Below are 276,222 nucleotides of genomic sequence, written 5' to 3' on the forward strand. Positions count from 1 at the left end.
AAAACTGCATATTTCAGGCTAGATTCATCATTCTCAGTTAAAAGGTCTAGCTAAGCGTATCCATATGGGTCATATATGAATGTTGCAGTGTAACACTTGATTCATTGCGATTTGTGAGTTACAAATCTGTTTTGTAACGCTTTAGTACCTGCAGTATAACCCTTTGCTAGCAGCTGAACCGGTAACATTGTTGAAGGTTGATGAAAAATCAGTGTAATTTTTGTATGAAATGTTACTTATTATATTCCTTCTACTGTACTTACCCTCTAACAGGCAAAAAAATCCTGAGAAATTCTCAAACCGCAAATATATTATGGTTTTCTTTGAAGGCGTCACTTTGTAACACCCTCTTACAGTGATTAACAGTAAATTGCTCCCAGCCATTTTCGACTTTTCCCACCGATTTTCCTTGAAAATAAACATAAGACAGGCTTTTAAAATCTTTCAACACTTAAATGTCTGGAATGGTAGAGCTAATTCATTGCTTTGTGACGATTTACATTCACCTAAAATGTAATTAGGTTGTAATAATATAGTTTGGAGAGTTAAGGAATCGATCAGATCAGTTTTTCCCAATTTTTATGGTTGGTTTTCACTCAAACTTTCAGATTAGCTTTAATTGTTCATCTAGCATTGAAGTCGCTACCTTAGCACCTTTTTTTTTTTTTTATCTCATCCGAACAATGTTACCAAATACCTTAAATATAGGAGCGGCTTCAGAAGTTGAGTCACCATGTCGAGTATGACTAGTGAACTCTTGAAAAGGCCCTGAATACAACCATCAAAGGCGCCATTGTCACACGGGCGTTATCGTAAGATAGGCGTGTGGATCCTAGCCGAATGATTGGCTGAATGATGGTCACGTGATGTGCAAGTAATGTAGGCTCTGCTTTGAACTTTACTGTGGGGGTTTTATCTTTGTTTGTTTGTGTTCAAATTACCATTTTGGAGTTGCCTCGAGCGCTAGTCATCCGTATAAATGAGGTCAAATATCCGCTAAGTAATACAATTCAAAAGCAGAATTAAGGTCACATATATACAGACTCTGGAGATACGTCACATATTGAGTGTGCTTACATTGACATTTTGAAAATAATAAATCATATAATATCGAATCAAATATCTACAGAGTGTAAATCAGTACTATAATGCTGACAGCTCTTATACTCTTACACCTGCAATCGATTTAAATGCAATCCACAAGCAAGCCTGTTCCTACATGTAGATACATCCCATGCAGGGCTATAAGTCATATTTTAAAGTATTGTTTCTTTATTTCAAAGTGTTAGTTACTAGATCAACCACGTTTGATTTGAAAATGTTGTGTAACCATGTTTTTACCAAAACATCTGTCTTTTGTTTGATTATTTCATTACGTGTTGAATCCATAAGTTCAATTGGGGAAGTCAATTAATGGAAATATCTTCCCTTTCGGTGTAAGTCACCCAGCGTAACATTTTGATACAATGATAGGCATCATAAAGTGTCATACATGTATAAAGTTCATGATAAGGCTAATGATGTTCATTGGAATATCATGTCCATATATCACGAATCCCTTACTAACAGATATCCTATCATTCTTAAAGTCCTCATACTGATTTGATCTTGCAAATTATCACCTTCTTAATTTGCTTTCTCTCCCCCTATCGCTACAACTCCCCTTCTTTTCATTTTTCAACCTAGAGCATGTGTCGATCACACGCTTTGATTACGAGTCCCACCATTGATGTCCTTTTGCAAGCATTAATCTGCATTTGCCATTCTGTACCCGGGTGTAGTCAGTGAGTACCTTGCGGGAAATCTTTCCTTGAATGTTTTCAGCACCATAGGGCAGCTGACCAAAGGACATGTTTATAATACTCTCCCGCCCATAAACTTGGAAGTAGAAAAATTTCACCAATGTTCATGAAAAGATTGAAATGCTAGTGACAATAGGATAAACTCTTGAATAAAGAAAATTATATCTTCTCAGCAATTTATCTACCGAGAGTAAACATATTGATATAATCATTTCATAAAAGGGGGTGAGAAAAATATTATTCCTATTTCATGGGAACCGTGTGTATTTGTAGGGACCTTGAGAATCCTCTGCGATAGACAATCAAGTGCGCATGAAAATGTAATAATACTTTTGTATTGTTGCTATTCGTTTGTGCCTGTCCATTCATACATTCAGATACAATTCACATAATCATGGCAATATCATGGTTGAATTCTCGTCGGATCCTGTGAGTTCAAGCGGTTCTAAGGGTAGCTGATTACCTCATTGTGTTTGTAAAAGCCGAAATCAAATGCCACATTTACGTCCTTGCCCATGCCCATGCCCATGCCCATATCCATGCCCGTGACCGTGGCAGTGGCAATGGCGTCAGAGCAAGGTAGTAACGTGTAGTGAATTGGATATTGATAACAATGGTTTCGTAGTCGGTAAGTTTGTTATGTTCTCATAATTGTATCGAACAAGTAAAATAATTTTCTGGCATCTGTCTCAATGTAAACTATTTTTTGCTCTCCTTTTTGTTTCCTTCTTTTCTTTCTTTCATTCTGTCTCTCTACCAAGATCCACATCTATCTCTCTACCTCTCTCTCTCTCTCTCTTTCTTACCTACTCTATAGTTTCTATTGATAAGTCCCCCTTCTATCTATTTTTCATGCTTTCCGGGACAACCATCTTTTCATGAATGTTAATGCCCGAATTGTCTTGTATTTTATCATGATTATATTCCAATTATATCAATACTGCCTGCTTCTTCATCAATCTCCTTCTTCTTTTTCTTAAGAGGAGTGAATGTAAGATAACATGCAGAGGGGGAGGGGAAGCCCAACAAATGTAAAAAAATCAACCACAAATGTCGAAATAACCACACTATTCATAACATATCAACCACAACTTCATTTTAACATTTTTATGTTGTGAAGAAATGTATAGAAATTACATGCTCGGGCACCGAATATGAGACTGTTTTGGTACCTTGTTGTCCGAATATTAGTGTTTAAAGAGACATACTCAATATTTATATTCAATGATCATGGTGCCTAGAACTAGAACTAGAACTTCGATTCGTTTGAGCGCAGCTTTCCTTTTTGGACGTTTCTCCTTCGGCACCCCCCCCCCCCCTTTCCCCGCTTCAAATACATTCATACCTGACTTATACTTTCTCATGCCGACATACCAATTATCTGTTTTCATAACGATGTCAGATACTTCCTTTGCGTCAATCAATCAATTTAAAGCTTCTATAATTGATTTCTTTTCTTTTTTTCCGAAGTGTTCGCGCGCTTGAATTTGCAGGGTGTGTGTGTGTGTGTGTGTGTGTATTGGTGCGTGTGTATGTGTGCGTGTGTCTGTCTGCCTGTGAGTGGTTCATTATGACGAGTTTGCCTTTGCTATTTAAACATAACCTTTCAATATTTTATACCGAGATTGGCGTTATTGTCCATGATCTGGATGCCCTTTGCAGATGTATTCTATATAACTTGTAAAATAAGAAGTATAGTCGCACGAGACATTGTACATCGCTCCTTGTACATGCTAGATCACACTCTCACCGAGAATATATATAATTACTACATTTTATATATGTTTCATATGTTCTCTATGTTATGAATAAATGTGATTTAAAACAAAAGAAGTACAGTCATCGTTTTTCTTTGTGAAGTTTACCAAGTTAACTCAAATGATTTCAATTGAAAATGCCCTGTTCAGCATTGGCATCAACCGACTTCACATTAATGCTGGGTGTGAACTTTTCAAAGATTGTGTCCTGACTTAAATACAATATCCCATCATTTTGAAGAAAATAACTGTTGTATCCCACCCCATGCATCATTCAATACTTCATAGATTGCAGTTACATCATGTAAAATATTAATACGAAACTTAGGTAGACGGGTATGGGACTTGTCTATCTTTATGACAGTGTATTATTTTTTTTCAACATATGATTAAGTATCCGCTGGTTCCCTAAAAATCATTGGAAGCTAAACTTTTAAGTTAGGTACCTAGTGCAGGCAGGGTACATATACATTGTACTCCCAACATAAATGTGAATAATATTTCCCAGATGTAACCCTTTCCAGTGCCCGTTTAAAATTTATGTATTTACGAAATGCAACTTAATATAAACGATTCTATTCAACAATTTCTAAATTATCATCTATTCCAGGGATATTCATCGATATGCATCGAGTGTTGTATTGTTTACACTTGTTTAAATAGGAAGCCAACCATTCCATCAACAAAAGCACCTGCAAATAGAGTTTTAGTGAAATGTTTCATTTTACCTTGCCTTCACAAAAGCAGGTTAATTCTGGAAACACGAAAGACCGTATTTTGCCAAAATAATATTTATAACCGACCTTGGATTTAAGGCTTTTTCTTTAAATCTTCAAAGTCGGGTTTAACAAAAGATGTTTTCTGAGGTGTTACACCTCCTTCTGTTGAATGTGATTCTAGACCCAGGTTCGGATTTAACTGGAGTAGTAGAAATGCATTTCGGCAATTGTGTATAATGTCTTGTCACACTGCACAACCCTATTCCAAACGCCTCCATTCTTTCTATGGAGGTCTGTATCTCTGGTGATGAACTCGTCAGTAAAACTGGGGTACAAAGAAAACACCTCCCTCCCAGGGCGTTTGATTTAGCTTGAAGGTAGTGCAACTTTTCTTTTTTGTAGCCAGATTATGTGGTCTAATGCTTTTCAATGTGCAGACGCTAACGATTTTTCTCCAACATGAATTACATCAAATAATGAAAAGGAAATATATATATATATAATATATAAATGGACCGTGACTCGGTTGGAATTGAATTCTCTAATATAAGTCTTGTTCATACGGGGCTTTGCTAGTCGGCGTAAGTTAATCCCTGCAGCACTAAATACCTCATGTATATTTCACTTGTACACAATAGTTTTCCACATGCTCTCACTCGGACCAACTTGGTATACAGTAGCGTATATAGTCGCCAACTGCCAAAATTCGCAACGTTCGTAGCATTCGCCGCTCAGTGAGATACCCCCTTTAGGACAGAATGGATACTGTCCCAGGTTCGCTAGAATACATACGCCGAGATGCTTTAAAATAACGAGTCACAAAAGGAGTGGGTTACGAATAGAAAGGAGGAGAACGAGAGAACCGGGGCGATGAATGAGAAAGATAGTCGAAAGAGAAGGTTAAACGTAGAGAGTGATCGACAGAGCGAGATGGAAAGGAGAGTAAGGCAAGGGGAAAAGAGAGGGACAGATAAAGAGGGGTTGACGGAAATGAATATGAACTAGGTCAATCCTCTCGGCTAGCAGGGAATTGTAAGGAGATATCTGTGATTCAGGGGTTGGTGCACTATTCAAAAGATTATAGGGTTGGTGTATTATTTGCCTTCTTCGGGCAAATGTGATACGACTACAAGGTTTTATGTTTGGCTGTTATTGTGATTCACATACCATATCACATTATCATATATTTTGATAACGGGAAATTAGAATCATGGAGCGAATGAAAAATGCCATTCGGAATACGTTGGAATTGTCATCCTCCAAACTTCACATAATAATAATAATTACAGTGCTTATATAGCGCCTAACACTTACTTACTTACTTACATAGTCACCATGATCTTATCAGTGGAGTCGAGGATGAGAGGCAAGAGCATGTGACTAAATCATTTTTTTCTTTCGAACTACGTCTCGAATCAAACAGCCACCCAAGACATCATTATCCGGAGCCATTGAAACATAATTTTTGTTTATTTTAAAGTTTCCAAACGTATTTTAGAGCCTACTCTTGGCACTTGTTTTTGTCATCTGGACATGAAAGATTTAAGAGAGCCTTATTCCGACCACATTCGAAATTCTCCTTAGACACCTGTAAGAACGACGGAAACTTGTTTTGTTTTTAAACGGGAAAGGCTGCGTTTGAAAGACAAATCCTTTGTTTGAAAAACTTAAAATTGTTCGAGTCAAGAATAAAAGTATTGTCTTTAAAGATAATAATAGCTTTTCATGTGATTACATGATTATATTACTGTGTATAATATCACAGACAGAAACACTCTACAACCCATGCATTACTCATGATTTTAGATGAAGTAGCTCATGCTATTGATGGCCCATACTGTGGGTATTTTCCTGGACTTCTCCAAGGCCTTTGACACTATTTATCATGATATACTATTGCACAAGTTATCCCATTATGGGATTCGAGGAAAGGCCTTGGAGTGGTTCAGGAATTATCTCACAGACTTAATGGTCACGATTCTTATCAAAGATCAGTATCATGTGGTGTCCCACAAGGTTCATTATTGGGTCCATTATTATTTGTAACATATATCAATGACTTCAGAAATTCGTCTGAAATAATGTATTTTATTCTCTTTGCAGACGACACTAATATTTTGTATTCACACCGTGACCCTAAAATCTCCTGAGGACTGTTAATAGTGAACTGAAGCTGGTACAAGCATGGATAAATGCAAACAAACTATCATTAAATGTCAGTAAAAACCCACTTTATGCTGTTTAGCAATGTATAAAATCCCTACCCGGTAATAGTTAAATAGACAATACAAATTTAAACCAGGTCGAATCCACAAAATTTCTTGGTATCTACATTGATAGTGATTTTTCATGGAAGATACACGTTAACTATTTGTGCAAACTGATTTCTAGAAACACAGGTATCTTAAATAAACTAAAACACGAGTTCCCAACCCACATTTTGTTATCTCTGTATAACACCTTAATTTTACCCTACCTTAACTACGGTATTCTTGCCTGGGGAAACGGGACCAAAGCCCAACTTGAAAAAATTTTCATTATTCAAAAACGGGCAATAAGAAACATAAATCATGCGGGATTCCTTTCCCATACTAGTCAACTTTTTTAATAACAAATCTTATCTTTTTCTTCATAAGTTTCAATTTAATTCAATTACGTTATTTAATAAACACAAGACTATACAAGGCTCCATCATATTTCTTCCTTTATTCACTTAGTCTTATGTATTATTCTTTTTGTTTGTATAAATGTATAAATCCAAAAATGATTACAAAAATGTAACATGCCAAATATATTGATGTATTTTACAACATGTGAAATATGAAAATAAACTAAAACTGAAACTGAAACAGGTACATGGATTCGCAGACGTGCATCGACATATCGGAAATGTGAGACAAGTCTAAATCTAATTGGTTTGATTAAACATTGCTGTCTTTGACGTTAAATCTCCCATCACATAGAGGATCATTAGTTCAGGTATGATATTCATCACGAGGTGGGATTTTTGTTTCAAAGCAACAATAGGTGCGACCAACGGATCCTCTTTTCTTTACAAATAAAATATTGTAAGTTAAAGATCTTTATCTCTTTCAGTTGGGCCAGTTTATGTATTCTTATAATAACAACATGCTCCTTTCGTTTTTGATATGTTCACCCTAAATAAGTCTTCCCATAAGTACCCAACTCGGCATTGTAATGACTTTCATGTACCTTTACTGAGAACCATTCTAGCCCAACACACGTTTATTTATACAGCCCCCAAATGTTGGAACTCTATTCATACTGACATTCAACTTGCCCTCTCTCTCAATTCATTTAAGAGGAAATTAATATCAGTGCATTGTCAAATCATTTCTTGCCTTCCCTTCCTTCCCGTCATATCTTTTTTTACGCTCTGTGTGTATTTTACTAGGTCCCTATACCGCTGCATTGTGCACATCGTGCTCTCTCTCTCGCTCTTTCTCTCTCTCTCTCTCCGTTCTTCTCTTCTCCACCTCTCCTCTTTTTATTCTTTCCTCATCACATATGCAGCACAATTGTCAATTCTTCTTTCCATCTCTCTCTTTCCTTGCTTTATTTTCTGTTGTCTTATATATTCTTTTTTAAATATTAATATGTATGTCTTATCTGTCAGTCGTCATTGTCTCTGTTGACCTTTCCAGTGCTCACTATACGCTATCGTAACAAGTTTTAAAAATACGGATTTATAATTGTATTATTATTTTGCCACTTTTGGGTAATCCATGTATATATATTTTTTCAAGTCGATATATTTACATGTTACAAAAATTATGTTTGTCATTATATTTTTACATGGTTTAAAGTTGTGAAATAGAAAGTATACATAATTATCCAGTATAATGAGTTTTTCTAATTCTTAAAAAAAAATAAACCTGTGGAAATGAAAAGCAGAGCTTGTAAAATGTGGATCTCTCCATTTCCACAGGTTTATCTTTTTTTAAGAATTAAAAAACCCATTATACTGGATAATTATGTATACTTTCTAGTTCACAACTTTAAACCATGTAAAATGTATTATATTATTGAATGTTGAATTGTATACCTGATTTCTTGTCATAATTACTGTTCTGTTGGAATAAAAAAATAAAACTGAAACTGAAACAGGTACATGGATTCGCAGACGTGCATCGGCATTTCGGAAAAGTGAGACATCAAGTATATCCAATTGGTTTTATTATACATTGCTGACTTTGATGTTAAATCTCCCATCACATAGAGGATCATTAGTTCAGGTATCCATCACGAGGTTGGATTTTTTCAAAGCAAAAATAGGTGCGACCAACCATCACATATTCAATGAAGACAATCGTGTTTTTGTACAAAGATTGAAAAGTAACGTGAACTTGCGAAATAATAAGAAGTTCAGGTTGTATAATAGCTCCCACATACCAGCACCACCATCATCACAATGGCATAATCAATCGTGTTCAAAAACATGTTTGGCTGAAGAGCTTATTCATGGCTCGTAACTAATTCTCAATTCAGTGGAAACATATTTTACTATTTTCAAACTCCTTTTGCAGATTAGGGTTAACAATTGAAAAGGTTCTATCAAAGCGAGATGCATATTAAAAAATGGCCCATTCTGGGGGACTTTGCTTGTATAAAAGAAGAAATGTGCCTGTGGTATTTGCTCTCGGTAAAGAGGATTGGCACAAAGAAGGAAAACAAATCTTTTTTTAGTGATTTACATCATGATATCCTCCCCATTTCCTCAACAAAATATTTGTTTTCAAAATTCATGTCGTCTTTCTAGAGATTGTTGAATTGCAAAAAAAATCAGATAACTCTCACAAAGACTTATTAGTTTCCTGCCAATCTGGCGACTAACAGTATTAACAGTTGTATAACAGTGGCGTACAATATTATTTTGGAACCGGATGTAAACCCACATGCCCTCCTACCCCTCTTTGTAGTACCCTATACGCCCCCCCCCCCCCCCCCTCTTGTCAAAGTAAATACTCAGTACGGCACACTTTGTCCTCCATGTACCCCCATCCACCAGCACAATACACATAAAAGGTTCTAGGACACCTACCCCCTGGACAACCACCCTCCGGATAACCTTACCTAGGATAATCACTCTCTAGGACAACTTCCCCCTAGGGCAACCACCCCCTAGGACGACTACCCCCGGGCCAATTACCCTCTAGGATGATTACCCCCAGCTAACTACCCCGAGGACAACAACCCCTAGGACAACTTCCCCCAGACAACTACCCCCTAGGACAACGACCTTCTAGGACAACTACCCCCGGACAACTACCCCTAGACATCTACCTCCTAGGAAAACCATCCTCAAGGACAACTACCCCTCCCCCGATTGATAGTTACCCTAAGTGGTTATTGTCTGGGGTATTTGGGTGGTAGATGTCGAGGAGGTACATGCCCTAGAGGGCAATTGCCCTAGAGGTAGTTGTCTGGCGGTACTTGTCCTGGAGGATGGTTATGCTAGAGGTAGTTGTCTGGCGGTACTTGTCCCGGAGGATGGTTATGCTAGGGGTAGTTGTCTGGGGGTACTTTTCCGGGGGTCAGTTGTCCGGGAGTAGTTGTCCTAGAGGGTGTTTGGCCTAGGGGTAGTTGTCTTGGGGTAGTTTCCGCGGGATTAGTCGTCCTAGAGGGGGGGTTATCCTAGGGGTGGTTATCCATGCTCTGAAAATCATCAAACGTTTCGGGTTCGTGTAGTAAAGGGTATATGCCATTTGGTTTTAATATCCGCCAGTGCCCCCCCCCCAAGCCCCTATTACTTTGGCAAGGCCTACGTGGGTAAGTGGAAGCTATTTAGATATTGTATGTTCAATGCATAACCAAATGTAATGGAATATTTAACATATCAAGCAACGTCATAATGATCATCAACTTCGCTATTTATCTTATACACTCCCCCCCCCCCCCCCAGTGGATGGGGGCGGGAGGGGCAGTCAGTTTAATATCTTCATCGGTCAACAGGTATACTTAGCATCTGATGTAGCAGAAATGTATATGGCACAATACTTTACAATCGCTAAGGTAAGTAAGTGTACATGGATAGCTCTATAATTACGCCAATGGATGCAGCATCATAAAGAAAGATTTTTTAAAAAAATTAAGGTGTAGCCTATGGTATGAGCATTTCGTCTGAATTGTTTTCACTCATTTGTTGTCTCGAAAATAGTCCTGAAAATATTGGGTAAAAGAAGCTTTACAAAGCTCACTGCACTGTATGTGATTATAATTATGTACAATAGAGTAATATTTGAACAAACATCGTTTTTTCCACCAATTAATGTTCCAAACCAAGTGGACGACGAAGAGCTCAGTCTTGGTTACCAAACAGTAAGCCGCATTGTAGCTCCTGTTTATGAGCTTTGCACTTCATGAGCTGTGACTTGTGATTTGCATTCATGAAAGATTGCAGTCCCATCTATTAGAGTTAGCGTCATCATACCTATCCTTGCAACCGCCTGCCTTTTGGCAACAGTGATTAAGTTCTCACTACCCCAGTTGCCACCGACAACCAGAAATACCATGAAAGAATCCTTATCAGATTCATGCCGTAGCAAACAATGTGCAAAGGAACTCTCTCTCTCTCTCTCTCTTGAATTTGGTAGGTTAATCAGTTATTGCTGTTCACCCTCCGACAGGCCATTTGAAACTTTAAAGCATTTTGTAAACAATAGTATTAAACATAATACAACAACAGTTATACCTTGAACAGAGAATACATGTTATGAATAATACCACCAGATATCAGCGCAGCAAATGAGAATGGTTCGGGAATTGTTGTTAGAATCATCATGATATTATTATCAACATTCTCTGGACAATATAATTGAACATAATAGAACAGTCAACATTACAACAAGCTTGCTATACTCTGCACAGAAAATAGACATAATGAATAAAACCACAAATTATCGACGTATTGTGGAAAGAAACATCGCTTTGTAAACATTTTGGGCTGACGTGGTGGCGCACGAACCACGAAAAGAATTAATTGGAAGATCAAGCGAGAACAAATTTCTCAGAACAGGAGATATTTATGATTTATATGTTTTAAACAAAATAATTTTCCATTGTCAAAGTAATTGCCTGCTTCCAATTTGATTTTTCGGTCACACCTGGCTCAATGGGGGCTTGGCACTGAAATATACGAAGAATGGAGATTAGTGGGTCGTTGGCATAGCGTTCTTAAATTACGCATCCTTAGTTATGTTAAAAGGAGTTGTGATCGCACCCCCCCCCCCCCAAGAGTTGTAATCTGGCTTGATATCATTTAGCTCATACGTATATCATTTGAGAAAGGGGTTATAAGAATGTATTTGAAGATGATAATATAGAGTATTTGGTAAAAGTAGTCAAATTTGACTGATTGCTACTGAAATAAAAAAAATAATAATAAAAAACAGTCCTCCGAACAACCACAAGCTTACTCTAGCCATGTGACGAATAGTGAAGAAAGTGGAGTGTATGGGCAAGTGTAAGGGGCGTTAAAGAGTGTAAGTGTATAATCTGTAAGATGTTTAAGAAAAGGTTTTAATGCATTTTTGTTCAAGATTGGGAGAAAGGAGTCTGCTAATTGTTATTTTTGTTCAGATTTTCCAGAAACTTTAGATCACTTCTTTTGTGACTGTAGGAGAGTTGTACCACTGTGGGAAAAATTGGTGGATAAGATTAACACTGGCACTGATCACAGTTATAATCTGACTCTGTCAAAATTTAATTTTTTGTTTGGGATACAGTCAAGGGACAAATACGCCTCTTGTATAAATTTTCTCTGTTTATGTTTAAAATATTACATTTACTCATGTAGGTTTCGGGGAAAAGAACTTATTTTCGAAGCATTTGTTTCAATGGTAAAGTTCAAACAAAAAATAGAATATAAAATTGCCCAAAAGAAAAATAAGTTACAAGTCCATTTTAAGAAATGGTCTATCAAGTTTAACTGAAATTTAGGAGTAGTCTTGCAAAGCTCTGTTGTCATTAACATCTTCATTGGCTTTTTGAAATGTAAACTTGCCCTCTGGGAAAGTGTGTGAGTGTGAGTGTGTGGGTGTGTGTGTGTGTGTGTGTGTGTGCGTGTTTATGGGTGCATGAGTGCGTGCCTGTTTTGTAGTTTTAAGATGATATTATATTTTATATTGCTGCTTTTACTCTGTTAATTTTTCAGAAAAAACAATAAAAACAGAAAGAAAAAAAAAGAAGAAGATGTTTAAGACAATGTGAGTGAACGTGTAAAGTGCAAGGCAGTGTCAGTCTTGTGTGTAAGTGTAAAAAGTGTAAACAGGGATAATCAGAACAAGTACCATGTGTGATCACCTTCAGAACCTTTGCTATAACACAACACCAGGTAAGGATTACACCAGGGAAATGTAACCATGTCTTCCGTGGACGGGTAAAAAAACGTAAGGCTTTTAAACTAAGGCGGTTACAAATTAATATGAATGGTGGCTGGTTTGTCGCAAGGCCTGTCGTTAAACTGTGGATCATCGGTGATGAGCCCGCTTTATCAACTTCTCTAAAATTAGAAAGGTTATCACTAGGTGATTCATTCACCGTAATTCACGCATGTCCTCCCATCGCTTTGTTTTGAAACAACTTCGTGAAGAAGAAAAAACACCAACTTTGTAGGACGAGGCCGTTCAGGACAAAGCGAAAACAACAACGGTAGAGCACGAACTTAACAAAAGTTTAATTGCTGGTCACTTGATGACACAGGCTGAACATCAAAGAAAAGAATCACGAACTGTTCATATCTATAATTCCATCTACACAAATATTCCTCACGTAAAGGAAAAGCTGAACCCATAAAAATGAACAATGGAAGTCACACAAACGTAGCGCAACATTCAGAGCAAAAATTTGACCTAACGATGATGTGAAGTGAAACGTGAGAACTGAGAACTGTCGTGAAATATCTGATTCTATTACTTTTGTCTATAAAAGGAAAAAGTGAGGTAGCTCTGTATAAAAGTCAACTATCATTGACAAATATATAGAAATAATTGGATGTACATACGGGGGCATGGGGCATGTGCCCGTACTCCCCCCCCCCCCCCCCCCCCCCCCCCCCAAAAAAAAAAGCGAAACCGGGGAAACGAAAGGGGGAAAGGATGAAAAGGAAACTGATATTAAAAAAAGGGAAAGTGAAGGAGGAAAATACGAGAAAAGAAGAAGCTGATGGGACCCTTCCGACACCCCCCCCCCCCCAACGATTGGTGGCCTTCTTATTTCACAATTGTTTTGCAAGTATGATCAGAGCCCCAAATAATGGCAGTTCACCCTCGATTGTTGGGCCAATGCTACGCCACCGCAATTACTACCATGAGTCATATCATAGTAATACGTAACTGGAATGTTTGGAGAACCATTCGGGCAATTATCCTGGAAAACGATTTCGTGGTAAATGACAAAAGTAATGAGTTTCTTTCAAAACTTCAGCACGTTTTAATGTTTTGTATTCTTGAGTAAACGCTATGAATGTGAAAGAACTTCATCACGACAGCCATTATCGATCGATCGTCTCCACCATTCGATCATCTTGGCAAAACTTCTCTGATTTTTTTTCTTTCATTTATGAAGAAAAAAAAAAGCTAGACTTTGAACACATTCAATTTGAAAAATATGGATTATTATCAAGGAAGATTTTCCATGTAATATCGTGGAATTTTTAGTACCATTTCCGTTTTTTCAAAAGAAAATCAAGGCCATTATGCCTTTGTGTATCGGAAACTTATTTAGATCAATTTCGTCTGTACATTACACTTTACATTCTACTACTAATTTGTCAGGCAACAGCATCATAGATTGTTTACTACACAGGTAATCAAAATATATCGTGGAAGAGACAACGCAATGCATGTAGTGATATTGTTGCGTTTTTATTTTGTTATTGCTAAATACAAGTTTCATGCTCTTGATTTGTACCCTAACAAAAATGCTTAATGTAACCTTAGAATAAAAACGTGTTTTTTATCAATATACATGTAATTCATTGTATTTAGGCTACAACATTATTCACTATAAAATCTATAAATATATACCCTTCAATATGTATAGCTAAGCTTGATAGTAATTTTTAAAATTGTGGAAATTATATTTTACTCCAAGGACATTGATGGATCTAAAAGCTCGACTCAGTGTATTATATATATCGCCCTGATTTATTTTCAACTTTCGCGAAGTGACTCGCTCTCTACAAAAAAAACTTGTACTTACAAAAGTGTTCTAGCTGCCCTTAATTGATTGGTTTATGTCGGCTGAAGCCTCTAATTTTGTAATATGTACCACTGTAAAGGTAGCGACGGCCTGTTTTGGTTGCACTTTGTTTGGTAACGTTAACCTCGCCTTTTGATGTATTAATCCAATTGTTACCAATGACCGCCCCGCAGCGATAAAAGTGAGAACTATACGGGTGCGGTGGTGAATTTTTCACCTTTATTGTCCTTCTGGTTTTGAATTAACTCCTCCTTCTCCTTAACGAGGAAGTTCATAGTTGCTCTTGATGGTCCATTATCATCAACAGGCAAGCCATCAATTGAATCTGAAGTCACGAATCCAAATCTGTTTTGATCTATTTTTCATATCGAAACTCTCTTGTGACGGCAAACCTCAGAATGCCCTTAACCTTATCAACATCATTTGCGTTTATTTCACCGTCGGGGCTTTAATAGACATGAATAGAAGCTTGACAACGCATTCGTATTTGCTTCGACTGGAGGCAATTATTTCCTTTAGATTCATCTACAAAGATTTATCTTTTTGTGTCATGAACTTAATGGCATTACTTGCATGCCATGGCATGGTGGAGGGGGTTCAGATAGAGGGTGGAAGCTAGTAGAGAGATGTTCTTGGGAACGAGGTGAACTAGTTTCCAGACAGATGAAATGCCCTTGCGTAAGGAGATCCAGTATTCCAGTCCCTCGTATATAAGACTTAAAGTCTTAGTTCCACCGGGGCCTACTTACCACATCAAGCGTGGTTCTAGATGAATAATTTATAAACAAGATTTTGGGGGAGGGGGACAGCTTGAATCGCGCAAGACCCCTTTGGAACCGCCGTTGTTACAAAAAGACTGATACTGATAGAGGGAAGGTTAACGTATTACAAATCAATTGATCAATCAATGCTGAAACTACGACCACACAGTGTATCAAATGACTGGATGACTGTTCCTTTTCAAACAATAATTTTGCATAGAATTTGACGTTTGATGTGTACATTTTTGTTATATTTCTATTATCCATCTTTTAAGAAATCATTCCCACGAACATATTTTAATTTCTTGGTGTAGAGATATTACGATTAGGGTTTGTGTACGTAATGTGTGACTGTGAGATGGTGACCTATATATGAATGATGAGTCTACGGGACCATGCGAACGGTACACCCAGTCAGCTTATTTGTTGGTTTATTTGCTTGCTTGTTTTTGTTTTTTTGCTTTTGTATCTTTTTTATTTTGTTAATTGTTTATGTGTTCTTTGGTACGTAGGGGGATATATAAGATCCAACAAACGTATACCATTCAGGAATTTCCCTTTCGAGATAATCTCTTTCATTCTTGCATTTTCACCCTGTACAGGTTTTCATCATTTCCACCAGGTCGGGAGAGTAATATAACAAGATCGCGAAGACTTTCAAGAAACCAAATTAATGGCAATTGCAATACCTTTTTGTATAACCTGTTTAAAATTAAACTGTAGCACTTCCATGGATGTCCTTACGTACTTTTAGTACTCTGTGTAAATATACTTCTCGATTTGTTCGACATTCATACATCTGTGCCTTTATCTCTCTCTGTCTTTATTTCTCTTTTTTTATTTTGATAAGGTACTGATCTGATTTTATCGATCCTCATCTTAATTGTTCTATCTTTTTTTAAATATATTTACAATCTAAAGAACAATCTTTGTATTATCCAACTACCTGGTATTTTTAACTACTGTGTGTGAATATGTATAAACATGTGTATTATCAACTTTTTTTGTTTAACCTTTGACATGTATTTTAATGTTATATACACTCATTGTGGCTTTTATATATTGAATTTCAAGCAAGACCATGATGAAAAACAGCTTTGCTGATCATGTTTATCCTGAATAAAGATGTTCAAATAAAAATTAAAAAAGTAAACAATTACTCATGGGTTGCATCTAAAAGCGCTTTGTACCAGGTGGAAGACGTAAGATGTCATTATCATGAACGCATAATTATATTAAAGGGGAAGTCCACCCTGATATCAAGTTTGTAAAAATAGAACCAGAAAATGAAAAGAACATTTCAATGAAAGTTAGAGTAAATTCCGATTTTTTTTTGTTTTTTTTTTTTGTTTTGTTTAAGTTATGAACTTTTGAAGTTGCGATCAATCAAACACAAAGTGGCAGGCGCGGATCCAGGATTTCTTAGGGGAGGGGGCCCAACTTTTTTTTTTTTTGCTCCCGAAAATTTGAAAATCGCGCCGGCCGAAAAGTCGCTCAGTGGGGGGGGGGGGTACAGAGCACAATTTTTTTTTTCTTTTTCTTTTTTTTTTTTTTGCTCCCGAAAATTTGAAAAACGCGCCGGCCCAAAATTCGCTCAGTGGGGGGGGGGGGGGGGGGGGGGGGGGTGGGGGGGGGGGGAGTAGTGAGCACATTTTTTTTTTTTGATCCTCAAAAAAAATTTAATTTGCACCCCCCCCCCCCCCTTGAGCGCCAGGGGGGGGGGGGCCCAACCCCCAAAAATCGTAAAAATCACGTGATTTTACATGATTTTTTTCTCAAGGGGGGGGGCCCGGGCCCCCCGGGCCCCCCCCCCCCCCCCTGGATCCGCCACTGCAAAGTGGCAACACTGGAATGTATTTTGCGACCTCCTCCCATATTTGCTCTTTACAGAAAATGTCATGAACATTAATTTTCTTATTTTCTCATTGTCTGCTTTATTAAAACCAATTTAATACCAGGGTAGACTTACTCCGTAATAGCTGACGAACACGGCTATTGAAATAATTGGCACAGGTTGGCTTTTATTTTGGTCTTTCATTTTAAGTAGACCAAGGAAGTCGTAAATATATGATTACATGAGAAAGGCTAGCATATAATGCAAAGGGAAATTAATCGAAACGGGTTGCATTGTTTCTTATGTTTATGTGGGTGTGCAACAAATAAGTGCTCAATGTGACTGGTTTGCTCTATTGTAATAAGAAATATTTTAAAAACAAGATTGATCACCGCACCTGGCACCGAAGAATCCACTTTTCACAACAGTGCCGGAAGCACTAAACGCTGAATCATCATAGATGTATCATTCTACATGACATATAACAAGCGCTGGACCGTGAGTAATCTGTTCTTTAGTTCCTCTTTCATCAATACAGGCAGTTATATAGGCCATGTTGCCAGTGAATCAATTCTTTCAATATCATTTGGCTTTCAATAACAATATTCTGCTTATGACTATGCCTAAACTGTACTGCGAGCGGTGTCCTAAACAGACTCGAGTCCCGCGGGTTAATTGAAAAACAAGTCGATGCACAAGTATTATTCGACAAGGACCTTCAATGTATACCAAGTCCATCGGATAACATTCAATACCTGTAGTCCACTAGTTACTTATCCCCTTACAAAAAAATGTTCAATGGTATACCAATGGTATACCATTCAGAAGTACCACTGAAAATACCATTCGGATACCATTGAGATTACGCTCGCAACGTACCATTGGGCACCAGTCATCTACCAGTGAAATTGCATTCAACCATATCAACCTAATAATAATTTTTTGGACGCTCATTTGCATAATCACCAATGGTAGATGAATGGTACCATTGACACATTGAAATTTGAATATAAAATATGCAAATTTGTTACAATTATTCTACCATTCACCATTGGAATACCATTCACCATTGAAATTTGAATATGAAATATGCAAATTTTGTACCATTAATCTACCATTGACCATTGACATACCAGTCACATACCATTCACCATTGGCCTACCATTTACCATCCTCCATTGGCCTACCATTCACCCTCCACCATTGGCCTACCATTCACCATTCACCTTTGGCCTACCATTCACCATTGGCCATTGGCCTACCATTCACCATTCATCATTGCCTACCATTCACCATTCACCAATGGCCTACCATTACCATCCACCATTGGTCTACCATTGACCATCCACCATTGGCCTACCATTTACCATCCACCATTGGCCTACCATTCACCCTCCACCATTGGCCTACCATTCACCATTCACCATTGGCCTACCATTCACCATTCACCTTTGGCCTACCATTCACCATTCACCATTGGCCTACCATTCACCATTCACCATTGCCTACCATTCACCATTCACCATTGGCCTACCATTACCATCCACCATTGGTCTACCATTGACCATCCACCATTGGCCTACCATTTACCATCCACCATTGGCCTACCATTCACCACCCACCATTGGCCTACCATTCACCATCCACCATTGGCCTGCCAATGGCACACGAATGGTGGACAGTGAATGGTATACCAATGAAAAGACCAAAGGTGGATGGTAAATGGTTTGTCAATTGTAGGTCAATGGTGGTTGGTGAATGGTTTACCAATGGTATGTCACAATAAATGGTAGATAGAGAATGTTATGTTATGCCAGTGGTTGCATTGAATGATAACAGTATACCTATGGGAGAACAATGTGGATTGTGAATGGTATATATGCTAATGGCACCTACATGTAAATGGTGAGTAATGAATTTCATGCAAAAATTAAGAACTGCTAAGAACTTTGGTACATTCCAGTCATCCAACAATTGACTTCAAGCCAGATACAAATAGTTGTTAAAAGATAATACTGTAAAGTGCAAATTTGTAGTCAACAACATGAAACTATTTAATTTTGTACAAAATAAGAGACTCCATTGGTGTGCATGGTTCATGGTATTACTGTACTGTAACTTGTCTTTGGTACATGAATAAAAGTACATGTCTTTTGAAATATGTAAAATAAATATATATAAAAAAAGTGGAGTACTGAAAACAGAAACACAGCTGCATTATAATTCTGGCAGTAATAAATAGTGATTAACTTTGCTGCTCTGACAACAATAGCAACTGAATAAATCCGATATATACCCGCATAGTTCCTGCATGAAACATGAAAATTACAGCAACAAAAAGTTGGAAGGATTTCATTTTTCTACATGACCAACAATGCAGAGTGGTTTCTTTGTAGTTTCTGTCAAAATGATATTATTATGCAGGTTAACAACATTATCTATAACAAATTACTGTAGCATTAAAGTCTTTGGCACATCATGAAAATCAAGACTTTTAGAATACATGTATGTCAATAAAAAAAGAAAAAAAGAAAGTAATTTAAGGAAACAGTTGCATCATAAATTTGTGATTACCATTAAAGTGAACTTTGAGTGAAACACGCTCTACACTTACGGGGGATTTCAAACTGCATCACACTGTACTCCCTGAAAATCTGTAGCAAAGTAATGCAGTAAAATCACACACACACATGTACTTTGGATGCATGACCATCAGACTAATGTACATTTAAAACAAATATGTAGATATAATAATTAAGCAAGGAACTATATTTATGCGGTTAAAACACATTGTACTAATGAGTCTTGTTAGGTATTATAAAAAGTATCAATTTTCCTTGTCCAGTAAGTAATATCAACAAAAATAACTGAAACTTATTTAAAAATTAAATGTGATTTTTTACTTCCACTGCAATAACAGTGCATTTGGCCAATAATTTTTTTTCTCTCTTACACACACTGTCACACTTGTTTGAAATGCAAGATTTCATGACAATGTTGTGCATCTTATTAAGTCTTCTGTGTAATTTCCTCAAAATGCATCATTTCACAGGGAAAATTTATGTTGAGTAACAGCAACCATTTGATACGTGAGCAAGAAGTCTGTAAAACAATTTTTTTAAATAAACTTCAGATGACTCGGCAGTAGCTCTTAGGAGAGTGTTATACATTTTCTATGTAAAAAACTTATAGGCCATTTTGCTGCATCTGAGATTTACCTGTACCATCTATGATTCTGAATAATGAAGGTAAAACTTACACACCTTTATACAACACTGGAATTTATATTTTTTGAATGATTACAACATATATTCTCCAAACTGTTTCTTACACTTTCGTTTTGTAAAAAAGAATGGTACTACATTAAAGGGATAGTTGAGTTCTGTTTTTCAGAACACAAATGCCTTCAAAGTGCATGGTTATTGCTCTTATTGTTATCTATGACATTTCTAGTGCCCTATTAGAACCTAAATTTGCTATGAAGGTAATTTTAGACCCCAAAATGTGTGAAATTTAGCCAATACGATCATACCAATTCAGCTCCACTTTAACAAAAATATGGTGACCGTTAATTAATTATTTAATTAAAAATAACAATACATGGGCCGGCTGGTTGTGCGTACCAAACCAACACGAAAATGCCTACAAAAAAGCCAACATCGGCATTGGCTGAAATACAACGTAAATGGCGCTAAATTATCTAATATTTGCGGTGGTACAGAAGTATTAGAAATCGTTATATTTATGGATATTTCAGCCATCTCTGAACCGATTTTGTTCAAACAAAGATGAATTTTTGTCATTTGAATAGTATTTTTTTCTTCTAATTTGACACTCAGTTTTCCATTATCTCACAAAGAAATTATTTTGTGTAGCGCCCTCTGCAACAGAACTCAACCATCCCTTTAACTGTACCATGGCAAGATGTGGAGACATATATTAATACTGCTTTCATACTAGCTGGCAACAAGAGGCAAGAAAAGATGATTTTAAGATCAATCTGTGAATGTTGTTTACTGACTTCACCAAAAACAGTGACCAATTCGATTGAAACAAGGGACCAGATAGATGTCAGCATTTCCACAGTAAAACATCCCCAGACATGTCAAGTCGCTCATGACAGGTGCTCATTCAGAGTTCTAACAAAATTTTAAGAAACACCAAAGAATGGAAAATTTAGAAGTGGCAGTTAGTGTACAGGTAATTTGGCTGAGTTAAACATCTGTGTGTAGACTATTGCTTCATCAATATAAGTATCATTACTTTGGGGTTTACTTGAACATCAATAAGGCAATCATTTGGAACATAGTACACTATTCAAACATAATATTATTCAGACTTTCCTTAGCAATGTTACAAAATCCAAATGTAAAATTTTGTATGTAAGTATAACCCAAAGAAATTATATTTCAGCCTTTTTAAAGGGACTTGCCACTTCGTTGTGGAAGCATAAAATCTGTTAAAGATTCGTTATTCTTTTTTTGACAGAGCTAGATCTACAATTTGCTTGTAATTTTCCACCCAACCTGGAGAGCTAGTTATGACTGTTTACTCTTGGAAAAATACTCATATAATACTAGCTTCCAATATGCAACAGAAACATCTAATGAAAAAGCAGCTACACTTCTGATTGCATTATACTTGGGCTAGCAAGAAGCCTTTGTCAAGGTTATCTCCAAGTGTTGTTTGACGTTGTGCCTAGTAGAGCCTATTCCAATTAGGGTATTTTGTGAATGTTTACTGGTTTATAGTCATCATGGTTTGTAATAATTGTTTTTTAAATAGATTAGGTTGATTTGACTCAATAATTATTAGATGTTAGGAAATGTTACCATCTTTGTATGAGAAAAAAATGGTAAAAATATTCAACATTGATTTATCCAGCTACAATGATATTTTACAAAAATTCTAATTTTAGGAGGCTGAACCAAATTTTGTATGCACGCATATTGTGATGACTGTGTCAGTTATTGATTTCTCTTCATTAATCATCTTTTCTTCTCGTTAGATTTAGTTTATATAGGCTGAAAGATTATTTAGGATCTCCATTACCAATATGGACTAGAATTGAATGAACGATGAGTAGATTATACTCATTCGTCATGAGATAAATTTTGGTTTAGCCTACAAATATGCTACTTCAATTCACACCCTTTTAGTTTGATTAATCAAACGTTTAATATTTTTCAAATTTTGGTAATATAAGCTCAACATTATTCCTAAAAAATGTCATAGGTATTTAGTGCCAAAACTAATCATCGATTTTAAAAACAGCTAAGAACCATGATGATGACAAACCAGTGAACACAAAATGCTTGTAATGGGACTAGGCTCCACTAGGCGCAAGGTGGAATTACCCTGACAAAGGTGGCCTGATATTAGCACTAGTTCCGTACAATGCAGCTTCATTAATGATTGTTAATTGTTTACGATCAGATAAATAACTTGATAAAAGTTCTAAAGGTGTGCCCCTAATACTGTAATATTTTAATTTTTTGTAATAAAATAGAATGATTTATAAGCTGCTTTAATTAACAATAACAGATGTTCATGTAAGCAAATGTATAATAATGTACATCACAGAGTCATATGAGTGGGACCACAGGCACAAAACAGCAGTTACTCACGGCAAAGAGACACATATCAGATCCAAAATTGCTCCAAATTGAAGAAAAAACTAAAGATCCATCCTTGTTCCAGAGGACTAGGGTATTATTCCTTGCAGTTTGTCAGCTTTGAAACGTTAATCATGAAGAAAAATTCGCGAAAAATAAAGCGAAATCACAGAGCAAATTGTAGTTCAAAGTATAAGGGACACCTAGTTTTGACCATACAATTCCACCATTGAAACACCATTGACCATACAATTCCACCATTGGCACACCATTGACCATACAATTCCATCATTGAATCGCCATTCACCATACAGACTCTACCATTGAAACACCATTGACCATACAATTCCACCATTGAAACACCATTCACCATACAATTCCACCATTGAAACACCATTCACCATACAATTCCACCATTGAAACACCATTGACCATACAATTCCACCATTGAATCACCATTCACCATACAGACTCTACCATTGAAACACCATTGACCATACAATTCCACCACTTGCACACCATTGACCATACAATTCCACCATTGAAACACCATTCACCATACAATTCCACCATTGAAACACCATTCACCATACAATTCCACCATTGAAACACCATTGACCATACAATTCCACCATTGAATCACCATTCACCATACAATTCCACCAATGAAACACCATTGACCATACAGACTCTACCATTGAAACACCATTCACCATACAGACGCCACCATTGAAACACCATTCACCATACAATTCCACCATTGAAACACCATTTACCATACAGACTCTACCATTGAAACACCATTCATCGTCATACACCACCATTGAAACACCATTCACCATACAGAATCCACCATTGGCACACCATTGAAATACCATTTACCATTGATCCTACCATTCAAACACCATTCATTTACCATTAGGTTTTTTTGTAAGGGTCTGCAAAAATAAATTTACTTAATTTCTTTTAGTTCCTCTCCAGGCAGTGCAAGGTGACATATGTGCGTAATTCCTTCTTTAGAATTGTTCTTATAGGCTCTATGAATGTATAACTGAAGCAAGAATTCCCTCACATATTTCCAAGATATATGAAGTCAACATATGGTTGTGTTTTCCATAAAAATGTTAGTTTTGAGTAGTTTGCGCAGTTGCTCTGCTTTGTCAGCAAATCTTGATTACCGCCCTCTAATGTCAGAGTGAAAAACTGAACACCACTATGTTCCCAAGATATGTCAATGAGACATATTCATTTGGGGAGTAAATATGGTAGGCCTTATATGCCTCTGTCATTCCTGCTTCTAAAGAAGAAAAAATAGTACTATCTAAAGCCCCACTTCACTACTTGTAGGTACTTGCTCCCTCTATATAGAAAACAATGCCTTAGCAGTGCCCGTTGGTCCCCCATGATCCTCTTTTTCTTATGTTAATTGAGAGCGAGTTAATGAGATAGCCACCTGTCACATTGACCTCGCTGGCTCGCTGTGTGGTCTAATCCCTTCTTGCCCAGTAGTGGTGACGGTCTTTAAAGCCCCACTTCACAACTTGTAGGTACTTGCTCCCTCTATATAGAAAACAATGCCTAAGCCTGTTGTTCCCCCATGATCCTCTTTTTCTTATGTTAATTGAGAGCTGAGTTGATGAGATAACCATCCGTCAGTGACCAGCAGGGTGGTCTAGTCCTTCCTGGCCAAACTAGTAGAGACGGGCTTTGAAAGCGGAAGCAATTTTTTGTTTAATGTATATTTTTTAAAAATTATTGATACACTATATACATGTGTAGTTTGTCAACCATCTGTGACTGAATTCCGCCCTCTGTAGTCTAACAGTTATCAACTGAGGGGACAATATTATTGAGCATTATTGAACGTTTATATAGCGCATGACAAATACATTTAAAGGTAAAGACCAGTATTGGAAACGCCCCAATTTCAAAAAATGAAATGGAAGCTCTCATTACCAATCATGTGAAAGAATATGTTTTGACCAATACCTGATGATACAAAATTTGCCGGGAAACCGCCTACTAATTCATATATTTGGTAAATTTGTTTCTCTCATGATCTGTGAGAGATATAGGGTAGTCCCATATACATCTCTCTGTGTATAGTGCTTGTAACTTTACGAAGAATGGGCCAAATTTCTTATCATTTTGATGATTCCAGGACCTTGCAGATACTAGATGCTAGATGATCAACCTTTTCTGATCGATTCCACAACGTTTCTTTCACAATGCAATCGCACGACCATAACTGGTCTTTACCTTTAATCGCTCTTTTCTACCTCTCTCCCATCCTCTTCCTCTCACACATATCTGTATCTAGTCTCTCTCATAGGAAGAGCCATCTCCCTTCAGGTTGTTCCGCCTCAGACTCACCTTTCCTGTTTAAATTACACTTTTAAAAAAATGAAAAAGCTATTATATTTAACATGTATACTATTTTTACAGGATTGATAAGAAACTTTACATTAATAATAATAGGCATTTCTATAGCGCCATCTATCTAGATAATTCTATTCCGAGGCACATTTATTATTACCCTGGCTTTAGCCTAGCAGCCGTTTATACAGCGCTCCAGCATTTCAAGGAATTAATTCCTGCCAGGTACCCATTTACATCACCTGGGTTGAGTGTGGCAAATGTAGATCAATGTCTTGCCAAAGGACATTAGTGCCGCGGCGGGACTCGAACCGCGGACCTTGCGATCGACAGTCCAGTGACGTATCCACTCGACCACGACACCTCTTCTACTTGATTTGGAGGGAATGATGATGTAAATCATCTATTAAGGCTCTGAATTCAAAATGAACAGTAGAAATAAAGGTAGTCAAAACCAAAGCATGTCAATGTTTCCATTGGAACTCTATTATTGAAAATATTTCATATTATACAAAAACACTTTTACAAAAGAAAAAGTACTTTCACATTTTACAAAAAAGTACATTATATTTGATACTCTGAATGTACATAAGCTTTAGAATAACTCTCAATAATTTACATTAACTATATACAGTTTGGAATGAGACTAGGCAGATAAAAACCATCAACTCACACATTTATAATTATGATGGGACACTAAAAAGACATCGTAATTCCTTCTCCTTTACATACATGAAGTATGGAGAAGTTTGTTTTTTTCACGATAGGGAACTATTACATCAATTTATTTCAGATTTAGATTTGATTATTAAATTTTTTATGGATATTATTTGCTAGCTTGAAATACTAGTAGATTAAAGGAAATTGTTTTAAATGATTGTTTTAAAGACAGTCAAACTGTAAATTTCACAGAAGGATAAATCTTAGAAATGCCAAAGGCAATGAAATTTTAGACTCTAAGAAGTCTCACCACTTATCAAGGAAGCAAGGTGACAATTCGATTCATAATTTAGATCAAAGGTTGGGATAGCCCAGGGATCAAAATGAAAACATCCGACTACCAGGCCAGGTTACGAAACATAAGAATAGAATAATAAAACATAGCATGAATAGCGTAGGGACCAAGAATACAAATGAATTGAAGGGTAAGTTATTACAAAATAAATAGCTGTTTACCATATGCAAACTAAATGCTACTGAATTAAAGAATGGAATGACTCATGGTTGAAGACGGTATAAGAAGAAGAAAAGGCTTGATCTTACAAATTTGTGCATAATGTATGTGTTTGCACACAGATTAAAGATCATAAATCAGGATAAACATCATGATATGGCTGAGTAATGAAAACAAACATCTCACACAAAACACTATATAAAATACTTTGCAGACAGTATCATGATGCAATTTACTTGCAGCACTTCACTAAGTTTCAGTGGAGATGACGCAAGGAAAAGGAAAATGCAAATCCTATACCCTCCTCCCCCCCCCCCCCCCCCAAAAAAAAAAAAAATTGTTTAGCTTTAAGATTCGATTCGATTGTACAGTACAACGAGAAAAAAGAAGAAAAATACATGTACTATAGGTGGGTATACCTGAGTAGTGAGTTATTGAAGGGAGAAAAAAAAAACATATTTCAGAACAGTGATCACATTGATCACCACTAGTCATCAGACATCCGAAATTTCTAATATGTTTTAACTGCTAATAGAAGTACTACTCTCAATTCTTTTTAAAGCAACATCTTCATACCAATTGGTACTTGAGGCAGTTTTGGTGTCACAATTTATTATAACTGGCAGTCCAAATCGGCCCATAATTTTCTATGTATACTTTGTTTTCAAGACGGTTCGTAAAACAGCCTCTGAGGAATAAATACTTCAACAAGCTACTGGTATGCTTCTAGTTGGTTCCTCTTTTCCCGTGCTTTTACAACCATATTTGTCGTTTCATTGTATATTTTGTTTGTAATATACTTATTCATTGTATTGTGTTTTGCATGAAAAATAAAATCATCATTTGAATCAATACTTATTTCTTTATGCAATTGTTGAATTTACTTCCACTCATGCTTACTCCAATCAAAGATTGCTTACAATGTATCTACAGGGATCCTGTCCGGAATATTGTAGGTTTGTTCACCTGTCCAGCCCCAATGCAATAGTTCTATTTTAAAACTTATTCTTACAATTTGAAATAGTTTATCTATACCTGAAGGCTACCTTTGGTGTCATAACTCCATTAACCCATACCAGCAAATTAGGTGTTTGAAACAAACTATGGCAAACAATTGGTGCCTGTGTATTCCAAGTGTACTGGAATTAATACTGAAGGTCCAACCAAAGTGTAAAGTTCTCCATTTTATCGAGGGGGGGGGGGGAGAAAAATGTTTGCAAGCAAGGGGACATATAAAAAGAACGATGAATTAAAAAGAGCAATCAAAGTGAGAAAAAATTGTTACAAACTAACACAACGTTATGTCACAAAGAGTATCCTGTTATTGCACTTTTCCGTTTGGCCCAAGTAGAAAAAAAAAGGAAATACAAAACTTTCAAAGAACATGCAAAGCTATTTTCTAGTCATGATCCATGTGAAACATAACGGGGGCAGAGAAAGAGATGATAATTACAACTTTTGAAAAAAAGATGTAATAAATACCATAAAATACATTGTTTTGACCTTAAAATTTATTGGTCTGTCAAGGGAAAATGCTATCTTATTAGGGAAGTTATCAAAAGAGCTTCAGCATCAGCATCTGGCTCGGGATTGTATTTAACGAAAACTCATCGCGAGGCAGTGACATCATGGAATGAATGAGGGTTTGAGGCAATGTCACTGCCAACGCACTTCCTACCAACATACATTTCAAAGCAGAACACCCAGCTCCAGCATATGCATGTCTTAAAGGTAATACAAAGTTTTGGGAATTTTTGAAAATTGGATGGTGGTGATTCTTTTCAATTTGGATAGATTTGGATGCCCCTGTGGATGTAATATAAGCACTAGAAAATTTAGCCCATACAAAAATTCTGCTTTTAAAAAAAATTGAATATAAAAATTTATCCATACCAACACTTTGTATTACCTTTAAGGCAATAATGTTTCTATTCTTTTATCACTGCAGCATTTCCAACTTTCTAACGATGAAGAACAAGAATAAGTGACCAGCACTCATATTTGGTCTTCATCTCTACATTTGACATGCAACACTACACGTGATACACCATCATCAAGTTTGGCAGTTTTGCATACGGCATTAATCTACTTCAAGAAAGTAAATTTCACTATGCAACTCACTGCATATATGTTCTTTAAAGCACGCTTCCAAGGCATTTATAGAGCAATGCAGTAAAGCTCTGAAGCAGTGCGATTCACGACATAATAAATGGGATAAAGAGATGACGAACACCATACATTCTTGAGGATCTGCAACCAGTCGTTGCACAGAGGATGATTACAGAAGAGCACTATGACGATACTGGCCACTCTGTAATGCTTGTCAATCATAACATAGGACCAGTTAGGCACACAAGGGCACTTTTAATGACCAACTGAACAATGAAAGCTTTCTATCATCTGGATTTCTTGTAGATGAGCTCACACTTCTTGGCGACAGACTTGAGATTTAGGTCACAGAGTGCTCCGTAGAGGATCCCCCTACTGCATCGGTCTGGACACTTCTCCCTCCATTGAAGGAGCATCTGAGTGGCCTGCTCCTCGGGACTGGAGTGATTCTCCTTGATGGATTTGATGTCCGTCTCCAGAGTCTCGTCGTCGCGGATGAAGCGGGCCACCTTCACCCAGTTGTTCTGTATCGTGGAAGCGATGTGGTAGAGGTTGTTCTGGCTGATCTCTTGAGGGTTGGCGCGCAGGAGGTTCTCCTGGTCACTCAAGGAGTTGGGCATAGCCTGTGAAATAGAAATAGAGGACGCTCATATTACACTCCATCTCAGCTCTTACTACAGGATAAACATTAGTCTGGTATCGCACTTCAATTTGCTATTTTTCTGGTGCTTAGAAATATCACCAGGAGAATATGGTCCAAGGCATAGCCCTCTGTATTCAGTCTACACAGGCTAGAGAGTGACAAATCTTTGACATCCATTTAAAACATACAGTTGGTTTTAAAAAATACAAAAATATTAATTTTTTTAAAAATACAGTTGGTGCAGGAGTTGAACTATGCACACACATATAGCAGTACAGAAGTAACAGATCATGGGGACTTATAAAATTGTTCATAGCATACTCAAACAAAACGTCTATAAGTAATATTTTGCCACTAATGGTAAGATGGGTGCAGAACCTCTCTCCCCCACCCCCCTTCCCTCTATAGGCGTTTCATTCTCAGAATACATTTGGTTTCACCTGTCCTGTAGCCCAGAGTCACCACCTGCCACACGCAGGTAGATGTGACATCAGGCCCAGAACTAGGTATGGCTCTCAAAAATAGCCAATACTTCAGACCCCTGTGCAAATTCATCACTGAATCGTCCTACAAACATAAATCTAAACTAGATGGACCTTCGACAGCGCGATAATATAAAAGACAAACTTTCTTCTTTTTTTCCTCACCTGTTGTGCTGTATTAGGAATACTGCCATAATGGACTGCCGTGTATGGGGTGTTGTTGTACATGTGGGGGTTGCCTGAGGTAAGTTGAGACGTGCTGGGCCCGTAGATGCTGGACATACCCGACATGCCAACACCTGGGGTCAAGACGGGATTATTGTTGTGGCTGGACACCAGGTTGACGCCGGACGGGTTATGGGTGAGGCTGATGTGGGGTGGGGAGTACCGGGATGTGGTGGGGAGACTGCAGAACGTTCCTGCTTCTCCCGGGGTGCGGGGAGGGGACTGGTCTGGGTTGAAACGCAGGGTGTGCATGGGGTCATCGCTACCCCCTGAAGACTCAGAAGTGGTAGGGGAGAGGCGAAGACGCTTGGCGTAGCGGTGCGGTGTCGATGGAATGATAGGCTCTGCCTCACAGGTAGGACACTGACGTTTTCGCCTCATATTCTGCTGCAGACCACTAGGACCAGCTGATTGATAAGGAACAGATGTGTAATCAAATTTATGAACGCTAAATAGATTTTCAAGAGACATACTTCAAATATGAATTACTTATTTATTGCTAAAGCTAGCAAAAAATATATTTAATTAGAATAAACTTCATGATGCAGATAACCGGTTTCAATTTACAGAACTGGCCTTTCTTACTACTACATTACCGTACTTTAAATGTAAATGCTTAGACAGAATTTGCTATCAATATCAGGGAAAGGAATATATCTTTATTGTGATGTGACTAAAGGCCAACTGATGCTTGAAAAGTATGGTGTTCATCCTATCTACATTTTTATAAATCTTTTGAAATAAAACTAGAACAATGTAATATTTCAAAATGGCAATTACTTATAATTTCAAAATGTGATAATTCCAATTGATTCCAAATTGTGTAAATGGTTGCAGTTTTCATCTGTTCTATTTCTGACTTGTATAATATATCAAAGTGTTTTTTTCATGCAAGATTTTAAGATTTTTTGCATTTTCAAAAATGTCTTCAACGTGAAGATTATATCTCAATATCCTTCATTAATCACCATACCTGTGACTTTTTCAGGCAAATCCTTCAAAAATATTTTCTAAACAAAGGCAAAACTTCCTTGATTCTACAAGTTCAATTTTAAATCCTAATTTGCAACACTACTCACGTTGATTTTCATCATCCTCATGTACACTCGGTGGTGAGGAGGAGTGCGATCCTGACTGCGATGGACTGACATTGCCTCCGCCTCCTCCGAACCAACCCCTAAGACTGAGCATCTGTTTCCAGTTCTGCGCCCCTCCCGTGTTTGGTGCTGCCGATTCCTCCGATGAGGTGTCGTTCAGCCGAAGCTTACGGCCGACTTGGCTCAGCGTGACCATGAACTCGTTGTACTCTCCTCCTTTTCTTCGGTACATGGAGACGATCTCCGAGAAGGGGTCCGCAGCCCGACCTAGCTTGGTGCGTATGTCCTGGAAGCTGAAGCCAAGGGCACGGGCAAACTGCTTCCAGTTGTCCTCAACGGTGATGTTATGCATGTCTTTAATAGCAAAGGAAGAGGAGATTTTGTGCTCTGAATTAATCGTATGTTTCAGGAAGATGACATGGCAATAAGCGAACTCAGATATTTTCTGAGTAATCAAACAAAACCAATTCATATTATAGTTATATCTCCCCCTTAATCTCTTTATGTAAACCTACTACAAACTATTACAGGCAGTTACGCACCCAATCAAAACACAATGAAATACACCGTTTGAGCCTCATGAATTTTTATTTCTCTTTAATAGTCAGGGGCCCATTCCTAGAAACCGTCATAAGTCTAACTTCTTGACTATCCCATTGAAACATGTTTTAATTCTATTACACACGTTTCAATGGGGTAGTCAAGAAGTTAGACTTACAGTATGACGGTTTCTAGGAATGGGCCCCAGTGTCATTATGTAACCAAACTATTAAAACAATGTTATTCTTTTAATGACTTTCAAAATATGGATCAAGATTAGAGTTGCAAATGGATTTTAGGTTCGGCTTAGAATCATGGTTAAGGTTAGGTAAATTGCCTGCAGAGCATGTGTAGTACAGGGGGGTGTTTCACAAAGATCCAAAGTTGAACTTATCTCTAAGTTGGACTTAAAAATTATGGAGAGCCATTTGTAGCCTTAGAATAAAATATATTAAAAAGAGAAAAATCAAGTATTTTAGACTTTTCATAAACTCCAAATCAAAAACAAGAAATCTCCAATGATAATAGAAAATATGAATGATTTGAATCAACATTATATGCCTTTTAGAATAACTTTTAAAAAATATTTTCGAACATGCTAATGGCTCTCCATAATATTTAAGTCCAACTTAGAGTTAAGTTCGACTTTGAATCTTTATGAAACAGGGCCCCTGACTGTATAAAGGATTCTTACCTGCCAGGTCTTTGAGGGATGCTGTGGTCCACGGATCCTCCGGAGCATCATCGGGCTCATCACTCTTCTACAAATCAAAACATGAAGGAGAATTATAATCCAAAATACAAGTGGTAAGTAAGTGCTACCAAGCCCAATTTCTATTTCAGTCATAACAAAACTCATTGCTCTATTAAACCATAAAGAAGTATTATCAATAGATTTATAACGGTTGAAATTCCGATACAAGTTACTTCTAAATGTCCACAAAGTAAGGTACATGCATGTATTAAAGGCACTTGTATATTTCTATCTGACTGATGGATTGTTTTTCACTTGGAAAAGAAGAAATTGAGAGAAATTTTCATTCTTTTCCCATTTGCCACTAATAGTAAGATGGGTGCAGAACCACCCTCCCCCCTTCCCTCGGTAGGCGTTTCATTCTCAGAATGCATTTGGTTTCACCTGTCCTGTAGCCCGGAGTCGCTACCCGCCACACGCAGGTAGATGCGACAACAGGCCCAGAACAAGGTATGGCTCTCAAAAATAGCCAATACTTCAGACCCCTGTGCAAATTCATCACTGAATCGTCCTACTAACATAAATAAAACAATTATTGTCATTCATTCAATCAGGGTAAAAAAACATATTTCATTATCTAATGATCAGAGGTGACCATAAGATAATATATAGGACAAACTTTCTTTTTTGACTGCACAAACTATACCAATATTTTTTTTTTTTGGCAGCCAGCACGAATTGAGGACTTCTAGACTTCACATCTCAGGTAACCTACTTAATAAATCTCAATGTGGACATAGAAATCATTGGGACTAACCATTACTAAAATAAGCTTACATACAACCAAAAACCAAAAACACAAGGTAATAATTTCAAAATGGCAGACAGTGTCTCATGTCATTAATACTGATACTGAATCTGAATCATTGGTAAAAATATTACATTGCTTTTGATTAGGTTACTTTCGATGGATAATTTACCTTGATAAGGTTGAATTCAAACAGACGCTCTTCTGAGCCATCCTCTTTCCTTCGCCTCACGAACACCTTGCCAAAGATCTCCTTCTCCTTGGGTTTGTTGCTTCCCTTGAAGCGGCATGCAAACTGCATCTCAAACTCCCCGCCCTTGTAGTTGGCCTCCACTTTCTCCAGACTAGGGTCTTCGCTGGCTCGAGTGTCTGCCTCAAAGTAGTCTGAACGTCCCAGCTTTACTACAATATCTCCACCTGAAAAAAAAAAAATGGAAAACACTTCATGAAGCTCTGATCATGCAGATACATTTGATTGTGAACAAAGTGAAACTGACTGCTGCATTAATTATGATGATCACTCTATTTTAATTATTGCGCAAATTTCCTATTAAAAAGAAATTGAACTTCAACTTGTATCTTCCGGTATAGTTAGCACCAAATAACTCCTACAGTGTTCGATTATTATGCAATCATCAGTTAACAAAATAACTAGCTGGGTGACATGTTGAACAGGTATAATTCAATAAATCCTTTCAATAATTTTACAATGACATTACATTCCTTTTCAACAAGGCACCTGAACATAATATTTTACACCAATCAAACCGGCAAAGACTCATCACTAATAAATGACTAAGGAGATGTTATCCAACACCAAAACTCACCAGGTGCTATTGCAACAGGTTTGAGGCTGCCACCCACGTTATTAGCATAGTTGCCCACATCTTGCATTGCACTGTCATCACTTCGGTGACAGATGACCACCAGACCAAACTTCTCCGTATCTGAACTCTCCAGCATCCACGCCTGACACTTCATGCTCACAGCTCCTCCCGAGTAGAAGCCCAGTGACATCCCTGTGTTGTTCAGCTTACTCCTGATCCCATCCCAGATGGCAGTCAGCCAGGAGAAGTGCTCAACGGGAATCACCATGAAGCGGTTGGCGTTGGCATCTTCACGGATGTGATAGACGACATTCAGTGGTTCCCACGAGACCGGCTCTTCTTCCGATGTTGGGCTGTGCCATACAGAGAGTTGGGCTTCTCCTCCAAACTGCTGAACTATCTGATTGTAGTTTGGGATAGGCAGCTCCACGGTAACATTGCAGTCTCTTTGCACCTTGAAGAAGTAGCCATGAGGTTGGAGCACCACTGTCGGGGATGCAAAAGCATCCCCCATTGGGAGGTTTGTCCTCAGATGTGCAGGAAGCTCTGAGCAGTAGACCTTAACAGAAGCTTCAACATCTTCCAATAGGGATCCTTCTGGGAAATCAACCTTGACACCAGGCACTTGATCTACTACTAGCTTTCCACCCTCATCCTTGTTGATGACTTTCGTTACAGTAGGGGTCACTTTGTCCAACATGGCAGCAAAGAGGGAAAAGTGAGTTGTTCTTAACAACACATATCCACAATATACTCTGAAGTCACATGCAGGTATCTCCATCCAAAAAGGCATTTCCATATCATCCGTATTGCTCGTGAAGCACCTCACTTTTGATACTCCAACATCCACAAAGAGGGGTAGCCGAATGATGGCAGGACAGTCTTCATAGAACAAGGCCCCATGGGGGCCAAGGAAAGCAACTGAGCTCGCGTGGATCATATTCTCACCAAACTCTGGAACAAACTTAAGGTCTCCTAATAATTCCAAGAAGAAATCCATTCGCAAGATGTTTGATTTGTTATGCTCGGGAATAAGAACCGCAGCATGGCCAGTCTTCAGAAACCTCGATCTGTTTGGCAAAATGAAGTCTACTGCTTCATCATCTTCAAAGTCAACTTCTGGTGTTAGTGGTTTATGGCAAGTATCACAAGTCTCTATCTCCTCATATTTCTCATGAGGAACATCTCCAGCATCGCTTCCCTGGTCCCCACAACAACTGTTTGCATCATCATCCTGCTTTCCTTGGAAGGCACTGCCACCCATTGATCCTGTACACGATCCGTAGTCACTTGTGGAGACGTGACCATCTGACTCTAATCGCTGGAGTTGTTTGTGAGGAGCAGCAGCACCATTCCTGACTATTCTGAATGCACTAGTTCTTTCATTGTGAGAATCCTCAAGGTACGTAGGTTTTGAAGCACAGGCTCGAACGTCTACACTCTTGTGTCTGGTATTAACATGTTTCAGTTGAAGATGAGCAATTTCCTCACACAGTGAAGAATGCGGATCCTCCCGACTCCAACAGACCTGCTGTGGCACACTAATACTTACATCAAAGAAGCGACGGATTGCCGGCAATCCATCTAAATATACATCTTGAGGTACATTTGCTACTGGGTTTCTCGTTACATGAAACGTTCTTAACCTCGGCAAGTGAAATGTACTTGCCCTCAGTTCACCGATTCTGTTCCCAGATAAGTTCACATGCTGCATGCACTCAAGATTATCCAGGCATAATGGAATATGTGTGAGGTGGTTGTGTGAAAGGTCTATCAATGCGAGTTCCCTTAGGCATCCAAAGTCCTCTGGCAATTGATTGAGCAAGTTGCGAGATGCCCTCAGGTCTCGCAAAGAGCTTAGCCGACTGATGCATGATGGCAGACATGTCAGCTGGTTGTGACTAACATCCAGCGATGTAAGGCACTTTGTTAGTATGCCACAGCAGATGGAGTCGGGGATCTGTGTGAGGCAAAGACCTCTGAGGTCAAGGGCTGGCTTGCGGCTGTTCTTAGCCTTGTAAATCTGAAGGTCCTCGGCTGCTACAGCATGTAGAGCCTTTAACCCTTGCATCGGGAATCATCTGTGAAATAAAATCAATGAAAGAAAAAATATAAATACAGGAATAACTTATTCATGGATGCACTTCAAATTTTTTCTCTTCACTAATTTCAATTAAACGTTAGGAGTATCAATATTGACATAATTCACAGACAAAGAGCATTTCAATTTTCAATCTTCCATTTCTGGTAGAATGGAATTTCTAATGCTTTATAGCTTTTAAGTACAATGTAACTCAATATGAAACTCCAGACCATTCCTATCTCTTGCAAAAGCTTTGTTGTCACCCACTAACATTGATTTTGTTTTTTCTCACTAAAACTGAAGTTCAGGCAGAAGGTAATGTAGATTCTGGACAGTTCATTCCTTCATATAAATACACTTGATCTCAAACAATAACAATGCCCAAACAATGCTATGTACGTGTACAGTAGGAAGTGCTTTCTCGTGCCATTTCCTCTTTTCCCTCAGAGAAGGTTACCACGGAAAACCACTTAAACCACAACTTACTGTGAGTTGTCAAGATAGCAACATGCACCAAAATGATTTGAATAAATGTTCAAAACAATGTTTGTGATCTTAACAATCTTACACAATGTACTGTACAGATGACATGACACTTACAGACGGTAGTAAGAATATTTTTCATACATACATGCATATCATTTTCCATCAATACATTGTTAAATAAACACTACATTGTAGATATCAAAAATCTTCTTGTTTGTTTGTTTTCCTTTAAAACATTTAAAACAGTACTAAAAATAACTTGCATAGTTATAGAGGATTTGTTCTACACTCTAATAGCATACATGTTAATGTACATGTACGCACGTACAGTACATGCATACCTGCCAACATTTGAAAATGAGAATTAATAATTTTCAGCACGGTATGTCTTCGAAAATAAGAAATCTGTACCCTTACATGTAACAGGCGTTCGCACATGCAGCGGCAGTGTAACTGGCAATACATGTACATGTACGTGGTAAATCTGTGCAAAAAATTGAATACAAATTCGCTGCTCAATCATGCAGCCCTTCAATGCACGCTATACGTGAGATCTCACATCGCGGCATATGATAACACAAGCTTAATTTGGCTAACCGGTAAGCAACACACACACACACACACAAATTTTAAAAATCCGGGATATCCCGCATTTTGGGGTCCTAAAAATCCAGAAAAACGGGATATTCTGGATTATTCGGGAGGTTTGGCAGGTATGTTCATGTACCACTGCTTTCGAGGGCAGTAAAAACTACAAATATAAGTGTGCAATTTGCATGTATACTGTACATACATACTGTACATATTGATATTTATATAGCGCCTTTACATAAACACGTACTGGTATGCTCAAAGCGCTATATAAGGTTCTATTTTCTATATACAATGTATTCCCGACTGGATTTTAAACATGATTTGAAATCATTTGAATGCTGCAATTCTTACAAAAACAGGTCATCTTAATGTAGTGAAACAAGAAAACAAGGATGCACGCTCAAGTGCATTTAGTTTTCGTCATTCTGCTTTATGTTAAGTCCAGGCAAATATCAAACATGAAAGAACAGGCGGTCTAATGGCAGTCTTGCCACTCTGTACAGGTACATCACATCTCTACAGTCTACAGGCCCTAGTCTATCTGCCCGATGCCACTACAGGAGGCCCACTTTTATCCTTCCTTTTGGCATGTTAATCCAGACATATTAGAGCATGAGTACAAAACATTTGCAATTTTGCATCACATAAATAAAAGGTAAAGGTAAGTCTATCTACCACCTGACTGCATGCCTGGTTGCTATGTCAGGCAACAAGGTATGCAAGTAAGGCAGACATCAAACAAAATCTACAAAGTCATTTCAATACAATCTACTTCCTGACTGCATGCCTGGTTGCAAAGTCAGGTACCCAGGTATGCAAGTCAGGCAGACATCAAAAAAAAAAGCTACAAAGTCATTTCAATACAATCTACTTCCTGACTGCATGCCTGGTTGCTAGATCAGGTAACCAGGTATGCAAGTCCGGCAGACCTCAAACAAAAGTACACAGTCATTTCATTACATTAATTTAGAATCAGATATCAAATACACAGGCCTATTCAATCATTAATGTACATGTAATTAATTACAATACAGTAGGTATCAACCCATTGTGATTCTGGACAGGTTGCTTAAAATTCAGACAGTAGATTTCAAATTCAAACAGTGCATTGACGAAGTTTACAAGCACTGTTTCATATTTCTCAGAAGATTTATGGTGGACAATAATATACAGTACTTAGTATTATGATGGTTTCTGCTATTTGATGCTTATTTTCCAGAAAAATCCAACAGTAAACATATGACAGCTTTACGGTACTTTTAATAAGTGCCAGGACACACAACCCCCCCCCCCCCCCCAATTCAAACCTAAAATTTAATTTGAGATCGCTATCCATAATGTTATAATTTATTCAGGGTAGGGTAAATAAGTACTCCAGAATTGTTTAATTTCATTAATCTGCACTTTTCTTAAATTTGATGCTTTCTTAGGTAAAAACGTTAAAGAAGAAAAAATCACAAACAACTTAACATTTTAAAATTAATAACCACCAAAACAGGAAGAAGGAACGAGGGGGGAGGGTAGAGCTTGAAAACTGTTACTAGATCTACAGCTACATCATACATGTACAGTAATTGTTAGGTCTACCGTCTAATAACAACTTTTTTCTAGACTAGACTCTACATCATTACATGTAGGGAATCGCTTGCCAAGGAAATTGTGTTGCCTGTTGGAATCTTCAACCTTAGATCAAATACCTGATAGGAGGACTTTTTGCTCAATCAGCCTAAATCTAGTGTCATTATATTGTTGTTTTGTAATGTTAAAGTTAACTTTTAAAAAAGTTCAATTAGTCTACGGTAGGCTACACTTTGTTAAAAATAAAACTAACTCTAGACTAAGGAAGATAAAAAGGATTTTGTTATTCTATTTGAGCTTACAACATCAAAGACATGGTCATAATTCATATAAATAGCCCCTGCCCATTGTGAACAAAACAAAAATCACAAAATGACACAAATACAAAATTGAGCATGTCGATGTCAATGGCAGAAAAATTGCAGCCCACCACAATACACCCAAACCTGCACCACAGATGCACAAGTGTGGGACTACATGTACAGCTGGACAAAAATCTACTTTTGGAACACTCCCAAAAGATAGCCTAAAATGACGTCAAATTTTCGATCATTATCCACGATACCAAGCCTAAATATTCACATTATTTAAATCTCTGATATCCATAGAAGTGTCTGGTATACATTTATCGATGATTTGGAACACCGAATATTCAAATTCTGGCGGAATTTAAACTCAAATTTGAACGCATCAACACGGTCACAGCTCAGATCACTCCATTTTACACACAGGTAAATCGCCGTAAAGCCAAACTTGTCGAGACATGTTCTCCCATTTTCGGGGCCCTGGATCTACGCAAAATGTCTTCAAATGAAGACGAATATAAGCTATTTATCATGCAAAATATAGTAAATACAGAATCTATACAATTAATACTTACTTCTCTCCTTAACTGAGATGTCAAAATCAGTTGATCAGGGGGTCATTGGATTCCATTTTAACTACGTACAAACAACTATCAAAGATAAAGGACGCCATCTTGCCGACGCTGGTACGGTATGTGTGTGTGTGTGTGTGTACTTGTGTATGCAAATTGATTGAACAATCATACCGGTGGTATCTTGTCTGTGATTGGCTATTGAACTGCGTAGGAGGGTTTCGTGTATAAGGCACACCAATGGGTTCAATGAACGTGAGTAAATGAAAATGCATGTATTCATACAGCTGATACGAGTATTAATACAGCTGATACGAGCATGAGTACCGTAATCATATATTACTACTTGTGGTTTGTTGTGTCATTTCCCAGGGTTGTCCAGGCAGCTAGGACCCGGTAAAATGATACAAGACACATTTTGGTTATCTTTCTGTATTTTCCCCATTTTATCTTTGTATTTAAATTCTCTCTGTATCAACCCGGCCTCTCTCTCTCTCGATCGCTCTTAATTTCTTCCTTTCTCGAGTATTGTATAGTTTTTGTTTGCTATAATTAGTATTATCCTCAGTCCATAAGTACAATTATTAAGCCATTTCCTCCATCTCTCTCTCTTTCTCTCTCTTGATTTATATATCTATCCTTTTTTGAATTATTTTATTGTTTCATTAATTGCTATTAATCCTCGGCCCATACAAGCCCTTCCCTCCGTATAATTCCCCTTCTCTCTCTCTCTCTCTTTCTCTCTCACTCCCCCCCCCCCCTCTCTCCCCCCCCCCCCCCCTCTCTCTCTCCCCCCCCCCCTCTCTCTCTCTCTCTCTCTCTCTCTCTCTCTCAAATCTCTTTCCATTTACACAACCCAGACAATGAATGAAATTAAAAATATAAAGTTTGGATTTCAGCTAGTAATTCTATTCACATAGTAGATGAGCTGATCGAGAGCAGAAAAAACATCATTTATCAAAACTATCATAAATAAAAACAATTTGACAAAATTACACAATACACCGTATACATAGTACACAATTAAATAACATTGGGCTCAGAAATATCACTTTTTCCACAAAATAAGAATTAGCCAAAACATATCTTTATCTTTAAGTGCTGCTCAAAAATATCTGATATTGGAATATTTAAAATCCAAACTTTCAGTTCAATTTTTGGATATTCCACATCAGTTGATTGAAATTAGTTTGAAAAATTAAAAAAACATTTACCTCCATGAAAAGTATACATAAAATTACAGCAACTTGATACTTATTACCCCAAAAAATATATTTGTTCTTGTGTTTCTTCTCTTTCTATCAAACTTTAAATGACAATGTCAATGATAATTTTTTTTTTTTTTTACAGTAAAGAAAAGCTTATTGAAATAAAGTTTCAGAGACCTACAATAGCAATCTTTGATGTAGAGCTAGCTGCTAACAAGTATTTCTCTTCATATCAAATAAAGTTTAAAATGTCAGAAAAGACTTAGAATATATCACTGTATAGATCCAATTACGGCAATATCATTACGTCATATGACATCTATTGGCATGAAATGGCATTCATGTCCCTAACCTATAATTTATCAATTCAAATAGAATTAAATATTTTCGTTACTATTTCAAGGTGATTTTTATTTTCATATTAGAATCTCTATACATGTATTGACACACCCGGGAATACAAACATATGAATTACCATACATGCCAACATTTGAAAATCAGAAATCTGTACAAATTATGCTATTTAAAAAAAAAAGAGGAACAATCCTAACTCTCCTATTCAATACTACAGACAAATTTGTACAGGAAGAGGAACACCTGCATTAAAATGATAATTATCTTCTCCCAAAAAGAGGAATGTTCCTCTTTAATCTGAACAGTTGGCATGTATGAATTACATATTATCATATCAATTATACATAGGAAAATACATAGGACATTCACTTCTAGGGGAAACGATGGAAAATTATCTGAGGAAATTTGCCAACATGAATACCTGATAAAGAAATCTTACTTACAATAGCTACCAATACAGCCAGCAAGAATATTTACAGCATCTTTTCACAAAGTCATATTACTAAGGATATTTGCACTAATGAGACACATATTACAATGTTTTGCTTTACATTCAGACTTATATACAAGCTAAATTGATACTAAACACATGAGAAGTGTTTCATCACACACTTAAAAGAAGCAAAATGTTACATAATACTAATTAAAAGATACAACTGACACCAATGTAAAGACGTGATTGTACTTTGTATCTATTCTATAGCATAAAAGACAACTAATATGAAATCTTGCCCACATCACATCATCCCCATAACAGCAAACTTATGCATGCTCAAATGAGGAGCCATTTTTAATTCAGTCAGTCTTTATTACTTGATTATTCCAAGACCCTTTTTTCTTTCTTTCCTTTCCTTTTTCAGTTTACCATATGTGTCTTTAATGTAATACCATGTTCAATACAGAATTAACACTTCAATGACTGCGAGTTACAATTGGGACAGGTTTCGTACTGTTGCACCATTTCCCAACCCATGACAAAATTTACCTAAATCTAGCTAATTAAGGCTTATAACCTTTTCAAAGCAATGACCAGTTCGTTGATATTATTTCTCTGCACATGTTTAGTAGACACTGCTGCTATTTGAAAAGAGGAATTTAATTTGGTATATTTCTGATTTACTGAGTTTTTGTGACAAAAATAAAAGAAAGCATTTCTAAAATCTTGTACAATGATCTTAACCATAGAATCTGTTTAATTTTAGGGTATAATCTTAAAAGTCTTTTATTTGTTGTTGTTGTTTCAATAATTGACATATATAAATCACTTACTCTCAGTCATTCAATTCAGTAACCTTTTTTCACATCTGAAATCACATTTTGTGATCTGACATTTTTTTTTTAAATCGACACCTCTCAGTGACAATATTGCAACATATACGTGTCAATGCCTTCCTCTTTACAATGACAATCACTCTGAAATTACTGAAATAACTGAAATATGTCCTTCATTTTTTTTTTCAATATCATATATAGTGGTAAAACTGCAGTGAAGAATGTTTGCTTGCACTACATAAGGTAGTAAAGATATCAAAGGTTGCACTCTGCTGTGTACATCCTTTAGGCATTAGGCTACGGGAAGATTTTTGTCATAAAAATAATAATTCACTGATAACAAATGTTGCTACAAATGGTAAGCAATGCCCATAATGCACTTCAATCCATAGTTTACAAGTATTCAATAAGACATTGGAAATCACAGTTATATCACGATCACATGTCGGCTTTAAACTTTTAAGTACAATTGGAGATGTCCCGACTGCAAAACAAGATCAGGTCCTCTGATTTTCTTCACGTTTTCTGCAACTTCTGGTTAGTTGTGGCTATCCTTTCATATCTGGACTTGTCTGTAATAAAATAAGGAGAGCAAAACATGATCCATAGTAGTTGCTTACCTATATTGAAGGTGTGTGGTTTTTTTTAAAGGTGAAAAAAAGGCTTTAAGTCTACGCCTTTTATTTTAATATGAGAAAATATTGTTTGTGATGACTTCAAAGGAAATAGAAGTAATTTGTCATACACCTTTAGTTAAAAGAAAAGATTATTTGTTCAAGGATATTTTTAATTTCAAAACTTGTTAGTGCAATGCAATGTAATCCTACATGGAAAATGTATCACCTGATTCATTAAAACCGAATACCTACATATATGTGTAAGACTTCTCATGAGAGACAAATGAACAGTCATTAAGGTATATGATCGATGCTCCATCAATACACATTTCAATGAGAAAAACTTTTCACATCTCAAGGAAAACAAAAAATGTGGTTTTTACTACCAAGGACAGAAATGACCTTAGAAATGAAAACTCATGAAAGGGTACTAGAATGAGCAAAGAGGCTATAAAACATTGGTATTACAGTGGTTCAAGTTATTATGAAAATAACAGGTTGGAATTCCATAGCGATGTTCAACAAACTTATTCTTCTGATTCATCTTTCTCTCCCTTTTATTCTTTTTTTCCAGTGAGAAACATTAGAGACTCACCTTTCTCATGGGGCTTTGCTGTAGTTCCAAAGAGCTCTCTAAAGGACCTGGACTGAGCTAAGAAATGCCTGGCTTGCTCAATCTCTGCCGTTAGCAGTCTCAGGTCGTCGCTCTCAAATGTAGGTAACACAGGGTACTGTACAAGAACACACAAGTAAACCAAATGAATACAATGAATTTCTTTTTTTTCTCTCTTTCTCTCCTTCTCTCTCTCTCTCTCTCTCTCTCTCTCTCTCTCTCTCTCTCTATATATATATAAGTAACATTGTTAATGTCTTTCCTGTAACAAAGTATGCATGATTGAGAAAGGGGTTTACATTGGACTTTATTGATAATTTTTTTTTTTAATTTTCCATGTTTCAAGAATGACATCTCAGCCCTGTATTATAAAGATTTGCGATTGATTCAAATCAATCACGACTTGAAACTAATCACAAACTTGTACTTAAGAGATAAAAGTTGCGATTAATTTCAAGTTGCGATTGATTTAAATAAATCACGAACCGTTATAAGATGGTAGCCCCGTCTTATAAAGAGTTGCGATTGAAAGGCTAAAACAACTCATACATATATGGATATGCTAAAGATTTTCACTGAGTATAGCAGAAAAAAAGAAAACAATCTCGTAATGATATGTATATCTCATTAGTCTACAGTTAATAGCGCCACCTTGTGGTGATATGTCAGATAGACAACAACACAGGCACAACACTGTATGGATGCTACCGTGCAAGTCTCATGTACTGATAAGTATGTATCAGGTAATACAGTATCAATAAATCGGAAACTATTTTTTTGCATAGGTCGCATAAACAAGCATCTCTCATGCGAATAGGGCTCCTAGATATTGCCAAGATTTTGTTTAACATTGTTCAAAACGTAATCACTCACGTCTGTATCCTTGAAGTCACTCTCCAGGAGTCGATGAACAGCGAGGTCTCCGTCCATCCCGGCAAAGATACGATGATAGCGCCCTCTACACATGGCAGAAAGCTGCCTCAGGAAGGTGTTCGCAGACCTGTTTGATACAAAGGTAGTTAGAGGATAATATTGAAGATGCTGGATGCAGTGTAACTGTGGCAAAAGATCTCACAAAAGCATGTTTATACACCATTGAAAATGTTGGTGCAAACGAAGGATTTTCACTTGTAATCTAATTATCAGTTTGAAAATGAATACCATACATATGTGGAAATCCTGTTCTTTCTATACTGATGTTTCCCCCCGACTGTACATGTAATTTTTAAATTACGCCATCAATCATATTGAAACCGCCCTCTCTTCTAAAATGCCTAGAAAACAAAGCAAAGGAAAATCTCTGCAACTATACCAGTGAGGGAAAACCCCTGATTCTCTAATTCAAAAATAGCATTATGAGCACTTTATTTACAGAGATTGCTATGAACTCTGACCCCTCATAGATATCAAAGCTACATTCCCTTCAAAGAAATCTAATAGAGACAAGCATGAACAATCTTTGTAACTTCAAAACTTCAAAACTTCAAATGAGCAGGCATGAAATGTTGAATGTACACCTATGCATTTTTTCCCCTTCTCATTTCTCTATGTATTTCTTTCTAATTCTATCCCTCTGCACCTCAGAATAGTTTACTAGATCGATGGCGCATAATAAATGCTGTATTATTATTATTATTATTATTACAAAACAGGAAATTCATCACGGTTTAATGTCAATACTCACTCGTCATTGCAGTTGAATGAGATGGTGTGAACCTTGACCCCTCGCACTGTGTTGACCTGGGCGATCTCTCTGAAGACCTTGGAGGTGCTGCTGTCTGGCTTGCCGTCCGTTAGCAGGTAGATGGCATCAACGTCTTTCTCTCGGAATGCCTCCTGGAAAAAAGAATATGAATCATAAATGCCGACAACATTAATATAAGTGGAAATATATTAAAGCCCCATTGTATTACTTGTAGCTACTTGCTCCCTCTATATAGAAAACAATGCCTAATCGGTGACCATTGGTCTCCATGATCCTCTTTTTCTTATGTTAATTGAGAGCCGAGTTGATGAGATAGCCACCTGTCAGTGACCACCCTGGGTGGTCTAATCCCTCCCGACCAAACTAGTACAGACAGGCTTTAAGAGACTGAAAACTAATATGAAAATTTGGGATTTGATGCTCGGCAAGATTCTTTGTTTAATGATGACAGAGCATGCACAAGATTCACAACTTAATACCTTAATCAAAAGTGGCAACTCGTGTTAGTTCTATTATAAGACTAGAGTTCTTGTAACAGCTCTTGGACTATCAAATGTCCGAGACTGCTATGAGAAGAAAAAAAAACATCATAGGAAATTCAAAGTCGGCAATCAATTATTACTGGAGTATGGTGGTGGGAACGTATTTGCAACAAGAACATACTGCTAAATCATTTCCTTGCTAGAGAATGATGAAAGCTGAGGATTCCAATATCTCAATACAAATATAAAAAAACAGAAAAACATAAACAATGAAATAACTGCACTGTTTGAGAATGGACAGTCGACCTCGAAATCAAGCCTCCATGAAAAAAAGAAATGCGTATATGAATTGGTAAATGCTCCTGAACACTAAAGAGTCATTCAATGAGCTTAAATGATCGAGGGGTTGAGGCGATCCATTGTACAGTGAAACCTGTATATAAAGACCACCCAAGGGAGACAAGAAAAGTGGTCTTTATTGGCAGGTGGTCTTTATGTACAGGTCCCTTTAGTACATGTTTCAATGAGAAACCATTTTCAAGGGAAACAAAAAAATGTGGTCTCTGTAGACAGGTGGTCTTTCTATACAGGTGGTCGCTAAAGCAGGTTTGACTGTACTTACACTGAGAGCTTCCAAGGTGCATGTGTTTCCCGCTGGTACAAAGGATGAGACCCATCTGACTGCATCGTTGCAGTTTGCATCCGTAGGTTCAACGATGTGCGGCCTCCAGGGCTCAATGTCAGCTGAGAACCGGACAATGTTGAAGCTGTAATAAACAATCAACAAGAATATCAAATCAATTAAAACTGGGCATATAGATCACCTAACTTTATTCCGATTCAGTTGGCATAAATTAAATACTGATTTTTGCCATACAATCATTATTTAACGGAAACTATTTCAGGCAGTAAAGCAATATGAGTGCATGTGGGCATATCTGCTCGTGGCATACTTTCATTTGCTATCATGCTGCTCAATGTTTTAAACTACCTCCTGGCCTACTAGAATTATTAATGATCATTTCTCATATTTTTAAGTGACTGATTGTCTGTGGTGTGGACTAATCTAGATTGCAGTCATTTCTCCTAGTTTACTCAGAACCAAATAAGAATGTGGCAAGAATTTACAGGGTAAGAAGTTAACACGTTATGCTTCCATAACAATAGCAATAACTGTTTCTAATTAGCACTTTACCAGTTACAACAAAACAGGCCAAAGAACTAACAATATTATTAACCCAGTCACTGTTGTGATTTTGCACTTTACATTGCACACTCTCCACTCCTTTAAAGCCTTGCTGCGCTCCTTATAGCTACTTGTGGCCTCTAAATAACAAACAATGCCTAATCGGTGACCATTGGTCCCCCTAGTTGATGAGATAACCACCTGTTCGTGACCATGCAGGGAGGTCTAATCCCTCCTGGCCAAACTAGGTGCTATCAACTCCATCATGGCATGCAAGACGTACCTGATATTCTCTCTCTTGAACTGATCCCAGATAAGAGCCACTAGGTCTTTCTTCAAGTCTTCCATGTGGGTAACCATGGAGCCAGATGTATCCACCAGAACAATCACCTGAAGAGATGAGAACAATGATGATGATGATAACAATTATCATTCTAAACATTGTTTAATCTGCTGAAGTCTGAGCCACACAATGACAAAGGCTAAAACGTTTTCATGAAAAAGAATGATATTTTTCATCCTCAAAAACTTGACAAAGAGTGTACAAAGAATCATTTACAGAGAAAGTCACAAAAAACAGTTTTAATGTCACATCAAGTATGAATATTAGAAATATATAAAGATGTGTTATGATTGAAATATTTATTTACATATTTGCAATGTCATCAGCATATTTCCTAACATTACCAATTTTCGCAATCATTGAAATGCCTGACCCTGAAATAGTCATTAAAAAATTATCCTCAGACATGTCGTGGCAAATGCATTGATGAGATGTTCTATACATTTGTTTTCTTTCTTCACTGTTTAATCAATTCAAGGCAGGTTTTTTCATTGATTTATTTCAATTTTATTATTTTACTTTATTAGTACTACATGTACTATTATCATAAGGATTCAGTTTCTTACATGAAGGATAACATCAACATAATTGTAACTTCCAAACAAACCAGAACTTGTGAAGAGCGCCACCTTGTGGCGAAGTTTAGACACTGTATATAATTAGATAGGGCTGACGATATGAACCCGGGAAACCAAATGGTCTTTCAACCTTCTTTTTCTGTCAAGAAAGTGCTCTATTTACTTGAATACTGGACATGAATCATGGGATAGGTCACTAGAGAACGCATTTGTTTGCATGGAGAATGTTTCGATGAGAAGAAAGCAGAATTAAAGTTTGTTTTAGACAGATTATAACCAGTTTTTCATCGATTGACCTGTCTTAGTTGAACTGTGTAGCTGTATTGAGTAAGTGCAATGCACCGTGACAATTTGCTAGTATTTACACCTGAGATACACGTGAGAACTTATTACGAGGTGAATGACCTTTGCGACATGTGAGTGTTGTGGGAGCAAAGTAAAGAGGACAGAGCTGAGAAGCGTATGGAGCAAGTCAGATCACGGGTTCAAATATTAAGGCGCCAGTCAGACGAATGAGAGAACAAGAGAGATTTTACAAGATGGCAATATCTAAATTATGGCACCTACATTAGTTGAAAGACCAAGCTGTTTCACTGCTGATGAGGTCTAAGGACTATGTGCGTGAAGTCACCTGAATTCTGAATAGAGAACGAAACCAAGTAATAGATGACATGGATCCATACTATGCACCCTCACAGTTGAATGGAGAAGATGTAAGGCAAGAGAGTTATCTTTTGCAAGATGAAGATCCTTTTATGCCCCAAGGCCAAGCATCAAGTTTGGAGAGTGAAGATCAGCATGTAGCACAATCAGGAAATAGGCCTAGAGTTAATAGACCTAACATGGCTGCCCCAAGGGAGAGTCCTGAGAGTATGAATGGAACAACAGACCATATATCTGCCGCTGCTGGAAATATGATAGACCCAATGATAATTTGTATGCAGCAGCAAAACCAACTTATGCAAATGTTGGTTCAGTGCAACATGAGAGCATCGTTGCCATCACCACAGGTAAAACCATTTTGTGGTAACCCACTGGAATACAGGTCGTTTATTAAGTCCTTTGAGCATGCTGTAGAGTCCAAAACTGCAGATAACACGGATCGGCTGTATTACCTGGACCAATACACTAGAGGGGAAGCAAACTCCATTGTCAAGAGCTGTATGTATGGACCAAGTGAAGCAGGCTACCTAAAGGCAAAGGAGCTGCTAAGGAAAAAGTTTGGAGATAAACATAAGATAATGGAAGCTATGATGAATAAAGCTTCACAATGGCCTGAAATCAAGTCAGAAGATGGAGAGGAGCTTCACAAGTACTCCACATTCATAACTGAGTTGCATAACATGGCGATAGATTTGAACATGGAAATGGAAGTGAATCACACACAAAATGTAAAGATGGTCATAGGAAGGTTGCCTTTTAAGTTGAGAGATAAGTGGAGGTACAAAGCTGATGACATTGTAGAAGAACGGCAAAGGAGAATTACATTTGGTGATGTGCAGGCCTTCATTGCCAAACAGACCAGGATTATGACAAACCCAGCCTACGGGGACCTGAAATACACACAGTCACAGAGTCAGGGAAGAACACCTGGAAGGCTTGGAAAGTCTGCAGCTCCACATAAAGCCAGCCTTAACACGGCTATGAGACAAGACACAAAGACAAGTGGCAATGGTCAAGAGTTTGCACATACAGCCAGCAATGACACAACTATGAAAGTTGGAATAATGGAAGGAGGAAAAGAAATCTGCACTTTCTGTAATGATGAGAGCCACCAAATCGAGGAATGTAAGGTGTTATCATCACAGCCTTATGATGACAGGATAACCTTCTGTAAGAAAACTGGGCTATGTTTCAGCTGTCTAAAGAAGGCCAGGCATATTGCCAAAGATTGCAGAAGGAAATTAAAATGCAGCAAATGTAACAGACTGCATCCGACAGCATTACACAGAGACTGGAAGGGTAATTCTAACAGTAACAGTCAAGATAGCAACAATGCTGACAGACAACATGTCAGACTGCAGCCCCAAGAGGCAGAAGCATCGTTCACCCCTTCAGTAGTGACACAGATAAACAATCATGAAAATGATGATGGAAATGTAGATGATGGCCAACAAGCAACGGCAAGGAATATCAAGTGCAGTTATATTGATTCCAGAGCTGAGTCAGCTGACGTACTACCTGGAATAGTCCCAGTGCTGATTCGTTCACAAGACACACAGGTCCAACTGAAGACATATGCATTGATTGATTCAGGAAGCAATGCAGTATTTTGCACGGATGAATTGGCAAGAGACCTAAAGGTTAAAGGGAAAAAGATGAACATTCACATGTCAACCATGACAGATGAGAAGGTGGTGTCAAGCCATATCATAAGTAATCTGGAAATTACTGATTTACATGGACAGAACAGCATAAACCTTCCTGAAGTATATGCTCGAGAGCAGATACCAGTGTCAGAAGATGACATACCAAGAGAAGGAGACCTCGTGAAATGGCCATACCTTCAAGACATCCAGCTACCGACCTCAGATGAAGATGTGCATGTTGGTCTGTTAATAGGAAGTAACATTCCAAGGGCCATGGAACCAGTCGAGGTCATAAATAGTGAAGTACCTAACGGCCCTTTCGCATGTAAGACAGCTCTTGGCTGGATAGTGTACGGAGCAACTAAGGATCAGGCCAAGCAACATACAATTCATTCTCACAGAGTAAAGGCCAAGACAAACATAGATCAACAACTCGAAAGTCTGTTCAATCAGGACTTTAATGAGCGAATTATCAACGACAAACAAGAGAAGTCGCAAGAGGACTTGTCCTTCATCAAGAAAGTTGAAAAGTCAATTAAGCAGCAAGATGATGGACATTTTGAAATTGGTTTGCCTATGAAAAGAGAGGAAGTTAAACTTCCTAACAATAGGAGTCAGGCAACGCAGAGGGCGGCTCACTTGAAGAAAAGGTTTGAGAGGCAGCCAGATTTCAGACAGGACTACACCGAATTTGTGACCAAGATGCAGAACAAAGGTTATATGGAGAGGGTGCCCGAACATGAAACCAAGAGGGATGATGGCCGTGTTTGGTATTTACCACACCATGGAGTCGTACACCCACAGAAGAAGAAACTTAGAGTCGTCTTTGACTGCTCGGCCGAATTTGGAGTGTTCTGTCTCAACCGAGAGCTGTTACAGGGGCCGGATCTAACTAACACACTGTTTGGAGTTTTGACAAGGTTTCGGCAAGACAAAGTGGCCTTGATGGCGGATATTGAAGGCATGTTTTCGCAAGTTCGAGTACCCAAAGACGACAGAGATCTCCTTCGCTTTCTTTGGTGGGAGAAAGGAGACATTGAGCAGCCCTTGACTGACCATAGAATGAAAGTACATGTATTCGGAGCAGTATCATCCCCATCATGCGCTAACTTTGCGCTGAAGAGAGCAGCTCAAGAACAAGCAGACAGTTTCTCAAATGAAGTCACAAGCACAATTCAGAAGAATTTCTACGTAGATGACTGTTTGTTCTCAACTCCCAGTGTACAACAGGCAGTTAAATTGGCAACAGATGTAACAGCTGCATGTGAAGGGAGAGGATTTCATCTTACCAAGTGGGTTTGTAACGAGCCAGAGGTAATGAAGACGATTCCAGAAAAGGAAAAGGCAAAGAGTGTTCAAGATCTGAGCTTAGACAACAAGAATCAAGTCACAGAAAGGGCCCTTGGCATCATATGGTCCACAAGTGAAGATACATTTGGTGTCAAGATAGATCTGAAGGCCAAACCGCTGACAAGAAGGGGGATTTTATCCACAGTGAGTTCTGTGTTTGACCCTTTGGGCTGTGTATCACCAGTGGTGCTGCCAGCAAAACAGCTCCTACAGACATTGTGCAGATCTCAACTAGGATGGGATGCAGAAATTCCAAGTGAGCTGATGAGGAAATGGCTACAATGGAGGACTGAGTTACCAAAGCTCATGCAATTCAAGATGGAACGATGTCTGAAGCCAGACGGCTTCGCACCACAATCAGTCACCCTGCATCATTTCTCCGATGCGAGCGAAAAGGGCTATGGTGTTGTCTCATACCTCAGATGGGAGAATGAAGACGAGGTACGGATGAAATTCTTGACAAGTAAGGCAAGAGTGGCACCATTGAAAGAGGTGTCCATTCCCAGAATGGAGTTGACAGCAGCGAATGTAGCAGTGAGGATAGACCATATGATCAAGCAGGAGCTAGATATTCCTATTGAGGAAACATACTTCTGGACAGATAGTCAGACTGTACTTGGATACATCAATAACAGTACTGCTAGATACAAGACTTTCGTGGCAAATAGACTAGCCGTGATTCGTGATGGATCAAAGCCTTCTCAGTGGCGATATGTCGAGTCTTCGCTCAATCCAGCAGACATATGTTCGAGGGGAATAACAGTGGACAAGTTTCTTGAACTTGAATATTGGAAGGATGGACCAGCTTTCCTTCGGCACCCAGAGAAGGAGTGGCTTGCAACGAGTGAAGTCCCTCATTGCAAATTGATAGATGAGTTGGAAGTAAAGAAATCCTGCCTTGCCACTGAAGTTACCCCAGAGAAAGAAGTGCCAAACCACACTCATGAAGTGATTCATCACTACTCAGACTGGATTAGGATGAAGAGAGCAGTGTGTTGGCTGAGAAGATTCATAAGATGGATCACATTGAAATCTGAGGCCAAAGATGTGTCCGAAGGTGACAGTTTGAAAGGACGGATTACACTCCAGGAAATGGACGCAGCTGAGATGGTGATCCTGAAGTTTGTGCAAAAGGAAAATTTTGCACAGGAAATCAAATGTCTGGAAAGCAAGGACCCCTCTGGGGTACAAAGAGGAAGACAGAAACCAGGAGTGAAGAAAACCAGTCCAATCTATAAGCTTGATCCAGTGCTTGATGAGGGACTGTTAAGAGTGGGAGGAAGACTCCAGAAGAGTTCCCTACCAGACAATGCAAAGCACCAAGTAATTCTCCCAAAGAAAGGGCATGTCTCAAAGTTGATCCTGGAGAATCTACATAAAATGTCAGGACATATGGGGAGGAATTACATGCTGTCCAGCCTTCATCAGAAATACTGGATGCCCAGTGCCAATGCAGCTATCAGGAGAATGATCAGCAGCTGTATTTCTTGCAGACGCCATAGAGCTAAGATTATGCAACAGAAGATGGCAGATCTGCCAGCTGATCGAGTGAGACCTGATGAACCCCCCTTTACGAAGGTTGGAATTGATTACTTTGGACCATTGGTGGTGAAGAGAGGGCGATCAGAGGTAAAAACATATGGAGTGATGTTCACCTGCTTAGCTATCAGGGCAATACATATAGAGAAGGCCGAGAGTCTGAGCACTGACTCATGCATTGCTGCCATTAGGAGATTCATCGCCAGACGGGGAACAGTAAAAGAAATGAGGTCAGATAATGGCACAAACTTGATCGGAGCACAAAGAGAACTAAAACGTGAGATTGAGAACTGGAATCAGGCTCAGATCAGTAATGCTATGTTGCAGCGCAACATCCAGTGGACATTCAACCCTCCGGGTGGCTCCCATCACGGTGGCGTGTGGGAGCGTCAAATTCGTACTGTGAGGCAGGTGCTCTTCAACTTGGTTAGGCAACAAAGACTGGACGATGAAGGTTTACAGACCTTCCTGTGTGAAGCTGAAGGTATCATCAATGGGAGGCCTATAACCAAAGCCTCAAATGACCCCAACGACTTGGAAGCATTAACGCCAAACCATTTGCTTCTGATGAAGTCCCAACCAGCACTACCTCCGACAATAACTAGAGAAACTGATATCTATGTAAGAAGAAGATGGCGACAGGTCCAGTACATGTCGGATCTGTTCTGGCGCAGATGGACGAAGGAGTATCTACCCCAGTTACAGCAAAGGCAGAAGTGGGTGGAGCCACATCGTAATCTTCAGGTGGACGACTTGGTGCTCGTGGTAGATCAGACAATACCACGAAACTCTTGGTTGCTGGGCCGAGTTACTCGAGTACTTCCTGATGCTGAGGGCTTGGTTCGAAGAGCAGAGGTGAAGACGAAATTGGGCGTCTACTTAAGGCCGATCAGCAAGCTGTGCTTCATATTGGAAGGGGACGCGTAAGCAGAACGAGTTATTTGACACCCACTGGATCAATGTGAAATCGTTTTTTGGAAACCATTTTTTTTGTGAATATCGAGCTTGTGAAATTTGAAATAGAAAGAGAAACCGCCACAAGTTTTTTGTGAAATTAGAAATGGAGATCATTTACCTTTTCGCAATGGAGGAGCTTAATTGTTCGCCAAATCACCTTCACACCTTTGAAAATGATATTTGTTGATATTGGAGCCTACAAGTGAAATTTGATCTTTTTTGTGAATCGCCTGTATCACCGCTCAGCTAAAATTGGATCAATGTGAAATCGTTTTTGGAAACCATTTGCTTTGTTGATATTGGAGCCTATTTTAATTTTTTATCTTTTGTGAATCGCTTGTATCACCGTTCAGCTGAAATTGGATCAATGCAATTTGCCATTAATGAAAACAAATATGTTTTGATTTGCAAAACATAATTTGTGAAAAGGAAGCATTTCTACAACGTTTAAAGTTTATAAAATTGGTTTTAATACCACAAGGAATTACATTTGAAAAGCCAGTTGTGCCTGGATTTGGATATCATCACGTTTGTTTTGAAATTTGATGACCATCAAGAGCTCACTTTGATTCTTTCGCGAAGAGAGGAGCACGTTTATCGCGATAGGCTCAAGTTTACATGGAGAGACTGAAAGTATGTACTGTAATCCTGTGCATATGGAGCCATAACATTGAGGTCTGATAATATTAGCGAGCCAAGTGGACATGGACATAATTGTGCTACGCTTGTTTGAACAGAACTATGAAAAAACTCTAACAGAAGACTGAAAGAAACTCTGTTTAAGATGCATGAAAGTTATAATTGTTTTTTGGAAACAAATTTGTCTAAGTTTGGTGTACTGTACCAATCCCATCATTTGTTTTGATGTAAAGTTAAAGAGCAAAAGGAAATTCATACAAGTTATTTATATCATGCTACATTTCACAATAATTGATTAATGCTTGTAAGATTGATTTCTTGTTGTTGCTTGGAAACAGGTCTACTCGTTTTTCAAAATTTATGACTGACGTATTTTGGAATGAAGACATTTCTGAATTGCATTTTTGAGTATTTTGGGGGGCAAAATTTGGATAAAATGGCAGTCACTAAAGAAATTTTGGTATTCATGTATAACCACTAAAATATAGAGTATCAAACAGCTAATTGTCACACATACCAGTACAGTATTTCATTTCGCTTTGGTTTTTCAGTGTAATTTACATACACTGTACATGTATCTTTAATCAAGGAATTTCCAAGCAAGTTGACAGACATTTTTGAGGACTAAATGGAACATCTTTTTTTGTAATGATAATTTGTTCCTTTTAATACAACTTGTGCATGATTCTGATAAGTTGTAATATCTTTGAAATCAACAGACATATTTTGGAAACCATGACAATAAGTTTAGAAGGTTAGCAATGTTCTGTAAATCATGATTTGGGTTTCTTGATGTGTTGCCAACATGAGGATTGTAAGGGTTGTTTTTCTTTTTAAGATTCTGGGTATTAAATGCCATATGCTCACAGTAAAGGCAAATGCAGTGTGTATCTGAGTTTTGAATCAAAAGTTATATATTCAGACCACAAGACATTGCCAGTTGTCTTGAAAGTGTTAAGAGGTGTTGTTTTTAACGACTTTCATGTTGTTCAATGCAAAGTGCATGAATTTAATTCAGTTGAAATTGCAAACATCAAGGTGTTTCATTATGCAAACGATAAAGACAATAATATTGCCATTGTGTTATGGTATTTTGCTATAAACATGAGTCAAAAATTATTATGTGCATTATTGTTTTTTGAAACAATTTTTTTTTTTTATTGATTGTTTTTTATACATGCCATTTATTCTTGGTAGATACGTTATAATGTTAGATGTAACATGACACAGAGATAGTTAAGAAAATATTCTTGGTAGTTTTGATTATTTAGTACATGTATTGTTTCATTGAGCCTTGTATACATGTATGTCAGGTATGCCAAATAAAAAATAGCATCCGTGTTGTTACGAAGCGAGTATTGGCTTTCGGTTCATAGAAAAATTGCAGCTATGTTGTAAGTTGTTATTCGCTCTATTATGAGTGGTATAGATAGATTGTGAAGTTCCAATCATTTGGCAGGATGAACAGTACGTGTATACCAAGGACAGTTAACACTTGACAGTTTTATCAGTTTAAAAGCGTTCTGTATTTGTTGTTGCGAAAAACCTATTTTAGGAAATCAGTATCACCGTCACAGTTTGTGACTTGCTTTATTGATTATCACTGTGCATTACATGAGTAATTAGGTTTTAGTTATACGCCGATAGGCTACAGTAATTTGTTGGTAGATTGATGAGTGAGCTAGAGATTTAGGATCATTTTATTGGCATTTGTGTTTGAGTACATTGGAAGCTCAGTGTAACAAGGTCTTTGGGGCCCTTAATTCCCAAGTTTTGACAGGAATGTTGTTTTTATTGGACTTCGTTCAACCGAGTTTCCGTTGTATGTTAATGTTTATTGATTAAGTGTTATAGAATGGTAATTTCCAAGTGATTTATATTGAAAATTAAGGGGCCGGAAATGTAACTTCCAAACAAACCAGAACTTGTGAAGAGCGCCACCTTGTGGCGAAGTTTAGACACTGTATATAATTAGATAGGGCTGACGATATGAACCCGGGAAACCAAATGGTCTTTCAACCTTCTTTTTCTGTCAAGAAAGTGCTCTATTTACTTGAATACTGGACATGAATCATGGGATAGGTCACTAGAGAACGCATTTGTTTGCATGGAGAATGTTTCGATGAGAAGAAAGCAGAATTAAAGTTTGTTTTAGACAGATTATAACCAGTTTTTCATCGATTGACCTGTCTTAGTTGAACTGTGTAGCTGTATTGAGTAAGTGCAATGCACCGTGACAATTTGCTAGTATTTACACCTGAGATACACGTGAGAACTTATTACGAGGTGAATGACCTTTGCGACATGTGAGTGTTGTGGGAGCAAAGTAAAGAGGACAGAGCTGAGAAGCGTATGGAGCAAGTCAGATCACGGGTTCAAATATTAAGGCGCCAGTCAGACGAATGAGAGAACAAGAGAGATTTTACAAGATGGCAATATCTAAATTATGGCACCTACATAATCTTTCACATATATATACATACCCTCTTCTCCACGACGGTGCCAAACGTTCTCCTGCTCGCTCCCAGGAGCCACTGGAGCCTGCGTAGATACCTCCTGAGAACAGACTCCACCTGCTGCTCATACTCCAGGAGCTCATGGACCTGGAGCTGAAGATGCTTCACTTTCCCCTGGAGACAAAAATGATGGAGAATGGGTTTAAAGCAGGACTGCACTACTTGTAGCTACTTGCGTCCTCTATATATAGCCAACAATGCCTAAGCGGTACCCGTTGATCCCCCATGGTCCCCTTTTTCTTATGTTAATTGAGAGCTGGTTTGATGAGATAACCACCTGCCGGTGACCACGCTGGGAGCTCTAATCCCTCTTGGCCAAACTAGTGCAGATAGGCTTTAAGTGAAATTGGCATTATATGTCTACAAATCTTTTTTTTTAAATATTTATTTACATATTAGAATTATTTTCAAATTTCATAATAACAATTTTCATCCAAAGATAGATAGATTGGAGAAAGTAACTCTGGAAGAGATAAATTAGTTGTAGGCAAAACTCTGAAAATATTTATTTCATAGCTGAAACTTGCATATTCTAATACTCCATTTTGTACATTTTTTCCATGGTCCTGATTCAATCTGGATGTAAACTTCCATTTTTACAAAACAAGTACATGTAATATAATCAAAATTTTCCATATGAAGATATGATATGAATTATTTGAAAATCACTTTAAAATTACAGGAGAAATTAATAACTCACCTTGATATTAACACTTGGAAATATCGTGCAATACCTGCAAATAAAATCAAAGATGAAATGCTTTTTATTCATTCAAATACAGAGAAAGTTGTGGAGAAAATGTTCTACCTTCACTAAAGACTAATGTAAACAAACACATATTCATAAGGCTGTATCATTGACAAATCAGGATGTCTTTTGATTACTTCTTCCTCTGTATTAGAACAGAGCTCAATTTTACAAATAATTGCACTCTGCATCGATCCTTCTATTTCACCCTCAGTCACCCTCATTACAGTCCCATGCTGTACAGTAGCTATAGAAAAGATGAGCTATTCCTTCAAATATGTTACAAATGTATGCTTTCAATACTCACTTGGCCGATACAGTTTTGTTGAGTGTGTTGATATGGCGCTTTGCATGGGCACAGTCTGGACCCGAGACTAGCTTGGAAAGATCGAGACGTAACTTGGCTAAGCAGTACTTCTTCAACCACTGTTAAAAATACAAGGATCAGGGATATCAAGATATCATCAAATACCATAAGCAGTGGTCTTTAATAGTAGGAATGCCTTCCCAACAGCTCATTGTTAGCCTTTGCATAAATGCTACGTTTACAAACGTTTACAAATTTGTGTTAAAAGGGTATCAACAACAGCAGACTTATAGATCTACAAGTCACAAGGTAGGAAAAGACAGATACAGTCAAACCTGTCTATAGCAACCACCCAAGGGAAACACAAAAAGTGATCTTTGTAGACAAGTTCCTTTAGAACATGTTTCAATGAGAGGGAAACCATTTTCAAGGGAAAGAACTTTGTAGACGGGTTCCTTTAGAACATGGTTCAATGAGAAACCATTTTCAAGGGAAACACAAAATTTGGCTTTTGTAGACAAGTTCCTTTAGAACATGTTTCAATGAGAAACCATTTTCAAGGGAAACAACAAATTTGGTCTTTGTAGACAGGTTCCTTTAGTACATGTTTCAATGAGAAACCATTTTCGAGCGAAACAAAAAATATGGTCTTTGTAGACAGGTGGAATTTGTAGACAAGTTCCTTTAGAGCATGTTTCAATGAAAGGGAAACCATTTTCAAGGGAAACAAAAGTGGTCTTTGTTGACAGGTGGTCTTTTTAGATAGGTAGTCTTTGTAGACGGATGGTCACTAAAGCAGGTTATGGATTACTGTGCCTACCAGGTTAGATGTCATGATATCCTCCCTGTCTGGAACAGAAGGATGCGGAACCATCTTCTTCCCTCCTTTCTTCCCTTCGGGATACTGTTTGTACACGGTGCCTGATGGAGGTAGGAAAGAAAAGGAAAGAAAGGACCAATTATGATACAGTGAAACCTGTCTATAAAGACCACCCAAGGAAGACAAGAAAAGTGGTCATTATAGGCAGGTGGTCTTTAAGTACAGGTTTGTTTAGTACATGTTTCAATGAGAAACCATTTTCAAGGGAAACAAAAAATGTGGTCTTTGTAGACAGGTGGTCTTTCTATACAGGTGATCACTAAAGCAGAATTGAGTGTACCATAAGCCCAAGCAGATCAAAGAGTATGAGATGAAATACTTGGATGTCTATTATCAACATCACATTTCAAGTTACAAATATGCCATGACTTCTTGAAGAACCTAAAATAAAAAATGTTTTTTGTTTTTTGTTTTTCACACTAGCATGTATATCCACCATACCATGACTCCCCTGCATACTTGAAAAACAAAATTTGTCCACACAGAGCTCATGGAACGTTTCTTCATAAACTTATCTATTGAAGCACAAGCTATATACTGTCCTATTTTTCTATTGATCAATTCTACTTCATATTCCACTAAATTCATTATAAAAATAAGAAGGTATCTTAATATCAGTGATGTAGTCAGAGGCAACAGTTTGGAGTCACCAGGTTGCTGTAAAATATAACCTTCCATAGAGTTTGTACACATAAGCCGGTCTGAGGTCAAGGCCACTAAAATATAACTTTGAGGCCAAACTCGACTACAACACTGCTTCATAATGGTTGCTTTCATCTGATATTGAAAAGAAGCCTTAAGGTTGAAAAGGGAATATCATATCAGCGCCCTGTCTTGCGACAACCAGATGCTCGTGATTGTATGTCACGGACAGATACAGATACAGATTGCAACTTTGTATGAAAGAGATACGGTATTAGAGACTAATTGTAAGATTTACGTTGCATCCAGATCACTATTGCAACTCTTGGTAAGACAGGGCCAGGTCTAAACATAAATCTGTGAATTTGTGGAGTATATACTCACCAACGTCATTCTTGTTTTCTGTGTAGAAGGGTTGTTTCTTGGCGCTGGTAGGGCGTTTCTTCTTCTCTTTTTCATTGCTGTTCTTAGAAAGGTGATTGCCTCTGTGTGGGTTCACTACTGGTTCTGGAGCTGTTAGCAAAGAGGGGAATAACAGAAATTTGACAATGGGGAGATTTGGGGTAAAATACAAAAATACACTTTAATAAAATATGTAACTGATATAAGAATACAAATTGGTAGATCTGCACTTGGTCCCACATCATAAAACAAAGTCTGCTTCATGCTGAAGTTCTGGGTATTTCTAAACCTACCAAATATTTCAAGGATTAAATACAAAATGATAAGAAATATATTAGCCAAGCTGTATTGCTGCATCAACGGTACACTCATCTCTCTGTCTTTGCCTACAAACTGACTCTGATTGACCCCTGTTCAAAACTGAGATGGTGACGTAAAAGGTTGGCCCACAGACATACATAAACACATACGACTGATGGACGCCTGTTAAAGCCCCACTGCACTAAATATAGCCACTTGTGCCCTCTATATAACAAACAATACCTAAGCCTGTTAAAGCCCCAATGCACTATTTATAGCTACTTGTGCCCTCTATATAACAAACAAAGCCTAAACGGTGACCGTTAATCTCCCATGTTCCCTTTTTTCTTATGTTAATTGAGAGTTGATTGAGAGCTGTCAGCGACCATGCAGGGAGGTCTAATCCCTCCTGGCCAAACTAGTGCAGATAGGCTTAAAAAACCTTCTTACATATGTGCATCCTTCCCCTGACTTACGTGTAGGTACCAGAGCCTTCTTAGAGGCACTGCTCGGTCTCCATGCTATTGTCCTTCTCTCTTCTCTCTCCTTGTTGTCTTGAATTTGCTGCAGAAATAAATTTATCAATCAATTGCAAAAAGATTTACAATGTCATGTTGCAACAAGCTGAGTTCTATCTTACCAAATACATCTAAATATTTACTCTACATAGGTAATATAGGTACATAGGTATAGGTAAAGGTGTTGTGGTCTGTAGAGGTGTTGTGGTCTAGTGGATAAGTCACCCGACTGCAGATCATTAAGGTACATGGATTTGAGTCCCGCTGCGACACTAATGTCCTTTGGCAAGACGTTAATCTACATTTGCCACTCTCCACCCAAGTGTTAAATGGGTACAGGGTAGGATGCGAAAGTTAATGTGGTTGGATGAGCAAGTGGCACTTGTCAAATGGCAACTGGCCGGAATGCTCCCAGGGAGTGAAGAATGTACAGTCATTGTTTGCTGGTACGCCTGAATCCGATGACCGGGGTAATAATATGTACAGCGCCTAGAAACAAAGTATTAGGCGCATTATAAATGTGAGCTATTATTATATCTTACCAATCTAGCCAAGCTGAGTTCAGTGTGTTTAGGAGCTATCAGAGCTTTCTTGGCCGATGAAGGTCTCATAGGAAGCATCTTAGTGTCCTCTGTGTTCTTGTTATCCTGAAGGAAAACAAAAACATAATCATTTAATCATATTTTCAAAGGTTTTGTCCTGTTGGAAGGTTTTATAGGTAATGAAAGTCAAGATTTGTGTTACCGGTAATTGAGAACTTGTCTCGCAGTAGATTTAGTACTAATGTATTAATGTTTCATGCATTCTGTCAACATGGAAAATATTTGGTTGATTTTTTTTGTTTTACTGACTGAAAATAGCGATGAAGTTGCATGGCTTTATCTTGAAACCGACTTTCTGATACCATGACAATAAACTTATGAACTAAAATCAAAATGTGTAAAGCATAACCATGGCATGTACTATTAGAATGATTAGATACACTCAATGCAAGCTAGATGAGAAGAGATCCTTCCGAAACTCTGTTGCCACTATGAATACGCTTGAAAAAAATCCTACACAAAAAGAGAGAAACAAAAATTAACTGCTACATGTAGTTAAATTGTATATTTGACATATGGAGTATTAAGTTTCATAGTACTTACATATTTTGGTGACCTCCTTTTCACAGATTCCACCAGCATTGCACACTGTTGAAATAGATTATATGGGGGGAAAAGATGACATCAGAAATGAAAGAAAAAAAAATCAAAGTTTGTATAGCACATCTGTAGTCTTAAACTCAGAAGGTATTTGTACAATATACTCGCGAGTCGCGAGGAGTTTACTCTGTGACATTGTTTTAAATCAAAATAGAGTCTACTCTTTTATTAATTCACCGCAATGATGTGAGTACAATTAATCCATATTCTATTAACCTGCTGACTACTGCATTGTCAAAGTCCCATAGGCTTTATACAGGGACCACCCAGTTCCCATAGGCGATGGGTTGAATCATCCTTCAATCAACATATTCAGAATTTCTTTTAAAAATGCTACTCTTACTTTTTGGGAGTAGTTGACTGCTTTGTCCATTTCACACAGTATCAACTTGATATCGTCACTCTCGATGATCCCCGTCTCGCGGAACCAATGGAACCGCCCACCTGTCACGTGACCCAGGGTTCGCAGGCACTCGGCCGTCTGTGTGATGTTGGCGTAGCGACCGGGGTTAGCGCCCTCAGCGTTGTCGTAGTCGTCGACGTTGAATAGGATGGAATGGACCTTGGTGGATTGGCCGGCCGAGGCCTCCTCCATGAAGGAACAGATGACGTCCGAGGCCTGGTCTGGGATGCCGCTGGTGAAGAGATAGAGACCTCCAACCACTAGAGGGATAGAATGGATGGGACAGTGGAATCAGTTGCAGGATCTCCTAGCTGGCATTTAAGTCATGTTTTTACATTCAGTGTGTATTGTAATGAATAAAAAAGGAGGCCTGGTCTGGGATACTGCTGGTGAAGAGGTACAGACCTCCAACAACTAGAGGCACAGAATGGATGGAATAGTGGAATCAGTAACATGTTCTTCTGACATAAGACATGTTTCTAAATATATTACTCATTGCGGATATAGTATCAAAAGTAATATCGCTTGTGATATTCGTTTGTGTCTTAATGTATGGTCAACAATGGATCTAAAAGATCACAACGTTTCGTGTGCCACTGCATCACTTCGTCAGGTGATAAAATATGATGTAAGCAAGCGTATTTTATACAAAACGTTGTGATCATTTGGATCCCTTGTTGACCATACATTACGAGACAACGAATATCACTAGCAATATTATTTTTGATAAGTCATGTTCTAGGAATTTTTACATTCAGTGTGTAGTGTAATGAATAGAAAAGGGTGCTCAGGTAATAGAACTGATGTTGGTCTACAGTGAAATTGGTTCAAGGGTCTACTGGAATCAGGAGTGTCTAGGCAGAGTTGCCTTAAAACAGACCAGACCAAGGCCTGGTCTCGGAGACTACTGGTAAATAAGTTCAGACCTCCAACCATTAGAATGACAAAACATCTGTGAATGAATAGCATAATTAGATGATTGAGTCCAAGCTCAGTGGGTTCATACTGTTGCTTACATCATATATATATATATATATATATATATATATATCTCAGCATGGGTAAGACTGAACCTGAGAGTTCTCATGTAACCTAATTGAATTATAAGTTCGATTGAAAATGAAACCATCTTCAATGGATGAAAAAGAATCATCATACATTGAGAGATCCAATCAATTAATTTTTTATTGAGTACAGATATATTATTATGTAGATTACATGGGAATATCAACGGAACATACCTGACTGTTTTTTTCTGTCCTCTTCATTCTCCAGTGCCATTCTCAGAGCTGCTAGGAAGTTCCTGCTACCATTGCACTCCAAACCAAGTACCCACCTGAAACATGACAATAATAAAAACCATTAATCATACTTATTACCTCTATTTCAATTTTCTTTCTCTTCATCGGGCAAAATGGCAAATGTCCACTGATGCTTTCACAGATTTCAGGGTTTTTCTGACATTTCACTTTACTATGACTTGTAATGACTTGTTATGTTTTGTTTTGTTTTGTTTTGTTGTCCATTAACGAAGGCAACATAATCATGTGGGTAACTGTTAAAATGGCTTGGATATATGCATACATCTTTGTCACATATGCCTTCTTCAATGGCAATTTTTTTATGATGAATTTTAAAAACTCCATCAAAGAAAATATCACCACAAATTCTTCATTCACAAGTGACATTATCATCCATGCAGTTTGAAGTTCACTTTGATTTCTGGGACCTGTTGCATAAAACTAACCATTAATGGTAACTCTGCTATCAATGGTAACTACCATGGTAACATTGCTCAACAGCCAATCAAAATCAAGTATTCCATGGAAGTTCCCATCAATGGTAAGTTTTATGCAACAGGACCCTGATTATTCTTGTCAAAAGAAAAGATTCTGCACTTACTTCCATGCATTCTGCAGGTTCGCTACTGTAGGTTCCTGCAAACATGGTCTCCAGGCACGAGCTGTGCTGCCAAACCTAGGAGAAGATAAATGAAATTAGTTTAATCTATCGGATCTTTAAAACAACAACTGTAACACTAATAGTTTTGTATAGTGCAGTAAACTCATTCCCTCACTGACTTTGTAACCTTTGTAAATTTTACACATAGAATATAATAATGGTAGCTTTTTATATAGCGCACATGTCTGCCGTGCCTTGAGGCTCTTGGCGCTCCAACACTATAACCCCGGTCATCATACATTATACATTTCTTATCAAACTTACATTCTCATGTCAGATTACTTACAATTTTGATCATTTTGGATATTTTTTTTGACCTGAAAGTCTCATCACATTTACTATCTATTAGTCTCTATAATAAAGGTTTTACATATATATATGTTTTACAGAGTCTTTATAAATGTTTTACATAATGATGTTAATATATTCCCATATGATGACACAACAACCACATCAAATGATAAAGGAAGCATGGTTGCGAGAATGATGCAAGAGAATAATCTCTATTCTATTCAAGAAATCTTGATACTGTCATAATATTATAAAATCAAACCTGTCTACATCGACCGCCCACGGGAAACACAAAAAGTGGTCTTTGTAGACAGGTGGTCTGTGTAGACAGGTTCCTTTAGTATATGTTTCACTGAAAAAACCTTTTCAAGGGAAACAAAAAATGTGGTCCTTGTAGACAGGTGGTCACTAAAGCAGGTTCTTACCCAATGATGTTGAAGGCTTCTTTGTTTGCTAGCTGTTGTTCTAGGAGTAACCTGACTGAATGCTGGATGTGGACCAGATAGTTCACGTTGGATAGAGACAGATCTATCAAGATCACAACCCTAGAAAGAAGAACAAACCAAGTAAGTATCATGTAGAAAGTTAGACTTATGTAATGTTCTTTGTAACAACAAGAAACAGAGCATTATATGGCGATGGCTTTACACTAAAATGCTCTTTATTCTTTATTACAAAGTATATTTGTACATATAATTATCTCGCTCCCTCCCTCTCTGTCTCTCCTCTCCTCTCTGTCTGTCTGTCTCTCTCTCTCTTCCCTCTTCCTCTCTCTCTCTCTCTCTCTCTCTCTGTCTCCCCCTCTCCATCTCTCTCTCTCTCTCTCTCTCTCTCTCTCCTTTCTATCCCTCTCTCTCTATTTCTCCCTCCCTCTCTCTCTGTCTCTTTTCTCTCTCCCAGGAAAGAAGTCATCAAATTCCTACCTTCAACCATAGACCAAACACTGTACCTATATAGCCCTAACCCTGTATCTTTGACAAGAAAGATCCTGGAGACAATGAAAAGGTCACCAATACACCACACCATCACACCAGGGAGGGCGTTTCACAAAACTTGTCATCAGTGACAAATGACAATTAGTGTTATAAGCTACTGAAATCTTTGCTTCTGATTGGTTATCAGCAGATTTTTCACTGATTTTTTTATATTTGTCATTGAAAAAAGGTTTGTGAAACCCCCCCCCCCCCCCCCCCCCAAGACAATACTTACCTTTTCTCTGTGATGGTACCAAAGAGTCTTCTACTGTCCTTGGAGAGCCAATCGATCCTCCTCTCATAGAGCTTCACCATGGCTCCAAGCTGCTTCTGGTAGTCGTAGAGGAGAGTAGGATCCACGTGTACGTTCTTGATGCTTCCATCGTGCCACTCAAACTGGGTCATCGCTTTCTGCAATGCAAAACAAACAAGAAAAAAATATGAAAGAGGGGGGAAAAAGGCCAATGTAGCATATGTTTTTAAACAATGGCCCCCCAAAACAAACAAGACAGATAATTCTACTCAAAGCATTCAAAATAAACCACTGGAATATCAGCAGACAATCGAGAAACAAGTATGAAAGAGGGGAAAAAAAGCCAACGTAGCATATGTTTTTAAACATGCCCCCCCAAAAAACAAAAAAAGACAGTTAATTCTACTTAAAGCATCATAATACATGACAGGAACATCAATACACCTACTTGTTACAACAAAGCCTAAAACAATCTAATATATTTCTATTGTGAGGAGAATTTAAGAATACTTGAACTGTATAAACCTCTGATAAATAAGCTCTTCTATCAATACATATCTATCTTTCTCTTTGTAGAAAATGAAGATGATAGGCATCTGATAGGAAATGAGATAATGTTCTCTTTACAATATTGTGAAGATATATTTATGGAAAATGATATATGAACTTACTTCATGTGTCTGTGATCGTACAGATTTCCTGATGATTGGTATGAACTCTTCAATGGGTGCAAAGGCATTGGGGGCCAGCACCTGATACAATGTCAACCTCTTGGCTGTAACGGGAGAAGTCAAGAGATAATTCAATACATGTCTATACAGAAATCTGGTACCGGTAGTCATGACAATTTCTCTCTCAAAGTGATGATGCATAAAGTAATGATCAAGGCATAAACTTTGTAATTAAGAACTGAATTTAGGTAAATACATGTAGGATCATCAGCAAGGATAAACAGTGGTAATTTGTAACAGCAACAAGTAGACATTAGAACTATGTGAAGTTAGTATGCAGCTTGGAGGTTGTTGCAATTGTGAGATTGATCAAAAGATTCATGAAGATGGTAAAAATACAACAATGATATATTATATAAATATAAACCGTTTCATGAACAGAATAATGCCTCCAGCAAGTTGGTAGTGGAGGCATGGCACAAAAAATAACAAATCAATCATTTTTTAATGATATGAAAGAATGGGTAGATAAAATTATTGGTTTTCTATAGAGATTGATAATGATGGAAGCTCACCTTTGAGTCCGTTCTGTAGGAGCCAGTCATGAGATGCCTTGGGAATGAATGAAGCTGGTTCATCGATGGTGAGTGCACCGGCATGGTTAGGAGGTCTGGGTAGGAACCGAGACTGGGGTAGCTTCTGAACTTCTAGGGATATCTGATTTCAAAATTGACATTTTTAAAAAATAGCAGAGAAAATATTGAATTTGAAAGGACTCTCTTTTACTAAAACATATGAGAATCTGTACTGGAGGGAGAATTAAATAAAATTAAACATTCATGAGGGTAATTCTTACCTTAAAATATCAACCACTAAAAACAATGGTGGAGCATAAGTGTCCTGATGGGAGCCAAGTGGAAGGAAAACTAATGCAGGTTTGCAAAGTGTAGTGGCAATCAAGGACATACATGTACCCAGAAAGCAAAATCACATTTGCCAAAACCGCATGAAAGCAGATCTGTATCTATAACATTAGGATGTATCTTCCTTTACAATTGCGATATAGGCTAGATACAGAAACTATCAGTCAGATCATTCTGATGAAAGGAGTTAAGATGTACTTCCAAAGTTTCTAGATGTGTCTTTACATGCTAATTTTATGTCTTGAAGCTACCTAAATAACCCATTTCTTGGTTGCCAAGGGTATTTTTAAAAGTGAATCTGCACAATTTAGTAATGTCTTACCTCATTGAGGATGCTAACGAGAGCATCTCCCATCATACCTTGCCTCATCTCAGCGATCTTGTTGATGACGTCCTGAGCTCTCTTGATCTCTCTCAGTAATGTTGTGATGTCTGTGCCTGTATAGATTTGTTCCTGGAGTGACAAATATTATAACATATGAGACAAAATATACATTTTTCTAGGAAAAACTAGTTCCAAACATGTATGGTAGTGCCAACAACCTACCTGAAATCCCATCAGAGCAGACAAGCTATGATTAAAACTTTGATAAAAAAATAACTTTGAACCATATAGATATTCTCAAACAATACCAGAGTATGGCTTACCAAACTTCTTTTCTTTGTATAAATTCAGACAAAGAGCTTGTAATTGCTCGTAATTATTGTTTCTTCTCGTTTACCGTTACTCAAGATTGCCATTTACTAACAGAAATTGGCTCATATACCAATATAACAAATTTATTGGTTTGTATGTCTAGCATTATACTGATGATTCTAAATGTTTACTTTGTCATTATGATGTACAATGCCTAAAGAGATATGTAGTTAGTACACTAAAACTATCACTCAAGTTCACTATTCATTTCTACTCTTAGAGTACAGTATAAACATGTAAGTTTCCATCTTGCACTTTGAAAGAAGAGCTATGAAATAAGATCCTTACCTCAGCCCCAGAGGAGTACACATGATAGCGTCCATCTGATGCTTCAGCTAACTTTCGCAGTGACAACTGAAATTGATAAAAATGAGCAAGAAATAGTCATGGATATACAACACAGATATTCACTCATTGTGAATGGCTATCTATAGATAACTATTATTCTATGTAAAATTTTCAGTTCATCTTTCTTCAACAGCTAGATACTATGTGATATAATTCCATCATTAAAAAATTGTTTAGAATGCACTGAAAATTAATTGTTACCATTGTTATAATGAGTGATGCACTTTTCACTCTTAAAGACTTTTTAATGAATAATCCTGACAATTTGAACCAAAGTAGCTTGGTTCGTCTAATCCACATTCCCTATGACAGGTGTCTACTTACATTTGTAAGATGGTTGTTGCAGTCAAACGCTATGCAATGCAAAGGAATTCTTCCTCCACAGATAGTCTGAGAGACATAATCCACCAGGACGTCAGAATTTTGGTCCGCACTTATCACAAAAATGGGAGAGAAAAAATAAGAAGATAATCAATCAGCAGAAGCAATAACTCAAGTATATTCTTACTAACTTTCCACTGCATTTTGCATCAATATTTTACTGTTTATTTAATGAAATTAGATGCTTTGGGAGGGGAGAAGCATAAATGGTGATTTATTTTTCTACATCAGAACTACTGGATTGTCACAAAATTCTACTTGGAGGAGTCAAAAACTTGATTCAGTTTCCTGCACTTCTTGAATCCAATTGCTGATTTTTTTAAGAAGAGGCTTATCAACTTGAATTTACGAACAAAACAAAGATCAATCAAGGATATACATGTAAAGCATTCCTATATCATGGGAGGTAATTGCAACCCATAAATTAACATGTGCGGTGTTGTACATGGTTACATGCGCATTTGGAGCGAGATCTGCACTTTCTGGCAAATGCATTATGTGATATGAAGAAAAAAGTATCAAAGAATTCCACCTTAAAATTTACCATTTCAATGGTAATTCAGAAGGAAAAAAAATGGTTTGCCATTTAGAGGTACAGATGGGGTCAACAGATGAAATGTTAAGATTTTCCATGACTATGGGTCTTACCAGCTTCCTAGGACCACGACGATAGAGTCTATATCCTTGGTCTTCAAGATCTTCTTGAGGGCTGCCATCAGGTTGCATCCCCCACTGCTTTGGATCCGGTTGACCCAAGCCCGGGCTTCATCCAACCTAGTCACATGAATCAACAAAGACAGTGCTATTTCAATTGAAAATGTTGGTTTGTTTGTTTGTATGTTTGTTTGTTCGTTTGTTTGTTTGTTTTACCTGACTGCCAAGAAAGCATGTGTATGCTTGTGGGTAAGCAACCAGGGAACAGTCTTTAAGTCCTCTCAGAGGGACTTGGTAATGAGGAATAATGCCTTACAAAACGGCAGTATGCGCAGCAACTTGGTTTAGAACCTGGGGCCTCCAGGTTACGAGACCACTGCTCTACCACTGAGCCATTGCGCCTCCTATTTTTAAACATTTATATATGTCAGGTTTTGCAATGATTTGTAACTCCTTTTACACATTAAATAAGTAAAATAGTTCAGATAATACTAACTAGTTTTGAATGGTTACTACATATTTCATGACATATGACAGCATTCAAGAAACCTTACTCAGCAGCTTCCAAATCAAATTGGTACCTGGTTCAGAGTAATTAACAGCTCAAAATGTGTACTTATGCTTTAAAAAAAAATTATTGTCTTGTTTACAACTTGCTTATCAATTTATATCATCGCGTAATTTTACACCACAATGGAGAACAATAATCATCCTGTTTAGTGTACAATGAATGTTGAGTTGTCTTAAAATAAACATATAATTTTGTCACCAGTCTTCCCAAAGTTTTCTTGCAATTACACAAATACTCAAATTGTCAAGCTAATACCATTTTACTAACAACTTACATTCTGATGTTGACAAATCTTGGTCTGTTCCATAGACAGTCTACTTTTTATCACCAGATTGCAACTACACATACACTCACATTTTCAAGCTAATACTGTTTCACTAATAACTTACATTCTAATGTTGACAAATCTTGGTCTGTCCCATAAAGAGTCTACTTCAGTCCCAAATGATACAAAATGGAGCATCTCCCTGTCATGAAGCTGTTCATCAATCAACTCCTGAAGAGAGAGATCAGCAAAAAAAATATACCAAATTGCCATTAAAGAATCCTTCACTACATTATCATTGAGGGAATCGATATGGGTAAGCTTGCTGTCAAGGAGTCAAAATCTAAATTACAAGTCATATTAATATTTCAGGTGAAATGATTCAAGATATGCAAAAAATCCGCAAATTTACTCCACATGAGCATATAATGGATAACTTTTCTGAAGAATGCTGAGAACCCAGTTTTCTTCAACAAAAGAGAATTGTTTGGAATATTCGTATCTACATCTATAAACTATAAATGTATTATGTACAAAATTTTCAAAGAATATTCACTAATGATCGTTGCTCTGATATTAGACTTAAATGCAGAGAACTCACACCTAAAGTAGATTATACTTCCGAATGTGACTATTGCACTGTTCTTGTGATTCTGAAGAAATCTGCTAAGTTTTATTGCTTACCGTGAGTGCTTGTCTGAAGATTGATATTCTACCAAAGCCCGTGTTTGCATCTGAACTGTCAACGAGAATGGCAATCTTGCGTCCCTTTACCATTCCAAATGTCTAAACAAGAAAACAATCACACATTTAATAATTTATCTTGTTATTGAAAAGATACACACACATGCATGCAGTATCATCACCAGGTGCCAGGTCTGTTACAGACATCAGCGGTCATGGCCATCCAATATATGTCTATTATCTGCTAGTCTTAATTTGTTATCTTTTCTGTCCAAGATAAACCAGTATTCATGATCTTTCTTAAGAACCGGGTCACTGTAGCCTCTATTCTTCCTTCAAACTCTTCGTTTTGATATTGTCCTACACTTACAACCATAGAGAAGAACTGACCAGATTTATGACTCTAATAAGACACAAATTTTGGTTTTCAAAGTATTGTTCTTATTTTGCATTTACCCAGGAGAAACACAACATAATGCAATTTACACGCTATTATAGTGGCTCTTTAACCTTTTGAGTCTTGCCCATCTTTTGAAATAAATCTTTTAAAAATCGGACCTACCGTTACAAAGTCATGTGATCTTTTGACTTTGCACATCAGCCCGAAAAGTCAGCCCGAAATGAGGGCAAATGAAACAATTAAAAAGAAATATGTCTATCCTCCTCACCCCCCCCCCCCCCCCAATGAATATGAGCAACATATAGAATACTAACTCTCATATCTGTGTTTGTTCTGCTCTCGATCTGATGGATATTTAGGCACTACAGACTTCAAATTTAAGAACTTACTTTTCTGCTTCCTTTCAGTAACCATTTGATCCTGTTGTGGTACATCTCAATGGTCCTACAAAAAAAATAAGGAACAACACAGTTTAACTTGTTTTCAGTGTAATAGCATGCATGTTCATATTACTGTACCCTTTAGAGCATACACACATGACTTATTATCAAGTGATAATCATAATAACTCTATTATAATTGTAATGATGTATACTTATTGTTGTTATTGTTTATACATGTATGTCCTTTTTTCAATATTCAGTGATGATAATTATTTGATATCTTAACTTATGTAACTTATTTATGTATTTGTTACTACTATTTTATTGTGTATACTTGATTTAAATTTTATCTATTACCCAAGACAGGTGTCAGTCTACGGACTGTTTGTTCTTGGTTTTTTATATGATTTGATTTCAATAAATCCTATATATCCAACATATATATGATCTTTTTCATATAAAATGAGTGCACTTAATCATAAAAAATCTTCTTATCTGTGTTACTAGACTTGACAAAACCTGGGTATAAATGATACATACTCATACAGCTTGTATTCAAACTCATTGACGGCACTGGCTTCAAACTGCAGGTGTCTTGCTGGGCCACTCTGATTCATCCCACTTTGTCTGCAGGTGTAAGAAATAACATAGGAAACATGTAAAAATGATAAGAAATATCTTAATTCTTCATCATCCATGCATATCTCAAAATACAAAACTCTTATATATATATCTTAAGAGAATATGAACAATCATACAAAAGGATCTTAAGTTCCATATCGATTAGAATCGCCTTTCTTTCTCTTCATTCATTTCCACACAGATTTGAATTGCTGATTATTTCAGCTTCAGATTAATAACAAAATATATCATTGCCTACTTAGTTTAAGTTACACTTACAGTATAATTTGTATTTTACTATATAATCAAACAAGGGATTATGTCTTCAATAAAAGTATCAATCAAGTGTAATGTATTGAGAAATAGTGAAAGATTGTCAAATTAGTATCATAACACATTTAATAACAAATATAATAATAAAATGATAACAAAGGTAAAGCAACTCATTCTTGTACCTGCATTTTTATGTTACATTAAAATACAACAAACTTACTTGACAATCTGTCCTTTGGTTAAGAGATTCTTGAGTGTAAGTTTGAAGTGTTCTACGGAGTGATTCGCCAACCAGTCTTCCGATGTCTGCCCCTCGTTGAACATGGCAGACATGTCACGTGCACGCTTTCAAGGTAATCAGATGTAAGAGGACAGAAATGTGATATATGAATGAGGAAGAGACCGGTTTACTATTAATGTATTCAAATTTATGCATGTTTCTGTCCTGGGGACCGAGTGTGAGGTATATTCTATGAACCGGTTTTTAATAAATGAACAACAATACTTGGAATCCAGTTTGCAATTTCCATGCATTAATTTTTATGTCAGGCAAGAATCAGGCGAGCTTTCAAGTTGACAAGAACAACCTTTGTTAAAAAGTATGTTCAAAATTGTAGTATGTAAGTAAACCAATCTATTGAAAGTACATTGCTCTCTTTCCAGTATTGATTACTGCTTCATGTAAGCGTGGTTTAGAGAAAAATTTTGGATGATTTTATTTTTCAGGAATGCAAGGTATGTGTTTATATTTGATGATGATCGACAATAAACATGAAATAAATGTTCAGAATCGTTTCATCTCAAACAAGAGACAATCCTTCATTTACAAACATCCTAACTCACACCTGTGATTGGATCAGCAGTATGTAATTTCTTGATAAGATCATAAATTAAGGTAAATGCTAAACAAGCCTTCAGAGAATATTTCAAAAGGAATAAAATGAAGTTAACGAACCACAAAACAAAATTTAAAGAGATTCAGACATAAACAAACCAAATGCTATCAGATAAAACACAGAATAGGTTAACACTCTATTTTTTTCTTACGGGAAGGGAGGGGGGTGGTGATTGCTGGAAAATAAAACAATTCTAGGGTGAAACGAATCAATCATGTATTGGGCCAGGGTCAAAATATAAAATGCAGTCATTTTTGTTTATTTGTCTTTTGTTTACTTACAAGTTGATCATGTGTCTGGTTGATATGAGTCACCATAAGGTCGGGTGTTGGTACTGCCCTCTTTGTTGAAGGTTTGACCCACGGAGGTCTCTCCTGCAGCGCCTTGCTGCGACTCTTCTGGCGCGTCCCTCCTCTCGCGCTCAATTGAGTCTGGGTCATGAAAGTACTGTTAGTCTTTCTTTTTGATCTGCAAGAAAAATGTATTGTAAAAGAGCTATGACAAGTCAAAGAGATGTTTCCTTGCATAGAGCAATTCCATATTCTATCGAGGCACAGTTTGTCAGGATTGAACAACAAGCCCACAGGCTAATCAAAAGAAACCAACAGTTACATATGTTCTTTTTTTTTTGTTAACGTTAACATGATGAACGTTTGGTGTCAAAAGAATTAACATCTTGAACGATACATGTATATCCCATTAACCATTTACCACAATAAAAGAAATTGAAGCCATGGGTAATGGGACCTTATGCATAACACAAATGCTAGTTTATATTTGTATCTAGAACATGGCTCATTGTGACTCCTATTTCTCTGTACTATCATAGGTAATGCAATTTCTTCTATACTGTACATTCTCAATATTTCTATGGTATTTCCTAGAAAACAAGATAATTATTTTTCTGTTTTTCTGAACATGCTTATGCTAAGGATTTGGAACAAATGACAGATGAAAAATGTATTCAGAGTTGAAAATAGTATCATTTTTTTTAAGTATATATATTTTATAAATACATATTTTCTGTTAGGGTTTTTCCCCACTATTTTCCAGCTAGTTTTAGATTATTTTATTTTGACTAAGGAAGTTTCGATTCACTGTCTGCCAGTTCATGGTATTATCCTAAGATAGGCTATAGCCCTAGATATATGGGCAAGTCAAGATTACTTTAATTAACCCATTTGCATTTGAATGAAAGTGGAAATATAAGCTCACCTGGAGTTCTTATCGCCACTAATTCCATCTTCTTCCTCTTCTCCTTCTTCTTCTCCTTCACTCTCATTTACATCAAATATTTCATCAGCTGACTGGCCAACATCAAAGGTGTTAGATGTTCCAGGCCTGGTGATGAAGAAGGTATACGTGCTTATCAATGTTATGTTCCTTTAATAAAGATGACATATTAATTATTAAACTAAGTCCCAAACAGCAAATAACTTCAATTTTTTTTAAACATCTGATAAAAAGGGATTGAGAACATCACTGCTTTGTGATGAAAATAAAATATAATAGAAAAACTGGGGACAAACCAGATTGTGGCAAAATTGCAGGTTAATTCCCCTGTTGTGCGTGCGACAAGGATTAACGTCTGTACATGAGGAAGGTCGACATTAGGTTGTTTCAATCAATTTAAGAATCCCCTTATCATGCATACCCACAGTTATTTCTGTCTGATTCCAGCACTGCAGCAGCTATAATTAATAACCGCCTGTCAATCAAATGAAACATTCTTGTGTCATCTTTTTCTTCTCACATTCTTCCCCTTTCTCCTAGCCTTAAGACTTAGATTAGCTTAGGTTTTGACTTGACTCTGTCAATTCAATCCAACCTGTACCCCCCCCCCCCCCTTCTTTTTTTTCCTCCTCCCTAGCTCTCTCTCTCTCTCTCTCTCTCTCTCCTCTTTTACTTGAACCATCCATTTTATCTTAGTCTTACCCTCCCCCATTTAATTATTTTGAAGTTAGATTTTACACACATCTTGTCTCAGCTCTGAGGGTAAATTGATTATTTCAATCTAGAACTATCTTCTTTTTTTGTCATCTGTTCATTGCATGATTCATTCAATGTTGTTTTTTTTAATTTTGATGCCACATTTCCATTTGATTTTCAATTCATTTCATCTCATAGTCATAACAAAAATAGAGTTTAGATCTATATGTACATACACTACAGGTAAAGGGATGTGATTTATAATAAAATAATCTACTGCAGTGGCATATCACACCTCTAGGTCAATTTCAAAAGAGCCTCATGCCTTTCATGCATGATTCCATTGTATTTGTAGTTGAATGAACAGAAATTCCACAACTCAAATATTAGCATGTGGGACTGAAAAAGTTGCATAGCACAACAATCGTACCGGACTTTGTCCAATTCAAACATTGGCTAGTTGAAGGTATTCCTAGCCTTAAAATTTGCTTTTAACGTTTCATTTACACATTCTTACCTATCCTCTTCTTCTCCTAGGAGGAAATCCATATTTTTCGGCGAAATCAGTTCCTAAAAAAGCGATATTTCTGTCATAGCGTCACATAGAAAGTTGTTGCTTTGAGGTTGCTAACGTAACTGATGAATCTACGCATGCGCGGTTCAATTAATTAGAGGCCTTTGAAATCATGTGGGGGAAATCACCCGCAATGAATGTATTCCTCTCTTGACTCATTCATTTCTATCTTTCTTCTTTGCCCGGCTTCTTTGCTTCCTTCCTTCCCCCCTTTCTTTATATCTACCCATCTTTCTTTCTTTCTTTTTTTTTTTTTTTTTCTTAACTTTATTTTTTTCTTTCTTCCTTTCCTCATATTCTTCATTTCTTTATTTCTTCCTTTCTTTCTCTCCAGTTTGATTCATCATTTTCTTACTCTTTTTTTCTTCTTCCTTATGTCTTTCTATCTTTTTTCTTTCATATCTTTCTTTCCCCCTAAGCTTACTGGAAATTTTGGAGAGGGTGGGGGGAATAACCCTACTCCAAGAAAGTAAAACATATTTTTTCGAAGGGCATCATAATGCATGGACATATCCTTCCTGCGGGGTACATTGCCCATCATGATCAACTGCTGAAATAGAGACTCAACAGAAAATGTTAAAAGATAAACTTCGCTGGCAACGTAAATGGTGTAACAAATTTTAGCCCATAGGGCTCCCGGCCCCCCCCCCCCCCCCCCCCCCCACTCAGGTTTCGAAATGACCGCATGCGTGTTGCCAAAATGTCCGGTAAAGGGGTACTTTTCGTGCGACAAAGTCCGGCCCGAGAATTGTAAAAAAAGGGGTGTATTTGACTTTTCACCCGGAGATTTCTTTAAAAAGGGGTGTTTTTTCTTTTTTTTTCTCTCATCTCTTTGGACTCCTGAGAAATTATTCCGAATTTAGGGGGGTACATTGAGCATTTTTCCTGATTTAGGGGGGTCTCCAAGGCAGGAAAAGCCCGCGCAAAGCCCGCGAAAGGGGGGGTTCGGAAATGTTGGCAGTCCTCAGATAGGGGGTGCTTTCAAAAAGAGGGAACGAGCATATGCGTACCCTAAATAACACTGAGTGGGGGGGGGCCGGGATAGGGCTTAATCAGGTTATGATACTGCAAAATACAAGTGCATTTAACAATGCAAACAAAACAAAATGCACAGTGCGCTGTTATCTAGGCAACAGCCACAAAAATCTCGGAGAAGTATAACTTGATATACAGTGCGTCCCAGAAAAAACGGAACCGAGAAGTATCGATGTTTTATCATAACTTAATCACAATTATAACTGATAAATGACACATATTTGTAAAGATTAGATCCTCCTCTTTGTCAATTATGATTGTTGCTACGACGGGCAGCCAGTGAAAACAAATTCGTTTGATAAAATTATGGAAATGCAAGCACTACTTTAAACAAACAGAACTTTTTCATTCCTTGCTCATTTTTCCTGATTGAGGTGTCATATGCAGTGGCGGAACCAGGGGGGGGGGGGGCCGGGGGCCCGGCCCCCCCCCCCCCCCCGCCTTGAGAAAAAAAATCATGTAAAATCACGTGATTTTTACCTTTTTGGGGGGGGGGTGCAAATTGAAATTTTTTTGAGGATCAAAAAAAAAATTGTGCTCTCCTCCCCCCCCCCCCCCCCCCCCCCCCCCCCCCCCCCCCCCAAATGAGCGACTTTTCGGCCGGCGCGATTTTCAAATTTTCGGGAGCAAAAAAAAAAAAAAGTTGGGCCCCCTCCCCTAAGAAATCCTGGATCCGCGCCTGGTCATATGAAGGGCAGAAACTCAACTTTCTAGAAATGTAATATTCTCTTTGAAATTCAGATACCGTCCGACAAGTGACTTTTTGGTTTCCTCTCTTCAAATTCATTTTAATCTCTCATGCGTGAAATATGCATGACATGAGTTGCATCAAATGAAAGAGGAGGATCTAAGCTTTCCAAAAATGTGTCATGTATTAATTATAAATGTGACTAAGTTATGATAAAACATCGATAATTCTCGGTTTCGTTTTTTCTGGGACGCACTGTATATTGTATATAGAAAGAGATAGAGAGAAAGAGAGAGAGAGAGAGAGAGAGAGAGAGAGAGAGAGAGAGAGAAGTGTAATTTATGCCAACTTTGTTATAAAGACAAGGTCCTTTTGAATATGTATAGGCCTACTCGACTAAACGTAGGCCAAGCGGGCAAAACTATAACGGATTATGATAACTGATAGGATAGGATGATAACTATCCTGATTATTCTCATATTCGCTGCTTTTTAATGTTTTGGATTTTTGCTAAGATCAAATTGAATAGAGGAATATATAACATATAACAATATGCATTGTCAAAAGTATAGGGTAATTTACTTGTAGGTCTATGTCCTTTCCTTTTGTTCACCGTTGGCGTTACAGAATGGTGCCTGTGTCATAATAACCAGCCGGGGCTGCGATCTCAGGAGGTGGGGGAGATTGAGTCCCTCAGAAACTTAATAGGGTTGGGGTGGTTTCCGTGGATTTTTTTTTTTGTAATGAAAAAAAAGTGCATAGCAAATGTGTTAACAAGTCTACAGCATATAGTTTAATCTTAGGATCTAAAGCGTTAAAGAATGCAAAATTGCGCTATTTGAGAAGATTACAAAGGGGAAACCTCTCTCTTGCAATGCCCTTTATCCCCCCCCCCCCCCCTTCACCGAATTTTAGACGGTCGCAAATTTGTTGTCTACATAACGATAAGGCACAGCATAACCCACAGCGGAACCCATGGGAAAAAATATAGTTAAAAACGAATTTATATTCGGATAGGATATCAGCAGGGGCGGATCTAGCTTTTTGCTAAGGGGGGGGGGTTTTACCAAAATAATGACGATGCGGAGCATCGTCCACGAGCCGCAAAGCGGCGAGCCGATTTTTTGGGGGGTGTTTATTTGAACCCCGTAAGTGATGTTTTCCTGGCATCTATTAACACAATGGAGACCATAAAAAAGCAGTGCATGATAACGTCTTTTTAAATCAAGTACTAGTAACAGTTTAATACACAGAGTTATCATGTGTTTGGTTAAGTTACCAGATGAGTTGAATATCTTCTCACAATATTTGCACTTGAAAGGGTTTCTCTCCAGCGTGCGTTCTTTTTTCTTTCTTTTTTTCTTTCTTTTTTTCTTTTTTTTTCCTTTTTTTTTTTTTTTTTTTTTTTTTTTTTTTTGGCCGCCCAAGGGGGGGGGGGGGGGTTAAACCCCCTAAACCCCCCCCCCCCGTAGATCCGCGCCTGATCAGACTAAAATCTATAATGAAACTGTCAATATTTGTTGCCGCTATTAAAGATGACAGATTTATTCTACAATGAGCGCCACTCTAACTGTAGCAGAAGGCAAACTCTTCGAGATCAGGCGGGGAGGGGGAAGGGGCCGGGGTAATCCACTACAGACCTACCCTCGAGCGGCTTCCTCTAATGTAGCGCCCCCAGTCATAAAGATAAAACAATTAAGTCTGTTATTTATACATATTTTATATTTTGTAATAATAAATAACACATTCGGGATGATACTCGTTAAATTAAACTCTCGAACAAATCATTCAACAACCTCTGCTTAAAAGACATTCATATTTTGCAATGATAGCGATTTAACAAAAAATCATTTTGCTACATGAATTTTGGTGTAAACTGAAAAAAAAGACATTTAAGGAGTTACAAAAGGAACTGCATGAAATTTTCAGTTCTCTACCAAAGGTAGCAAGCAATTTAAATCATATTCCCACGTCTCATTTGGTGAATATTAAATTTAAATCTAATAGAAGCAGGCGGCAACAAAATACAAAGATTGTAGGCCACTACAACAACAACAACTACTAGTATACATATCAGGGGCAAATCCAGTCGGCGGCAAGAGGGGTGCCCAATTCTTGAGAAAATATTAGCGGCGACTCAGCCAGCAGGTGAATAAGCAGTGGGGGGGGGGGGGGGGGGGGGTAAGAACACTTTTTTAGGGGGTCCAATTTGTGAGAAAATATGTAGAGGCGACTCAGCCAGTCGGTGAATAAGCGGGGGGGGGGGGTGGGAACACTTTTTTTTAAATTTGGGCAACAACAAAAAAGTTTTTGTTTAAAAAAGGTAAAATTAACTGTTACCATCTTATTATTTTTAACCAGTTTTTGTTGTTACGGGGGCCGGGCCCGTCGCCCCCCCCCCCCCTCCTTCCCTCCCGAGTGGATCCGCGCCTGCAAAGGTTTAGATATAATTAGATATTGGTCAGATAAAAATAGAGGATTTGTCATTTTGTTTACAGTTGAATTGTAATATAAAAGATATAAATTTCAACACTAAACATATTTTGCCAGAATTTTATGTAGATCTGTTTTAACTTGCTAAGAACTATATAAGATTCATTGATAAATAGAAATATTACCTTTGTGAATAAAAATATCGTTTTTTTTTATCGAGAATGACAGAATGCTGGTTTGTTGAAAATTCATTATTTGATTACAAATGGTATTTGGAATGACTCTAGACATTGAAGACTGAAGCAGTGAAGGCACAATTTTTAACAAAAACTAAAAATTATACTAAGCTGGAAGAATTGTTGAATATACTTTAATTTTTAGCCAATCTTGTTTTCATTCAATTGTTGAGTGATTAATGTAAATATAATGTATGGAAATTATGGAAATAACAAAAATGAGCTTGCGGAAAAGGGGAAGAAAAAAAATACTATATACAACGTATGAAAAAGGCACGTTACTTGAGTATAGATGTATCAGAGTAAATACAAAAAAAATTAAAACAAGTTGTTTTATTTGTAGTGTTCTTGTTTTCGTTTTTTTTTTCTTTGCTTGCTAGACTGTATTGTTATCATTATTTTGTCTTGTTTGTTGTTGTTGTTGTTTTGTTTTTGTTTGTGTTTTCTCTACCCCCTCTCTCTTACAAAAATAATAATCAACGCAGCTGGCGTTCGACCGTTTACTACTTTAGCTTTACATCGGCGAAATATGCGAATGCTCACCGATGCGGAAGATTCATCCCGCTGATTATGGCGCCTTGGTAACTGGTTTATATTAATTCTATTCCATAACTGTTTGTATTTATGACAAATCTGATAAATAGAGAGAATAACAAACTATTTAAGAAAGTTTTTGTTTTACCTGTGGGTGCTGTAATGTTGCTAAATTTTCAATAATGGTTGAACAAGTTGTGTAAATATGCGAGGTTTCGGAACAGTCAGTCCCACTAACGTTGATTTGTGTTTTACTTGGATTACTGAGCTGTACAGGCGTAGGCTGTGTGATTGTGCATTGGGAAGTTGTGGTGTTTGGAAAGTTTTGAAGTGAGGAAAGGTGCTTACACTCCTCCATATTCAATCTCTCTCTCTCTCTCTCTCTCTCTCTCTCTCTCTCTCTCTCTCTCTCTCTCTTTTTCTCTCTCATTCTCAATCGACTTTAGACCTAGATCTAGGGTGTCTGATCGCGCACCCAATTGCCCAATGTTGTGTGCTAAAACCCTTCCCATAGAGATTGTACGCTTCCCTATGTGGTCTAGTACGTGCATTGCGCGACCATCCAAAATTGGTCAATGATTTTATGAAAAAATTTGAAATTCAAACCTTTATAACAAATGATCCTGAAGGTGAAACTCAATAAATGAGGTGTCATATGAAAGAGCAGGTTTTTCTCCATATTCCCCATCGGGGGCCACCCCCAGAATTCTAAAAATATCTTGGTCAAAACAGCGATTGAAATGTTGTTTGCATCCTAGCTCCAAAATTTGCCACTTTCCTGAGCTGCCGCCCCGCGGCTTAAGCAGGGCTAGACGTAAGGATAATATCCAGATGCTTTTTTTTTCGCTAGCCCCAAGGGATCATTTGTTATAACAGTTTGAAAATACCCTTCCCACATTTTTGGAATCAGCTAATTAGGGAGGCGTGAGCTCCGCTCAGTCCAAACCATGGTTACATCGCGTAACATGTGCGCTTATAGTGAATGAAAGTATGGGTGGCCATTTCCGCCATAGAACCCGGAAGAGAATACACGTTGTAGTCAATGGCAATATCGCAGAGAGTTGTCTCCGCAATATAGCCATTGACTACAACGTGTATTCACTTCCGGGTTCTACGGCGGGAACGGCCACCCATACTAGTCAATGGCACATATCGAGGAGACAGCGTGGCTCAAGCTTGCAAGTCGCGCATTGGCTGAGCAACTTGCGTACGATATGCATACGCTTGCATATCGCGCGATACAGCTGTTTGGCTAAATTTAGCAAAACAACATAACTCTGCGTGTACGTCTTTTTCGTCGATTCTGAGCAAAATGCTATGAATATTTCAGCGTTTTGAAGGGGCTGTATCTTTTGATAGAAACATCGGCGAGACTTGAAATTTGAAATGTATTATTCTGATTACATTTTTAATTCAAATATCAAACAAAAATGGTGAAAAACGATCCCAAATTGAAAATTAAAAAATCGTTCAGACACCCTACTAGATCTAGACCCTACTAGATCTAGACCCTAGTAACAATTGATGACACTGAAATAGCAGTAGATTCTAAAATAGGCCTATAATCAATTCAATTCAGCTCACTGATGACCGATGTTTGAAGAAAAAAAAAATCAAAAAATACTTGGAAATTTAAATGGGAAGTAATACAAAGCGACTCTTCGATCTTCCCCAGGATCGACAATAGATTTCCAATTTTAATGTTCAAAGTATTTTTTCCAACATTGTTGTGTTGAATTGATTGTATTTTACTGCTATTTAGGTGTCATCAATTGTCACTAAGTAAAGAGTAAAGTGCCATTTTCGATTGAATTCTGTTGAGTTTAATTTTTTTTGAGGATCATGCATAGAGGGTGTCTTACCGTTATTATCTTACGCAAAAAGTATACATGTACTAATGCTCTTATGTATATTCCATCTCTCATCATGCAAATCATTATTGTAGCTGAAGTAATGGTAATTATGAATCATGTACATGACCAACTTTTGTAGTTATCTTCTTCTCACTTGTTTTTAATAACTACGCATCATACCGGTACTGGAACAAATTACTTTCTATGTAGGCCTATGAGATTTATACTGGGAATCTCGCTCAACAAGCTTAGCTTTCCAGAGATTCCTTTGTTTCCCTCTCAGTTAAATCAAGCGATATAAAATGTTTTGTCTTATTCTCAAACTTGAATGTACTCTGTAAACTTAATTTGTTTCATAGATACTTATCAGTATTCTTTACTTGTATAATTCATTTGCTCTATGATATATTGTAATACTGTAATTTGAATTTTGGATATTTGAGTGGAAAAAGAAATCCCCAAAATATGAAAAATTAACTGTTCTTTTATTATTTCTATTTAACACCATTCAGGATGATATATTCACGATTCCAACGCCATCATGAAAGGAAACTTACAGCAGTGATTCGAACACCGCCACCATTTCCTCTCTTGACCAGAACTCTGAGCTTCTTCTTCAACCTAGCCTACCAGTGCCGCATGAGAATCCCAACCATCGTCTTTGTCGGACTTCTTGCATTCGATGTTCGCCTCCAGCTTCAGATCAATGTGGTGCAGATTTAGTTTTGGCATAGCGATCATGTAGATAGGAAGAAACAATTGCTCTCTATCACAAAGCTTGAGAAAATTTACGAATTTCTTGAACAGGATACAACTGTAATTAAATGCGCTGTTACTGAGATACATGTATGCTGTTACAGCTCACTCTGTAAAGAAAAACAATATTGCTACAGAGACCAGGATTTTCTAGTCTGTACCATCATGACGAGAAGTGTGAAAGATCTGCGAGAGCTTATTTGTGTTTCTAGACTCTCTATAAGAGATAGTGACGAAGATGATGACTATGACCTATCCAGACCTCTCAGCTCTTTGAGCATTTATGGGGAAAGGCCTGTAGGGCTTGTCAACGGGAATGGAGATTACCTGCAGAGAACAGACGTACGGAGAGGTCAAGGAGCAAAGGAAGGTGGGTTTGCCGTCCCTAGGCCACCGGTCAGCGGCAAAGGAGGCTCAAGGTTGCAATCTGGGGAGAGACCTCGGTCGGCGCAAAGCCAATCACTCTCTGAACATTCCAGCTTCAACTTCGGCAGGGATTCCCCACTGCCACCAGTGAAAGGGGGTTCCAGGCCAGGTTCCAATAGCAGTTCAGGCAGTGATAGGCCCGGGAGTGGGGAAGCCATTAAAAGTAACTTTGATCATGTTCTGCAGTACTTGACCGATGCTGCTGTCACGGAATGGCTTGAAAGAACCACTCAGATGCTGAACGAACTGATTGTGTGGTGCAACAACCTCGATCACTTTGTGGAATTTGCACAGTTCTGGATGACGGAATTCCCAGAGAACCAACGCCTGGAGATTTACAAACTTGAAATAAGTATTGTGGCAGATGAGCTCATAGCTGCCTTTGGAGATGCATATGTACAAGGAAAAGTGCAGTCTTCTGATATTAGTGGTATAGTTTCTGCCGTACTTAAGGAGTACCCCAACAAGTTATGCAGTGCACAGGGTGGTCATGTTTTTCTGGACATCTTGGACACCATCACATCGCAAAAGACTCAGGCGTACAGGCGGCTCTTGACAGACACCGGGATATCCACAAGGAACAGCACGTATGCTCAGAGCTTACTTGCTCTCAGAGCCTTTGCACTCCTTAGCATATGGAGCAGTGTTGTTCATTTCTACAGAAGAGTAACAGCGCAGGCCGTGGGAGCCGAAGGTGGAGAGGCGATCCCTGAAAAGAAGTCTTCAGGAAACAGCGAGCTTATCGCCCAGCAGAGGCTCTTTAGAGCTGTCCAGAAAGGCTTTGTCAGCGTCATCTACTACTTTTTGAGGAACGGGAGAGTAAAGCTGGATGTGAGGGATGATCATGGAAGGACACTCACGTTTGCTGCTGTTCTGGCCAATCAGAGCAGTGTTCTGCATTATCTCATCTCAAAGGTATTACAGCTAATCTGTCCCCTCTACATACACCTAAACAAAGATCTGCGCACCAGTGACAAATATTCATCTCTTCAATTTACTCATATTGTATTCATCATACATTGTAAATGCATCTTTGACAAACTAGCAAGTTACAATTTTATTTTTATTAAAAATTCTATTTCTGTCAGAGTTCTCTTTCACTGTTCAAATTACCAAAATGTCATCATGAATTAACAATTTCCCACACTTTCTTTCTTAAATGAAGCAGTCGATTGTAACGCCAGCAGATTTGGAGTGTACTGCTTTTAATACTCTAGTATACTTTTAGTCTTCATGCTTATATGTTAGTGAAGTGATTGTGTTTGCATGAAATAACTCTCGACCCCCTCCAACAGATTTATCGCTCTCTTTTGTCCTTCCTTTGCTCTTCCCCCCCAAAATACTGCATCCTAAACTAATTTCCCTCCTCGATGTCAATCTTCTCTCTTTCAGCACAAAGCTGCTCTTCCTGTCAATCAGGCTGGTGAATCAGGCAACACCCCCTTACACACTGCAGCCAACTGGAACTACGTGGACTGTATTCAAGTTCTGATCACCAAGGGAAACGCAGATGTCAACATAGCCAATGGACAGTGCGACAATGCAACCCCACTTCACGTTGCTGTTATGCAAGGTAATGGCATCAGAGCTAATAATAATAACATTCAGTTCTTGTATAGCGTATATCACAATCCCTATGCGCTTCCAAAGAGCTTTGGAAATTATTACCCTAGCTCTAGCTCCAGCAGCTGTTATCAGCGCACAGTGCATTTCAAGGAATAATCCTACCGGGTACCCATTTACCTGACCTGGGTCAAGTCTGGCAAATGTAGATTAATGTCTTGTGAAAGGACATTAGTGCCGCGGGGGGACTCGAACCGCAGACCTTGTGATTAACAGTCCGGTGACGTATCCACAAGACCATGACACTTTTATTGTCCTGTTACATTTCATCTTGTCTGTTACTATCACTGTAAACTTTAATTTTCATTGGTTCAAGCTTTTGAGATATTGTGATTCAACTATTCTGCAGCATAAAACTTTGATGGATCTGGACCACTTGCAAAATGTGCGAAGTGTCTTGCATGCATCAATTCCTGTTTTTAAAGTGTACAGGTGTATATCTTACACTAAACGTAGTTGATGAAAAAACAGATGGTATTGATTATAATGGCCAATAATTTACATGTTACCAAGTAATATTTCTTGAAGCTTAAATATCTATATTAGACTTAGCAGAACTAGATGACTTCAGATTTCATGCCACATTTTATTGAGTATGTTTACCAATTTTTCTCTTGCCCCACATTTAAAAGCAAAAATTGTTTTGCTTGAAAATTGTTTTCTCAAAATAACTTCAGTGATAGATACTTTTGAAGGAGAAAACATACTATTGACTTGATGATTTTTGTCTATAAGAGAGTGAATTTTTAATCTCATTTACATTGACTGCAGGTCATCTCGAGGCAACCCAGATGTTGGTATCTGCTAGTGCAAATGTCACAGCCAGCATGAACGGCATCACACCCTTACAGCTAGCTACAGACATGGGCCATGAGGAGATCAGAAAGTTACTCTTGAGAAAGTCAGGGCTAGGTGACTACCACGACGAAGCCATGGACGTTGCAGATGGAGTGGATGATTCCTAGGCCCCTCTTAAAGCTCATGTACAGTTTTGGTAGCAAAAATGAAATAGGAAAGAAACATGTTAAAGGGAGTGTAGCCTGACCAGACTACGTGTCTTTCCTGTGGCCTGACTCGGGGGCCAATCGGCTACGGATGACGGGACTGCAGCAATCACATGCATGCAACATACACTGACGACGTAGAGATTGAGTCGCTGACTACCTTTAATCAGGTCCATTCGTTTGATTGCAGTTTTCCAAAAGAAGACCTAGATGACATTAACCAGTATTTGCCAAGCTACACTCCCTTTAAAATTGGTCTCATGTTGTTCTCCTTGTATCACAAGATGTATTTGGTATTCTACCCCTAATTTCCAGTGAATTTCAGTGAATTTCAGTGTAATGCAGTGAATGCAAGATAACAGTGATACACTCCCCTACCCTTCCATTCCGATGGCTCCCGGCACATTGATCTCAGTGTTTCGCTTGGAGACGGTGTGTCTGTAGACTGTAGAGTACGTACACAGGTGTTACACATGTCTAGTGCAGATTGCCGTTTTGTTTACTCTTTACTTCCAAGGATGGTATCTAAATTATTTTCTCCCTCATTTGTTCACTTTTTCACTTGAGGAGAACAAAATCCACAGCAGTTTAGTATTACTATTATCTTTCTATGTATCATCTGAAATCAAAGAAATCTAATGTAAAAGTCATTGAAGTCTTACCAAAACTGTACGTGAGTGTTAACTAGATTTTATTTGATTTTGTTGTTTGTTTTCTCCTCTTTAGGGGGCATCAAATTCCTCACAGTCTTCTGTACCCATCAATGATGGTGTCATAAAAGTCTTTCATTAAAGCAGATTCTTGTTGCATAAAACTCATTATCAATCTTAAGTGTCCATCCAAGGTCAAATTACATTGTTATTGAGTTCAGTGATTTATTGCAGTTGTGATTTGAATGTAAAGTTTTATGTGCTTTATTTTTAAATTTGCCTGGAGCCGGAAGGTTATTAACTCATACTTGGACACAGAGTTCATGTCCTTTTTACTCTGAACAGATTATGTGGTAATGAGAACATAATCTTGAGTTTTCATAGCCATTTACTGTCATTGTTCAGTCATCTAGTGTGATCCGTGTACTGAGGTACACTCTTTGTTTAAACACTTCATCATGTACTTACAAATGTGTATTTTCAGACTTCTTGATCACGCGTCTGCAAAAAAGTTAAACTATGCATGCAATCATCATGTTTTTATATTATTTCTTCTGTACTTTTTCTCTCAAAGCTTTACATTTTTTAGTTTGTATCTGTAAGAGCTATTTAAGAACATTTGCATGGTACTGTCTATGCAGTCATGACTAAATAAGCATTTAAGGTCTACACATATGTTTCATTATTGTAATTGTTTCAAATTTACTGCCAGATGCACAGGAGCCATCATTTTTATTGTGTTATTAGCTGTGCTTACGAAGCCTGTGAATGAAATTAACCCATACGCCACTACACTAGTAATTCAAAGCATTATTTGCAATGTTAATTTTGCAATCGCTTGATGTACGAAGTAATGCTGTGACTCTCACTTGGCATGTCAAAAACACTTGATGCCTCATGCACAGCGAGCGTAAAGGGTTTGAATTGATTGTGTTATGAAAAAGTGAGAAACATTCAATCATCTTGAAGTAATATTGAAAGATTATATTGTAAAAAGAATGATGTACAGTGAAATTAGATAATGATATGATATATTTTTGTGAAACACATTTTTCTCTCCTTCCAACTTATCACACAATTATATTTCAAAACTTTCTTTGTTCTCAGATAAGATTGTTATATATATATATATATATATATATATATATATATATATATATATGTATATATCTAGATATTTTATGTTGCCTTGATTCATCCCTATCTTTATGACAGTTTGATATTTTGCTGCTGAAATCATAGTTTACTAATGATTTGCATATATGTCATGTTTTCCTTTTGCAGACATCTTTGAAAGGAGAACGAATAATGTACCCTCATTAATTTCTTTTACTTGTTCTAGGTTTTAAAAATCCTAAATGCAAACTTTCATAAGTTTTATTATATGTGAAAGAAATCCATAGCAACAATCCATAATTGAAATTCTGCAGGTTAGCATTAGTAGATTAAAAGTCTGTCTGGAGAATGTTATCATCTTTCGACATCACTGTAAAGGAGAGGGGTTCAGAACCAGACATAGTCTCAGCGAACATATCCCCGAACAAAATAGAGTGTCATATTTAGTTAGAAGTATGTATGGGACATCTGTATAGAGAAAGAAAGAGAGAGGGTTGGGGGAAGGGACAGAGAGGGAGGAGAGAGAGAGAGAGAGAGAGAGAGAGAGAGAGAGAGAGAGAGAGAGAGAGAGAGGGGGGGGGGGGGAGGAGGTAGAGAAGAAACAAACATTAATTTGTTATGTAATGAATTGAAATTGAATGTAATTGTACTTATAATAACTCTTGTATCTCTTTGCATTGAAAATATTTCAACCATTCTAACACTTGTCCATTGCTTGAAAATATTGTTTCAAAGAAGTTGTAATGATTTTGATGTGTACTACTGAAAAAAGAGAATGTTTTGGGTGAGCAAATATTTGAATGGTGTGATGCCTTGTTATTTATTTGTTATTTGCAGCCAAGAATGTAATTCTGTTTTGACATAGAGTATTAAAAAATATATTCTGTGCAAATGTACAAGACACTGTAATTGCTTAAAAGTAATGTAGTAATGGCTAAAATGGGTAAATATGTGGAAATATACAAGTAGAGAGATAAAGAACATAGGGGAGGTGGAGAGAGCAAGATAGGGAGTGAGAGACTGGGAAATAGGGAGAGAGAGAGAGAGAGAGAGAGAGAGAGAGAGCGCAAGGGGTCGAGAGACAGATTTTACATTGCACTTCAGTGTTTGAGTGAATTAGTATGAGTTCATGAAAGTGAGATTTTTTGGTAAAAAGAGGAAAATGATGGGAAGTACAACTACATTTATGTCAAGACAATGCAGCATTTTCATTAAAGTATATTCAGGATATGAGTGGAAAGTAATGAGACAGAAACAGAGAAAGGGTCAAGTCAAAACATTCATACAAATTTGGTCTATTCAAATGGAAGGAAATACGGTAACACAAATGCATCTGGAAGTAAACTAATATTACTCAAGATGTCTCCCTCTCATCTATGACTATGAATTTCTTTATTATCTGCTGTCTTTAACATGATGTTAATGTCCAATTATATGAAGGTATACCTGTTCTATGGGAATGAATAAGGGAACATTTTAAGTAATTGGTAAACTAACGTTAAGTTTCAAAAATATGTAACAATCTCAATCTTGGAAAGGTTAATAACACTCAAGCTAGTCTTTGCTAGATTTCGCCCCCCCCCCCTATTTTTTTCTCTCTCTCTCTCTCTCTCTCTCTCTCTCTCTCTCTCTCTCTCTCTCTCTCCCACTCTCTCTCTCTCTGCCTCAATATATCGCACAACAGTAATCTGCATCCCCTTTTAACATTAATTGTATGAATATTTAAAATGAAAGTTCTACCATATATGCATATTGATTCTTTACAGGGAGATGAGCTAAATGATATTAAGGGGGATAATAATTTATTGATTATACTCAGAGAATTTGTAAATAGGAGATACTAGGGTATGGTCAATTAAAAATTAAATCCCTTGGAGCCAAAAACAGTTTTTACCCCATCCAGGGGGGGGGGGGGGGGGAACATGTTCAACACCAAAATAAAACTTCTCTTTCTTAGGGAATTTCGTTTTCACCCGAGCTGTAAAAATATGCTTATTTGTAACCGCTATTTTAATGCACAATACTTTCGTCGTTTTATCAAGGTTTTATCTGTCATAATCACATTTATAAGAAGTATGCTTTTTTTCTCTCTGTAATGTCGCCCCCATTGCCTGATGGCGCAACAAGTAAACAACGGCCCACGTATAGTGCACTGCCTGCACCTGCACCGCACCCGATCTTTGGAAACGAGGTTGTTGATTTGGTATACGATACATCATTTATTTGTCTAAGCTGAATTCGGAGAAAAGACGTCAGAAACATGATTGTTTTTACTGTTTTTCATGGATCAGCTGATCCTATGCCACGTTATTTTAATAAACTTTGCAAACATCGTGGACTGTAGATGTGTGCTTTATCATCATAATTAAATGTTTTCGTCGGGAAAAGGTAGAAACTGATCTGCATAATTTTTGCTTGTGTACGGAAGAGCTGTTCTGCTCCTCAAGCGCACTGGGGCTCCAGCGGAAGGCTGTGGCATCGACAGGCCGTAATTGCTCCGTAAGCTGTATTGGAAAATTCGCTGTGCGACTGAGCTGAGCTGTGTACTGCAACATTCATTCTGAATCCTGACTCATCTCACTAGGATAACCATGGTTTGATCATCATTTATTAATCAGTCTACATAACTTTTTATAAGACTTTGGGTTGTTTCCAGGCGGGTGTAAAACTTCACCGAAGTTATGGAGAGTCCTCCCAGTTCTCCATCTGCACGATCGTATGATTATTTGCTGAAGTTTCTCCTGGTTGGCGACAGTGATGTTGGGAAAGGTGAAATCATGGGAAGGTTGGAAGACAGTGACAGTGAACCTGGATCACCATATTATGGCAATATTGCCGCAACAGGTATGTTTAAGTATTGATTTTTAAATGTGTCAAATGTTATTCAATTTAACGTTAGACCTAGATCTACATGTAGAGTCTAGACTCTATGTGAAAATGAAATAAATGTGAATTTAAAAAAATGATGTTCGACAAGGTCTGAAGTTTGATGATGTTAATGTTATTGTTAATATGAGTAGACTCTATGAAACAGCCAGATTGAGTTCATTTTTGTGAAGACTGAAGTCGAAGAAGAAAAAAAGAGGGGAGCAGAATTCTGCAGAAGGTGTATTATATACATTTAAGTAGATCCTTGCCATTTGATTGGTTGGTCACATGATATTCAATAAATAATCTATTGAACGACTATGTCATTGAGCATGCATTTTTGGTTATAACTTATACTGTTTGTGCGACCAGTATTATTTGCTGTACACTGTAGTTGTGATGTCGCACTGCAGCACAACCTTTCACACGTAAATTCACAAGCAGACGACCAGGGTCATCATGGCGGCCAGTATAAACAACAATTTTGCGCTGTTAAACGATGTTGTTACTTAAAACAAATAATGAATCATGAATATTTTTCATTAGTTCAATAGTGTGTATATTTTCATGAGTTGAAAGATTAACGTTCTCTTCAACTCATGAAAATACTGCATTGTTGAATAGAACGTTAATCTTTCAACTCGTGAAAATACTCGCACTATTGAACTCATAAACATCATTATTTGTATAAATAGTGGATGCAGAACAAACTACACATACATTGTACAGTGTCAATTACCCACGTGTACAGTATACTGTACAGTACATGTACATGTACGTGTGAAGCAACCGTCTGATATTGATAATCATTTGAAAGTAATTTTATCTGTCTCAAAGTAAAACTATCTTTGTTAAAAACTAGACATTTCACCAATTTCAAATTTATTTTCAAATTCTTTAAAAAAATTGTAAGCATGATGTAAAAACCATGATATTAATTTGATTCATATGTATCTCATCGGAGATATACAAGTATTAAAGATGGAGCAGTATTATTATGTAAATTAGTATGATTTCAAAGTTTGTTGTTAAGATTTGTACATCTCCTCGGGTTTGTAAATTTGTTTTTCCATACATGTAGTTACATTGCTTTTTTGCAAAATATATGGTTAGATTAATTTAAAAAAAAATGAAAGTTGAGATGGAGAAGAACTAATAATTCATCTCAGAAATTACATTGTAACATGCAGTGTCATGAAATTTATAGAATTTGGCTCTGATTGCTTATTACACATACATGTATGACATGTAGAAACTACATGTACATGTACATGTAGTTTCTGTCTGGGATTCTCAATGACAGAAAATCGGTGCACTGAATTAGTTTTAGGGGTTTAAATCACAGCCATGATAACAAAATATAAAATGAATACAAATTCAAAAATCACACACAAATTTCACAAACATGCAACATTATATGATGAATTAATCAGTAAAGCAAAACTAAAAAAAGAAAGTCCAACTTTGTCATCAAATTAATTTAAATGAAAGCAGAAAATGAGAGTTCAGATAGTTTGGGAATAAATAATACAAGTTAAAGAAAGTAAGAATTTTTTAATTCTACTGGTTTGTTTTTGGAGTTCAGTGTACTCTCCATTAATTTTTTTAACACAATTAATGAAATATATTTCTGTTCTCCAAAGAAAATATGTTTTACATACATGTACATCTACCCATCAGAAGCAGCTGAATTGATGGGTTTCTCTCTTTCTATCCGCCTTTCTTTTTCTTTTTCATGAAAAGTGGTATTTTTTATTTTCTTTACATAATAAATGGAAAGTATGTTGCTAACTAGTGAGATCTTAGATTGCAAGTGAGATTTTAGATAAGATTAGCTATTTAGTCAATGCTCAAAGCTGTCAAGAATTTATGAAATCCTATTGTTTGTTTTCTATCAATTATCTCAGACTTCAATGACTTGTTCGTCTCATATTAATTTGAAATTGGGATGTTCATCTTCTTTGAAGATTTACAATTATAAATAGGTTTGATGCCAGTATTATACACTGTACATACATGTACATGTATAAATGTAGGCTGCATTTATGAAAGGTTTTGAGACAATTGATAGTCATAGTCAGGACCTTATTGTAATCCCACACATTGTTGTAAAGGTTGATATTCTATTAATTATAACTTGGAAATATGGAGATGTGAACAATAACAAATACCTTGACATCTATGAAAAAAAAGGGTAGCCCTTCAATACACATTCTGTAGTCATTAGATGATAATGATATACACATGTAACCTCGTTTTTGCTTGCCCTCTCTTGCATGATCTTCATGTACACATTCTACAGTCCGTCCATAAAAAGAATTCAGATCTAATCTGAATTGTGCGTCTGTGATCTGGACTGATTGTTCACATCCTGTTGTTCTCTCCCAGAGCTACCAAAATATCTCGAGGACGGACGGAGAGTGAGCAGGACCTCAAGAATTGTTAGAATAGACTTGAACTTTTCTTCTGATAATTAATTGATTAGACAGAAGCTATTTTGAGACCAGGCCTCTATTTTTAGATCAATATTCTTACAACTGTAAATTGCTTTTTTTAAGAGTGCATTAGTCTGCAGAGAAGCAGTAACTTAAATTTCAAAGAGGGAAATTATGAAGGCTAATGTATTTCTTTTTATATTCATGAGGGCATTTTCCAGATGTTATGAGGTACATTTACTACATGTACAGCACATCCACACATTTGCTCACATCTCCACTTGCCCCCTGCTTTGGCTGCAAACATCCACAAATCAAAATAAATGCTAATTAATACATTATATCATGTTTGATAGTGTACACAACTCAATGACTCACAAGAAGAAAGAAAGTAAAGTACATAAACAAAATGTGGATTTAGCAAAGATACTGTACGGTTGATCATTGATGCAATGTAAACATGATCCCAATTGTGTACCGGTACATGTATGTGAAGGCAATATTGTCATCCTTGAATGCATGACATGAAACTCTAAATGAATTTCATTACAAACATTCTCATTAGATATTGATTTTTGATGATGGTCTGTGGATGAGGGCAAGGTTTTACATTCTTTAAAAATTATTGGCATGACATTGAACCTGCATTGTATATTGATGTGTTTAACAATGTGAACAATACTCTTTTTGTTTGTTTTAATTTTCAACTAGTACTGTACATACTCAAAGTCTCAAAGTAATAAGGTCTCCTGTAAAAGAGATAGAGAGAGGGAGAGAGAGAGAGAGTGGGGGAGGGGGGGGGGGGAGGTATAGGCATCTACAAGAATGACGTGTACATGTACATGTACATTGTACATGTACATGTATGTACAGTAGGTGTGTTTTGATGAAAATAAAATTTATATTTCTACAGTTTGTGCTACATGCATACATGTACAAGTCATGTGCAATATGATGATATGAACTGTATGATATGAACACATTTTGAGCCTAACAAAAATACAAGTTGACCTCAACTTGAGTGACCCCTCAAAAAGAGGTTAACAAAACACAGACCTCAGCTAAAACGGCTCTCCTGTCAAGTTTGCATTGTAGGCCTACAGGGAAACAAGAAGGCTAAAAATACAACATTGTTCTACTGTAAACTGGATTGACTGAAATCAATTGACCTAATTTTCTACAGGTTTCTTTGTGTTTGTTGTAGCTTTTTTGTTTCTTTCTTTGGAGGTTTGCAATCAGGGATGGTATGACTTGAAACAACACAGCATAGCTGATGGCAAATCATATGTTGGTTTTAGTTTTCAATACAAAAATAATGAAAGTTGTGCCAAGTTTGAGTTACCATAGCTACTGCAAATTAAGCTACATTTATAAATAGATCAAAGATAATGTCAGAGCCAAAAGATTTTTTTGAATAATTAATTAATTAAAATGTTTAAAGCAAACAAACAAACACTCTCTCCAAGTACATGTACATGTACATGTACATGTACATGTACATGTTGATAGGCATACATGTACATAAAGCTACTTTTACAAAATGTTAGGCATGCAATAGACTGTTATACATGCATGCAAGACTGGTTTAGAATGTACATAATTATGTATCTCATTCTCTATGTGTATTTACAACACTGATTTATCAAAGTGATTACAGATTAAATCTTTGAATGTGAACAGAGTTGTAAGTCGGCAAGATTGGCAAATGTATCTCTGTGTCGATTTACAATACTGATTTAATCAAAGTGATTGACAGAGTGCATCTGTGAATGTTAACAGAGCTGAAAGTCAGCATGATACAACTGATGAGTGTATCATGTGTGCTGACTATACAAGGCGGTCATGTGTTCTGGGCAATGTTACATTTGTCAGCCAATAAAATATTCCTATGGTTCCCTTGTCATGAACAGATGACAGCACAGTTGGTCATCTCTGTGAGCACAAAGATGGGAAATACCAAGAAGGAAAATAATTGGGAGCTGGAAATACAACACACTGTTGCTCATGTCATGAAGATGAAGTCAGCTTGTTAGACAATTGACCATACTGTAGTACATGTAGGGATTGCACTGAACAAGATGTTCTGCACAACAGTGCAAAATTGTGTAGAATTGGCCGAATGGGTTAACATAATAGCTGACGTGTATTAAAGGGAAAGTCCACCCCCAAAATAAGGGCTTTCATCGAAAGGGTGCGGTGCGGCGCGGCGCGGTGTGGTGTGCTCAACGCACCCATTCGATAAAAGGCCCCCCGCTTTTCTCGAAAGGGTGCGTTGAGAGCGGAGTACCGTTTTAACACACCCTTTCGATAAAAGCGGGGGGTCTTTTCTCGAAAGGGTGCGTCGACTAGTCTTTCGCATCAGTCGTTTAAAATGAGGATCTAGGACAGAAGGTAATAGTTGCCAATTTAAGTATATCGAAAATGTATTAAATAAAATGGAATGGTCTTGATTACAGAGTGTTCTCTTTCGTTATTACTATGTTGATAGGGAGACAGAGAGAAGGAAAAAGGGGAAAGGGAAAGGGAAGATAAAAGGAAAGAAAGAAGAAGAAGAAGAAAAGAGGGAAACGGGGGGGGGGGCGAAGGGCTCTTGGCTCCTCCTCACCCCCCCCCCCCCCCCCCGCCAAAAAATTAATGAGAGAGAGAGAGAAGGGAAAGGGAAAGAAAATATAAAAGGAAAGAAAGAAGAGGAAGAAGGAAAGAGGGAAACGGGGGAAAAGCGAAAGGCTCTTACCTCCCCCCCCCCCGCCAATAAAATAAATAGGAGAGAGAGAGAGAGAGAGAGAAGGGAAAGGGAAAGAAAATATAAAAGGAAAGAAAGAAGAAGAAGAAGGAAAGAGGGAAACGGAGGAAGGGCGAAAGGCTCTTACCTACACCCCCCGCCCCCTCCCGCCAAAAAAAATAAATAAGAGAGAGAAGGGAGAGGGAAAGAAAGAGGAAAAAGAATAAGAAGAAAAGAGGGAAACGGGGGCGAAAGGCTCTTGCCCTCCCCCCCCCCCCCGCCAAAAATAAATAAGAGAGAGAGAGAGAGAGAAGGGAGAGGGAAAAAGAAAATATAAAAGGAAAGAAAGAAGAGGAAGAAGAAGAAAAGAGGGAAACGGGAGAAGGGCGGAGGACTCTTGCCTCCTCCCCCCCCCCCGCCAAAAATAAATAAGAGAGAGAGAGAGAGAGAGAGATTTGAAAGCGAAAGGGAAAGAGAATATAAAAGGAAAGAAGAAAGAGGAAGAAGAAGAAAAGAGGGAAACGGGGGAAGGGCGGAGGACTCTTGCCTCCCCCCCCCCCCGCCAAAAAATAAATCAGAGAGAGAGATTAGAAAGCGAAAGGGAAAGAGATGATAAAAGGAAAGAAAGAAGAGGAAAAAGGAAAGAAGAAAAGAGGGACACGGGGGCGAAGGGCTCTTGCCATCCCCCCCCCCCCCGCCAAAAATAAATACGAAAGAGAGAGAGAGAGAGAGAGAGAGAGAGAGAAGGGAGAGGGAATAGGAAAATATAAAACGAAAGTAAGAAGAGGAACAAGGAAAGAGGGAAACGGGGGAAGGGCGGAGGACTCTCGCCTCCCCCCTCCCGCCAAAAAAAAAATCAGAGAGAGAGAAGGGAAAGGGAAAGGGAAAGAGAAGATAAAAGGAAAGAAAGAAGAGGGAAAAGAAGAAACGAGGGACACGGGGGCGAAGGGCTCTTGCCCTCCCCCCCCCCCCCGCCAAAAAAATAAATAAGAGAGAGAAGGGAAATGGAAAGGGAAAGATAATATAAAAGGAAATAAAGAAGAGGAAGAAGAATAAAAGAGGGAAACGGGGGAAGGGCGGAGGACACTTGCCTCCCCCACCCCCCCCCCCCCGCCAAAAAATAAATAAGAGAGAGAGAGAGAGATTTGAAAGCGAAAGGGAAAGAGAATATAAAAGGAAATAAAGAAGAGGAAGAAGAATTCGTGTCCTGCCAGTGTCACAAATAGATATAAAAATATGCTCATCTGACGATAATTTGATGTATAAAACCCCTCACCTTCTTGGGGCTCCGCTCCTTGGATCCAACACCAATTTGTGTCCTGCCAGTGTCACAAATAGATATAAAAATATGCTCATCTGACCGTTATTTATTGCCCAAAACTCCTGAGCTTCTGGGGGCTCCGCCTCCTGTACCCAACACCAAATTGTGTCCTGCCACTGTCACAAATAAGGTATAAAATTATGCTCATCCGACGTTAATTTTGATGTTTAATACCCCTGAGCTTCTGAGGGCTCCGCCCTGTGACAAAAACGTGTAAAAAAACACGTTAATTTTACCGTTTTGGGGAGATAGGCCCCCCCCCCCTCCCTGGCGTTCAAGGGGTGGGGGGGGGGGGGGGTGGTACGATTTTTCAAATTTTCGAGGGCCCCAAAAAAGATTAGTGCTCTCTAGTAATTTCGCGACTACTCCGGAACCGCGGCAGATATAAAGTTTTTCTTTCATGACTTTTTTCTTTCGAGTCTTACGCATCTTTTGAAACATTTTTTTTTGTTGAAAATTGGACGTATAGTTGCGGAGTCACGTGACCTTTTGTTTTTGCATGTCAGCCCTAAAATCGCTCATTTTTGTGATTTATGTACCAAACATATGGAAATACCATTTATTCTTTTAAAAAAAGAGAAAACATTGGTTATTTGGTCTTGTTTCAAGTTAATGTGTTTGTTTTTGGGTCAAAATAGTTGAAGTGTGCTTAGAAATGAAATAAAACAACAAAAACAATGTAATACATAAATACAAATTATCAAAACAAGAGATAACATGGGGATAAACTGGCTCTTCCAACTTTGTTGTCGTATTATTATTCTAACGAATGTATGTAGTGAAAAAGAACGCTTGAATATGAATTATATATGATTTATGGGTAAAAATGTGAATTCTCTGATCTTGTTTGCATAAATTACCATAAATATGCAAATGAGTGAATTTTTCAAAAAAATGAAATTACCATAGTTTTTTTATACACTTCACTTGACATGCATGCACATTTTCGCGGCGATCGGCTGTAAAACGGCCGAGATCTAAGAGGGGGACCCCCCCCCCCCCCCCCCACCCTCAAGTCTACTCCAATCACATTGAAAAAAAAGTATGACTTAAATCATCTCTCTCATCATTATACCGCTATAGTATTCATGTTTTTAATATTATTTATTGTCCTTCCATTAAACAAGTTCATAGAGAAAATACTTATCTCTCTGCAACATTAAAAAAGAATCTTCATTGATATGTCTTAATTTGTATTGATAGCCTTGTGGTCGCCAACAGTGGCGTAGGTAGGGGCGCCTCTAAAGGGGGGTGTGGGGGTGCGACACCCCCCCCCCCCCCACCTGTCAGGATATTGTCGGTAAAATTGCGCTGCCGTCGGGAAAAAAAGAAAAGGGGGAGAGGAAAAAAGAGAGGGAAAGGGAAAGAAAAGAAGAAAAAAAAGAAAAAGAAAAGAAAGAAAGAGAAAAACGAAAAAGAGGGAGAATAGGAAAGAAAGGAAAAAAAGAAAAGAAAGGAGGCAAGAGCCCTTTGCCCCCGTTTCCTTCTTTTCTTCTTCTTCCTCTTCTTTCTTTCCTTTTATCTTCTCTTTCCCTTTCCTTCTCTCTCTCTCTCTCTCTCTCTCTTATTTATTTTTTGGCAAGGCGGGGGGAGGCAAGAGCCCTTCGCCCCCGTTTCCCTCTTTTCTTCTTATTCTTCTTCCTCTTCTTTCTTTCCTTTTATCTTCTCTTTCCCTTTCCCTTCTCTCTCTATCTCTTATTTATTTTTTGGCGGGCGGTGGGGAGGGAGGAGGCAAGAGCCTTTCGCCCTTCCCACGTTTCCCTCTTTCCTTCTTATTCCTCTTCTTTCTTTCCTTTTATATTTTCTTTCCCTTTCCCTTCTCTCTCTCTCTCTCTCTCTTATTTATTTTTTTGGCGGGGGGGGGGGGTAAGAGCCCTTCGCCCTTCCAACGTTTCCCTCTTTCCTTCTTATTCCTCTTCTTTCTTTCCTTTTATATTTTCTTTCCCTTTCCCTTCTCTCTCTCTCTCTCTATTATTTATTTTTGGCGGGGGTGGGGGGGGGGAGGGGGAAGGCAAGAGCCCTTCGCCCTTCCCCCGTTTCCCTCTTTCCTTCTTATTCCTCTTCTTTCTTTCCCTTTCCCTTCTCTCTCTCTTATTTATTTTTTTGGCGGGGGGGTGGTAAGAGCCTTTCGCCCTTCCCACGTTTCCCTCTTTCCTTCTTCCTCTTCTTTCTTTCCTTTTATATTTTCTTTCCCTTTCTCTTTCCCTTCTCTCTCTCTTATTTATTTTTGGCGGGGGTGGGGGGAGGGGGGAGGCAAGAGCCCTTCGTTCTTCCCCCGTTTCCCTCTTTCCTTCTTAATCCTCTTCTTTCTTTCCCTTTCCCTTCTCTCTCTTATTTATTTTTTTGGCGGGAGGGGGAGGGCAAGAGCCCTTCGCCCCCGTTTCCCTCTTTTCTTCTTATTCTTTTTCCTCTTCTTTCTTTCCTTTTAGATTTTCTTTTCCTCTCCCTTCTCTCTCTTATTTATTTTTTTGGCGGAAGGGGGCGGGGGGGGGGGGTAGGTAAGAGCCTTTCGCCCTTCCTCCGTTTCCCTCTTTCCTTCTTCTTCTTATTTCTATTGCCTTTTATATTTTCTTTCCCTTTCCCTTCTCTCTCTCTCTTATTTATTTTTTGGCGGGGAGGGGGGTGAGGAGAAGGCAAGAGCCCTGCGCCCCCCCCCCCGTTTCCCTCTTTTCTTCTTATTCTTCTTTCTTTCCTTTTATCTTCCCTTTCCCTTTCCCCTTTTTCCTTCTCTCTGTCTCCCCCATCAACATAGTAATAACGAAAGAGACCATGCTCTGTAATCAAGACCATACCATTTTATTTAATACATTTTCGATATACTTAAATTGGCAACTATTACCTTCTGTCCCAGATCCTCATTTTAAACGACTGATGCGAAAGACTAGTCGACGCACCCTTTCGAGAAAAGACCCCCCGCTTTTATCGAAAGGGTGTGTTAAAACGGTGCTCCGCTCTCAACGCACCCTTTCGAGAAAAGCGGGGGGCCTTTTATCGAATGGGTGCGTTGAGCACACCACACCGCGCCGCACCGCACCGCACCCTTTCGATGAAAGCCCAAAATAAGTTTGTTTCGATAGAGGCAGAATAATAAGAAAATCAGGTGAGTGACAGTTTGAGCAAATTCTGAATGAAAATAAGAAAGTTATGAATTATTGAAGTTGTGATCAATCAAATACAAATTGGCAACTCTGTGACTTATTATACAAGCTCTCCTTCATTTGCTTTGTGCATAATATTCCATCAAATCATGTTTTCTTCGTTATTGATGACGGAATATATATTTGTTCCTTGCAGGGGGAGTATAGAAACATATTTGCAATTATTATATTTAGGGTGCATGTATGGTTGAAATTTTTCTTGAGGGAAAATGAAAATTTTAGATTTTTTTAGTACTGAGCAAATAGAAGTTGAGCTCGCATGATACGTCATAGAGTTGCCAATTTGTGTTTGATTGATCACAACTTCAAAAATCCTAACTTCCTTATTTTTAATCAGAATTTGCTCAAACTTTCACTGACTTGTTTCTCTCATTTTTCTACTCCTATTAAAACTAACTTAATTTCAGGGTGGACTTCCCCTTTAATGTACCGGTAGGCTTTCATTTTCGATGTACCCGTATACTGTATGTACACAATGTAATGTACATGTACACTAACAGGCCATTATGTTGATTGGGATTTCTAATTTCCACATTTCTCTCCATTTCTCTCCATTATTGTGTACAACATTGATGTGTTGTACAGTGTATATAAATGTAATATACATGTACATGTACAACACATATTGTGGCAAGGGATCAACATTTAATTCAATTGGGACACATGGGCTGCTACCTACTGGACAAGCGAAATCTTGTCTGGACCCTCAAACTTTCAAGATTACATGTAGTATGTAGAGCTCATGCATACAGACCTATAATTTTTATTTTTTAAACAAACAAACAAACATACCTTGTAGACCCCCCCCCCCCTCCAAAATAGAGTTAGTATGGATCCCTAGTCCTACCATTGTAGCTGACAGCATACTTTTGTACCATACATCCCACAGTGACCCCAGGACTAATGAAATCTTGTCTTTCCATCCAGTGACAAGATAGTAGTAATGATTTTTCTTCTCCCTTGCCATGCCTAACAGTTGCTCCAGGCTTGTTTGAGGATCATGGCTCAGCATGGTGCACAGGTTGATATCACTACATGTAGATTGACAGGATTCAATGATGGATCGCCTTGTTATGAAATCCTGAATGCCTACATGTAGCCTGAACACATATCATCTGTTCAGATTTCAGAGCCAGAAGGGCGTTAACTCTGTGTTAAAGTATAGGCTAGGCTGGCTAGCTCTAAACAAGATGAAATGTCTCTTTTTTTTCTTTCTTTTTTGCCCTTCTTTTCGCACCTTGATCATTCAATTAAAATGGATAATGGGGCTATATAAATCTCATGTATTATTATTATTATTATTATTATTATTATTATTAAAAATGGCTGTAATGCATAGACGAATATGTGGAAAAATACATGAAGTAGTTTATTGCCCCGTAGGTTACATATACGTACAAGTACAAGGAGTCTTTATATTTGTTTTATTGAGGTACTTAACATGTATTAAAAATTATTGTATTACCCTTACACTGTACATTTATCGTAAAAAAAACATTTACAGTACATGTACATTTAGGTGCAGGGAGTATTAGATTTTATGCAGTCACAAAATGTCATCGTGCATTCTTCCGACTAAAGCCCTACTGTATATTATCTGCTGTTTAATCCCAAGAAGCCCTAGCTGTATCATCCTACATGTATACTCCCAAAGAATTTGTTAAATGTATTTTAGGGATCATTATAGCTGGCAAGGTCATGTAAATATTGTCCTGCTTTCATGCATGGCATAATTTATAGCTGGTTGGATTCAAGCCTACCAGCCCCTGCCAGTTACAATAAATCAACCAGCATTTCAACCATACAAATACGGGAGTCTTTATAGTTGGAAGCAATTGCCATTCTTTTATGGGGAGGGGGGGGGGTGGAAGGGGGTATGTGGGCCTGGTGGGGGCACTGCTACTCTTTTCAATTGTCTCATATTTGTAAAAGCTTGTAAACACACATATAGTTGGTGTTAAGTAAAAAAAAATTAAAAAAAATCAACAACTAAATATCAGCCAATATTTAATCCTTATCAAATACAATTTACCTGCTATACACTGTAGTGCATGTTCCTGTGCAGATACAAAGCACTTCACTAATTTACAAACAAAAACATCAAAGTCTACAATTTGGCTACATTCTACTGTATGTGATGTTGACATTGCTTTTTTTTCAGTGGAAAGTATTCCCTTTTTGAAGGAGTATGAATAAAATTGTTGTAATTTGAATTAAATCTAATTTGTATTGTACATGTACAGTACATGTAGTTTACACTGGATTTGTGAGATACTGTATGTGAGAAGTCATTAATTCATTTGTGCAGTCAGTAATTTGCTATTGAAATATCTTGCCCATCTAGAGCATGTTCTCTCCTCCCATTTTCAACCTGTACTTGTAAGTTGACTATACTTCTTTTTACAAATTGAATTTAAAATCTCTTTAACTGCTTTACCAACTAACGACTGTTGAGTCATTCATTTTATAACCCCCACTCATCAAATCAGTATTCTGACACAGTCCCCGTCCTTCCAACCCCAGCTTTTAGCCTTTACCTCTGACAATTCCATGTACGCCATGGAATGTCTAATTACTTCCAATCCTCTACATGTGCCTAGTACCCAGACATTTTAACGGGGACAAGTGGAGTTAATTACTCATTAATGACCCGTCAGGGTATTGGAGCAAGGTTCCTAATGATTTCAAAACAGAACAAATGAAGAGTGAAGGTTCCTCCTTGGGTGGTCAGCTTTTAGTTGTATTGCGAATGAAGGAAACAAAAGAACATGATGGAGAAGGAGGAGGAGAAGAAAAAGAAGACGGGGAAGGAAATAGAGATGTAGATGGAGAAGAAGATGAAGAAAGAGAAGAAGGAGAAGGAAAAAGAGGAGGAGGGGGAGGTGAAATGGTGAAAATTGTTTGTTTTGTGAATTTCACGCCACCAAATAAATCAATGGCAACTTGATTGTTTGCATTTCATGAGGTTTTGCAGTACCATGAAAGTAGCAGTCATTAATTGTTTGCAAAAGTCTATGTCACAAGTTTGGTTTTATATTATGTTGGGGACAATGAAAGAAAAATCTATTAAACTTGTTGGGGACAAAATGATAATCATGAAGTACAATTTCCCAGTGAATAACTAGTGAAATGTTCAAGTCTTCAACCAATGTTCATGTACAATTGTACATGTCATCAAACTTCAAACAGAGCATTTGGCATTCATGAAATATGGAGTGACGTTTGATTGACCCATTAGTGTAGCCTGAAGATGGATTGGCCCCTGAGCTGAGCTGAGCTGGTTCAAGGAACTGAACACTGCCCTGTAATGGGAGCCCTTCTTCATCCAATTTAGCCTGATATGATTGGAATACCTGGCATGACATAAATTCTGTCAGATTACATTTCACTTACAGTTGTTGCTTCGTTTCTCTTCAATCCATCTTCTCTTCGTCTCCTGTCTTTTCTATTTTTGGCATATAGTTGATTGCATCTTTTTGTTTCTGCATGTACATATGCAAGTTTGTGTATATGCACTGGATATTGTCTGCTATTAAAGAGCCAAAGAAAAGCTTCTATTCAAGAGGGGAAAGAAAACTTTTAAATTGAATTTTAATCGTAAGCAGAAAACTAAAGTCTGTATTTTAAACCAGATCCTGGGTCCGAAATGATATACTTTTACAAAAAGAAACCTGGAATGTCCTTGATGCAATTGATAATTTTTACCTGCTTTACCCATCTCCTCCCCATTCATCATTTTACATGTCAACTTTAACCATGTGTACATGTATGTTTCTTTGTTTAATTGCCCTCTTATGCATGTGTGATTAATTTCTTACGGGAGTTTTATGGTTGAATAATTTAGTTTCAATTTTGTTAATCCCCAAAAAAGTTTCAGTTTTTAAAGTATGCATCTACAATTTTACGCACATTAACATTGATTGAACTCTTGTACACGTACACTTTCTATCACAGAACAATTATCTTTATTAATTATGCAATTTTCTATCTGAGTTTCTGTTTCTGTTATTTTCAATATGGAAAGAGAACGGTTGTACATGTACCAGCTGTGTGTCAGTGGCAGTAACGGCCGCCAACAATTCCGAAGAACCTTTTGAAGGAGACTTATAATCGCAGAAATTGATCCAATCATTGTTGTTTGCGGTCTGATTCTCAACTTCAAGTTCAGGAAGAAGAAAGTGTCTGGGGAAGATCAATAAATCATCACCAGTAGACTAATGATGTGTCTTGATGACATACATGTGCAAGCTGTACAACATTTAATTGTCCTTCACCCCCCCCCCCTCCCTTCCTACTCCCCCTCCCCCCTCCCCTTTTCTTTGGGACATTGGATAATTCTACATTTCAAGCACTGCATATAAATACAAATCTGTATACAGAGGCAACCCAAAAGAGACAATGGACATGTCTTTATATTATAGGGGGGTTATTTAAAAACTTGTTTGGATGTAAATCACTTTTACTGGGAAGTGGAAAGTGTAGTCTTTGTAGATAGATGGTCTTTAGATACAGTTGTACCCTTTTCACATCTATTTTTCTTAACCCCGGACTATCCTTAACCCCATACTATCCTTAACCCCATACTATTTTTTTTGCTGTTCACATCTATTTTCTTAACCCCGGACTATGTGCTTAGCCGGGGTTAAGAAATTTCACGCGATTCACACTACGTTCGCCTTAGCCCCGGACTATTCGATAGCTCATGAATATTAATGCTTTTGCTACCGCGCATGCGTAACGTGAACTGCATGCATGCGTAACGTGAACTGCATGCATAGCGCGCGATAAATGCAAATTCACGACCACACGACCACGCTGTCTGTGATTGGCTGTTGCTTAGCCCCGCTTCTCCTTAGCCCGGTTCGGATTCACACTACGCAGCTTAGCACCACAATTTCCCGGCTAACCCCGCAATTGCCCGGCTAACCCTGCTATTTTGCAGGGCCAGATAGTCCCGTACTATTTGTGGGGTTAGCCCACTTTGGCAAAACGTAATGTGAACAGAAAGCCGGCTAAAATTACCCCGGGTAATTGGTGGGGCTAAGGAAGGAATTGGTGGGGCTAAGAGCCCCCTTAGCCCCACCTATTTCCCGGGGTTAAGCAATATTTGGTAGATGTGAAAAGGGTATATGTCACTAAAGACGTTTTGAATGTACAACAATGTACAACAATATTGATCAAACTAGCTTGAAACATTGGTGAACCCAAGAATAACAATGGATGGACTTGTAAATATACGTACTACAATGTCCATGTTATGTACGTGTATTCTACAAATTCTATGATCCTCTGTAATTCACACGACCTGACTGTGTATTTTCAGTGGTTGCATCTCCACACTTGGGTTACCATGACAATGTAATATGAAACTGCCAATTTTTATGCTCCACGTGAATGACCTTCCGAGGGTGTTTGTAGTTGTACCACAAGATCATCCCTGCACACACATGTTCATGTCCATGAGAGCGTATGTGGTAGAATCACTGTTGCGAGCAACCAACATTATTTTTTTCTCTTCTTTTTGAGGTTTAGAGTGGGCTGCTTGTTTGATCTGAGAAAAACATGTGTCATACACTAAGTCCGAAAACTTACACTTACTTGCCTTGTTGACTTATCCCTTAGTTTTAATCTTATAAAAGAAAAATTAAGTGGATGTACATTTACATATACATGTGTAGAAGCCAAGCTGAAAATTTTAAAATTGCTTGAATCAGTGTTGCTCTCAAAAGTGTAAATACAAAATTGATTCGGCAAATCAATACATTTTTCAATCCTTTATATTTCCAGTAACAAAAAAGAAGAATATTAAAATCATTGTTTTTTTAAAACTTGTCAGATATACCATTTTGTTTTATTAATTTATTTATTGAAAAATATTAATACAGAACAACAAAAGTATTTTGTATCAAGGTTTCTATGCCGAGGTCCTGTTTGTCAAAAACCTGACAAATTAAAGTCATCACCCACTCACCTTTCCTCCCCCCCCCCCCCAAGTCTGGCAATGCTTTCTTACATCTGATTTGATGTTTATAATGTTGATGCTTTACCGACTATGAACGCAAGATATCCTCCGGAAGGGATGATGACATATCACCACCACCCCAATCAGATAATTGAGATGCCTGGAATGACTGGCAGAGATAAGTCAAGGGCTTCAGGAGATACATCATGTTTATATGGGATATGAGATATGATATTCAGATTTGGAGGAGAAGAGGACTCTGACAATGACGTGGAGAAACTGGAAGATGTATACTTTTAGGATATGACGAGTGTCATTATTTTTTTTATGAACCAGTACCAGTCTCGTTTGAAGTGTACCTGTTGAAATGAAATTCATGTTTTCTGGCAGATGACTCCATAGATTCAGTGAGAGTCATCTCAAATTTAGAAATTAAAAATGTCAGAAATCACAGTTGATTACCATCATCAGTTTACATATAAATTCAAACATTGAGTATAGTGACAACAACAACAAAAACAACAACAAATCAAAGGATGAATTCTATGTAGGGTTGACTTTTAATCAATTTCAATTTATGAAATGGAATTGGAAAGAGAATGATTTACTAGATTTTCTGATAACTTGCCAATTCATATAAAGCTCTCCACCACCCATCAATAATTATTATATACCTCACTTAAGAAATCCAGCCATCTGATTGGTCGAATTGCATTCATAAACTTCAACTGTTCCTGTTAAATTCTCGGTAACCATGCATAAAACATTTCAATATTTTAATAACCATGGTTATTAAAAAAAGTTGGTCAGCCTCCATGGTTACCCCATAGGTTTACATGTTAAAAAATGGTTTGAGCGATGGAGGATGCCGTATGTGTGCGAAGGATTGGTCGGTAATTTCAATACAATTGAATCTCGATCGATCTTACCGACAATTTTATCTTGCATTGTTGACATGAAGACGAAAATAAACTTCCAAAAACAAAAAAACAACATCTGCCGATAGATCTTGATCTAAGTTCGTGCCAATATGCATTGCAAAAGTAAAAGAAGAGTCCGTATATGGAGCTTTTGCGAAGCATTCATCACACGCGAAGCCGGTTTCAATCCATTTTAATGTATATATTGGAGAAAACTGCCAAGCATGTTAACGGCGGGCCATAGCCGAGTGGTCTAAGCGTTGGTTTTCGGTACACCTCTTGTTGTACGCAAGAGTTCGAATCCCGTCTTCGACAAAAATGATAAATATTTTTAATTTTTCATTTTTTAGTCTATTTTTTTTCGGCATATAAAAGTATTAATGACTGCTAGTATTAAAAACAACATCTGCCGATAGATCTTGATCTAAGTTCGTGCCAATATGCATTGCAAAAGTAAAAGAAGAGTCCGTATATGGAGCTTTTGCGAAGCATTCATCACACGCGAAGCCGGTTTCAATCCATTTTAATGTATATATTGGAGAAAACTGCCAAGCATGTTAACGGCGGGCCATAGCCGAGTGGTCTAAGCGTTGGTTTTCGGTACACCTCTTGTTGTACGCAAGAGTTCGATTCCCGTCTTCGACAAAAATGATAAATATTTTTAATTTTTCATTTTTTAGTCTATTTTTTTTCGGCATATAAAAATATTAATGACTGCTTTAATATTCGAGAAATAGTTGTTTTCATACGCTCTCGGGAAGGTTAGAATTGGGCTATTCCCCTCGGCAAGCCTCGGGGAATAGCACAATTCTAACCTTCCCTTGAGCGTAATAAAACAACTATTTCTCTCAAAGCAGTCATTAATACTATATTCTGTATGTATCAGGGTGCCAGTTTTCAGGCAATAGCCTGAATTCAGGCCTTGGCAAGTTTTTTTTTCAGACCATAGTTTTTGTGTACAAATTAGCTCATTCTATGTGATTTTCAGGCCCTCTGATCAATATTAACTGGCATCCCTGATGTATGTACTGTCTTCAGGATTGCTGTATCAGTAATAATTTACTAGCTTCATTCTGTACTAAAGGTAATTGAAAGAAGGCATGCCACTGTTTTAATCAATGTTAGATAGACGCAGTGCCCCCAATATTCGTGTTCCCTATTTTGTGAGAGGACATTGATTGATTGAGATGGAGTGCCAAGAGAAGAAGAGAGGCCTCTGGATTCTGTCACTAGCCTTTAATTAGAGAGTTCCCATTGTGTCGCCAGATAGAGCAGATTTAGGCAAAAATGAATATTGATTGGATTCTCTCAATGCGTGTATACACACTCTCATTTCATTGTGTCTCTAATTTACAGAGTACACACAAAGGGAGGATGATTCCACTAATTACTGGTTTTGTGAGGATGCATTGATTGTTTTTGGTGAGGCTGTGTTTGCTATTCGACTGGAAAGTGTTTGTGTGCTTGACTTTGAGTATGAATACAATATGATCATTACCAGGTGTATTTGTTTGGGTATGAATGATTCTACTTTTGCTGGCATTGATTATATACAATATGGTATTCCAGAGATGCTTATAGTTCTTTCTTTGTGAAGAGTGGATGTATTTGGAGTCTTAAATTTGTAGTATTGCTAAAATCTGTATCATGCAATATATTTATCCTGCTCAGTGAAAATATAATGATGCTTGGACTCGTATTCTCTGTCTCTCTCTGTCTCTGTCTGTCTGTCTCTCTCTCTGTCTCTGTCTCTCTCTCTCTCTCTCTCTCTCTCTCTCTCTCTATCTCCCTTCTCTGTATTACTCTACCTCCCTCTCTATCTCTCTCCCCCTCTCTCTCTCTCTATCTGTCTCTATCTGTCTCTCTCTCATTCTTTCTCGTTCTAACTTAAAGGTAAAAACCAGTTATGGTCATGCGATTGCATTGTGAAAGAAACGATGTGGAATCGATCAGAAAAGGTTGGATCATCTAGCGTATAAGTATTGGTGTGTACTGCAAGGTTCTGGAATCTTCAAAATGATAAGAAATTTGGCCCAGTCTTCGTAAAGTTACAGGCACTGTACACAGAAAGATGTATATGGGACACGTGCATTTATCTCTCACAGACCATGTAGATAAACTAATTTACCAAATACATGTACATGTATATCAAGTAGTAGGCGGTTTCCCGGCAAAATTGTTCTCATCATGTATTAGTCAAAACATATTCTTTCACATGATTGGTAATAAGAGCTTCCATTTAATTTTTTGAAATTGGGGCGTTTCCAATACTGGTCTTTACCTTTAAAGGAGCTACACAAAGAAAATTTACTAACAACTGATAATTAAAACAAATTACATATGGATGGAAAGATTTTCTCTTGAAAAACATGAATAATTTGCTGAGAAATCATATAGATATCATGGAAAGGCATAAAATGCAATTTTTCAAGACCCTTCTTAGACCCCGTTCTCACTCACTTTGAAAGTGGTCTTAGTTAGACCGCTCCAGACCGCTCCAGAGGAACGGGTCTTGAGGAACGGTTTGCGAGCGTTCACACTCCGAGCAGTTTTTATGGCTCAAATCGCTCCACGAGTCAAAGTGGTCTTGTTGCTATGGCAGCTCAGGTAGGGGGGTCAATTTTTTTGCGCGCGGAATCCAAACCCTATGTCACCTGATGTCCCGTTCGCGACGCGTCCCGTATACATGTATATGTGTAGTGCCTGCCCGATCGCTCATCGCGCGGAATGTCACTTCCGTTCAAAGTACGCTTTCCGTTCACATTGCACGTTAGAGCGCTCTGGAGCGCTCTTAATAAGACCCGCTCCTCAAGACCACCTCGGAAGGTGGACTTCTGGAGCGGTCCAGAAGTCCGCTTCCTGGATCACTTTGAGCGTTCTCACTCACCTAAGAACCGCTCCTGAGGAGCGGGTCTTAGTTAGAGCGCTCCAGAGCGCTCCAACGAAGTGAGTGAGAACGGGGTCTTAGACCCCCAAGCGCCCCCGAACGTAAGCCAAACACTGGAGCAGAGCTGCCAACTAGTACGGATTTTCCGTAATTGGTACGGAAATCAACGGCAATTACGGAAGCACGGAAACCCCTTCAAAAATTACGGATTCCCCGATTTCTGGACATGCCTATGTATTAACACATGCATTATGCATATGCGAGTGTTTTAGCGGTAATGATCGCGATACTTCCCGGGCCTCGGCCCGGTGGTTAACTTTTGAGCGCACGGAAATATCATCCGCGCCTCAGCCACGACCACTGCACACACATGTAGCTACCATCGAAAGATATGCACACCGCCCTGCCTATATGGGCTGCGTGTGCTAGCTTTCAGCATGCAATATATATCGGGGAGACGGCAAACTCGTCCCAAGTCCATTTAGCCACCTTGCAAACCAACCCGTACGGTACCATGTCCATGTGTAGTTTATAGCAGGTCTACAATTTTTTTCCCCTTAGTGATGGGTTCTCATTGTTATGATAATAAAAGTACGACTCGGCTAATGATGAAGATGATGATGATGATGATGATGATGATGATGATAATTGTCATAAGGAAAATGAATGTACTTCCTTGATTAAACTTGAATTTATATTCAACAATTATTGTCATTGTGTTTTATTTCACATTATTTGTTGGATCATGTTTATTCATTTCATTTTATTCATATACCCCTTTTCATTGTTGATAACAAAATATGATACACGAATAAATTTTGAATGAGCTGACACACAAAGTTTTGACCGATACGAAAGCGCATGCATGGTGGATGTGCTGAAACAAGTGGCACGATATTTATCTGGGCGAAATATGCATTGGCCGAGTGTTACACTACCGCATGTGCAGCAGGTCGGCCGTGGTCGCGTCAAACTTCGAGTAACCGACGGAGAAAAATGACTTCAACTTCATCGAAGAAGCGTTCTAAAAAACTGCAAACCTTCTCAGGTGAAATGGTCATGCATTGTTCCGTCGAAAAGGAATACAAACAGTGCCTGTTGTACACATTGCTCATCCGATTTTGGAATTGGTCATGGCGGTTCGAACGATATCCAGGTACATGTGAAGTCGGTGAAGCACCGGACTGCAGCGGCGGAGGCAAGTTCCAATTCCCGCAGTCATGACATCGCCCAGTTTTTCGCCGCAAAGGACAATTCTGTCACGAACGCCGAAGTGAAGTTTACTCAATTTTTGATAGAGCACAACATCGCGTTTTAAGCAGCAGACCACCTTTCACAACTTGTCAAAAATGCCTTCCCTGACAGTAAAATTGCAATTGTAAAAACCTGAAGTGAATATACACACGTAAGTGAAACAGGGTAATGATACATCAATCCTCTAATAACCATTGTTTTTTTATAGCACTTAAAATGATGTTATAAACAGAATGTTCTTGTTTTTACTTCAAGTCCTGTCATTCAGAGTGATGCTATTACCATGGTACTAGTAGTTTGTGTTGTGGTGTTGTGTGCAGCTCTACAACGTACGTGCAAATGCAGTCTTCTTGATGTTGAAAGCGCCGCGCTTGAAATTACTGATTTCCATCCAAAATTACTGATTTTTAGCTTTCAGATTACTGATTTTGGTTTCAGAGGTTGGCAGCTCTGCTGGAGCGTAGCGAGCTCTGAATAGTGACGTCACACCCTGGACAAACAGCTCGGTACAGGCCGCATACCGGAGTCGCACGTGTATTAGTCTGCAGCTAGCCAGCCGTGTCCCGTGTGTGACGTCACAAATATTGACGCTCTACAAAGGACCGCTGAAGGCAGAAAATCTGGATCTCAAAACTAACATTTTTGAAAGTTGATTACAGCGGGCCTGAAACATATTTTGAAGAGGAGAGTTGTTGTATTTGATCAGTAAGGCTTCCCCTTCGCAATGATATGAGTTTTGCATCAATTCAAAACACTTTTGATTCTTCATGTGTCTACTTTAAGGTTCTGCATGTACATGTTGTATATCACATCAGAAAATCTCACTTCCATTAGCCCTGTATACGGATCACTTCACCCATCCAATATGAGACTTGACACCAACTTTTTAGTACGCAGGAGACAAAAATATCATACATCAAAATATCAATGTCAATTAGTCTACATGTCCATTCTGGCTTGGATTTAATGCACTGCTTTAATGGATGGCACAAAGATTGTTTTATTAATATCAAGGCCATTGTAGCTTTCTATGATGGATCAGGGAAATGAGATGTCAAGAGAGAAATGAGATGTTAGGATCTTTGACATAATATGCAAGGAAATATTAAGGAAGATGGTTAAAACAGTTTACTCAACAAATATGGGTTTGGAACCTCCTCCTCCTTTCCTTTACCGGTAAGTTAACCCCAACAAAAATATGTAAATAAATAAAGATAACAAATTATTGTATGTTTAATCAGGTCAAGTCCTAGGCTTTTCTTATTATGTTCTTTTCTTTGTCTTTTACTTTATTGCAATAAAGTGATGTACCAACAAAAATTGGGATTCAGGGATTTAGAAGGCAACTGTATACTGTTGGCTTTAATACTCCTTTTCTATTCATTGGTTAAAGCAGAATAAAAGTATTTGTATTTTAATATTGCAAGCTAAAAATTAATGTACTTCTTCTTTCTTTTTCTTTTTTACCTTATACATGTACTTACTCCTCCAAGAACTGCATATTTTGTATTTTATTCTTCCATGAATTTTGTTTTGTAGGTCTAATTGTATTATCAAAACATATTGACTAGAACTTGGAAGTCTCTCAGGTTTTTCAACTATTCATTTTGCAGCTCTACATTCTTGCTTTGTCATGGATTTATAAAAAATAAAAAAAATTCTTCAAAATAAAAATGCTTTCTTCATGTGCAAAGATATCCCCAAATGTATCAAAATTGGTTTTTCCACATGATGCAATCTAGTCAGGAAAAAAAAAATTATGATTATCATGATGTGAACTTTGACCTACATGTACTTTAATCATCAAAATTATGTGCATGTAGTGGAGCTAAGCCAAGAAACATGAGTAGTATACTGTGCACAACCTTCCAATCATATGCAATTTTCCAGACAATTGGACCATTTCCAATTTTTTTTTTTATTGTTTTGTTACTAAATTCAAATAATGGGGAGGAAAGTATAACACTTATGTTATTTCCGTCAAGAAAGCCACCAGAGTGCCTTAAGACAGCTGTGTAACAACTTATGCAGCCGTCATCGTGGGCTCAACAACTTGAATTGCCCAGTCATAATAACAAGCCTTGCGAAATTGCTGATGTTGTAAAAGTATTCAAGATCACGAGACCGACTTGTCAACAATTATTCTCCTTGCTGCTAAATAAGTTTATAAACAAACATGTGCAAAGAAGAAAAAAAATCACAGAGCCCTAACTAAGATTCCCGTTCCTATGTAATTTGTGAGTGTGTGTTCTGATACTAGAAATAGATGCAGATGAATTGGAAGAATTTGAATGCTCCATCAAGCAATTTGAAGACGGATCGAGGATCAGTGTCAGCATGAGGAAATTTGATTTTGAAGGAGAGATGAAGTCAGAGAGAAAGTTTGAAATCTGAGGCTCCAAGTTCAAGTGATTGTTGCTACCCATCTGAACTAATAACTATCAGGCAACCATACCGGTACTCCCTTTGCTCCAATCAAGGCATCAAGAGGTCTGTCCTCACCAGCTCAAGTTTGCCAAATAACCTGCTATTTTAACTATGTGGATCGAAAATTAGCGTCTTCCAAATATCCCAAATAATTTGCGCTCGTCCGAGTTAGTTTGTGATGAACGTATTGGTCTTTAATTAAAAAACAAAATACTGTCGGACTAAAATTTCGCAATTTCGAGCTTCGGGATAATATCCCAAGTCTGAAAAAGCGGGTTATTTGGCAAACTCAAGCTGATGAAAACAGGCCTATGCTGAACCATCCCTCTACCAAGATGCTTCCTACTCTTGGTGACAGAGCATTCACAACTGCTGCTCCCAAACTGGAATAACCTACAATTTGTCGTTCTGCAACCAGCTCAAACCTTCACAAACATATCTCAGAACTCAACTCTTCGGAAAATAACCTGCACATGTAATTGTAACGTGCATAATGCGAACATGAACATGAACATGTACAGGTAAATGGAAATTTTTCCATTCCGCTATATATTATAGATTGTTATTATGTACCGTAATCAAAGGCCTACAGTTGTAGATTATGTGTACAGTATGTAGATTATGTGTACAGTATGTACATTTCCATGAAGGCCTTGATAAGGGCTGCACATTAATTTTGTTGTTGTTGCGTTTGTGGTTTACTCTCTAAAATTCTGGCAGGCAGGCAGGTGTCTGTTTGGTATCTCCTGGCAACGGTAAGCTGATCGTCTTGGACAGCTAGAAATCCCTGGCTAGGCTACTGTTATTACAACTCCTACTGATTCCCACAGTAATGCCAAATTCACTTTTTTTCACAATTCTTACCATGTACATACTGTACATGTATGTAGGCCATATATATCACAAAATACATACCGGTACCTGTATGTCTAGTTTTTGTGCATTTGTGAATTTGAATGGTGTACCATAAAAACATATCAGAGAATAATTTTCCTCAAATTTTTTGATTAGCAATTTCAGCTGATGGATAACTATTTCAAATGAAATTATGTACATTTCTATGGAAGAAAACTGCTACACAAAAGATATTTTGTATAGCAGTCATGAAAAAATGCATAGCAAATTGCGATGCGATACCAGGAAAATTATTCCCTGCATATACAATAGTTCATACCATCTGTTAATAGCCAGAATGCAATTAACTCTTGGTTAAAGTACAGGGTCCATGAGTTAATAACTTTTTGCCATTCTGCATGGTGCTCAACAGATGGTATTTGTACTATAGATGTACAAGAATAAATGCCTGCAATGTATACATTTTAATTAGCTTTTTTATATTTATGATTTCTAATCAAGACACAACAAGATCTTTGTGGTAACTTGGGGGCTTTGTTTTGTAAAAATAAAGTTGATTTGGATCTAAATAATATTATTAATACAATTTGTAGCAAAGGATACATGTATTGAAGCTAACAAGCTTGGAGAGTCCATTTACAAATCAAATATCAGAAATAGATAATGTTCATTTGTGATTAAGTTCTTTCTCTTTCATTGACTATAGATTCTTAATACACATACTGTAGATAATAGATAAATTATCAAAGAAACGTATGAAATTTATGAACGTAAATTTTAATGCTATAACAGGCTATTAAATTATGAAATCCAGGCCTACATGTTCATCTAGGCTTTTAAAATACAGTGTCTCATTCCCTCTCATATTCTAGGCCTACACATACAATGCACAGTACAACAGATAAACCGACAAAGCACGCTCTGCTCATGCAATAAATTGTATACAAAAACAATTAATCAGAATTTTCAAAAATTAACATATTAACTGCATACCTGTAGTTTCCTCATAATTGGATTTTATGATCGAAAGAGAACCCAATTATTTATTTGTGTGGGTGTATTGCATTGTATCCATATGTTTTTTTGATGCATTTTATACAGACATGATGCCAATTAGTTACCATAGAGCTCAATAAATAATGAATTTATTCTAGACAAGTATTTTTGTAATTGTAATGGTTACAGCCTTGATGTGTGTGATTTGAACTAGTATGGATGATTTATTTTCAGTCCTTGAAGATTTAGTTATTGTATACCAAATTTGTTTACTACTAAAGCTATTTATAATTTGCAATATGAATACAATTTTTAATTTATTTTCATGTTGATTAGTTGTGCAGTTTAATCTACTCTTTCATCTGTTCTTACATTCAAAATTGATATTGTTGCCAAACTCTTTAATTTAGCTTTGCAGGAAGTTGCCATAATGAGGTTAAGATTAGTACACATTGTGACATACACTATACATGTACATGTATGTATGTACATGTATTTTGAAGACTAAAGTACAGTATTCTAGTTTCTAAAAATTTGTTAAAATTACATGTAATTATTTTTATAAATTAATTTATTTATTTATTCATTGATTTATATGCTTTTGTATTTTGTTTATTTATTTATTCATTTTAAAGTTATTTATTTATTTGTTTATGCATTGATTGATTTATGTATTTATGATTTAATATATTCTATATATATTTTGGGTGGTCTTTTGGGGATTCTTACAGCAACTTGAATTGTAGAATGTCATTACAAAGAGACATCACCTCTATCCATTAGTTTTGATTCCTTCTATTCATGTACATACATTCCAAGCCTTCAGGCAGTTGTTATGTTCATGTAGTATGATGAAATTGAAAATGATAATATTGTCATTAAAATCTCCTCTTTTTTTCTGATACGCATCCAAAATCTTAGTTTTGTTCCTGTGCAAAAGAATATCTCATCAACGAGTGAGATTTTTACTGCCGGTATCGATTACGTCCTCACATTTTTGTGAATAACTGCTGTTTTTTTTCCTCTTGGCATTTTTAGATCAGTTGAAATAACAAGTAACATGAAATTTTAAATGCAATTAAAATATCCTCTTTCTTACATGTGAATCGATCAGCCTCTTTATATAAAAGGAAATGTTGCGTGACTCTTCCTTTGACACTCATAAAGTCTGAAATTGTAATGGGACTCTGGGAAAACGAGAGCGAGTGTAATTCTAGTCGAGGAAGCGCTGTGAAACCTGCATATGTTCTGTTCCTTCAAGGGGGAGTAAATGATAGTGCAGTATTCCCCAAAGGGAAAGTGACTTCGTAATGAGCGATGGTTGTTATGAATTATTCTTAGCATCTTTTACTTTTGTGGTGCATTTGTCAGCTGGTCTGAATATTTTCTTTCACTTTTGTTCAATGTTTACAGCTTTACTTTTACAGTATGTGACGTTGTGTTATTTAGTGCTGTGTCATTTGTTTTGGTCATGTTGGTCTGTATTTATTTCCAGAGCATTAGGCATCATGTGGATGGATGTTACATCATTGTGCATTTTTTGCATCATTTGTATTTCAATTAGGGATATACAGTCATGTCTTTTGTTTTTTTATTGATTAAGTTTGTCAGGATCTGTTGGAAGCCAGAAGGATGTTATCTCTGTATAAACTTGTATTAATTAACACCCATCTGCCTCCAAGTAGATAATTTGTAAAACAGTCGCTGTGAAGATTCTAGTTTGATAAATAAACAGATTTGATCCAGAATTGATGAATCTGCCATTATATAGTCAATATACATGTAGATGAAAGGGAGGGCATATTCGCTTTTGTTTTATGAACTTTTGTCATGGACTGTTTTTACAATGTATCTTCCCCTACCTCTCTCTCTCTCTCTCCCCCCCCCCCCACCCCCTTCCCCCCCCCAACTCCCTTCCCCCCCCCCCCAACCCCCTTTCCCTTCTCTCTCACACCCTTTCCTTCCATCTGAATAGTGGCCCCAATACTTTGATTTACTTTCGAAAGTATCAGTCACACATACATGTACATGTAGTGAGTCAGGTTCATTCATTGTTTTCCAGGGAAACTGTCAAGACTTTGCTGTAATACCATAATCGCATTACTTTGTACATATCTCTCTTGCATACACCCTGTCTTCTAGTAACCCCAATAGCTTTATTTTTGTTTGACTTTATAAATACAACTCATCCCTACATCCCCTCAACAATTGATTCTGATTTAGGACAAATTTCCTTTCTCAATCCAGAGTTACCCTTGCTTAGTCCTCTCCTTCCGTCTAGGCGATAGCCTCTGTTTTGAGCCAGAGAGGCGTTATTAAAGTGATATACTTTAACACAGAGTTACTGATGCCCTTCTGGCTCTGAACAGACTGTAGGTTGTGTCATTTTTCAAGTTTCCTGGTGAGGATACATAAGTGGCCACTATATGACAAGTCTTGACTGAAAACCGCAGTCTGTGGTTTTTGCCTTACCGTAAATACACATCGCAATAGTGCGTCATTGATATCATATGAACAAAACAATGACAGAGGACAATGAGAAATAATTACCACCATATATTTTTAGGAAGATATTCGTAATTGTAAATATTTTGTAATTTAAAGCTCTAGGAAGTTCATGTTTGTATGATTTCCTTGAATGACTTCATCAGGAAATACGAAAGAGGTTGTTTATTATTTCATGGTATCTTGGATAATTGACAGCACCCCTTCATTCCTAAACTCACTTTTCTTCAAAGATAAACAAAGGAAATAGTGAATTTTTAGTTTTAAAAAGATGAATGAATGAATAACTAACTAAATATATACATGGAAACAAGCAAACAATATATGAAGATACATAAATAAATAAAATAAAGAAATAGATTTATAAATCATGAAATAAAATCAAATGGATGAATAGATAATTGAAATGAGTAAATCAATAAGTAAATAACAAACAAATAAATAAATAAATACAAATGAATAAAACAGAGATTAGAAGAAAGATTCTCGGTGATAAATCATCTTGTCCTAAATCACTGAACATCTCTGAATGAGACAAACATGTGTTCTACAATCTCCATCTACTTCCAGTGGATGGATGGTGTCAATTTCATGCATCTTGAATATTTCATCTCCTGGCATGGTCAATCTGCATAATTTAGAGAAAAACCTGGTGAGAGTAACAGATTAGTGTGGTCAGGCAGTGCTGATTAATCTCTAGTTGCAGGGCAGGTTCAGATACATGCCTCTAAGGCTGCGTTCATGCTTAAATTTTGAAGGCAGAATGAGCGATCTGAAACGCTCATCGTAAACGCTCATCGTGATCGCAGTTCCACGATGTAGTGTTCATGCTTACTTCTCTGGCTCCCCCAGGCAATTCTCAGTGTGTGGCCTTAATTGGTCTTCCAGCTGGATTCGCAAACCTTCACTGTGCATGCTACGTAGACCCACTAGAGGTCAGTGCGTTGACCCCATTTAAACGCGTTTACAAATTGTAAACGCATCTTTTTGTGAGTTTACGATCGGCGATCGTGATCGCCGTTTTTCGGTGATTCTACAAAAGTGAGCTAAGACGCAACCGTGTTTTAAACTAAACGCGTAACAGATGCCTGATTCTGGCCGTCAAAATCAAGCATGAACGCGCCCTAAGATGTTAAATCATGCTTATTGAACAACGGAAGTGACGTTGTAAAAACGTCAATTTAAATGCTTACACTCTGTTACTCTATCTACATTGTACGCATATTTTTTGTGTCAGAGCAAGGGAATCCTCATTTTGCATTGAATAGAATGTTATCATACAGATCTGATTATCTGCTGATCTTGAGTTTGCTGTTTAGTTTAGTTTCCACTCAAGTGATAGGAGTAGTAAAATGAGATGAAATTGATATTTTTGAATGCCTATTATCAAAATTCATTCATATTTTTTTATCAAATATACTGAGAGCCAGAAAAGAATCTTCTTCTTTTTCTTCTCCCACTGTTTTTGTTGGAGATCAAAAACAAAATGTTGCATGCAGATATGTCCATAAGCAGGTCAATTAGTAATTAATGGGAGGAAAGAGATGAGATATGATTTACGTGAATCTTGTAGATAACTTCATGAAACTTGTTATTTATTTATGGCTGCTCTACATCTCAGCAGAATAAACTAACATGCAATATAAATGTGTTTAGACTGAGGTGATAATAATTTACATCAGTGTTCAACAAATATGACAAGTATTGGAATTGCAGTTCTCAATCAATTTTGGAGAATGATTCAAAATGTATACAAGTGTGTATACAAGTGTTAATACAATGGTCATTTACAGCTAAGCCTTTGTCCGTCTGGACATTTTCAGAATGGTCATTTGAACATTCTATTATTTTGTTTGTTTCTGTACAATGTACATGGTAGGCAATGAGTATGCATAGCTATGTGGCTTGAATAAATTATATGATAGTAGTATTCCTTTATTTTGATGTTTAGAGAGATGGAAAGAAATTTCCTTGTTTTGGGCCTGCTCATGTTGAAATTCTTTTAACAGATTTTGACATTTTTTATTTATTTTTTGGTACAGATTATTCATTACAGTTGAGACAAATATGTAATTTGTATGTGATAAAATTTCAAATTAGATTTTTTTTTTAAATGTAGGCCCAATGATATTTGCGACTGAATATTCCCAAAAATTTCTGCTTTCTAGTGTAATGACTGAAGTGCCTTAAATGCCAAATATTCGAAAATATATAAGTTTTTGTCTAGGGTTAATGAGTTATCGGCCTAATTCATTTTGTTTACTGCTTTCATTCTATTGTATTTGTGCACATTCTTTAATAGTTTATTGATATTACATGTAGCTGTTTTCAGAATAAAAAAGGAACGATCCATCATCCCTCATGTCACAATTGCAAATATACAGCAATTTATAATCCTAAAAATACAAATCTTTCTGTGTATTCTAAGTGCTAAATCTGGACAAGTAGAATACAGAACCTCAATTGTTTCACTATCATGCCTGACATGTACACTATCACCTTGCATTGCAATACCTGGAAATTATTTCATCCCGAAAAATATGCCGTCCCCTTGGGGGATGTTGTGTAAGGCTTGACGTGGCTGATGAAGTGTGCGTTGATGGAAAATTGGCCCAACAGATCGAGCGTGTGATCTGATGCGTGAGATTTGTAGAGGCTAATGGGTGCAAAAATCAGATTATGTGGAAGATAGAGAGATGGAAATGGTTTCCTGGGATTTCTGTTAAGCGATTGATTTGCAAGATTATGACAATGCATTCCATGGAATACCTGCATGGGATGGATGGACATGTAGATTGATGTAGCATCAATATAAAACATAAAACTGACATGTGTAGTTGATACGTCATTGAGATCTTATTGATTTGAAATTATATTCTGACTTTTGTTTTTGTTTATCTTTCATTATGACAATGCGTTCCATGGAAAACCTCTATGCGATAGATGTAGATTGATATGTACATTAGCATCAATATAGAACATAAAATTGACATGTGTAGTTGATACGTCATTGAGATCTTATTGATTTGAAATTATATTCTGACTTTTGTTTTTGTTTATCTTTCATTATGACAATGCGTTCCATGGAAAACCTCTATGCGATGGATGTAGATTGATATGTACATTAGCATCAATATAGAACATAAAACTGACATGTGCAGTTGATACGTCATTGAGATCTTATTGATTTGAAATTATATTCTGACTTTTGTTTTTGTTTATCTTTCATTATGACAATGCGTTCCATGGAAAACCTCTATGCGATGGATGTAGATTGATATGTACATTAGCATCAATATAGAACATAAAACTGACATGTGCAGTTGATACGTCATTGAGATCTTATTGATTTGAAATTATATTCTGACTTTTGTTTTTGTTTATCTTTCATTATGACAATGCGTTCCATGGAAAACCTCTATGCGATGGATGTAGATTGATATGTACATTAGCATCAATATAGAACATAAAACTGACATGTGCAGTTGATACGTCATTGAGATCTTATTGATTTGAAATTATATTCTGACTTTTGTTTTTGTTTATCTTTCATTATGACAATGCGTTCCATGGAAAACCTCTATGCGATGGATGTAGATTGATATGTACATTAGCATCAATATAGAACATAAAACTGACATGTGCAGTTGATACGTCATTGAGATCTTATTGATTTGAAATTATATTCTGACTTTTGTTTTTGTTTATCTTTCATTATGACAATGCGTTCCATGGAAAACCTCTATGCGATGGATGTAGATTGATATGTACATTAGCATCAATATAGAACATAAAACTGACATGTGCAGTTGATACGTCATTGAGATCATATTGATTTGAAATGATCTGACTTATGCTTTTGTTTATCTTTTATTCATCTTTTCTCCAGGCATTGATCACAAGACAACAACAATATTACTAGATGGAAAGAGAGTCAAATTACAACTATGGTAAGTTATTTGTTAGTTGCTGACAAACGTATCTTCCATCTCTCCTCACATTTTGATGTTAACTACAGTCATATACTGTTGGCTTACTCTAGAATCTGAAGGTGTAGAAGAAGAAGAAAAAGCTTTCTTGGAAAACTGAAGAAAGTGCCTTACCTACAGAGAAAAACCAAAATATAAAGCAAAGATGTCGACTGTTTGAGTTTTTTGTCCCTTGAGTTGAAATTGAACTATATTTGTATATTAATGACAAAAGCAGGTTATTCAGATGTTCAAAATAAGTGACAGATATTCACAGCTGATTTAGAAAATCGAACCTGGATATTCCATCTGAGATCTGCAATCAGGATTTTCCACCTTATATATATATCTATATTTCAGATTAATATCTAGCATAATCTTGCTCCCGTTTTCCAACTGGGTTAATTTGTTGCACTGTTTTGTGCAGCGACACATTCACCAATCGCATTGATCCAATAATCCCCGGCGTCCAACCTTGCCCAAGCCTCTTTTTTTTTTGAGCTCAAACCCACAAACCCACAATTTTCATCTCCAACCGAACTATTCCTCTTCCGCCTTGCGATTTCAACCGTGCATCTTATGCAGTTGGCGGTTGAAAAGTCAATAAGTTGAAATGTCAATGGATGGATGTGTGCCTTCACCTGGACAGCGGTGTCCGGCCCTTGCCGGGTCGTTGTCCTCCGTGATGGGGGGAGGTGCATGGGAGTGCGTTTAACCCATTAGCCACTGAGATTGGATTGACATGTAATTGGATTGCCTGGCCGAGCTAAACAAGCAGAGGAGATATCATCCGTTGAGAGCCAGAAGGGTGTTTACTCTGTGTTAGAGTACATGTGAGATAACGCCTTTCTCGCTTTCAAATTGATGCACTCTCAGAAGGTCCTAAGCCTCCCGCCCACACCACCTAGCCACAATATTGACTGCTGAGACCCAGAAGGGCATTAACTCTGTGTGAGAGTATAGTGTATACACATTCATGTCCTTCTAACTCTCAGCAGTGAAGATGTAGGCAGGTTGTTGGCTTGGGCTGGAGACTCAAGCGTGCATTGATTTGGGGGCCAATGGATGGGTTCTCCTCCTTGGAAGAAATGCTGGGATATTGAGTTGTTATTTTAAGGAAACCGGACTTGAATTATATATTTACATTGTTATATTTTTGTGAATTGCCGAATAAATAATAAAATAAATAAATAAATAAAAAATCTTGGAGAAAATTTCAGTTCAAGTTACAAAGAAATACATGTATTTTCCAAGGTCCCCCCCCCCCCTCCTGTTGATATGCTTCCCTGAAATCTGCAAATAATATATTGTCAACTGTTTCAGAAGTGATGTATATAGCCCCATAGTGAAAATAATCTAACACATTAAAACCACAAAAACTACAAGCAGCATATTTGCGTCACAATTAAAAACATTTTGTAATCCCCATGGTGAAACTAATCTTACAAATTGATCAACCTACAAGCAGTCTGTCGTGATTGAAAACATGGATCTGTTAATGATGATGGGACTTCCTTCTGCTTCACATTCTGTATCCTGTCGGCGGAAATGATTACAATACGAATGTGCTCGTTATTTTCTCTCATGAACAGCTCCCTCCAGTTTCTACTCCAGTTCACCAATTTTCAATGAAGCGCAGATTTAATTTTGAATTCAATCTTCTTTACTAATGGCTTTTGTACAGCGCTCATATCCATCATGCTGTGGCATTCTTGGTGCTTCAACATTATCATCCCTGTTAATTAATACTCACGCATATCAGGTATTCAAGAGTGGCAAATGCAGATGGATGTTTTGCCAGAGGATGTTAGTTCCAAGATGGGATGCTTGTAAGTCAAGTGAATGAACCGCTATACCATGAAGGTGTCTCGGTATAATGGTTAATACACTTCACCAACATTCCAAGTGTTGATAGTTTTAATCTGGCCCCGGCACTAACGTTCTTTGGCAAGACATTAATCCACATTTGCTACTCTCCACCCAGGTGTCGATAGGTACCTGGCAATTGACCATTTTCATAATGTAATAAAATTTAATGCATAAATCTTTATTAAGTGCCATGTTACAAATTATTTCATTCACCTATTACAATAATTGTATTTCAATAGTCAGAATGTGAATTGCATACATTAATTGTTTTGCTAGGTAGGATCAACATTATGGCTTTTCCTACCTAACAACAGGTAATGTACTGTATGCAATTGTCATTCTGACGATTAAAGTACTATTATTTGTAACAAGTGAATGAAATAATTTGTAACATGACACTTAACAAAGATTTGTGCATTAAATTAGATTACATTAATACGAAAACAGCCTATTGCTAGAGTGATGATAATTGCAAGGCTCTCAGGGAGTCCAACACTGATGCTGACGAGGCTTCCCTGCGTAAACATTATTATTATCATCTTCTTCTTCATCATCATCATCATCATCATCATCATCATCATCATCATCATCATCATCATCCTCATCATCATCCTCATCATCATCATCATCATCATCATCATCATCATCATCCTCATCATCCTCATCATCATCATCATCATCATCATCCTCATCATCATCATCATCATCATCATCATCATCATCATCATCATCATCATCATCATCATCATCCTCATCATCATCTTTTAATTATTACATGTATTATTACCATGTATGACACCTCCTCCTTCTCTCTCCTAAAGGGATACGTCAGGCCAAGGCAGATTCTGCACTATCCTGAGATCGTACTCGCGTGGCGCTCAGGGCATCCTACTGGTCTACGACATCACAAGCAGGTGGTCATTTGATGGCATAGCGAGGTGGATCAACGAAATCGATGAGGTATGTGTAGTAAATTTTTGAATAAAAATCTACATTTTGTGCATTACAGATTAGTAGTTCCTACGTTGAAATAGGAAAAGATCATGCCAAGTTTTTACTGCATGTTTACCCTATTCAGCCCAAATATTCCTCTAAGGCCTTGGTTATTATAGTCGGCTACTGCATGTTTGTGAACATGTACTTTGGCTATGACATTCAGAAGTATGTTGACAACAAGATGACACAATTGAAAACAACAAACAATCAAACACTGAATGCAATTTATCTGTGAATGATTAAAAAAAATTGCAGTCATATTTTGAATTTGTGTGTTGCCATACAATAAGATATCACATACAAATAACAGTAAAAAAAAAGATGTTTTCTGCACTATCATCTGAAAAAGGTAAAACTTTCTCCAAACTTGTTTTCTTTAAAAACAGTTACAGGTACATGTAGACCTCTCCACGTTCAAGAGTTAACAACTTAATTATTCACACCCCTTCTAAATTTGATAGATATTTGTTTTTTTGAAAATTAAGAATGAAGGATGGACTGTTTGAATTAATGCCATTGTTGAATACTTTTAGATGTAAGCTACAATATGTCATATTCTCAAGAAATATAAGTTGGCGGAAATACATTTTTCGCATACTCGACAAATTGCAAAACTTGGTAAGGGTGTGAATTATTTAGTTGTTAACTGTATCATGTCTCATAACACAAACTACAGTGTGTTATGTTGTGGGGAAATTTAGAGCTAGCGCTACAAGCTATAATTTATAAAACAGCAGGTAGGAAGAAAACAATCGATGGTGGCTTGCTTATTTCATTATAAATGAGAAGTGAAACCAGATAATTGCCATAAATAGGCTGTTTGTTGATTTTTGCTCCTCGCTTAAAACGGTGCTCCCACTCACTGTGCTATGAAAACACCAAATCTAGTGCCTCTTTTTAATATCTTTCTCATATTATATGATGTATCTTCCTCGGTCTGTGCTTCTTGACAGATAAAATCGCCTAAGGAGTATTTGTGCAGCAGAATCTTTTGTTTTCACAGATGACTTTTGATACTTTGATGTGTGTACCGTTACGTGCGAGCATTTGAATTCTGTATCCCAAAGTTACAAAATTTGCCTGTTCAACTAGTTAGAGCACTTCTCATGCATGCAATATTCTTTTATTTATAGAATTACCTTGGATATATTAAAGACCTTGACCGGAGCGTAAACAACCATACATCCACAGACGGCTAATGAAACACAAAATACAAATACAAGAAAGAAAAAATTAAATACCCTTTCATTACTGAGAAAAATGAAAATTACAGTACAACTGCCGCCCCCTCCCAAATTCGCCTCGGTCAAGAGCCCCCGCGCCGCACGGACTTGGGTGACGTCATTTCGTGTAGACTCGAATTGTTTGCTATAATTCTTCGCCGCGCGATGTTCGAGATCTACATTGATTTTGCGTACCGTGAATCCTTTCTGCTTTTTATCGATTGAAGTTTGAGAAGTTTTGAGAAGTCTTTCTAAAGAGAATGGCTACCCCAGTCGTCAGGGCAGATGCACAAGATGATTTAGTTATGGAATTTGAGTGTGAGGAGGATGGCAGTTGCGGGGAAAGCGGTGAAAATGACAGTGTCAGTGGTAGTAGTGACAGTCCGGACAGTACTGGCAGCAGCAGTGATACCGACAGCGATGCAAGTGATGCAGACGCCGGAGAACACGGGCGTATCGTCGAGTGGGAGTATGAGCCTTTACCTGGCCTCGTGGTGAACCTGGGCAAAATGTTGGCGATGCTGGAAGGGCCAACAACGCAAATCGGCTTCATGAAAATGTCGAGGATTGGTAATTAAGACTTATAAGCTTATTGAATTTGTTGTGCATTCTAAATATTTATTCCCCCCCAAAATTGAAATCAAATAAGCCTACCGTAGATCTCTAGACTCGGTCATAAATGGCATGTCTAATTCTAAAGTTAACTTGTTAAAATGATTCTCTAGATCTATGTCTGCGCACCTAAAATTCGACCTCGATTTCATTACACAGTAAGATATTATTTTTAGAATCATCATTGTTATTCCGTTCTTCATATTCTAATGATTACTGAAACAAAAAAACTCGACAAATTATTCACAAGAACAATTTTTTTTAACGAATTTCAGACGGGCTCGTCATTTTGTGTAGCAAAACTGAAAAGTGCCCATGTCTACGCACTCACTATTTTGCACGCAATTCAATCAAGCACAGTGAAGTTTCATACCAGGGACAACCCCCTGTTCAGACTTTTCTTTTTTGACAATGATTGAAATTTTCAGGGTGGCAAATGAAACTTGCTAAAACTCATTTTTAATCTTCCCAATTATTTTCACAAATTTTGGTATCTAAATGAATTGTTGAGGTTAAGATTGAAAATTGGTGTCAGTTTGATGTTTTGTTCTATAAATATCGCGCATTTACGTGGGTGCGCAGACATAGGCACTGCCTTGGGCACTCTTACCATACTACGACTACGAGAACGATGTCATTTTTATATTTATCAGGAAGCTGTAATAAAATATTTATAAAATTATAGTAGGTGTATTGATTTTTGTTTGAATCTTTCTGTATTTCAAGGTGTACATGTGGAAGATGTCGTGTGCCTCCATCTTTCAATGAAGGTGATTGTGTCTGTTGTCAGGAAATTGCAGAGGTCAAGGCAGAGGCTGATCGACAGGGTTCAAGTTGTCTGGTGGATTCTGAGGAGTTTGAGCCGGCCATCCTAAATGCGACAACATTGTACATCGGATGGATGGAGTACACAGATAGGTGGCGCCGAGCAGCCAAAGCATTTGGGGACAGGAACAATGAGTAAGTTATGTTTCTCCTTTTCATCATTTTGGCAAGGGCAAAAAAATAAATGGATTGATTTTGAAAGTTTATTGGGTGAAACTTTTCAAAACGAATTGAGTCACCGCAAGATGAATTACTAGTTTTGACCAAAATTCTTGCCTGGTGACCACTGGTGTACTAGCTGCCTTATCTGCAGGTGCTTCGGGGCACTTTTTCAGGAAATGTATACAAATAGGCAAGAATGACCACCGGTTTGTGAGTTTTAGCATGTTACCCCCCCCCCCCCCCAATAATCTGTAGTTATGAAACACAAACTTTATATGCGATTTTGAATGTTGCCCCCCACCGCCCGACAAACAATGACTAACCCTTGGTCATTTTAGTTTTTTTTAATCATTTTTATTTTCCTGAATTAATTAATAAAGAATTAATATTTTGACATCAAATCATCTATCCTAAGAAAAATAATGAAATTTTTTTATTGCTTTTTATTTTACAGAAAATACAGGTATGTGGCCTACAGGAAAGTCGTGAGATGGTGTTGGGGCTGGCTCGGGAAGGACATCAGGGTGCAACTGCCAGCATGTGTCCATGCCTCAATAATGGAAGCGTATCCTGATGGACGTGGTCAGTACAAAGGGACCATCCTGCGTCGGTTGAGATGAGGATGTAACATCAACTATTGTCTTGCGAACTTTGAATGACTGTCATCTTCTATGTGATTGTCAGCCATCTTCTGTACGTTATTTGTGATCATCGGCTTTCATCTTCATATTCATCACAAATACTATTGTTTGAACTTCTCATGATGGTATGGTTGCTATGAACTTTGATCTCGACATTTGATTCTAATTTCCAAGAGCTGATATTCGAACTTTTGCAAAACTGTGATCAAGCAACGATTTCTTATGAGGAAGAATGTTGAAATCTATATAAACAAGCAACAACAAAAAAAACAAAAAAAACACAACATGCCTTGTTCCTTCTCTTTTGTTATACACCCTGCAATGTAATTTGTTTTAATAATTTGAGCATTTCATATACAGTCAACCTGCCGAGTCAGAAAAGGGGAGAGAAAGAGAAAATGAAATTGAAAGAGAAAACGAAATTGAGAGAAAGAGAAATAACAGCATGGACACAACAAAGATAGACAGAGGAATAATGAGAGTAAGAGAAGGGAATTGCGGTTGACGAAATTTCAAATGTGTGATAAATGGTAAGCATCGTAATAAATCCAGGAAATCCTTTATTTTGCATCAAATCTATCCTCCCAAAAAGGATAAACCTTAACCCTATCTCCCACTCTGTCCCTCTTCCTCTCTCTTTCTCCTCTTCCACCCTCCACATTCCCATCTCTCTATCCCACTTCCTCTCTCTGTTTCCTCTTCCATATTTCCATCTCTCACTCTGTCCCTCCTCTCTTTCTCCTCCTCCACATTCCCATCTCTCACTCTGTCCCTCCTTCTCCTCTTCCACCCTCCACATTCCTATCTCTCACTATGTCCCTCCTTCTCCTCTTCCACCCTCCACATTCCCATCTCTCACTCTGTCCCTCCTTCTCCTCTTCCTCCACATTCCCATCTCTCACTCTGTCCCTCCTTCTCCTCTTCCTCCACATTCCCATCTCTCACTCTCTCCCTCTGCCTCTCTTTTCCTCCTCCACCCTCCACATTCCCATCTCTCACTCTTTCACAATCTCTCTTTCTCCTCTTCCATCCATCACATTCCCATCTCTCACTCTTTCACAATCTCTCTTTCTCCTCTTCCATCCATCACATTCACATCTCTCACTCTATCCCTATTGGTATCTATCTTTATCCCTCTTCTTCCTTCACATTCTCTATCTCACTCTCATTTTCACAGCAATTTCCATCTTTAAATTATGAAGCTTCCTACAAGACACCTATAATAGAAATAAACAAACAAGATTTGTGTTCCTTTAGATGAATTTTTGTTTACCTTTGCTCAAAATATTCTCAGAACATCCCATTGACGGTTTTTCCCTCCAATCATTTTCTTCTCTGTTTGTGCAATATATTTCAAAATGATGCACCATTGGAACAAAAACTTTGATGCAACATGTACATTACATTCATCCTTATTTTATGTAAAGTTTACAGGATAGATGACTATTTTTATTATATCTGCAAGGATGATTATTTTTCAATCTTTTATAACCAGGTTTTAGGACAAACAGGAAACCGCTGTTAGGAAAAAAAGTATGGATGCGATGAAGTATCATCACAATGTTTCCTCTTCTGTGATAATATGGCATGATCTTTAAAACTACTAACTTTGAAAATGAATAACACAATTCACCTCGGCAGAAAAGGGAAAAAATCAAAAACAAAAAATAAAGTCATATCTGGTGCAATACATCAAATGGTTCTTGAATAAGAACAGTTTAGATGAAGAAAAAAAATGCATTTTTTTATTTTTTATTTTTTGCAAATAAGAAGCAAAAAGCATTGGCCAAGATGAAGGACTGTGAGAAAAATCAGATTATATTTGGTGCCAAATTCATGATCAACAGTGATTTACTTAGTGTTTATGAAAATCTAGTGCATATGCTTCAGAAATTGTTTTTAATTGAACTAAAAATGTAAGTTTTACAAATTTAATAAGTATTTTACCCATTAAAACCAATGACTATTGATGTGTACCATGGACTTTGGCTTGTGTAAGTATGTACAAGCTTACAGACAAGTTTCTAGTGCTTTACACTCACATAGAATCGGAATCCACTACTCACTTGCATAGAGTACTTCCATGTTACTCTCCATAATTATACTGGCATAAACATAATTTAGGGTCTATGAAAAACATGTCTTGTACTGAAATAAAACAATCAGTGGTTAATGTTCAGGTAGCTGACACATTCATCATAGTTTCTATCACCAAAAGAACTAGTTTCTATCGCCAAAGCGATGATGTTGTTCAAAAGCTTGCACGGCTTCTCCATTGTCGGGGTGAGGATGAGAGGCACTCCGTGCTGGTTGAGGCTGTAGCTCCTCCATGTTGTCTCTGAGCTGCTCCCTGTTTTCCACCAGTTCTACGACAACTCTCATCAGGGCTTTCACATAACCTACAAGATAAAATCCAAAACTATACCTTGAAAATTCATCTATACGGTGTTAAAAAAATACATTTTGATAAGAGGAAAAAAGGAAAAGAGAAAAATAAGAACATAAGAAGAGAAAACTCTTTTTCTCACAAATATTGAATTACCTAATTTTACACACTATTTGTAGGTGGATGACCAATCAAATACCAATGGCATGCACATGTTCTTTGCTGAATAGGTAGTTCACTGACTTGGGGACTGACATATATGCCTGTTTCTGCTTGCTATTCAATATTACACATTTGCAGAAAGTAACCCAATACATGTTTATAATTATCAATTTAATCAACAGATTAAATTAAGGGCATATAGGCCACAAGAATCTACTAATTTGAATTCTATTGATCATGAAGTAATAAAAGATTTCTATATATAATTGAGCTCTTTTGTTGAATATTGATATCATTCACTAGACATGTGGCTACTTACCACATGTGCCAGCTGTCAGCACTCTCTCCACTGTGTGGCCTCCTTCCTTCGAGCGTGGATACTTCAACCTGTACACTGGGTTCCCTTCGGCATCAACAGCCTGGGTTCTATCACAATTTTTGTTCCAATGTAGGACAGCCAAATATAATCTGAAAAGAGTGAAGTTAAAAATAAAGGTCACATGAATAACATACTTGTGACAGTTGATTTTATCTTTTTGGTAATGTAATGTCTATCATCATAAACTCGTTACCTACTCTCCATTAAGTGAAGGCAAGAGTTAGTGTAAAAAGCATGTGTTACAAATAATAAATAAAAAAAAATAAAAAAAACCAACAAAATATGAAATAGAAAGAACCTGGCTATAACAAAAAGAAAATAATAACTTTAAAACATAAAACCAATAAAATCAAATTCAAAAGAAGAAGAAGAAGAAACAACACTGCCCTCTGTGACGTTCTTGTTAAATTTATATTAGGGGAGCATAATGTTGATGAATTAATTGCCTAATTTACCTGCACTTCATCCCTTGATATGAGTATACAAGCAACTTGGGGCAAAAGTGAAGGAGGATGTTGTGGAATGATTCAACCTTGCTGGTTTGGGCATGTGGGGACATCATCCCAATGTCGTTCATCAGTCTGGTCCTCAGCCATTCCTCTCGAAGCTTGTCGTACACCTTTGTACCTGTAATAAGATTGGGAATATAATATATGCGGTAAAGGTGAAGGAGAGTTCATTTAAATAGTTAGCAATCATGATCTCGGCATTTCCAAGCATCTCATCCCTTCGCCAAAACTATTTTTTCATTCCACAATGAATATTAATCATTTAGAAAATTGCAAAAAAAAAAATATGAATGTCATGATCAAAATTGAACTAAATTAAACTTGAATGTACATTATTAAAATAAATGTAAATATTTTGCTCGCATTTTGACAAACATCTTCAAAGTATTATTACACCGTATGCATATAAATAAGGATTTTACCCACATCCAAACAAAAAGAACAACTTGAGGCTAGTTTCATAGAAAAAAAAAAAGCAAAGTTAATCTGTAGTTGGATAAAAAAAAAAAGAAGCAAAGTCAACAACAAATGACCGATGATTTTGTTTTAATAATCATCCCTGGCAACAACACTAGATCTAGACTCTAGACCATTTTGATTTGAATAAAAACAGTGTTTTCATCACGAGAAAGTATCAAGAAGAGGCACCCATGTGATTTCTGACATCAATTCAAAATAATTTAGTTCCTGGCTTCACTGTACTGCAGTGCACTGCCACTGGGCGGCACGAGTCCAAGGCCTAGATTCTACCAATTCTACCTAGTTTTCTTTTTCTTCTTTTTTAGGACCAATTCTTCTTCAAAATCTCCATTTCATCTTCTTCTTATTTTTCATTGTTTACAGACTATATTCTAGACAATAAAACAATGTAGATCTAAATAATTCTTTGATTTAATGCTGGTAAACCATGCAAAAGGAAAGGCTATCTGTGCGATAAAAGCGAGCGAAACTTAGTTTTGTTCGAGAAATATTCCACGACCACCAGCATGACACGGCGCGGCAAGTCAGGCCGGACCGGCCGCGGCCCGAGTGCTCTCGCGAGGCTCAGCGATAGATTGCTGAAAGTTGTGCAATCGCAGACCGAGGCAGGCAGCCAGCAGCGCGGGCAAATGATTCGTTTCAATCTAATTTAGTGGAAATTTGGGGTCGATATTCCATATTACGTAGCGTGAAATTAATACAGATATAAAATGTCAACATTCTAATCGTAAAATGTCCAAATACAGCTTCGACATTGATATTTACAACAACAAAAAAAGAGAGAAGAAAACTTCACATACCGACCACCATGCGAAGAACCAGCTGCAATACCGAGTGGCCAAATAACCTACACGTTATGATGTCATCAGAAACGGGTAGAAACGGCCACCGGCTAGCGCAGCCGAAACTAAATCTCCGGGTGCCCCTCTCAAATCCGTGAATCCTGGGGTTCGGATGCTAAATACTTCTTTCAGAGGCCGTGGAATCTCGAGAAGTTTGCATTTTCATATTCAGTAAATATTCACGAGTCCGTAGGTATATAATTTGTCTACATAATGCTCTGCTCCGGTCAAGGTCTTTAACTGCACAAATGTATTTAAGGCCTAATGCTGGTTATTGCCAAATCAAATCAGTATGGCAAGAGTGGAGTCCAGAGATTTGCTGAGGATAGGGTAATTACTGGCATCAGTACATATCTGCAGCATATTAAACAGCTCTGTGGAAATCAATAGTTTCAAAGAATTATCACAGAAAGTCCAATTTTGAAAGATAAATAGTAGCTTCAAGATCATTTATATCAAACATTCATGCAAGTAGGGGTTAGCACATTTTCTGCACTGCCCCCTTTCTTGGGGCATTGCCCCTTCGAACTCTGTGGCTCAAGGATTCTGCCCTTTTTTACAGTTTTTCTCTATCCCATACCTAAAATATTCTAAAACAAAAATAGATATTTGCCCTAGTTCGTGAGAAGAGTGTGGCTTAGTTGCACACCTGTACCAGGTGCATTCAGTGTAATCCAATTTGTGTCACCAGAACCTTTTCTCTCAGATTATTTTCTATGGTTTTCAGTCTGTTTCTTGTGGATTCAGTTTGGGTTAAAATTAGTCCAGTTCATTGCCTTAGAAGCTCCATAACACATGAATGATAGTGTATTTTTTTTGTTCTACGTATATTCAGACCGATGAATTATCATTTTATTAAAAAGATATTGTGTACTCTCTTCTCATTTTCGCTGCTTGTGTATATAGTATTTTAGATAGGGTAAAGTGCACTCCATGTTTACATTTGGTTAGTTGTCATTGTACTATAAACATTTTCATATTTATGAGAGATATTATGGTGTCCCAGATAAAGGCCATTTTCGCAGAAAGAAAGCATCCTGTTTCTGAGGAAAAGTAAATAGAATTTGTTTTCATGTATGAGAAGTTGAGAACACTTCATTGCATATATAGGGAGTCACACTTTCTTAGAATTCAATAGATAAACACATAAATGATTCATAAAGATCATAGTTTGAACACTAGCCAGTTTTTTTCTTTAAAGGCTGTCTGTACTAGTTTGGCTAGGAGGGATTAGACCACCCAGGCGGGTAACTATCTGATCAAATCAGCTCTCAATTAAAATAAGAAAAAGAGGATCATGGGGGACCAATGGTCACCGATTAGGCACTGTTTTCTCTATAGAGGGAGCAAAAATCTACAAGTAGTGCAGTGGGGCTTTAAATCATGCCGTGACATCCATGAACCTGTGCACCTCTAGGGACATGGAAAAGGCTCCATCAACAGGAGCAGGTAAATGCATCCCATGTAAATGGGTTGAAATTCTTATCAAATCGGAGCACCACTCGGGTTCCTCTGCGGAGTCCTGCCTGCCTCATCCATATATTCAGGCCACAGGAGAATTGTCCACTTGGCTAGGTGATGTTTACACTGTGTATGATGGGAACACTATTGATGCGAACATAGTGTTCACATATGAACACAGTTTTTATTTGTCCAGCTTATCATTATTCAGGTTCCAAGAGAATTGTCCACTTGGTTAGGTTATGTTTGCATTGTATGCAAATGTGAACATGATAATAAACACAGTCTTAATTTGGCCAGTTTATCCATATATTCAGGACACAGGAGAATTGTCCACTTCGTTAGGTTATGTTTACACTGCGGATAAATGTGAACATAGTGTTCACATATGATATGAACACAGATTGTATTTGCCTAGCTTATCCTCATTCAGGTTCCAAGAGAATTGTCCTCTAAAAGTTTGCATTGTACATAAATGTGAACATAATGTTTAAATATAAACACAGTCTTAATTTTGCCAGCTTTTATATCCATACTCCGGTCACAAGAGTTTCGTCCACTAAGTTAGACTACATGTGTGTTGATACTCAGTATGAATGTGCACATACATGTAGTGTCCATGTTCAAACGTGATGTACTTTATAGGCCACATAAAAAAAATTCCACACTGTAAGGCCATATTCAGTTATTCACACAACACATTTTTCAATTGTCCCATTTAATTGTGTGCAGGCCACATGATTACTATCTACTTGGTGATCATGATCTATTCTGTCATAGCAACAGTTGATCACTAAACTACTTTCATAGTTTTGAATTAGGATATAACACCTGCCTTGCACCATCAGAAAAAAGGAGCATCGTTTGAAATACCTTTTTATTATTTTTCTATTTAATGTAAAGGAGAAGACGTTTAATACAAAAAATGTTAAATTATTTGAAGATTCAATCAAAGGAATTATTTACCCTTTCTTGACCTGCTATACATGTTGAAATAATTGATTAAAGAAACTACAGCCTTTCTTGGGACAAATTTTTCACGGGTTGCAAATCCGTAGTATTGTGTCAGTTGGGATTCAGTTATTGCGGGATATGAATTTTTCATGAATCTGAGCCACTCATGGAATTTGCGAACATTTCATGCACATGGATGTTCACTGTTTTACAGCTTTTTGTTATACAGTACATGTTCCCATGTGGAATGTACTATGGATATCCTCTCTTTGCTAATTCATTCCATGCACTTGACTCACAATGCATAGGTCCTGAGTCCTGACAGGTTTTTTAGCTTTGAAGAATGTAAGAGGGCTGACAGGCATGCTTCTTGATATTTCGAGGTATCTCATGGGAGCATTCCCATTTATAGCTGAAAGACGTGATCCCAGGGATAGTCCGAGCAGTTTAGGTGAAAGTTGCAAAAGAGTGAACATGAAAATATATTTTCAATGTGAACAGTGCCATGGACAGACTTTATTTGCTAATTCATTCCATGCACTTGACTTGTAATGGGTCCTGAAAGGTTTTTGCTTTGTAGAATCTCGGGGGTCTGACAACATGCCTCTTGTAGTTTTGTTGTCTAGCTGAATCTTATGGGAGCATTTTGGTTCGTTAAAAGATGTGATCCCAGAAAAATAGTTCGAGCTGTTTGGGTTGAAGATGCATAATGAAGAATGTTCCTTATTCATAAAAATATATTTTCAATGTGAACAGTGCCATGGATAGACTTTATTTGCTAATTCATTCCATGTACTTGACTTGCAATGGGTCCTGAAAGGTTTTTACATTGAAGAATTCCAGAGGGCTGACAGCCGACAGGTATGCCTCTTGTTGTCAAGAGGAATCCTATGGAAGCATTCTCATTTGCCAAAAGATGTGATCCGTAGAGAACGGTTTAGCCTACATTTTTAGGAAGGTTAGGTTGAATTTACCATAGAGAGAAAATGAAATAAGTAATGCTGTGCTTGAGAATATATTTCAATGTATACAAATTGGGTAGCATACTTAATTTTATCAAGATTTCATTATTTTACACATCAAAAGAGAACCGGTATATAAACAATGCGCATGTTTCACGTACCGGTATCTTCTTCTCTTGCTATTGATGGGGCTTAATTTACTCCTGCCCTTATTAGTGAATACTCAGTAATAATGAAAATCATAATAAAAGAAAATAGGTCCTCCAATACTGGTGCCAATAATATTGAAAGACTTTGGAAATGTTCTTTTCCATATGTTTATTTGATTATTATACATTTCTGTACTTACATGTATATACAGAAGAATAACAATTTTTCAATCAGAATTTGCTATTTTACTCAAATGATTTCCCGGTAATGTACTCATGGCATGCAAACTTGATTTCTCTCTTTTCATCAATGACTTTAACCCTCCCTTTAAAATTTGTCATGCAATACATTCCATTTCTCTCACCCATATCTCAACACATACATACATGTATGTAATGTGCTCATGCATGGCAACATACGTGCAGACACTAAGCAAAATCATTCGGGTAAAAATCAATTTTGCTTGCCCTAGGACGTGGGTTTAATATATACAAGACGTCTCCGGCTATGAGGATCAAATTTGCACGTAAAGCCCCATTTACACTGCAGAAGAACCAATTTAATAAAACATTGTTTTTTTAACTATCTTTTACAATATTGGAAAGAAAAAGTCAAAATATACCATTGGTGTTTACTAATTTCTGTTTTTTGGTGATTTGTGGGCAGGCGCGACTGTTCACCGCTCTGCACCCGACGACGCAAAACAGAAGAAGAATCACATGAGCAAAAAAAAACAAATAAATTACTGGTGTTTTGAGAGCGAGCATTTACACTGCAAAAATCAGCTGAATTTTGATCAAGAGTTTTAAAAAAGGTGTTTTGAGAGTGAGCATTTACACTGCAAAATTCAGCTGAATTTTGATCAGAGTTTTAAAAAAGGTGTTTTGAGAGTGAGCATTTACACTGCAAAAATCCGCTGAATTTTGATCAGAGTTTTAAAAAAGGTGTTTTGAGAGTGAGCATTTACACTGCAAAAATCCGCTGAATTTTGATCAGAGTTTTAAAAAAGGTGTTTTGAGAGTGAGCATTTACACTGCAAAAAATCAGCAGATGTTTAAAAAACCTCACTCTGAAGGTGGGCTTTTCGATACAGATTTTTGTCATGTTTCTGGGTAGTTGCCTCAGCAACATTAGATAAAACTGGATTGTTAGGAAAAAAAATGATAGTTTTTGTTTGCAGTGTGAATGCCCCTTATGCCATCACATTCTCTACCGAGGGGGGTATGTTTATGAAATCACATGCCAAGAAGTGTCCCATATGCTAAATAAATGAGTTGGAGGTGAAAGAAGTAAAACATTCCCATGTTTTCTCGCCTCGTCACCGCCATGCAAGAATGTATTTTCATGGTGTGGGTAGATATGTTTTTAACATGTTCTTGGGTTGTTGTTTAGTGATGGGGGGCAATTGGGGAGATTGCGAGCTGGAAACCCTCATTGGCAAGCAATGAAGAGTATCACCATATCGCCATAAATATTGATTAGGTTTATATAGGAATAAACGAGAACTTGGTTCAGTTGAAACCTTTTTTCGTATTATTGTCATAAAACACTTCACTTTAGGGTAAAATTTCATGAAACAGTGGTTCTATCTAGGTACAAATGTTTCATTCATTTCTTGTATTTTCTTTCGAGTCTCTAAATATTGCATAAACAATCTTGTATTTTGGTGTAGCTCTTGTTTAATAAGCAAAACTTTGTTTTCTTTCCCCATTGATGGCTTGAGACTTTTCTTAAAAATTGTACTAGGCCTGAACTTTACTAACCAGGGAGGTGACATCAACAATGCCTTCTGCAGACATGTACATTTTGTGCAAAAAGCTAAATTTTGTTATATTTCCCCATTGATAGCTTGTTGAGACATTTCTTTTAAATTTTACTGAGGCTTGATGATCTTTACTAGCCATCCACCCCCCCCCCCCCCAACATAAGAGACTGCACTATTGACCTTCAACTTATTGATTTTTGTCCTGCGATCACACCAATCTATCACCTGACGTACCAATCTATCACCCGGGACAAGGAGTGGGAGAGGTGCATGTAGTGGGCCTCCTTGATGGAATGTGAGTCAATAACTAAACCAACAAGCATCCTAGCTCATAATAAACCCATATCTTCCATCTCGAGAGGTGTTTTCGTGGGCAATGACATGGGCATCCGTTCAGACTATCGAAATTCATCGCATGGATGTAGGGAAAGTGTACACGAAAAGGAATCAATATTTTCTAGTGTGAATGATGTAATGTATAGTAATGTAAGCATCGAATAACAAATCATAAAGCGAAATATGGTTGAGCATCATTTGAAATGAAAAACTCAATTAAGAATCAGAGTTCTTTCTCACCTGAAAGTGGCATTGTACAACAAAAACTGTATAACTGGAAGGTACTTATAAAGCATGCACTAATGATTGGCCAGCTGATATGTCCACTTACCTCTTCAAAACAAGTTTCTTTATACAGCGTCTTTCTTGATATGATGCTGTAATCCATCGTGTAAGCCCTTTTCACAATATAATAATTATATTTATGAGTTCTGTATAAGTTTTCTCTAGTGTCAAATGACCTCTTCATAACAAGTTTCTTTGTACAGTATTTCTTGATTTGATGCTGTAATCCAATCCCTTTCACACTACCGGTATACAATAATTCTCTTTATGAGTTCCGTATAGATGTCCTCTAGTATGAATGAGCTAAAAAGCCATGTAATTGGGAGGTGGGTGATGGATGTGGTCGTTAGGAGCTAGTGTGTGTACTCTGAGGATGTAATGATGCACTCTAGTCTTCGTCTGGAAACCCGGGAGTGCTTACTTCCATCCAACATGCCATGGGATGCCATGCATGTCATGACAACTGTGATTGTTATGGCTGTGGCAGCCTGTAAATGCACTCAGAGGTATATCATGCTTATCAATAGGTATGTCCTCATCAGCTCGAGATTGCCAAATAGCCCGCTATTTCTGATTTGGGAAATAATCCCGAAATAATCTTCGCACCGGACAAATAGCGGGATATTTGCAAACTAGCCCAAGATATCTTGGGAAGATTATCTCAACCAAATATCCCACTAATTGCAACTTTGGGCTGATGAAGACGCCAATAAACTGGATAAATTGCGATCGGGATAGTTAAAGTAGCAGGATATTTGGCAATCTCAAGCTGATGAAGACAGGCCTAATGAATCTCATGATTAATTGTATGTGCTTCTATATTGCTGTGCTCGATAATAGGTACTTCATGAACAAATAGTTAAAAACAGGTTCTTTGCTTATTGGTTTGGTGCACATGGGACCCCATTTGTAATGTGTGGATCCCTACAAATGTCTCATTATAAACATGGGGCCTACATGTATATATATAAAAACCCTAAGGAGTCCTTATCCCCCATGAAAAAAAGAGTTGCTATAGAGCCCTGGTTCTAAAAATTCAGCAGGAGGGGATAGCTTTTACAGAGAATTTGGACAACTATAATTACTGTTCAGCCATCAGTCAACAGCTTCTCATAATATTTCTGTAAAATCAGAAGTTTTAAGATATATGACAAAAATTCAGTGTTGTGATACAGTGGTTTTCCCCAGCATGAAACCTTCATGAATCTTTGCCAGTCAAACCCGTGTCCACACACAACATTTTCTGTGATAAGGCGTGATTAGTTTTACCGTTTCGGGATAGTTATACAATGAAATTGTGTGTGTGGACGCTTAATACTTTAAACGATACGTCGTATAACGAAACGCAGGTTTGGGCATCGTTTCGAACTACAAGTCAATAAAGAATCACGCCTAATCACGCCTAATCACGGAATGTGTTGTGTGTGGACGTAACTAGTATAACTAGTTGAACTAGAGCGGTATAACTGGGTGGGCTTAACGTGACCTCGACCAAAAGGAGACCTGACCTCTCATTTCCGCTTCCATTTCATGACCGCAGTAGCAAACTGCACAACTATACTAGGTTTCGCTGTAGAGTTTCAGAATTACTTTCTTGTGTGTGGACACCCTGGAATTTATACAATGATTCTTTATACAAGGTTTCGTTATAGAGTTTCGGGATAAATTGTTTTGAGTGTGGACAGGCTGAAAATGTCCCAGGCTTGATGGCTCAGTGGCAGAGTAGTGGTGTCATAATTGGAAGGTCAAGTGTTTGCAATTAAAGTAGATGTAATAACTCATGGATGTACGTGTACTAGCGCCCTTTGGTAAAGTGCAATTCCTCATTACCAAGTCCCTCAAATACAACGCAGAAGGTCCCCAGGGTCTCGTTCCTACAAGCATGCTTTCACGCAGTCAGATAAAATGAATCGTCACTCATGATAATTCTTAAAGTATCTTGAACAAAAAAAAATCTAGTTCTAAATTAGAAGTCAATAACAAGCCTGTTCTACACATTGATTCCAGCACTGTGATGAGCTAAGATTTGTTTTTGCTCTCCTTTAATTTTATTATTATTTTTTTTTTTTAAACTCTTCCTGTAAATACCCTTATTTGGTTTTATGGGCAGTAATGTATTATGAAACGCATACATGGCTGGAGGATACGTATAGTACATAGCTTGCCATATTTGTACAACAGCAAATGGATCTTATTTATAGAGGGAATGGAATCATCATGACAGGAAGCTTAATTGGCACAAGGGCAGAAAGAGTTCATTGAATAATTGTGATTATAGACGCGAGACAAGTAAAACATAATATTTCCTTCCCTTCTCTTCTTCATCGCTGTCTCTCTCTTTCTCTTTCTCTTTCTACATGATCCCCTTATGAATGTCACATAAACACGCTATGCTGGAATGTCAACAATCAAATTACAGACATGCAAGTGAATGCACTGATGGCGGCTTCATCATTGCTATTGATATGAACTAAATCTGAGTTGAAATGTACAGCATAAATGAGATTATCCTGTGACAAAACCAATCAAATGTCAGATCTGCAAGGTCTTCTTCGAAATGTATGATCATATTTGATAGTCGTATAGCATTTTGATAAGAAGTCTCATCTACATGATTCTTTTGATTTCTAGCATTCATAGTTGTAGACGGGTGGTCACTAAAGCAGGTTTGACTGTATAACATAAAGCCTTCTGTACATACATTTGAGGTTGTATGTAGTTCATATCTATACATCTGACATGTTGTACAGTGAGCCTAATCCAGAAACCCCCATCTCTTTATTCTTTCTTCCCCAGCATGCACCGGGAGTACCCAAGATCCTCGTGGGTAACCGTCTCCATCTTGCCTTCAAGCGTCAGGTGAGCGGAGAGGAGGCCCAGGACTACGCCATCAGGAACGAGATGGCCTACTTCGAGGTCAGCCCGCTCTGCGACTTCAACGTGACAGAGTCGCTGACGGAACTGTCGCGTCTGGTGCTTAAACGCAACGGCATGGAGAGGTTATGGAGAACAAATAAAGGTGAGTGTAGAATTAATATCCCTAATGTCTCTTAATTTTTTGATGTAAGACATGCTGAATTTTTGAATAGGTATATTGTTACGACTCCTGTCAAATAGTTACACATTTATTTTTTAATTAATAGATGTTTAATAGCTGTCCATACTTTAAAAGAAATTAGGATCACATTGAATTTCATAAGTATTTAGATACTTGTCTTTAGGGAGATGTTTATTATTGCAAAATCAACAAAAGATTTTCATCTTGCACATATCAGATGTCAATTCGGTCCATTCTAACATTTACCCTCATAAGATGATATGCTGAAGTATGTTGTTAGTAAAAGCTACATTTCTCAAGTGCATGGTTTGTTTAACTTTTCATTAATGAATACTGATGATACAGGGAAATTAATGTGCTGTACATGTATGTTCACCTACTTACATATACAGTCAAACCTGTCTATAGTGACCGCTCAAGGGAAACACAAAAATTGGTCTTTGTAGACAGGTTACTTCAGGGCATGTTTCAATGAGAAACCATTTTTCAAGGGAAACAAAAAATGTGGTCTTTGTAGACAGGTGGTAACTTAAGCAGGTTTGACTGTATTACATTTTGGAATTTCGATGGCAAATTTAAATTGTGTCGCCCCAAGGCTGTCAGGAATACCCATTCATGATTTTAATACCCCCATTTCCTGTTCTTGTTTTCCTCTCGTACACAGTGCTAAGCCTCCAGGACTTCTGCTGCCGGACCATCGTGAACTGTACCTCCACCTACTCCATCGACAAACTGCCCATCCCGATGTCGCTGCGCTCGCGGCTCAAGTCCTTCGCCGACGCCAACCACATGCACAGATACATGCTGCCCCCGCTGGACATCCGCTCCAAGAAGCGCCGGACGATACTCAACGCTCAGGACCCGCCGTATTCAGCGCGAAAGAGTTGCATAGTGTCATGACAACGGGGATGCCAGTGGCTACGCCGAATCGGTGCCGAGTGCCGCTGGACAAAATGAACGTTTTTATGGAAACGATATACTTCCTGTGGTAGCGGGGAAGAGCGCCATCCAGTTTTATATACTCACTGCAATATTCTATGAGTAATCCTATTCCTACATTTTGCCACTGGAATTTATCCTTGCATTTTTGTATTAGCTTTTATAGAATTGTGTGTTCGATAAAAACCATGAGAATAACCATGGTGAATTTGTGTTTGTATTTGGTCTACCACATACCATAAAGGGTAGAGCATTTTTTGTTACGCTAGGGCAGTTTATTATAGTATGATAATTCTTTACCCGTTCCCATTTTCTTCTTATTCTAGACTAATGCTTTTTTGTGTGTTTGTTCCTTGTTTCTGAAAATTCTCTCGACAATCATTCAATAAACATTTTTACTAATTTCATACACACTTTTTGAACAAAATTTTGTCTTGACATCTATAAAGCTTTTATGCTTTCCTGACATAGCAACAGATAATGTACATGTATGCAATGTGGATTCCATCCATACAAATGCCATTTTTCATAGCAGGCGAATGAAATTGCCTGTAAATAGGGGTTAGGGAGAGGAATACAATAGTAAACGGATCAATTTGTCAGTGTTTCGTTTATGAATCGACAAATCTGTCATAAAAACATAAATGTACAAATTCATTGGTTCATAATATCGACGGCAAATTATGCTAACCACCATTTTGTATTTACGTTATCATTGGCTCTCTGAACCCAGCAGTATCTTCATGTTTGTACTGAAGAAGGAAGATGCACTTCAGGTTAACATAAATGAAAAGCCAAGATGAGATGTATAAACACAGCTTTGAGGTAATGATTTCAAGTCATATACACTGATTATCATGGTGAAATTCCTATATATGGTGTTATTGGTCAATAGCACTTTCAAGGTCACAAGTTCATAACTGTGCGACTTACTACCCTTCTCAATTTAAAAAAAAATCTCAAACATATACTTATCATTTAATTCAATCAGCCATTCCTCAATATTGCATTTCCCCTAAAATGTATTAACAATTGAATTTCTAATAATTCAGTGAATCATAAGATATCATAACCCCAGTTATTTTGTATTTATTACCAGTCATCATTGTATACCAAAGTCATAACATAATGTAGAACATGATATTGACTGTGTATTGTTTTGAAGTGGTATCCCACATCCGCTAGCGCAAATCGTATAGGTGGTTAATGAATGCGTCGTTCAGTTTATTTTGTCGTTTCTACTTTTATGCAGAAATATGCAAACAAAATTGACAGGGTTCTATGTAGATGTGATGACTTTTTGTAGACATTGCATTTTTTTTTACATCGGATATTGTACTGTTGTTAGATGTGGCCTGTTTATTATTCTATTCCAGCTCATGGCGTTGGAAGCTTGTCCCACAAATGTTATAAGAAACTAAAAACTCTTCATCATTTTTCTCTTCTACGTCTTGCCCTTATTCCTTATTCCACACTTAAGTATCTTCTTGTTCTGTTTTCTTTTGATAAAGGCTGTCATATTGTGTTATAAACAAATTTCACTTGTGAATACTTCACTCATGTGGAAACCTGAAGAGAACATCAATTACAAAACTATTAAAATCTTATTTCCTAGTGTTTTTATGCATTTATCATCACAAACATTAGTCCATTGCTTTTTGTAAGGTCTACCATAATCTCACCTCATGATTTCAGCTATGATAGCAGAATCTGTACCAAAGTAAGAGCTATTACAGCTGTAATAAATAAATCCATCCCTTCTCTGGTAAAAGACTTTAGTGAAAGATTTCTGGAAAGTAGTAATATAACTCTGAAAATTTTACCTATAAGTATGTCCCAAAGAAGAGTGCTGAACCTTCATTCACAAAACATTCTTGTTCTTGATGACGAACAGATCGTTTTCTAGATTTTCACTACCCAATAGAAAATAGTTATATGCATTGTATTAATTTGTCATCTAGCCATTTGTATGTTTGAATGAAATATCACCTAATGAGTTTGTATTCATGTAATTACTTCTGCCATTATGTGATCGTGTTTTTTCTTTTTCTTCTTCCGTTTTGAAGATGGCTTCGGCTGTCAATACCACTACCTCTTTTCATATGAAATGATTTGATAGACATGGAAAGAGAGGTGCAGTTATTACTGATTGTGAAATAGTAATGTCATTTGTATAATTACAGAATTGAAAGATTATCAGGATTACTTTTGGACTAATCAATGGAGCTAGCAAAAGATTGTCCAGAATCATAAGCCTTATCTTTTAGAAAAATGAGAAATTATTGTGGGCCATACCATTAAAGATCTTGTGTCACCACTAATTAGATTGATCTTGAATATGTGGTGTATGAAAGAAGTACTGAGCTCACATTTCACTGTTGAGGTACCATTTCATTTGGGTAGGTTATTCTAAAAAGATAACAAGAAAGATATATTTTGGCCATCAGGAATCAGGATTTGGATGAAAATGGTTTTGGTCTTGGTCTTGGGAATTATAGATGTACCTAAAACAAAGAGACAACATCGAATCCATGATCCGGGCCTGTTTTGTAAAAAATGGTTATCAATCACAAGTTAGAAAGCCTGTTATAAGCTACCAAAATCATTACATTTGATTTGCTTGGAGCAAACGTGTCATAGACTTTGTTTAGCACTTGTTATTGATAAGACGTTTGAGGAAACAGGGCCCTGGACCAACACTGGTTTCAATGACATTTTATATCTTCTCTGTCAGATCAATCTGGGCCCCATTTCACAAAACTTGTCATCAGTGACAAATGACAAGTTTAGTTATAAGCTACTGAAATCCTTGCTTCTGATTGGTTATCAGCCGATTTCTGTCATTTCTCATTAAAAAAAGGCTTTGTGAAACAGGTCCCAGATGTACATTTGTAAACTACATTTATAAAATGCATTTATTTTTCATTTATGATCACAGTTTGTACAAGGGTGTCATTCATTCATTCTCATAGCCTTTTTCTGTGTTTCACTATTGATATATGTTCTACAATTATATAACAAAAAAATGTGATGCAAATGTAAACAAAGCCAAGTTCTGTTTTGAGTTTGTCATATTGGTTCACGTGAGAATAAGGGTTGTGTCTTTTGATCTATTCTGTTGCCAATTCGTTGCCACTCTTTGTAAATATAAAAATATATGTCATTCTTTTATTGTGGTATGTGCTTCGTAGTATGTGTGGTCAAAACCATTCCTGGTTGAATGCTTGAAATGTCTGATTCTTGTGGAAAAAAATCAGTGCAATCCATTCTGAATAGTTATCTTACAAAATAGTTACAAGATATTGGTGTGAAAGGCCCGATAGTCCTGTTGTGACTCAAGAAGCAAACTCTCACTATGAAAATGACGGAAAAAGAAATCGGACAAAATATACAGTTCCTCAGGTAGACAAAGGAACATCCCTTCACTGCTATTATGTAAAAATGTATAGAACAGGTGAATATGCATGTGACACCTGTTCTACACATTTTTACATAATAGCAGTGAAGGGATGTTCCTTTGTCTACCTCAGGAACTGTATATTTTGTCCGCTTTCTTTGTCCGTTATATTCATAGTGTCTTTGGGTTGTTTTTATCAAGGTGTAAAAAACTTTTTTTGAGTTCACTGATACATGAAGCACCAAATGCAGAGCTCTTTAATCTGTGCAAATTTCGTTAAATCTGGAATAGAATGATTAAAGGACCTTGGTCCAGTCATGAAGCGAGAAATCAATTTCATAATGACATGATTTCTACAAGATATTTTTGACAGAAAAGTGGCAATCTTTGTGAGATGAAGACGCTGACACTTTAAAAACGCTCTTTTAATCAGTGGGCTTTAAGTCGAGGATTAAACTGGACTAATGATTGTATGCTTTTATTAGTAATGGCCTATCCAACCCAACATTGAAATCCATAGGACTGGGGGCAATTTTACCCAGAGCTACTGAAATAGCCTTTATACCCTTACATGGCCCCCTGAAAATGTAATTCTTAAGGGAATTACTATTTAAAGAGTTGTTGACAATTTGAAAAGAGCCTCAGATTTTTAAAAGGGCTTTTCCACTCTATAAATAAATGTATTAATCAATTGAGAGGTCTGTGTTCATTTTGAACTATAATAATAAATCAAAATCTTACTGGTTTTCCAAGAATGGTGGTTTTTGAAGAATAGTTTCTTGTGCCAAATGCATATTGGCAGTAAGATGGCTTCAGGATGTTAAGATACAGTGAAACCTGTCTATAGAGACCACCCAGGGAGACAAGAAAAGTGATCTTTATTGGCATGTAGTCTTATGTACAGGTTCCTGTAGTACATGTTTCAATGAGAAACCATTTTCAAGGGAAACAAAAAAACAGGTTTGACTGTATCACTGTTTTCTATTTTACAACCCAATGTCAATGTGGTAAGAATCAGTCACTTGAAATATGACAGTTTTTTATGAGCTAGCCTCTGTCTTGTGTCTTCATATGTGATTTTACCAGTAGGTTCATTCCATCTACCTTACCCATAAGGCATCCATGCATGCAACCTTTTATCCATACATTCTCCCTGTTCAAATCGTGAGTTTGTTATAAGTTGATTGTATATCCTAAACAAATATATGTAGTTAATTCCCCTCTCCTCTAACAGGTGAAATTATTATGGATCAATTTTTCCCACAGGAATAGCATAGATACCACCGTTTCAATTGCAGCATATAATCACTTTATTCAGGTGTTCTGTAGGTGTTCAAACATAGATTATGATTCCAATTTTGAACTAGAGTGTGGTAATCCTTGCATTCATGTTACTGCTTATTTGCTATGCAGACGTTGGTGTTTGTTTATCAGTTGTTTGTTTTTGCTGGTGTTGTGTTTTTGCCGGTGTTTTTTTCTGTAAGTAAATTGGCCAAATATTTTGTATGATAATGAGTATATAGTTTGTACATAATGTGAATATTTAAAAAAATATGAAAAACTGTTGGAATAAAAAAGAAGAAGAAAAGGTACATGGTTTCATTTTCTGAGAAGTGCATTATGGTTATCAGTAGAGAGAGTGAGGAGCGTGAAGATATGTAGTTTTGGGGTAAAGAAGTCTGGAGAGAAGCAAGAGTGGGAATGATGACATGCAACAATTATTGTGAGGACTGAGGAGGGGAGGATGATAGAAAGAGAAGTCTCAATGAAAAGAGATGTGAGAGACTAGGAGAGAGGGGAAAAGGGAGGGAGAGGGAAAGAGAGAGAGAGGGGGTGGGAGGAAGACAGCAAGAGATAGAGGGTGGGAGAGAGAGAGGGGTGGGAGGGAGGGAGAGAGAGAGAGGGTGGATGGGATATAGCGAGAGAGAGAGAAAGATGGGAGGGAGAGAGCAAGAGAGAGAGGGGTGGGAGGGAGATAGAGAGAGAGAGAGAGAGAGAGAGAGGGGGGGGGGTGGTGAAGAGGTTGAGTTGAGAGAAATGGGAAGTGGGATGAAGAAAATTGGAGAGAGATGGAGACAGACAGCCAGAGATTTTGTTTCAAAGACAGTAGGGAGTGTGCCCGCAGATGATGTGATAAACCGTTTTTATGTCCGTGTTTGGGTAAACTTTGGGATAAAGAAGGGTAATTGGTGATTATCAAGTGCATTTTTTCTTCCTGAACTAGAAATAAAGAATCTAAGAATGTCTTACATTATTCAGATTCTGGAAGCTAGTCTTTCTGATTTTAACGATTCTCTAACTTACAAAACATTAAGATATTATACTAAATATTTCAATTTTGCTCTCAAATCGCAAGATTTATGTCAACAAAATGGATTCAGATCACAATCATGATCTTGAAAATGATCTCTCATATCGAGTTACAAATGTAATCAAACATAATTGACCACTTATAGATATTTTATGGAGCCTGTAGGTTCTCTACAGTGCTCTCCATGTTTATACTTCCTTCCTACGATGTAGTGCCCTCTTAATCTTGATTCAATATTGTGATATTTTATTCTACATCGAATTCTTTTCATAGCACAAAGCGGGTAGATTGCACTTGTACTACTTGTCTAGTCTTTGTTTACTTCCGGGGATTACGTCAGCCTCCACTTTGGGAACTTCTTATCACGTGATCATCACACTTCGTGTTTCTGATGTGGCGACAACGTCGGAGGATTCTGCGACGAAATACACGAAAAATGGTGGTATTTTCACATCCTATCCCATATTTTCCAACTTAGATGAAAAGGAGCAAGCATAAGACATGTTCAGGGTTCTTCAGAATCTACCACAAAGTAAGTTACAAAGCGTAAGACATACATAATTGTTTACATACAAATTACAGGTACCGGGCCGGTGCGGATGCGGTGCGGTGATGTGTCGTGTCGAATGATACGGTATATGATGTGTGATCTTGCGCTGTGTGATGCGATGTGGGCGTGTGTTTCTGTTTGTTGAAATGTACCCTTGCAATTGATATCAAGTTTCTCAAAATTTAACTGTAAATGTCAACATTAATGAGAACAAAGGTGCTTGTATGATGTATTCATCAGATAGCAGTTGCAATTGCAATAAAATAAATGTATATTTAATTGTCAATGTGAATTGGTATTTGTATTGTAGATGAGCTTGCATGATAATTGATTTGATGAGTGTAATTTTGTAAACAAACTTACCATTTACACTTAAGATTTAAATAAATAAGTCTAAATATTGTTGAATAAATCTTCTCAGAAGTTAGATTGATAAATTACTTGCCCAAGTTAGGCCATTTAAGTAAGAAATTTAGGTATAATAATTGAGGTGTTCAGACTGTGTTAACCTTTTACAGGCTTAGACCTAATTTAACTTTAAGTTTAGCATGGAGTTGTTAATATTTTATTCAAGTGGGGTTTAGACTTGGTGATTGAGGCAAAGTTAAAAATGATTCCTTCAATTTCCTTGTGTGTTATTATTAATTTCTCCAAAGATTTGTTTGAGAGCTCATTATAGAAAATAAAGTTCACACAAGTTTGATTTTGTTATGTGTTTTTTCATCACTCAGGATTGTTCAAGTCTCACCATGGGCATAGTGGAGTCTACTGGGCCAATAGAGGGCAGCCTGTGGCTGAATCTCAACGCAGGAAGTATCAGGATAACATCATCGTGGTCTCTTATCCAAGTCATGACCTAGATGCAAGGTACATTACAGATAACAAATTTGTAAATTTAAATTTGGCAGTTTTGAAGAAAAATATATAAATTCTCCAAGAAATAAGGCTTTTGATTCATTTTACTTACTAATATAAAAAGGTTTCTCTGGACTCTCCCAATATGTTCTGACACCTGTAGGTAACACAGGCTACATGCATGTAAAAATAATGATATTTTCTGCCATCTGCCATGTATTATATCCCTATGCTAACTTGAACAAAAACAAATTGGCATTTGATGTAGTAGTGTGAGAATTTAGGGCAGCCATTCTCTCATAATTTTTATTGATAAATTATCTTTTGATAAATTATGATGAAACTGGAATTGATCCAGGGAAAAATCTTAATTGTCAACACAGCATATATGGACACACAACATGTAGTAAAAACTATTTAGTCTAATTATTAAATATCCTTTTTGCTACTTGTACTATTATCAACATCATGAAGGTAAAGTAAAGAAACAATTGATATGTTGTTATTGTCTTATCATTTATGGTAGAAATTCATTTAATGCTTGAGAAATTTTTCCTGGTAGCTTGGTTTAAGCCCGAGTAATGATATGATTGCAGGGCCCTCAGGGAGAACAGTATGAATACTGATGAGGCTGCCCAGGGTAAACAAGAAATGTTATTATTATTATTATTATTATTATCCTTTCCATCTAGCCTTCACACAAGCAGCCGCCTTGAGAAGGTTGGACACCAGGGGAGCTCTGATGAAGAATGGAAGAGGAGCTTCAAGCAGCGGATAGAATGGGACTCCTTCCGAAGGTCTAGCTATGCCTCAGAAGCTCTCGGATGGGTAGGTTCCTTTTTACTTTTTCAGCCATTGTTGATCCACTGCAGGATGAAGGCCTCAGCATGATGTCTCCAAATGTCTCTGTTTAGTGCTTGTTGGTACCAATCAACCTTTACGCAGTACTGCTGTAGCTCATCTCTCCATCTTTTTCTTTGGCGTCCCCTGTTATGTTTTCACTCATATGGTGTCCAGTGAGTCCCTTTTTACCAGTTCACAAATGTATAAAAATGCGATGCATGCTGTTTCTACTACAATAGTAACTATTGCATACCCTCAAGGGCTGGGCACATACCACCAATCAAAAAAAATATAACTTGAACAATAGTCAATATAGAAAAGACATCAAGTCCAAGAAAATCTGTGCTGAAGGCTTATGAGAATGAAAATTCTATTCCTTGTTATGAAAAGTGTTGAATTATGACAAAGAAGAAAAAAACATGTTTCGGTACTAGATTTCATGAGTAAGCTATCAATAAGAGACCATGACTTGGTTAAGATGGAAAGAGTGAAATAATTTTAAAGGAAGCATAGCAAAACTAGACTTGAGAATGCTCATTCTCGTTTTTGAATAAAATGGTCAAAATTACTTAAAACACCCAATTTACTACAGAGGGAAAATATCCATTCTCTCTTCCTAATATTTACTGCATGTTCTATTTGTCAATTGATTTGTGCAGGGCTCCATCATTGTTCTGGGCCTGCAGCTTGGCCGCTTCTTCTCCACTGGTACACCTGGTGATAATCGTAGGACGATACACGAGAGTCTGCTGTCCTCTATCGCTCACGTCCTGCCGTGTCCGTACTCGTCCAGCCATGTATCGCACAGGAGGAGTATCCTCCCAGAGGAAGAGACGAGCGAGAAGAGAAGGGAAGAAAGCACTCGATCTGCGTCTGATGAGAGTTTCTCGCACCTGTCGAATGAAAGCCAGTATTGGGATTACAAGGTTGGTATAGTCTGTACAGGTTTCATCTCACGACCTGTATTATCAAAATTGCATTATCTAAAGCTCTTTTATCTAGTACAATATTATATATTTTAAATCTTTGTGATATACATTCAGTTGATTTAATTATTATTGTGCAAATCATAAAATTGAAAAGATATTTTATAAAAATATGTCAAGCTTTTTTCAAACTTTTGTTGATTTATCCATGAAGTAATTTGTATTGTAGATTATAGTGAGTGAGTGAGTCTCTATAGTGAATATATTGTGTTGTGTAAATGAAATTATTTTTATCATTACAACACCCAGATTTTAGACATGAAAATTTAGTTCATTCCCTTTCACTTTTGTTCTGAAGCAAGGTATGTCTATGTATGAACAGATTGAATCTTCAATAATATTATTAGACTTAATGTTCTAATCTTAAGTAATCTTCCTTTCTGCAGCCCTCTGATGGTCAGGCAGGTGGATTGTTCAAGACGAGTCAGGAGAAGTCATCACCATCCTCCTCCTCCTCCATCTCCTCATCCTCCTACCTTTCTTCATTCAGCCACTCCACAAATGATCCTTCCATCTCTCCATCTTCCATCCCAACCGACATCCCACCTTCATCGAGCAAAGAATCTGAATCGCCCTTTGACCAGGTCACCCGGCAGTGCTGGGGTCGGGTCAACAACATCATCGGAGGTCACCTGATGTCGGAGGGAGAGGAAGAGAAAGCTGTCCATCATTTCAGGATAGCCAGTGAATCGGGCTACAGCAAAGGGCAGTACAACCTTGGCATGTGCTATGAGCTTGGGACAGGAGTTCTTCAAGATGATACCCAGGTAGGTGGCAAATTTCACAGGATGTTTTTATTTAGGATCAGGTATTTGACTTAATGATGATCATCAGATGAGGAGATGCAATCAGAGTTGTGTCTAAGGTGATACAGCAGTTGGGGACAGACTGATAGTGGGGATATTTTGGGGTTTACCTGTGGAGCCATCAGTATTTTAGTTGGTGGGCCAGTTATGGTCAAAGGAATAGTTGAACATGGCAGAGTGTCCCAGTTGCACTGAAATCCTAACTGAAATCTTAACTGAAGTAGTCCCAGCCCTCACCTGCAAGCAAAATATTTCTTTCTTTCTGTAATCAAACAGTGGATTTTGGAATGATCATTTGCAAAGAAGCGTGTTTAGGTTGCGCTATAATCTCATATTACAAAACATTTTGGCGCCAGCCTGCCTGGCAAAATATTGCTGAGCTGTGGATATTTTATGTGATGTAAATTTGTATCCTGAGAGATAGCTAACTGATATCGTTGTTCATGTTATCCCTGCCATGGTGGTTTTGTTTGATACATATGTATTCTTCTGTGTTTTTGTCAGGCTGCTGTGTTTTTCGACCTCGCTGCCCAGCAGGGTCATTCACAAGCCCAGTACAAGCTAGGCACATACCACCTGGATGGGAGAGGTAACGTGGAGCCGTGTGAACAGACCGCCCTGACTCTCATCACACAGGCAGCTGAAGGGGACGTGGTCCAGGTAAGAGAAATCTACCATGATTGTATTTCATATCAGAGTGTATGACAAACATACAGATTACAGTAGAAATGCATGAAGGCTCGTTCAGATAGTTCAGATATGATGCAGTAAACCACTACACACAGAGAAAAAAAGCCACAGTTTATTTATGTGTCCTGCACACATTCACCTAGCTTTGTGTCTATAGCAAATGTAAGTGTATTAATACAATATACGCCATCTTAAGAAGATCTTGGTCATCAATATGCACCCTTAAGCCTTGTAGATATGCAGAAATAAACCGTGGCAGTTTTTGTTGAGATGGTGTAAATTGTAATACACTTCACATTTCAGCTTGTGAATCACACTGGCAAGACCGACATTAGACCGATTATGACGAATGTCATTACTTTAAGTTTGATTGGCCAAGAATCTGTTAGTAATCAGTCTGTTTGGTGGTGTTGATGGATTATATGGGTTAAAAGGTTAATGTACCTGCTTTCAAGTGACCAATGACAAACAAAAACCTGAAAATTAAGAACACTTTTGGCAGCAGATACAAAACAAGACAGTTTCAAGGGGTCAATGTATGGATATAGTTGGAAACAAACTGGGAATCTTTCCATCAGTACACATTCAATGTCAATATCAAAGTGCAATGATTTTGGCATTGTTTGTTTACTTAAACCATTCTAGGTGCAATTAACTTGTAATGTATGGTGTAAGTTGAAAAGAGTCAACCATTGTGTTTTTGTTTATTTTGATATCCAGGCTCAGAGTTACCTTGGAATGTACTACATGACTAGTGAAGAACCTGATCCTGAGAAGGCAGTGACTTATCTACAGGCAGCTGCACAGCAGAAGGTAACAAGAAAGCAGTTGTCTCTAAATGTGTTACCTATTTCAAATTATGGAGACCCCAGCCCTCTATCTGTGCTGAAAACTTCAGAAACTTTTGATATTTTGAGAATCAATGAAAATCCCTGTAGGATATGTTTGTGTGTATTTGTGAAAGGTTTCATTTTGGGCAAAATATAAGGGTCATTTAAGGTCTTTCAAATATGTGAATCTCAAGGATATGAGCTCTCAAAGATAAATTGATAAGATTTAGAGTTCAATGGTCATAAACCACACGTCACAATCCTACCTATATTGATAATGTAAAGACGCAACAACAAATGACTGAAGAGTATGTAAATATTGATCTATTTAATTTATTGTCAGATGGTTGAATTTTGAAGTGCTAGACCGCTGTACTTGAAACTTGGTAGTTAATTACAGTGTGTGAGTGGTAATTGGACAGTCCACATTAACCTGTTGCATCATAAAAGCCATTGCCAATGTATGCTGAATGAAAACATAACCTCTCCAGTCTTCATCCGTACTATTCAAAATACTTGTTTCTTTTTAAATATGACCCTGTGTGAATGTTGCAATCCCTTTCTCTAACATCTCTTTATTCATCCTGACATTGCAGGATCCTGAAGCTCAGTACCATCTAGGACTTTGCTACGAGTATGGATGGGGTGTAGATACCAACCAAGCGAGGGCGTCGAGTCTCTACCACTCTGCAGCTAGCAAAGACCACGCCCCTTCACTCTATTCGCTGGCTCTCTTCCATGAACAAGGTCTAGGAGGTAAGAATTATGTTAGGATGTGCTTTTGGGGGTGGTAGGATTGTAAACAAGGAATATTATGATTGAAGATGAGAGACTTGGCCCCTTCTTATAAACAGTTGTTATCAATCACAGCTCATTTGTGATTGATATCAATCGCAACTTTGTACATCAGAGATAGGAGGCTACAAACCTGCGATTGACAAGGGGATTTGCGATTGTTTCAAATCAATCGCAACTCTTTATAAGACGGGGCCCAGAGGTGTCATGGCTTTTGATTCAATGTGAGGGGCTACATGATGGAGGATTGAAGCTTTTAAACTGAGAGGCACTCAGGGCTGTCGTTTAAAGCCGGTAACCTGTAAAACTTGCCGCCTATTCACTCGTTTCTTACCGGCTATAATTCCTATAATAAACCTTGCAAAAATCACAGAAAGTAGATCTAAATCAATGCTAATCCAAAATTTCCTTAATTTCGTCCAAGATATAATTAGTGCCGCACATACACGGCCGCAGTCGACGAAATCCCTTACGATCACCCCGGCCACCCCCCCCCCCCCCCCACTCAGAGGTCGGAATGACCGCATGCGTGTTGCCAAAATGTCCGGTAAAGGGGTACTTTTCGTGCGACAAAGTCCGGCCCGAGAATTGTAAAAAAAAGGGGTGTATTTGACTTTTTACCCGGAGATTTCTTTAAAAAGGGGGTATTTTTCTTTTTTTCTCTCATCTCTTTGGACTCCTGAGAAATTATTCCAAATTTAGGGGGGTACATTGAGTATTTTTCCTGATTTAGGGGGTCTCCAAGGCAGGAAAAGCCCGCGAAAAGCCCGCGAAAGGGGGGTTCGGAAATGATGGCAGTCCTCAGATAGGGGGTGCTTTCAAAAAGAGGGTACGAGCATATGCGTACTCTAAATAACACTGAGTGGGGGGGGGGGGCCGGGATGATCATGAACGCGACGTCGTCTGTACTTACCTAGACCTATCTATCTAACGTTACATCGCAGTTCTCCCCCCACAGCGCGGCGGCCAAGCCCGCCCGTCCCTACCCCATTGCGATCCCGATGTGCACGCGAGAAGACGATGCACTGCACAAAATATATACACACTGATCATAACAAAACTGAAGCTAGCTCGCTGTAACCAAACTATCCGTTGCCGATTTGATATTTGAAGATCACGGAAACCGGGGCCTATACACGTGCGTGCAATGTCTAGAGACAACGTACTTTAGATTCTGAGATGCGCAAATCGGCAACAGAGTTTTGAACTCGGCTGAGTTTAGGCCGGCCACGGCCGTCCCCGGCGGACCCCCGCAGCTAGCTCGCATGATATATGCAGGCTCGCGCTCTGCGAATATTCAAAACTAACTAATGGGGAGCCAAATAAAAGTCACAAGTAAAAAAAAAAAATCAAAATCTAGCCTCTGCTGCCCATTATTTAAATACTGTACATGTATTCAACAAATCATGATGTAGAAAGATTGAGTATGGTGCATCATCTCAGTTTAATTAAAAATTACAAAGTAATGGTACAAAGTGATAAATAATTATCAACTTAATAACTTTTCTTATGAGTTATGATTGTTCATGTAATATTAAACATGAACAATATGTGTGTTTATTACAATATATGTGTAATACAAGGTAGGAAAGATAACTACAAATTTTCTTCTTAGGTATGCACCAGATTGCACGATTTCAAGTGGAAAATCCCAAAAGGTCCCTACCATGGGAGGGGGGAAACCCCCCTCCCACACCCTCCCCCCTCGGTCGCTTCGCTCCCTCGCAGTGATGGTACCTCCTATAAAATTCAAATTACCTCCTTCAAAAATAGTTAACAAGACCCCTGGGCACTCATGTTTAAGATTTCTACTCTAAAATCTGATGTTTCATCCCCTCTTTTTAGCAACAGAGGAAAAAAGCAAACTTCATGAATGCTTTTTAACTGATCTCCAACGTTATATCATATTCCCCATTTCCAATCTGTGTTTTGTTTGGCAATTTTACTGAATTAGTGTTGCTCAACATGCAAATTCAAGATTTTAATCTTTAAGTGATTTCAGTCTTTTAAATTATTGTAGTAATTCAGAATCGATATGGTCCTCAAGATTTTCAGATATTTTATCCATTTTATCTTTATTAATAGGTTTGCCAGAAAATCCATCCCATGCCAAGGAGCTGTTTATCAGGGCCAGCTCATTGGGTTATGAGAAGGCTACAGAGAAACTTCTTGAGATGGACTCAGAAGAAAGTGAGCTCAACAGATCCAGACTCAGATCAAACTCAACTCTGAGCTCAGACTCGCTGTCGTCATGGGCAACGAACTCAGAGTCAGGCTCTGAGAGCGCAGGAGTTGGTGAAACTCTACTCAATTCATCCTCAAGCAGTAGTATAGACTCAGAAATATCAGTGTGTTTCGATGCAGGAGCACCAATGTCGCTGACATCATGGGCAACAAGCTCAGAGTCAGGCTCTGAGACTGCTGGAGTAGGTGAAACTCTACTCTCTTCGTCCTCAAGCAGTAGTATAGACTCAGACATGTCGGTGTGTTTCGATGCAGGGGCACCGATGTGTTTAGACTGGAGAGATGTCCTGCCTCACACCAGTGGTAGTATACATGTATCGTTCAGCGCACCCGAACTCACCAGTAAGAAGAGTACATCGATAGTGGATGGTAGTGGAGATGTGCATTCCATCCTGCACAGTTTGTCCCTTCTGAGTTTTCCCACCCTGCACCAGGGATGGAAGGTCAGAGGTCAAGATGGTCAGTCTGATGGAGAATGGACAATAGATCCTTTGGGATTGACCGTTGATGTTTCCGGGGGTCAGGATCCTCGTCCTAGCAGATCGGGGAAAGTGGTCTTCCAGCTTGGAGGTCTAGACGAAGAGGACAATGTAGACTGGTGTGAACCCATCAACGCCATTGGTCAACAGAGACTGGTGTCATTCAAGAGGGCTACAGCTTTTGTCTAGTTGCAGTCAATGACTGAATGACATTATGTAGGGTCCACGAACAATGTCATCATGGAGATACCAGTGCAGTCTTACACCATTTGCAAACATTTAGCAAAAAAGTCCTTATTTGATGTCTGACTCCCAGGCGGAATGATTGGGACTTTTTACAGAATCAGAGCCATATCTATACACAAAATTTAGGCCAGCTTGGGTTCATTTGGTCACAATATGGTGTATATTCTGTTTGACCAACAAAGCAGTAAATGCCATATATTGTGCCCAACTCAAACTCTGTTGGCCAAACTCTCCTAATCAATGAATCTGAGAAAGAATGTTAGCAGAGTTTTTGGTGTATACATGTAGATTAGCGTGTCCCACCTAGCAGAAAGTATATTTGAATTAATGTACATTACATGCTCCAAATTCAGTTTATTTATCTCTAGGGATCGGCATGCTGAATCCTGAGACTTCTCTATGTGGTTGCTTGGTTGTTGTTATTCTTGTTATTTTTATGCCTCCGTTACGAAGTAGCCGGAGGCATTATGTTTTCGGGTTGTCCGTCCGTCCGTCCGTCCGTACGTCCGTACGTCCGTACGTCCGTCCGTCCGTCCGTACGTCCCGTTCTCGTGATCGCGTTATCTGAAGAACCGATTGATGGATTCCTGCCAAACTTTGGTCATGTATGTTACTTGCAGAGCCGATGAACTGAGTAGATTTTGGGGTCACGAGGTCAAAGGTCAAAGGTCACAGGGCTCATTATGTATGCAAAAACAGCTCGTGATCGCGTTATCTGAAGAACCGATTGATGGATTCCTGCCAAACTTTGGTCTTGTATGTATCTTGCAGAGCCTATGAACTGATTAGATTTTGGGGTCACAAGGTCAAAGGTCACAGGTCACAGGGCTCATTAGGTATGTAAAAAGAGCTCGTGATCGCATTATCTCAAGAACCGATCGATGGATTCCTGCCAAACTTTGGTCATGTATGTATCTTGCAGAGCCGATGAACTGAATAGATTTTGGGGTCACGAGGTCAAAGGTCAAAGGTCACAGGGCTCATTATGTATGCAAAAATAGCTTGTGATCGCATTCTCATTAGAACAGATTGATGGATTCCTGCCAAATTTCGATCATGTATGTATCTTGCAGAGCCAATGAACTGAGTAGATTCATGGGTCATGAGGTCAAAGGTCATGGGCTCATTATGTATCCAAAAATAACTTGTGAACGCATTCTCATTAGAACTGACAGATGGATTACTATTTAACTCAGGACATCTTGCAGAGCCAATGAACTGAGTAGATTTTAGGGTCATCAGGTCAAAGATCAAAGGGTCATATATGTATATGAGAAATTGCTTGTAATCACGATATTCTGAGAACCTCTTAATGGATTACAATTGAACTTGAATTTGAAAAATTTCTTCTGTTTTGGTTTGTAAAATTGCTCTATGACGGAGGCATCATTTTCGACTGCGCGCAGTCGAAGTTCCATCTAGTTTTAATTTCATTTTGTTATTGTAATAAATAGCTGTGCTACCATGTTACTGGTCACCAGGTTTTTCCTCAGGCTTTTACTGAAGCATTATCTCTCTCTCTCTTCTTCGATAACAACTTTCAGCTACGGTACATGGTATAAACTCCACTTATATTTGTAATATTTACAGAACTCTTCGGCCTTCCAACATTTTATCAATGCACAAAAATTACAATTTACTTGTTATAAATATGTATGGTATATTACCACAGTGCTTATACTTTTAGTTTATTTTCTCTTGATTTTATTGTGTCTTGTACAGTACTCTTGTACTATAAAGATTATTTGTTTTTATGTGTATTCATTCAGAAAAAAACATACCGGTATATGCAGACAACTAGACATTATGTAATGGTGTACCAGTACTGTATGCAAATTTCATCTAAGGTATTAAACTCAATGTATTTTTGAAGAAGTTACATACGTTTATAATTTTGCACAAATTTAGCCGTAAATCAATTTCATTATTAATTATTTCATTGATGATATTATTCTGGTTACTTTTTGAAATTGAACACCATATTAATCACAAACAAATAAAAACTTTATTTCTCAACAACTCTTCAAGTAATACGTAAATTGGGACATAAACCAACCACAAATGCTTATCCAGTAAAAGTTCTTGCCATTTTCACATAAATTCCTGGATTTCGGGGTTTCATATCTATGTATCAGCATTGTGCGCTACTGGAATAACTTATTAGTTATTCTACGAAAATTTAGTAACCAATACAGGTAGCTCAAACTTAAACAGATAATGTGTTGAAAAATATCCTTTATGATCATTACGAGGGGAAGTGTAAACAAAATGATCCTCCTATGTGCTCCAACTCTCCTTCCTTTCAAAGAAATTATGACTTTGTATCATGAACTCTAATGAATGCTTTAAATGATTAGTTGGCTGTTGAATGGTGTGCAAACCTGCAAAGTCCACAAAGCACAAAAGTGTATTACCTCTATGCCATTCCGAAAATCTCCTTCAAACAATTTAAGATCAAACACTGGTGATAAATTCTTGCATAGGATTCTCAGGCAACTTAGCAAATCATTTCAATAACACATGTAGGTATTAGCTTTCAACTTGTAACATTTGATGTAGACTTAGGCCATCTTTGTATAATATTTGTAACAATTCTGTTACTAGAGAGTGTATTCAACTAAACTGTTCAGTTTAATAAAATCTCTAGTTTATCACAAAGGTTTGATATTTTGAAATGTTCTAAGATTATATGGAATATGTAATATATTTGTTACAAGGGAAAAAAGATTTTGCTAAGTAATTGCAGTAATTGCTGTGGGTAAATTCAATTTTTGAATATGATTTGACTGTTATCACTTACAGTTCTGTTGTGTAATTTAATATTCATTTCGTTTAGGGAGGAATGAGAGAGAGAAAAGGGAGATACAGTGTTCCTTTGTTTTAAGTGATATGTTTTTACTGAAGTGATGAGGGGTAAATACTAAATATAAGTTGACTGGAAGTTTTGAGCTACACCATGTATTTCTATTGTTTTTGTTTTTTTCATTCTTAATTTGTATTACTTTTTTACAAAAAAATATAGAATCCAAGATCTTGTATGTGTAAATGAAATTTACTCAAATAAAGTCAGCTTTATTGTTGCAAATATATATCACAGTATTTCATTGACTTATTAATATGTGATCATGGATAATCCTACAGCATATGAGATACCTATGTGAGATTGTGACAGTGCAGTGAACAGTCCATCCACTCTTAACCACCCCCCCCCCCCCCCCTCCCTACCTCCTATAAACGGAGTAAAAATGTTAGGAATTCCTTGAGATTTAATTATTTATTCTTTTTGTGTGTATTGTTAAAATCCAAGATTCAAAGTTTAGGGAAGGAGGCGATTGGGAAAACTTTTAGGAAAGCCAGAAATAGAAAAGGGAATGTGTGTACAATATGTGCCCCCCCCCCCCCCCCTCCCTCCCCTCATTAAAACAAAAAGACTGTTGTCTCTGTGACGTGACGAAATACATACCAGGTATGCGGAGTACGATACGTAGTCTTGAACTCCAACCGTACCGAGCTAGCTAGCTAGGCGGCGCCGAGGATCTAGGAGTAGGAAGTCATGCCAGAGACCATGGTTGAGTGCAGTGTTATACAAGCCAAGTAATTAACAGGTGAGGGCTTTTGGGTAAGATTGTCGTATTGCATCGATAAGTGAATCATTTATACGCACTAGGCGCTGCTTTATTGAGAAGGAGAAAGATTTTAACCAACTCTACAGCAAATCTACCATTTCTGAAATTAATTAAAAACTAGTGCAGGCCCCACATATTGATATTTTTGTAAGTAAATTATTTGTTCTCAGGATCCCTAGCCTAGTCTAGGCCTTTTGTTTTATTGGAAACATAAGTGAATCATTTATGTGCCCTAGGCGCTGCTTTATGGAGAAGTAGAAAGGTTTTAACCAACTCTAGGCTTACAGTAAATCTACCATTTCTGAAATAAATTAGTGCAGGCCCCACATATTGATATCTTTGTAAGTAAATTATTTGTTCTCAGAATCCCTAGCCTAGGCCTTTTGTTTTATTGGAAATATTGGAAAATTCATCTTCTTGAGGACATATGAAACTCATTATAAAATAGCTCTAGTATTTTAAGCATTGTGATTGGTCAAAATGCATCATGATGATTTTGTAAATCTATTGTTCAAGAATCAAGGCAACATCAACGAACAGAATTCAAAATTGGAATCAGTTGGAATGATGTCATGATAATTATATACTTTATTTTAATAAAAATAATAGGATGTAGATGCATTTACTATAAATTATATTTTTGTATGATAATGATGACAAATGTGAAGACAAGAGCCTAATTCATTAAGGATTTTTGATAACAATATATAAATATTATTACCTAGGGTCTATTTCTTCTTCTTCTTCTTCTTCTATTTACTAATTTATTAATTGTATTAGTTATTTTAATTTATTCACTTTGCTTATAGGAAAAAATTAAATCAAATTGGCCGGACACACCTCCCCTCTGCTCCATTCAAAATGACTGTGGCCTAGCAATATCCCTAATCTTGATCAGGTGGTGGCAATTACCCTAGTAGAAAGAGTAACAAACATGTGATACTCTTTCTCATATGAATGTTTGTGTTTGTATCTGGTCATTTTATTTGATTCACTTTCATCTTAGTTCTTATGTATTCTTTTTGTTGTTGTTTTCACAGCCTATATACTGTCGAGGAAAAATGATCATAAGTCCCTTTTGAACTGAGCTTGCTTGCCTGAATGAATGGTCAACTCATTGTTGAACAAAGTTCAAGTCTTTCTCCGCTGGAAGTACGCTCACTTTTGGCGAGTGAACATGGGTATGAACTCTCCAGCTAGCATAGATGATATCAAGGTATGTATGTGTGTATTCATCTTCACAGTAAATCTTATTGATGAAGATTCATTACATACGCCTAAGTACAAAAAAACATTTGATAAAAGAGAACAAAGTATGATGTACATGTATGTTTTCTTTTCACTGAAGATAGGTTGCTGTGACAGATACTAGCCCAGGTGGAACATTATTTCCCTGTTAAAGGGAGTCACTCGTCAGTTTCCATGTGCAGAAGGCCATAATTCGCTGACACCAGACTTGGTGGATAATAAAAATCATTAACGTGTGTACAGGTATTAGGTCTGCTCACAGCGAACCAGATGGTCAATCGAGAAATACCCCTCGTGTCTCGAGAGTCTTCGGTTTGAGGGAAAAGTGAGATAATGACTTTACCACGTAGGGGAATGGGTGGAAAACGCAGTACGTTACATAAGGCCTGGTGGTCATAAAACTGAAGGCTAATTCTGGTGATTATCAGCACCTATTATTGGGTAAACACCTGAACAGTGTTGAATTCCCCATGAGAGCTAACTACCGAGTGTCTTTAAAGTGTGGGTTGTGATGATTAAAAGTATATGGCACCATAACTTTAGAAAAGAATGCCAATAATGTTGTTTTTGTACACAATTATTCTGTAAAGGCCTTTAATTAATGACAAAACTCTGTTGAGTTTATAGTGCACACAATTTAAACAAAAATATATAAGTGTGTAGACCTACACATCATGATAAAGAAATTCAAAACACTAGTACTGTTTTCATGCTTTTACATGAAGATAAAGTGCGAGCAACATCTTAATGATTTCTGTTACCCCCCTTCTAGATCCTGTATAAAAGTGAGAACTTTGTAGCAGTGGACAAGCATTATGATGTGAAGATTAATAGTGACGACCCCAAGGATACGATCACAGTTGCGACCCAATTAGCTCATCTTCATCCAGAATTGGTGGATAGCAGTCTTCCTCATAGTTTTAGGTAAGTAAGTAATATAGTAGACAAATGATTGGTTTATTGTGTTTGAGGACTGAGAAAAGAATAGAAAGTGATAGTTACCGACTTACCGGTTTTGTTGTAAACGATAATATGAAACAAGGTTACTTATGGCTTAAATTACATGTTTTGACAGTTAAGCATCTCTATTTCTATTCTATAGGCATGTTAATATCATCAACAATATGTTGTGATCAACATTATGGGTTCCGGCATTTGTAAGTTCAACATAGTCCTCAATTAAAAAGTTGATAAGATTTAGTATCCTTACCAGGTCCCTCGGAGAGGACCTAAATCCGTCGGTCCTCTGGCTGCTTACTAACGAGCATGTTTTCTTAGCAGTCGGGTAAAATAACCACCACTAAAACTAAAAAAATATGGGTTGACTTTATAGGCACTACCTTTAAGTACATATGTAAAATTCCAAATTTGACCAGAGTGTATTAATTTAGTTCCATGTCTTGTCATTAGGTTTGTCAAAATCCATCCAGAGATTTTTCAGGGAAACACGTAAAATACTGCAATTGTAAGTTGTTTAGTTTAAATTTTGCATTTAGAAAATACAAGCAGTTGATGACAGCTCCCTTCATTCCCTACAGATTCATTCACAGGCTTGACTATTCAACCAGTGGAGCTCTATGTCTTGCCCTGAACAAGAAGGCTGCAGCGAATGCTGGGAAAATGTTCAAGGACAGGAGAGTTACCAAGCGATATCTAGCACTGGTAAGTAGACTTTGTCGATATTTGGGAGGATTATTCCAAGCCACGGCATTTAATTAATCCATTCTTTACATAATACATGTAATGTGTGTGCAGAATTAATTTTAATGGAATAAATGTACCGGTGGTGTTGGATAGGAGTTGATCCTCATTGAGTGAATGGATTTGGGAACAGATTTGCAACATTATTTCATGGTACACACATTATTCAAGTTAAAAGTCACTTTTAAACAGTAACAGAAACACTGAATATCCATCCAATCTTTAACAAAGATATCATCTTTTTTCTCGCTTTTTTTCTTCTTTGCACTTTCTTCTCTTTTGATATATGTATGGAACAGAAGTAAAGTACAGGTAGTGCATAGATTTAGAAGAGCTCAAGTTTTTGCTTTTTCATTGGCAAACACAAGTGCCACCAACACATATTCTAACTTTTCATTGACTTGTACTATTGAATACTTGTTCAAAGTTGGAAGAGTGGAGCATGCAAGAACTGCATCCAATCAAATAATCATTGTATAGTGCAAGTATGAATTCAAGTTTTTATTTCTTGATGTTGATGACTTGAAGGTCAGAGGTCACGTCACGGAGGATACCATGATGATCGAGAAGGCCATCTACCCGAACCCCGAGGAGGATCTCAGTCACATGATGAAGGTGGATGATGGGGAGTGTCCTACCGGTACCAGGCTTCTGAGTGCCCTGACTAGACTAGAGGTGCTACAGAGAGGGGAATATGACAGCGAACCTGCTACTAAGCTTCTACTGCAGCTACACACAGGCAAGTGATTGCTTGATCAATGAAAATTCAAACATGATTTAAAGGCATCGTTTAACAATATTGAATCTGATATCCATGGCCCTACGTGTTATCAGCGTCTGTAATATGGTGTAATATTGAAGCCAAAAAAAATTGCACTTCAAAATGATCATGAAGGGCCTCAAAAAAGTAAAAAATCTTTGAGTGACTGGTTTTACTATGCTCATTTTCCCCAATAAACTGTAGTGTTATAAAAACCATTAGGAAAACGAAAAATGAAATTTCGATTTCCAATCATAAATATATTGATAATCAGACAGGCGATAGGCTTGTAAAAATCAGTGGGATTCATTATATGACCTAAAGGTTTATAATTGAGATTGCAGCATGAGCTATATTCAGATTTTGTTTCAGAATCAGAGGCAATGTTCCCGAGTCACTTTAAGTCTCGGTAAACTACAGCTTTTTTGTTTAAATGATGAATTAATTGTATTACGTTTCACACTTCTGTATCTTATAACACATACCCCGATGAATAAGCATAGGACTGTTGTTGCGCGCATCTTCCATTCATTTACATTTATTATGAGTGAGTACTATACAAAAACCCATTGTTATGTACCTTTTCTAAATCCTCCACTATCTTCCTCATTGCAGGGCGCAGGCATCAGCTCCGCATCCACTGCCAGAGCATAGGTCATCCCATCGTTGGGGACTACACCTATAGCATGCGGAAAGATGTGAGTCCGTACCGTATGATGCTCTTAGCCCATACACTCCACATACCGATACCAGGAGAAGACATTGATGTGACTGCAGAAGATGTGTTCACACAAGACAACGATCCCAAATGGATCCCATACCAAGAGGATAGGTAGCATATGCCATGTTCATACTTTGGATTTTTAAAAACTCTTGTGCAATGACTTTAGGAAAAAACGTTGGTGTGATGGAAGAAGATGTGTTCACACCAGCGACCAAGGTGATAGGTAGCATATGTCATGTTCATGCTTTGGATTTTTAACAGCTCATGTGCAATGCCTTCCAGGAGAAAACATTGATGTAATGACAGAAGATGTGTTCACACAAGACAATGATTGGAAGTGGAACCCATACCGAGATGATGTGTAGCATGTTGTGTTCACACAATGGATATTTAATGGCCAATTTGCAATGACTTCCAGGAGGAAGCATTAATGCAATGGTAGATGTGTTCACACAAGACAGTGATTGGAAATGGATCCCATACCCAGATGAACGGTAGCATATGCTGTATTCACATCGCCAGTTTACAACAGGTTATGTCGACAGACTTACACATATGAGGATGACACATTGATATTACTGGAGAGGATGCTATTACTCGAGCCTATGATCCAAAATGGACTTTTTATCATGATGGTTTGCGTGTAATCTAATTGTCAGCAGCATATGATGACATAAATGGTACCCTGGGGTACCCAAAAAAATTCGGCCATTTTGTTGAATTATTTTTTTTTTTTTTAAGGCTGTACCCTGGGTTACCAAAAAGTGGGAAATTATTTTTGTGTGATTTTTTCAACCTTCAATTGTGTCCAATGTTCTTGTAAAAAATCCTTTAAGTCCTGTATTTCTAAAATTCATTGTTGTTATGAGTAATTATTCTATTATTGATATCATTTCATGCTGTTATGATACACCCTGTATTATTATTGTGGTATAATTAAAATTATTAATTGGATAGCCACCGTAGTGCGCTTGTGATCGTGAGCAAGCGCTATAGCGCGAGCAGTGCATGCATGCACACCATGCATAGTATACACCATAGAGATACCACGGAACTATGTGCACGCACTCCATACATTGTACTCGAGTGGACGCGAAATGGCGCTACACAACGCGGTACCCCGGGGTACTACGGTACCCCGGGGTAACGCGTGGTGCATCATATGTCAAAAAATGTGAGTGCAGGCATTCACAGCATGGTTGGCAATAGAGATCATGTGATCCTAGTAAAAAGAATCTCTTACTTCATATGATACATTAAAAGATTCCAAGTTTGTAATTTTGATCCTATATGTGGTAACAGTGGTATGTTCTTTTGTGTCTCTTTGTCTATTATCTGTATTTGACTGGCAGTGGTTTGAATATATGTTGTCTAGATGTACAAGAGTTTACGGAAAAATGGGGCAACTTTGGAAAATGGTCTTGGATGATATAAATGTATAGTTTGCTGACTGTATCAAAAGCTCAATTTTGGGTGATAACTTTAAAGATAAAGGTGAGTTCTGGTAATGCGATTGCATAGTTGTGAAAGAAAAGGTGTGGAATGGATCAGAAAAAGCTCATCATATAGCATGTAAGTATTGGTCTGTACTGCAAGGTTCTGGAGTCATCAAAATCATCATGAATTTGGCCCAGTCTTGGTAAAGTAACAATCACTGTACACAGAAAGATGTATATGGGACAACACAAATGATGTCAGGGCTTGTACTCTACCTTGATTTCCTTATCTTTCTACGCTCATTACTCGGCCAGTATACATTTTCTTCCAAAATTGTTTGGCACATGACATTTATTTGTAATCTTGAACATTCAGTGTAAGTTTCGCTAGATTCTGTGAGAATTCATTTTCTTTTTTTTACCAGAACTCAAGTTTATCTTTAATAGACATGTTTAATTCATCTTTACTAAATGGTTGGCATTGTTTACCCCATTGGTGTGAACATTTACACAACTTTTTTGTTTTGTATTACTGTAATTCCCTCACACATACAAGTTTAACTACATATATATTCAACAGCTTGTGCAGCAGTATATCTCATTCCTACACTCTTTCATTTGTCCCTCTCAATTTTTAATCGTTTTTAAATGCTTCATCTCTCCATTTTGATTTCAGTAGTTCTTTTTCTCTTTCATCTTCTATATCTCTCCTCCCAATCTGTCCGTCTGTCTCTCTCTCTCTTTCTCTTCCTTGAACTATGTCTATCCTCTCTCCTTAGTCACCACTTGCTCACTTATGCTCTCTCTCTCTCTCTCTGTCTCTCTCTTTCACTTTGTCTTGATCACTCTTTATATAACTTCCTCCTATTCTATTTATCCTCTCTCCTTTTCTAATTCTCCATTTCTTGTTCACTTGGTCTTTCTCCTTCCCTTCCTCTCTCTCTTTCTCTCTAAGAAGACTCTTTTACAATCCATTTGCATTTAAAATGGTGCTATGGCTTACATCACAGCTACTTTATTGACATACAGTACTTGCATTTATTTTTCAACGTGTAATTCTTGGTGGTGGAAGATATGGATGTTTTGATAACACAAATTCATTATGCATGAATGTTTAATCAGAGAAGCAAATTCAGATAATTAGCCTGTTCACTACTAAATTCTCTCATTGCCAAAAGCTTTACACAGATCACTAATTTCCCGTAGGCAATGGGCAGAGCTGCTAACCAGTACGATTTTATCGTATTTCGTACGTTTTTTGAAGTAAAAAAAAAAATGTGTGTTTGTGTGCCATTTTCAATGGCAAATAGCCCATTGTCTCCTGTAAAGTATCCTACAAGCATCTCACATTGGCAATTTGGGGATGTTCATTGGCTCATCGAACAAATCATGCGTATTCAACCATTGGTCCATTGAAAAGTTTCTTCCTGTATGTAGGAACTTATGCAAATTGGAACCCCCCCCCCCCCCCCCCAAAAAAAAAGAAGCATTTTCGCAGTTAGAAAGTATTGATCGATCAAAACTGGGATTTTTATTTTCAAAATAGGATTTTTGTTCAGTTGAGGTTGGCAGCTCTGAATGGGTCATCTGGGCCCTGTCTTACAAAGAGTTGCCATTGATCCAAATTAATCGCGAGTCCTCCCATTTAATCCCAAGTTAGCAGTCTCCTATCTCTTATGTACATAGTTGCAATTGATATCAACTCTTTGTAAGACGGGGCCCTGATCAGAAGAAAAATTCCATAATAGCATAAACAGAAAGAAAAGAATTTCTGCACATAAGTCTCTAAAAGTTACAACTATAAATCATGGGTTAAAGGCTATAATGATGGCAAATTACATCAGTTGAACTACAGAATGTCCTCTTAATACATCAGTCACATGCCCAAACCAACTCTAAATAGACCAATTTTCTGTTATTTGGGTAATGTTAATGTATGGTCGGTCTATTGTTGGTCTGGGGCCTGTTTCACAAAGCCTTTTTTCAATTAAAAATGGCAAAAATCAGTGACAAATCTGCTGATAACCAATCAAAAGCAAGGATTTCAGTAGCTTATAACAAAAACTGTCATTTGTCACTGATGACAAGTTCTGTGAAACGCCCCCTGGTGTCAGTCTCATTACTATGTCTGCAGTACTGACTCATTAATCCATTGACAACAAATTTAGGACTTGTTTATGGCATGGTTTCACCTAATCAGTTCTGCTGCTTCATGACTGCACTGACCATCGGCCTAACCTGGATCAACATCGCTATAAATATGTCCCATCCTTGGGGCTCCGGCGTATCACATAAAATGTCCTTTCAGTCTCTGAACTCCTTCCATCCATCCATCACCTCAAATCTTCATCTGGCAATGGCAATGATATCCTTGTGGTTTTCTTCTGCTTCCTGTAAGCTTCTATAACCGAGCTTCTCGTCTCGTCAAAGCGTGACTTCTCCAGAGCAGACATGTCTTTTCTCCTCTTCCCTTTCTTCTGGCCGCTCTTGCTATCTGGCCCGCCCTGTCCAGCCTTCTTGCGCTGCTGAGTTGGCTTGGTACCTGATTGGTCCGCTGACATGAGTCCTTTAAGAAGCAGTTCTCGTTGACCAGGCTAACGTCATAAGATCAAAAAATTTTGGGGAAAATCAGATCATTAAGATACCGGTAGTTAGAATTTACTGATATTTATCACACTTATCAGTAGAAATTGTGAGGGTTGATTCTTCCTTCACACATTTTACTGATATGGTTGTTACTAACTTTTTATGTTTTACTTGATTCAGAAAGTCCAGTAACATTGCTGCCACATCTTGTTTTACAATAAAAAATAGTTAGAACCAGAGGATTAAAATTACCTCATATATTAATCAATGTAAAGTTTAAACATACTAACTGTATTTTGTATGCAATTCAGCTTTCTGTAACTTAGTGGTGTCGCCAAGTAGCCAGAGAGATACATGCAGTTTGAGACTTGAGGCATAACTCTTCATAACACCTACCAGTACATTTAGTCCCTTGGAACAAAAACAAAGAACCATACGTCCCTGAGAGCCCAATTATAAGTCATATAATAAGGACTTTGTGAAATACCAATGTAATTACCTTTACTACATCTTGGCCCTTCCTGGGTGCTTTGGTGATTGTCGGCGGTTCCAATGCAACTTCTCCAAATAATACCTTATCTATTAGCAATATTCAAGGGAAAATACAAAAGAAAACTGTAAAGGATCCACAAACTTCTAGTCATTTGATTAAAATCAGTCAGGCAATGACTGAAATTGAAAGCAGAAACAAGGCAAACAGATGCCAACATTCAGGATGGAAGTTTAATCAATGTACCGGTAGAATGAAAGATGATTCATATCATACTTCAATACTTGGGACTCTGCTGGAATATTGCCAGTATACTTCGCTTACTAAGAATATCCTTACCGTATTCCACACATTCAGTTCCAACAAAGTGTAACAATTGAAAGACACATTTCACCCTAGTACTAGACAATCATGATAGAGGTTTCCAGTTGAATTTGTGTTATCAGGTGGAGTGGGAATGATAAATACTACAGGGGTTGCTTTTCATAATAACATGAAATATGACTTAAGGAAGTTTAAAAAAAATTGTAATGATTCATGTAAAAACAAATGAGACAGAGACTTCCAGCATCTACAGTGTACATGTATGATGTATTAGAGCAGCCTCCACCCTTACACAGTTCAAAAGGGGGCTAGAAGGAATCACACTAAGGCCAGAGTAGACACTACTCATGGCAACATTTTACTTGCACTGCCACACTTTTAAATTATAGAATATTAGAAGAACAGTTTCGCAGCCACACCCTACACACGGCACAAGCACCGCACAAAGTACGAAAATACTCTATTTTAATTTAAGAGGCAGGTACTCAACTGAAAGTTCTAAGAAGGTGACAAAAACAGAGGTGACTAATAAAAAATAAATGAGACAAAGAGATAAAAACAGAGAGATGTCCTGTACAAATTAATGAGACACACGCAAAATAGAGAGGTGACCTGGGAAGAGAGAGAGAGAGAGAGAGAGAGGGAGAGAAAAAGAGAGAGGGAGAGAAAAAGACAGAGGGAGAGAGACAGGAAGAGAGGGAGGAGAAGAGGAGAAAAGGAGAGACAGAAGGAGAGAAAGTGAGTTAAAGACCGTCAATACTACTGGGCCAGAAGGGATTAGACCACACATCGAGGTCACTGACAGGTGGCTATCTCATTAACTCGGCTCTCAACTAACATAAGAAAAAGAAGATCATGGGGGACCAACAGGCACCGATTGAGGAAGTTTTCTTTATAGAGGGAGCAAGTAGCTACAAGTAGGACAGTGGGGCTTTAAGAGACCACAATCTTTAGAAAAGGAGATTTTTCTACATTTACCTTTCATCATTTCCTTCTCCAGGGAATCTAGCATCTGTTCATTTTTGGCTGCTTTCACATATTCCTCCTGTTCTTCCAGTTTCCTACAATTAATGCAACATCCTTTAATTGTACATTTTTGTTTGATGTATAATTGTCAAATGCTCTTATAATGGAATACAAAGTATCTACATTTTGTTGCTTCATAGGAACAAACTATATTACCAGTTGATATTAGAAGTTAGATAGATTTCTGCATGACATTTCATCCACTAACTCTTGAACACAAGAAACATCATACACGATTACCAAGTCATTATTGATTATTCAAACATTGTTACTATACTTTTGTTACTGTGTGTACCTTTTCAGTCTTATTAGTTGTGAGCAGTGCGATAACTCTTAATTTTAAACCTCTTTACAATATGAAAGTAATATAAGCCCACATAAACATAAGTGAACAAAATGCTGAACGACCACAAATTATAATTCCTATCTATATAAAAGGAATGAGAACTTTGGTTCATGGTTTACAAAATAGAAAGTAAATATAATACAATGTTTAATGGTAAAACCACAAAGATAACGATGATGGATAGAGGGGCAATATCACAATAAAAACTATTAAGGGGAAAATGATGAACTTACTTTTTTTTGGCTTCTGCTGCTGTCTTTTTTATCCTTTTCAGTTTCCTCTCCTTTTCTTTGGTGAGTTTCTTTGGAGTCGCCTCCTTATCTCCTCCACTCTTTAGAATATCCATCTTCTCCTTGTTCACAACGTTTGTGGCTATCCTATCCACTCTGGCAATGTACTGGCCATCGGATTCCCAATGATGTCTTTCAAACTTTTTCTTTTTCCTCCTGTCTGTGAACAAGATACATTACAAAATCAAATGGGAAACAAAAACAAAAACAAAGTGCATATGCATTCATGTATTTATAAATATCAAATCTATAAAGAATGTCTGCTACTTCTTTGAAATAATGTGATTTCAGCAATGACTTTTTACACATGAAATTTTATTTTCATAAGAACACCTTCACATTTGAGTACAATTAAGGTAGGAAGATATAATAATAGTGATTCAGAATGTATGGTGGCAATTAATTCCCAAAATTTAGCGGGTTGGAAAGCATGAAGGAATAGGACTCTAGTCACTCTACTTCAAGTTTGCTGTAAAAAATAACTTGAACACCTTTATTATTCATATACAACTCTTACCAGTCGAAAATTCCTATAATCATATAGCTTTACATGTAAGAGCAAACTGCAAATATGAAATAATATAATTGATCCCAAATTCCTAATAATTACCGTTACTTACTTCCCCCATTATCCTCCATGCTCTCTTCGTTCTCTCTCTTCTTCTTTTCAGCCTTCTTTTCCTTTCGAACACCATCTTCCTTCAATGAACTCATCAGCTCGATGAAACCCTTGGGTGGTTTCTGTTCAAAATCCTCTTTATTTGGTGGTTTGTTGAATACCTTTTCAAGACTATGGAGTAATAGAAAAGGGTGAAATTGAAAACTGGAAGGTGTCAATAAACAGAATTTAAAAACTATGATAACAAGAATAAATGGGGAAAATCTGGAGCAGTGCAGCTCCACCCCCCCCCCCCCCCCCTGCTCACCCTTCCTTTACTCCCTCTCTCACTCCCTCCTCTCTTGTGTCCCTCTTCTGGCCATTTTGGCATTTTCTTAATGAGGAACTGATACTAATATCAATGTTTATCCGAAAAATACTCCAAAAATAACAAGAAAATTGACACGGGTATCTCCACGCCATGAGTTACGGGTCCAATTTTGGATAGGTTCCTGAACAAGCGCCAAAAGTAGCTATACCCCTTTACCGGACATTTTGGGAACACGCATGGTATCCCTCCGTTCACGGAGTGGGAGGGGGGGGGGGGCCGGGGCCGGGATTTGATAGTATTAAGTAGACTCACGATTTGAATTTTCAAAGTAGGGTCTTGATCTATAGATCTAGACTAGAGTAGACTAGACTCTAGACTAGATGGCCAGACTAGATAGAGTAGATCTAGACTAGTCTTTCTAACATCGCATCGGTAAAAATAAAATGAAAAGATTGTATTTTAGTTTTTACTGCTATTAAGCTGTCATCAATTGTCACTTAAGTACAGATTTTGAAAGAACTAAGTTGAGTTTCGTACAGTGGTGTTTGAAATGTAGAGAATCAATAGAACAGTCTTTAATACAACACAGCCAGGATAATGGGTTTCCACACTGACATACAATTACAACAAGCTTTTTAACAAGTGGGACCGAAGACAAAGTTTATGCCACACACGAGATAATACACGACACTCACTCTAGATCCACTCTCGAGCTCTCTAAATTATCACTCACACTTACCGTATCAAATTTCTTTTTCTCGAGCCTACACAAAATGGATCTACTGCTTTGTACTTCTTATATCTGCTTTTCCGACCCATATTTCACAACTTCTTAAAAAGACGATTAGAAAATAATTCACTCAAGTCTGCAAGTGAGGCCAAACATGCAGTAGGGGGGGGGGGGGGGGTATGGATATGGGGGTGGGGTAAAGGATTCACCATGACAATTCATCACATTCCAAAAATGGACAATATCATTCCGCTTCAGTCTTATTCAGTAAATTTTTAACATTTTTTAGGGGCAACATGTTTAATTTTATATCATAAACAGGGATATTGACTAAAAAGTACGAGGAAAATCTTAAAGATTGAAATTATTTAGGTAGAAGGTGCTACTTTTTTGTTGACGCGGATGTAAATAATGTTGTGATTGGTCAAAACAACTTGTCGGGGTTCTTACTTTATATCGAGCTAAATCAACCAAATATGTCGTATATTTCGCGAAAGAAGGAGAAAAGTATATGGGATGAAATATGCAAAGGTAAAGTCATATTTTTATGCTATAAATGTGATTCAGTGTTTAGAACATCTTCGTAAATCTACCCTCTTTTGTGGAGAAGAATTGATAACTTTCCCTCAGGTCAGTCCCATTCGTTCAATTACATGTCTCGTTCTTCAGTAGATGCAGGTTCAAGTCCCGCTGGCCTGGTTCCAAGATTTTTTCTGACTTGTTTTTCAATACACATCGATAAATCAATCTTATTTACTGGGTGTAAGCCACAAATATGTTTAAATAATTGAAATTTCTCCCAGGAAGCATTAGCAATTACATTTATAAACAAGTCAATAGATCTAGCCTATTGTGTACGTTGCAAAAACAAAGAAAGGTTTTTTAAAGCATTGTTCCCCAATTAAAGTAGCAGAAACATTTTAGATTCTTCTAATTCTTTCCCATTGTTCGATACACTGGCCTGCAGAACCATTTATAAGGTAACTTTTAATAATTGAAGCCTCTTTTTCTGTTCTTCACAGAGTTTGCTCTCATGCGACCACCATTCCAGGCGGATGATGAGGGTTCGTCAGTCACGACAGAGGTCATCGACTACAACCCTGCCGCTCATTCCCCCGTTATGTTTGGTCACATGTACGAGAAGGTGGAACAGGCGGACACGGATCTCACCAGTGAATTCAATCCTGCGGTGTCTCACCCGGCAGCTGTAGGCTACACCATGATAGAGAAACCCTTGAGGCAACCTACCCCACCCCCAGCACCGAAACCTCCAAAAGACACATGTAAGAGCTCTTCTTGCCTCCATCCATTGTACCATTTTAGCTTCAGATGCTTTGATTGCATGAGGATTTAAAAGAGTTTAAGAATCCATACAATTTTTTGAAGAACTTGCTTGTAGTTCTTTTTTGGGGGATAAACCAGTTGACCTACAGTTTTATATCTCAATAGCTATAGTTGCCTCTTGCCTGATTGGTTCTATTATGAGACTCCCTTTTCATCTTGGGGGAAGTCTATTGAAAATTGAGTCATTGATTTTCCTTTACAATAAGTCTTTCACAGGTTTGTACTTTTTTAATGAAACACAACAGGTCATGGTCTTTAGGCAGCAGTGCCGTTTATCAGAAAACATATTCCTTCACAGGATATGTTACACCTCAAATATTACTGACACTTAAAAATTAGTCAATTTGAATACATGTTTCTGTTCATTTCTTAAGTTTGGTAAATGTTTTTTTTTTTTGTGCTTGTTTTATTTTCATTTCATTTTTTAAAAACATTTTTCATTATTATTATTATTTTATTTTTTTTGTGAGGGGGGGGGGGGATGCTGAATGTCATACATTCTATGGTTATCTGTATTGCATTGATTAACATATTTAAATTGTTTGTATTTTCTTTTTCATTTTGATTCCAGGTACACCAAGAGAGTATCAGGAGCACTACATCTTCCCTACACTTCTCCCAGCTTTGCTAGCAATGCTGAAACAAGCCAAAATTGAAAGGTGTTTTGAGGTAAGACATTGCAATCATGCAATCATGTTTAAAATAAGAAAGAAAACATTGTTTTTAAAGGGTGAAACAGTAAATGAAATATTGCACTAAAGACACATTTAATCACAAGCGCATACATTTTGTGACAGAGGCCAGAATTAATCCAATTTCATTTTATTTCTAAATTTTTGTTCATAAAGTATAAATAGAAAATAATTTTACATGTTTTTCTTGAAAGTCAGTCATTTTCTTAATTGGCTAAAACATATTTGAGTCTATTTTCTCACTATTTCAGTTTATAAATTGTTTTTCTCCTTATTTTTTGTCGTTCAGAGAAAGCGCTTTCGCTTCAACGGTCTTGACTTTTTGACGGAGTACCTTTGGAGGTGAGTGGCACTGACCAACCAAACCCATATTCTTTAATAGACAAATTAATTGATGTATTCCACTTTATAAACCCTTCTACTTAAAGGCCCTACTTATTACTATGCTTTATTTCATATGAAAAAAAATCGCACTGCAGGCTGCATAAATTAGTTATTGGTGTTTCAAAAGCAAACATGTGACAGGCATTTAGGATCATCATTTTTCACTCTTGTAGAAAATGGACTAAGTTTGTGAACTAGTCTATTGAAAATGAATTACCGGTAGTTGCTCTTACTGTTCATACGATTTGTTGTTGTTAGATAAATCCCATTAATTGAATAACAGTAATGAATCTTTTTTTCAATGCTGACATAGCTTAAACTTTTGTTAAGAATATAGATGCAAATGACTTAATGACATGGAGAAAAAAAGAAAGCATTTAACTGTGAGAGACTATGTTTTTTTTAATGGAAAACAGCAATACCACTTAGGGATAGGAGGATGTGGGAGGGAATTGTATCTTCTCCTTTCTATGAACCCCCCCCCCCCTCTCTCTCTCTCTCTCTCTCTCCCTGTGTCTTATCCTATGTAGCTCTATTTTTTTAGTCTTTACTTTTGTCATATCCTTTATATTTCTCTTGCAGGCATAACCCAAGTGTTTCAGGCCGTGAGAAAGATAATCTTGATGAGATTCCATTTGTCAAAACCATCCTGGCTGAAAAGTAAGTCTGCAGTTGCTTTTGTTGTGTGTTACACATTTATATACCTCTCTAATTTCAGGTTTTTTTCACATTGGCATTATCATCACTTGTTTAGTTTATTCACCATCAAGTGAGGTTTCATAATGTACACACAAACATTTGTTTGATGCTTCTAGGTTGTATATATCATTTTCCCCCTACAATGAGATTAATTTTTTGTAAGAACCTAGGACAGAGTTTACTATTTTGTAATGAACAGCTCAATAGTGGTCCCACCTGCACACCCCAGTATAGTACAACAATACTCTGTAAAGAGGGATGTACTCAAATGGAAGATGAAGAAGAAAAGCTGAGATAGAAAATGAATATATACCGGTACTGAGCAAATCAGTTTCGGTATTGATTTTTACATTTTTTTAATTGTTAATGTTGTCTACAGCCCTAGACCTCCTCTGCCTCTGTCTCTGATTTGGAGTGAGGTTGAAGCAGCCACTGTCATCCAATCTTTCTTCAGAGGCTATAAGGTAAGATTTCTTTATAGAAAACATATTAATATATGGGCCAGTAGCTGTGTGATATACGTTTTTTAATTTTTTTTTTTTTTTTTTTTTTTTTGGGGGGGGGGGGGGGGGGGGGGGGGTTAAATTGCTCTTTGATAGAAAAAAATTTGAAGGAGCTAAATGTCCTTTCATATACTAAGTACCATTATTTAAGTCAAATATTTGTTCACATATTGCAAGCAGAAAATCAATATAACAAATGTCATTTCCAGCTAGACTTAAAAATTTCATTCATGAGGAAAATGTGTATCATTGTGTTTGTGCTGCATAATTGGAACATTGGCTATGAGATTTCTTTACCCAATACATAGTACAGGGCCCCTTCTAACAAAGAGTTGATATCAATCGCAACTGTGTACATAAGAGATACGAGACTACAAACTTGCGATTGATTGGAGGACTTGCGATTGATTTCAAACAATTGCAACTCTTTGTAAGACGGGGCCCAGGTGTACATCCTTATTGATTTTTAATTAAAGATATGTGAATAGTTGTTGCTATATAGCTGGCTTGGACAAATTCTTGTGACATTCATTTATGAAATTACAAATTTATCACAGGTCCGGAAGCTGGAGCACATCCAGGAGCTCCGTCACTGGCAGAAGGAGTGGCGCGAGGAGAACGCTGACATCAAGCACAAGGTGGAGCACTTCTGGATGGAGCACGAGCCAGGTCCGGCCCAGGAGGAGCTCCGCCGCAGTGCCAAGCACAACAGGAGCCAGGGATACCCAGCCTGCTTCAGGCTTCGTACGTGGAGCCCCAGCCCGGAGCCGGTCGACCCTTCTCCACCGGAGCTGGAGGTGGATCCTTCCGAGGCTGATCGCACCACGACAACGGCTGGGGATCAGCTGTCACGTACTAATGCAACAGAGAGAACAGGCTCTGTGGTCTCTACCGTTCCGTCAACGACAGTCTCGTCAACTAAGAGAACAATTGTATCATAGTGTTGGGAATTCACAAGAACATTGTTCTTTAACACTTCATGAACTTCTAGTGCACAGTATTTACTTACGAAGCATTCATTTTTACAAGATGTAAATACATTTTTTGAGCGAGGTTTCAACATTCTTTTGACAAGATTTAAAATAGAGCTGTGAAGGTTGATTCCCTAACTTCTCTTATGTTAACATGTTTGTGATTATCTGCATTCGGAGCTAGCCAGTATGCTTACATTATTCACTTTGATATGAACCAATGCCTTTGGTTACGTGCAAGAAGTTCAATCAATGTTTAAGTAAAGAGAGTAATGTCTCTTATGGAATTAAAACAACAAATCTTCAGAAGAATTTCATATCATGATGTTTTGATGGCAACAAAGGGCAGGATCTTGTCATTTCAATCAAGATTTCCAGACAACATCTACATTGTTTTCCCCCAAACAAAAGATACAATGCTCAACCGAATTCAGGACTTAATAATGGTCATTTCTGAATTGCCCGACTGAGCTTGGATGCTACAAATATTTTGAATTTATGTACTTAAGATATTTCACTCCCCCCCCCCCCTTCACTCTTGTTATCTTGAAAATACACATCAGTCCGTATGTATGTTAGAGCGTGTCAAACATGCACTTCCAATCTTAGTTGCATTCCCATTTTACACACATCAGGAATTTTATTTGTAGGATCTATGGAGCATATACATTCAAGATGTAGGGAAAGGTCTCGTTTCACAATACACATAAGATTGCTTTACAAGGTTGAGTATACTCCCACCGACTGACCAATTTTTCTTCCCCCCCCCCCCCCCCCCCCCCCCACCGAACAAAACAAAACCAGTTTTACTCTATGATCTTGGGGAGCTTCTATCTTCCTCAACCAGTATTTTTTCTAATTGATATATTATACAAATGATGGAAGTACAAAGAGATGTATAGAAAGATGTAGGGCCTCCACGGAAAACAGTATTTAACTACTGATGGAGCAACCCTACTAAAAAAAACAACTAATAAATAAATAAATAAAATATTGTTAATAAAAGAATCTAATATTCATATGTTTATTTTTATGGCACTGGGAACAGACAAAATCCAAGGGCATTGAAAGATTTTCATTGATAGAAATATATATTTTATTATATGATTAAGTACAGTGCAGTTTATCAAAGTGCATGTCCAAAGTACATGATTAAACTTTAATCCTATTCACATGATTACATCACAATCAAATGTAATAGTATTTAAAAAGCTGGTTGATAATCACTAATGACATTGATATGAAGTCAATTAAAAATCAATCAAAAATAAAATTAGGAGGGACTTTGAACTAAGTAGACCCTACAAGTTAAATTTGTCCAGTTTTGAAAGTACACGTCTTCATGAAAGTATTGGTTAAACTGGGCTGCATGATTAGCCCTAGATATTCTAGAGAGCTTGATACGGGAAATATGAAATTGGAATACTATACTACATACACATGTACATGACTTCTAATTTACATTATAACGGTCACAGTGGAAGATCATTGATAAGGGTTATAACCATGCAATTCTGTTTTGCTTCAAAATTCCAAACCATAGCAGGTATTTATGAACTCATATTACTTGTTAACACCTACATGTAAAGACTTAAATAATAAAACAAAAATAAAATATATGAACAATAAATGAACGATATTTTACACTACAAGAGGACTCGCCTTCATAACATATAGATAAACGTGTATAGTGTCTATCCTTTTTAAAATCCATAATATAAAAGTTTTTCAATACATTTTTTTTTGTTGAAAATATTTTGGAATGCCCATGTATTGCTGCATATCACCGAATACAATAGCGATTTTATTTCCTTTAAAATTGTAAGTGAAAATTTATGACAGATGTCATCCCTATAGCACATTAAAAAAATAGACACAAGTGGATGGGTGTTAAGATAATCCTTAAACCTTTATGCTGTATAAAGCGTATATTTTGTAGCAATATATTTCTTTTATCATTAATGTCATGTAAATATATATGCATGTAATATAAGAAAATATTTGTACATACGACGGCAACAATGTATCGATACACCAGTATAATAAATATTGATGAAAAGTAAGTAAAATGTATTAACAGACATACATAGTATGTGATTCTGATTAAAACCAATTTTTTCAAACAGCATACTGCCTACGTTTAAAGTTTTGTTTCATTTTCCATGTCATAAAAGCAAAGAAATTGAATGCATTTATCTACTGCACATAAAATGTAAGGCCAGCTTCACTGGGGGAAAATAATGCTGAAAATTACAATTGTCTTTGTGCTTTATATATGGTACAGCCTCATGAAGACATGGAGAGATTATCTGCCACCAAAGACTGCTGGGGCAAATTAAGCCATTTTTTTATGAGTGAATGAATGTCAGGTGTGGAGAGGGAAAAAAAATGTTTTTGAATCTAGATTTAAGTTGGTACATCTCTATGAACACCGACCATCTATGATAATGTGGAACCCTTGATCTTTTAATCGTTGAGGCTCGTTCAGATATCATGCAGCAAAACTGCGGCCGTTATTTCACTATAATGTACTGTGTAATATCTGAACAAGCCTTTAGGAACTAGCCCTGCATTTCATATTTATACATTTTGATCAAGATCAAAGTGTAATGTGTGCGGTGCATTGAATGTAAATGGTCATCATTGCATATGTACAGAGTCTAAAAGCTATTCAATGCTACAACTTCATAAATGAGAGAGAAAAAGAAAAGAAGTTTTCATTATGGCTTGACAGACACTCCAAACCATGATGCTGGCAAGCTATTACACTGGCAAGGGTATAAAGATAACATCATTATAACCATCCCCCCATAAAATAATTGGAAGACCAAAAAAGATGCAATGAAAAATACAGTGTTTTAGAGGAGGGAGATTGACTAGTATTGAAATGTGAGGTAACATAGTTTCTAAAATACACCAATATTGTATGCAAATTTACAAAGGTAATTATACAGCAATAAGTTTTATAGTCTAATCTAACCTTGTGGCCATATTTTAGAGGCATTTGCCTCTGCTTTGGACTGAGTCACATACTGTACAATATCTATTGAGTGGTATATAATTATTTGTGACTCGGGATTGCAAGGGTGATTACGTCACTGATAGCAAAGTGTTGTGTAAGAGATACAAGACCACCAAACCATCTACCATTATAGTAGTCATTTGACATTACAGAAAACTGATGTTTTTTGGTCAAGAGTATGAACATGAATAAGAACAAGGGTGAAAAGGCCATTACCATGGGCAATGTTGAACCTTTCTGCTGATTTTATTCACTGCACTCTAAACCTTGATCCACCAAGGACCGAAATGAGTCCTAGAAAACCTGGAAAGAGTGCAGTGAATGAAGTCAACACTTTCCATAATTTCCATGACAGATAAAATGGGAGTCCCATCTTCCTTTTTGGAATTTTAAGACCAAATATTGTTGAGTTGAGGTGAGGAATCGACGAGAAAAGCTTCAATAGCGATGAACAAATAATTTGCTAATTCATGATTAATAATATACACAGGATAAGATCTTTCATTAAAATGAAAGTTCTAATTTTGAATGCACTTAAAGGCCCACTGCACTACTTGTAGCTACTTGCGCCCTCTATATAACAAACAATGCCTAATCGGTGACCATTGGTCCCCCATGATCCACTTTTTCTTATGTTAACTGAGAGCTGAGTTGATGAGATAACCACCTGTCCAGTGACCTTGCAGGGCACTCTAATCCCTCCTGTAAACTACGGCAGATAAGCTTTAATCACTTAATATATATCAGTTCTCTCCTCTCTTTATCTTTAAACAAAGAATCACTACTTAACATGATTTAACTTGAGAACCACAAAAATAGCTGATGGTCAATACCCCCAACTCTTAATAAGGCCACTGTCCATGAAGAAAAATATCTTTAAACAAAAAAAATTCTGTCAATAGATTATAATGCACAAAATCTCAAAACACAACTGTTTGATATAAAGGTTTTTTATAGAGTGTATTCTGATATTTGCACATAATTTTGCTTGCACCAGCTTCCAATATCTCATATGAATGCCATGCATACATAATTCTCACAAACTGTGTTGAGACATCCACATAAACAGTCAAGATTTTTACTGGACCACGTGTAGCGATCAGGGCCCAGTCTTACAATTGCGGTCTGAGTCCTATCTCCTATGTTCATAGTTCCAATTGATATCAAAAGCAATTAAGCTGCGATTAATCGCAACTGTTTGTAAGACAGGGCCCAGCAACTACCTAAACGATAATGAGTATTAAGAAATGTATGATAACTGTCATTCTAGTGCTACTGTTTGTTTGTTTGAAGATGACATTATAAAGTGCACTGCATAGCAAAAGACCTGTCAGTCAAACACCATGCTAAAGCAATACTACATAAAGCCTAGCAGTCTCAGTGTCAGGGCCATGTAGCAACAAGTTCATTTTCAAAATTATGCCACAATTAACACCCTATAGGGGCCTTGTAGCTGCCATACAGCAACAACAAAAATCTTGCATTTCATGATCTTGTAAAAAATTGGCCCTATCTGCCACATCACGCCATGTAATGTCAAGACCAGAATAAGGCCATGTACAGCCATGTAAAACCATGTGGAATCACGTACGCCCTGTCGTAGAGGACAGGGCTGACTGTACCAGGTAAAATTTTGAACATTTCAATGATTTTTGCTCTACATTGTAGTGAGCCCCATGTAGGCCCAATAACTGCCATTCAGGTGCCTTGATTGATGTACTATAGCAGCTTCCCATCCCATATCTCATAATTGGATGAAGTGGCTCTTACGGCAATAGGCTTCATGTGAGATTGAGTATGTGCGTGTAGCATTAGAGCAGGTTTCCCCTGTCAGTAGGCCTACTTGATTAATTTCATCTGTTATCAGATGAATAGCTCCATAGTTACAGATTCCCAAAGGTGACTTTATGGACGTTCTGCGGTAATATTCATGAGCACCTTAGTTGTGCAGGGCTAGCTGGCTATATGCATTCACCATGCACAATGCCTGGTATTGTGGATAGTAAATACAAGATCGGCTGGCCCTACACAGCTAAGGTGAGCATGAACAGTGCTGTGGAATGTCCTTCAGTGTAGCCCTCACAATTACAATTGTAGTTTACCCTGATTAAAACATACAAATATATATACACTGTAAGGCAATGACGATATCACACAAATTTCAAGTAACATGAGATGAACTTCAAAAATTATCAAATCGTTCTATTCACGCTACTCATGATCACACAATCCTTTAATACATGTAGTAACCTTGATCGATTGGAAAAGAAAGGAACAATTCACATTAACTACTGTTAGCACTGCTGACAGAGATACTGTATTTATAAAAAGTACAGATCTTTATTCAAACGATACCTAAGAACTATACCTATGAAGCTATGTACTAACTATGTATGCCTTCTAAAACATGATCTACAGTTACGAACGCCAGGCAAAAGATGGCCCATATTATGATCAGAACAAGCCAGATTCTGTGCCTAAATGGAGACATGTGCTGGTGAAGGATCCACCGTTTGCCCATCATCCTCTCAGTCTTTTTCCTGCCACAGTACACCAGGAAGACGGGTATGAGGTACTGGATCGTGGCCCCGGCGTACGACCCCGTGATCCCGACCAGCATCGTGACGTTCGTCGTGACAAACGCAACGACTATGGGCGGCACCAGCACCAGGGTCGGGAACAAGAGCCGCCTGATCGTCCAATGGTAGAGCTTGTTCTCGTGCAGGAAGAGCGCCATCAGGTTGTTGCGTAGCGTGATGCCGATGATGGGGAAGTTGGTGCTGAGCGTGAAGACGGGGAACAGCGCGACAAAGTACTGGAGCGGGATGACGGGCAGGACGGCGCTCTTGAAGAAGTTGAGCGTGTAGATGTCTTGGATCTTGTCGCTCTCGAACGTGAAGATGGCCGTGACGGAGAGGAAGAGGTAGAAGAGGAGGATGAGGATGTAGTCTCCGAACAGGAAAGCGGTGATGCGCTTCTTGGGGTTGACGGGCGTGATGAGGGAGGGTAAGGAGTGGTGGCACATGAAGGCGTACACGCAGACCCCAAAGAAGTTGGGGATGCTCTCGAAGGGTCCCGTAGCGGCCGGTTTGATCGAGCTCTTTCCTTGGCTGATGTAGACCACAGAGGAGATGATCATTGTGAGGAAGGCTGAAATGATACAGTAGAAGAGAATAGAGTAACCAGATAAAGGATGCATAAAGGATGCAATATCATCATCACAAATTTTTCAATTATACTCAGTTGCACAGTGCCTTCGTCTTGTTCAATGTCAGATTTGAGTTATTCACCTACCATTATATGATGCTACATAAATGCACTTACACAACTCTGTTAATAAATATTTTAATTATCTACCTTTTAATAAAAAAATCTGAAATTCAACTATCATGTTTTCATTATTTTGTATCATTTTTTTAAAAGTTAAGTCACATGGATTGGAGAAGAAGAAGAAGATCTTTTTGTTATATTTATTTACTTTTTCCAGCAGCAATGTGGCTTCTTCAAAAACTACCATTGTTTAGTACTCACTCATTTCTTGGTTTTGACTTCACAAAAAAAAATTAACAGCAAAATAAAAAATTATCTGGATTTATATAGCACATTACCCGGGTCATCGGATTGATTAACGCACAATGTGCACCATCTCCACTCCCTGGGGAGTATTCCTACCATATGGTCACCATGAGGGCATATGGCAATTACTAACACAAGGGCTTTCTTCATCCTCCCAGGTCCCCATTACTCTCCTGGGTATGGAGTGGCAATGAACATTAATGCCTTGCCAAAAGACATTGGTGCCATGTCGGGGATCGAACCCACAACCTCTGAATTTCAAGTCAAGTGCTTAAACCACTCGACTGTGACACTTCTACTGTAATGAGAAATGTTCTTACCTAACCATCTCATGATGGTAGTGAAGATCTGAAGATACTTGGTTTTCTGGACGTTGAAATAGACAAATACTCCAAGGGCAAGTGCAAATATCGACTGAAAAAAGAAATGAAGAAAAAAAATGGTTAGAAATATCGTCACAAATCATTTGCTTCTTGAAATAGACAAATATTCTGAGGGATATTGCACATATTGACTGAAGAGATGAAAGAAATGAAAGAAATGAAAGAAATAAAGGGGAAAATGGTTAGAAATACAGTCACAAATCATTTGCCTTTTGGAATAGTTGAAATAGAAAAATATTTCCTAGGGATATTGCAAATATTGACTGAAGAGATGAAAGAATTGGAAGGAAAAAATGGTTAGAAATACCATCACAAATCATTTGCCTTTTGGAAGAGTTGAAATAGAAAAATATTTCCTAGGGATATTGCAAGTATTGACTAAAGAGATGAAATAAATGAAGGTAAAAATTGTTAGAAATACTGTCACAAATCATTTGCTTCTTGAACAACTACCTGTACTCCCAAGACCACCTGGGAAACCAATGTTTCAAATTTGTAACACATCAAGTTTATCTTGCGTTTAGATTACCTGGTATGACTTAATGTTTCCCCAACTTCATTTGTTTTTCTTTCACTGTACATCAATTAATTTTCTTGGAAATAGAAAGCTTTCTAATTCATCCACACGAGCTTGTTTGGGAAGAATGCATTAACATGTCGATCTAACTATGGCTCTTACTCCTTGTAATGTTTAGTAAATTGTTTAGGTTAAAGGATGAAGTTTTGATAAGAAAATAGTTTTTTACCAGATATATTCTGTATGCATTCATTCTGGATATATCAGCACCAGGCCAACACCGCTCATTGTCACTAAGATTGTGGGCATCACTGTCATACGTGCTGAAAATAAACAAAGTTATTAAGACAATGGATTAAATACCAATGTAGAATAATTCACTGCAGTTGAACCTTCATCATAAGTTGTATGGATCTACACGTAGGCTATTAGAATTATGCGTGAAATCTTGATTGTCTTACTTCTTCAGAACATTCTAGCGATAATTGGTGAATATATCTCTCTTAAAAGTACAAATTGCTTCATCCAACCAAAAGCAAACAAAAAATGATCCAATGGTACCTCATTGTGCCAGATCTTTGCAGAACACTTCAACACTTTTAGTAGTTATGACAAACCAAACCTCATGAAATCTTGATTTTGTTTTCAGTAACAACTTTCATTCCTGTTTCCATTAACCTCTGTGAATCATCGTTCATATAATTAAATTGTATCAATGCACCAATGACCACACTATCACATTCATCTCATTTGTGCATGACCATATTACTACGGTTTGAACTTCGAAAACAGTCAGATTTTTTTTTTTAAGTGCCCTCCACCTTGGAAAACTGCCTCTACTGAGTGAACTCTTTAAAGAAACAGGCTGGAACCCATTGGAAATACACTTTACATCGAAAATGACATCATCTCCAAAAGATTAAAACACAATGTGAAATATGTTACGGAACAATCTAAAATGAGGTTGACTTGTCAAACCAGCAAATTTTAGGTTGAAGTATCTCTCTGAATAAAGGAGCCATTTAAGGATTGCTTTCCGAAATGTATTCTATATTTGAAAATCATGACACTCTTTCTATGGAATAAAAGGCATTTGAGTTTTTAAAAAGTACCCACTTTATAAAATCCAGTACTAACTATTCACATATACAGGTATGCCTTGCAGGAGAAAGAATATTATTCATTAGGTAGAAAAGTATTTATTAAAATACATAACAATAATACCATCTTAAAGTAAATTTGTTATGGACAATATGCGTTACCATGTGATGTCTCTGAGCGACTTGGGAACGGCTACGGCATAGATGGCCAGGTCTCCGTACAGGTACACTATGAGACATATGTAGAACAGGATTTGACCAACTGAGGATTCAAGCATGATAGAAAGTATTTATTCATTCATTTGTTCATTTTATTTCCAATTCTTGTGAAAAATACATTCAACAATACATATACATATAAACAAATATATAAACAATACAAAGAATATGGAGGAGCCAGCAGAGGCCATTGGCCTTTCAAAGGCTGGGCTCCAATGGCCGCAGATAATTATACAAAGTAAAGAGAAAAGAAAGAGTGGGTAGTAAATAAACAAGTGTGTACAGGCTAATAAACATAAGATAGAAATCCCCTCATTAGATGATGTTTGTATTTTCGTTTGAAAATAGATTGGGAAAATGTAAAAGAGAGAAAGTGAGAGGGGAGAGAGAGAGAGAGAGATAGAGAGATAAAGAGAAAGAGAGAGATAAGAGAAAGAGAGAGAATGAAAAGAGAAATAAAGGGAGAGAGAGAAGAAAAGAGAGATAGAGAGGGAGAAAGAGAGAAAGAGATAGAAACACAGTGAGAGAGAGAGAGAGAGGGAAAAAAGAGAGAAATCATCACCGATTGAAAGCTGTCGTCCAATTTCAACAACAATACCATGCCAGAAGGCATACATACTTTTCATTAAATTTTCAAAAAATACATGTATTTATCGTGACTTTTAATTAAAGTTTATAATCTCTAGCATCTTTGTGACAGTCAAATTGAATTTTGTATGAAAATAAATCACCCATTGAAAGCTGTCGTACAATTTCAACAACAACAACAGCATGCCAGAAGGCATACATGCTTTTCATACAAAAATTCCCACAATACACATATTTATCATGACTTTTAATTAAAGTTTACAATCCCCAGTATCTTTGTGACAGTAAAATTGAATTTTGTATGGAAAAAAAAAGACAATGACAACCAAAAAAATAAAGTCCCTGACTTGAGCAGAGACTTATCTCATGTACAAAACACTTTCTTACAAATTTTTCAGTAAATATGAAAGGATTTTTTAAAAAATACATGTACTTTAACAAGCAACTGAAATGCTTGATTGAAAGCAATATATGAATTGAACATAAATCCTTGCAATTCTTCTCTCACAATTTGTCCTACTATCAAAACCAGGTTGTTCATTCTGATAGCCAAATTAACGGAAACTATTAAATCTGCGCTGCAATGAATACTGTCTGATATTGATAAATCTAATTTGAAAATCACAGGCAAAAAAACTGATGTGACACAATCTAAAGGATTGTGCATCTAGATTAAATGCACAACAAAAGGCCTCCCTTTCCTATGACCTTTTGAACATCAATGAAGCCTTTTGAAGTGAATGTCTCAAGGATTTTTTTTTCAAGCTGGAAGCGACGAATATTTCAAAGAACTTGAATTTGTACTTCATGTAAAAAAAACTACACTATGGTTTCCCTGCATTTGGAGTAAATTCCTACAGAAAAGTTAAATGTCAAGTTTGAAATAAAACTTGGTATTTTAATTTTGAAAGTTCAACGACAATCATTGTTGGTGAACTTTGTAAAAAACTGAGGGTGGTACACCCACCAGTTAAATTCATATGCAATCAACTAATATTAGATATGGACAGAAAAAATATTTCCCATTTTTCCTCATTTTTCTGTAAATGTGAGTTAATCAAGCAAGAAGTCATAATAGCAAAATTCTTTACGAAGACTTGAGGGGAAAAAAATTGTAAAATATAAATTGCCATTCAAGCATTTCATGTCAAGAAATAAATAAATAAAAGAAGAAAAAAACACCAAATATATCAAAAAAGAAATGATAATAGCAAAAATTCTTTACAAAGACTTTAAAAAAAAAAAATTGTAAAATATAAGTTGCCAATCAAGCATTTCATGTCAAGAAATAGACAGTTGAAAGAAGAAAAAAACGACCAAGTACAGTTTTAAATTATCCGAACAGAAAACTAGGGCAATAAAATTGCCATTTTTTACAGGTGTTCAAATGTTGATACTATTTGCAAAAATCATATATGCTATAAAAAGCAATAAGACACTCGAATATAACTCTGAAATAGAAAGATACGATATATGATTAAAAAGAATGGTCCCCCTAGACTCCATCTCCTTATTCCCCAGGTTTCCCACTTCAAGAAATATATGATGACAAAGCGTCTGTGTTTGACCTCTTCTTATATCAAGGGCATGACATTTCTAAAAACACTTTCTGCTGCATGAGTGTAGTATCACATCACATTGTCCAAATCTGGATATTCGATCATATTCCATCCTAGCTTCTTGCAAGCAATTTTTTAAAAAAATCCTCAAAGTCACTATTTTCACAAAAAGATGTAGGGGACAGCCACTTCCCCTCCCCCACCCACTCCACAACTGTGCTCTTTTCAGTAAGGTATATAGTTAACAACTGCATTGTTCATACCCTTTGTAAAATTGATGTTCTTTACGTTTTACATAACTCAAGAATGAAAGGAAGACTGGTTGAATTAGGGCCTTTGCTGAATATTAGATGTAAGCAAGCTTAAATACAGTATGTCACATTTTCAAAAAAATTGGGACGATCAATTTTTCACATGCCTTAAAAATTAATAATAATAATAATAGCTAATTCTTATATAGCGCTTTTCAAGACCGAAGGCCCTCTCAAAGCGCTTTACAGATACATATATTATTACCCCGAGCATCAGATTCAGGCTTACCCGCACACAATGCATGCACATTCTCCACTCCCTGGGGAGCATTCCAGCCAGGCGTCATTTTTACAAGCGCACACTTGCTAATCTAAGCACATTAGCTTTCGCATCCTACCGGGTACCCATTTAACACCTGGGTGGAGAGTGGCAAATGTAGATCAATGTCTTGCCAAAGGACATTAGTGCCGCGGTGGGACTTGAACCGCGGACCTTGTGATCCACAGTCCGTTGACATATCCACTCGTCCACGACACCTCTACATGAGCAAAATTACAAAACTTTGGTAAGGGTATGAAGAATGTATGAGCATATTTAACACTTTTTTGACACATAAAATTTTGCTTGTACCTCCTTTTTTCTTCTTGTGAATAATACATTTTCAAAAAATCGGGATGATCAATTTTTTTACATGCCTTAAAAATTACAAAACTTGGTAAGGGTATGAAGAATGGATGAGCATATTTAACACTTTTTTGACACATAAAATTTTGCTTGTACCTGCAAAATCCTTTTCTTCTTGTTAATAATACATTGTACAAGAGCATCACCTATGCACCCATCCCCTACACCCCCCCCCCCCTCTTCTCCTACTTCACCCACCCCTCCTCTGCAGAGGAGAAGCTTGCCACGGACATCAGAATGTCATTACTCACTTTTATTGAAGAACATTGAAGCCATCTGCCCCATATCCACCAGTTCTGTGATCTCAAAATAATCGGCATGCTTCTTCGCTGCTCTCACTACAACAAAATCAAGATATACAAAAAAAGGATCAGCCAATTTCCAAACACTATGGCACAAATTCACAAAGGAAGTTTGTCGACAAAAACCTAGGTTTGTTGTCAAACCTCCTTTGTGAATTCGGGCCTAAATGGCTTAAACTCATTTATTTTAGATGAAAAATCATTTCATTTTTGAAGAAATAATTACCGGTATTGCAATTAATCACTAATTATCATAATTTGTCTCCCGGAACTGTAATTAAAATCTGAATTTTTCTTCTGCATGAATGGATCTCTTGTCAGCCTTGTTAGTAATTATATTCCATCGTTCTTTCTTGGTGATTTTTGTACATACCGGTAAATGAGCAAACAGCATGGTTGTACATTCAATTAAATTGCAAAGCATTATCAAATATTCAAAATAAGTATTACTCAATATTTAAAATATTCATTACCACAAGTTTGTTAAAATCCCTCAAAGTCCACTTCATTCATCATTTCTCTGCAATAACTTTTCCTACATGTACATGTATACTGCCACCCATTTTCTGCACCTCCCATCAACATTTCTTTTTATGATTTAATTTGTATATTTAGAGAGAGGTGGTCACTCTTTAAAGCCCGTCTGTACTAGTTAGGCCAAGAGGGATTAGACCACCCTGCTAGTGACTGACAGGTGGTTATCTCATCAAATCAGCTCTCAATTAACATAAGAAAAAGTGGATCATGGGGGGACCAACGGGCACCACTTAGGCATTGTTTTCTATATAGAGGGAGCAAGTAGCTATAAATAGTGCAGTGGGGCTTTAAAAAGACAGTTCTGATTGTAACTAACCTGATGAGTAATTGATTGTGTTTCCACTGAGTAATTTTTCCTTCTCATCGTTCTCTGTGTCAGGTATGTATGGATCGCTGCTGCTAGAAGAGCTTGTTGAACTCGTCTCATCAAGCTGGAAAGCGTACGTAGAACAAAGAAAATACTTAATTACAGAATAATTACATTCAAATGCTACAATCATCATCAATGCCAAACTAATGATTTTTCTTTTCAATACAAAAACATACATATTGTCTGTTGAAAGCCAGAAGGGTGTTAACTCTGTGTTAAAGGATATGCGATAACCATGGCTCATCACTAACTTTTTTTTAAGGTTCTTGTAAATATGTGATTATCATGATTTGTTTTAATAAAATATACAAAGACGAAAAGAAAAGAAAAAAAATCTTTTTGGAAGGAAGTCAGGATCATACTCTTTATAGGCCGTATTTAAAGTATTTAAAAAATTTCACTACTTTGGGGGTCTCTACTACAATTTTAGGCGCCCATGTGTCCCGGGAACTTGTCGATGTCGAGCCCTGGGTTTTAAAATGCCCTTCTGGCTCCAAACAGCTGATACAATGAACTTGTATCTAGAGTTGCTTGGAAGTCCAATCATCTCACTATACCTGTACAGTTTCACATACCTTTTTCACCGTAGTTAGAGCACTTCACATTAAACATGTTTTATCATTATTTTCAAAATGAATGTGATTATAATTCACTACGTTGATTACCAATTAACTGATGTGTACATAGATTTAAGTAATTGTACAAGTTCCGTCCTGAAAGCAAATTTAAAAGGCATGCATTAGTTTATAAAAATCAAAGACTTTACATGCTCTTTGCTGTGTTTTGCTTTTTTTTCGAATCAATTACTACTTTGAATTTTCATTCATGCATAATTATGTAGAGAAGAACCTAGGTATGAAACGGCCATTAACAGTGTTTTGTTAAATCCAGATTGACACTGATTTGCTCCTTGAACTAACCAATTTCACCCCTGACTGTATTTTGTATGGCTATACATGTATGTGTACCACACAGTAATTAATAAAGTTAATTACATAGACATTATTTACAATTAGGTTAAATCACATTGAATGTTAATATACATGTATATACAAAACTATACATTTGAACATAATATTTTTTTTTTGGTACAGCACATTTTATGCAATATTCTGAAATATACTCTGGACACATGCAAAAATGAATGCCCCATATACCTTTCATGAATCGATTTCTCAAATCTTTGTCATTGTAAAGTTGTACTGCTAATCTGTGAATCAAATTTGTCCTTGTTTTAGGTCATGGTTTCATAGTCAACTGATAACAAACACAATCTGGGTAGGAAGTTGACTTCCAACAAAAAAGGTTAGATATTTAGCCCTTTGTGCAGAGATAAATATGCATTTGGTGACTACATTTAATTTTCTTGTAATCATGTTCTTTATATACACATACAGGGTGTATATATGTTTGTAGTGATTCTATTTCAATAAATCTCAGATATTGCCCTCCCGTTATTCTTTTCCCGTTATTCTCTCAAAATGGCTATGTAGTTCAACTCAAAAGCTATGGAATCAGAGCAATTTTGAAGTACCTTTGTTGTAATAGCTGGAAGCTCTGAACTAGCCCCCGGAGGCGATTTTGAGTCTGATTTTCGGAGTGATGTCGTTGTTGATGAAGGAGGTGATGATGATGATGATCGCACTTCTATCGACCCATCCTGTTTTTAAAACAATCTTGTTTCCTTACTCTTGTTTTGATTGTCTTAGCTGGCATGATGCCAGAGGGCAACCTCGTTACACCAGGGCGTTGATCAGATGGTTTATTAGTTATTCGATTAGGAATGAAAAGATGGGTCCAGTCAGCTTGGACGAAGCATCATTGATGAACCGGAAAAGTGACTGTCTGATTAGTTTGTTAATTATAATAATAATAATAATAATAGTGGGTTCTTGTATAGCGCTCATGTCTGTCAGACTTGACACTCCTAGCGCTCCTGATTATTACCCTGGCTGTAGCACGGCTACCATTACGGCTCTCTGGCATTTCAAGGAATTAATTCCCGCCAAGTACCCATTTACATCACCTGGGTTGAGTGTGGCAAATGTAGATCAATGTCTTGCCAAAGGACACTAGTGCCGCGGCGGGACTCGAACCGCGGACCTCGTGATCGACAGTCCGGTGACATATCCACTCGACCACGACACCTCTACAATTGATTGAATGAAAGATTGAGTGACTGATGACTTGACTAAATATCTGACTTACTGATTGATCTGCTTATTCTGTTTTGATATATTGGTGACCAATACAATTAAATGATTGTGTAAGAGACTTTTTGATGATTTCTTGATCAAATGACAGAATCGTTCTTGATTGGCAGGATAATTGATTAATTCATCAATTTGACAAATGTTTATTTGTTTGACTGCTTGATTGATTCAATAATTTTCCATTTAAATCATTTCTATTGGATGGTTGTTTTAATAATTGATTGATCAATTGAATTCTAATTAATTGATTAGATTATTATTCAGCATATCGCTTGGTTCATGAATTGGTAAAGAAATTGACTGATTGATTGATGTAAATGGATGTCTTGATTCAATAGGGTAATTCATTTCAATAACTGCAATAATAACTGACTGGTTCTTTGATTTATATGGTTGAGTTGTTGATTGGTATATTGAATGACTGATCAATTGTATTGCATATTAGTTTTCTTCATGAGTAAGCTAAGTCTATTAATTAATGCTGATTGTTGAACTATTGGAAAACTGATTATTTGATTAACTGATTATTTGATTAATTGATTATTTGATTATTTAATTAATTTGTGGTACATGTTAGTTTCTTTTAAATTTTCCAAGTCTTTGCTTGTTTTTCAATGTTAGTGCCAGACTTACCCTATCAAAGGAGCCATTATAGAAGCTATGCATATATGACAGTTATTGAATTCGATTTTTAGATCTCAAGTTGATTTTGATATTGAGCACTGTATGACTAATAATGATAATAATAACTGTTACCAGCGCACAGTGCATTGAAAGAAGTAATCTTACCAGGTACCCATTTACCTCACCTGGGTTGAGTGTAGCAGAAGCATATTAATACCTTGCCAAAGGACAGTAGTGGTGCAGCGGGGACTCAAAACCATACCTTGTGGTTCACAGTCCAGAGACTCACCCACTAGAGCACAACACTTCTACAACACCTCTTTTAGGCTCATTCATAAATCTTTTCTTTCCGAATCCCGATTCAAGAAAATATTCAGGTAACCATTGTATGTGTACAGCTAAAAGTGACACTATCTTGGATTTTATATAGTTCGTTTGATTTTTTTTTTAAAGCATGAAATTTAACTGTTTATAGTCATTATGATATAATATTTTATGCATAGGATTTATAAATGTAAAATGCAATGCCCAGATTTGATTAAAGACATGTTGATTTTCTCCAATAGCATAATAGATTAGTTTATGTAAAGAATAATAGCATAATAGATTAGTTTATGTAAATAATAATAGCATAATAGATTAGTTTATGTAAAGAATAATAGCATAATAGATAAGTTTATGTAAAGAATAATAGCATGTGACTGAAATATAATTCTTTCAGAAAAATATAATTATCCATTACATGAAAATTGTGATATCAAGTGTTAAAGGTAATACAAAGTTTTGGTATGGGGTCATGAATTTGGTTCAAATGAACATATTGGAAGCATATACGATCCTACAATATTCAGAGATCGTTGTCGCGGTCGAAATCGACTCTCAAGTTTTGAAATTGTAAATAATAAACGCTTTATGTTGAATAGCTCCCTCTCAAGGTCAAGATATCAATTAAGCTATAAAACAATGTTTATTGACTAAAATCGACCGATAAGCTATTCTCGTTCAAAAATTATATACCACAACTACATACTCTGAGATTTTCATGGTCGCAGCTACCATTGTACGGCCGTAGGAGCTATTTGAAATTTATCTAAATTTACCGGGAGCACCGGTAAATCTTTATATTCAATTTTTCTCGAAAGCAGAAGTGTTTTAGGGGCTAAAATTTCTGGTGATTTTAATACATCCACAGGGGCATCCAAACATATCCAAATTGTAAAGAATCACTATCCACCCATTTTTCAAAATTTCCCAAAACTTTGTAATACCTTTAAGGTATTGCAATACCGGTAAACTAAACCAGGCACTAAAAGAGCATAGTAAAGCAATTGGCCCATGCAGCAACAAAAAAGCAAAACTTAAGAAAGATAATGAAGAGCATGCACAAAAATCAAATTTCCCTGGATCATAGATGAAACTCTGAAACAAAATCAGCAAACAATGTCATTGGAAAAAGTAACATAAAAAATTGGCATTCTTTTTAATAATGTGATCACAGTTAAAACAACAAAATTGTGAAAATGAACATCATAATTAGTTCTGCTTTTGCTTCTTTTCACTAGGTTTTAATAGCTTGAATTCTTTGCAAATATCAACAAGGCTTACGTACATTGTACACCATGGAACTGATGTGAGAAAAGATTATTTAAAAAATGAAGAGAAGTACACACTATACAACTCTTGTCATTTACATGTACATGTATGCTTACAGTGTTAAAGAAAATGTTCTTCTTCATTTTGTTTACCTCTTCTTCATATTTTCTTTCGTCAAGATGTTAAACAAATACAATTTGACCTTATATACCCGCATTCCATGCTGAAAAGCAGTCTCAAAGAGTACAGTATAAGTCAAACTTTGATCTACATTTAGTTTTAAATAAGTACGAAGAGTAAAGATTTGGTATTGCTTTTTTTTTATTTTACATGCAACAGGATCCATGATGTCTGCACCAAGTGACCCACTTTTTAAAAATTAAAACTTTTAAGTTTAAAACTCATAAAAAAAGCAAAACCATGACATGTGTCACCACTATAATTTGGAGTGGACTTTAAAAAGATTATTATTATTATTATTAAATAAGAGATGGAACCATTCTTCCTCTATATCTTTTTTTGAAATTTTGCTGTAAAGTTATTCATCTTTCTTTTTCTTTATTATTGCTCCATTCTATTTCCTCCCCCCTTTCTCACTCTACAATGTAGTTTTTCTTCTTTTTCTTCTCCTTTTCATTCTTCTCCTGCTTCTGCTTATTATCAAAAGCTTTCCTGTATGCTACATTTTATGAGTGGGTCTGCACTATTATCTCTAGATGCCATATCTCTTATCCGTCCTTCCCAAAAGGCGCATCTTCATCATCTCGAGATTGCCAAATAGCCCGCTATTTCTGATTTGGGAAATAATCCTGAAGTTACAAATCGCGTCTTCATCAGCTCGAGATTCAACCTCGAAACTTGAAACTCGACCTTGAGAAATCAGCTTGAGATATTTTGCACAGCATTGGCGCATAGTGCAAGTCTTCGTTCTGGTGAAGACGCACAGGACAAATAGCTGGATATTTTGCCAAATAGTGACATATTTTGCAAACTATCTCAAGATATCTTGGGATGACAATCCGACCAAATATCCTGTTAATTGCTACTTCGGTCTGAGGAAGACGCAAATTAGCTGGATAGTTTGCGATCGGGATAGTTAAAATAGCGAGCTATTTGGCAAACTAGAGCTGATGAAGACATGGCTAAAGTGAACTGCCTCTTTAATAGCAAGTGCTTAAAAATGTGACTTCCACATTGCAAATCATTAATCACCCCCTAATCACTACATCTAATGGCTTGATCTAACAAAAATGTGCATAGTACGTCCCTATTCTCACAAAGTGATGCGTGACGATTTTCCTCACTACCATCACTTTGTGAAAATAGGGACGAGTAGTCTAGTGGTTTGCCTTGTGAATGGTGATCTGACATTTGCTCCACGGACAATTGCTATGGGCTTCATTTCACCAAAGATAAAGGATTAAGGTTAGAGTTAGGTTTATGATCAGGATTAGAGTTAGGTTTAGGATTAGGATTAGGGTTATAGTTGGGTTTAGGATTAAGATTAGAGTTAGGTTTAGGATTAGAATTAGGTTAAGGATTACGGTTAGAGTTAGGTTAAGAAATAGGGTTAGAGTTAGGGCTAGAATTAGGGTTAGAGTTAGGTTTAGAATTAGGGTTAAGGATAGGTACAGTGTTTGGCCTAGGTTGACATATGGAATTTGGTTAGGGTTGGGAATTGTCCGCAGAGCAACTGTTGCCGTAGCATGTGCCGTACAATCCCTAAAAAAAAACATTTTCAGTGACATCAAGATATAGTACTACATGAACAATAAAAAGAAAAGGAATTAAAATTTAAAGAAGTAGACCCTTTTCCCCTGAATATAATTGTATAAGTTATGGATTCCCTTGAAGTATCTAGTGCCCATGTTAAAGCATGCATCTTGGATTAGACCAGAAACTTACCTTAGATAAACGAGGGATATAGTCCTTTTGAGTCGGAAAACAAGTTCAAATATTTATTAGAAGCTATACAGAGTACATTTAGAAATGAGGAATATATTCCTTTTGAGTCAAAAACAAGTTTTAATATTTTAATAGAAGCTATACAGAGTTTATTAAAAAAGGAGGAATACTTTCCTTTTGAGTCGAAAACAAGTTTAAATATTTATTAGAAGCTATACAGGGTACATTTAGAAGCTCACTAATTACCGAGTCTGCATCATTATCATTCAATGTTGGCAAGTTTAGCTTTTTTCTTTGTATTTGAGGAGAAATACATTGGGATTTAGGGCTTATGACTTAAAACCTGTTTATGCAATTTAGCATTTCTATTCATACATACATGTATGTATAATCTCTCGTGTATTCTGTAAGTCAACCATAAGGTATACTGACCTACATGTCCAGTTGAATAAGCAAATTCTGTTTCTGGATATCTTTTAGTTTTGTTCGAATTTTTGTTATCGTTTTTTGCTATCTAAGGCCAAATAACAAAAACAACTTGTTTCTCATCCGGACTTTAACAAAAAAGGAGGAGGCAGGGCATTACTATTTTGCAATTTCTTGCTTATGGCTGCCATGCTAATGGCCAAGCCTATCTATTCACAGATATTGAGCTATGTGAGTTTACTGATCAATGCACTGTATGACTAAACAAATCATTGGAATCACTTTAGAAGCCATTTAAACAAAATGTACATCACAGGCTTTTATTGGCTTTTGTGTGGCTTTTGTGTGGCTTTTTTTCCCAAAAGAGGCGGACGGGGACGAGAAACACTTTTGTTATTTGGTCTAATGACCACATAAAACACCACCATTATCAACAACAATGTACACTCCTACGTTGTATTATTACTACTACATGTACTTCTACTACTACTACTACTAAGACTACGAGTACTACTACTACAACCACCACCCCCCCCCCCCCACTACTACTACTACGAAATGTGCTATCATAATCATCCCTACTACAACTAATACTTACACTGCTTATAACTCTACTACTTCTATTTTGACTATTCTTATCTAATATTCTATACTTGAATTTGTAATTGGCATGGAAATATGGGATAGTTGATAAACTACCTCAAAACCGTGTTGCAGGGGAGTTCAAATTGCTTACACTGCTTATAACTCTACTACTTCTATTTTGACTATTCTTATTTTGAATTCTATACTTGAATTTGTAATTGGCATGGAAATATGGGATAGTTGAAAAACTACCTCAAAACTGTGTTGCAGGGGAGTTCAAATTGGGTTCTATTAAAACAAATATTAGAAAATAGGTCCAAGGTCTTAACGCTCATCAGAACCGACAAAAGTAGGGGGCCTCGCAATGAGAGACCTAGCTCCCATCCCCTTTGCACAGGGAACATAGGATTTATTGGAACAGGAGGGCAATATAGGGGTGCTGCTCCCAAGTCCCTTCCAGGGGCAGGTATCCCATTCATACAAATTTAGGTTTTCTTCACATTAAAATAATTTCTACAAATGTTAAGCCAGAATCCACACCAACATTCACATTTTGGTATGAAATCATATCTACACTTCATGATATATCAGAATATGAAATAAAAATGTGTTTAACCAACATCTTTGTTTGACATTGAACAATTTTTAAAATCAGTTTTCGACAGTTTTCGACAGTTTTCAAGATTTTTGAGCGGGCGTGCATTCAATTGTTAATTTTGCCATGTTTACATTGCGGATTGGCTGGTGGATATTGAAGGCTCACCCCTTGTAAACTTTAGATCTCCCTTTCCTGAAGGTGATGCCTACAAGTCTTGGTAGAATCCAGCCATGGGTTCAAGAAGAAGAAGAAGAAGAAAATGTGCAATTACTGCCAATGAGGAACTTTGAGGGGGCTACCCCCAGTCCCCCCTTTTGGGAAGTTGGGGTTACGTACCCTATTTCAACCACTTAAGATCTCCCTTGCCTAAGGATGATTCCTATTAAGTTTGGTTAAAATGACTTCTGAGAGGAACTTGAAAATGTCAAAAGATTACGGAAAACAGACAAAAACAGCTCACTTGAACCTTTGGCTAAAAAGTAAAATTCTACAAGTTAGTGGACTGACCTCTCGTTTCTTATCCTTCCTGCGGTACTTGATGATCCCGTTAGCTGCGGCCATGGCCTCGATCACAAATGTAGCGGTGATGTAGCTGTAAAATATCAACAACAAAAACAAATTGTAAATGAAGGACATCAAGATCTTTTGCAATGCATACATCTATACTTAGATTTCTATGTATGTAGATATGTAGATATGTAGATTTCTAAACATGTACACTGTATGTAGATTTCTAAACATGTACACTGTATGTCGATTTCGATATGTATATGCAAGGGGAATAGAAGGCTATACTCCTGTTTGGTAGGCTAGATTCCTTATAGGAGTGACACCCAACAGACCTGTTTCAGCCCAAGGATTGAGTGGCTACGTACAGCCCATCATTTGTGGAGGTGTCGTGGTCTAGTGATTCATTCACTTGACTCTCAATCCAAGGGTTGAGGGTTCAAATCCCAGCCTGGCATTAATTTCCTTTGGCAAGACATCAATCCACATTTGCTACTCGATCTCCATTCCGGTGTGAATGGATACCTGGCAATAGTTGGGGTAATAATAACTGCAGGGCCCACTGAAATAATTATTATCTAGAACTTTAAGATAACGGTATACATTTATCAATTTCAAAAATGCAAATTGAATATACAGTATAAAGATTAAAGGGTAATAAACCATATGACACCAACTACCGGTACAGGTTTCTTGTTTCAAAGTTTCTTGGTTCATTACTAGTGTCGGGACCTTTTAACCATGTTGGAAAGATTATATCCCTACTAGCATACACATTATCACAAACTGATTATGATTGAACAAACCAGCAAACAGCAAAAACAAGATGAGTAACAATATGAATACATGTATATATTAAGCATATCTTTTGTCATATTTGATAAAGTATGATGTGCGAGAAAAAATATCTCTCCAGCAGTTTAAAGGTAAAGACCAGTTATGGTCATGCGATTGCATTGTGAAAGAAACGTTGTGGAATCGATCAGAAAAGGTTGATCATCTAGCATCTAGCATCTGCAAGGTTCTGGAATCATCAAAATGATAAGAAATTTGGCCCATTCTTCGTAAAGTTACAAGCACTAAACACAGAAAGATGTATATGGGACTACCCTATATCTCTCACAGACCATGAGAGAAACAAATTTACCAAATATATGAATTAGTAGGCGGTTTCCCGGCAAATTTGTTATCATCATGTATTTAATAGTCCAAACATATTCTTTCACATGATTGGTAATGAGAGCTTCCATTTCATTTTTTGAAATTGGGGCGTTTCCAATACTGGTCTTTACCTTTAAGTACATACTGTACATGTGTATAATAGATTATGTTACATTCTTTATCTCGATCACCATCATATACAGTTCAGCGACTGCACATAAACAATTACCTAGCTCTAAGGGACAGACACCATTATATAATGTGTAGATACTGTTAACAATGTCTACTGTGTGAGCCTTTCTTCTCCCTATCAATGTTTAACAGGTTATCACTTTGATAGCAGTTGTCAAATCAAACAGATTCACAAGTCAGGGTTTATGTGTTTGGTTTCAGTATCATTGTTTTGTCTTCTTCCCATCCTGAATCATAGTCATCTCAATAGGGTTCATGTAAGTCATTAAAAACCACATATTTAATGCATAAGATATTAACCTAATGTCCCGAAACTCATCTTTGACTAGAAGAAGCAGTACTGGTTAGGGCCACTGGCTTTTATGTGTATCGTAAGTATGAGTATTGTATTAAGTGCCTTTGTCTGTGCCCTTAAAGATGAAGTTGAGTTCTGGTCATGCGATTGCATTGTGAAAGAAACGGTGTGGAATCGACCAGAAAAGGTTGATCATCTAAGACATCTAGCATATAAAAATTTGTGTGTATTGCAAGGTTCTGGAATCATCAAAATGACAAGAAATTTGGCCAAGTCTTGGTAAAGGTACAAACACTGTACCGGTACACAGAAAGATGTATATGGGACTTCACAAACACGTGGCGTAAAAATCCTACCCTGGATTTTTACGATGTTACATGACATATTTAGAATATGAAGGCATTTGAAGAGCCATGCTTTTCAGGGAACATGTCTTATCTGATGTTCTTCCACACATTTGCATAATAAGAATGATAACGCTCACAAATTATTTTTCACCTCTTCCCAGAACTCAACCTTCTCTTTAAGTTACTTTACGTATATTACACAAGCTGATCATGACAAAACTTCAATTTTCAATCTCCTGCTAGCCAAAAAAAAAAAAATCTTTTCCTTTCCTTGATTGATTGTATATTGTATAAAACACTGATGAATATTTATACATCCACAACAACTAGGAAAGAAAAGAGATCTCGATATAAGCATGAACCTTTGTATTAGGTTCATGATATAAGGATGGCAGATCTAAATTAACATGTAGATCGAAATGGCATTTTTCATCATAGATCCAGCTTAACTTGGACAATATACATGTACAGAGGATTTAAATATTCATGAAATCAACTACTCAACTTGCATCGATCCTACAATCTACTTTGTACAACCCATGTTCTGTATAATATGGTAGGCTTCCCTCTAATCTAGGCTTGGCACTTCCAATTTGAAACTAATCCTGGTTATATAAGTAATATGAATAAATTTTATAGGGCATGTAACGATAATTCAAGAGAAATGAAAGAACTCTAGGCAACCAAGCGAAGTATCAACCTACTTCAAAGTATGAGTTTAATCAATATATTGTTGAATACGGGTACATTTAAACCAACTGAAACCCAATGAAACTGTGTATGAAAAGTATACTAGTGAAGTTTTCTCTCATTTGCTTTGACTTATCTATCTATTGTTGAATACATTCAACCAATCAAAACCCATTGAAAGTTTAATACTGTGAATGTATTAAGAAAATGAATCTCAACATAGGATTTTGATAAATATATTAAATCTGGTATTGCCTTGCAATGCCCCTACCCCAGCACAAACCTAACCAACAACATCAATACTAAATTACAAACCTAAGAATTATCAGAAAGGAAATTGTAACCTCCAACACATGTTTCAAATCGCTGAGATTTTTTCAGAAAGTAAGAAGTTATCATCTCCCTCAAAGATTAACCCGGGCATAACATTCAACCTCTCTCAGCTTGGTGCCTGTTGGGCAAACATTCCAACTCATGTTCCCCTCATTTGACAGTCTTTATTTTCCATCCTAAATCAATAAAGGTGCATCAGGAGCGCAGACTCTATTTCCAAGTCATATATGCAAAGCTCCCATTGATATGTACATGCATACCAGAAGACCTAAGAGAATACTTTCTTGTAGATAATAATACTAATTATAATAATAATAACGAAAAAATAATAAATAACAATAATAACAACAACAAAAGAAAAAATGATAATAGTAATAATAAAGTAATAGTCACATTTGAATAGCTCTAAATCTTCTTAAGCGCTTTAAATTGTAATTATTATCATTAGTCTATAAATAATAATAACAATAATAATAATGATTCCAAAAATAATAACAACAACGTCATGATGCGATCGCAGGTATTGTTGACATGTTGTGTTTACCCATTACCTCAAATTTATGCATATCAAATGTCATTCAGAAATGTGAACAAAATATGGCCAATATTAGAAATTAACAAAATGTGGCCGAGATGACGTCACGCATCAGTAATAAAAAAAAATCTCTTTGTTAGGCACAATAACCATACATATGCCACGTACATGCCATGAAAGTTTCACGGTCATTCACCATGCCATTCATGTATCCACGAAACAAAATCCATAACGAATGAATAGCAGGAAAAAAAGAAAAAAAAATGTTTGGAAAAAATCAATAGGTGCTCTAGCTGCCATGCTTCGTGGCAGATCACCTAATAATAATAGCAATACGGTATTCACATTTGCATAGCTCTTAATGCTCTCAAGCGCTTTACATTGTAATTATTATCATTAGATGTCTATTGTCTAGCTTGTAAAGTCCCACGTTAAAAGGAAGGAAGAGGACTGATAAAGAGAGAAGAAAATGATGATAATCCTGATTTATGAGATACAGTACATGCATGTACAAGTTAAAAACTAAACTCTGCACACCCCTTGTAAATTTGATGTTTGTTGTGTCTTCCGTAACTAAAGAATAAAAAATGGACTCTTTGAACTAGGGCCTTTCAGAGGTAAGCTTTAGTATGTCACATCCTCATCAAGAAATATAAATCGGGACAAATCAACTTTTCACATACTTCAAAAATTTAAAAACTTGGTAAGAATAATTTAGTTGTACCGGTAAACTGTATGTAATATGTTAATCCTAAGATGATAAAACACTGTCTGTAAAACAGACAAACAGTATGAGAGAAGCAATTGAAAGTAAATAGGAACGCCAAACAATACTCTCCTATTTCAAATTCAAATATCAAGAAGTAATACTATCTCCTAGACCATGAGATTTAGGCCACATGTCTGCGTAATCCAATAACATTATTACAAATGTTTGTGATTGGAAGGAAGATAGTAAAGATACATCATGTAGTCAGTACTTTTTAACTCATATAACAACACACTCCATCTTTTAAATTAAAAACAGAACCCATGTAGCACATATAAAGTCTGCAAAACGTTTTTGAACTAAATCTTTGGGATAGATGTCTCTTACTATTAAAACAAAAAATGAAATTCTTCTCTTTCTTGGTTTTATCTGATACATATGATCCACATATGGGTTCAAAGTTCAAACTACACATATGGTATGACAATGACACTAATATCATCTTCTCAGAGGCTGAAGCTAAATCCATTTTCTCATATCAATAAACTAGACCCCGTTCTCACTCACTTTGAAAGTGGTCTTAGTTAGACCGCTCCAGAGGAACGGGTCTTGAGGAACTGTTTGCGAGCGTTCACACTCCGAGCAGTTTTTTATGGCTCAAACCGCTCCACGAGTCAAAGTGGTCTTGTTGCTATGGCAGCTCAGGTCAGCAGGTCAATTTTTTCGCGCCCGGAATACAAACCGTATACATGTTTCGAACGGAACGTCACTAGCTCACTTCCGGTCAAAGTACGCTTCCGTTCACATTGCACGTTAGAGCGGTCCAAACCGCTCTTAATAAGACCCATTCCTCAAGACCACCTCCCGAGGTGGTCTTCTGGAGCGGTCCAGAAGTCCACTTCCTGGACCACTTTGACCGTTCTCACTCACTTAAGAACTGCTCCTGAGGAACGGGTCTTAGTTAGACCGCTCCAACAAAGTGAATGAGAACGGGGTCCTAGTTAATGCCCTTCTGGCTCTAAACTGATGTTTTATACAACAGGTTTGAGGTACATAAAAATGTCACTTGAGCTACCAGTAACTTTTGTGATAGATGTCTATTACCTAACAAAAATAATCTTGTCTTTCTTGATTTTAATCGTCACAATGTGCCCAACAAATGGTTCTGTGGTATGACAATAACAAAATACTATTTGCTCTGAGCCAGAAGGTTGTAAGTTCATATATGAATCAACCGAGAGTTAATGCTGTTCTGGCTCTACACTGAGGTTGTGTAGAAGTTTCAAGTATACAACAGGTTTGAGCTACCATTAAAATGTAACTTGAGCTTACTCTTTGTGATAGATGTCTAATACAAAAACAAACAAAAATTATTGTCTTTCTTGATCATATGTATTGTATTACAGTGTGCTCCGCAAATAGTTTTATGGTATGACTATAACAAAATACTCTTTGCTCAGAGCCAGAAGGTTTAAGTTCATATCAATCAACTGAGAGTTAATGCTCTTCTGGCTCATAGTAGGTCCATGACATAGCTGACTCAGCTGAGTCAGCTTCAAGAAACATTCATGAAGCTACACTTGGTGAAAGGTGTCAAATCCATGATTTGATGTGATCGGTAAGACAGGTGGTCCTGGAGTCTCCTGGAGAGAGATCAGAATTCCCTAGATACGAAGTATTTAATATGATGTCAAAACAACACAGCTGCCCTCTGACCTTTGACTTCCTGCCCCCTCCCCCCCCCCCCCCAAAAAAAAAAAAAACATTTTGGAGAAAAAAGGAATAGGTACATGTAACTAACATTCTTCTGTTTTCTTCACAAAACTGCTTCTCATGATTAAGTTTTGGATGGTACATAATTACGGTAAGGCTATGTTTTCTTTTCTTTACCGACAATCATCCTACATGTATAATAATAATAATAATAATAATAACAATGGGTTCATGCGCTCATGTCAGTCACATTTGACCCTCCTGGCGCTCCCGATTATTACACTGGCTTTAGCACAGCTGCCATACGGCGCTCTAGCATTTCAAGGAATAAATTCCTACCAGGTACCTATTTACTTCACCTGGGTGGAATGTGGCAAATGTAGATCAATGTCTTGCCAAGTTACTTTTTCTACTATTATTTCCAACATATGGCTCTGATTTCGATTTGTCATTTAGTTTTCTTGCCTTCACCTGAAGTTTCCTGATTTCAAAGTGGTTAAGTTAATGGTGAAAACAAAGTTCAAGGCTTCTCTATGAACTTTTAAAACTTCCTTTTCTTTTCAGACAGCCATGACCTGACCTTCTAGATATTGATTGTATTGTAATGGTATCTGAGGCTTTTTCAACTCCATTTTTCCAATGACCTAAACCAAAAGTACAATATATTGCACACAAGTTTAGCAAAATAGGCAAAGGTATGAGCGCTATACAGTATACAGGGTTGGTGGGTCTTTAACACACAATTCACATAATTAACCCGTTGGCTACTGAATTATCCAATTCCCATAGAATTAACACAGGGACCACCAGGTTCCAGTAAGCAATGGGTTAAAACAAACACATTTTTGTCAACCCAATGAAGATGCATTTTAATAGTTGATACCCCTAATAAAACAACCCAAGCACAAAGAGTTTTTTATCAAATTATTCTTCATTTAACTACATAGTACCTACATGTTACTCAAACTTCTTGAATCAATCATCAACTTGTTCATAATTATGTTGACAGTGCAAATATATTTTGATGATTTGGGCAAAACATTAACTACAGTATATATTTGCATATCTTCCATTAAAAGTAGGTCTCTGGGTGACTCGTATAATACAAGGGGGGGTGTTTCACAAAGACTAAGATCGACTTTAAGTTGGACTTAACTATAACAGGCCATTCATGCCACTGGTTGCTCTCACTATTGATCTCTCATTTATGACTTTTACATAATATTTTTTCCTTCAATAATGAATTATCAAAAAATGTAAATTCTGTAGATCCTGTGACCATGATTTATACGTCCCTTCAGAGGCCAATGCAAGTAAATGGTAAGAGCAAACACTGGCATGAACGGCCTGCCATAGTTAAGTCCAACTTAAAGTCAATCTTAGTCTTTGTGAAACACCCCCCAGGAGCAGCAAATAGGGGTATGCTCCAGAAGTACGAAACTGTAAATACAGTAAATATAGCCTAAACAACTTTTGGATATGCAGTTCTAAATGTATCCTAAAGCAAAAGGTCACTGAAATCAAATGAATTTTCTCCTCAATTTCTGATGACCACAAACTATTACACCAGCCTAGACTAGGAACAGAATTCCTATTGCAAACCTACACTGATTTTCCTTATATTAAAAAAACTAAACATAAACAATTGTTTTCAACATTTCTAGGGATGTCATTTTAATGCAAACTATTACAAGAAAAGTTAATCAAACGATTTAACTCCTTTCCTGATCATGGAGAAATTCTAAATAGTACCATAAACACTAACACACAGCTGTAAAAACAAAAGGCAATTTAGTTTTCAAGGTATTTTATCCCTTTACAATACATGCATTATTAAAGATTTTAGTACTTTTGATGATTACATAAATTCTGTACAGTGTAGCTCTACCAGAGCTCAGATCAGATCAGATCAAATATAAAGAAAAAATGATACACTCATAGTATAAGCAGGGTTTTACTTTTAAGCAGGGTTTTGGGCAGCGTACAATATCCATAAAAATAAACTATACGATAGTAACGCAATAGTGCACCTCGAGTGCACTACAAAAGTTAGTGCAATAGAGGTGCACTAGGTGCACTTTATGGGCCGAGATAAAGTGCACCTCTACTGCACTAACTTTTGTAGTGCACTAGAGGTGCACTATTGCATTACAATCGTATAGTTTATTTTGATGGATATTGTACATATGTACAATGTATAGCACCATTGGTGCTCTACCAAGCATGAGGATTTTCAGGAAAAATAATGCCAAGGGCGAAGTAGAAGGCATTGAGAGAAAGAGCATTATAAATGGCAATGACTTTGAACAATACTATTGAGTTCTGCTAAAGTTAATACCTCAAAGCATATGGACAATGGATGTACAAAACTGTTTGAATCCTCACAAATCACCCCTGGGAGTGTTTTACAAAGACTTAGATCGACTTTAAGTTGAACTTAACTAGTGCTGTAACATCACGGATATCTCCAATTCCGTTTAACCGCCAGTCAAAACTGGACGGTTTTCGTTTAAATGATTTTAATTTTTTTTTTTTTTTTTTTTGACCGACTCTGGCAGCAAGCCAGGTCCGTGTGAAAAAGCGGGAAGGACTTTCATTTAACTGCGAGGTGCATTTGAAGGCGCCGATTTGTGCTTGTGAACTTGTCACAAATAATAGTAACAATGTCGTTTTTAGAAGAATGTGTAAGATCATTAATGTAAATTAAAAACAGTAGAGGACCTAGGATAGAACCTTGTGGTACGCCGTGTGTAAAAGTTGGATGAATTATTATTATAAACTACACCCTGTACATATTGAGATCTATTACAAAGATATATTTCATTTTTATGAAGTGCCTTTTCATAAGATACAAATGGCATAAACCAGAAATACTTGCGAACAAACACAAAGAGAACATTATCATACATGTACAACGCTTACATCGATTTTAAACAAAGAGAAATATTGAAACAAAGAGAAATATCGAAAGAAAGTAAAAAAGATATATTTTCAGACATTTCTTGAAAGGCTGAAAGCTGTGAGAGTATGGCAATTCTTTAGTACAAGGGTATTAACTGGGTTCCCGGTTTTGGGGGGCAATAACTGAAAAAGCCCTATCACCCATCTGTTAATACCTGCTCAAAGGTTGGTAAATGTATTACTTACATAAATTTAACAACTTTCTGGCCCTCATAATTCAAAATTATAATTCCTACCTGACAAGGGCTAGTACGATGATGATGACTGAGCTGAGTATCCAGCCAGCTTTCCCGAACGCCTTGGGCATAGTCAGCGCCCCTGTGCCCACGATGAGGTTGAAGACGAATATCAAACCAACCTGTGTGCAGAAGAATAAAAATTTGTCTCAGATAACATTACTATCGATTTACACATACATCATTTACATGGTGTATTCATGAAATTTGTCTAGAAATGTGTATCGCTTTTCATCAATTATAACGATTCTTCACTATTTTATTTCTGTTCCACTAGACCTAGGGCCTACTCCAAAATTACAAAGTACATTTCATGTTTGTTTTGTAACCGTAATGTGTTTTTTCTTTCTTCAAGCTTAATCATGATGACAACAATAATAATAATGCAAATAATAATAATAATAATAAAAATATTAATAATGGTATTAATAATTAATGATAATAAAATATAAATATTAATAATAGTCTAGTCTCTAGTCTAGAGTCTAGACCTGATACTGGTGATAGTGATAACAATTATAATAAAATAATAGGACCTAGGCCTAGAGCTAGAATCTAGGTCTAATATAAATGATAATAATAATGTGCTTTTGTCAACAGATCTGATGATAATTGCAACTGCAATTTTGACATACAATTGTTTTTTCTGTTACCATACATACTGACTTGAACCTATTCAGTATCTGAATTTCAGTTACATACATGTATTCACAAACCGAATTTTTTTTTTACTCACGCAATTGTAAACACGTGGGACCGAAGTATAGTTTTGTCGCTATTTATACAACAGCTGCCCGGATTTTCTACAAGTAATATGGACCAACATTCACTACAGAATACTTACCCATGGTGAAAATGATGTCCCTGGTTCTACTAAAGGTCCTGCCATTGCTAATGAATCCTCGAAAAGTCTGTTTAGAAGTGGTGCATTATCCACGTACACAGTCACAACCGTACAGACCGAAATCTAGACGTAGACTGTAGACAAGCCACAGATTTCAGTCAGCTGATCAGGTGATCATTATTTTCCGTATCATCACACTGCCTGTTTGTATAGGTTTAGAAACCATGTACCAGCAAAGATCCTATCACGTGTTTATCAATAGACGGTCTTTGTACATTGTTTAGTCCCTGAATAATGTTCCTGTTTGTTTCCACAAAGATAAGGGAGCAGAGCACATATCACATAGAGGCGAGGATTAATTTGAGCCAGGAAAAAGAGAGAAAATGTTATGTAACAGATGTGTAACGATATGATAACGAAGCCAAGTTTGTATCTCATAATCTTACGGAATTAAATGATGACAAAGAGCCTATAGCCTTCTATTACAATGAACAGTGTATATAATATTGGTACTTAAAATGGATGTCACTGTGGCAATCTTTATTATGAAAATGCATGCACCCTTATTTCCTTTTTGGGAGTAAAACGCTTATTTCTAACATAATTATCTTTAAATTCGAAACTGTAAAAATATGTACTAGATTTTTATTATTGATTTACTTATCTTATGTTATTCTTTTTTCCCTCATTTTAAAAAATTAATTTGCTTAATTCTTCTTCTTCTTCTTCTTCTTCTTCTTCTTCTTCTTCTTCTTCTTCTTCTTCTTCTTCTTCTTCTCCTTCTTCTTCTTCTTCTATCTCATCCTCTTCTTATCATTGTCTTCTTTTTTTCTCCTTCTTTTCTTTCTTCTGTACAAAAGTTGTATGTTAGTAATTATCGACCAATTACTTTATTATCCTCCTGTTAACTTTTAAAAAACTCGTAGGCCTAACATTTTTTTCCAACTTTCAGTTTGGATTTAGAGAAAAACATTATTGTATAATACAGAACATGCCTTATTGAATTTTGTTGACAAAGTAGCCCCCCCCCCCCCCCGCACTCAGTGCTAATTATAGGGTATATTATGCATGTTCCCTCCCTTTGAAAGCACCCCCCCCCCCCCCCCAAGTCCAAGTCAACACGGGCCGATTTTGTATTACGAGCCGTGAAAAGTACCCTTTTACCGGAGATTGTGGGAACATGAATGCGGTCCCTCCCGGAGTGGGGGGGGGGGGGGGGGGGGGGGGGAGTAGCGCATGCTTTAGAAAAATGCTCTCATCATTCTGGTTGGCATCTTCCTGGACTTCTCAAAGGCCTTCGGCACCATCAATCAAGACATCTTATTATTCAAACTTTCTCATTATGGGGTGCGTGGGAAGGCTTTGGGAATGGTTCAGGAGCTACTTATCCAACGGACGACAATGCGTATTCTTAAATGATATACTTCCAATATGGAAAACCAGGGGCAGATTTAGGGAGTTGCCTCTTGGGCGGCCAAGTGAAGAAAAGAAAAAGGGGGGAAGAAGAAAAAAAAAGAGAAGAAAAAAGAAGAAAAAGTATAACATTAAAACGGCGCGATTTTTGGAAAATCCTGGATCCGCCACTGGGTCAAACCCCCCTCTTTGCAAAAAGCTAGATCCGCCCCTGAAAACGTATTATTGTGGAGTACAACATAGAAGTTATTTGGCCCCTTTATTATGTATTATTTATATAAATGACTTTTGTAAATCATCCGATGTCCTTTCCTTTATACTTTTTGCAGACGATTCTAATCTATTTTGTTCCCATAAAAATACACATACCTGTAGTCAATGTTGTAAATTCTGAACTTGAAAAAGTCACCCTACACGGAGCATAGCTAATAAACTATCCCTTATCCTCCCAAAAGTAATTCTATAGACACACTGCCCATGGATATTATTTGTGACGATACCCCCTTGGAAATTGTCTCATTCATTACATTTCTAGGCATAACTGTGGATAACAAACTTTTGTGGAAATACCATATAATAATAATAATAGCTCACAGTATGTATAATGCGCCTAATACTTTGTTTCTAGGCGCATCATTATTATTATCCCGGTCATCGGTTTCAGCCTTGATTTTCCACTCCCTGGTGATAATACATGTAAGATCATTTCACGGAATATTGGCATAATAAATAAACCTAAATTTCATTTTTCCGACATCCTCCCTAATCATGCTTTATTCATCTTAAATTTTTTGAATTATGGGATTCTTGCTTGGGGCAATACGCAACAAACTCTACGAAATAGGCTGTTTTTATTTCCAGAAGACGTCTCTCCGTATTATTTACAATTCTGCTATACTCTCACACACAAGCCCGTTATTTGTTAATAGCAGACTATTAAAAACAAATGACCTGTATCTATTTCACTTAGGACAATTCCCCCCCCCCCCTAAATCGGTCATTTCATGATAACGAGTTCCACCCATACCGCTCTTTAGAACTTTATTAGCGAAGAAGTCTTTTATTACATGTATGATGGTCCTAGATGTTGGAATTTTTTAATTGAAGGTATTAAAAATAGTCCATCCCTAAATTCTTTTTAAGAAAAAAAAATTATTTTTGCTCTAATCTTATAATTAGATACAACAATAATCTGATAACAGTTGGTAATCATCTTGATTTTTCATTTAGGTCTTCATCATCTGCTCGATTAATTTGATAATTATTTGGTCCTATGATCTTACCTTCCCAAAATCACCAATCTTCGGTCATGATTATTTTGTCCTGCTACTTCCTTCTTCCTTCTTCTTTTTCTGTTTTCCTTCTCCTTGTCGTTTTGTGGTTGTTTGTCGTTTTGCAATTGTGTCTTTTGTTTTTCAAGTACGGTAGGCACAATTTGAAACAATTTCATTTTTTCTGGGGGATCCACAAACTACAAGCATTGCTTTTTAGTGGATTCCTCAATTTACTCAGAAATTAAGAATTTCTTGTTATAATTGTATTATGTGTAAAGTGTATGTATAGTTACCAAGAGAAAATGAATATGTACGTACACTTTTTGTCATACTTTCTGCAATAATATATGTAATACCTTTGTTTATCTTTCAGTTGGAAATGAAATAAATATGAATTGAATTGGATTGAATTTGATGGCGATTTCTTTCTCTAATGAACCATTAGTTTACCACACCCCTCCACATCAGTATTATTGCCATGATGTGTCTTGAAGCACAGCATTCTCGTTTCTTTGTGCTTTGACCATTTAAATGCAATTTTTAGAGAGAAATACCTTAATAAATCTCTGGATTACAGAGTGCGACTAGTTGTGCCAAGTTTTTAGGGCGACCGAAAAATGGTTGGACCGCCCTCTTTCTTTCGTGGCGCTTTAGGTTTTGATGAGCCGGTCTAATTAGGGACTTTTAGATTTGCGTGGACTGATACGTGTGACGTCCATTCAAGGCAGTGGATTAAAAGGATGTCGATCGTAGAAATCCACGTTGTCGTTGTGCAAATCTAAAAGTCCCTAATGCCCAGCGTGTGAGGACGACAGCTCTTCTAAAATACAACCGAGGCAAAGATATCAGCTGATGATCATTTATTATTTGTGGGGAAAATAAACTGACAAAAAGACATTTTTAAAAGGCAAAGAAGATGGATAATTTTATTTATTAATATGTGACATACTTTTTGGTTGAAGTCTATGGTGAGATGATCATGACATATTTTCTGGGTTATAGGATTGCAACTTATAGAGATGACCACGACAAAATCATTCGAAACTTTTATAGGGCTCCTTTCTAAATCATGATCAAAGGGAAACAAAGCAGACAAGAATCCCCATAGTGTATGTTGTGGAGATAAACGAGTTTCATTCTTTCAAAAGGAAAATATACTGACATTGTCATCTTAAATATGTAAATTATACACATCTTGCATGAAGGGAAAGTATTTCCAAAACTTGTGTTTAGAAACTAGGGCTAACGTTGATTTTGTAATAAACCCTTTCTGTTAATTCTCCCATCTGATTGTTAAGAAGCAGGAATAAATTTAATCAAGGATTTAATAGGACAGGGGTAATACGAGCTTCAAATTCCATTATCCATTGCTGGAAGACAAGTATGTCGAAAGGCACAGCAGACAATAGCACAGGTTTGCCGATGAATTAGTGGTATTTGTTTTGGCGGGCATGTGGTTTGCCCCTAGTAGCACCCTTTGTCGTCTCTAAGAAAAACGTCGGTGTTTGAGATGTTGGCGTTTCTTTTGGTTGTTTCCCGCGATCTGTAATTGTCTTCATCAAGTTATTTGTATTTTGTAGACCCTAATAAGAGAATAAGAGAAACAGAGAAAGGGCCTTTGGGAAGGAGGGAGAAGCAAGGAGTGAGTGATAGGGAGAGACTCGAATTATTCTAGATTTCATTACGTAATATAGATTGGAGGATGACTTCAATGATTGTTGGCAAAACATAGACTCGGCCTGAAGGCTCCTCAAACACCACCACCTACCCCCAATCATGCCAATATAAGGATCATGATGGCTCCGGGGCTGTATTTAGAAAGTATTTGTTGACCGAGTGGACGGCCGTCGTCGATACCAAGAGAAGACATTGCATCTCCTTTAGTTGATAGTCGACTAACTGATTGAGGAGTTGTGAACTGTTTTCAAAAACGGCAATGAACGGAAGTGCAATTTTTAAGAACTCATCATCAGAATTTACTGTACAAAGCAAATCTCCTCTGAAGCAAAATCTCTGATGCAAGAAAGTAATCACCTCGGATATGCTTCTTTGGAAGCATTTTGATGGAAGCCATGCAAGCACTTTGTTTACCAAACTCATGTCTTTTGGAGGATTCGTTAACGCTGATGAATTTCCATCATTACCAAGGAAAAGATAGTTTACGTACATCCCGCCCAATATGTAGTTAATCCTATACGGACCAACTAATGATTCAAGAAATTAATTACTTCGGATATGCTCATCTTTTTGGAAGCTTTGCAATTTGATGGAAACCATGCAAGCACTTTGTTTACGAAACTCAGGTCTTTTGGAGGATTCGTTAACGCTGTTGTATTTCCATGACTACCACGGTAAACATATATTTCGTACATCCCGTCCAACACGAAGTTTATCTAATCATACGGATCGACTAATGAATCTTCATCGTTGAAATGTCATCAGAATCAAGAAACTAAGTTCCTTAATGAAACGAACTGCCGACGGAATCCATATCGGTGATTTTAAGGACTTTGAAGCTCTTGAGATTATCTTTATGACTTCCCGTAATCAATGACAATTTTGTTTATTGGCTTGTTGAAACATTGTTGAAGACATTATGATTATTCACCTTTCTGTTCAACACTTCTCCGTATAACAGGATTAGATTGAGCAAAAAACCAACAAGCCTTTACGTTTACACGATATCAGAATTCTAATACCAAACGAATTTGAACAACTATTGAAATGCTTGAGCTTAGACATTTTTAGAAGTGGCCTAAAGATGGATCATTGATATTTGTTGACTGCGTGTGTATATTGCGTTGTGATCTCAACGACGAGAGACAAGCAGTATGATGTATATACGTTCAGCTTTTCAAAATTATATTTCGCTTTTAACTTCTTGGCATTAATTCTGAATCGGTTCGGAGAATTAAATTCGTGACATACGATTTAGTGTGAGTGGCCAATATATTTCCAACATAATTCTCACGCAATAACTTTCTCAGTGAGCATTTCGATGGAATGGAACGAAATGGATTCTTATTTTGAATTTATACGAAACCGATCTGTGAAGAAATAATTTAACTTTATGCCATCACATTTCATGAATAATATTGTTCAATCGACTTTGGAAGGTACGCGGTCCGGTCTGTATTTCATTGGATTCATGTGGTAGGAAGATAATGCACAACCAAGTGAAAAGAAATTCCGTTGCTGCTGTGGATGTCAGTTCTGCAGTAGTAGAAACTGTTAGTGAAGGAGGCACCATCCATAACGAAAAAGATACCATGTTGAAAAGTGGGAACCTAGCGACAGACGGAGGGAGGAAGAGTGAGGGAAGCATAGCCAAGAAACGGGTTCGTTTTCTCGATAAAAGTGTGGCTCAAGAATTGATACTGAGAGAGAAAACAAGACTTGAAGATAGAATCCTGGCCTTGAGACAAAAATACAACTTCTCAAAGGTGGTCGAAGATGATTCGGATGACGACAACGTGCAAAAACGAAATACGGGTAATGAGATAGACATCGTGCCACGTGGATTGCTGAATGGAATTCGACGTCCCAACTCTAGTGTCGGGTTTAGAACGAAGAAAGAAACGAAGGCGTCAACTGGGGATGCCGACGTTCGACCTCGACGATCGTACAGCTTGAGCCGTCTGAACGAACTCGCAAAACCGCGCGGACGATCGAAGTCGGTTCCACCGGCGAAGAAGAGTTCGATGATCACGTTGTCACCGGATCATCTCCGGTTGACCATCCCTCAGAAACCCCCGCGGACCATGACCCAGTTAAAGGATTTGCCAGCGGACGACTTGGATTACCTCCTGCAGCCGAAATCGTTGAAAGAGTTCTATTCCATGGCTGACATGTGTTCGTCGTCTAGGTCATCTAGTAGAGCGAGTTGTTCACCTATGAGTCATGGATGTCCGACTCGCCGGAAAAAGTCTGCAGGCAGCACTCGGCCAATGCACACCAAGATGGCACCACCCGCAGCAACAGAGACTGTACCACCGACCCCACGCCCAATCAAACCCAAGTTCAAACCATCCTTGAAAATGGCTGCAACTGGTGTTATATCAATGAGTGACAAACCGAAAAACATTCAACGTCAGCAGTCATCAGTCGCCATGCAATCATGGACGAAAGCATTGTCGGTACGGTCGCCGAATGTCGTCACCGGACGCTACCAGATGCCTGGAGGACGCGTCCTTTGTCTACGACCTCGAAAGCCTGCGTGGAAAGAACAAACGGACGCTGAAGACAGTCAGGATGGAGGTCAATCTCAAACAAAGTCAACCGACGAAAGTGAGACGAAGAAGAATACGACAAATGACCAAAGTACCCCTCGAAAAGCTGAGAGCAGTAAAGGAACCGTGCGATATCAGAGACCAGATTCGCGTTCTCTTTCCGTTTCACAGTTGACAAGAGACCTCGCTAAGTGCAAATACCTCAGACTAAAAGAGCAAGATGAAGTACTTGATATTAAAGAAATATTTAGGAAATAAATAATGATGGTTTAAAGTTACTATGTCTCATTTGCAGGTCAAAAAATGAAAAGGTTAATTTCCAACGGCATTTGAAAGATGATACTAATTTAGAACTTCCCTAAAAAAAGAGGGCTTGGAAATTTCTTTAAATGGGAAAATAACGACTATTAGTTGACGAATCGAATTAAGAGCTATAGAGCCAGTAAGTAATTGTCTGATTTTCAGACCATTGTACCGAATGGTCGTACGTTTTATGCAGCGCAAAGATTCAATCAGTTTATTTTTTGCCATTGCAAGAAGTGGGTTATTGATGTAGACAAAATTAACGCTCATGTACCCTTTTACAGCTCATTTTATGTATGTTATTACCAAAGAAGGAAAAGGCCAGTCAGTCACTCAATAGTGTCTGACAGTGAAGTCTAGCAAGTAAACGGGTTTCCTTACATAATTTGAATATTAGGACACTGCTAACGTTTAAATTTCACAGATAGGACATACATGACATAATTATTCATAATTCCTGCAAAATTCTACAGAATTCGACATTGGCTGCAAAAGGGACATAGTATCTTTGACCTGTCTGTGTTGAGGAAGCACGTGTATGCATGTGAGTAAATGCAACCAGGGAACCAATAGCTTTAAAGATCGTCAACACTACTGGGCCATCACATTAAATCAGCTCTCAACTAACATAAGAAAAAGAGGATCATGGGGGACCAACAGGCACCGATTGGGGAAGTTTTCTATATAGAGGGAGCAAGTAGCTACAAGTAGGACAGTGGGGCTTTAAGTCCACTCCGAGAGGATGTATGCCTTACCAAAGGGCACTAGCGCATTGCATGTGTTTATTATTTATACGGTTTTAACGTATAATGAATAATATGGCTTCATAATATATTATCTTTGAAATTATTTAATCATGCAGCCATATAACATTTGATCTATAGGACTTAGCTCATCAATGTGATTGTACTATTTTGTCGGGTTTCTTCAAATGGTTGCCTCTATGTGACAGGCTTTGCACGCGATTCCTCTTTCTTATTATTTTGTTTGTGTGATTACAAAGTGAAATGTTGGCGAAAATTGAAAGGCCAAAACATCTGGAGAAATTTCGCCCTGCTCAACCCAAACCGTCATTACAGGTAAAGACCAGTATTGGAAACGCCCCAATTTCAAAAAATGAAATGGAAGCTCTCATTACCAATCATGTGAAAGAATATGTTTTGACTAATACATGATGATAAAAAATTTGCCGAGAAACCGCCTACTAATTCATATATTTGGTAATTTTTTTTCTCTCATGGTCTGTGAGAGATATAGGGTAGTCCCATATACATCTTTCTGTGTATAGTGCTTGTAACTTTACGAAGAATGGGCCAAATTTCTTATCATTTTGATGATTCCAGAACCTTGCAGATGCTAGATGCTAGAAGATCAACCTTTTCTGATCGATTCCACAACGTTTCTTTCACAATGCAATCGCATGACCATAACTGGTCTTTACCTTTAAGCCTTTTGGGGGAAATTGGGTACAATATCTTTATTTTACTTTGTCTCGAAATAATACGTCTTTGCAACATTACATTATACAATTTCATTATTGCTTAACACAACATTAACTCTGTATTGAAATAGTTATCATGATTTAAAATTCGTCATGGAATCGCCCTGTTTTAGTGATTGGTTAGTTGCTTTTATTCGTATTCCATGTAAAATTAACAAAGCATAATATATATTGCAAAACATAAAATTTTCTTTAAGTAATATAAAAGTAAATATTCATGAATCGTAGTAAATTAATGACATAACAGAATGTTCTGTAAATCATTCAGTACGGAGATGTAAAGTGAACCTACTTAAAAGCTAGGCTTGTTGCGTGTAGGTTCACTGAATACTTCGGTTGTGTAAGATAATGTAAGGATACTTAAAATTATACCACTATTTTGTCAAACTGAATGTATTTCGGGGGGGGGGGGGACCTATTTGGTCGCGATTATTATTGAATCTCATTACACAGATAGTTTAACGACTATAAAAGGACAAAATTACTATTGGTGTCCATCGATTGACAGTCTCTCCTCTCCTCCCATGAAAGTATCGTTTGATATAATTTGAAATGTCCATTATCTGTTATTACAATGATTCTGATGGATTTTTTTTAACTGAATGTATTTAAATCACCTTTTTAATGTCATTAATATATGATTCTTTTAAAAATATAATGTCAAATTTCTACGTTCAATCGTTTATGTAGCCGGCATCTGTTTGTCGATATAGAATTTTCTCAAACTCAGGGATAGAAAACTAGAAATGTGAGAATCCCCGTTTACACACAAGGTCAAAGGTCAAGAAATAGACTGATAAAACACAAACATGTCATTTATTGAGCAATTACATGTCGTTTCATGCTATAGATAAGTTGAATCAATAAGATTGTCGATTGCACACTGCATGATTGTGAATATGAATCAATATTACAAAGTTCATATTTTATCTTTTTGATGGGCGTTTATAGCCCCTTGAATGAAAATAAACTTAGTCATAATCCATGAATGTGGTGCTAAACGTTCCCGTCATTAAAGAAGAGAACAATGTCTGAAATATGCAGATTTTATTAGCTTCATCTCCACAACATTGGGTGTAGGAAGAATTGAATACAGGGGCGTCTATCTGGGGCGTATAATGGTTGGGGAGCAAATTGGATTTACAAAATTCAGAGTTAACAAAACAAATCCATGATTTTGAATGTTTTTTGTTGTTTTTGTAATCAGTGAATTAAATCGGTTTTAACAGAGGTTGAATTAAATCGCGTTAAAAAAAAAACTAATGATGAAACCACTTGGACCTTACTTCCAATTAAAGTCTTTTTACCTCCCCCCCCCCCCCCTTCCCCCGTTAACCTCATTGGAAATGGATCGACCTCCCTAATTCAGGAACAAGGGGGATATCCCAGAAGATAATTTCGATTGGGGTATTTTGTTCATCATGCAAGACCATTATCATAACAGGTACGCGGCTACGGGAAATATCGTTTACTTGATTAACGTAAAATGTTGCATTCAAATTAAAGGGTTAGCTAAATATTTAACGAGGAAGTAGCGATGCCTTCGCAAAATCAATCCCCCGCTGACGTGCAGATTGTTTTGTACATGTCTTTGAAGATATTCTGTATGACGTCTCGACATAGCTCATTAATTTTAATAGCTCGCTTAGGGCTTTGTTGTAGCTTCACATGACAATTCTTTTATTCTCTAATCAAACTTTGTTCAAAATGTATTATCTGATCTGAAGTTGTTGTTTCAATGTAATCTCAATCAAAAGAAATCAAACTCAATTTCAAAAGAAATCAAACTGAATAGAATATTTATGTCGATCTGATTTTTGTTCAAATTTATCTTTTACTGATAACATTTACAAATCAGTAAAGAGAGCGAGAGAGAGAGAGAGAGTGGCGGGGAGGCGGGGAGGGATGACGTATATATTATTATGAATATGACGTATATAATTATGTATATGATTTACTTTAGAAAGAAGTTTAAATTGTCATTTAATTCAATTTATTCAGTTCAAAATTGAGGTAAGATATATAATATTCAATAAAAAAAAAGACACTTATTTCAAATAGAACTGGGGCACCAATATAATAGAAAGCTCGACGCATTGTGATGAGCCTTTCAAATCTAATACAAGCATAGATGGGTTCCTGCATGGTGACAAAGACCGACGGGAGAGATATGGAGAGAGAGAAAGAGAGAGAGGGGGAGATTGAGAGAGGGGAGAGAGAGAGAGAGAGAGAGAGAGAGAGAGAAAGAGAGAGAGAGAGAAGAACAAAAAGAGAAAGAAAGAAAGAGGGGGAGACACCGAGAGAGATACCGTGTAGTGGGGAGAGAGAGAGAGAGAGAGAGAGAGAGAGAGAGATAGAGACAGAAGAGGGGAGAGAGAGGAGGGATGAGGAGTTACTCATAGTTCCACGTACCATTACGAAAAACAGACGTCTATCAACAGTACTGTTATGGGAGCGTAAATATGAGTCTTGGCCATCGTTGAACAAAAAAACGTGAATTTATTCATGAACATTATGGGAAAAACTCCATTCTCTTCACATCTGTCTTAAATGCAAACTCTGAGAGATCAGTCATTTTAAGGTTCAAGGTTCAAGGTTCAAGGTTCATTTTATTTCTTTCTTTCACATTTTTACATATAATAATAGAACAAAAACAGCATAAGAAAAAACAATTTAAGTGCAATTTTAAGTCAATATATAATCCAAATGAAAGAAAGTGGAGACCTTAGAAAAACTGGGCTTGTAAGACCAAGGTCCGTATGTAACATAATCCATCAATGTTTCACTTTTTAAAATGTTTCAAAGTTATCAAAACTACACATGATTAAATATGGGGGAAATATTTACAAAGGGATAGCTTGAAATTTGAAAAGGAGAGGATGAGAATATATACAAAAGGATCAAAAGGAAAAAAGCAAACTGGAACTAGAAAAACAACAAAACAGAGAAAAACAGATAAAGAAGAAAGTTATACGTATAGAGGGATAAAGGGTATTTGGTGTAAAGAAAAAGAAAAATAGAAGAGAGGAGGGGGGGGGGGGAGAATGTGAAATGCTGACATTTATATTGAATAATAAAACATAACAAAAAAGATAATGCACGTTATCAATAACAATTAATAAATTATTACTTAATATCATTTCTGGTGATATAATTTTTACGTTAATTGTCGACATAGTTACTCAATAAATGTAACTTCAATTTGCGTTTAAAAACAAAGACACTGACAGATCTAGTTACATTGATAGGAAGTGAGTTCCAAAACTTGGGACCAGTACAAGCCAGCGTCTTCAGAGCAAAAGCAGTTCTTACACGTGGAATATGAAGTGCAGTTGCCTGCCTTGTATTATAGCTATGAATTTGATTGTTCTTTCGAAATATTTGTACTAACGAATTTGGGAGAGTACCATTTTCAAAACCATACATAATTGCGCCTAACTGTATAAAGTAAATGTCTTCAACCTTCAATACCTATATTACTGTAGAACAAAACATTAGTATGAGCACGATAGCTCGCATTAAAAACAACTCTAACCACCCTCTTTTGGGCAACACAAATCTTATCTAATTGTGTTTTCGATGACTTCCCCCATGCCAGCACTCCATAATTGAGATAAGGCAAAATTAAAGTAGAATACAAAATAAGCAAAATTTCTTGTGGGACAAAAGAATTTAATTTATAAATTACACCAGTATTTCTAGACACGACTTTACAAATATTAGTACAATGAGATGCCCAAGACAGCTTCTCATCAATATGTAGCCCAAGAAACTTGGTGGAAGTTACTCTCACAACATTAACATCATCAAAAAATACATTTCCAGGTACATCCTTTAGGGAGTTACTAAAAAACATATAGTTTGTCTTTTGAAGATTCAAGGACAACTTATTTGAATGAATCCACAAAATAACTTTCTTTAATTCAATATTAACTGTATCTAATAAAACTTCAGGGTTTTTATGAGAAAAAAATACACTTGAATCATCTGCAAAAAATATGAAAGATAGTACATCAGATGAAAGATAAAAATCATTAATATATAATATAAAAAGAAGGGGGCCAAGAACGGACCCCTGAGGGACCCACAAGATATAGTTTGATGACTTGAGTCAGTTCCATATTGTTTTCTGCCTGTTAAATAGCTCCTGAACCAGCTAACAGCGATGCCCCTCACTCCATAATATGACAATTTCATGATCAACCGTATCAAACGTTTTAGAGAAATCCAAAAATATACCAATTTTATGAAGGTGATCATCTAGTGCTTGAGCTATTTTATCAACAAAGTGCAAAATTGCATTTATAGTGGTGTGCTTTTCACGAAAGCCAAACTGGGATTTTGAAAATATTTAAGTCTTTTTTTTAACAATATCACTGTTCTATCATATATAAGCTTTTCTAAAAGCTTTGTGTCACGTGAGCGACTGTTTTTTAATTATTTACACTGCTACCTCATCAGAAAACCACACCAGAACACAATTGTATAAGTTTAAATAAAAGTTTAATATTCAGCCTACAAATCGTGGCGTCAAAAAATCATCAACAGCACATAAACAATTTAATGGAACATAACTTTATAACAGGGCAGCTTCCATCTCGTGAGTCCCTCCTGGTCCTTGTCGCTTGGCCAGTCTCTAGACTGCGTAGAATCCCCGTCGACTTGACAGCTTATCTCGATCTCCGTCGATGAATTCCCTGGTCGCTTGGCCAGTCTCTAGACTGCGTAGAATCCCCGACGTAAAAAGTCTTTCTCAAGAATAATGTTTCTCCCACTAATATAAATAAAAACTACCTCGTGCATTAAACGTCTGCACCGTAGCACTGACTTGAAGGGTTCTGCCCATTATTCTACAGCAACTTCCCTTTTCCCTTTCTTTGCCAGGTCCTTAACATTCAAAACCTCCTGGGTATGCAAGCTATTTCTATTTCTATCTACAATCAATAGCCAACCCCAAATCATGCATAACAAAACCCCATATACTATACATGTTAAATGCAAATGTATGAAATAATGCATCCTACGCTTGGCTACCTCTATCTGACCCTTGAGTAGTACATTTCCTTTGAGTAGTACATTTCCCTCCTCGCCTGGAAAAAATTCCTTTCATGACAATATCCCTCACCTTAAGATATAACTAAGGGTACACGATTATATCACAAAATCATGAATTTTTTTTTCTTAGATATTATTTCTTTTCTCTCTTTTGTTTGTTTTACATATACAATTTTATACAACAAATAATCACAAGACATGTTGTGACAGTGGTCTTGTCTATCGACTGACAATATTGTCAAACTATTCATAGTACAACAAGCATAAAACTCCTATTTTATCATTGTGTAATTACTCTCATGAAGAGGAATATGAACAGTAATAAATCAACTTAAAACCTGTGAGTTATACATAATTTCAGCACTTTGCAAACTTTTGGAACAGCTTGATACAACATAAATGACAAATTTGTAATTGGATTTGTCTTTTTCTGTCTAATGAAACTTCGAGCAACATGTTTATCAACATTCTTGTATTTTTAACAATTAATATTCATACATGTATTAACGTTTTCTTTTCTATTGTCAGCACTCGAAAACTCAAATGACTTGATATGTTTATCAACAACTAGCAAGTGTCTCACAAAATGAGCAAGACAACTGAATTGATACGTACAGGCTTACATATTTACGCTTATACAATTTTCTACCTTAAGAAGTCCTAATTACATTAAAGTACACATACTCTACTTCTTAACTAAGCCCTATAACCGCGAAGACGAGTCGAGTCGGTAGACCGGGTTCCTGAAAGAAAAGAGATGATACTTTCAGTAGTTTTTGCAATAAAACCACACAATAGTCATAACAAATCTAATGATGTGTACAATGTAATAACTTCTTGGTTGTTAGATGTTTTGTTCTTGTCAATAGTATTATATCTTTAACAAAATAATAACACGGGTAATCCATTCTTGAATAGGATTAAAACAAACATCCATCACAACATCATAAATTACAGCAATCTGCTCATTAGGTCAGCAGCCTTATTTTCTGATCCTTTCACAGACACAAGACGGAACCTATGCTCTTGGAGACTTAGACTCCATCTCATAATGCGCTTGTTTGTCATCTTATTGGTTTGTATGTACAACAAGGGTTTATGATCAGTGTGAATTTCAAACTCCCTACCGTACAAAAAGTACTCGAACTTGCGGACAGCCCACACAATCGCCAAACATTCCTTTTCGACTGTGGAGTATCTAGTTTCCCTAGGCAACAACTTTTTGCTTGCATATGCAATAGGAAAATCTTCATCATCGCTCTCTTGCATGAGCACCGCGCCTAATCCGGTATCGGATGCGTCAACTTTCAACATGAACAGTTTGTCAAAATCGGGTAACCGTAAGACCGGAGGTTTCGCAAGACTTTCCTTAAGCTTAATGAAAGCTTCTTCTTCTTTCGGCCCCCATTCTACCTTCCCGGGGCTACCCTTACGAGTGAGATTCGTTAGCGGTAATGCTACGTCGGCATACTCAGGAATATAATCCCTGTAGTATCCGGTCAAACCTAGAAACGAACGGACTTGTTTCTTAGTTTCTGGTCTAGGTGCTTCTACAGCCTTCTGAGTTAGTCTACTACTAGTGAGAATCGTTCCATTTCCTAGCTCGTGTCCTAAGAAGTCTATTGAACTAAACCCTATGAAACACTTCGAGGGACGCGCAGCCAAATTGGCCTCTCGCAACCTACACAAGACTATCTCTACTGTTTTGACATGCTCTTCCCACGTCTCCGTATGGACTAGAATGTCATCTATGTAATTCACTACGTTGGGAATGCTCTTCAAAACTCTCCTCATCATTCTAGTGAACTGCGCTCCTGCAGTCACTAAACCAAACGGCATGTATCTGAATTGGTATTGACCAACCGGTGTAAGGAATGCAGTTTTGGCTTTATCCGACTCTCTCATTGGTATTTGCCAATACCCTTTGGTAAGATCGATTTTACTGAAGTATTTACTCTTTGCAAGAGAGGCAAATAGATCTTGCTGGTTAGGCATTGGTTCGGGGTCGAATACGGTTATCTTGTTCAGGCGTCGGAAATCGATACAAAACCGGTTCGTACCATCCGGCTTTCTCACCATCACAATCGGATGTGCATAGGGAGAGTCTGACTGCTCGATTACCCCTAACTTCAACATCGACTCAACCTCTTTCCCTATCTCACTCTCTACATCTTGAGGTACCCTATATGGAGGAGAACGAACAGGTTCGTCACTAGTCAAATGAATCTTGCATTCAGCCACTGAAGTTTTCTTAGGAACATCCGTGAAAACATCTTGATATTCACACAACAATTTCCTGACCTTAGCCTGGGATTCCTTACTCAATTTCTCATCAACCTGAACATGACTTACAAACTCCTTCTGTACAGAACATGGCATGTCAGGTAGACCTCTCAAACACTCATCGACCTTCTCAATTTCTACTTCTCCTTCTCCAACTTCTCCCTCACAAGCACCAACCTCAAAACAACTAGAAGCAATCTCTTCATCTCGTCTAACATATCGTGTAAGCAGATTGATATGACAAGTCTTCTCGACACCATTGACATCGACAACATAGTCATAGTCGAACTTGGTACCAACAACCTTAATTGGCCCCTGCCATTTGACAAGCAACTTGTTTTGAATAGTAGGTAACAATATCAAAACCTCATCTCCTACATTCAACTTTCGCTTCTTGGCCTTCCGGTCATAATAACCCTTGTACCTCTTCGCCGAAGACTTCAACGTCTCTTTCGCCAACTGCCATGACTCTACCAATCTCTTTCGCAAGTCAATCACATACTCATACTCGCTTTTCAACTCAGCTTCTATGTTCTCATTCGTCCACAACTCTCTTAAAATGTCCATGGGACCTCTCACATGTCTGCCATAGAGCAACTCGAATGGAGAAAACCCAAGGCTAGAACTGGGTGCTTCTCGCAGAGCAAATAGCAAAGCAGGTAAGTACCTATCCCACTGACGTGGCTCTTCCGAACAAAGACGCTTCAAAGCTGTCTTGACTACTGCGTTGTATCTTTCTACGAGACCATTACATATAGGATGGTATCTAGAGCTTGTTATTTGTTTAACAGACAATAACTGTGACACCTTTCTCATCAAGTCAGACACAAATTGTGTACCTAAGTCTGACATGACTTCGCATGGAACACCTACCCTACTGTATACGGTTACCAGCGCCTCGGCAACATCGATTGTTGATATTGATTTCAGAGGTATTGCCTCTACATACCTAGTTGCATAATCCACTATTGTTAAGATATGTGTATGTCCTCGCGCAGATGGGAGTAACGGACCCATCAGATCTATAGCAATGCGCTGAAACGGAACGCCAACGAACGGTAACCTACCCAGAGTAGTCTTGGGGACTCTCCCCTTATTGACAGTCTTCTGACACACATCACACGATCGACAAAAATTGGCAACATCCTCAGACATACCTGGCCAGAAAAACTGAGCTTTGACCTTTGACAATGTATTGTTAATGCCGAGATGACCACCAAACAACGAATCATGGGCTATGCGCATGACCTCTGACCTGTGTGCCTTAGGAACAGCAACCAACTTCGGACCAACTCCTATCCGGGAATCTTTCTTATCCCTATCCTGCCGATATAGGCAATTCTTTTCCACCACGAACAAGAATCTTGATTTAGACTCTGTATCATTCACCTTTTTCCATAAGGGTTGAAGTGAAAGATCATCCTTCTGCTCTCGCAAAAATTCTCCTGACTGCACAATCACACCAGAGTCTCTCACTTTTAAAGCTTGATTAGGTTTCGCTTTCAACTTCTTTTGTGCCCTAGTCTCAACAGCCATCGCTTCCTCCAAACTTGGAGAATCAACCTCCGAAACCGGAACCTCGACTTCCAAAACCGGAACATCAGAAACCGGAACCTCAACTTCCGAAACCGGGACTTCAACATCGGAATTTCTTACTGTATTCTCAACACGACAAGGCACCCATTGCAAGTCAGGATCTTTGGGCTCACGTGCCCCCTTCACATCATTACCGATAATGACGTCACACAGACAGTTCGGCATACACAATGCACTGATTTCTCCAGTGAAATAAGGACTATCAACCAACACCTTCGCCCTGGGAAAACGCCTTAGAGTACCATCGATCAGTCTAACTAACTGGACTACTCCCGTGAACTGATCGTCCATCATCAAACTCGTTCTCACCACACTTGTACTACACCCAGAGTCTCTCAATACGGACACGGGCGTACTCAGAGGAAACAATCTACCCGAAACCACTGGCATATCATTCAACATCGCTCCAACCTCATCATATGCCATACCAAGTGTCTCCACATCCAAATCACTCTCTGACTCAATCAATGGCACACCAACCAGAGCACAACCCGCAGAATTCTCGACATGCCCGAGAGATTTTGACTGACTATTGGGGTGCTTATTGTCTGAACGTAAAGTTCCTATCGACCCTGAATAATCTACCCCATTTGATGGCAAACCCGACACATCACGCTTCACACTCTCAGATGGAATAGTGTCCTCCACACTCATGGCTTGAGCAGAATGAGCTATGGGCATCATCGGACAATTCCGCTTGAAATGATTGGGGCTACCACACTTGTAACAGCCACGCTCTACTCCTGTACCACCACCACTACTACCATATCTCACTGAACTAGCAGACTTGGTTTTCTTGTCTGTTTGTGTGACAGAGACTGATTTAGGTTCAGGTCTTTGGTTTTGTTTCTGGTTTTGACTTGGATGGAATCTATCGCTTCTAGGATTACTCGAGAAAGTGTGCAATCCATGTGCATGCACGTATACTTCAGCACTTTCAATCATTTCATCCAACTTTCCACACTTCCTCTCTTTCAAGAATCCGACTACCTCTCTGGGACAACAATTTACAAATTGCTCTCGCATTACCAAATCAACCAAAGACTCGTAATTCTCCTGGATATTCGACATTTCCAGCCACTTGTCAAAATACCCCTTCATCCTCACAGCAAACTGTTTGGGGCGTTCATCCTTACTCGGCCTAGCCGACCTAAACTTCTTCTTATACCCCTCCTCAGTCAAATGGAAATATTCCATAATCTCTCGCTTTACCTTTCCATAGTTAGTGCGATCAACACCACTCATCCTATTGACAACATCAAGTGATTTGCCAGTCAAATTGGCAATCAAATGCAAACACTTCAAATGATCAGGAACACGTTGACTCTCCATCATCAATTCAAATTTCGTAATATACGAATCAAAATTATCAGTGTTTTCATCGAATTTGCCAACTTTCAATCTTAGCCCACCAAACTCTGGAAGGCGCTCTTCCGTTTTCGCTTGCTCTGCCTTTAGTTGAGCTAAGCGCAATTCATGAGCCTCTTTCTCCCGCTCTCTCTCATGTTCATGAGCCTCTTTCTCCCGCTCTCTCTCACGTTCAAGAGCCTCTTTCTCGCGTTCAGTAACCTCATTACAACGAGCCGACACGAAACTATTCAACTCACTTCCAGTGAGCCCGATCTCTCTACCTAGAGAAGAAAATTCTTTGATTTTCTCAATACTAGCCATCGTGCTAATCAACCAGTTATACCAGAATAGACAGTAATTATGTTAGAACTAAGAACAATAGTTCTTCCCGACACATTCGCTATCCCGTCGACCAACAGCCCTGTAAAGCTTTTTGTATATTAGCCTTTACCTAAACGCTGTCTTTTCGGGCGACAAACGACCTATGTCCTAATCCTCGCAGCGCGACAAATCCGTCAATAATTAGCTGTCCTAGCCTAACTGCAATAGCTTAAAGCCTTGCCTGACTTAACGTCCATGCTTTAATGTGCAAGTATAGAGAGCACAATAATGTACCAAGGCTTGAACCATGCTTCAATGCACACCTTGGGAGAACCACTTCACATAAATCACAATATGAACTGAGGGTAATATTTCCCAATCCTTTCCAATAAAGTAGCAGTTGGGTCTCGGTGGGACCTCCAAATTGTCACGTGAGCGACTGTTTTTTAATTATTTACACTGCTACCTCATCAGAAAACCACACCAGAACACAATTGTATAAGTTTAAATAAAAGTTTAATATTCAGCCTACAAATCGTGGCGTCAAAAAATCATCAACAGCACATAAACAATTTAATGGAACATAACTTTATAACAGGGCAGCTTCCATCTCGTGAGTCCCTCCTGGTCCTTGTCGCTTGGCCAGTCTCTAGACTGCGTAGAATCCCCGTCGACTTGACAGCTTATCTCGATCTCCGTCGATGAATTCCCTGGTCGCTTGGCCAGTCTCTAGACTGCGTAGAATCCCCGACGTAAAAAGTCTTTCTCAAGAATAATGTTTCTCCCACTAATATAAATAAAAACTACCTCGTGCATTAAACGTCTGCACCGTAGCACTGACTTGAAGGGTTCTGCCCATTATTCTACAGCAACTTCCCTTTTCCCTTTCTTTGCCAGGTCCTTAACATTCAAAACCTCCTGGGCATGCAAGCTATTTCTATTTCTATCTACAATCAATAGCCAACCCCAAATCATGCATAACAAAACCCCATATACTATACATGTTAAATGCAAATGTATGCAATAATGCATCCTACGCTTGGCTACCTCTATCTGACCCTTGAGTAGTACATTTCCTTTGAGTAGTACATTTCCCTCCTCGCCTGGAAAAAATTCCTTTCATGACACTTTGAAAAGGATGTCAATAATGAAATGGGTCTATAATTACTTAATGTTTGAGGATCACCCTTTTTAAATATTGGCACTACCTTAGCAATTTTCATTTGTCCTGGTACAATACCAGATAAGAAAGACAAATTATAAATATGAACAAGTGGTATCACAATTCCATGTATAATATCCTTAATTAATTTATTTTTTATGCCATCAAAGCCAGGACTCATTACTTTTAAGCGAGCTCACAAGTTTAAACAATTCTATTTCATTTGTGGGCATTAAAAATAGGCTATCTATATTGGGTTCTTGCATAAACTCAATAAAGTTTTTCTGACATCTAGGAATAGAGTCCTGAAGTTTCAGCCCGACTTTACAAAAATAATCATTAAAATTGTCCACAATAACTTGTCTATATTCTACGGAACAACCATTCACATTTATTGATATTTGTAGTTTTTACTAATGGTTTAAAAAAAAAACTTCTAATTACTTTCCATGTATTCTTAATATTATTAAATGTCATTTGAAATTGAGCAGAGTAATATTTTTTCTTAGCAACACGCAATACAGAAGTAAGAGTATTTCTATAATTAGAATACTTTATCAATAAGCACTAAGATGATATCTTCCATCTTCTATGAATATTATCCGTGTTTTAATCATCATGTCGTTCTCAGGCGCGGATCCAGGATTTCTTAGGGGGGGGGGGCCAAATTTGAAATTATGCGAGCCAAATATTGGTACGTAATGGTGACCAGCAGTGACGTAATGCAGGGGGATGTAGGGAGGGGCGAGTTTCCCCCTCCCTCCTCTGCAAAGCGCAGAAGATTATGACGTTTCATTAAAGTATTAGAGAAAGAAGACAATTCGTTGTACCGTTCTCGACTCTTAATCCTTCTCTTAATTCAGCCCCCCCCCCTCCGCGCAGCGCGGAAGCTTTGACGTTTCATTAAACTATTATTGAAAGAAGACGATTCGTTATAGCGTTCTCGAAAATTATCCTCGTTTGAATGCAATTTTCCCCACCCGCGCGAAGCGCGAAAACTTTTACGTTTCATTAAATCCTTGTCCGACCCGAGAAGCTCAGGGGTTTTAGGCATTTGATTACGGTCAGATGAACATATTTTTATACCTTATTTGTGACACTGGCAGGACACTAATTGGCGTGAGGTCCAGCGGGCGAAGCCCCCCAAAAACAGGGGTTTTAGGCATTACATTTCCGTCAAATTAGCATCCAGGGGAGTCTAGGGCCCTAGGCGGGGTGCAATGGACGGAACCCCGGAAGCTCAGGGGTTTTTAGGCGTTTAATTTCGGTCAGATGAGCAGCTAGTTAACTATTCTTTCTTTCTTGCTCTCTTTACTATACCTTTTCAAAAAAAAGTGGAGGGGGGGGGGGGAGCTCGAGGCTTGCCATTCCAGCCGATCCCCGGGCCCTAACTTTTCTCAAGAATCATATTTCTTGCCTGGCTGTAAATTTAGGAATTTGTCATTTTTCAACAAACGCATACAAAAGTATAATTTACTAAAAACTGAGGAAAAATCTCGGAAAGAATTCAGCATTATTTGTAAGCCATCGTTATGGAATTAGAAATAAACCACGTTTGAATTTGAATTCCCCCAAGCCCCCCCCCCCCCCCCCAGTACGCCAGTGCCCCCCTTTTCTTCTTTCTCTTTTTTCTTCTTTCCCTTTCTCTTCTCCTTAAGGTTTGCCGTTCTTTTCACCCTCTTCTTTTCTTCTTCCTCTTTTTTGTTCCCTTTTAGCTCTCCTCTTTCCCTTTTCCTTCTTTCTCTCTTTGTTTTAGCGGGGGCGGGGGGAGGTAAGGGCCTTTTGCCCCTCCTCGATCCACCGGCGGTAAAATTGCAAATGATATCCCCTTTCTTTTCTTTTCTTCTTTTTCCTTCCCTTTATCTCCTATTACCCTTTCCCTTTCCTTCCTTCTCTCTTATTTTTTTATTGGAGGGGGGGGGGGTGCAACAGCCTGGGAGGCAAGGCCCTTTGGCCCACCCCCCCCCGATCTCCTTCTTCACCCGTTTCTTTTCTTCTTCCTCTTCTTTCTTCTGGCGCTACACCTCTTACAAAAACAAAATGCAAAAATATCCAAAAAGAGAGGACTGCAATGGGGAACTTTGATTTAAGCTACGCGACCATTATTTTCTCATTTCCTTTCACATTGTATCTCATAACCATGAGAATTGCCAAGCTATTGTATACGTTATTTCGTTACACGAACACACACAAACACACGCACACACACGCACGCACACACACGCTCACGCACACACACACACACACACACACGCACGCACGCACACACACCCACACACACACACAAGATCATAACCTGCACGAGTCTACAAGGTGTGAGAAAACTCTGATTCAGGAAAGAATGCAAGGGTGAAAGTAAAAGCGAAAAAAGTGGACACTCTCACATGGCTTCCATGGATGCCTTCTTTGTTCTCTTTTTGCCTTCTTCTTACTTCTTGACCGTTCGCGCATATTTTTTTTACAAAACTGTTTAGCCATATATAGTACATGTGCAAGCCCGTATACCCAGGGAAGAGAAGGTAATAGAAAAGGGAAAACAAAAAATACATAAGGAGAGTGCAGAGGATATGGAGAAAGAAAGACAAAGCAATACATAAGAAATACATAACGGAAGGGCTTTTAGGCACCAAATTACGCATCTAGGGACCCGCCTTAGGCCCCTTGGTTGAGTCCAGAGGGCAGAGCCCCCGAAAGCTCAAGGACTTTAGGCATTTAATTACGGCCAGATGAGCAAACAGGGGCCCGCCTTAGGGCCCTTGGTGGGTTCCAGGGGGTAGAGCCCCCGGGAGCTCATGGAAAAATACTCCCATTTTAGCAATACTTGTAAATCACTGGTATCAAATTAAAAATAACCCATGTTTAAATTGTATTGGGGGGGGGGGGGTTACTGCCCCCCCCCCCATCAGTACGCCAGTGAAAGAGGCGGAGGTGACGGAAGGGACTACCCCCTATAAAGCTGTATGATAAGTCTTATATGTAAACCCCTCACAGGTTTTTGAAGTTTTGTTGTGTTACAAAATTACATTCTTTAGCAAAACTAAAGCATAAAAACAAGCAATATACTTTTTTCACGCTTCACTTTTACTTTGCCGATATCTAGTGTGCAGTCCGAATGGTTGTAAATATTTACTAGGTAAATTTTAGTAAGTACTGAGCAGGAAGGGACTTCTTAAAAGAGCAAGCTGAATATTCATTTTTGGAACACTGATCTATTTCTATAACTTTTAATCTTGTTAACATACAGTGTAATTTGTACATACGTGATACCAACAGAATACATATTTTCTTCAATATTTACTTGTATATTTTTAGGATATTATGCGAAGGAGCGTAGCGACCGAGCGAGAAGATTTTAGCATTTCTATTAGTCTAAACGCTGTACTCTTGGGCCCACCAGAGCCTTAAAGCGTGTTGCAGTCTTTAGTCAGTATTTGCTATACATTTTGTTGGTGTGCACTTTTTCAAATTATCCATGGGGGACGATCCCCCTCAGAAAATTGAAGGAAGACGTGTACCCCGTCCTTCCACCTATTTTGTGTTTTGCTCAAAAAACTATCCACAAAAAAGGACTATGTATGCCCCTTTTGTGAAGCGACCTATCAATATTAATGTTCACATATCAGTCCCTTTTTGGATTGCCCTCCTCCCGTCCCCCCCCCCCCCCCAAGAAAAAATATTATCGCATTGTTACATGTGTGCACAATATATATCGATGTGTCAACCTTACGAAAGTGGTGTTTTCATAATGATTATTGACCTCCTTTAAATTTATATTTATATGGAAGACTTAAGAAGACAACTGTTTACAGTCCAACTAAGGGTGTAGAGCATGCCGTGTAGACTAAAATGTGCTGTTGTTCAATTTCTGAATTCTTTGTTTAAAAAACGTGCTTGCTGTCAATAGTGTATACATTTTTTTTACGTTTCAAATGTCTAGTCCGGTTAAAAATAGCACGTAATGATTTCATTATTTGACACGTACTTCACATTGATTTATCTTATCGATAAGCGAAACGATTTGCTTTAGTATCATATAACAAATATAACAGTAATGACAAGTATGGTTTTCCTGAAAATTGCATTATACAATGTATATTCATCGTTAAGGAAAATGTTGTATAATATACAACAATGGGCATTAACATTTTCCAGACCATTGATTTAATTACGTTTAATATTGAAGCTGTTGCCCTTTGTATATACATGAACTTGAAATAATAAGTAGCCTTGAAAGTGTCGCAATAAATCATGTGTGAGTGAATTTGAAGTTTAATGGTGTAGGTTTGTTTGAGCTGTATAGCCTTTACTCTGTTTTTAATGAGATATATCTCCAATCAAATCAAATCAAACTGAGTGATGTTATCGTACAACTAAACAATATCAATCTTCTGTTCTCCTAAATAAGCCTGGGAAACTTGAAAATTGCATTACAATGTGAAGTCATTGTCAGTGAAAATGTAATACAATACACAACAATGGGCAAATAATTGTTTCCAGACCAATGATTTAAGTAAGAAGAACTTACATTTTATATTGAAACTGTTGCCGTTGTATGTACATCAGGCGCGGATCCAGGATTTCTTAGGGGGGGGGGGGCAAAATTTGAAATTATGCGAGCCAAATATTGGTTCGTAATGGTGACCAGCAGTGACGTAATTGGGGGTGGGTGGGTGCAGGGAGGGGCGAGTTTCCCCCTCCCTCCTCCGCGAAACGCGGAAGCTTTGACATTTCAATAAATTATTAGAGAAAGAAGACGATTTGTTGTACCGTTCCCAAAAAATAATCCTCGTCTGAATTGAGTTTTCCCCCTCCCGCGCTAAGCGGAAGCTTACGTTTCATTAGAGAAAGAAGACGATTTGTTGTGTCGTTTTCCCCTTTTTCTCTTTTCTTCTTCCTCTTTTTTCCTTTCTTGTATCTCCTCTTTTCCTTTTTTCTTTCCCTTTCCTTCCTTCTCTTTTATTTTTTGATTGGGGGGGGGGGGGGGCAACAGCCTGGGAGGCAAGTCCTTTTGTCCCCCCCCCCCGATCTACATCTTCCGTCTTTTCTTTTCTTCTTCCTCTTGTTTTTCCCCTTTCTCTCCTCTTTCCCTTTTCCTTTTTTCCTTCTCTCTCTCTCCTTTTTTTTTTGCGGGGGGGGGGGGGATCCGCGCCTGGTCGTTGTCTCCTTTTCTGTATCAAGGTAGAGTTATATAAACCCTAGAATACTAACAACGTTATATTTATACAAAGCACAATAAACCAAGGTTCATACATGAACATCAATAATTAAGGGGTCCAGGCCAGCAGACCATTATATAATAACAATAATTTTATTGTTCAAAATGGTTTGATATGATTAACTATAATTATGCATAATGTATTCAATATATTCAATATTAGATTAATAATGTTTTATCACGCTAAATGTGTCAATTTGCTGGCAAAAGCGGTTGAATTGTTTATCACTGCTTGATTTCAATCAGGAGTCTTTATTGATAAATAACCGTCTCATGAGAGCATGAACATGTGGCTTGTCTTGGTATAGTGGTTGATTCAATTGACTCTCAATCTAAGGATTGAGGATTCGAATCCCAGCCCGGCTCTAACGTCCTTTGTCAAGACATTAATCCACATTTTCAACTCCCAGCCCAGGTGCAAATAGATACTCGGCGATTACTGGGGTAATAATAGTTGCAGGAAAAAAAAATTAATGATGTTGATGAGGCATTCCCGAGTAAACAGTATTATTATTATAAGTCAGCACCAACAAAAAAGAGAGGAAAAGAAGATTCAAATATTTCACTCCACAAACAACGTTTATTACAAACCTAATATAAGTTTAGTCATTTCTATTTTACAAATTGTCAGTTTAAAAAAAATCCAATAAAACCTACCGGTCAAAATTAGGAGCAAATTAACAAATAAAAAAAGAATCTACATGTTTATTTTATTGTATTTAAAAATTACCCTCAAAGATTTAGGCAGACATCATTTCACATAAAATTAAACTCGTAGTCTTCTGTCGAATGAAAGAGAACAACATGTGCGAAACATATAATGATACAATGCAATTCAACATTACACATATACATGGCAGATTTATCTTATGACGTTTTCTTTTAATTGAATAATTTAATTTACATTTATCAAACCTAATCCAATTTGTACAGCTTTAATCTAATAAATCACTTATCGACATCCTCAAGGAACTCGTATAACGTATACAATGAGGTAACTTGTGCCAGTGGTTCATGAAATTAACGAACATGTATAAGCACATTCTGACTTAAACACATATCACTTTCTATTTCGAGGTATATCCAACTAAATTTTGATATGGCTTCGGAGAGTATTCATTCGTATGCGTGTAATGAATACAAGAGGGAGAGTATAGTATAGCGATTGAAATTCTTCCAAAAGAGTTCTATAAGATGTATTTGTTGGCGACTATTTTGTAGATATAATAATTATGTAGAAAACAATATAATATATAACAATTATTCTTTCTACATGGACTTATAAACTTTCTTATTCTGTAAGATACAGCAGTTGCAGATTTGAGGGATCTTCGACCATGTCACCCCCATCCCCGCCCTTTGAAATCAGATTGGCATATCTTCAATACACAGGAAAAAAATGCCCCCTTAATCCTTAATGGTGTAATAATCAGAGTTATGCCCCCCCTTGCAGAATCATGGAAGAACTACTGAGGCACACTATCACTTCTTGAACCCAATACTGCAGCTAGGATGAAAGTGATTAAAACCCGAGCCGTCATTGAAGTATGATATTTACCTAAATTAATTTTCAGATCTTTTTGGTGATTTTGAAGTGATTAAAACCCGAGCCGTCATTGAAGTGTGATATTTACCTAAATTAATTTTCAGATCTTTTTGGGTAAGATCACTACGTGTGTACACAATTTTTTTCTTCAACCACAATAAAATTGAAATATTATTGGGCGCCTGGATGTTCTCACTATGTCAAAGAAAGATGATAATATATCAAAAATAACAAACGTTAGGCCTATGAGATTGAGATGCATAATGACTGATTCAAGGGCGTTTACAGGCAGAAGACAGGCGGACACCCCCTCGCATTCATAAGTTGGTGGGGGGAGGGGGATCATAAAATTCCCCTCCCCCGGCACCTACATGTGGTGTAAAGGCTACATGCATTCGCCAAAAATAGTCCTTACCGTTCAGAGAAGGTTAGGAGCGGGGCAACCACCTCCCACACTCTCACCCGCTCCCTCGAAAAGAGGCCCATCCACTTTTAAAAACTGGTTGACGACCCTGAGCTATGTAACTATTCGCTTGTCAGCACTCGCTCACTAAGCGATACTGATTTCAAACCATATTTCAAGTCATTCCCGCATCATAGAATCTAATGTATGATGAGCGAAGATACGAATATTTAACGAAATAAAATCCATTTAGTTTCTATCGTCATACTGGTGAGCTGAATACGTGAGTGCATATTTTAAGCAAACTTCTCATTATAAAGATCGCAAAATTTACAGCTTCATGAAATGATCATTATTGTTTATCGACAATTAATTGCGTGTCCATAGTTTCTTTAGGATCTGCCTACAATCTCCACGAAATCGCTTGTTGACGACGAGGTAGACGAAAAAGTTGACGATGTGATTTAAGCTTCTAATGGCAAAGCATGAGTAGATAAGAGCGTTCATCCCTGCAGACTGTCTCCGGAATGTTGTCAGAACATCACCAGGGACATGATTAAGGACAGTAGAAGGCAGCCAGAACAGGAGAAGGATGATGGTGGTGAAGAGAAGCATCTTGGTGGTCTTGTGGTCTCCTCGTGATCTCAGCACAACCTTCTTCTCCGGTGATCGGTGAGGTATTGCATGAAATATGCCCGATTGATCTCCACTTGTCGTGCATGCTTCGTTGTTCCCCCGACCTTGGGGATGGGCATCTTCATTGCTTTCTTTGGAAATTCCATTTTCGTGTTTATCATCAAAGGGCACTTCAAGGCTTTCCTTCGGTCTTACCCCTACGATGAATATGTTCTGGCGACCATTGTCTGTGGGTTGGGGAGCTACATTCGAACCGCAATCCGTTGAATAAGTCTCGCATACGGTGCCAGTGTTTCCCACTGTTGACTGAGGCACTGCGACCATTGCGGCTCGAACCCGAGCCTGTGAACGAATCGAGGCGTAGATCACGCCATAGCATACGACAGCCAGGAGGAGCGTAGTCGCAAAGGAGGCAGTTGTTAAGATCGAGACAGCTATTTCAACAGCCGCCGGCATTCCATGCCTTACGCAGATTCCGAAGTCTGCCAAATCAACGTAAACAAAGTTGTAGGACTGCGAGACGCCTGCGAACATCACCGAGAATACGACACCAATGAACGCCTTTTTTGGCGAGGTGCGGCGATCAAACGGTCTCTTTATGAGCACACACCTATCTACCGCGATGGCCGAGGTAAGGTAGAGAGCCGAATACGCCACGATTCGGCTGCTGTAGATGGTGAACTTACAGAGCGCGTCACTTTTGACAGCGTTAGCGAGCGTACGGATGATATCAATCGGGGCGACGATCCCACCCGTGAAATCTAAAATCGCCTGAGACAAGATCAATGTATCGGTGCTCTTCTTAGCTTTCTTTCGACTGTAAACAGCGATGATAATGGCGTTCCCCGATAGTCCGAGTAGCATGACGATCACGTTGATGGAGAGGCTGACGATTTCTGTCGTATCCATGACTGAATCATTCGTTGTCTATGACCATGAGTATAACTTAAGTCGATACGATGTGTTGCATACTCAGTATTTAGAGCGGAAGGTCGGTTGAACAGTGAAAATATATCAGGGTGTTCACATCTCCAGTAGATCTTTTAAAAAGCATAAAATAATCTTCAACCCCGTTGTTCAACTTTGGTGGGCCTTCAAGATGTAATTAGGCACAAGCTTCGGTTTCATCCATAACAATGACTATGCGCTAACTGATCCCTACACTATGAATAACTATGGTGAACAGTCGGGAGTAATTTCATGCTGTTGAATGTCCATGAAGTCGAGAGAAGAACACAAAAACATATTTTGATGTACCTCGCATCGACTGATGTGTTTATACTTCAAGATCGCGCAGACGACTCCGGACTGCGGCTCGTTAAACATCGATCGCATGATTAATTGGTCGTCCAATGAAATCAATGCCAACCTTCACTGGTTGCCAGCGCATGGCATAGCGTAACAGTGATTGACCAATCAGGTGATAGTTAGTTTATGAGGCGGTGATTGTTATAAGTATCAATTTCACCCTATATATACTTCTTTAATAATGAAACGAACTGCGAGGTCTGCCACTATGTCAAATGTTACCATAGTAACAGATACATGAAACGATTTGTGTTGAATTATTGAGTTCGAATGAATCTATACCGCCAAGCAGAAGAAGAGAATAGTGATGATGATGATGATGACGATGATGATGATGATGATGATGATGATGATGATGATGATGAAGAAGAAAAAAAAAAGAAGAAAAAAATAAGAAGAAGGAGAAGACAGGCGCGGATCCAGGGGGGGGGGGGGCCGAGCGGGCCTTGGCCCCACCTCCCGTAAAAAAAAAAAAAAAAAAAAGGAGAGAGAGAAGGAAAAGAAGGGAAAGGGAAAGAGGAGAGAAAGGGAAAAAAGAAGAGGAAGAAGAAAAGAAAAGAGGGAAGAAGGAGATCGGGGGCGGGGGCAAAAGGACTTGCCTCCCAGGCTGTTGCCTCCCCCCCCCCCCCCCCCCCCCCATCAAAAAATAAAAGAGAAGGAAGGAAAGGGAAAGAAAAAAGAAAAAGAGGAGATACAGGAAAGGACAAAAGAGGAAGAAGAAAAGAAAAGAAGGGGGATATCAGTTGCAATTTTCCCGCCAACAAGTTGTGGATCGGGGGGGAGGCCCTAACCCCCCCCCCCCCCGGGGAGAGCTAAAAGGGAACAAAAAAGAGGAAGAAAAGAGAAAAGGGAGAAAAGAAGCGGAGATCAGTTGCGGTTAATCCCGCCAACAATGTGAGGAGCGGGGTGGGAACCAAAATGACCTTGCCCCTACACCCCCCCCCCCCCCCTCGAAAACATAAAAGAGAGATGCGGAAGGGAAGGAAAAGGGAAAGAGGAGAGAAAGGGAAAGAAAAAAAAAGAGAAGAAAGAAAGGTAAGGGATATCAGTTGCAATTTTCCCGCCAACAAGGTGAAGATCGAAGGGGGGGGGGGGGGAGGGGGCACTGGCGTACTGATAGGGGAGGGGGGGGGGGCTTTGGAGAAATAGAATTCAAACGTGGTTTATTTCTAATTCCATAATGGTGGTTTACAAATAATGCTGAAATGAGATAATTTTCCGAGAGTTTTCCTCACTTTATGCGTTTGTTGGAAAATGACAAATTCCTAAATTTACAGCCAGGCAAGAAAATGCTTCTTGAGATACCTACATAGCAGGGACCGCGGAACGGCGGGGATCGGGATGCTCGAGCCCCCCCCCCACACTTTCTTTGAAAAAGTATATTAAAGAGAAATAGAAAGAAAGAGAGCGAGAAAGAAAAAATAGTTGACTGCCAGTGTCACATTATAATGGGGTATCAAAATATGCTCATCTGACCATGATTAAATGCCTAAGACCCCAAGGGCTCTGCCCCTGGATTCTACCTAGGGCCCTAAGGCGGGCCCTTAATTAGATGCTCATCTGACGGTCATTTAATGCCTAAAACCCCGCCCCATGGACCCCACGCCAAATAGTGTCCTGCCAGTGTCACACATAATAAGGTATCAGAAATGCTCATCTGACCGTAATTAAACGCCTAAAACCCCTGAGCTTCCGGGGCTCTGCCCCCTGGACCCAACCAAGAGCCCTTAGGCGGGCCCCTGAATGCTAATTTGACCGTAAATTAAGTCCTTAAAACACTGAGCTTCCGGGCGGACAAGGTATCAACATATGTTCATCTGTCCGCAGGGGCGTAGCCAGGGGCGGTGGGGTGGACCCCCATAAACGCTGGCCAAAAAAAGAGAGGAGTGAAAAGGAAGAGGACGTAAGAAGAAAAGGGAATAGACAAAGAAAATATTTGAAATTCAGACAAGGATTAAGAGTCGAGAACGGTACAACGAATCGTCTTCTTTTGCTAATGATTTAATGAAACGTAAAAGCTTTCGCGCTTCGCGCGGGTGGAGGACACTGAATTTAGACGATGATTAAAAATCATAACGGTATACAACGAATCGTCTTCTTTCGCTAATGATTTAATGGAACGTAAAAGCTTCCGCGCTTCGCGCAGGTGGGGGAAACTAAATTATTTTCGAGAGCGGAACAACGAATCGTCGTCATTCTCTAAAAAATTAATGAGACGTCGAAGCGGGGGGGGGGGGGGAACTGAATTCAGGCAAGGATTAAGAGTCGAGAACGGTACAACGAATCGTCTTATTTCGCTAATGATTTAATGAAACGTGAAAGCTTCCGCGCTTCGCGCGGGAGGGGGAGAATTGAATTTAGACGAGGATTAAAAGTCATAATGATACAACGAATCGTCTTCTTTCTCTAATATTTTAATGAAACGTCGAAGCTTCCGCGCTTCACGCGGGAGTCGGGGGGGGGGGGGGAAACTGAATTTAGACAAAGATTAAGAGTCGAGAACGGTACAACGAATCGTCTTCTTTCTCTAATGATTAAATGAAACGTAAAAGCTAGGGGGAAACTGAATTTAGACGAAGATTAAGAGTCGATAACGACACAACGAATCGTCTTCTTTCTCTTATAATTTAATGAAACGTTGAAGCTTCTGCGCTTTGCGCGGTAGGGGGGTGGGTAGGGAGAAACTGAATTTAGACAAGGATTAAGAGTCAAGAACGGTACAACGAATCGTCTTCTTTCTCTAATGATTTAATGAAACGTAAAAGCTTTCGCGCTTCTCGCGGGATGGGGGGGGGGGGAACATAATTCAGACGAGGATCATTGTGGGAATGGTACAACGCGAATCGTCTTCTTTCTCTAATAATTTATGGAAATGGCAAAGCTTCCGCGCTTCGCGGAGGAGGGAGGGGAAAAACTCGCCCCTCCCTGCACCCACCCACCCTAATTACGTCACTGCTGGTCACCAATATGTACCAATATTTGGCTCGCATAATTTCAAATTTGGGCCCCCCCCCCCCCCCCCCACCCCTAAGAAATCCTGGATCCGCGCCTGGGACGAGAAGAAGAAGAAATTTTAAGAAAAACTTCGTTATGTTTATGATATAGGCCTATTACATTATACAATCTATAGTAATACAGAATATAAGTAGGCAAATAAGCATTAAAGTCATTCTGGATTCTTGACGTCGCAGCAATATTATTTGTTTTACTTGATCGTCGAAAGAGATAGCATCGTTTATATGGGTCACGTGACATATCCGAAATTAATGACTTCATTAAAGGAGAGTATTGAAAACAGATGCGTAGACAATTGCGTTTGAATTATAAAAATAGTCAAAATTGTATAGCGCTACTCCCCCGGAGTGCCCCTTAGGAAATAGGGAGCGAGGCACAAGCACGGTTTTAAACGTCTTACATCGTAATAATTAGTACCCCGGTCGGTCATTAAATGTACTTTTGGGTAAGATCACTGCGAAGTGTGTTCACAAACACAATAGTGCACACGCTTCTTGGCAGCTATATTAGGTGGACTCCCTGTTATAATAAACAGTATTATATTTTGTTTCTCTCTCTGTGGCTTCGTATTGCGCATTATATTATGTTAATGATTTAAATATATCTTGTATTTCTTGTCACTTTTTTTATTTTCTATTGCTTAGTTATATAAAGTTGTGTATACCAATCGTTATTGATGACATGCATGTAAATATTTTGATATTAGTTTTGATTTAATAAAACATACAACAACAAAAATAATGCACACGCTTCGCTCCCTATATATCCTAAGGGAGCACACATGCCAATTCAACCAAACATTAACGTTCGCATCCTATATCGGGTACCCACTTAACACATGGGTGGAGTGTGGCAAATGTGGATTAATGTCTTGCCAGCGGACACTAGTACCGTGGTTGGACTCGAACCACAAACCATGTGATCCACAGTCTGGTGACATATCCACTAGTCTACCGTCTTCACCTTTATAGTGGCTATAATGATCAGAAATTTTAGTCAAAAGAAACGTCACATGCAGGAGCTCTAAGAATATGAATATGGCATGGAGTGGTCCAGTCATTAATTTTATGGGGGCACTGGTTTCACTAGGGAACCCGAAATATTGGGTGGATGAATTACGAGAGAACAATACCTTAGATAAACTATCATAATGATAATGACAGAGTAAACCGGGTGTATGAAAGGTCGTACCTTCCCGCTCTTCATTTCTTTCCCCGTTATTCTCTTATTCTCCTCTTTGTCGCCATCTCATTGGGGCAAGTGGCCCGGTTCCCTCCCCCCCCCTACAGTGGCTACGCCCTTTTATAATTGCATAATGGGAAAATAAACGATTATTTGCATGTGAACAACGATATTAATGAGGGAAACTGTGTCACATTATCACTTCCCCTCTTTTGGGAGTGTACTCAATGTTTATATACGTCATCTCAGCTGTATGATCTGCAACTGATTAAGAAACATCACACCTCAGCGGCTGTATAATAAGCTGCAACAAAATGAAATTTTTCGACTTGAAGGGGAAGGTCACCCTTATATTAATTTGGTTTTAAAAGAGGTAGAAGAAAAAACATGTCAATGAAAAATTGAGCAAAAACTGATTAAAAATAAGGTGCAATCAATCAAACCCAAATTGGTAAGTGTTTGAAATATTTTGCGACCTCCTCACCCATTTTTCCTTTACTACAAAGCTTCAAATATTTGTTTCTCTTAAGAAAATGTTGATTATACATTCCCACTAAATAGAATTATTGCAAATATAATTGTATACAACCCCTGCATGAAGCAAATCTATTCCTTCAAAAATCACAACTTTCATATTTCTGTTCAGACTTTGCTCGAAACTGTCACCGAGATTTGTTTTTCTCATTTTTTCTGCTTTTATTGAACCCACATAATATCAAGGTGGACTTCCCATTCATCGTCAAAGTGATTGACCTTTTAAAATTCCCTTGAATATAGTTATTTCCGTTTTTATCTCAAAGCCATGACATTCTTATTGTTTACTCGATTCGTACAAACTCTGACCCTAGTATCTGCATCTGTGATTTTCAACTCTCTGTTAAGATTACACAACAAGTCTCTAGAGCATACCTTTTGAAATTCTCCTGCGTAGACACGCAGTTATCTCCCTTTTTATTTTAAACCCATGATATTCTTATTGTTTACTCGCTTCGTTCAAACTATCACCCTATAGTTTCTGCATCTATGATTTTCTTCTTTCATTCGAGACAACTCTACTAGTATATCAAGGTTACACGTCCATGTCTCTAGTGAATAGAGCAAAGCTGCTCTGTAAAAGAAGGGTGGAGTTAGCCTATTAAGACCTTAAGAAATAATCAACAGATTCATGAATATTAAGTTCTCTGTAGGTTTCCAAGGTGAAAAAGTATTCACAATTGGAGGCTTTCGGTAACACCACGTGGTAGCCTTACTAAAAAAAACGACTGTCTATATATCATTTCATAATAGTTCATAGTAATCATAATAATATAAAGGTTCGGAGACTAAATGGAAAATATAATCGTCTTAATTTCAGGCGTGGTGTGGCCATGGAAATAATTACTGCTAAATAAGGTAAGCATGATTATCTGCTTTACAATTTGCGCAAACAGGAAACTTATGGGTTTTGTGCACTTTAGAAGTAATTTTGTATTATATTGGACATGTAACATTAATTTTCAGTTATATACTTGGTTAGCTTCATATTCAGTGGGGAATCCGCCCATAAATTCAGATAGAGTCGACCTCTATGAAGGCTCTCTTAAATCATCCCCGAGAATCATGGATGATTCTTTTGTGTTAGTCTCTACTCGGTGACCATTTACATTTATTTTGTTAAAATCTGCGTCAAGTATACCATCGTTGTTCGTGTTTTCAACGAAACGCTGGCTCAAGTAACCTAACTCTAAGTTCGTAGATCAGATAGCAAATCATAGCGTGTTCTACGAAAGTACTCAAAACTTGATAACATGATTACCTGAGAAATCGTTACAAGCCCTTTAGAAAAGGTGTAAATATTATATACAATGACGTTTTACGAGATCCGAACATGATTTCTATTGGACAAACAATATGATATTAAATTTGCCCTTGAGTTGTCATTGCGATTGTGTTATTTTGATTTATCATAATAACAATCCAATTTTATTCGAAAGAAATATGATTAAAAGCTTGATACCATGTTAAACTCAAATTTATTATTATTATTTTTTTTATTTAAAGAAAAATTGAGATTTTTGTTCAAAAGAAAATTCACCGAAGAGATGGAGGATACATTTTGTTTTGTTCACAATTTTCTACTAAACACAGTCCTTGAGTTCAATCTGTTGGCAGTTGATTCCATGCCAAAGAAAATGAATTCGAAAAATACCGTTTTTCCATCATGATTTGGTCGGTTACATGGAGGTAACAGTTTCGCTGCTCTTTATTTTTAATAGGGATGATTGATAAGTGAGATGATATGAAGAAACAAAAAGCGTATATGGCAGTCCATTGTTTATAAGATCACACATACACATTCCAATCGCATGTTAATGTGTTTTTTTCCTTCGTATTTCTAGAATCTGTAGATGAATGAATAGCCAAGCTATACGGTGCGTTAACATTTTGAAAGATAATTTCGTACGATTCATAATTACCGTCTATTCTTTTTTTTTTACAATATAGTGACCACCTTTATAGTTTTCCTATTTAATTCAACTCTCTTTTATCGTAATTTTGTTTGGTGTCCCTGTTTTTTTTTGTTATCAGGGTTTTCATTAATATTATTATTATTTTATCATGCCAGGTTACCAAATCCTGTCTTTTTTTATTCGACCCCATCCGGTAAAACCCGTGTTTCTCAGAATTTTTTAAAGGAAAAAAATAAATCCTATGTCGCTCAGGTGTGGAACAGGGTGGCTCCCTTTGGGACACATTTATGTAATAATCAGAGGGAAAAAAAACTCGGGTGTGAACTAAACGTAGACACTCCCCAAGGAAATTGATTGCACTGACTTATAGATATTCATTAAAAATGAAAAACATTTCATGTATATCAAGAAATGCTAAGGAACAAATATGGGCTTTTGATGAAAAATGGTGCAGTTAATCAAAAATGAAACAAAGCAAAACATATACATAATTAATGAGGCACTTATCCATGAGATTATATTATATTTACTTATGGGGCCTATATATATTCTGCATACCCCTATTTTATACATGGACATGTTATTTTATAGTTATATACCACGCACTTGCATACTTGGTTCCGGAAGTCCCTAATGGACTTATAAATCTATCCTTCTCGGTGAATCATATTTAAAAAAAATCATATCATTACAATATCATTTTGAGTTTTAATATCTGGTACTTTTAAAGTCAATACATGTATATAAGTTAGGCCTAGTTAGTGAAATTTACACGGGTTAATAGTTTATGTACACTCTTCACGTCTGTGAAGGGGAAACAAACGGAGGGCGATTGCCGGGGCGATTGTATGATACACGTAGGCCTTCTTACAGCGTTTTGTTGAACTTTGTTTACTTCAAATTAAAAGTAAATTACAAATGTAATAATGTAAACATGGTAAAAGGAAAGTGTGGCAAGTATCAGAGGATAACAATATTTGGGCCAAAGAAGCAAAATATTATCACTATGAGTGATAGTTTTAAAATATGTATATTGCCATTATAAACAGCAGCAACTACAACAAAATAAACTCTCACTCTTAGATTCTCAGGTCAGCCGTAACCGCCAGCTGTTTAATAGGGAAAACCCCCCTGCAAATTGGAGTTGACTAGTCTTTATTCATATTTCAATACTCTGGAGTAAGCAGTATAGGCTATTTTAGACCTCAATTCAGTATTAATTTGAAAACATTCTTTCTATTAGATTTTTTAAAAATATGTAAGCACATCATATCTTTTAAAATGATGATATCACTATACAATTAGGTTGCATTGGACTGCAAGAAAAGCAAGAAAACCTTGAAAAGCGCATATATATGGCTCTCTGGTGACCATGCAAGATCGAGCCTCACCTGTGCCCGTATTCCGAGGCCGAGGGAGCTGGAGGGAGTCGGGCTCGGGGTACCGGTGTATATTGTAGCACTTACAGCATGCGCAGCAGGACCTCGGATCAGTTCTCGTGCAATGCTGTGGTGTGATTCTTTTGACTGTTTGCCTTGCAAAATACCAAACAACCTCGGCTAATGTGTGAAAAGGTGAGTAGTGCATGGTAAGTAATTAAATTTTCGTCAATGTCAGAATGGCAAGAGAGTTTTACAAGTACGTTTCATAGATTTAATTTTCAACCTTGAGCATGAGCAGTTGAGTTAAGTGGGCGTAACTCAAACCGTAGCCCTCGCCTCGGCTCCCCGACTATCCGCTTCATTGCTCCTGTCCGCTTCATGAAAATGAAATATCATTCCTGAAGAAGATATGTGTAGAGGAATGAAGGACGAAATTATGTTTAAAACTAATATCATGTATATATTAATATAGTCAATGTTTCAAGGAGAGTCATGCTTTTTGTTCGCAAGTCTTTAAACTGTTAATGTTATTTCAGATTCATGTATGTTCTATTAGTATATTTTCTTTTTTTCTTTCTCTCTTTGTCTATTTCAAGTTTGCATTTGGATGTCAACGTTAAGCCCTGTCTCGATAAATATCACTTTTGTGTGCTAATTAGTCATTAACACCCAAGATGTCTAGACAAATTGCTCTTGTGAACCGAAACCTTCGGGCTTTCAAAGAATTAGCCAGCAGGAAAGTTTCTACACTCAAAAACTTGAGAACATTTTCATCTTGTTGTGAGGCATCCTTGCGCTCCATCTCCTGCCAAGATTGGGCCAGAGCTCCCCTCTCACCCACCTCCAGCTCCAGCATCTTGCAAAGGAGTCGGAGAGCTGCATGTACATCAGCAATCATTGCCAAGCATCGTCCATCTCCGAGCATCTTCAGAACATGTGCGACTCCATGTAACTACAGCATCACAAAACCGTTATGGAAGAACACTAAAGATGCGTTGAACGTGACCCTGTCGCCATGGCAACAGTCGTCGAGGTCCTTCTTGTCGGCAGTCTCTATGACAGGCTTCAACGATTATGAGTTGGGCCGCAAGGAGTTCAAAATTGATGTTCCAGAGTATTTTAATTTTGCCAGTGATGTGATGGATGAATGGGCCAGGAAGGAAGAGGTGTGTAAAAATGTTTTAATTTAGCTCTCTAAGATTCATAAGAAATAATCGTTCGTTCGTGTCTCCTTAGAGCCAGATTAATGTATCTTGATCTTCGAAATAGTTGCTGCAACCAGCCGTGTCAGACAAGTTGCCCCGGGGTGCGAGATAGGACTCTTGTAGCGTGCCCCCAAGAAAAAATGAAATAAAGAAATAATGATTTGCATATATTATACTGAAATCATTAATATTTTAGAAATTTACAAATGGAGCATAGATTTGCTTATCTTGAAAAGTATGAATTTGGAAAGGAAGAAGTTTAATTCCCTTTCCTTCTGCCTTCAAAATTTTATTTGATACAGTTGGCAACTATCATACCGTACTGTCAAAATGGGAATTGCTCACAAAATTGTTGAAAGATTTCTTGCGTCTTTCCTTACACTTATGCAAAAATAGTAAATACAGATTTTACATAATATAGGTTGAGCCATAGTGGAAAGTGATAGTGCATGCTGTTCAGGCTTCGTTTGGTATACATGGTGTATATATTTTGTCTCTTTTTCACTTTATTTTTCCCAGTGTATCTTTTATGAAGAAGTCAGTTACAGAAATTTGCATTTTTTTAATTTTTTTTTTCACAGACGGGAGAGAGGTCCACCAGCAACCCAGCTTTTTGGTGGATAGATACCAAAGGAAATGAAATCAAGTGGTCCTTTAGGGATCTTGCAGAAAAGTCAAAAAAGTAAGCAATATTCTGTGTCTTCTGTTCAGAACCATAAGGGCTTTAACTCTGTGTTAAAGTATGAGTTAACATCCTTCTAGCTCCAAACGGACGATGTTTGGGAGATACTGTTTTATTATCTACATAAGGCTTCCAAGTGGTACAATAAATCAGTGTATTCAATATCTTTAGCGCAGTACCCGGATGACTGACCAATATTGTTTTTGTATTGCTCAGTCATCCAGGAACTTTAATTATCGATATCGATATCACACACACACAAAAATCCATATTTATCGAGGTAAGTCAAATTTTGTTAATTCGCTAGTCAGCCTGATAAAGATAATAATAATATTATATGGCTTTGTTTTCGTGTGATACAAGAATATATTGCTCTTGCTATGACAATATTGGACTTGCCTCCAACTTGTTCAATATTGTCATAGCTCAAGCAATATATTCTTGTATCACACTCAAAGCCATCTAATATAATATAAATGTGACCCCTATAGAGGTAATCTAGTCACGAAGGTCAAAGGTACACAGAAAAGTGTTCCAGGACACATCCCAGTTTAATTACATGTACCTGTGTGACAGTTTTGGTGTCAAAGAGCAGACACCTTCCCTGGACGTTTAATGGAAAACTAAAGCTAGCTGCCAGGTTTTTGATCACCAAAGGATGCTGTTTTGGCGATCGCCGCATCTAGTAGAACTTTCGTTTTTGAGCAGCTGCAATTTTCAATTTCACACATTAAGTTTTGATACTAACCATGGGGTATTTTCTGAGTTGCATAACATTTGTAATCTTTGACATTAAATTAACAATTAATGAATAGTTGTCGTTCAAAATCATTTCTAAGCTTTGAAATTGAATTAAAATGAAAACATCGTAAAAAAAAGTATTTCCAGTGAGTTTTTTACCAGACTGCAAGTGATGAATTTATATCGACAGAGACAAGAGAAGGAAATATAGATGAATGGATGAAATTGAAAATGTTGATGAACATGAAAATAGTGTGATTTCAAATGATAAGTTACAAATTGCATCACTTTCAATATAAAATGAAAACAAAATATTAATGTCACTTGAAATTTCCACTTGATTTGTTGTTTTATACTGAAAATTCAATGTTTTCATGTTTATGTTTGATTTTTTGAATGTTTTTTTTCCTGTAACCAAATCAGGGTTGCCAATATGCTGCAGAAGAGCTGTCATATCAAGCAGCATGATAAAGTGATGGTCATCCTACCACGCTTACCAGAATGGTGGCTCCTCAATCTGGCTTGTCTGAGAATAGGTAAGAAGCTCAAGCATATCAAGGGACTATCTTATGGAAGTCTTAGTCTTAAAGTAGTCACCCGAAGAATCAAAAGTGTTTTGAATTGATGCAAAATTCATATCACTGCGAAGGGGAAGCCTTACTGATCAAATCCCCTCTTCAAAATATGTTTGGGGCCCACAATAATCATCTCTCAAAAATATCTGAAGTGGGAGGATTTTGAAAAGCACATAAATGGCTAGTTAAAAATGATCCTCACAAAATATAAAAATTTACAATAACTTTGGTGCATAATTTACATAAAATCAAGATTACAAAACAAGGGAAGATAAAGAAGATGGAGAAAAGAAAGAGGAAAAGTTATCAGATTTTTCAAAAATTCTGGTTCTGTGTATGTTAGGGGATCCCAAGATTAGTGACACCGCGCTCTGTGTGTGATGCATGTAAGGGAGGACGACAAAGATGAATTAAGAATTTAAAATATGTAAAAACTGACAGAAACTGGACTAACCAGAATGTTACATCATTCTTTTTCTTTCAGGGGCAGTGCTTGTGCCTGGTTCTACTCAGCTCAGAGAGATGGATATCAGAGACAGACTGGAGAGCTCCAAAGCTGTCTGCATTATTACAGATGAAGAAATCTCACATCTGGTTGATAAGGTAGGAACCTAGGAGGGAAATTTGAAACCATTGAACCCCTTCTCATGACAGTTTCAGAAATGTGTTTGTGTAATTCACCCTACCACAAATACAATGTTTGGCAGTAGATAGTGACCTTTCTTCCACACTGCGCAGGTCAGTACATGCGCAGATCAATACGGCACTGGGGAAGAAGATAAGACAATGTTTCTTGCAGCTACCATAGAGAATAAACAGCAGTGTTTACTTATTCCTTATTTTACTTAACTATTGTTCAGCTTTGATGACCTCAGCGATTTGATGAGATTTATGTAAACACCATCATAATCTATTGCTTAGGGCAGGGTCCATCTGGGTCAGTTTGTAGTCAACAGTAGAGAGCTGACCATACTGTTAAAGCAACTCGCATCTCCCTTAGTTTTGCTGTCCCCTCTTTTACGTCCCCCCCTCCCCCCATGTTTGATGGTTGTAAAAAATAATGTTTTGAATGTTATCAGTAATATACTGCTTTTAAAGCCCATGTGCACTACGTACAGCTACTTGCGCCCTCTATATAACAAACAATGCCTAATTGGTGCCTGTTGGTCCCCCATGATCCCCTTTTTCTCATGTTAATTGAGAGCTGAGATAACCACCTGTCAGTGACCTTGCAGGGAGGTCTAATCCCCCTGGCCAAACTAGTGCAGACATGCTTTAAAACAGCATCCCATCAATGGAGGTTACAATTTGCCAATATTAATTTTTTTTCATTTCATAATCATCTTTCTCAGGTTGTCAAGGATACTGATGGTTTTCAACATAAAATTCTCATCAGAGACAAGGATGAAAAGATCAGAAGCGATAGGTAAGCTTAAGAAGGTTTACAAAATGGCCATTTCTAGAAACTATTGCTATTCTGGCAAGAACCGCTGATGCATTTCATTTTCTTTAACGAATCAATATATCTGTTTATTACAGACCTGGTTGGTTAGATTTCCAAGAGCTTTACGATGCAGCTTCAGATGAGCACGAGGTAAGCTAAACATTTGCCACTCTCAACTCAGGAGAGGTAAAATGGTACCCATTTGAAAGAAATTCCTTGAATGCTGTTGTGCCTTATCATGGCAGCTGAGCTAAAGCAGGGATAAAATATACTTTGTTTTAAGAGCAGTTGCATATATTATCATGAAAGAATTCCTGTGCAGGTAATTGGTCTAGGATGACTCACATGATTTAAAATATTTTCACCATGAATAAAAATGGATATGTTCGACGTTAAAGCATTTTCTAATTCTATGTTGAACTGTATATTTATTGATTGTAAAAATCGGACTTAAACTAGGCCATTCTTTTGATGTAAATAAATGCAGATAAGTGCACTTACCGGTAAGTTCACTTATCTAACATATATTTATGATTTATATTTATTTGATTTTGGTTTTGATTTCTATCTCTTTCAAAACATGTTTTCTTTGCAGTGTGTGAGGACACGAGGTAGTGACCCCATGACAGTTTTCTTTACCAGTGGGACTACAGCCAAGCCTAAGATGGCTGAACACACACATGTTAGCTATGGTCTCGGTCACATCATCACAGGAAAGTGAGTACAAGTATTCCATCCCGTCAAGGAAACCTTGTGTGTGGCCAATATCGAGGGTTCAGTGACACAAAGACGTAACTCCATATTTTGCCAAAATGAGTATTTGAAATAAAAATGTTCAGGAAATTAAATGAAGTCTTTCCAGGAAAAACAAAGACTTACCGTAACTCCACCCAACACCTCATTGAAGTCAATGGCTAGTGAAAAATAGACTTAACTTCTTAAGGCCTAAGTGGACCTCTAAACTAATTTCTCTCAAAATGGCCAAAATAGAGTTACGTCTTTGTGTCACTGACCCCTCGATATTATGATAATCAGACCCAGTCTCTGAAAGTTGATGGAATATCGTTACTGGCATTTCAGTCCAATTATTAAACCTTTAATAACAAAATTTTGATGCACGGACGTCCCATTTCTGACGTCAGTGAGGCCTTAGAGTTTTAATCGTCTTCAATTAACTTTGAAAGGTTTAAAAAAACAGCATATATCTGGGTCAGTCAGAAAGCGTGACGATCCTTTTTTTCTGCTTTGAAAACTATGTTTTCAATCTTTTGCAATTTATCAATATGATGAGAATGTAATTAAGAGTAAACTGTAAACTTTAAGAATGATTTTCATATTTATGAGATATAGAGTAAAATTAGCAATATCATGATATTTTCACCTTTAAGGGTCAAAATCGTCCAACATCAGCACCAGTCACTTTATTTGTCAAAATTGAGATGTTTCAAACCAAACTGTTCAGAGGTTTTTTTTTCCCTGGAGGCATTATGTTTTCGGATTGGCTGTCCATCCCATTTTCTCGTTAACACGATATCACAAGAACCACTTGAGGCAAACCGGATCAATACAAAATAAAGGAAATCTATCTTGACCTCTTTGACTTCTATGATTTTTATCAGTGATTAACAATCAATTTTCATTCCGCTATCGTCCAGGTATTGGCTGGATCTGACGCCGCATGATATCTTTTGGAACATGTCGGACACGGGATGGGCCAAGTCTGCCTACAGTAACGTCTATGCTCCCTGGGGCCAGGGATCCTGTGTTTTTATCCATCATTCACCTAGGTTTGATCCACAACAAACTCTGCAGGTAAGTATAACCAGGTTGAAATTCCAGTTGATACCAGTTGAAACGAGTTGAAACCAGTTGAAACCAGTAAGGATTTCCAACTGGTATCTACCGGTTTGAACTGGTTTGAACTGCATATCCTACTTGGTGTTCACCAGTCTTGGAGGCTAGGAGGTATGTAAGGGTGTTGACTTGGCACTTTGGTGTAGTCAGAGTAACACCCGATGCTCCAAGCCTTATAAGGAATGGCCTATCTTAAAGGTAAAGACCAGTTATGGTCATGCGATTGCATTGTGAAAGAAACGTTGTGGAATCGATCAGAAAAGGTTGATCCTCTAGCATCTAGCATCTGCAAGGTTCTGGAATCATCAAAATGATAAGAAATTTGGCCCAGTCTTCGTAAAGTTACAAGCACTATACACAGAAAGATGTATATGGGACTACCCTATGTCTCTCACAGTCCATGAGAGATACAAATTTACCAAATATATGAACTTGTAGGCGGTTTCCCGGCAAATTTTTTATCATCATGTATTAGTCAAAACATATTCTTTCACATGATTGGTAATGAGAGCTTCCATTTCATTTTTTGAAATTGGGGCATTTCCAATACTGGTCTTTACCTTTAAGAGATACCATTTATATAACCATATCATTAGTTTCTGCTAGAATGTATAAAATCAACCTAAAAAAACTGTACAGTCTAACAATTAAGAATATAAAGTGTAACATAAAAATCCTGAGCATGGAACCGCAATCAGACTCAAGTTCCATATTCAATTCAGGCCAGTATGGGGTGTCTACTGGTAATTCGCTTTTATGTTAAATGAGAGTTTACCGGTAGTTCAACTTGCATACACAGCAAAATATGTTTTAGTGGTTGATACTCACAATAAAATAATGAGAACCACAAGTTGTCCTGACAGTTTCTACAATTGGAGTGGGAGGGTTCTGTCTCAAGATCACAGTGTGCATTTTCATGTAATAACTTTTTGTTGTATTTGGTCATATGCACGCATGAAATAGATACTTGTGAACAAAATGCCATGATAAATCTTCTGTTGAGAGAGAGAAAGAGATAATGGTGTTATCTATTTGTAAAGTGCCGTACTTGAATTGTCGTCTGGCTTTCTGCTGACAATTATCTCTGTGATAAATGTTCCCAGTGATTGTGTGCAATGTACATTGTTAATTGTGAAGTGCCTTGTTGTGGGGCTTGTGTTCCTGAAATGTACTATAAAAGAACAAATTTTTTGCAATGACGACCTTCGTCATTGCCTTGTTTTCGTTCACATTCTGCCCCATTAATATTCTCCTTTTCCTCCTTTTCCTTTTCCTTATCCTTATCGTCAGGAAATCGCATTCGTTTTGCACGTAATGTTTGTTATTCCTAGTTAGGTGCTTTTCTCATGTCCTTTTCCTTTCACATTTCATAGGCATAGTCTCTAACATCCCTTCAAGGTCACTACATTCTTCGATTTTCGAAATCACTCATGCATAACCGTCCAGGCGCCATTTTGTCCGTTTCTGGTCCATTTTAAGGCCTTTCTTTCTTCCTTCCTATCTCCACTATCCTAGATCCTACACATTTCTAACAAATTCCTCTAGATAGTCTAAGAGATGTTCTTTTATCTGCGACGTATAACCTGCCCTTCAAAATGCCATCTTCATACTCAAAATTCAAATCTGAAACCGACTCCGTCAACTATCTCTCAAATTCTTGAAAAATTGACACCTAAATAATCTAAAACTGCCATAACTTTCTCATATAAATTCCGTTTTGTATTTAAATCTCACAGTATCCTTATCTCATAATTGCACATAGCCATGCCAAATTTCACGCTCCAATGACTTTGCACAACATAAATAGCGCCCTCTAAAGTTCTGGGAATTGGCTTTCTCTCTGTGGCCGTATCTCCATAATGGCTTGGCAAACCCGTACCCTTTTTTGGATTTAGATACTTGAAGATATGCCCTTTCCAGCCATATACAAAATTATATACCCTATCACTGACCAAATTTGAGAAAATTGCCCTCCAAATTCGCCATTTTCAAGAAAATTCCAAAATAACTTCAACTTGCTCTAAAATTACGATCCTTTGACCTACGTCAATAAAACTTGGCACACACATGTATTTATATACGTGACAACTGTCCGCAAAGTTTGGTAAAATTTGATTATGTCAGCGCAAAGTTATCTCAAAAAATGATGTATTTACTATGCATTGCGTGATAGCGCGTTAAATGCGTGCAATACATTGCGCGAAGATAACAATGGTGTCAAACTGACCGCAATGAAGTGCCCTTTCGAATGATACCAAGTATAGTATATGTTCACACAGAAAATTGTGAATAAATCGCATTTGAACAAAGATCACTACACGAATTCCGCCGAGTTTCCGCCCGAATCTAACACGTATCGGCTATGACGTCATTTTTTCAGACTGCTTTTAGCCCCTTAAACGTCTTTTTTTTCCTTGAAAATTTGCAGTGACATGCCGAGTTCCAATACGCAGGGCACCTCATGGCCGGATTTTTAAAATTGGTCAATGTGGCTATTTAAGACGCCATTTTGTCCTATAAATCTATTTTACATCACGTGTTTCGATAGGATTATCATGGGGAAAAAGAGAGTGGTTTACAATAACATTCATGAAATTCTCTTTCTAATGATACCAAATACGGCTCATAAAGAGACATAAAGAGAGAGAGAAAAAACAATTTAACTCCGGTCATAATACAGATCCTGTACGTTTTCCGCTCATGCATTACACGCATTGTCTATGGGGCATATCGGGTTCACGCTTTTGACCCCCAGAACGATCTTTATTGCAATGACGAACATGCACCAAATCCCCTTGGTTTTTGCACGCAGTGCTTGCGAGCCCTTTCCACGTCCTTTCCCATATCCCAATTTCTTTCAAACTTCGTAGGCATAGTCACTACCATCCCATCAAGGTCACCGTTGAGGCCTTTCTTTCGCCCTACCTATCTCCAATATCACAGAAGCTACAGACTTCCTACAAATTGCTCTGGATAGGGCGAGAGAAGCTCTTTCGTTTGACACGTAGAAACATGGCGTCATTGCACGCACATCGTTGTGACACGATTGCATTTCTAGTGTTGTTGTTGTTATCATCTTTTTCATTATCATTATTTAACATTTTTTTTATCATCATAATCATCATTTTCATTATCATCATCATCACCATCATTATTACTATCTTCATCATTCTCTCTTTCCCATCTCCTCTGACCGTACCTTCCTGTTTCCAGGTATTCAACGACTACCCGATCTCAATATTCTGTGGCTTTCCGACGGCCTTCACCATGATGATCCAGCAGGATACGTCACAGTATAGTCTAAGATCCTTGAGGGATTGCGTCAGTGCAGGAGATTTCTTGGTAAGATCTTCGGAACAAGAGAGAGAGAGAGAGAGGGAGGGGGGGGGGGGGGGGGGGGAAGAGAGAGAGAGGAGAGCCATGTGGCCCTTCGACGGCCTTCACCATGATGATCTAGCAGGATACGTCACAGTATGGTCTCAGATCCTTGAGGGATTGCATCAGTGCAGGAGAGTTCTTGGTAAGATCTTCTGAACAGAGAGAGAGAGAGAGAGAGGAGGGGGGGGGGGGGGGGGAAGAGAGAGAGAGGAGAGCCATGTGGCCCTCCGACGGCCTTCACCATGATGATCTAGCAGGATACGTCACAGTATGGTCTCAGATCCTTGAGGGATTGCATCAGTGCAGGAGAGTTCTTGGTAAGGTCTTCTGAACAAGAGCTAGAGAGAGAGAGAGAGAGAGAGAGAGAGAGAAGAGAGCCCTGTGGCCCTCCGACGGCCTTCACCATGATGATCCAGCAGGACACGTCGCAGTATGGTCTCAGATCCTTGAGGGATTGCATCAGTGCAGGAGAGTTCTTGGTAAGATCTTCTGAACAAGAGCTAAAGAGAGAGAGAGAGAGAGGGGGAAGAAAGAAAGAGAGAGAGAGAGAGAGAGAGAGGGAAGAAAGAGAGAGAGAGAGAGAGATGGAAGAAAGAGAGAGAGAGAGGAGAACCCTGTGGCCCTCAGTGTAGGTGAGTTCCTGGTAAGATCTTCATCATCCCTAAAGGAATAGTGGTTGGGGAGTGTGAAGAATTTTATATATCGGTGAGCAAGACAAGATGAGACAGAAGGGTTGGGAGGAGAAAATGTGATATGAGTAGATGATGAAAAATATTGGTGAAGCAACATTTGCTCCAGGCTCTTTTTGTCAAAGGTATGAGGTCATGGGTAGGGTTGCAATGGGCCACTGGATTAGTTTAAGGGTAAGGATTAAATATAATCTTGGGTCCAGGCTTGCGGTTAAGGTTTTTATGCCTCCGCCACCGAAGGTGGTGCCGGAGGCATCATGTTTTCGGGTTGTCCGTCCGTACGTCCGTCCGTCCGTACGTCCGTCCGTACGTCCGTCCCGTTTGACCGTTATCACAATATCTCAAGAACCATTTAAGATTTAAACTTAAGACTCGGGAATAGTATTTATCACCATAGGAAGACGATCTGATTAGATTTTGGAGTACGTAGGTCAAAGGTCACAGGTCACAGAGGTCAACTTATGAAATTCCTTGTATTGAGTTTGTTAGCGCGATATCTCAAGAACCATTTGAGATTTAAACTTCAAACTTAAGGATAGTATGTATCACCATAGGAAGACGATCTGACTAGATTTTGGAGCACGTGTGTCAAAGATCAAGGGTCACAGAGGTCAACTTATGAAATTCCATACATTGAGATTGTTATCATGATATCTCAAGAACCACTGGTGATTTAAACTTCAAACTTAGTGATAGTGTGTATCACTATAGGAAAACAATCTGATTACATTTTGGAGCACGTAGGTCAAAGGTCAAGTGTCATAGAGGTCAACTTATGAAATTCCATACATTGAGATTGTTATCATGATATCTCAAGAACCACTGGAGATGTAAAAACTTCAAACTTAAGGATAGTATGTATCACCATAGGAAGACGATCTGAATAGATTTTGGAGCACGTAGGTCAAAGGTCAAGGGTCACAGAGGTCAACTTATGAAATTCCATACATTGAGATTGTTATCATAATATCTCAAGAACCACTGGAGATTTAAACTTCAAACTTAATGATAGTGTGTATCACCATAGGAAGACAATCTGATTAGATTTTGGAGCACGTAGGTCAAAGGTCAAGGGTCACAGAGGTCAACTTATGAAATTCCATACATTGAGATCGTTATCGCGATATCTCAAGAACCACTGGAGAATTTTCACTTCAAACTTAATGATAGTATGTATCACGTCATAATATCTCAAGAACCACTGGAGATTTAAACTTCAAACTTAATGATAGTGTGTATCACCATAGGAAGACAATCTGATTAGATTTTGGAGTACGTAGGTCAAAGGTCAAGGGTCACAGAGGTCAACTTATGAAATTCCATACATTGAGATTGTTATCATGATATCTCAAGAACCACTGGAGATTTAAACTCCAAACTTGTTTAAATTGCTCTATGGCGGAGGCATCATTTTCGACTGCGCGCAGTCAAAATTCCATCTAGTTTTTAATAGGCTAGTTTCCCCACAATGATTGTACCTACATGCAATTAAATCGATTCTGACCCCCATATCCCTTTGAAAGGGGCGTAGTGGCAAATATTGTAAAAATTTAAATTATCACAACTTTCGTGCCGAAATTGTAAGGGCCGGGGTGGTTCAGCATTTTGGAGGAAAATATTATATTTTTTTAATAGGCTAGTTTCCCCACAATGAATGTACATACATGCCATTAGATGGATCCTGACCCCCATATCCCTTTGAAAGGGGCGTAGTGGCAAATATTGTAAAAATTTGAATTATCACAACTTTCGGGCCGAAATTGTAAGGGCCGGGGTGGTTCAGCATTTTGAAAGAAAAAAATATATATATTTTTTTAATAGGTTAGTTACCCCACAATGAATGTACATACATGCCATTAGATGAATCCTGACCCCCATATACCTTTGAAAGGGGCGTAGGGGCAAATATTGTGATAATTTGAATAAACACCAATTTCAGGCCGAAGTGGTAAGGGCCGGGGTGGTTCAGCATTTTGGAGGAAAATATTATATTTTTTTAATAGGCAAGTCTCCCCACAATGAATGTACATACATGCCATTAGATGGATCCTGACCCCCATATCCCTTTGGGATATGCATATGTAGGGGCAAATATTGTAAAATTTTGAATTATCACAACTTTCGGGCCGAAATTAGAAGGTCCGGGGTGGTTCAGCATTTTGGAGGAAAATATTATATTTTTTTAATAGGTTAGTTTCCCCACAATGAATGTCCATACATGCCATTAGATGGATCTTGACCCCCATATCCCTTTGCAAGGGGCGTAGGGGCAAATATTGTGATAATTTGAATTATCCCAACTTTCGTGCCGAAATTGTAAGGGCCGGGGTGGTTCAGCATTTTGGAGGAAAATATTATTTTTTTTTGAATAGGTTAGTTTCCCCACAATGAATGTCCATACATGCCATTAGATGGATCCTGACCCCTAATCCCTTTGAAAGGGGCGTAGGGGCAAATATTGTGATAATTTGAATAAACACCAATTTCAGGCCGAAATGGTAAGGGCCGGGGTGGTTCAGCATTTTGGAGGAAAATATATATTTTTTTTAATAGGCTAGTTTCCCCACAATGATTGTACCTACATGCAATTAAATCGATTCTGACCCCCATATCCCTTTGAAAGGGGCGTAGTGGCAAATATTGTAAAAATTTGAATTATCACAACTTTCGGGCCGAAATTGTAAGGGCCGGGGTGGTTCAGCATTTTGAAGGAAAAAATTATATTTTTTGATTAGGCTAGTTACCCCAAAATGAATGTACATACATGCCATTAGATGAATCCTGACCCCCATATCCCTTTGAAAGGGGCGTAGGGGCAAATATTGTGATAATTTGAATAAACACCAATTTCAGGCCGAAATGGTAAGGGCCGGGGTGGTTCAGCATTTTGAAGGAAAAAATTATATATTTTTTTTAATAGGTTAGTTACCCCACAATGAATGTACATACATGCCATTAGATGAATCCTGACCCCCATATACCTTTGAAAGGGGCGTAGGGGCAAATATTGTGATAATTTGAATAAACACCAATTTCAGGCCGAAATGGTAAGGGCCGGGGTGGTTCAGCATTTTGGAGGAAAATATTATATTTTTTTAATAGGCTAGTTTCCCCACAATGAATGTACATACATGCCATTAGATGGATCCTGACCCCCATATCCCTTTGAAAGGGGCGTAGTGGCAAATATTGTAAAAATTTGAATTATCACAACTTTCGGGCCGAAATTGTAAGGGCCGGGGTGGTTCAGCATTTTGAAGGAAAAAATTATATATTTTTTTTAATAGGTTAGTTACCCCACAATGAATGTACATACATGCCATTAGATGAATCCTGACCCCCATATACCTTTGAAAGGGGCGTAGGGGCAAATATTGTGATAATTTGAATAAACACCAATTTCAGGCCGAAGTGGTAAGGGCCGGGGTGGTTCAGCATTTTGGAGGAAAATATTATATTTTTTTAATAGGCAAGTCTCCCCACAATGAATGTACATACATGCCATTAGATGGATCCTGACCCCCATATCCCTTTGGGATATGCATATGTAGGGGCAAATATTGTAAAATTTTGAATTATCACAACTTTCGGGCCGAAATTAGAAGGTCCGGGGTGGTTCAGCATTTTGGAGGAAAATATTATATTTTTTTAATAGGTTAGTTTCCCCACAATGAATGTCCATACATGCCATTAGATGGATCTTGACCCCCATATCCCTTTGTAAGGGGCGTAGGGGCAAATATTGTGATAATTTGAATTATCACAACTTTCGTGCCGAAATTGTAAGGGCCGGGGTGGTTCAGCATTTTGGAGGAAAATATTATTTTTTTTGAATAGGTTAGTTTCCCCACAATGAATGTCCATACATGCCATTAGATGGATCCTGACCCCTAATCCCTTTGAAAGGGGCGTAGGGGCAAATATTGTAAAAATTTGAATTATCACAACTTTCGGGCCAAAATTAGAAGGTCCGGGGTGGTTCAGCATTTTGGAGGAAAATATATTTTATTTTTGAATAGGTTAGTTTCCCCACAATGAATGTCCATACATGCCATTAGATGGATCCTGACCCCTAATCCCTTTGAAAGGGGCGTAGGGGCAAATATTGTGATAATTTGAATTATCACAACTTTCGGGCTGAAATTAGAAGGTCTGGGGTGGTTCAGCATTTTGGAGGAAATATATATTTTTTTTAATAGGTTAGTTTCCCCACAATGAATGTCCATACATGCCATTAGATGGATCCTGACCCCCATATCCCTTTGAAAGGGGCGTAGGGGCAAATATTGTGAAAACTTGAATTATCACAACTTTCGGGCTGAAATTAGAAGGTCTGGGGTGGTTCAGGATTTTGGAGGAAAATATATATTTATTTTAATAGGCTAGTTTCTCCACAATGAATGTACCTACATGCCATTAGATGGATCTTGAACCCATATCCCTTTGAAAGGGGCATAGGGGCAAATATTGTGATAATTTGAATAAACACCAATTTCAGGCCAAAATGGTAAGGGCCGGGGTGGTTCAGCATTTTGGAGGAAAATATTATATTTTGTGAATAGGCTAGTTTCCCCACAATGAATTTCCATACATGCCATTAGGTTGATCCTGACTCCAATATCCCTTTGAAAGGGGCGAAGATTCAAATATTGTGATAATTTGAATTATCACAACTTTCGTGCCGAAATTGTAAGGGCCGGGGTGGTTCAGCATTTTGGAGGAAAATATATATTTTTTTTAATAGGTTAGTTTCCCCACAATGAATGTCCATACATGCCATTAGATGGATCCTGACCCCTAATCCCTTTGAAAGGGGCGTAGGGGCAAATATTGTGATAATTTGAATAAACACCAATTTCAGGCCGAAATGGTAAGGGCCGGGGTGGTTCAGCATTTTGGAGGAAAATATTATATTTTTTTAATAGGCTAGTTTCCCCACAATGAATGTACATACATGCCATTAGATGGATCCTGACCCCCATATCCCTTTGAAAGGGGCATAGTGGCAAATATTGTAAAAATTTGAATTATCACAACTTTCGGGCCGAAATTAGAAGGTCCGGGGTGGTTCAGCATTTTGGAGGAAAATATTATATTTTTTTAATAGGTTAGTTTCCCCACAATGAATGTCCATACATGCCATTAGATGGATCTTGACCCCCATATCCCTTTGAAAGGGGCGTAGGGGCAAATATTGTGATAATTTGAATTATCACAACTTTCGTGCCGAAATTGTAATTGCCGGGGTGGTTCAGCATTTTGGAGGAAAATATTATATTTTTTTAATAGGTTAGTTTCCCCACAATGAATGTCCATACATGCCATTTGATGGATCTTGACCCCCATATCCCTTTGAAAGGGGCGTAGGGGCAAATATTGTGATAATTTGAATAAACACCAATTTCAGGCCGAAATGGTAAGGGCCGGGGTGGTTCACGATTTTGGAGGAAAATATATATTTTTTTAATAGGCTAGTTTCCCCACAATGATTGTACCTACATGCCATTAGGTTGATCCTGACTCCAATATCCCTTTGAAAGGGGCGAAGATGCAAATATTGTGATAATTTGAATTATCACAACTTTCGTGCCGAAATTGTAAGGGCCGGGGTGGTTCAGCATTTTGGAGGAAAATATATATTTTTTTTAATAGGTTAGTTTCCCCACAATGAATGTCCATACATGCCATTAGATGGATCCTGACCCCTAATCCCTTTGAAAGGGGCGTAGGGGCAAATATTGTGATAATTTGAATAAACACCAATTTCAGGCCGAAATGGTAAGGGCCGGGGTGGTTCAGCATTTTGGAGGAAAATATTATATTTTTTTAATAGGCTAGTTTCCCCACAATGAATGTACATACATGCCATTAGATGGATCCTGACCCCCATATCCCTTTGAAAGGGGCGTAGTGGCAAATATTGTAAAAATTTGAATTATCACAACTTTCGGGCCGAAATTAGAAGGTCTGGGGTGGTTCAGCATTTTGGAGGAAAATATATTTTTTTTTTTATAGGCTTGTTTCCCCACAATGATTGTACATAAATGCCATTAGATGGATCCTGACCCCTATATCCCTTTGAAAGGGGCGAAGGGGCAAATATTGTAAAAATTTGAATTATCACAACTTTCGTGCCGAAATTGTAAGGGCCGGGGTGGTTCAGCATTCGGGAGGAAAATATATATTTTTTTTAATAGGCTAGTTTCCCCACAATGAATGTACATAAATGCCATTAGATGGATCCTGACCCCCATATCCCTTTGAAAGGGGCGAAGGGGCAAATATTGTAAAAATTTGAATTATCACAACTTTCGTGCCGAAATTGTAAGGGCCGGGGTGGTTCAGCATTCGGGAGGAAAATATATATTTTTTTTAATAGGCTAGTTTCCCCACAATGAATGTACATACATGCCATTAGATGGATCCTGACCCCCATATCCCTTTGAAAGGGGCATAGGGGCAAATATTGTAAAAATTTGAATTATCACAACTTTCGGGCCGAAATGGTAAGGGCCGGGGTGGTTCAGGATTTTGGAGGAAAATATATATTTTTTTTAATAGGCTAGTTTCCCCACAATGATTGTACCTACATGCAATTAAATCGATTCTGACCCCCATATCCCTTTGAAAGGGGCGTAGTGGCAAATATTGTAAAAATTTGAATTATCACAACTTTCGGGCCGAAATTGTAAGGGCGGGGTGGTTCAGCATTTTGAAGGAAAAAATTATATTTTTGATTAGGCTAGTTTCCCCACAATGAATGTACATACATGCCATTAGATGGATCCTGACCCCCATATCCCTTTGAAAGGGCCGTAGGGGCAAATATTGTAAAAATTTGAATTATCACAACTTTCGGGCTGAAATTAGAAGGTCTGGGGTGGTTCAGCATTTTGGAGGAAAATATATATTTTTTTTAATAGGTTAGTTTCCCCACAATGAATGTCCATACATGCCATTAGATGGATCTTGACCCCCATATTCCTTTGAAAGGGGCGTAGGGGCAAATATTGTGATAATTTGAATAAACACCAATTTCAGGCCGAAATGGTAAGGGCCGGGGTGGTTCAGGATTTTGGAGGAAAATATATATTTTTTTAATAGGCTAGTTTCTCCACAATGAATGTACCTACATGCCATTAGATGGATCTTGAACCCATATCCCTTTGAAAGGGGCATAGGGGCAAATATTGTGATAATTTGAATAAACACCAATTTCAGGCCAAAATTGTAAGGGCCGGGGTGGTTCAGCATTTTGGAGGAAAATATTATATTTTGTGAATAGGCTAGTTTCCCCACAATGAATGTACATACATGCCATTAGATGGATCCTGACCCCCATATCCCTTTGAAAGGGGCATAGTGGCAAATATTGTAAAAATTTGAATTCTCACAACTTTCGGGCCGAAATTAGAAGGTCCGGGGTGGTTCAGCATTTTGGAGGAAAATATTATTTTTTTAATAGGTTAGTTTCCCCACAATGAATGTCCATACATGCCATTAGATGGATTGACCCCCATATCCCTTTGAAAGGGGCGAAGGGGCAAATATTGTGATAATTTGAATTATCACAACTTTCCCCACAATGAATGTCCATACATGCCATTAGATGGATCTTGACCCCCATATCCCTTTGAAAGGGGCGTAGGGGCAAATATTGTGATAATTTGAATTATCACAACTTTCGTGCCGAAATTGTAATTGCCGGGGTGGTTCAGCATTTTGGAGGAAAATATTATTTTTTTTAATAGGTTAGTTTCCCCACAATGAATGTCCATACATGCCATTTGATGGATCTTGACCCCTATATCCCTTTGAAAGGGGCGTAGGGGCAAATATTGTGATAATTTGAATAAACACCAATTTCAGGCCGAAATGGTAAGGGCCGGGGTGGTTCACGATTTTGGAGGAAAATATATTTTTTTTTTAATAGGCTAGTTTCCCCACAATGATTGTACCTACATGCCATTAGGTTGATCCTGACTCCAATATCCCTTTGAAAGGGGCGAAGATGCAAATATTGTGATAATTTGAATTATCACAACTTTCGTGCCGAAATTGTAAGGGCCGGGGTGGTTCAGCATTTTGGAGGAAAATATATATTTTTTTTAATAGGTTAGTTTCCCCACAATGAATGTCCATACATGCCATTAGATGGATCCTGACCCCTAATCCCTTTGAAAGGGGCGTAGGGGCAAATATTGTGATAATTTGAATAAACACCAATTTCAGGCCGAAATGGTAAGGGCCGGGGTGGTTCAGCATTTTGGAGGAAAATATTATATTTTTTTAATAGGCTAGTTTCCCCACAATGAATGTACATACATGCCATTAGATGGATCCTGACCCCCATATCCCTTTGAAAGGGGCATAGTGGCAAATATTGTAAAAATTTGAATTATCACAACTTTCGGGCCGAAATTAGAAGGTCCGGGGTGGTTCAGCATTTTGGAGGAAAATATTATATTTTTTTAATAGGTTAGTTTCCCCACAATGAATGTCCATACATGCCATTAGATGGATCTTGACCCCCATATCCCTTTGAAAGGGGCGTAGGGGCAAATATTGTGATAATTTGAATTATCACAACTTTCGTGCCGAAATTGTAATTGCCGGGGTGGTTCAGCATTTTGGAGGAAAATATTATATTTTTTTAATAGGTTAGTTTCCCCACAATGAATGTCCATACATGCCATTTGATGGATCTTGACCCCCATATCCCTTTGAAAGGGGCGTAGGGGCAAATATTGTGATAATTTGAATAAACACCAATTTCAGGCCGAAATGGTAAGGGCCGGGGTGGTTCACGATTTTGGAGGAAAATATATATTTTTTTTAATAGGCTAGTTTCCCCACAATGATTGTACCTACATGCCATTAGATTGATCCTGACTCCAATATCCCTTTGAAAGGGGCGAAGATGCAAATATTGTGATAATTTGAATTATCACAACTTTCGTGCCGAAATTGTAAGGGCCGGGGTGGTTCAGCATTTTGGAGGAAAATATATATTTTTTTTAATAGGTTAGTTTCCCCACAATGAATGTCCATACATGCCATTACATGGATCCTGACCCCTAATCCCTTTGAAAGGGGCGTAGGGGCAAATATTGTGATAATTTGAATAAACACCAATTTCAGGCCGAAATGGTAAGGGCCGGGGTGGTTCAGCATTTTGGAGGAAAATATTATATTTTTTTAATAGGCTAGTTTCCCCACAATGAATGTACATACATGCCATTAGATGGATCCTGACCCCCATATCCCTTTGAAAGGGGCGTAGTGGCAAATATTGTAAAAATTTGAATTATCACAACTTTCGGGCCGAAATTAGAAGGTCTGGGGTGGTTCAGCATTTTGGAGGAAAATATATTTTTTTTTTATAGGCTTGTTTCCCCACAATGATTGTACATAAATGCCATTAGATGGATCCTGACCCCTATATCCCTTTGAAAGGGGCGAAGGGGCAAATATTGTAAAAATTTGAATTATCACAACTTTCGTGCCGAAATTGTAAGGGCCGGGGTGGTTCAGCATTTTGGAGGAAAATATATATTTTTTTTAATAGGCTAGTTTCCCCACAATGAATGTACATAAATGCCATTAGATGGATCCTGACCCCCATATCCCTTTGAAAGGGGCGAAGGGGCAAATATTGTAAAAATTTGAATTATCACAACTTTCGTGCCGAAATTGTAAGGGCCGGGGTGGTTCAGCATTCGGGAGGAAAATATATATTTTTTTTAATAGGCTAGTTTCCCCACAATGAATGTACATACATGCCATTAGATGGATCCTGACCCCCATATCCCTTTGAAAGGGGCATAGGGGCAAATATTGTAAAAATTTGAATTATCACAACTTTCGGGCCGAAATGGTAAGGGCCGGGGTGGTTCAGGATTTTGGAGGAAAATATATTTTTTTTAATAGGCTAGTTTCCCCACAATGATTGTACCTACATGCAATTAATCGATTCTGACCCCCATATCCCTTTGAAAGGGGCGTAGTGGCAAATATTGTAAAATTTGAATTATCACAACTTTCGGGCCGAAATTGTAAGGGCCGGGGTGGTTCAGCATTTTGAAGGAAAAAATTATATTTTTGATTAGGCTAGTTTCCCCACAATGAATGTACATACATGCCATTAGATGGATCCTGACCCCCATATCCCTTTGAAAGGGCCGTAGGGGCAAATATTGTAAAAACTTGAATTATCACAACTTTCGGGCTGAAATTAGAAGGTCTGGGGTGGTTCAGCATTTTGGAGGAAAATATATTTTTTTTAATAGGTTAGTTTCCCCACAATGAATGTCCATACATGCCATTAGATGGATCTTGACCCCCATATTCCTTTGAAAGGGGCGTAGGGGCAAATATTGTGATAATTTGAATAAACACCAATTTCAGGCCGAAATGGTAAGGGCCGGGGTGGTTCAGGATTTTGGAGGAAAATATATATTTATTTTAATAGGCTAGTTTCTCCACAATGAATGTACCTACATGCCATTAGATGGATCTTGAACCCATATCCCTTTGAAAGGGGCATAGGGGCAAATATTGTGATAATTTGAATAAACACCAATTTCAGGCCAAAATTGTAAGGGCCGGGGTGGTTCAGCATTTTGGAGGAAAATATTATATTTTGTGAATAGGCTAGTTTCCCCACAATGAATGTACATACATGCCATTAGATGGATCCTGACCCCCATATCCCTTTGAAAGGGGCATAGTGGCAAATATTGTAAAAATTTGAATTCTCACAACTTTCGGGCCGAAATTAGAAGGTCCGGGGTGGTTCAGCATTTTGGAGGAAAATATTATATTTTTTTAATAGGTTAGTTTCCCCACAATGAATGTCCATACATGCCATTAGATGGATCTTGACCCCCATATCCCTTTGAAAGGGGCGAAGGGGCAAATATTGTGATAATTTGAATTATCACAACTTTCCCCACAATGAATGTCCATACATGCCATTAGATGGATCTTGACCCCCATATCCCTTTGAAAGGGGCGTAGGGGCAAATATTGTGATAATTTGAATTATCACAACTTTCGTGCCGAAATTGTAATTGCCGGGGTGGTTCAGCATTTTGGAGGAAAATATTATATTTTTTTAATAGGTTAGTTTCCCCACAATGAATGTCCATACATGCCATTGATGGATCTTGACCCCTATATCCCTTTGAAAGGGGCGTAGGGGCAAATATTGTGATAATTTGAATAAACACCAATTTCAGGCCGAAATGGTAAGGGCCGGGGTGGTTCACGATTTTGGAGGAAAATATATTTTTTTTTTAATAGGCTAGTTTCCCCACAATGATTGTACCTACATGCCATTAGGTTGATCCTGACCCCCATATCCCTTTGAAAGGGGCGAAGATGCAAATATTGTGATAATTTGAATTATCACAACTTTCGTGCCGAAATTGTAAGGGCCGGGGTGGTTCAGCATTTTGGAGGAAAATATATATTTTTTTTAATAGGTTAGTTTCCCCACAATGAATGTCCATACATGCCATTAGATGGATCCTGACCCCTAATCCCTTTGAAAGGGGCGTAGGGGCAAATATTGTGATAATTTGAATAAACACCAATTTCAGGCCGAAATGGTAAGGGCCGGGGTGGTTCAGCATTTTGGAGGAAAATATTATATTTTTTTAATAGGCTAGTTTCCCCACAATGAATGTACATACATGCCATTAGATGGATCCTGACCCCCATATCCCTTTGAAAGGGGCATAGTGGCAAATATTGTAAAAATTTGAATTATCACAACTTTCGGGCCGAAATTAGAAGGTCCGGGGTGGTTCAGCATTTTGGAGGAAAATATTATATTTTTTTAATAGGTTAGTTTCCCCACAATGAATGTCCATACATGCCATTAGATGGATCTTGACCCCCATATCCCTTTGAAAGGGGCGTAGGGGCAAATATTGTGATAATTTGAATTATCACAACTTTCGTGCCGAAATTGTAATTGCCGGGGTGGTTCAGCATTTTGGAGGAAAATATTATATTTTTTAATAGGTTAGTTTCCCCACAATGAATGTCCATACATGCCATTTGATGGATCTTGACCCCCATATCCCTTTGAAAGGGGCGTAGGGGCAAATATTGTGATAATTTGAATAAACACCAATTTCAGGCCGAAATGGTAAGGGCCGGGGTGGTTCACGATTTTGGAGGAAAATATATATTTTTTTAATAGGCTAGTTTCCCCACAATGATTGTACCTACATGCCATTAGGTTGATCCTGACTCCAATATCCCTTTGAAAGGGGCGAAGATGCAAATATTGTGATAATTTGAATTATCACAACTTTCGTGCCGAAATTGTAAGGGCCGGGGTGGTTCAGCATTTTGGAGGAAAATATATATTTTTTTTAATAGGTTAGTTTCCCCACAATGAATGTCCATACATGCCATTACATGGATCCTGACCCCTAATCCCTTTGAAAGGGGCGTAGGGGCAAATATTGTGATAATTTGAATAAACACCAATTTCAGGCCGAAATGGTAAGGGCCGGGGTGGTTCAGCATTTTGGAGGAAAATATTATATTTTTTTAATAGGCTAGTTTCCCCACAATGAATGTACATACATGCCATTAGATGGATCCTGACCCCCATATCCCTTTGAAAGGGGCGTAGTGGCAAATATTGTAAAAATTTGAATTATCACAACTTTCGGGCCGAAATTAGAAGGTCTGGGGTGGTTCAGCATTTTGGAGGAAAATATATATTTTTTTTAATAGGTTAGTTTCCCCACAATGAATGTCCATACATGCCATTAGATGGATCTTGACCCCCATATTCCTTTGAAAGGGGCGTAGGGGCAAATATTGTGATAATTTGAATAAACACCAATTTCAGGCCGAAATGGTAAGGGCCGGGGTGGTTCAGGATTTTGGAGGAAAATATATATTTATTTTAATAGGCTAGTTTCTCCACAATGAATGTACCTACATGCCATTAGATGGATCTTGAACCCATATCCCTTTGAAAGGGGCATAGGGGCAAATATTGTGATAATTTGAAAAAAACCAAATTTCAGGCCCAAAATTGTAAGGGCCGGGGTGGTTCAGCATTTTGGAGGAAAATATTATATATTTTGTGAATAGGCTAGTTTCCCCACAATGAATGTACATACATGCCATTAGATGGATCCTGACCCCCATATCCCTTTGAAAGGGGCATAGTGGCAAATATTGTAAAAATTTGAATTCTCACAACTTTCGGGCCGAAATTAGAAGGTCCGGGGTGGTTCAGCATTTTGGAGGAAAATATTATATTTTTTTTAATAGGTTAGTTTCCCCACAATGAATGTCCATACATGCCATTAGATGGATCTTGACCCCCATATCCCTTTGAAAGGGGCGAAGGGGCAAATATTGTGATAATTTGAATTATCACAAACTTTCCCCACAATGAATGTCCATACATGCCATTAGATGGATCTTGACCCCCATATCCCTTGAAAGGGGCGTAGGGGCAAATATTGTGATAATTTGAATTATCACAACTTTCGTGCCGAAATTGTAATTGCCGGGGTGGTTCAGCATTTTGGAGGAAAATATTATATTTTTTTAATAGGTTAGTTTCCCCACAATGAATGTCCATACATGCCATTTGATGGATCTTGACCCCTATATCCCTTTGAAAGGGGCGTAGGGGCAAATATTGTGATAATTTGAATAAACACCAATTTCAGGCCGAAATGGTAAGGGCCGGGGTGGTTCACGATTTTGGAGGAAAATATATTTTTTTTTTAATAGGCTAGTTTCCCCACAATGATTGTACATACATGCCATTAGGTTGATCCTGACTCCAATATCCCTTTGAAAGGGGCGAAGATGCAAATATTGTGATAATTTGAATTATCACAACTTTCGTGCCGAAATTGTAAGGGCCGGGGTGGTTCAGCATTTTGGAGGAAAAATATATTTTTTTTTAATAGGTTAGTTTCCCCACAATGAATGTCCATACATGCCATTAGATGGATCCTGACCCCTAATCCCTTTGAAAGGGGCGTAGGGGCAAATATTGTGATAATTTGAATAAACACCAATTTCAGGCCGAAATGGTAAGGGCCGGGGTGGTTCAGCATTTTGGAGGAAAATATTATATTTTTTTAATAGGCTAGTTTCCCCACAATGAATGTACATACATGCCATTAGATGGATCCTGACCCCCATATCCCTTTGAAAGGGGGCATAGTGGCAAATATTGTAAAAATTTGAATTATCACAACTTTCGGGCCGAAATTAGAAGGTCCGGGGTGGTTCAGCATTTTGGAGGAAAATATTATATTTTTTTAATAGGTTAGTTTCCCCACAATGAATGTCCATACATGCCATTAGATGGATCTTGACCCCCATATCCCTTTGAAAGGGGCGTAGGGGCAAATATTGTGATAATTTGAATTATCACAACTTTCGTGCCGAAATTGTAATTTGCCGGGGTGGTTCAGCATTTTGGAGGAAAATATTATATTTTTTTTAATAGGTTAGTTTCCCCACAATGAATGTCCATACATGCCATTTGATGGATCTTGACCCCCATATCCCTTTGAAAGGGGCGTAGGGGCAAATATTGTGATAATTTGAATAAACACCAATTTCAGGCCGAAATGGTAAGGGCCGGGGTGGTTCACGATTTTGGAGGAAAATATATATTTTTTTTAATAGGCTAGTTTCCCCACAATGATTGTACCTACATGCCATTAGGTTGATCCTGACTCCCAATATCCCTTTGAAAGGGGCGAAGATGCAAATATTGTGATAATTTGAATTATCACAACTTTCGTGCCGAAATTGGTAAGGGCCGGGGTGGTTCAGCATTTTGGAGGAAAATATATATTTTTTTTAATAGGTTAGTTTCCCCACAATGAATGTCCATACATGCCATTACATGGATCCTGACCCCTAATCCCTTTGAAAGGGGCGTAGGGGCAAATATTGTGATAATTTGAATAAACACCAATTTCAGGCCGAAATGGTAAGGGCCGGGGTGGTTCAGCATTTTGGAGGAAAATATTATTTTTTTTAATAGGCTAGTTTCCCCACAATGAATGTACATACATGCCATTAGATGGATCCTGACCCCCATATCCCTTTGAAAGGGGCGTAGGGGCAAATATTGTAAAAATTTGAATTATCACAACTTTCGGGCCGAAATTAGAAGGTCTGGGGTGGTTCAGCATTTTGGAGGAAAATATATTTTTTTTTTAATAGGCTAGTTTCCCCACAATGAATGTACATACATGCCATTAGATGGATCCTGACCCCTATATCCTTTGAAAGGGGCGTAGGGGCAAATATTGTAAAAATTTGAATTATCACAACTTTCGTGCCGAAATTGTAAGGGCCGGGGTGGTTCAGCATTTTGGAGGAAAATATTATTTTTTTTAATAGGCTAGTTTCCCCACAATGAATGTACATACATGCCATTAGATGGATCCTGACCCCCATATCCCTTTGAAAGGGGCGTAGGGGCAAATATTGTAAAAATTTGAATTATCACAACTTTCGTGCCGAAAATGTAAGGGCCGGGGTGGTTCAGCATTTTGGAGGAAAATATATATTTTTTTAATAGGCTAGTTTCCCCACAATGAATGTACATACATGCCATTAGATGGATCCTGACCCCCATATCCCTTTGAAAGGGGCGTAGGGGCAAATATTGTAAATAATTTGAATATCACAACTTTCAGGCGCCGAAATGGTAAGGGCCGGGGTGGTTCAGCATTTTGGAGGAAAAATATATATTTTTTTTAATAGGCTAGTTTCCCCACAATGAATGTACCTACATGCAATTAAATCGATTCTGACCCCCATATCCCTTTGAAAGGGGGGCGTAGGGGCAAATATTGTAAAAATTTGAATTATCACAACTTTCGGGCCGAAATTGTAAGGGCCGGGGTGGTTCAGCATTTTGGAGGAAAAAATTATATTTTTGAATAGGCTAGTTTCCCCACAATGAATGTACATACATGCCATTAGATGGATCCTGACCCCCATATCCCTTTGAAAGGGGCGTAGGGGCAAATATTGTAAAAATTTGAATTATCACAACTTTCGGGCCGAAATTAGAAGGTCGGGGTGGTTCAGCATTTTGGAGGAAAATATATATTTTTTTAATAGGTTAGTTTCCCCACAATGAATGTCCATACATGCCATTAGATGGATCTGACCCCCATATCCCTTTGAAAGGGGCGTAGGGGCAAATATTGTGATAATTTGAATAAACACCAATTTCAGGCCGAAATGGTAAGGGCCGGGGTGGTTCAGCATTTTGGAGGAAAATATATATTTTTTTAATAGGCTAGTTTCCCCACAATGAATGTACATACATGCCATTAGATGGATCTTGACCCCCATATCCCTTTGAAAGGGGCATAGGGGCAAATATTGTGATAATTTGAATAAACACCAATTTCAGGCCGAAATGGTAAGGGCCGGGGTGGTTCAGCATTTTGGAGGAAAATATTATATTTTTTTAATAGGCTAGTTTCCCCACAATGAATGTACATACATGCCATTAGATGGATCCTGACCCCTAATCCCTTTGAAAGGGGCGTAGGGGCAAATATTGTAAAAATTTGAATTATCACAAATTCGGGCCGAAATTAGTAAGGGCCGGGGTGGTTCAGCATTTTGGAGGAAAATATATATTTTTTTAATAGGTAGTTCCCCACAATGAATGTCCATACATGCCATTAGATGGATCTGACCCCCATATCCCTTTGAAAGGGGGCGTAGGGGCAAATATTGTGATAATTTGAATAATCACAACTTTCGGGCCGAAATTGTAAGGGCTGGGGTGGTTCAGCATTTTGGAGGAAAAATATTATATTTTTGAATA

At 37.7% G+C, this 276,222-nt stretch overlaps 13 protein-coding genes across 18 annotated transcripts in view; 7 read left to right on the forward strand and 6 right to left on the reverse strand.

The window, feature by feature from the left end:
- Positions 1 to 25,549: 25,549 nt before the first annotated feature.
- Positions 25,550 to 39,609, reverse strand: LOC100893510. Its single transcript, XM_030984258.1, has 7 exons — positions 39,306 to 39,609; positions 33,685 to 35,765; positions 33,030 to 33,274; positions 32,050 to 32,116; positions 30,798 to 31,169; positions 29,659 to 30,125; positions 25,550 to 28,991 (listed from the first exon to the last, which is right to left on the reverse strand). The coding sequence occupies exons 2-7, from the start codon at positions 35,753 to 35,755 to the stop codon at positions 28,656 to 28,658; spliced, it is 3,558 nt and encodes a 1,185-aa protein (XP_030840118.1). The 5' UTR covers positions 35,756 to 35,765; positions 39,306 to 39,609; the 3' UTR covers positions 25,550 to 28,655.
- Positions 39,610 to 42,343: 2,734 nt separating this feature from the next.
- On the reverse strand, positions 42,344 to 76,191 carry LOC585640 (von Willebrand factor A domain-containing protein 3A). 2 transcript variants are annotated; one of them, XM_030984260.1, is made up of 33 exons: positions 76,065 to 76,191; positions 74,834 to 74,959; positions 73,900 to 74,086; positions 72,943 to 73,067; positions 72,369 to 72,455; positions 71,836 to 71,890; positions 71,047 to 71,148; positions 70,487 to 70,593; positions 69,521 to 69,646; positions 68,816 to 68,924; positions 68,432 to 68,497; positions 67,769 to 67,900; positions 67,099 to 67,240; positions 66,524 to 66,627; positions 65,835 to 66,010; positions 65,051 to 65,170; positions 64,275 to 64,349; positions 63,614 to 63,708; positions 62,313 to 62,632; positions 61,913 to 61,957; positions 61,310 to 61,414; positions 60,726 to 60,813; positions 59,932 to 60,060; positions 58,846 to 58,946; positions 58,026 to 58,144; positions 57,671 to 57,704; positions 56,938 to 57,084; positions 47,023 to 47,129; positions 46,176 to 46,320; positions 45,051 to 45,202; positions 44,240 to 44,366; positions 43,349 to 43,484; positions 42,344 to 42,708 (listed from the first exon to the last, which is right to left on the reverse strand). In XM_030984260.1, exons 1-33 carry the CDS (start codon positions 76,094 to 76,096, stop codon positions 42,653 to 42,655), a joined length of 3,777 nt encoding a protein of 1,258 aa, XP_030840120.1. In that variant the 5' UTR covers positions 76,097 to 76,191; the 3' UTR covers positions 42,344 to 42,652. The 2 variants fall into 2 exon arrangements, with proteins under 2 accessions (XP_030840120.1, XP_030840119.1); XM_030984259.1 differs by lacking the exons at positions 70,487 to 70,593; positions 71,047 to 71,148; positions 71,836 to 71,890; ... (3 more) ...; positions 74,834 to 74,959; positions 76,065 to 76,191 and adding an exon at positions 70,372 to 70,412.
- Positions 76,192 to 81,006: 4,815 nt separating this feature from the next.
- On the forward strand, positions 81,007 to 88,824 carry LOC100893368. The gene is made up of 4 exons (XM_003724155.3): positions 81,007 to 81,094; positions 83,413 to 84,997; positions 85,475 to 85,655; positions 86,477 to 88,824. Exons 2-4 carry the CDS (start codon positions 83,822 to 83,824, stop codon positions 86,668 to 86,670), a joined length of 1,551 nt encoding a protein of 516 aa, XP_003724203.2. The 5' UTR covers positions 81,007 to 81,094; positions 83,413 to 83,821; the 3' UTR covers positions 86,671 to 88,824.
- A 1,824-nt stretch (positions 88,825 to 90,648) lies between these two features.
- On the forward strand, positions 90,649 to 145,342 carry LOC580472 (ras-related protein Rab-40B). Its single transcript, XM_030984261.1, has 5 exons — positions 90,649 to 91,319; positions 122,675 to 122,735; positions 125,444 to 125,582; positions 142,549 to 142,771; positions 143,475 to 145,342. The coding sequence occupies exons 1-5, from the start codon at positions 91,157 to 91,159 to the stop codon at positions 143,708 to 143,710; spliced, it is 822 nt and encodes a 273-aa protein (XP_030840121.1). The 5' UTR covers positions 90,649 to 91,156; the 3' UTR covers positions 143,711 to 145,342.
- On the forward strand, positions 126,772 to 129,365 carry LOC115923491. Its single transcript, XM_030984263.1, has 3 exons — positions 126,772 to 127,411; positions 128,180 to 128,413; positions 128,895 to 129,365. The coding sequence occupies exons 1-2, from the start codon at positions 127,102 to 127,104 to the stop codon at positions 128,326 to 128,328; spliced, it is 459 nt and encodes a 152-aa protein (XP_030840123.1). The 5' UTR covers positions 126,772 to 127,101; the 3' UTR covers positions 128,329 to 128,413; positions 128,895 to 129,365.
- LOC115923490 lies at positions 130,328 to 134,036 on the reverse strand. The gene is made up of 4 exons (XM_030984262.1): positions 133,798 to 134,036; positions 132,464 to 132,635; positions 131,949 to 132,097; positions 130,328 to 131,480 (listed from the first exon to the last, which is right to left on the reverse strand). Exons 1-4 carry the CDS (start codon positions 133,805 to 133,807, stop codon positions 131,302 to 131,304), a joined length of 510 nt encoding a protein of 169 aa, XP_030840122.1. The 5' UTR covers positions 133,808 to 134,036; the 3' UTR covers positions 130,328 to 131,301.
- A 4,471-nt stretch (positions 145,343 to 149,813) lies between the features above and the next one.
- Positions 149,814 to 159,211, forward strand: LOC580529 (DAP3-binding cell death enhancer 1). The gene is made up of 9 exons (XM_030984264.1): positions 149,814 to 149,989; positions 150,739 to 150,874; positions 151,555 to 151,690; positions 152,365 to 152,631; positions 153,078 to 153,458; positions 154,002 to 154,157; positions 154,908 to 155,000; positions 155,614 to 155,773; positions 157,898 to 159,211. The coding sequence occupies exons 1-9, from the start codon at positions 149,959 to 149,961 to the stop codon at positions 158,722 to 158,724; spliced, it is 2,187 nt and encodes a 728-aa protein (XP_030840124.1). The 5' UTR covers positions 149,814 to 149,958; the 3' UTR covers positions 158,725 to 159,211.
- Positions 159,212 to 162,331: 3,120 nt separating this feature from the next.
- On the forward strand, positions 162,332 to 167,502 carry LOC105446602 (RNA pseudouridylate synthase domain-containing protein 1-like). Of its 2 annotated transcripts, none has more exons than XM_030984266.1 (6): positions 162,332 to 162,400; positions 163,448 to 163,623; positions 164,428 to 164,579; positions 165,194 to 165,317; positions 165,885 to 166,095; positions 166,732 to 167,502. In XM_030984266.1, exons 2-6 carry the CDS (start codon positions 163,513 to 163,515, stop codon positions 166,950 to 166,952), a joined length of 819 nt encoding a protein of 272 aa, XP_030840126.1. In that variant the 5' UTR covers positions 162,332 to 162,400; positions 163,448 to 163,512; the 3' UTR covers positions 166,953 to 167,502. The 2 variants fall into 2 exon arrangements, with proteins under 2 accessions (XP_030840126.1, XP_030840125.1); XM_030984265.1 differs by having other exon boundaries at positions 162,332 to 162,386.
- Positions 167,503 to 169,859: 2,357 nt separating this feature from the next.
- Positions 169,860 to 175,160, reverse strand: LOC589864 (coiled-coil domain-containing protein 137). Its single transcript, XM_030984267.1, has 6 exons — positions 175,007 to 175,160; positions 173,959 to 174,128; positions 173,282 to 173,498; positions 172,655 to 172,737; positions 171,362 to 171,441; positions 169,860 to 170,870 (listed from the first exon to the last, which is right to left on the reverse strand). The coding sequence occupies exons 1-6, from the start codon at positions 175,084 to 175,086 to the stop codon at positions 170,610 to 170,612; spliced, it is 891 nt and encodes a 296-aa protein (XP_030840127.1). The 5' UTR covers positions 175,087 to 175,160; the 3' UTR covers positions 169,860 to 170,609.
- A 228-nt stretch (positions 175,161 to 175,388) lies between these two features.
- LOC575325 (IQ domain-containing protein K) lies at positions 175,389 to 181,720 on the forward strand. Its single transcript, XM_775734.5, has 7 exons — positions 175,389 to 175,528; positions 176,020 to 176,280; positions 176,913 to 177,010; positions 177,323 to 177,375; positions 178,000 to 178,077; positions 178,496 to 178,580; positions 179,177 to 181,720. The coding sequence occupies exons 1-7, from the start codon at positions 175,474 to 175,476 to the stop codon at positions 179,558 to 179,560; spliced, it is 1,014 nt and encodes a 337-aa protein (XP_780827.2). The 5' UTR covers positions 175,389 to 175,473; the 3' UTR covers positions 179,561 to 181,720.
- Positions 181,721 to 184,697: 2,977 nt separating this feature from the next.
- Positions 184,698 to 211,338, reverse strand: LOC577710 (transmembrane protein 104). Of its 4 annotated transcripts, XM_030984269.1 has the most exons (11): positions 211,167 to 211,338; positions 210,323 to 210,444; positions 201,151 to 201,235; positions 199,035 to 199,058; positions 194,234 to 194,359; positions 192,646 to 192,760; positions 191,742 to 191,828; positions 188,351 to 188,450; positions 187,318 to 187,411; positions 186,509 to 186,602; positions 184,698 to 185,762 (listed from the first exon to the last, which is right to left on the reverse strand). In XM_030984269.1, exons 1-11 carry the CDS (start codon positions 211,209 to 211,211, stop codon positions 184,996 to 184,998), a joined length of 1,659 nt encoding a protein of 552 aa, XP_030840129.1. In that variant the 5' UTR covers positions 211,212 to 211,338; the 3' UTR covers positions 184,698 to 184,995. The 4 variants fall into 4 exon arrangements, with proteins under 4 accessions (XP_030840129.1, XP_030840130.1, XP_030840131.1 ...); XM_030984270.1 differs by lacking the exon at positions 199,035 to 199,058; XM_030984271.1 differs by lacking the exon at positions 194,234 to 194,359 and having other exon boundaries at positions 211,167 to 211,337.
- Positions 211,339 to 239,186: 27,848 nt separating this feature from the next.
- On the reverse strand, positions 239,187 to 240,362 carry LOC105440047 (oxytocin receptor-like). Its single transcript, XM_011669768.1, has one exon. The coding sequence runs from the start codon at positions 240,360 to 240,362 to the stop codon at positions 239,187 to 239,189; it is 1,176 nt and encodes a 391-aa protein (XP_011668070.1).
- A 9,084-nt stretch (positions 240,363 to 249,446) lies between these two features.
- Positions 249,447 to 276,222, forward strand: part of LOC100891254 (acyl-coenzyme A synthetase ACSM3, mitochondrial) — a 31,026-nt gene continuing 4,250 nt past the window's right edge. The window contains exons 1-9 of the mRNA XM_030985087.1: positions 249,447 to 249,956; positions 250,577 to 250,677; positions 251,842 to 251,954; positions 252,478 to 252,596; positions 253,346 to 253,419; positions 253,533 to 253,587; positions 254,033 to 254,154; positions 255,093 to 255,249; positions 258,505 to 258,633. Coding sequence (XP_030840947.1) covers positions 249,465 to 249,956; positions 250,577 to 250,677; positions 251,842 to 251,954; positions 252,478 to 252,596; positions 253,346 to 253,419; positions 253,533 to 253,587; positions 254,033 to 254,154; positions 255,093 to 255,249; positions 258,505 to 258,633 — 1,362 coding nt within the window. The 5' untranslated portion in view covers positions 249,447 to 249,464. The remainder of the gene's footprint in view (positions 249,957 to 250,576; positions 250,678 to 251,841; positions 251,955 to 252,477; positions 252,597 to 253,345; positions 253,420 to 253,532; positions 253,588 to 254,032; positions 254,155 to 255,092; positions 255,250 to 258,504; positions 258,634 to 276,222) is intronic.

This window comes from Strongylocentrotus purpuratus, unplaced genomic scaffold (assembly GCF_000002235.5).
Source record: "Strongylocentrotus purpuratus isolate Spur 01 unplaced genomic scaffold, Spur_5.0 spur5_scaffold_14, whole genome shotgun sequence".
NCBI classification, from domain to species: domain Eukaryota; kingdom Metazoa; phylum Echinodermata; class Echinoidea; order Camarodonta; family Strongylocentrotidae; genus Strongylocentrotus; species Strongylocentrotus purpuratus.

Bases quoted from the DNA above. Each gene is read 5' to 3' on its own strand.
- LOC105446602 (XM_030984266.1), top strand. From the start codon at position 163,513: ATGGTCAACTCATTGTTGAACAAAGTTCAAGTCTTTCTCCGCTGGAAG. The intron at 163,624-164,427 runs GTATGTATGTGT...CCCCCCTTCTAG, and splicing joins CTAGCATAGATGATATCAAG to ATCCTGTATAAAAGTGAGAA. The intron at 164,580-165,193 runs GTAAGTAAGTAA...CATTCCCTACAG, and splicing joins AGTCTTCCTCATAGTTTTAG to ATTCATTCACAGGCTTGACT.
- LOC100893510 (XM_030984258.1), bottom strand. From the start codon at position 35,755: ATGCAAGGGTTAAAGGCTCTACATGCTGTAGCAGCCGAGGACCTTCAG. The intron at 32,117-33,029 runs GTAAATTATCCA...TTTGATTTGTAG, and splicing joins TTGAATTCAACCTTATCAAG to AAGAGTGATGAGCCCGATGA. The intron at 30,126-30,797 runs GTGAGTAGTGTT...CTTATCAATCAG, and splicing joins TGAGGATGATGAAAATCAAC to CTGGTCCTAGTGGTCTGCAG.
- LOC100893368 (XM_003724155.3), top strand. From the start codon at position 83,822: ATGACGAGAAGTGTGAAAGATCTGCGAGAGCTTATTTGTGTTTCTAGA. The intron at 84,998-85,474 runs GTATTACAGCTA...TCTCTCTTTCAG, and splicing joins TGCATTATCTCATCTCAAAG to CACAAAGCTGCTCTTCCTGT. The intron at 85,656-86,476 runs GTAATGGCATCA...CATTGACTGCAG, and splicing joins TCACGTTGCTGTTATGCAAG to GTCATCTCGAGGCAACCCAG.
- LOC575325 (XM_775734.5), top strand. From the start codon at position 175,474: ATGTCGTATATTTCGCGAAAGAAGGAGAAAAGTATATGGGATGAAATA. The intron at 177,011-177,322 runs GTAAGACATTGC...TTTGTCGTTCAG, and splicing joins AAATTGAAAGGTGTTTTGAG to AGAAAGCGCTTTCGCTTCAA. The intron at 178,581-179,176 runs GTAAGATTTCTT...AATTTATCACAG, and splicing joins CTTTCTTCAGAGGCTATAAG to GTCCGGAAGCTGGAGCACAT.
- LOC580472 (XM_030984261.1), top strand. From the start codon at position 91,157: ATGGAGAGTCCTCCCAGTTCTCCATCTGCACGATCGTATGATTATTTG. The intron at 125,583-142,548 runs GTATGTGTAGTA...TTTCTTCCCCAG, and splicing joins GGATCAACGAAATCGATGAG to CATGCACCGGGAGTACCCAA. The intron at 142,772-143,474 runs GTGAGTGTAGAA...TCTCGTACACAG, and splicing joins GTTATGGAGAACAAATAAAG to TGCTAAGCCTCCAGGACTTC.
- LOC580529 (XM_030984264.1), top strand. From the start codon at position 149,959: ATGTTCAGGGTTCTTCAGAATCTACCACAAA. The intron at 154,158-154,907 runs GTAAGAGAAATC...TTTGATATCCAG, and splicing joins CTGAAGGGGACGTGGTCCAG to GCTCAGAGTTACCTTGGAAT. The intron at 155,001-155,613 runs GTAACAAGAAAG...CTGACATTGCAG, and splicing joins AGGCAGCTGCACAGCAGAAG to GATCCTGAAGCTCAGTACCA.
- LOC115923491 (XM_030984263.1), top strand. From the start codon at position 127,102: ATGGCTACCCCAGTCGTCAGGGCAGATGCACAAGATGATTTAGTTATG. The intron at 127,412-128,179 runs GTAATTAAGACT...CTGTATTTCAAG, and splicing joins CATGAAAATGTCGAGGATTG to GTGTACATGTGGAAGATGTC.
- LOC105440047 (XM_011669768.1), bottom strand. From the start codon at position 240,362: ATGGATACGACAGAAATCGTCAGCCTCTCCATCAACGTGATCGTCATG.
- LOC589864 (XM_030984267.1), bottom strand. From the start codon at position 175,086: ATGGGTCGGAAAAGCAGATATAAGAAGTACAAAGCAGTAGATCCATTT. The intron at 173,499-173,958 runs GTAAGTAACGGT...TCTTGTTCACAG, and splicing joins CATGGAGGATAATGGGGGAA to ACAGGAGGAAAAAGAAAAAG. The intron at 172,738-173,281 runs GTAAGTTCATCA...CATTAATTGTAG, and splicing joins GCAGCAGAAGCCAAAAAAAA to GAAACTGGAAGAACAGGAGG.
- LOC585640 (XM_030984260.1), bottom strand. From the start codon at position 76,096: ATGGATTTCCTCCTAGGAGAAGAAGAGGATAG. The intron at 69,647-70,486 runs GTAAGTTATTAG...TCATGTGACTAG, and splicing joins AGATTTGTCAACATTAGAAT to GTTGGATGAAGCCCGGGCTT. The intron at 45,203-46,175 runs GTAAGTACAGTC...TCTTTTTTCCAG, and splicing joins GCACCTTGGAAGCTCTCAGT to GAGGCATTCCGAGAGAAAGA.
- LOC577710 (XM_030984269.1), bottom strand. From the start codon at position 211,211: ATGGCAGGACCTTTAGTAGAACCAGGGACATCATTTTCACCATGG. The intron at 210,445-211,166 runs GTAAGTATTCTG...TTCTGCACACAG, and splicing joins GGACATCATTTTCACCATGG to GTTGGTTTGATATTCGTCTT. The intron at 186,603-187,317 runs GTAAAAAACTAT...TTCTTTTTTCAG, and splicing joins ATGCATACAGAATATATCTG to TCGATATTTGCACTTGCCCT.
- LOC115923490 (XM_030984262.1), bottom strand. The intron at 132,098-132,463 runs GTAAATTAGGCA...CACTCTTTTCAG, and splicing joins TATCAAGGGATGAAGTGCAG to ATTATATTTGGCTGTCCTAC. The intron at 131,481-131,948 runs GTAAGTAGCCAC...TTTATCTTGTAG, and splicing joins GCTGACAGCTGGCACATGTG to GTTATGTGAAAGCCCTGATG.